The sequence below is a fragment of the Amaranthus tricolor genome, chromosome 16, assembly GCF_026212465.1.
Source record: "Amaranthus tricolor cultivar Red isolate AtriRed21 chromosome 16, ASM2621246v1, whole genome shotgun sequence".
NCBI lineage: Eukaryota > Viridiplantae > Streptophyta > Magnoliopsida > Caryophyllales > Amaranthaceae > Amaranthus > Amaranthus tricolor.
The window spans coordinates 1,752,569-2,016,837 of record NC_080062.1 but is presented as its reverse complement, the minus strand read 5'-3'; the positions used below and the strand labels follow the sequence as shown (position 1 = coordinate 2,016,837).

General features: G+C 30.5%; 27 protein-coding genes, 1 non-coding gene and 4 pseudogenes across 37 annotated transcripts in view; 15 read left to right on the top strand and 17 right to left on the bottom strand.

Annotated features, from left to right (window-relative positions):
- The first annotated feature begins 13,810 nt into the window (after positions 1 to 13,810).
- On the top strand, positions 13,811 to 19,802 carry LOC130802282 (elongator complex protein 5). Its single transcript, XM_057666228.1, has 9 exons — positions 13,811 to 14,049; positions 14,156 to 14,248; positions 14,933 to 15,096; positions 15,254 to 15,300; positions 16,182 to 16,251; positions 18,258 to 18,472; positions 18,553 to 18,642; positions 18,769 to 18,844; positions 19,439 to 19,802. Exons 1-9 carry the CDS (start codon positions 13,883 to 13,885, stop codon positions 19,627 to 19,629), a joined length of 1,113 nt encoding a protein of 370 aa, XP_057522211.1. The 5' UTR covers positions 13,811 to 13,882; the 3' UTR covers positions 19,630 to 19,802.
- Positions 19,803 to 26,983: 7,181 nt separating this feature from the next.
- On the bottom strand, positions 26,984 to 28,188 carry LOC130802281 (uncharacterized). Its single transcript, XM_057666227.1, has 3 exons — positions 27,968 to 28,188; positions 27,786 to 27,857; positions 26,984 to 27,297 (listed from the first exon to the last, which is right to left on the bottom strand). The coding sequence occupies exons 1-3, from the start codon at positions 28,136 to 28,138 to the stop codon at positions 27,016 to 27,018; spliced, it is 525 nt and encodes a 174-aa protein (XP_057522210.1). The 5' UTR covers positions 28,139 to 28,188; the 3' UTR covers positions 26,984 to 27,015.
- A 1,670-nt stretch (positions 28,189 to 29,858) lies between these two features.
- On the top strand, positions 29,859 to 30,974 carry LOC130803316 (acetylajmalan esterase-like). The gene has a single exon (XM_057667513.1). The coding sequence runs from the start codon at positions 29,859 to 29,861 to the stop codon at positions 30,972 to 30,974; it is 1,116 nt and encodes a 371-aa protein (XP_057523496.1).
- Positions 30,975 to 37,202: 6,228 nt separating this feature from the next.
- Positions 37,203 to 38,318, top strand: LOC130803314 (acetylajmalan esterase-like). Its single transcript, XM_057667512.1, has one exon. It carries the CDS (start codon positions 37,203 to 37,205, stop codon positions 38,316 to 38,318), a length of 1,116 nt encoding a protein of 371 aa, XP_057523495.1.
- Positions 38,319 to 39,761: 1,443 nt separating this feature from the next.
- LOC130802279 (uncharacterized) lies at positions 39,762 to 41,543 on the top strand. The gene has a single exon (XM_057666226.1). The coding sequence runs from the start codon at positions 40,342 to 40,344 to the stop codon at positions 41,008 to 41,010; it is 669 nt and encodes a 222-aa protein (XP_057522209.1). The 5' UTR covers positions 39,762 to 40,341; the 3' UTR covers positions 41,011 to 41,543.
- A 158-nt stretch (positions 41,544 to 41,701) lies between these two features.
- LOC130802278 (uncharacterized) lies at positions 41,702 to 47,624 on the bottom strand. 2 transcript variants are annotated; one of them, XM_057666225.1, is made up of 5 exons: positions 46,659 to 47,624; positions 46,502 to 46,566; positions 44,500 to 46,230; positions 42,796 to 42,925; positions 41,702 to 42,689 (listed from the first exon to the last, which is right to left on the bottom strand). In XM_057666225.1, exons 1-5 carry the CDS (start codon positions 46,816 to 46,818, stop codon positions 42,013 to 42,015), a joined length of 2,763 nt encoding a protein of 920 aa, XP_057522208.1. In that variant the 5' UTR covers positions 46,819 to 47,624; the 3' UTR covers positions 41,702 to 42,012. The 2 variants fall into 2 exon arrangements, with proteins under 2 accessions (XP_057522208.1, XP_057522207.1); XM_057666224.1 differs by having other exon boundaries at positions 41,702 to 42,707; positions 46,659 to 47,591.
- A 6,974-nt stretch (positions 47,625 to 54,598) lies between these two features.
- On the bottom strand, positions 54,599 to 58,548 carry LOC130802277 (uncharacterized). Its single transcript, XM_057666223.1, has 3 exons — positions 57,496 to 58,548; positions 54,908 to 54,980; positions 54,599 to 54,808 (listed from the first exon to the last, which is right to left on the bottom strand). The coding sequence occupies exons 1-2, from the start codon at positions 58,193 to 58,195 to the stop codon at positions 54,958 to 54,960; spliced, it is 723 nt and encodes a 240-aa protein (XP_057522206.1). The 5' UTR covers positions 58,196 to 58,548; the 3' UTR covers positions 54,599 to 54,808; positions 54,908 to 54,957.
- Positions 58,549 to 64,059: 5,511 nt separating this feature from the next.
- On the top strand, positions 64,060 to 68,751 carry LOC130802276 (uncharacterized). Its single transcript, XM_057666222.1, has 10 exons — positions 64,060 to 64,465; positions 65,744 to 65,839; positions 66,895 to 66,979; positions 67,057 to 67,178; positions 67,283 to 67,307; positions 67,388 to 67,471; positions 67,868 to 67,897; positions 67,978 to 68,083; positions 68,178 to 68,252; positions 68,339 to 68,751. The coding sequence occupies exons 1-9, from the start codon at positions 64,373 to 64,375 to the stop codon at positions 68,239 to 68,241; spliced, it is 705 nt and encodes a 234-aa protein (XP_057522205.1). The 5' UTR covers positions 64,060 to 64,372; the 3' UTR covers positions 68,242 to 68,252; positions 68,339 to 68,751.
- A 773-nt stretch (positions 68,752 to 69,524) lies between these two features.
- Positions 69,525 to 70,703, bottom strand: LOC130803313 (acetylajmalan esterase-like). Its single transcript, XM_057667511.1, has one exon. It carries the CDS (start codon positions 70,701 to 70,703, stop codon positions 69,525 to 69,527), a length of 1,179 nt encoding a protein of 392 aa, XP_057523494.1.
- Positions 70,704 to 73,127: 2,424 nt separating this feature from the next.
- LOC130802275 (uncharacterized) lies at positions 73,128 to 76,996 on the bottom strand. 2 transcript variants are annotated; one of them, XR_009039764.1, is made up of 6 exons: positions 76,778 to 76,996; positions 75,653 to 75,713; positions 75,343 to 75,517; positions 74,962 to 75,053; positions 74,644 to 74,796; positions 73,128 to 73,963 (listed from the first exon to the last, which is right to left on the bottom strand). XR_009039764.1 is itself a non-coding variant. In XM_057666221.1 (5 exons), exons 1-4 carry the CDS (start codon positions 76,847 to 76,849, stop codon positions 75,011 to 75,013), a joined length of 351 nt encoding a protein of 116 aa, XP_057522204.1. In that variant the 5' UTR covers positions 76,850 to 76,996; the 3' UTR covers positions 74,572 to 74,796; positions 74,962 to 75,010. The 2 variants fall into 2 exon arrangements, 1 of the variants encoding a protein (XP_057522204.1); XM_057666221.1 differs by lacking the exon at positions 73,128 to 73,963 and having other exon boundaries at positions 74,572 to 74,796.
- A 3,301-nt stretch (positions 76,997 to 80,297) lies between these two features.
- LOC130802274 (glycosyltransferase BC10-like) lies at positions 80,298 to 82,805 on the top strand. The gene is made up of 2 exons (XM_057666220.1): positions 80,298 to 80,788; positions 82,158 to 82,805. Exons 1-2 carry the CDS (start codon positions 80,324 to 80,326, stop codon positions 82,803 to 82,805), a joined length of 1,113 nt encoding a protein of 370 aa, XP_057522203.1. The 5' UTR covers positions 80,298 to 80,323.
- A 17,173-nt stretch (positions 82,806 to 99,978) lies between these two features.
- On the top strand, positions 99,979 to 108,167 carry LOC130802273 (delta(7)-sterol-C5(6)-desaturase-like). Its single transcript, XM_057666218.1, has 3 exons — positions 99,979 to 100,457; positions 105,008 to 105,313; positions 107,438 to 108,167. The coding sequence occupies exons 1-3, from the start codon at positions 100,214 to 100,216 to the stop codon at positions 107,752 to 107,754; spliced, it is 867 nt and encodes a 288-aa protein (XP_057522201.1). The 5' UTR covers positions 99,979 to 100,213; the 3' UTR covers positions 107,755 to 108,167.
- Positions 108,168 to 111,374: 3,207 nt separating this feature from the next.
- LOC130802272 (uncharacterized) lies at positions 111,375 to 117,191 on the bottom strand. The gene is made up of 5 exons (XM_057666217.1): positions 116,217 to 117,191; positions 113,413 to 113,449; positions 112,720 to 112,956; positions 112,586 to 112,633; positions 111,375 to 112,060 (listed from the first exon to the last, which is right to left on the bottom strand). The coding sequence occupies exons 1-5, from the start codon at positions 116,522 to 116,524 to the stop codon at positions 111,599 to 111,601; spliced, it is 1,092 nt and encodes a 363-aa protein (XP_057522200.1). The 5' UTR covers positions 116,525 to 117,191; the 3' UTR covers positions 111,375 to 111,598.
- An 8,768-nt stretch (positions 117,192 to 125,959) lies between these two features.
- Positions 125,960 to 130,024, top strand: LOC130802271 (uncharacterized). Its single transcript, XM_057666216.1, has 5 exons — positions 125,960 to 126,246; positions 126,475 to 126,578; positions 126,951 to 127,076; positions 127,677 to 127,948; positions 129,736 to 130,024. Exons 1-5 carry the CDS (start codon positions 126,132 to 126,134, stop codon positions 129,788 to 129,790), a joined length of 672 nt encoding a protein of 223 aa, XP_057522199.1. The 5' UTR covers positions 125,960 to 126,131; the 3' UTR covers positions 129,791 to 130,024.
- A 2,309-nt stretch (positions 130,025 to 132,333) lies between these two features.
- LOC130802269 (uncharacterized) lies at positions 132,334 to 133,537 on the bottom strand. The gene has a single exon (XM_057666215.1). It carries the CDS (start codon positions 133,214 to 133,216, stop codon positions 132,734 to 132,736), a length of 483 nt encoding a protein of 160 aa, XP_057522198.1. The 5' UTR covers positions 133,217 to 133,537; the 3' UTR covers positions 132,334 to 132,733.
- Positions 133,538 to 136,105: 2,568 nt separating this feature from the next.
- Positions 136,106 to 149,441, bottom strand: LOC130802263 (LEAF RUST 10 DISEASE-RESISTANCE LOCUS RECEPTOR-LIKE PROTEIN KINASE-like 1.4). 4 transcript variants are annotated; one of them, XM_057666206.1, is made up of 4 exons: positions 148,497 to 149,441; positions 138,840 to 138,872; positions 138,151 to 138,507; positions 136,106 to 137,239 (listed from the first exon to the last, which is right to left on the bottom strand). In XM_057666206.1, exons 1-4 carry the CDS (start codon positions 149,272 to 149,274, stop codon positions 136,329 to 136,331), a joined length of 2,079 nt encoding a protein of 692 aa, XP_057522189.1. In that variant the 5' UTR covers positions 149,275 to 149,441; the 3' UTR covers positions 136,106 to 136,328. The 4 variants fall into 4 exon arrangements, with proteins under 4 accessions (XP_057522189.1, XP_057522187.1, XP_057522188.1 ...); XM_057666204.1 differs by lacking the exon at positions 148,497 to 149,441 and adding an exon at positions 143,287 to 144,344; XM_057666205.1 differs by lacking the exon at positions 148,497 to 149,441 and adding an exon at positions 143,293 to 144,342.
- Positions 149,442 to 152,933: 3,492 nt separating this feature from the next.
- LOC130803312 (LEAF RUST 10 DISEASE-RESISTANCE LOCUS RECEPTOR-LIKE PROTEIN KINASE-like 2.7) lies at positions 152,934 to 157,530 on the bottom strand (annotated as a pseudogene).
- Positions 157,531 to 159,491: 1,961 nt separating this feature from the next.
- LOC130802265 (transcription initiation factor IIE subunit alpha-like) lies at positions 159,492 to 168,348 on the top strand. Of its 3 annotated transcripts, none has more exons than XM_057666210.1 (11): positions 159,492 to 159,722; positions 160,912 to 161,003; positions 161,124 to 161,246; positions 162,995 to 163,115; positions 163,808 to 163,936; positions 164,286 to 164,395; positions 164,733 to 164,916; positions 166,107 to 166,295; positions 166,773 to 167,000; positions 167,088 to 167,280; positions 167,804 to 168,348. In XM_057666210.1, exons 2-11 carry the CDS (start codon positions 160,969 to 160,971, stop codon positions 167,926 to 167,928), a joined length of 1,437 nt encoding a protein of 478 aa, XP_057522193.1. In that variant the 5' UTR covers positions 159,492 to 159,722; positions 160,912 to 160,968; the 3' UTR covers positions 167,929 to 168,348. The 3 variants fall into 3 exon arrangements, with proteins under 3 accessions (XP_057522193.1, XP_057522195.1, XP_057522194.1); XM_057666211.1 differs by having other exon boundaries at positions 159,494 to 159,722; positions 167,807 to 168,348; XM_057666212.1 differs by lacking the exon at positions 160,912 to 161,003.
- A 3,479-nt stretch (positions 168,349 to 171,827) lies between these two features.
- Positions 171,828 to 174,139, top strand: LOC130802267 (LEAF RUST 10 DISEASE-RESISTANCE LOCUS RECEPTOR-LIKE PROTEIN KINASE-like 2.4; annotated as a pseudogene).
- A 767-nt stretch (positions 174,140 to 174,906) lies between these two features.
- On the top strand, positions 174,907 to 179,373 carry LOC130802264 (LEAF RUST 10 DISEASE-RESISTANCE LOCUS RECEPTOR-LIKE PROTEIN KINASE-like 2.1). Its single transcript, XM_057666208.1, has 4 exons — positions 174,907 to 175,092; positions 175,404 to 177,235; positions 177,500 to 177,544; positions 178,031 to 179,373. The coding sequence occupies exons 2-4, from the start codon at positions 176,422 to 176,424 to the stop codon at positions 179,146 to 179,148; spliced, it is 1,977 nt and encodes a 658-aa protein (XP_057522191.1). The 5' UTR covers positions 174,907 to 175,092; positions 175,404 to 176,421; the 3' UTR covers positions 179,149 to 179,373.
- Positions 179,374 to 190,047: 10,674 nt separating this feature from the next.
- Positions 190,048 to 197,900, bottom strand: LOC130802268 (uncharacterized; annotated as a pseudogene).
- Positions 197,901 to 198,011: 111 nt separating this feature from the next.
- On the bottom strand, positions 198,012 to 204,729 carry LOC130802266 (putative glutamine amidotransferase GAT1_2.1). Of its 2 annotated transcripts, XM_057666213.1 has the most exons (5): positions 204,552 to 204,729; positions 200,906 to 201,225; positions 200,088 to 200,507; positions 199,158 to 199,370; positions 198,012 to 198,447 (listed from the first exon to the last, which is right to left on the bottom strand). In XM_057666213.1, the coding sequence occupies exons 1-5, from the start codon at positions 204,646 to 204,648 to the stop codon at positions 198,178 to 198,180; spliced, it is 1,320 nt and encodes a 439-aa protein (XP_057522196.1). In that variant the 5' UTR covers positions 204,649 to 204,729; the 3' UTR covers positions 198,012 to 198,177. The 2 variants fall into 2 exon arrangements, with proteins under 2 accessions (XP_057522196.1, XP_057522197.1); XM_057666214.1 differs by lacking the exon at positions 199,158 to 199,370 and having other exon boundaries at positions 198,110 to 198,447.
- A 9,225-nt stretch (positions 204,730 to 213,954) lies between these two features.
- On the bottom strand, positions 213,955 to 214,028 carry TRNAN-GUU (transfer RNA asparagine (anticodon GUU)). The gene has a single exon. It is a non-coding gene; the product is annotated as a tRNA-Asn (tRNA).
- A 582-nt stretch (positions 214,029 to 214,610) lies between these two features.
- LOC130802262 (putative glutamine amidotransferase GAT1_2.1) lies at positions 214,611 to 219,081 on the bottom strand. Its single transcript, XM_057666203.1, has 5 exons — positions 218,846 to 219,081; positions 217,736 to 218,055; positions 216,890 to 217,309; positions 215,978 to 216,211; positions 214,611 to 215,245 (listed from the first exon to the last, which is right to left on the bottom strand). The coding sequence occupies exons 1-5, from the start codon at positions 218,934 to 218,936 to the stop codon at positions 215,051 to 215,053; spliced, it is 1,260 nt and encodes a 419-aa protein (XP_057522186.1). The 5' UTR covers positions 218,937 to 219,081; the 3' UTR covers positions 214,611 to 215,050.
- Positions 219,082 to 222,508: 3,427 nt separating this feature from the next.
- On the bottom strand, positions 222,509 to 222,998 carry LOC130802261 (non-specific lipid-transfer protein 2-like). Its single transcript, XM_057666202.1, has one exon. It carries the CDS (start codon positions 222,947 to 222,949, stop codon positions 222,656 to 222,658), a length of 294 nt encoding a protein of 97 aa, XP_057522185.1. The 5' UTR covers positions 222,950 to 222,998; the 3' UTR covers positions 222,509 to 222,655.
- Positions 222,999 to 230,241: 7,243 nt separating this feature from the next.
- On the bottom strand, positions 230,242 to 230,544 carry LOC130803311 (probable non-specific lipid-transfer protein AKCS9). Its single transcript, XM_057667510.1, has one exon. It carries the CDS (start codon positions 230,542 to 230,544, stop codon positions 230,242 to 230,244), a length of 303 nt encoding a protein of 100 aa, XP_057523493.1.
- A 3,062-nt stretch (positions 230,545 to 233,606) lies between these two features.
- On the bottom strand, positions 233,607 to 234,048 carry LOC130802260 (non-specific lipid-transfer protein 2-like). Its single transcript, XM_057666200.1, has one exon. The coding sequence runs from the start codon at positions 233,933 to 233,935 to the stop codon at positions 233,645 to 233,647; it is 291 nt and encodes a 96-aa protein (XP_057522183.1). The 5' UTR covers positions 233,936 to 234,048; the 3' UTR covers positions 233,607 to 233,644.
- Positions 234,049 to 237,380: 3,332 nt separating this feature from the next.
- LOC130803310 (protein PLASTID MOVEMENT IMPAIRED 2-like) lies at positions 237,381 to 240,033 on the top strand (annotated as a pseudogene).
- An 84-nt stretch (positions 240,034 to 240,117) lies between these two features.
- On the bottom strand, positions 240,118 to 243,805 carry LOC130802259 (protein PAL OF QUIRKY-like). Its single transcript, XM_057666199.1, has 2 exons — positions 242,975 to 243,805; positions 240,118 to 241,294 (listed from the first exon to the last, which is right to left on the bottom strand). Exons 1-2 carry the CDS (start codon positions 243,664 to 243,666, stop codon positions 240,493 to 240,495), a joined length of 1,494 nt encoding a protein of 497 aa, XP_057522182.1. The 5' UTR covers positions 243,667 to 243,805; the 3' UTR covers positions 240,118 to 240,492.
- Positions 243,806 to 249,276: 5,471 nt separating this feature from the next.
- Positions 249,277 to 252,462, top strand: LOC130802258 (proteasome subunit beta type-2-A-like). Its single transcript, XM_057666198.1, has 3 exons — positions 249,277 to 249,645; positions 249,715 to 249,838; positions 251,958 to 252,462. The coding sequence occupies exons 1-3, from the start codon at positions 249,488 to 249,490 to the stop codon at positions 252,315 to 252,317; spliced, it is 642 nt and encodes a 213-aa protein (XP_057522181.1). The 5' UTR covers positions 249,277 to 249,487; the 3' UTR covers positions 252,318 to 252,462.
- An 8,818-nt stretch (positions 252,463 to 261,280) lies between these two features.
- On the top strand, positions 261,281 to 261,718 carry LOC130803309 (uncharacterized). Its single transcript, XM_057667509.1, has one exon. It carries the CDS (start codon positions 261,281 to 261,283, stop codon positions 261,716 to 261,718), a length of 438 nt encoding a protein of 145 aa, XP_057523492.1.
- The window catches only part of LOC130802257 (zinc finger CCCH domain-containing protein 14-like), a 12,484-nt gene continuing 9,833 nt past the window's right edge, over positions 261,619 to 264,269 (top strand). For both annotated transcript variants that reach the window (XM_057666197.1, XM_057666196.1), the window contains exon 1: positions 261,619 to 261,698. The gene's annotated coding sequence lies outside the window, so the exon portion shown is untranslated. The remainder of the gene's footprint in view (positions 261,699 to 264,269) is intronic.

Below are 264,269 nucleotides of genomic sequence, written 5' to 3'. Positions count from 1 at the left end.
ATATTTGGGTTTATAACAGAATATATTTGTGGTTATAACAGAATATATTTGTGGTTATAACATAATATATTTGATGTTATAACTCAATATATTTGGAATTAAAACTTAATATTTTGAGGTTTTATAACATAATATATTTGCTTGTATTATTATAATATCAATTTTGTAGTATTATATCACAAATATATACTGTTATAAACCAAAATCTATTACGTTATAACCGCAATTATATATTTTGGGGCCTCAACCATCAGCTTAAGTTTTTGGTTGAGTTGGTTTCTTGCCATGGTATCAAAAGCCGACATGACAAGAGGTCACGGGTTCGAATCTCAACCACTCGCTTATTTAAAGTGGAATATTTAGCACCATGTATAAGGATGGCATGTGCTGCATCTACACTTCTAGCTCAAAGGGCTCTCATGTGAAGGGGCGTGTTAGAGTATAGAACATATCTTGGGGCCTCAATCATCAGCTTAAGCTTTTGGTTGAGTTGGTTTCTAGACATTGTTGATGGTCGAGACCCCAAGATATGTTATATATTCTAACAGTTATAACATCCCCAATTATATTATGTTATAACTCTAAATATATTATGGTTATAACCCCAAATATGTTATGTTATAATTACAAATATATTATGTTATAACTCCCAATATATTATCTTCTAACCACAATTGCTTTATTAATTTCCCCCAAATAGTAGACATTGTTGTCTTCTTCAACATCACTATACACCATTGATGAAGCTTAATTTAAAAAAAATCAGAAAATTGTAAATCCAACTAATATATAACACAATCAACCAAAAAAAAACGAAAATGAAAGCTTTAAAAACGAAAATGATGAAGTATAAATACATAACTTTGATGGTTTTGTAAATGTTGAAGAAGATAAACAGAGAATAAACAACAATGGGATTTGAGAGAGGAAGATGAGTAGTTTTATCAGAAAAGAGAAAAAGAAAAACTGAAAATAAAAGTTAAAAGCATTATTTAGAAAGTTTAGTTATTTTTTTTAAATTTAAAAATTAAATTGGCCCAAACTTGAGACATCTTTTATAAAGACAGTATCAAGTAAGAATTTGTGTTTGAACTAATACAATAAATGAATATCATCATTGAATTTAGTTATACAATGGTGAAAAAAAGTTGAAGAAGGTAGGGTCGTCTTTTTTATACAAAGTATTTTTGAGTATCAAACTAAACTCGGAAAATAGCTCTGTATGAAAATAGAAACTTAATAAAATCAATAAAACAGAGAGTTAAATTTTGAAACTGTCAGAAGAGCAAGTATTGCTTATTAGAAAATGTCATGATTTTACTTTTCACCTAGCTTGCTGCTTTCCTACAGGACAGAGTAAAAATTAACAAACTTTTTAAAGACTCTGTGTAATATTAAAAAATGATATTCTTTTAATAATTATATATTTTTAAACATTTAATATATACTTTTAGTAATTTAATATTAAAACTTTATATTTATATGTTAAACACGCCTAAAAACTGCCATGCATCCCTAATTTGAAACAGACTAATAAATATTAACCTTGTCCACAAAGTAATTCATACTATATTCATAGTTGATTATTAGTAGTAAATCAAATAGAAAACCGTGTGATGGTGGTCGAATTACTAGTTTTCCAAAGGGTGTTGCTAAACTTCGCCACTCTTTTCATTTTTTCGCCACCCCCTCCGAATGAAATTACGAATTTGCCCCTGAATTTTTAAAAATTACAATTTTGCCACTCATTTCAAATTTTTTATTTATAATAATAATAATAATAATAATAATAAAAACAACAATAATAAAATTAAATAATAATAATAATTATTATTCAAAAAAAAAATTGAGTCGCCCAAAATTGGGCGACTGAACCATGGTCGAGTCGCCCAGATCTGGGCGACTCGACCATGGTTCAGTCGCCCAATTTTAGGCGACTCAATTTTTTTTTATTTATTTATTTTTTTTTCTTTTTTGGAAAATAATAATAATAATAATAATAATAATAATAATAATATTAATACTAATAATAATAATTTATAGATTAATGTGGTCTATTAGCTCAGTTGGTTAGAGCGTTGTACTATTAACGTGAAGGTCACAGGTTTGAGACCTGCATAAGCCATTATTTAATAATTATTAATTTTTTATCATATTTATAATAAAAAATTAATAATTATTAAATAATGGCTTGTTCAGATCTCGAACCTGTGACCTTCACGTTATTAGTACAACGCTCTAACCAACTGAGCTAATAGACCACATTAATTTATAAATTATTATTATTAGTATTATTATTATTATTATTATTATTATTTTCCAAAAAGAAAAAAAAAAAAAAAATTGAGTCGCCCAAAATTGGGCGACTGGACCATGGTTCAGTCGCCCAATTTTGGGTGACTCCACCATGGTCCAGTCGCCCAGATCTGGGCGACTCGACCATGGTTCAGTCGCCCAATTTTGGGCGACTCAACTTTTTTTTTTTTTTTTTTTTGAATAATAATTATTATTATTTAATTTTATTATTGTTGTTTTTATTATTATTATTATTATTATTATTATTATTATTACTGTTATTATTATTATTAATTTTATTTATTATTATTATTTAATTTTATTATTGGTGTTATTATTATTATTATTATTATTATTATTATAAATAAGAAATTTGTAAGGAATGGCATTTTTGTAATTTTTTAAACTACAGGGGCAAATACGTAATTTTAGGGGGGAGGGGGGTGGCGAAAAAATATAAAGGGGTGGCGAACTTTAAAGATTGGGTTTCCAAATGCCTAATTTGTTTTTTATTCTATTTTTGGTAAGGTGTTTGGCTGTTTGCCACACTTTATGAGTTAAAATTTCACTTATTCATTATTATTCTAATTCTAATGTGATAATGATAAATATATACATCCAAAAATCTAAATGATAGAATAATTATAGCTTAATGATTAAAGGTTCACCCTATTAATGTTATTATAGAGACTTAGTTATTACCAACTATAGAAGATTAATTCTCTCCCTCATTACCCGCGACGATACTCTATCCAACTCCCGAATAAAAAAAAATTTGACAGAACCAAAATTAATTAATTTATAAATTATGATTTTAAGTAATAAAGACAGAAAATAATAAAATATTCTAACAGTTAAAGACTTTTACTTTCACTCTAATAACAGAAATTTAATTTTCATTCTTTTATAAGAAGATTTATTCTGACTTAGGTGCAAGACATTCATATTCAAATTATGTAGGCAAATATGCACTTTTTAAGGGTTAAGGTATGATGCAACTTTGGCATTGTATTCCCACCTTAGAAAGGTAGTTTAAGGCACAAGCTCCAATCCAATGATCAAAACAAGTAAAAGAGTTGACCCTTAGAAGTTTGGCAATTGATCAATTATAATCCTTTTTTTGTGTATGAAGAAACCAATATACCATTCCAAGAAACATTGCATGTGTTGGGACAAACTTCAATTCCACAAAATTACTTCATTTTCTCATCATTATTATTCAAACTTTCTTAATCAATTCAATATTCCAAAGATTTATAGGTAGCACATAAATTTTGTGTTTGGTAGATTGACAATTTTAATTAAATCAATAAACTTTGAAATGATTGTTCTACTCAATTTGATTAAGAAGTCTTGAGTTGAAGTGAACTAATATTAGACCAAATTTAATTAAATAAATTTCATGATAAATTTTATATACTTACACCTCAAAGATATAAATATTAGGGTTTTTTTTGAAAAATGACTTGTTGAATAATTTTACCCTATTTAATTAGGTACAAATAGTGATTACGTGCGAAGTTATCTAATGTTAGTGTTTGATAACTTATTTGGTTGAAACAAGTTGTTACTCCTACTAACATGTTCAAAATCAGTTGGTTAAATCAGCTACTATAATCAGCTAGGTATCACTTGTTTTATATCCTATCTTGCCAACATATTGAATATGTTCAACATGATGGAACTAAGCTTCCATTTCCATGGCCTTAGTTTTTTACAAACAACTAATTTGTGGATGAAATTTACTTGTTTTGACTTGACTAGAAGCTAATAGTATAAGTGGTCTATGATGTAATAAGATGATAAGAGATGCCAAAATTATACTAGAATCTCAAAATTTTATGTGCCGTGAGTTATGGGCTCATATGGAAAAGTTTTGAGGAGCCTAAAATAAGACAAAAATAGATATGGCAAAGATATTGACAATCATACTATTTATTAACACAATAAAAGAATATGACACGTGTCAGTATTACAAGAGAGTTTTTCCCGCCCAAGAAAACTTTCCAAAATAAAAACTATATAAAATGTACATTATGTTAACTTTTTAATTGAATATAATATTGGCTTTCCTAATATGTATAATATACTCCTTCCGTCTCTTTTTGTTATTCTTATTTACTTTTTGCATAGTTTTCAATATAAATTTTAAATCTTAATATCTCTAAATATACATAATAAAAAATTATAAAAAATCATACTATCATACTATCTACTAATACAATAAAAGAATATGACAAGTGTCAATGCTAAAAGAGAGTTTTTCCCTCTCAAAAAAATTTTCCAAAATAAAAACTATATCAAATGTATATTATGTTAACTTTTTGATTGAATATAATATTGGCTTTCCTAATATGTATAATATATAGTCCCTTTGTTTCTTTTTGTTCTTTTCATTTACTTTTTACACAGTTTTCAATGTAAATTTTAAACCCTAATATCTCTAAATACACATAATAAAAAATTATAAAAAATACATAATAAAAAGTATACATTAAAACGAATCTAACGAGATCTCACATATATACATTTTATCTTCTAAATATGTGTCAAAAACATTATTTAAATTTTTTTCTCCTTAAGATGCAATATTCCAAATAGAATGAACATTAGAGATGGGAGGAAGTATTAATAAATATATGGGGTAAAAATTTATTTTATTTTGCATTCATATTAATATATGTATTCAGAAAAATAACAAAGACAATCAAGGGCCAACAATTAGAATGTTAATTACACAATTATATTATCAACAACCATACATTCAGGTAATTAAATATGGGAAATTTTAGTTTTTAATTATGTTAAATTTCTTAGATAATATAAAATAATAATATAGTAAGAAAAAAGTTAATTTTAGAAATTTTGATTTTTTAATTATACTTTTTTTTAAAGAAAAAGTTAATTTTAGTAACTTGGACTTTAGTTGATTTAAATGTCTAAAATATTTTTAAAATGATTGTCAACTAAAAATAACCTTAGGTTTGGAAACTCTTAAATAATGTATTAATTAATATTTTAAAATAACATTAAATAATTATCTACTTAATTATTCTGCTAAAATGATAACAAAAATCTCATCTAATAATTTTATGATGATAATTATGATTAAGGATATTGTATTGTAGCATGTCATGAATAAAGTGTTTGTGTATGTATGGTTATACAATATGTTCATTTCAAAGGACAAGTTAGATGTAATGTTTGAACACTAATTTAGCCTTTATTTAGTAAATCATAAATTGATATATTTACTTAGAAAAATCAGTTTACTTAGTAAAGAAAAACATTCATCAGTAAAAATTACTTTTTATCACTAAAAATAGATTAATTTTACTAATAATCTTTTAAGTTAGTAAAATTTTGTTATGAACAATCAATAAAAAAATTTCATATAAATTAACAAACTTCAACATCCGTGCATTGCACGAAAATATATACTAGTTTAATGATAAAGTCTAAAATCTCATTTTCTATTGATTCTCTTGGATTTTTAAATGTGGTTAGTAATTTAAAGGTCTTGTTTTAAAATAATTATCGTAGGTAGAATAATTTTAAAAAATTATTTAAATTAATTGAATTACATGAATAATTGTAAAGATTTATTTAATAGAAAAATCAATAAAAGTTATTCAATCAATAAAAAAAAATTACCTAGAATAATCCAATTTTTTATTGATTTTACTATAATAATCCCAACTTTTAATTTACCATGAATAATCCCAATTTTAGAATCACTCACCCAAGAACATTGTTGCCCAAATGGTGATCGATTTTTGCATGTTAATTGCTATAAAAAAAGAACACAATAAAAAAATCCAAAATATTAAAAATTAAAAGTTAAAATTAAAAAATAAAATTATTTAATTTTTATTTTTAAACTTTAAAAATTTTTAAATTTTTTATAATTTAATTTTGTATTTACTTTTTGTTTTTTAATGCAAAATGACTTGTTGTATAGGTAAGAGGTTATTTTGGTGCGGTTTTAGCAAATAAACACCCCTTATAATTAGAATTATTCATGATTAATTGAAAAAATAAAATTATTGTAGAAAAATCAGTAAAAAAATTGGATTAATTTGTATAAATTTTCCAAAAAAAATGATAGTTGAGATAAGGCCATAGATTCATTGTGGATAATTATGTGTAAATGCAAAAATAATATATTGGTTTAGGGTACGAAATATTGTTTTACAAATTCACGACCAACTACTAATAATAAAGATGAGATATAAAGTTAAAACAATTTTTATACTCAACTACGATTTTATTTCGTACCCTAAACCAATATATTACCACATACGATATTGATTTATATACTATTCAATTTTCAAAAGCTACCACTTATATTATCACATACGAAAAAGTTTATAGCAAATTTGATGAAACAAAATAAATTATTGTTTAGTTAAACATTAAAAAATAAATTTTATTTACGTGGAAAGAAATTAATAAAAAGTAAAGTATTTCAAAAATTGCTTAATTCATAAATTTTTCACATTGTTTTATATTCAATTAGTGATTTTTACTGATACAAGCTCATATTAATCTTTTTTTTATTTTTACTATACTTGATCATATACTCAAATTTTGAGTCGAACATGTTGTATAGTTCGTGTGAGTTCGGTTGGGCTTTATATATTAGTTATTTTTTTCTTTTCTATGTCAGGTTGTTCAGATTTTTGAATTTTAGGTCAAATTTATCAAACAAGCTAAATTTAATATTTTTAATTATCATATTAAATTTTTAAGATTAAAATAAAAGACAATAATAAAAAATCAGTATAAAATATGGACTTTTTGTTATTACAATCAATTTGTTGAATTCATTACACTTTTGACTTTAATGAGTAAGACATTTGGGTACGTGGGTGAAGTTATTTAGGCTTTTGCTCTTTGGAAATATATGGAGCATGCTAGAAGATTTAATTTCGAGAAGGCACTCCTACCTCTCATTACCACCCCTTGTTTTCATGGTCCATTATTAATAAGCTTCTTCTTTGAATATATTTATATATATTTTTGAAATAAATAGTGCATGTCATTAAAAAATAGAGAAATTATGAGCCTATTATTTGGATTAAATAAAATTTATTTGTATTAATTGAACTGAAAATAAAAACCAATCTTGTTTTTAAGAAATTAATGAACAAATTGGTTAAAATTAAATTGAATTGAAATTATCAATATCGAACTTAAATGAACCGAAAATATCTTAAGAAAAATGATATGTTTATTTTCCTTAATGTATAGGCTTCTTATTTCCAAGTCAAACAAGTGATATTGGACTTTTTGTTTGATAAATCTATTTAAAATATAAAATGGTATATTTTATAGTAAGAATTATAAAAACATAATCAAAATTTATATAATATCTTACTCTTATCTTTTCTTCAAAAATTAATAAAAACATATCAAAATATATCAACTAAACTTCTCTTACTATTTAGTAGTTAGTACTTATCTCTATTTGTTTTATCAACAAGTTCTCAAAATAATAAACTTTTTATGTTTCTAATGACTACACTTTCAGTTTTTACGCCATTTAATGCTCTATTTTAACATTAAATATTTTTAAATATGCATAATATATAAAATTATGAAAAGTAAATATGTTTAATGAAAATATTGATCAAGAAGAATTAAATAAAATTTCAATTGAAAAAACTTTAAAAGGAGATTAATTGATGAATAAAATGTTACTATTCAAGCATAGTCATTAAAAAACAAAAAAAAAATTAAATAAAAAGGAAAAAAAATTAAGAACCACCCTTGCATAATAGAGTCCAAAGTGGAGATTTGAGAAAAGGAAAAGGCAAAAGGAAAGAATGGGCATATTTTGCTTAGTTGCCAATGGACAAAAGATGCAAGCTATCTATTTTCTACTTTGCACGTGATATCCAAGGAAGTAGTTACACATTTACATTTAGGAGAGCCAAGTAATTACTCTTAATTTATTTTAAAAATATTGTTAAAAAATAATTTTTAAAAAAATATAAAGTATTTTTCACTTATCAAAAATGTTACTATACATATACTTTTAAGTGTTTGAATATTATTCATTAAGGTACTCTCTATCCACCCTTTGCTATCCCTCTTTGCCTTGTATGTCTATGAGAAGTATATTTTATGGACCCACCTAAATATATGATTTTGTAATTCTTTATTTAACAAGCTATATAATTTAATTGGTTATTAAGTTTTAAACATAGTTAAATTTAAAGTTGTCACGAATTTCAAATAAATTTAAGGGATTACAATTTATAAGAATACTGTTTAGGGACGTATTTAGACTCGGACTGGCATGGGCCATGGTCCGAGTCATAAAAAATACTCTAGCTAATTAACGCCATGCCAATTCATTTTCTTTGATAGTTATTAAATTATTTAGTACTTTCCTTGGTTAAATGATGATTTTTATTTATTTTATCTCACACAATAAGAGGTCATATAATATTGACCCATATACTCTTATTATTAAAGTATCGAAGTATATTTATGCGTGTTAAAGATTTAAAATCATGTGAATGTAAATAAAAAAGGTAAAATGATTTGATGATCACCTTATAAACTAAAAAACATTTGGAGCACAAAATCTAAAATCACAATATCCAAACACCTCCGAGAACACAATATGAAACTAGCATAAAGATACATGAACTTGACCATACCACAATGTTATTAAACTCAAACTCACCTCACCTCATTTGAACTCAGAATAGCATAATTCTCAAATTAATATGAAATATATCTGATTGGGCCATTTAATCATATTGACTTAATCTCTTATCAATTAGAATTGAACTAGACTCAATTAAATTTATGTTCTAACTCAATTGATTCATTCCGAGTATAAATAAATCTTAATTGACTTGGCTTTAGCCCTAGTTTAGGTTAAAGCTTTGAATTAACATGGCATGATCTAACATGAAAAGACCTTATTTAAAACAAATCAAATGACCAATATCACTAAATGTGCACATGATGTGAAGGTTAATCCGAAAGAAGGTCAACCGTGTTTGGCTCGCTTTTGACTTGGTATTGACTCGCAAACTAACGACTTTGAATACGCTCTAACACACAGAAGAACTTAAAACATAGTACTATATGTCCCTCTAATTTTGTTCAAATAGCAGCAATTGGTGTAAAAATTAAGAAAAGTTGATAAAGTGGTATTTTATGGAAAATTCGACAAATGTATGTATGAGATGAAAGGGAAGTTAAATGTGTAGATGAGAATCAAAGAAGAAATGTAGGTTGTGATACCCTAGGCCAAGCTTTAGAAAAGCATTAATAGACTACTAATATCAATGAAGTGCATCTTCTTTTCAAGTCTATTTGCTAAGAACTCTATAGTTAAGCGTGCTTGGTGGGTAGTAATCTTAGGATGGGTGACCTTTTAAAATATTTTATCGGGTGAGCAAGATGAGATTAAAGTACATTGAAAAGACTTGTGTTAGTTTGTGGGCCATTATACAACATTCATGAATAGTCAACAACGTTCCGATGAGGCCGGGGGTGGTACAAGTGTATTCGAGCAACCTCGCAACGGTGCTTTATAATGTGTTCAATGTACCTAGTACAGGAAAGATCTTGGAACTGAGGTGCAACGAGGACATTTTTGAAGTGGGCGTTTGTGTGATACCTCATGTTGAACTTTAAAAAGGATTGATAGACTACGCATATAAACAATGCGCATAGTTAGGGTGAGTGTGATTGTCCAGGTTAAGCTTTAAAAAGGATTCATCAAGTACCCATATCAACAAGATTTATTTTTATTTCAAGGGAATCATTTGCTAAGAACTATGCGATTAAAATGGGAAGCAGTAGGTCTTGTGTTATTTTGTGGGGCCAGTCTTTAATATTTATGAGTAGTCATCGACAATTTGATGGGGCCAGATATTATATAAGTTATGAACATATATAGAAATGGAGAAAACATCCAAAAAGAAAAGTAAGGTAAATTTTGGGAGACATAGGTAATCCATAAAGAATCTAAAAGTATAAACTAGAGTCATTGTAGTTAAGTGAGAGGAACAAAGTAGCCGACAGTGATCAATAAGATCTTTCCCAGGTATAAGGTGAGAAGGGCTCGCTATTTATTTTGGAAAATTGATTGATTGTACCTTTACAACTAATACACTTAGAGATCACAAGTCACAACAACTACTATAACTTCTCTAGATCTTGCATTATATTATTTCCCCTTTTTAGAAATCAAGTCATACATTATAAAAGACTATAATTATCATATAACTAACATAATGTATGTTAAATCAATTATATGAGAGTCTTTTGAACTAGAATCGTAAAGGTTACTGTTATGAAGTCAAATAAATAAATCTATAATTTAACAGTCAAATCATAAACCACCAACCTTGATTCACTAACCATCTAAATATAACCACCCACTACTCACCATAACCAACCACTATCACCTATGATGCCTATGATTTCCACATTAATTCACCATCTAACCTCCATTCTAGCATTATAAATACTTGTTGCATATCTCATTTACGGCAAAAGCTTTTATATTGCTACCGTTACTCCACAAAAATATCCGCCCTCCTACATACAATCTATACTTAACCAAATATTTCTTCAATTGATCTGAACTCATCCTACAATCCATTAATCTTGTATTCATTAATTATCATATATTCATTACTTTCGGTTTTCCGATCTGACTTGAGCGTCGGAGGGGTTTTCCGGGAAACCACCCCGGGCAAGGCTAACATTGTATTGCAAGATTTGAGGTCTCATCAGCGGAAGGATTATTAGCACTTTCAGCATACCAACAGTTGTCCCCTTCTACACCTTATTTCCAGGTATTTTAAGTGTTTTTTACACTTCCTCGTTTCATCACCGAAACAATTACATATGTTGTTCTTATACATAGTGTTAAATATTTAACTTGAAATAAGAGGTGAATGAACTTCAAACTGGTGGTCTTTTATCACATTGGCTTATAATACCATTTCATTATCACAAAACCAACACAACTAAAGGCTTAAATCGATAGTTGAAGTCTCAAAATATATTATAATACTCTATCAACATACAACTCACTCATTTGCATGGATTTAGGCTCAAGCTTGTCTAAACCATAACTCCTGTCATTAATTAAAACTTATTAATATTTAATTATATAATATATAATAAAAAATTTAATTATAAAATATATAACATAGAAGAATAAAAGTCAATTAATTCAACAGATTCAAAATGTGGTTGTACACTTTGCTAAGAAGAAATGGAAAAGTAAATTTAAAAAACTATATTTTCCCTCTATTTTTCTTCTACAAGTTTGTCATTCATATTTTATTGCGCCATGATTGATGGATATCACATGAGACCGCTTCCCCACGGGCAAGTTTCATGTGTAAGCATTTAGCATTATATGAAAATTTTTTTTATCTTTTAATTATTATTACATGACCACAAAATAAATAGTTTATATTTTCGTAATATATATTAATTGAATCATTTAATCTATATATAAAACACATTTTATAGTAAGACAACATTTTATAATCAATAAAGAATGGACAATTATGTTTGATAAATAATTTATTATTATTATTTAGTTTAAACGTTAGCCTTTAATTTATTTAAATTTTTTTAATATACTTTTAATTGTTAACTTATATTTTTTTTGGTAAATGAACAATAATTGTTGTGCGACAGTGGAAGCAAAGATCGAAAAATAATAACGGAAAGCAATAAAGATTCAAACAAACAATAAAGAAATCACATCGAGACATTAACGTGGTTCACTATCAATGTGATAGCTACATCCACCGGCACCGAGAATAAAATTTTCACTATAAATTGAGAGATTACAAGATGAACGAGAAACCACAACAATGGCTCTCCAAGCTTTTTCTCTCTTAATTTTCCTCACTTTGTGTTTCATGCATCATCCCCTAATTCTAATTACAAGAGAAATTTATATAGTATGCCACTTAATAAAAAGAAATTAGGTTAACAATTAAAAAGAAACCGGCCCAAAAACTAAGTAACCTTCTAAAGAACGTGCGAAAACTGAAAACCCGCAAAAACTGCACAAGTCACGGCTCGCGTACTAGGTCCCGGCCCGCGACCTACATGTTTTCCAAAACAGTAGTTTTTCCTTCAGAAACTCACGACCCACGACCAAGCGTACGGCCCGCGACCTGAACGTCTTCCAATCTAGTAGCTACTTCACACCCCGCGTAATATCCCGCACCTCACACACTTCGACCCATCTCTTAATTTATCTTAAAACTTGATCTTAGACTTGGTTACTATAAATAGTTGACTTAATGAATTTGAATGCCCATAAAAAAACCTAATGTTCAAATAAGTCTATTGAACGAGCCATTGAAAATATTCAGCTTCTGACTCTTATAGCTTAACAACTCACTAAATAACGATTATTATATTAATTAAGGTCAAGTTTAGAAATTCAAAATCCTATCTTCCAAATTCCAATACAAAAACTACCTTATAAGTGTGAAAGAAATGATAATATTTTAAAAACTTAAATTACAAGAATTTTATAATTCTAGGAGTATAAATTACAAGAAATGATAATATTTTATAAACTTTTTTCACTAATGACATAAAACATATAAGTGAACAATACATTTGAATGTAGAACCTCAAATTTTTAATTTTTATTGATTTTTCTGTTTAAATATCTATCAACACATATCACATTAAATCATATAGACAAAAATCTATACAATTTAAAAATTACTTTCTCTTTTTATTATTTGGCCATAAACCTAGTATAGAGAAAGAAAAACTACTAGCCTTCCAAAGAATTTTTGGGCCTTACATGAAAAATAAAAAGGGCCTAGATATAAATAAAATTTCGGTTATTTTATCTCCAACTATGTAGTTTTGTAGTCATGCGCTTAACTGAAAAATCTAATACTGTAAATTCGATCCACGCTAGAAGCTACTTATGCAAATATTAATTTTTAATTATACAAATTAACTTAATTTGGGCCCCTACATAAATTGAGTCTAGAGCGATTACACTTCAAAACTACCCTTAAGAACCACTCTGGTATTAGAGTGTCATTTCGTTTGCTCATGGATTTTTGTGAACTTACTAACTCAATAGGACAATATTTGTTTTATAAACTAATCACTAGTCTTTATCTTTATTGATTAAAATAGGATTATTGATTAAGTAGGATTTAAATTTATTTTTATAATAACATGAAACCATAACTTTTTTACATACTTTTTAAGTTTTAACCCATGTTTATTGAAAATGGCTTCTAAAGTTATTTTGTTGGAAAATAAATTATAAATAATAATAATAATAATAATAATAATACATGAAAATGAATATTAATTAAAGAGCATATTTTTAAGTGACAAAATAAACGACGATGTTTAAATTATACTCCCTCCCTTTCACTTAAAATGTCACATTTATCTTTTGCACAAAAATAATACGCGAATGATGTCAAAATAGTAAATATCTCATTTTATGCAAAAGCACATAAAAACAAAAAATCAGCCTACAATCAAAACCAAAACCCCCAAATTGAAAGTTAGGGTTTTCGAGCTTCATCATTCATCATCAATGGCGGAAGCAATTTGTAGAGTTCTCCGAGATGGAGCACTAGAGGGAGAACTCGCTCCAGCTCTTACCATCAAAGATTTTATTCTCTCCCCTCTTTCTTCCCATGTCTTTGATCACGTTCTCTCTCAACTATATTCCTTCATTTTGGCGGGAAAATCGCAATCTAGGTTTAACTTATTTTTACTGTTTTTAGCGAGTTAATTTGACTTTAATTTCTCCATGTTGATTTTCTTTTTCAGTTTTGCTAATTTATTGTGCTTAATTTGTTCACAGAGGAATCGTGATTGTGGCATTTTCTCGAAGTCCTTCGTATTATATGGATTTGCTGAAAAATGGAGGATTTGACGGTGATTCCTTGAATAAATGGCATGTATTTGTTTTTTCTTTTTTTTATATTTATGTTTGAAGTTCATTTGTCTGTTAATTGAGTAAAATTATTGATGTTTAAAATTGAGCAAAGAGTTGAATTTTCAAATTACATAGAAAGATCGAGCAATTGATGGTCCATTCTGATCGATGTATTTTCATTTGTTAAACTTGGTAATCATGATTCATGATTATAACCATCGAGGCTTATTTGATCTTCATTTTCCGTAAATGAGTAGACTTTAGTTATAAAGAATATACCCTAGTGGTTTGTCTTTGTTTCTCCCTCACCCCACTCCGTTAAGTGTTGGAAGTTGATTTTGTTTTCTTTAGTTAAAAATGAGAAGATGTTGATGACTAAATTGCACGGAAGTTCGAAGATCTATTAGATTATGTGCTCCCTCCATAGCATTATCTAGAAGTAAAAATGATTCATGGTAACTTTAGCTGTTTAAAATTACGAGTCACCTTTTTGGACATAGGGGCAATTATGTGAGTGTATTTTTAAGATGCTCCTACAAACACTGATGAGGATTTCATGTATGGTATTGGCTGTAATTTTTTCATTTGAAATTTATGTGTCTTTTTTTATACATCACTAGTCAAGAAAGAGAATCACGATAAGCAAAAATGTTCTTCTGGTTCTGCTGTGGAATGTGTTGACATTGGGAAGTTCACTTGTAGGGTTCGGATACTGGATTGTTATACAGATCCTCTTGGTTGGAAGCATAGGCTGAAGGAAAGTGGGAAGATTGGCACTTGCCCTGATTCTACGTTTGGGGTGACAGTTTTCAGGGATGTGAAGAATTTGGAGAAATTGCTTTGGGAAGTTCTCGAACTGGGCAAAGGTATCATTTTGTTTTGTTTTTGATTCTAACTTGCTATGTTGAGATTGGTCAAGTGTAATTGCTGATTGTGTTCAAAAAAGGGAATAATGGAGATTCATGTCTAACTATTGTGTTGTATAGCTATGCTTCTGACCTTGAATTCCTGTTTGTGCCACAGGAATTGTTGGAGAAGGAAAGGATCGTTTCTGCATAGCAATTGACTCGGTAATTCATTGTGTCTCCTCCCTTTAGAAAAATTCAATAGCAAAGTTTGTCTATGAGCAAGATGCTGCTTTATTAAATACTTGTGTGTATTTGAAAGGGTAAGGTATTATTTTTTTCTTATGTTTGGTTGGGGGGGTGGTGGGTGGGGGGGGGGGGGGGGGGGTGAGGGGGTTGTATGGTTAGGACATTGCTCGTAGTGAAGCATGGTTCCTGTGAGTAGTTGCTTGCAGTTGTGTGAGATATTCACTATTTGAGCAACAACGTGGAAGTAATAGGGTTTTTTGTGATTTCTCATGTAACAACACAATTACTACATCCATTACAAACACTCTTTGACTCACGTGTTTTCCTCTCACAACTACGTCTTAATCTAACTCTACAACCTCTCACTCTCTTTTAATTTTTTTTCAAAATCCTAGAATGGAGGCTCACTAGTTGCTATTCTCTTTCACAATTTTTTCTTTCTTTAAGAACATTTTTCAGGCCCTCATAATTAGTGAAAGGCCTCCTACATTCCGCAGGGTCAAACTTGTAAAAATAAGACATAAATCCGTACAAAAGAAAACAATTTTTTGCAGTCGTTGCATGAGCACCTAGGTCCTTGTCAGAGCACACCCAAGCATCTGGGCTACTTGCATGAGCAGCTAACTTCCTTACCTAGACTGAAACTTGTTTGCTCTGTGATAAGGTAGGAGATTGTGTTGGAAGAATGAATGGGAAAATAATCTGCACATTTCTTTCAAAATTCAAGATGAAGATGTATTATAGAATGCAGAATATCATATATTAAACATCTGTTTTTGCTCAGCTAGCTAATTTAAAAATATGCCTATATAAGGTTACTTTTTTCTTGCATACAACTAATGTAATTCTTTTTCTAGGTAACAAGGTTACTTAGAGATGTCTCGTTGTCATCTATAGCTGGTTTTCTTAGTAGCATTCGTAGTCATGGTATGTTATATCTTGACCCCATGTGTGTTAAATTCTTAGCTTCTATTTCATGTATACTGCAGATGTATACAAATGCATCATAATGCACATCGTTTTTGCACGTGTCAATCAGTTTGGAGTACAGCATGCAATGTTTCCCTTACCTTAATGTGAAATATGTTGTGAGATTGTTTTGACTTTGTGTATGTTCCTTTTATATTTTCTATTTTGGTAACAATAGGCTTTGTTTAGGCATGCAGCAGCACCTTTTTTGTGATTACTCACTATTATGATTGTCTTCCTCCAGCTCTTTGGGCTATACATTTGCAACTTGCACAGCTGTTATTTGGAACCTTAGATATATGAACTTAATTGCTCTCCCCCAGACTTTGCCTTCATCTGGATTTCAGGCATTCATGTAACTTTTACATGTGTTTAAAACCTCAATAAGGTTGAAGCCTTTGATGTTGGCCGGATCTTATCTTGATAACAATAATCTAAAATGAACTGAGATGGTTGTGTGAAAAAAATAGTAATCAAAAAAGATGATGATTTTGATTGAAAGAATTGGAAAATACATTTGTAAAGAATAACCTACAAACTTTTGTGTCTCCAAAAATGTGCCACGCGCTCTATGATAACATTCACAATATTCAATTGCTTATTTCTCTGCTGTCCCATGTAAAGCATATCACTTTTCCCTTTTCGTCTTGTTTTTTTTACTATATTAAGTGCTTGATTCTATTTTCCCCGTAAGTCGCTTTCTTGACAGAATTATTTATCATTCTCAGAGTACCTTCTTGTGAATTCATTACAGAATGTTCATATTTTAATGCTTGTATGAAAGACATAATCTGTTTGGTAAGAACTAAGAACATCTTGCTCTCCCCTTTCAAAGAAATAGTATGAGACTGCTCTGTTGATGTAGGTTATGACATATGTGTTGGTGTTGTTCATAGTTCTGAGCATGTCCGCGGAATATGTCATTCCGTGCTTGCATTGTGAAGTTCTTTTTCAGCACAGAAGGGACAGTAAAACACGATCTACAAGAAAAATGGTCCTCTACTAGATTGACCAATTCAAGTTCAACATTTTTAACTTTGGCTGCGTAACGGCCCTCAGAAACTTTTTCTGGGTTATTGGGGAACTTTAAGCAAACAAATTTCGTTTGGCATTGACTTCCATTTGTTCATGACTACACTAATTTTTTTCTGTTTGATCTAAACTCTAAAGTATACCTGATGTAGAAATGCCATAATTTTTTGCTACCATATTTTTCTCCTTGGTCCTTTTCATGAACTGCTTATGGTCTAAAATACTGTTATTAGGTGGTAATATATTGGCTTTTGGTATCATACCTTTGGACGTAGAGGACTTGGCACAAACCACTACCATCTTTATGTTTGTAACTATCAAACTAGAGATCTTTGAACTTGTTCCATTCGTGAATTGATCTACTCATAACTACGTAACTAGCTCTCACTTGGCTCGTGACTGCCTTTTATGCTATAATATGATATATGAGATCTTGCCCTTCTCCTATTGGTTTTTTCTTCTATTTGACATTACATAAATTAAAAGGCAAGTTCTTTGACATGACGTTAGAGAACTTGTAGTCCATCATACGTGATGTTGAGTAATGTTCAAGTTGCACATCATTTTGAAGTATAGTGCAAAAATGGGGTAACTGTTGTGATAGTGGTAACGACATGGTGTTGCGGTAACGAGAGTGATGCGGTTATCGTTACTCTGTTTATCGGCCGAAAGCATGAGATAACCCTTGAAATGGCCCAAAACGCAAATTGTTTACATATTTACAAATCGGGAAATATTGTTTTGGTTTTTTTAAAACCTTTGCATGTGGTCGATGCTGCCTTGTTTTTGATCTGTGTTTGAAAGAGTGTTCATCTTTTCAAGTTCTTGAGCACAATAGGATTTCTGTGTCTTTGCTATCTAATTTTTGCTCTTTGACAATATCTCTCATTGAGTATTTTGATTGGCTTCTTATTTTCATTTCTGTGATGCAGAACAAGTTTCTTGTGCCTTTTGGACGTTGCATTCAGATATTCATGAGAACCGTACTAATGCTGCTCTAGAGTACATGTCATCTATTGTGGCTAGTGTGGAAGGTGTAACTCAACTTAATAGTGGACAACAAGGCCTGTTTTTGCTTGTGCAAAATCTTAGAAAAGCAAAATTCAGGGTACACCTCAAGCGCAGAAATGGAAGAGTTAAATTAATGGTATTCTTGATGCATAATTTTTCATCAATACAAGTTTCAGTTCAGTTCTCTTTCGCTGACTCCTTTTGAACTTTGTTCAGTCTGAAGAAGTTCACGCTGATCCATCAGGAATTACTTTTACGTCAATTTCTTTTGAAGAAGATTTGATGGCACAGACACTGGTGCCAAAGGTTAGTAAAACGTGCTCTGCATCGCAAGGCACAATGACACTTAGTCGTTTGTTCACTCAGGGTAATATCTCTTATTCTATGATCTATTCTCGTCTTTCAAGTCTCATGTAGTCACTCACTCTGCAGGTACAATTTAATCTACAGTTGTCAGAAAAGGAGCAAATCGATCGTTCAAATGTTGTCCTTCCTTTTGAGCACCAAGGTACTGATGCATCATATTCCACACTGTTGTTTTGGTTTAGTCTGAACTTTATTTCCGGATTTATAGTTCTTTGGTTTAGGTTATAATGGGCTATGTTTAAATAACCCATTAAATCATGTGCACTTCTTTATTTATGAGAAGTTGCAAATCATGGTTGCTACAAAGAGTAAAACTTCTTTGTTATCACTAACAAGGGTAAAACTGAGTCATTAGTCCCTTTCAACTCTACCTAAGTGGAACCACTTAATGGCATCTGTGTAATGAAATGTTGTTGAGCATGAATTTTCGTTACCCTGAATTAGTTTCGTCATTCAAATCTTAGGCATCTAATATTTGTTTGGTTATTTTTGATGGAGTCGAAGATGAAGATTTATTTGATGTCAGATCATAATACTTGTAAAGCACACTTATTGATGTGAAGTTATAAGCGATGTTTGCTATCAATGTCAATAGGAAACCGGTTTGTTTTTACAAGGATAAGATTATGTACATGCATACATCCTACCTTTTCAAACCTCACCTTAATGTGAGGCAAAAGCCTAGGTTGAATCCGTTTAACGACATTCGAGTGATGATATGATGTTATTTTTTCAGAATCAGACAAAGCAAAACAAATTTACGATGGCCGGCGATCTCTCATGGAGGAGCAAAATGGGTATTCAATTAAAACTGAAAAATCACAAGTAACTGAAAATTCTTCCATAGGGGAAATTGTTTACTTTCGCGATTCAGATGATGAGAGGCCAGATTCTGATGAAGATCCTGACGATGACTTGGACATATAGATTGCTTTGTACTAGTATTTTATTTTGTTTTGTATTTGAGCAGTACAAAATGTTAAATCTTGTAAAAGTTATTTTTTATGATTATGTTATATGTCAAGTATTTATTTATTTTTTATATTGATGATAATATCTTTTGTTAGGGGTGATTAGTTAATTATTCCTATTGTTATTCCTATTCCTAATCCTATCATTTAATTATATTTCAAGTTTTTGTTCAGGAAGAAAATAAAATATTTGTTTTTTGCGCTAGATTTAATGATAGAGTAAGTGAATAACATTGTAATAAAGATTTTTTTAAAAAAATCAAGTTATGATTTAAGGTAATTCCTATTATTTTAAAAATCATTAAAAAAAATAAGATAAAATTTTACAAAAAAAGTCTCAAATTATTTTTCATTATTTAAAGAAAATTTATATTATATTAATTTTATTTTTAAAAATAAGTTAATTTTGATTCCTATCCCTATTATTGAAATATATTAACAAGTTTTTGTTATTTATTAATTGAAAACACCTTTAATGAAAAACATGAGCCAAAATCTACTCATGGGAGTGTTACCGCCACATCTATTTTTAATAAAATAAATGTAAGGCTTAATGACTAAGAAATAACTTAATAACTTTAAATACAACAAAAGTCTTACAATAAAAGAAAAGACTGAAACGCAATCTATGTCCATATAAAATTTAAACAACTTAAGGTAAAATTTAAACTGAAATACGACTCTAAGAAAGCTATTTTTCTAGGTGATCCTCACTCCACGATTCCCACGCAATCAATAACCTGCAACATAAGAATGCAAGAAAAACAAGGGAAAAACTCCCAAAATTAGGAAATTGAGTAATTCAAACTCAATCCCATAAAACGATTAAGTTTGAAAATGATTTAAGAAAATAAAATATAATCAAATTGAAAATAATTTTAGAAAATAATATATAGCTGAGTAAAAAAAAGAATTTGTGAAAACAATATATATAATATTCACATAAACCAATTTATTAATTTGATATTTGATAATGACAAACACATAATCATTTTTTAATTTGAGGGAACGAGAATGCCAGTAGGCCAAGGCTTTACCCATATACCTACTTCATCAAGAGGTCGTCACCCCAAATAATTCAAGGCCAGCAGAGTAGTCTCAGGTAACCCTAGTGTGCACACCCCTTCTACTTGGATCACAACAAGTAGAAGGAAGACCAAACATCGTATCAAGTATCAGAAATAATAATACCTATCGCGTGATTTAATATATTTTAATAAATAGTCGCGTGCACACAAACATATAATCAAACATACATTATACATTTTATTTTATGATCATAGGTTTTTCCAAAAAAAAATATATATCTTAAGAATATTCAATTGCAATATTAATATCATAATATTTTCTCCCAAATTCAATAGTATTTAAAATCATTATTAAAATAATAATATAATAATATAAATTTATCAAAATAGTAATTATAAATTCAAGTTTGACAAAAATAATAGGAGTAGTAGATATAATTTGAGAATATATAAAACATAATATCATACAAAATAATGTCATATAAAATCATGCATTCTATTTAAACACATTAATCATCACTTAGTACATAATATTAATGGGATAGTCCTAATTAGATGGACATTGAGAATTACCTTGTCACGCGATCCTAGACAAACGTACGCTCCTAATAATCTTTATCTACGAATTTGTTGTCTTTAACATCAAAATCTTGCCTTTTCTTGATTAAATTTTAAGCAATTTGAAGATGAAGGATACAAAATAATGTCATATAAAATCATGCATTCTATTTAAACACATTAATCATCACTTAGTACATAATATTAATGGGATAGTCCTAATTAGATGGACATTGAGAATTACCTTGTCACGCGATCCTAGACAAACGTACGCTCCTAATAATCTTTATCTACGAATTTGTTGTCTTTAACATCAAAATCTTGCCTTTTCTTGATTAAATTTTAAGCAATTTGAAGATGAAGGAAGTAGTTTGTAGGAGAAAAAAGAAGTGTAAGTAATAATGTGAATGAATTAAGGGTAATTGGTTTAATTTATGATGGGTAAATGAGGTTAGTTATAAGATTTAGATAGAGAAGTGGGAAATTATTTGTTAATGGGGAGTTTATTTATTTATTTATTTATTTTTTATTATTATTATTATTATTATTATTATTATTTTTATTATTATTATTATTATATTTTTTTTAAAAAAAAACAAAAGCGAATGTTACAAATAATTTGTTTTTTAAAAATTAAAAACCAATAACATTATTAAATTTATATTAGAATTAAATTTATTTTTAAAAATTAGTTAATTCCTATTTTTTTTGCTGTCCCAATTCCAAAACTATTATTCAACTATATTATTGTTTTTTTGTTTAAAATCGTAGAAATAGCTTAGGGTATAACTAGATTTAAGGTGAATAGTTTTATTTTTCAAAAATGAAAATGGTTATTAAAAGTATAATATTAGGATTTCATTTCCTAATTGTATGGAGGCCTGAGTCCAAGGCCCGCAAATTATAAATAGCCCCCCAATCCCATCCTCTTCCTTCAGTGTTTACATTCAAAATCTATCATTTTCTCACATTAACAAATTCTCTCCTTAATCAATTCAAACGAAAAAAACAAAATTATTATTATTATTATTATTATTATTGTTATTATTGTTGTTGTTTTAAAATATAATTATATTATAAGTACTAATTTGAAGATAGACATATTTTTTCATTTCCTTTGAAGATAGAAATATAATAATTTATGCCATATAATAAAATAAAATCAATTTTAGCTTATTTAGTTTAATAAATATAGCAATTAACCATTCTGATTATTCCATATGGCAAATCTTTGTAAAGAAATCTTTTTAGATAATTGTAAGATATTTAGTTTAATAATTATAACAATCAAACAACTTTGATTATTCCATATGGTAAATCTTTGTAGAAATGTTATGGAACTTTTCAATTCTTTTTGTTAATTGTATGATTATGCAATGTAATAGAATAAAATTAACTTATCTTTGTAAAGAAATCTTTTTAGTTAATTACATGATTTTCAGATAAATAAAACAATTTGATTATTCCATGTGGCGAATCTTTGTAAGGATGCCACATGGAATTTTCAGATATATAAACGGGTTGAACGAGTTAGGGTCAAGGTTGACCCAATAGGTTGTACAATTGTTAAAGAAAGGGGTAAACCTTCTCCATTTAGGTGCACAAACAAAATAAAAAAACTAATGTTTCTTTATTTAATATGTTCTTCACTTTTGTACTCTTAATATTCAATTGTTGTATTATGTTTGAGTCATTTGAATTATTTTTTTTGTAGTATATGATGCATTTTAGAATTTTTATTGTTACTTTATGTTGAATTATTATTATTTGATGGTTTAAAAATTATGTTGATATTTTATCGTGATTTGCTAGGCGCTATAGTAAATATTTTTTTAAAAAAAATTATTTTAATTTTCAAATTTGATGATAAAATAAGAAATCCCACAATTTTTGTAAGTTAAATCAAAAAAAATAAAATGATAATCCCTTGGATCAATTCGACCCGCCCGAAACCCAGAATGACCACCTGAAACTGACAGGAACTGATTCGACCCGAGCAAAACTGACCACTACATAATTCTATTTATGTCTAATTCATAGATTTATTTGTATTTTATAATATCTTAACTTTAGCTTGCAAAAAAATATATATATACTTACTCCGTTCTTATTTACTTGCAGCATTTTCTTTTTCACACTTACCAATGTACAAGTCCAATATTAATATCTCTAATTATACATATCGAAAAATTATGAAAATTCAACATTAATAAACTTTGAATCGAGACGATTTAAACAAAATCTCATATGAATATGTTTTAACTTATAGATTAGCGACAATATAAAAGTCAAATTGCTTGATAAATAGTACTGAAGTCAACTTTGTTGCAAGTAAAAAAAATGGAGGAATTATATATCAAAACTTTTTTTTCTTTGATAAAACACACATATAAAATATTATCAAACTTTTAAATAAGCTAAGCAAATATATGGAGTAAAAAATATTTATAATTTACTTCTAGACTTATATAAGTAAATAGTTTAACCTCATTACAATTAATTAAGGAAAAACAATATTTTTTTTAATTTTAGGTTAGGAATCCACTGCAAAAAAAAAAAGGCAAATTTGATTTTTTTTGCTAGTGAAAATTACTTATTATCACACGAATAAATTAATAACGTAAAAAATCTCTAACCAACATGTGATTTATGTAGATTAAAGTAACATGTTTGTTTATAAAAGTAATCGGTTTTTCTAACCCAAACAATAAAATATGTAATATTTAAAATTTGAAAAATTCATTAAAATATTAATACAATTTCTTTTTTAAGTAAAGTAGTTTTTTGGGCTAGATTTAGGCGCGAGTAGTTTTTTTATTCATAATCCAGAAACCTAATTTTTAGGACTTAGGATTATTAGAATTTGTGTTCCTAACAACTAAAGGTCGATGATAATGGCGTTAGACAATTAGACTAATTTGAAAAGTCTTGATTCCCAAAGCAATACAACGGCCTCTGGTCAGTCGACAACAAGTAGGGGGAAGTAAAAGGAAGTGTTATCAACAACATCAATGGACACAGTACTAGAAAAGAATGCAACTGTGGATGTATCTATTGAGCAGAATGTTGTAGTCAACAATGGGTTTTCTCTTCTGAACGTAGAGCCTAGGCAAGAGGAAGTTGTATGAACGAAGTAGTTTGGAAGGGATATGTTCTTTTGCCTACTATGCCTAGCCATGTGTTGTCCTAAATCAAGTTAGATGTGAGGAACATACACCAATCCCTACATCATAATGCATTTTCAACAACCCTCTCATGGTAGCTAAGATAATGTTTAGTTATACTTTTGCTTTCTTTGAGTACTTCCTTGTATAGTGATAGTTTTGTATAGCCAATTTGGGCTTTTTTTGGTCTTGATACTATTAGCCCTTCCTTTCTGTGCATGTGAAGAGTTGGCTAAAGAAACCCTTCCTAAAAGGTGGACTTAGGTTCCATGCTAATGCATATATCAGTTAGGTTGGCGTCTTAATTTTTTGTTTTATATCGTTTTTGGTTTTCTAGTAAATAAAAAAAATTATTTGCAAAAAAAAAAGATTGATAAACAAGATTTAGTGAAATTATCCGAAAAAATAAAAAGAAAGGGAGTATTATTTTTTCATTGCATAATCAAAAAATTAATGGGCTATTTCAATCTACACTAAGAGCACCTTTAATGGCGAACTAAAAAGAAGATCATCACGCTATTTTACAATTTTTCTCTCTTATTAACAATGATCTCTTTTAAAAGGTCATCATCTTTTCTCTTTTACTATTTTTAACCCACTTTTTCATCTTTTTTATTTAATAATTATCTTTATTTTTTCATAATAACATTTCATGTACAAATTTAATATAATTTTTTTTACTATTAAAATAAATTTAATTTTTTGGGCTTTTCTGATTATTTTTTAACGAAAAAAATAGGTAAATTTTAAATTGCTGTGTCAAAAAATATTAAAGTTGGTCTCATTTTATAGATCTCGAAAAAATATGGATGTTGGTGTAATTTTTTATTGAAACTTATTTAATTAAGAAAATAGCCATTTAAATTATAAATGAATATTTTCTTCAATCGATTGCAAGGTGACACTTGGAAAGGGACAACATGTGGTATCAGGCAGCAACAGGATGCTGATTTTTTCAGCCAATCACACCTTGCCACGTGACGTTTTGGTTGAAAAAAAAACAAAGTAATATTTCGGATGAACGGGTCTATTGGTGACCTATTTTGCCAATCTATTTTCCAATCCACCTTAAATTAGGTAATCATTAAGAGTATATTTAATCTAGTTTGGTCATATGACCTTAAATTGGATCACCATTAAGGATGCTCTAAATAAAAATTATGATAGCACTCTAGAATAATGAAGAAATATAGTAATCGCTATCAGCTGGTCTCCTGAGAGACCATCTCTTTGAGAGACATCTCTCAGACCCAACCCATCAAATCTTAATGGCATTTACTGTATCCTTAATGCCTACTTACATTATCCTTAATGCCTAGTTACAATAAACTTGATGCCCACCGAAAAAGAACTTAAAATGGCTACTTACAATATTCTTAATGCCTACCGAGAAACATAACCTAATAGCCTACTTATCATATCCTTAGCGCCTACTTACAATATTTTATTGCCAACTTACAATATACTTCATGCCCACCAAGTACTAAGTACTTACAATATTATAAATGCCTACTTACAATATTCTTAATGTTTACCGACAAATTTACTCTAAATTTTCCTTTTTGGACCAGCCCAATTAAAGTTTATCTCTCAAAGAGACGATCTCTCACAAGAATTTACGAATCTTTGTAAGTCAACAATCTCAATATCCAAAAGCAAAAAAAAAAAAAAAAAAAAAAAAAAAACCTTCTCTATTGTTTTAAAAAATTATAACATTTTTTTCTATAATGAACAACTACAAATGCAATACTAAACTTTATGCTGAAACAATTATTATAATTATGACGAAATAATACTTTCTACATTCTCAAATATTCGCTACAACGCTATATTATCGTTATTGATACTAATTATCGTTCAACCTTATTTGATGTATTGCGGTTGATGTGTAAGAAAATATATAGTCAAGTGGAATCTTATTTGGATCGTGTAATCACATACTTTCATAATATTAACTTTTTATGATTTTTAGACGTGTATAATTTAATATATAAATGATTAAAATAACGTATTGGATTGCATAAAAAGTTAAATGTAGCAAGTATAGGGAACGGAGGAGGTATTATTTATGCAAAAAAATTAATAATTTTATGTTAAAAATTTTTTCCTAAGACATGATTGAATATTAGGGTTTACGTTTTAACCATATTGATAAAATTTATGATTTATGATTTAGTCTTGTTTGAAAATTTCAAAATCGTATCAAATCCAAAAATCATTTTACATTTTACAAAAATAGTATATTTTAGACTATAATGAGACCAAATAACCACATTTAGTTTTTAGATCAAATTTTGTGCAGCCTAATGCTAATAATCATCATAAGTACTTTTTTTATTTAATTGCATTGGAGACTTGATTAACAATTTAACATAACCAACAAAAGAACATTTAATTATAACAAAGATATGGCATACATACATTGTAAGCTTGTGATTATATAGTACTTCTAAAACTTAATGTCAATCAAACCATTTTAATATATGCCAAAGAATCAAATGATAGAAATAAATTCCTAAAAATTTTAAACTTTAAACTTGGAAGGAAAAAATTTGGTTCATACGTTAAACAAAGAGGTCATAGATGCACTACTCAAATCACTAAGTCACTAAACCCATAATCTTCAAGTGGTCGGTCCATGATCTCGGTTGCATAAGCTAGAATTTCATCTGCTTTTTCATCATTCTCTAATAACTTTTGTAGATCCTTACAATATTCCGCATGTTCTGGGTCGTTCTTTTCTAAATCAGCTATCAAGCCGGCTATTATTTCTTCTTCTATTACATGCAATGATGGAAAAACATCTTCCTCGTTCTCGATCTTGAACCCGGCCCCAGCCTCAGCTTCAGCCACTACCTCTACCTCCGAAGGTTTCTGCAATAATATTATAGTTAGTTTAATCGCATTCACTTTGCAGTTTGATTCGATTAAAAATTTATCAAGTGTCATTCCTGACTATTTTTGAGCACTATGTGAAACATTAAAAGGCTTTTGTATAACTAAAATTTCGATTCTCTTAAATTTTTTTTTCATCACATTAATATCAAATAAATATACAAATTTAAGTTAATATAATAATAAGGTATTAATAAACAAATTAAATTTTAATAATAAAGATTAACTTAATTTGGCCCTTTATAAGTTAGGCCCAAAATAGTTGCACCTAAAAACTACCCTTAAAAACAGTTATTCACCGGATCTTGAATAGCCGGCTTTGGCATTGATACTTCAGTTTTCATATTCTGCTTTTTTTCGTGTATCAAATCACCAATGCGCGTGAAATAATAATAATAATAATAATAATAATAATGATAATGAATACAATCTTAAAACAAAGGATAATTATTTAAATTCACATTCACCTGATCTTGAACAGTCGATTTTGGATTTGGCTTTCGCCTTGATTTAGCATGATTCATATTCCTCCATTTGTCCTGTATCGTATTCGTATCACCAATTATGTACATACTTCATCATAATTAAAAAAACAGAACGAAAAGAGAAGCAATTAAAAGGAATAATGTAATAAAAAAAATAAGAATACCTTGAGATCGATGTTGGAACGAGAACGGAGAATATGGCGGAATTGAGAATCTTTGAGAATGACTTTCCATTTACTGACGCCATGTTTGTTTACGCCTTCTCTGAGTGCCTTTTCTTCTTCTGGAGTCCATTTTAGCTTCGTGTTTCCCATTTTTGGCTTTCTATTTTTCATATGCTTCTAAACAATATGAAAATTAATATTTAAGAATGTAGAAATTAGAGATTAGTGATAAACGGGAAAAAAGGACGGAGAAGGAATAGTATTCTGTTGAATATTTCAACCACACTCATATTTACACTAACAAACATTTTTTCGTGAATAGTTTTTTTTTTCAAAAATGAAAATGGTTATTAAAAAGCATAATATTAGGATTTCATTTCCTAATTGTATGGAGGCCTGAGTCCAAGGCCCGTAAATTATAAATAGCCCCCAATCCCATCCTCTTCCTTCAGTGTTTACATTCAAAATCTATCATTTTCTCTCATCAATAAATTCTCTCCTTGATCAATTCAAACGAAACAAAACAAAATTATTATTATTATTATTATTATTATTATTATTATTTTATTATTATTGATGAATAGTATTGAAGTCAACTTTGTTGCAACTTGCAAGTAAAAAAAATGTAGGAATTATATATCAATCTTTTTTTTCTTTGATAAAACACGCATATAAAATATTATCAAACTTTAAATGTTTTATGCTTTTGGTACTTTAATTGATAATATAATCTCAAGTCTTTATACAATAAGCTAAGCAAATATATGGAGTAAAAAATATTTATAATTTACTTCTAGACTTATATAAGTAAATAGTCTAACCTCATTACAATTAATTAAGGAAAAAAATATATTTTTTTTTAATTTTAGATTAGGAATCCACTGCAAAAAAAAAAAAAAAAAAAACGGCAAATTTGATTTTTTTTACTAATGAAAATTACTTATTATCACACAAACAAATTAATAATGTAAAAAATCTCTAACCAACATGTGATTTATGTAGATTAAAGTAACATGTTTGTTTATAAAAGTAAACGGTTTTTCTAACCCAAACAATAAAATATGTAATTATTTGAAATTTGATTTAAAAAATTCATTAAAATATTAATACAATTTCTTTTTTAAATAAAGTAGTTTTTTGCGTTAGATTTAGGCGTGAGTAGTTTTTTTTGTTCATAATCCAGAAATCTAATTATTAGGACATAGGAGTATTAGAATTTGTGATCCTAATTCTATGCATTTTAGTTGTAGAATAACGTTGCAATTAGGATTTTTTTTTTTAAAAATAAAGTTATGATTGTACTAGGTTAGAAAAATTGTTAAAAAAAATTTGATAAAATTTTAGAAAAAAAGTCTCAAATTATTCTTTATTATTTAAAGAAAATTTATACTATTTCTTAAATAGTTAATTCCTATTCCTATTCATAATATTGAAATATATTAACAAGTTTTAGTTATGTCTAGATTTAAGGTAAATAATTTGTTTTAAAAAAAATCAAAATCCAATAACATTATTATTTATGAGATATATATTAGAATTAAATTTATTTAAAAAATAATAATTTTTTTTGATATAATTTAAAAAAATTCGTTAATTCCTGATAGTATGTTAGGTTTTCAAAAAATGAAAATCTAATATTATGATTTCCTAATTGTATGGATTATAAATAGTCGTAAAAACAGGAAAATAGCGTTAAAACTAAAACAAACCCAAAGCCCGAGCCCATTCCCGCAAATTATAAATAGCCCACGCTCCCATCCTCTTCTTTCAGTTTCATTGTTTACGTTCAAATTCTCTCATTTTCTCTCATCTGTCGTTAATCGTGATCATGTCTCCTTCAATCTTAATCTTTCTCTTTTTCATCCTTTCAACCCTATCAATCCTGTCATCGATGGCTACTTTGCACGATCTTCATCATCCCCATCCCATAATTATACCCCCTAAATACAACCGCCCAAACAAAATTTCAATGTTTGATTCAATATACCAATTCGGCGACTCCATTAGCGACACGGGTAATCTCGTCATCGAAAACCCAATTGGGGCTACTAACTTTGCAAACTACCCTTATGGTCAGACCATTCATCATCCTACCGGAAGATGTTCTGATGGTCTTTTGATGATTGATTTCTTCGCTCAATACTTTAATGTTCCTTTACTTATGCCCTTCCTCAACAAACAAGCCCGATTTCACCAAGGGGTTAACTTCGCCGTCGCTGGATCCACCGCCTTAGACAGTGCTTCTTTGCTTTCGAAGGGGGTTTTCTCACCGGTCACAAACAGTTCTTTGTCTGTTCAGTTAAAGTGGTTCCACTCTTATCTTGATTCTGTCTGTTCTAATACCACATCCCAATCCCAATGCGAGAAAAAGATGCAGAGATCTCTGTTTTTGATCGAAACAGGGGGTAACGACTATAACTACGCTCTCCTACAGAACAAAACAGTTGAAGAAGTAAAGATGAATATGGTTCCTGAAGTAGTGGGTGCAATCAAAAAGGCTGTAATACAAATAATCAATCAAACCCACGCAAATCATATAATAGTCCCTGGAAACTTCCCCATCGGGTGTTTACCGATCTATCTGTCTTCTTTTCAATCAAAAGATCAAACACAATACGATGAACTGGGATGCTTAAAGGGTCTAAATGGGTTCGCAAAGGTTCATAATAAGGCGCTACAAGAAGCAATTAAAGAGATAAAAGAGGAGTATCCAAGAAGTAAAGTGGTGTATGGAGATTACTACAATGCTTTGTCTTCGGTTCTGAGGGATGCAGTTGCACTGGGTTTTGATGGACAGAATGTGCATAATGCATGCTGTGGTGCCGCAGATCATCCAAATCATTTCTATTTGATGAAAATGTGCGGAAGCAAAGACGCATCAGTTTGTTCGAATCCAGCTCGTTATATTAGTTGGGACGGAATTCACTTCACACAACAAGCTTATTCACTCATGTCGGATTACTTGCTGCATCAAATTCTTCCTTCCTTCCTTCCATATTTAGATTAGATTTCATTCACACTTATTCTTTTTTTAGGATAATTTCTGTTATTTTTAAATTTACTTTTTATTATTACTTCTATTTGTTTTTGAGTTTTATTTTAAGGTTAGTTATTATGTACACTTTCAATTTATTCATATATATATATGCAACTTTTTTCCAATTCTCTTTTTAACTGTATTTTATTCTTTTCTTTTACCATTATATTTTTATTTATTTTTACAATACTTCATACGACATGTAAATTTGGTTACGAACCCGCAACTTAATATTCCATGTTTTGATCAATTATCTCATTTTATTTTTCGGTATGATTCACTTATCACGCTTATATTGTATTTAATTCTCAATCTATTACTTGATAATAGTCAATTGATATCTTGTTTGATTCATCTCAATGAAATTTTTATTAACATAAAATTTTTATAATTTTTAACCAAATTCAATTAAAAATATTTAGGATTGAAATAGTGAATACACAAGTATAATAAACCACATAAATTATTTGATAGAAGGGAGTAGTATATTTTGGTGTAATTAACCTTGAGTGGAGATCGATTTAACATTTTGTTGTATGATATAATATATAATAATATTTAGTTTTACATGTTTTTATAGATAACTAATGAACATACTTCAAGTAAGATAACGCGACTTTTATTGAAGTTATAAAAATAAATTTTAGTGAAGATTACTTTATTATCTTGACCTAAAATAGGTTGATTTTAACAAATATAAGTTAAGTTCAATAAAAATAAGCAAAAGAAAATCACCTCTAAAATTAGCAAGTAGAAAATTACCTCTATTTTTTTTGCTAACGTTATTATTGGTTTGTTTTATGAGAAAATTATTTCTCAAAAAGTTCATGTATGATTGAGTTTATGATCATATAATAAAAAAAATCTATGAGGAAAAAACTTATAAAAAAAGATTTAAAAGGGCTACGAAGGTCGATCCCATTGCAAGCTCCCTAGTAGCATACGACCTAATACATATCAGGGACAGAAAAAATTATCAATTTCCCAAACATTTCTCTTCTAGAAGTATTAACAAAATGTAAATTCATCATTCTTTTCCTTAGTCAGTACTCAGAAATCAATCTACTAATGTAACAATGGGTTCAATCTGTCTAAATTTACAAGACATTCTTCGTATGAAGATATATTGCATGAATCACTGAAAAAGAATGAAGGAATTTCGATCATCGGTAACACCATCAATTTTGATACTCATATGAAATGCTCCAAATCCTGCACGAACATGAGCATTGTCGTTACTTCCAATACAACCATTTTACGATTACGAGTACATTCAACGAAAGGGCTCGAAAACTTACAGTTTTACAGGTCATGAAAGAATGACAAGGCCTAAATACATCGCAGCACAGAGGAATATAAAGGATATTACTTCCCAACAGGAAAATTTTAGTGTCAAAACTCGAGGATATACAAGAAGAGTGGATTGTACGTACGAATACGATTGTTTTTCTTGTTTTGGGAACTTACCAAATGAATCCCCAAGCATCACCGTTGCAAGGGCAAGGGCAAACCTCGGCAAATTTCTTAGCATCGCTTGAGTGAACTCTTCGGGATATTAGATCGTCATAGATATCTGTAGTTTAACATGAAAGTCAGATTTGAATGTCTTGATTCTTGAACATAATATTGAAATAGAAGTTAGTCTAACTGTACCATAAACTGAGAACAAACTGTTCATAACACCTGCAAAACGAAACATACTAGGTAAGGGCCGCTATAAAATCTCTATAAGTGGACTATGTTTAAATAACCCATTAAATCATGTGCACTTCTTCATTTATGAGAAGTGGTTGCTACAAAAAGTAAAACCTCTTTGTTATCACTAACAAGGGTAAAACCGAGTCAATAGTCCCTTTCAACTCTACCAAAGTGGAACCAGTTAATGACATCTGTGTAATGAAATGTTGTTGTGTATGAATTTTCTTTACCCTGAATTAGTTTCGTCATTCAAATCGTAGCCAACTAATATTTGTTTAGTTATTTTTGATGGAGTCGAAGATGAAGATTTATTTGATGTCAGATCATAATACTTGGTAAAGCACACTCATTGATGTGAAGTTATAAGCAATGTTTGCTATCAATGTCAATAGGAAACCGGTTTGTTTTTACAAGGATAAGATTATGTACATGCATACATCCTACCTTTTCAAACCCCACCTTGATGTGAGGCAAAAGCCTAGGTTGAACCCGTTTAACGACATTAGAGTGATGATATGATGTTATTTTTTCAGAATCAGACAAAGCAAAACAAATTTACGATGGGCGGCGATCTTTCATGGAGGAGCAAAATGGGTATTCAATTAAAACTGAAGAATCACGAGTAACTGGAAATTCTTCCATAGGGTAAATTGTCTACTTCCGCGATTCAGATGATGAGAGGCCACATTCTGATGAAGATCCTGACGATGACTTGGATATATAGATTGCTTTGTACTAGTATTTTATTTTGTTTTGTATTTAAACTGTACAAAATGTTAAATCTTGTAAAAGTTATTTTTTATGATTATGTTATATGTCAAGTATTTTTTTATTTTTTACATTGATGATAATATCTTTTATTAGAGGTGATTAGTTAATTAGTTTTTTTCAATCTAATTATTAGGAGTATTAAAATTTGAGTGATGCATTTTAGTTGTAGAGAAAGTGAATAGCGTTGTAATTGAGATTTTTAAAAAAAATTAAGTTAGGATTTAAGGTAATTCCTTTTATTTCAAAAAATCATTAGAAAAATAAGATAAAATTTTACCAAAAAAAAGTCTCAAATTATTTTTCATTATTTAAAGAAAATTTATATTATATTAATTTTATTTTTAAAAAAAAGTTAATTCCGATTCCTATCCCTATTATTGAAATATATTAACAAGTTTTTGTTATTTATCACTTAAAAAGTATGTCTAGATTTAAGGTGAATAATTTGTTTTTTAAAAATTAAAAACCAATAACATTATTAGATTTATATTAGAATTAAATTTATTTTTAAAAATTAGTTAATTCCAATTTTTTTTCCTGTTCCAATTCCAAAACTATATTCAACTATATTATTGTTTTTTTTATTTAAAATCGTAGAAATAGCTTAAGGTATAGCTAGATTGAAGGTGAATAGTATTTTTTTTTTCAAAAATGAAAATGGTTATTAAAAGTATAATATTACGATTTCATTTCCTAATTGTATGGAGGCCCGAGTCCAAGGCCCGTAAATTATAAATAGCCCCCAATCCCATCCTCTTCCTTCAGTGTTTACATTCAAAATCTATCATTTTCTCACATTAATAAATTCCCTCCTTAATCAATTCAAATGTAAAAAACAAAATTCTTCTTCTTCTTCTTATTATTATTATTATTATTATTATTATTATTATTATTATTATTATTATTATTATTATTATCATCATCATCGTTGTTTTAAAATGTAATTATATTATAAGTACTAATTTGAGGATAGACATATTATTTTCATTTCCTTTAAAGTATACCTCCATTTTGAATTGTTCGCAAATAGAAATTAAATATTTTTTTTAGTTTTTTTTTTCTCTAGTAGAAATATAATAATTTATGCCATATAATAAAATAAAATAAATTTTAGTTTATTTAGTTTAATAAATATAGCAATTAAGCATTCTGATTATTCCATATGGCAAATCTTTGTAAAGAAATCATTTTAGATAATTGTAAGATATTTACTTTAATAATTATAACAATCAAACAACTTTGATTATTCCATATGGTAAATCTTTGTAGAAATGTTATGGAACTTTTCAATTCTTTTTGTTAATTGTATGATTTATGCGATGTAATAGAATAAAATTAACTTATCTTTGTAAAGAAATCTTTTTAGTTAATTACATGATTTTCAGATAAATAAAACAATTTGATTATTCCATGTGGCAAATCTTTGTAAGGATGCCACATGGAATTTTTCATTCCTTCTTAGTTAATTGTATGATATAACATTATGTAAATCTTGAAAATATTGATCCGACCCGAAAATTAATCTGAAATCCGACCGAAAAATTGGGTTGAAACTCGGAAATCTAGAGCCGAACCCGAAAAAAATAACCGAACTCGAGAAAACCGTTTAAAAAACGGGTTGAACGAGTTAGGGTCAAGGTTGACCCATTAGGTTGTACAATTGTTAAAGAAAGGGGTAAACCTTCTCGATTTAGGTGCACAAACAAAATAATAACTAATGCTTCTTTATCTAATATGTTCTTCACTTTTGTACTCTTAATATTCAATTGTTGTATTATGTTTGAGTCATTTGAATTATTTTTTTTTTTAGTATATGATGCATTTTAGAATTTTTATTGTTACTTTATGTTGAATTATTATTATTTCATGGTTTAAAAATTATGTTGATATTTTATCGTGATTTGCTAAGCGCTATAGTAAATATTTTTTTAAGAAAAAATTATTTTAATTTTCAAATTAGATGATAAAATAAGAAATCCCACAATTTTTGTAAGTTAACTCAACCCGCCCAAAACCCAGAGTGACCACCTGAAACTGACAGGAACTGATTCGATCCGAGCGAAACTGACTACTACATAATTCTGTTTATGTCTAATTCATAGATTTATTTGTATTTTATAATATATTAACTTTAGCTTACAAATATATATATATATATATATATATATATATATATATATATATATATATATATATATATATATATATATATATATATATATATACTTACTCCGTTCTTATTTACTTGCAGCATTTTCTTTTTCACACTTACCAATGTACATGTCCAATATTAATATCTCTACTTATATATATCGAAAAATTATGAAAATTCAACATTAATAAACTTTGAATCGAGACGATTTAAACAAAATCTCATATGAACATGTTTTAACTTATAGATTACCGACAATATAAAAGTCAAATTGCTTGATGAATAGTACTGAAGTCAACTTTGTTGCAAGTAAAAAAAATGGAGGAATTATATATCAAAACTTTTTTGTCTTTGATAAAACACGCATATAAAATATTATCAAACTTTAAATATTTTATGCTTTTGGTACTTTAATTGATAATATAATCTCGACACTTTATACAATAAGCTAATCAAATATATGGAGTAAAAAATATTTATAATTTACTTCTAGACTTATATAAGTAAATAGTCTAATCTCATTGCAATTAATTAAGGAAAAAAATATATTTTTTTTAATTTTAGATTAGGAATCCACTACAAAAAAAAAAAAAAAAAAAAAAAAAAAAAAAAAAACAAAAGGCAAATTTGATTTTTTTTTTACTAATGAAAATTACTTATTATCACACAAATAAATTAATAATGTAAAAAATCTCTAACCAACATGTGATTTATGTAGATTAAAGTAACATGTTTGTTTATATAAGTAAACGGTTTTTCTAACCCAAATAATAAAAAATATAATTATTTGAAATTTTATTTAAAAAATTCATTAAAATATTAATTCAATTTCTTTTTTAAATAAAGTAGTTTTTGGGCTAGATTTAGGCGTGAGTAGTTTTTTTTGTTCATAATCCAGAAATCTAATTATTAGGACTTAGGAGTGTTAGAATTTGTGTTCCTAATTCTATGTATTTTAGTTGTTGAATAACGTTGCAATTAGGATTTTTTTTTTAAATAAAGTTATGATTACACTAGGTTAGAAAAATTGTTAAAAAAAAAAGATAAAATTTTAGAAAAAAAGTCTCAAATTATTCTTTATTATTTAAAGAAAATTTATACTATTTCTTAAAAATAGTTTATTCATTCCTATTCCTAATATTGAAATATATTAAAGTTTTAGTTATGTCTAGATTTGAGGTGAATAATATGTTTTAAAAAAAATCAAAATCTAATAACATTATTATTTATCAAATATATTAGAATTAAATTTAGTTAAAAAAATAATAGTTTTTTTTTGATATAATTTTAAAAAATTAGTTAATTCCTCATCCTAGTATTAGAAAAACAAACCGTAAGCCCAAAACAGGAAAATAGTCGTAAAAACAGGAAAATAGCGTTAAAACTAAAACAAACCCAAAGCCCGAGCCCATTCCCGTAAATTATAAATAGCCCACGCTCCCATCCTCTTCTTTCAGTTTCATTGTTTACGTTCAAATTCTCTCATTTTCTCTCATCTGTCGTTAATCGTGATCATGTCTCCTTCAATCTTAATCTTTCTCTTTTTCATCCTTTCAACCCTATCAATCCTGTCATCGATGGCTACTTTGCACGATCTTCATCATCCCCATCCCATAATTATACCCCCTAAATACAACCGCCCAAACAAAATTTCAATGTTTGATTCAATATACCAATTCGGCGACTCCATTAGCGACACGGGTAATCTCGTCATCGAAAACCCAATTGGGGCTACTAACTTTGCAAACTACCCTTATGGTCAGACCATTCATCATCCTACCGGAAGATGTTCTGATGGTCTTTTGATGATTGATTTCTTCGCTCAATACTTTAATGTTCCTTTACTTATGCCCTTCCTCAACAAACAAGCCCGATTTCACCAAGGGGTTAACTTCGCCGTCGCTGGATCCACCGCCTTAGACAGTGCTTCTTTGCTTTCGAAGGGGGTTTTCTCACCGGTCACAAACAGTTCTTTGTCTGTTCAGTTAAAGTGGTTCCACTCTTATCTTGATTCTGTCTGTTCTAATACCACATCCCAATCCCAATGCGAGAAAAAGATGCAGAGATCTCTGTTTTTGATCGAAACAGGGGGTAACGACTATAACTACGCTCTCCTACAGAACAAAACAGTTGAAGAAGTAAAGATGAATATGGTTCCTGAAGTAGTGGGTGCAATCAAAAAGGCTGTAATACAAATAATCAATCAAACCCACGCAAATCATATAATAGTCCCTGGAAACTTCCCCATCGGGTGTTTACCGATCTATCTGTCTTCTTTTCAATCAAAAGATCAAACACAATACGATGAACTGGGATGCTTAAAGGGTCTAAATGGGTTCGCAAAGGTTCATAATAAGGCGCTACAAGAAGCAATTAAAGAGATAAAAGAGGAGTATCCAAGAAGTAAAGTGGTGTATGGAGATTACTACAATGCTTTGTCTTCGGTTCTGAGGGATGCAGTTGCACTGGGTTTTGATGGACAGAATGTGCATAATGCATGCTGTGGTGCCGCAGATCATCCAAATCATTTCTATTTGATGAAAATGTGCGGAAGCAAAGACGCATCAGTTTGTTCGAATCCAGCTCGTTATATTAGTTGGGACGGAATTCACTTCACACAACAAGCTTATTCACTCATGTCGGATTACTTGCTGCATCAAATTCTTCCTTCCTTCCTTCCATATTTAGATTAGATTTCATTCACACTTATTCTTTTTTTAGGATAATTTCTGTTATTTTTAAATTTACTTTTTATTATTACTTCTATTTGTTTTTGACTTATTGTTTTATTTTAAGGTTAGTTATTATGTTCACTTTCAATGTATTCATATATATATATATATGCAACTTTTTTCCAATTCTCTTTTTTAACTGTATTTTAAATTTGGTTACGAACCCGCAAATTAATAGTCCATGTTTTGATCAATTATCTCATTTTATTTTGGTCAATTGATATCTTGTTTGATTCATCTCAATGAAATTTTTATTAACATAAAATTTTTATAACTTTTAACCAAATTCAATTAAAAATATTTAGGATTGAAATAGTGAATACACAAGTATAATAGACCAGATAAATTATTTGACAAAAGGGAGTAGTATATCTTGGTGTAATTAGCCTTGAGTGGAGATCGATTTAACATTTTGTTGTATGATATAATATATAATAATATTTAGTTTTACATGTTTTTATAGATAACTAATGAACATACTTCAGGCAAGATAGCGCGACTTTTATTGAAGTTATAAAAATAAATTTTAGTGAAGATTACTTTAATAGCTTGACCTAAAATAGGTTGATTTTAACAAATATAACTTAAGTTCAATAAAAATAAGCAAAAGAAAATCACCTCTAAAATTAGCAAGTAGAAAATTACCTCTATATTTTTTGCTAACGTTATTATTGGTTTGTTTTATGAGAAAATTATTTCTCAAAAAGTTCATGTATGATTGAGTTTATGATCATATAATAAAAAAATCTATGAGGGAAAAACTTATAAAAAAAGATTTAAAGGGCTACAAAGGTCGATCCCATTGCAAGCTCCCTAGTAGCATACGACCTAATACATATCAGGGATAGAAAAAATTATCAATTTCCCAAACATTTCTCTTCTAGAAGTATTAACAAAATGTAAATTCATCATTCTTTTCCTTAGTCAGTACTCAGAAATCAATCTACTAATGTAACAATGGGTTCAATCTGTCTAAATTTACAAGCCATTCTTTGTATGAAGATATATTGCATGAATCATTGTAAAAGAATGAAGGTGAACTTATCCAATAAAAAAATGGGACAATTAAAAAAAATTAATGGGAGTAAATTAGAGCATCTATCAGACTATCACCTATATCAAATATTTCCTCCATATTTTTTAGTTGCTAGGAGTATGCTTTATATCATTTAATGCTTTTGAGTGAAACATTAAACCGCTTTTGAAAGTACACAATTTCTCCTTTAGTTAACTCATTTTGTATGAAACCGTTTCATTATGAGACGGGTTTATATGATTAATTTATTTTTCTAATTGATCACTTTGAAATTATAACTGATCATTTTAACACATTACATGTACATTAGTCAGCTCAATAGGGATGATCTCATCATAAGACCGTCTCATTTAAGAATGTGTGTTAGTACTTTTAAAACTCACCTTTACTTATTCAATGAATATTACATTATTTTGAATATTGAAATTAAAACTTCAAATATTAGAAACTTTTAACATTATGGGCATTTTGTATGGATTCGTCTTTCGGTAAGACAGTCTCATACAAAAAGGGTTAGAATTTTAAATATATCTCACCATTACACGTTCAAGATTGAAGGCCCAAAAAGTAAAGGAGTAACATTTTGTAGAAAAGGCCCAAAACATTGTAGGAGACAATGTGGGCATGTGGCATAAAACATCATCAAATCAATCTCAAGTCTCAACCCTTTACACACAAAACGGCTATTAAAAATTTCCACCTTATCCAACGGCTCAAATTCCGCCGATTATTCATCGTCCCTTTTTGACCCTTAAAAACGACACCAATCACGATCAAAATCTCAATCAGAACGTTAGAAAAAAAAAATTATTGATTAAAAACACACCATAACCCAAAAATACTATACTTTCTTCTTCCTCCATATATTCGACCGTTGGAAATTCAAATATATTCTTAAAACCACCCAAAAAACAGAGCAAGAAATAAAAATCCTCAATTTGCGCAACAATGGCAGAAAATATTGGATCTATTCATTCAATTATTGATCCAAATTCACCAATTCTCTTTAATTACTCTGATTTTGCAATTGATCCGTTCAAATCAAGCCCAAAAACCCCTGAATTAATGGCTGATCTGTTCTCCATAGAAAGAGGACCACGATACAACGCATATGCCCGACTCAGAGAATCAAAGCTTCAATCTAAACGACTCAAACTTGATGAAGATGAGAAACTTCTAGAAGCACCCAGATCAGAATTTTCCCCAGCAAAAAAGAGTGTAAGATTTCAAGGGATTCCTCAGAGTAACTGTAAAAAACAGGGGTACTCTGTTTTGGCACAATCTGTCCCTGATTTTTCTTCAGCTGTGAAGAAAGAGAATAGGAAACCAAGTGAGAATCGGATTCCAAGGTATGAGAAGAGTGTAACACCGCCACCATCGATGTCGAAAAGAGAGAAAATGTATGGAAAAGAAGCAAAAGTGGGAGGTTTTGGAAGTAAATCTGTGAATTCTGGGGAAAAACAGAGTAATGGGAAGTTGATGATGGGAAGGAAAAGTTATGCTAGTTTTGAAGAATTAAAGGGTTTATCCATTGCAGCTTCTAATGCCATTAACGGTGGAAGAAAGGGTGGAAATTTGCTGAGGAAGAGTACTGTGTTAAGTACTAGATATTATTGAAAAAGAATCATGATCATGTAGTTGATCAATTTTTTAAAAGTTTGATTGAGATCATGTGATCCAGATGGGAGTCGGTGAATGGCGTTGGCATAATGAGATCTGGATGGGAGATCAATTTTAGTACTTGGGTTTCTCCAATTGGATCGAAGTAGCTTATGCGATTTTGAATTATGTGGTCTGAATGAGAGTCAAATTGATAGTGTTGGAATAATGAGATGTGGATGGTAGTTGCTTAGTTAGCACTACGATTATGTGATGTGAATTGGAGTCCGGTTTATAGCGTTTAGGATGATGAGATATTGTTTGATTGAAATTCTTTTTTGCCGGAAATTGCCACTTTTCTTTTAAATTCATATAAGTATGATGTAAGATTGTAAGGGATAAGTAGAGGCAAATTCATGTGTATATATAAGTGTGATTTTCATTTTATCATTAGAACTTTAAATGAATTACAATGTTTCTTTTAAATTCCTACATGTTTATTTTGTGCCAAAGTTTTAAATTCCTATTGTTGAATTTTGTATATGTTTGGATGTTTTATATTCTTAAAATAAGTTTGATTTAACAAAAATAACGTTCTCCACCCCAGGAAAACATTGGACATTTGAACACTTTGAGCTTCATGTAATCATCAGATCAACTTCTAGACAAATTCGACAAAAATTACGCAACAATGTCAAAACCTTAGTTCTAAAAAATTAAAATCGACTATATGAACTAATAGTCTGTCATCCACATGACTTCTACTCCATTCATCGGCGGGAATTACAAAGTTCATGGACAACTACAAAAATTATAGTTGTTGCATCTAACCAAGTACATTTGATACAACTACAATTACCCAAAAGTTACATTTACTACAACAATCTAGTAAATTTAATACTTCTAAATACTATGTGAAAAAAACTTAACTCATTTCCCTTCGGTTTTGTTTGTACAAAAATTTTCATCAGGGGGATACTAGTAGGAGTTAAAAGTAGTCACACACCATCTGTAGTAAGATTAGCATAAGCACAAATCTGTCACAATTTCATCAACCAAAAGCTGAATTATGTGCTGACTGATTTCTGCACCACATTCAAACGCTTCGATCTCGAAATCCGTCCATTTTCCCAATGATGTACTCATTTCCCTTTCTATAATCTCGTCTGCTGATTTCCCGGCAAAACTAATCCATTTTCTAACTTCTGCATCAAACGATTTTATCAGAAGTTCTGCATCGATGCTCTTAGGTAGCCTACTCCATGTCTTGAACCCAGAATTAGATTGCCGAATGTATTTTATATCGAGGCATTCTACAAGACAGTCTAAGAGAAAACGTCTTAACGGGTTCTCCTCTTTTCTCACCTCAATTCCGAGAATGATGCTGTTTTTCCATGCCGCAATGACAAGGGATTCTAGCTCATCTAGAAACGGGCCTAGAAGAAAATCCAGAAATTTATATGAATCGGATGATTCGTTACTACCAAATAGGAGTTCGGAATTCAGTACAATCTCCTGTACATAGTCAAGCTTGGTTGCAGTTAATCGGGAATGTACACGATCCGCGTTCTGTAGTTCGGCTGCGGTACGGTTTACAAGATCCATCACCACCATGACACCACAGCCACGAGGCTTATTCACTGAGGATGCCGAATCCAAAAGATCCAAAAGTTCAACATCAACGGAAGGCACAGGTACTGTATCATAGCATAAATCTGAAGTCATATTTCGAAAATAAACGCTTCTGATTATGTTAAATGAACCAAAATAAAACGGGTCACATTATTTTCAGACATGATTTACCTGAATTATCGTCCATGCTGCTTGATATGCAGCTATCATTTGAAAAGGATGCATCAAGAACACATCCTGGGCTAAGATGGTTAACACCACGAGTAAATCCATCCGGACATCCTTTGCTCCTCAAGTTGGCCTGTAAGAAACCAAAAAACGGACCCATTGTGTCAGAAAATGGGCAAGCATCAGATAGTAATAATCAAGCCCTAGTCCCCCACACAACACCCATTCTCAATACCACAAGGGACCACAGGCCAGTACTCCAAGCAAGTAGAACAAAATCACAAGATTATCATTGAGCAATATTTGAAAATATGTAAAGATCCCCAACCAAACGCGTACAACTATTAGCGCATGCGAACAAATATGAAGAAATGTCAATATTACATATACTCTTCCATTCCTACGAGTTTGATACCAAGAGATTCTTTTACCCTAATAACATGTCAAAGTAGTCAATAGATAGCATTTCATGAGAAACGGAATAAAGGTGCCTATGCTTTCTATTCAAAATGTATGGGGTTTTTCCATTCATCCTTGTACGAGATTGATAACAATAGTAACTTTTTACCCTAATAATCTAGTGGTTGAGGGCTTTTTCTTTCATCCTTGTATGGTGTTATCTCACCAATTACAGGAAGGACTAATTCTCTTTTCCCTTATCTTTAGGGATTCTCTAGCCTACCTCAAATAAAAAAAATGTATGAATTAAAGCACAAAAGATGAATAGTTAAAGATTTTCATCCTTAGTCGATATTGATCAAACCAGAAAAAGATTGGTGGGACTAAAAGTAATGGTTATACTTCAGGATTAGTAAACACTGTTCACCATCTAAAGATGACTACACTGTGATTTTCCTGCTCATATTATACACCGTACGTAGTTGCGTGCACGTCCTATGCTTAATGGAGAGTTAACTAATTACATCCATCCAAGCCATTCTTTTGTCACAGCATATCCAAAAGAGAAGCAAATGCACCTAGGTCAAGTTCATGACAGAAAGGATAAAAGAAGTGCACAGCCTAAAACAAAATCCAGAGAAAATCTTCAACATCCAATAACTGAATCTAACGTATCAAGCGTCAATGATAATCACAAACTTGATGGACAACCATGATGCAAGCACTAAAAAAAGTTTTTGGGGATCGAATATATGCAACCTTACTCTTGTTAGTGATAAAAAAGAGGTTGTTTTCGAGTGACCCTTGGTAGCAAACTTCATATGCAATTTCACCTATATAAGAAGTCCACCTGATAGCATGTAATGGCATTGGGGAAATAGGATGTTGTTATAAGCACCTGATAGCATGTAATGGCATTGGGGCAATTGAATGTTGTTATATACGACATGTTCTCTTCAGGTTATGGTAGGGAAACTATTTGTATATCAAGATATTCAGATCCTACCACACCTTAATAAAATTAAACTCGATCATCTTATTTTAAGTGAGTGAAATAGACAAGCCAGAGGTGTTCATTCGAGTCATCAGGTAAATTTCGGGTCAAGTGTTTGGGATCGTTTAAAAAGCCGGTCTTATGTCCACATCGTTTTTTACATTATCCTAAATTCATTTTGAAGTCAGCCATCGGGTCAATTTTGAACACCTCTAGCCCAGGCATATGCATATCATTCCATGATTATTGATTGATTGTACTAATTCAAAAATCACAGTTCTGAAAAACATAAGCAATACAAGTCAGCCACTGACCTGAGATTCACTATCACTTTGTGAATCTTTTGTATCATTGTCTTGGGATCCATCTTCGCATGAAACTGGTCTCTCAGATGTCAAGGCAGATATGAGTTCCTGAAGAATTGAAGCAGTAGTTCTTCCGGTTGCTGCTTCGTTTTCTACTTGGTGTGAAAGTTCCTTCAACTTTTGCTCCAATAGAGCACCTAGAGCATCTCCATTCACCTGCAAATAGTTACCCGAAGGCCTTTTCACACTATTATCTTCCACTTCCTGCGGTAAATCCTCATTAGTGTCCGAACAACTTATGTCCCTTCGTTTTGTACCCAACTCATCAGAAGTTGTTCCAATGGTTGACTTTACAGGGGAGCTGAAGGTGAAAGAAACAATATCAGTACTCTTATTTCCTCTGTGACTGACAGATCTACTTGTAAGGGAAGACTGATTCGCAGATATGGGACGGATTTTTGTGCCAGTTTCAGTTACAATGTTGACCTTATTACTTCTCTGTCTTTCCACTAGCGAACTCGCGGAATGTGCAGTGTCAACCGGCCTGCTAATGTTTAGAGTCCTTCTCTTCCTAACTGGGGTTCTTTGTGTCATTACAGAATCATTTTTTCCTGTGCAAAATCGTCTATCAGACTCGACACTGCTCTCAAATTTGCTTGGTACTCTTGGACGATTCCTACACAAATTTCTGTTAAGGGCAATGAAATCCTTAGTTTCATTAATTGGATTCACAACTGACGATACTCTTCTGCCCTGTGTATTTGCTATTCTAGACTTTTGCGGAACTCTATCCCCAAGCATCGTCTGGCCATGTCTTATGGCCCTATGTTTCAACGAACCAGAAGGAGGCACATTCTTTTGAGAGGTAAACATCCTACTTATCGAGATCTGTTCATGGCATTGTGGTGATTGCATTTCATTCCTGGTAGTTTCGGTTTTTGCTGGAGTCACACATTCAGGTTGATACCTAGTTTTTAACAAAACCACATCATTTTCATTCTCCAAATATACCGCTGGACTTGGCCGGTTTTCTTCTATACCATGAAAGAAAACCTCTCTAAAGTTAGGCGTAGGCGGTTCAACGCTTCTAGATCTTTCTTCATCATTATATCTCACATCCATACTATCCAAAACATTGCCACAACTTCGACAAGCAGCTTGTGCATTCGAAACCTGAGTTTCAACGTTACCTCTAACCTCACTCATCAACTGTATCGTCGAGTTGGGATATGTAAGACTACACCTAGCACGGTTTGAGGCTTGTATCCCGGGTTCCAAAATTCTAGTAGCTACATCAATCAACCTAGACGCATTTCGCCCCATTTTTGGACTCTTAACCGGAGAATCAAGCTTCGCATGATTATGATACTTTCTTGACCTAGATAAGACATTCTTAATCTGCAATGCCTCAGCTCCGAACCTCGTAACAGGCCTCCTATCCGAAACACCCGTCTTTTGAATCTTCTGTGGTCTCAAATTCCCCTTTTCGGGACTCAAACTCAACTCCTTAGCAGACACATTCTCAGACCGACCTCCGAATTTATCTCCCTTAGCCTTACTAACATCCTTAAGAGAACTCTTGCTAGATTCATTTTGTTCTACAATAGGAACAGGCATAGCTTCCAAACCCATTAACCTAGCAACCAACCCTGGAGCCTGCATTTCAGTTTTTTTAGGCTCAAAACTCCCATTTTTCTTCATTTTACTTGAAAATCCACCAGAATTATCCTCATCAGTGATCTACAAATTCACCAAAAGTAAATCCAACCGACCATAAATCACACTGAAGTACATTGCATCAAAAACACAACCAGATTTCTCTATCCTTTTGAATTTGCTACCATTAACCCGAAAAAGCTCACTCTGATCCGTGTAATGTAGCAAATTCAAAAGACAATTTCGTTTTCAAAATAACTTTTTTCCAATTTTAAACATGAAACATTCTAAGCATCAAATCAAAGCAATTATTTTTCTGAGTGAAATAGTAAAAGCAGAATTATTAGTCCCATACCAATAAATGCTTAGCCACTGGCAATTTCTCCTCAGCATTGAATTTCTTGGATACCTTGGTACGAACTGGCAAATTAAACATCACCAAAATCAAAATGGGTAATTAATTATTCCCATAAATTTCACAAAAAAATAAAAAATTGTAAAAAATTACCAACCAGGTGGAAGAAGCTTCTTAGGGAAGAATTTCTTCTTAGCAAATCTTCTATTCCAATCAAAAAGTTGAAAAAAAATTCCAACACAACCACCAGGTCTTTGAATGTGTGGTTTTTTCTCTATAATTGCCAAAGATGATGATTTTCTTGCTGATTCACTCATTCTTTACAATTTTTCCAACAAAAAAAAAACCCAGAAAATAATTAAATCAAGAAACCCTAATTGAAACCCACAAAGGAATCTTCCCCAAATGTTGATTACAATGAATGATACCACTTCCAATCCCCATTTTTGCACTAAAAATGTGACCTTTAGAGTAAAATAAAAAGGGAAAAGGGAAGATTTTTAAAAGGTAGTAATAATGAGTGAAAAATTACAAGTGAGGAAAAACCAATTTATTTCAATTAAAAGAGAGATTGTCAGAATATATAAGCTTACATCACAATCACAATGAAAGGAATTTTGGGGGTATTTTCAGGATCAAATATACAGAATACAGCTACAAATCAAACCATAAGAAGTAAAAAGATCAAAACTTTTTCATTTTTTGATGAACAAAATAATGTGGATGATAATGATATTAGATTGATTGATAATTTTACACAAAACCCAATAAAATTAATGGGAAGAATAGAAAATACTCATAGAAAAGGAGGAAGTTTAGCAGGTCTGTTAATGCTCCCTGCAAAAACAGTAGAAAAAGAAACAAAGAAGTTTTGTTTGTTGATTTTTGTGATGAAAAATGGAATCTTTTAGCTTGTAGAAGAGTTTTTTTTTCATGGATTCCAGTGAAGAAGGATGAAGAAGGTGGGGGAGAGAGATTCACAGGTATGACAGTGTGTCCTGTGGTCACTCACAGAAGTACAAATCAGACGGATGGGGAAGACTGTGGAGCGTATTGGATGTACATTTTCATAGCTAGAAAATAAAAAGTAGGCCTAAGAAAATATAAAAAGAGTAAATTAGAAATTATATGATCGAATTGCATTTTTTTCATACTTGGCTATCGATAAAATTAGTTAAATGCCAAAGAGATTTATTTTATAATTAAATTTTGTCCCAATTAGAACTACTATTAAATTTTTCAGGTAAGATTATAGGTTAATTTCTTATACGTACATTAGTAGTCATTTTTTTCCCTCAGTCTATCTTATAATCAAAATAATATGAATATTGGTCAATTAATTCTTGGCTATAAATTAAATAGTTAATTAGATAAATAAAAAAAATAAACTAGAGAAAATATGTAATTAATAATTAAATCATACATTTTACTAACAAATGAATTTTATTCTTATAAGTCAACTCTAAATAATCTTATGTAAAATCACTCTACCTTAATGTTAAAGACAATCCAAAATAAATTATATATATTTTTGTTTTTAAAATTACATTATCTTATTAAGCTCAACATATTTTAAAATGAATGAGTTAAATTTATCTTAAATTGATAGACAACCCCATAAACAAAATTCATCAATTACTCTAGATTCCAAAATGAAGTAATGTATTCATAGACTAGGACATCCTCACATCCACAAGTGCACATATTCACTTTACTAGTAAATCATCTAGGACATATGTTCTCATAAATGATACTTTCTCCGTTCCGTTTTAGTCACAACATTTGCATGGGCACGGGTATTAAGAAAAGTAATTGACCTACACTGTAGCTGATTATTTACTTTATAGAGTATAGTATTTTATTATTGTTAATTGAAAAAGAAAAAGAAAAAATAAGTTGTTAGGTTACTTTATAGAGTATAGTATAGTATTTTATTATAGAGTATACAGTACAGAACAGGATAAAAATAGGGTAGGTAGAACTTTAAATGATTGTTTTATTACTAAAAACGGAAATGTATCAAATAATATGAAATTGCCAAAAATAAAAAATGTAGCGAGTATTATAGAACGGAAAAAGTAGTTATAAAAGCCTCATAACCTATGATTAAAGTATAACATGAAGAAGTATTTCTATGTAACAAAAAAAGAATAACATAGTGTCCCACTTCTATTTCTACAACTTATAATTACAAGTACTCCATATGATAATTATAGTAATCTTATAACATAGCAAAAATATATAAAAAATACTCTCTTTGTAAAAAATTATTACAGATATTTGAAGTATTACACATTATATGAATAGTAAGAAATGATGAATCATTTAGACTGTGTGGATGATAATAAAGAAAAGTTAAAATACGTAGAGTAAAAGTTTTTTAAAAAAAGTGATGAAAGTATTTTCCACCAGAGCAAATTATAGCAAAGTAAAACGAATTAAAAAGAAAAATATGACAAGTCTTAGAACCTTAAAGAGCAATATAAAATACTTTGGAAAAAAAAACAAAATATATATTTTTGAAATTTAAAATTTGAAAAATTCCTATTTGATTATTAGAACATGGGTTTATCCAAAGGAATGGATCATCCATTAACTAAAATACTAAAATCCAAAATTGAAATTTTAGATAAAAACAAAAAAAATATTTTAGGCATAGGAGTAAATGAATTTTCTTTAGTAGAGGACTAGAGGTGCAGGATAGCAAGATAGAGAAAAAGGTGAGCCTAGGAGCGCATGGAAATATGGAAGAAGAATACGCTCCAAACTATGGGAATAGCCGAATATAGGGAACAACAACACTTTATACAAAAGAAATTAACTATTTTTATTTTTATTTTGTTTTTTAGATGTTAGTGATATGTCATCTTCAAAGCTTTTGTCTGCTAGATTGCGCCACAAGTGAACTATGTACAATAATTTAACCAATAAGATTAGAAAAACCACACGTATAAATAATATCGTCCTAAAACAGTTTTAATTTAGGCTAAATAGTTCAAGTAAATTTATCAAAAGTGTTAAATTTCATACTTAAAATATATACTTGTAATTTGAGCTAGCTTATTGTATGAATTTGTTTCACCATAAAACAGTTTCATACAAGAATTGCACTAAAGTCGAAGGTATTGAAAGTTTGGGATTTTGAGTTGATGAGTTGAATAAGTATGATCTAGTTCAAATTTAGACTCGAACCGTATTATTTTAAATAGATTAATATTGTACGTATTTAAAGTTATTAGGTGTGAAAATCTTAAACTGAGTTAACAACCTATTAGATTTGAATATTTGATGCATTTAAAATGAATTTATAAGTCGAATATGAGTCTAAGGTAAATTTAAAATAAATCACGAATGTATTGGGTCTATAAAATAGGTTTTTACTTTGTAATGGATTCAAATTTATAAGTAGACTATGGGTTAGGAAATATTAGAGTTATATTTATTATTTCCTAAATAATATAACATTTATTTTTATTTATATTAGCATATAAAAATACCTACTCCAATATAAACAAAAATAATATAAATTTAATAATCCTTACTTTTAATTATTTTTAAATAATTTAACATTTGTATAATTTTACTGACAGCACCCCTTATTATATTTTTAACCAAAATATATTATTCACAGTAAATTGATAACAAATAAGATTATTCATGATAATTTTTAGTACTGGAATATATTTACATGGACCTACTACAGTTACTAGCCATTTGTACATTGGATATGCCACCTATTGGTAACAATAATCACCGGAAAAATCCACATGATCAAATAGGATACGTGTCATGTGTTGAGATGGTGCCAGCATGGATTACAGTGAGTAGTTGTAGTGAGAGTTGGGTAGTTTATCTAGGCAAGAGCACGTGAGCCGGCACGTTATGAACAAACAATGGAACGATGTTTAAGTTGGTCTGTTTATAATTTGGACCAATGTAAACCTAATTACATCATTATGTAGGGTAGGGCCGTAGGGATATTAATTATTTATGTTACATAATTAGGTGAATATTACTCTTTCTAAGACTAATAAATTTATGGTGCACTTATTATGGAATTGTTAGACATAAATATATATAAATGTGTTCCATAATAAATGAATAAATTATTGATACTAATTGGGTGATTAGTGATTACTAATGTCTAATTTATTAGGTTCTATTCTATGTGTTCCATTTCCATTGTATTTGGTCAAAGTTCTAAGTTTTTTAACATATACTGCATCATATGTATTGAATTTAATTAGGGTTTTTTTCAAATTTTTTATTTTGAGTTTAAAAATAGAGAGCATAGTTTGTCAAAGTAAATTTTAATTATTAAACTATACACATTTAAAAATTCAAAAAAAAATATTATATAAGTTAGCAATTAAATGATTCAAATAAAATCTCCCTTCCACTATATTTTTTCTAATACATTAGCCGCAATATATAAAATAAGCTTGAACGATAAATAGTGTGAATATCCATACTATAAAAACTATTTCAAAACGAATAAAGTATATGTTAAACATGAACATTTATTTCTAAAAAGTGTTATTTACTCTTATATAAATCCCGATTCTACTTAATTAAATATCTTATATATTCATTCCACGTGAAACAAAAACTATCATGTTCAGACCAGATAAAAACATTTAGTTGAATATTTGGTCTGCAAACCAAACAACCATGATTAGAATATTATATATAAAACTGCAAATTACTATAACATATATGTTTACTCGATTAGAAACCACAATTGTATGTTAATGTGGATGAATATACTTGGCGTGGGGGACTATGATGATCATGATGATCGAAGATGATCAAAAATGCAGATGGAGATGATCCTAAAGGAGTTGAAGAATGATCAAAGATGATCGCTATTTGTGAAAAAAACAGAATTCAGTCTTATTATTGAAATTGAATAATTGATACAAAACAGGAGCTACATATATATAGCCCTGGAACAAGAACTAAGACATTTAAAGAACCATGTACAAAGGTTAAGAACAAAACTTAAAGACCATGTGCACTAAAACAAAAGCAAGGAGAAGCCTTCACAAGACATCAGTGAACTGCTGCTTAGTAGAACTTTGTGGAAGCTGACCTTCTGCCTTAACAACCGAAACAAACAAAGTCTTGTTGCATACCAAGTTAAGCACATCCATCCTTTGCACTACCTTCTGCCTTCTGCACATCCCGTTGCACAGTGTGCACACGCACAAAATCCAACACACCCCTTCCCCCCCCTCCCCTCAAACTAGGGGTCAGGATAAGAGAAACCTAGTTTGCTCAACATATTCTTAAACTGTGTTGATGGAAAAATCTTAGTTAGAACATCTGCCAATTGATTTTTTGTAGGAAGATAGGTAAGATTTAATAACCCTTCAACAATCTTCTCCCTTGTAAAATGGCAATCAACCTCGATGTGTTTAGTGCAGTCATGAAACACAGGATTCTTTACTATATGTATTGCAGATTGGTTGTCACAGTGTATTGTGACAGTTTGTAAGATTGTGAAACTAAGGTCCTGTAATAAATGTATCAGCCAAACCACCTCGGAAGCAGCATTAGCAATGGCCCTATACTTAGCCTCAAAGCTAGATCTAGACACTGTATGCTATTTTTTTGATTTCCAGCTGATTGGTGAATTACCTAGCATTAAAACATAGCCAGTTACTGATCTTCTGGTATTGGGACATGCAGCCCAATCTGAATCAGTAAAAGCTTGTAAGACCAGTTTACTATCCCCTTGTAAGATGATACCTTGGCCGCAAGTGGAGTTTACATAGTTCAATGTGTGCTATAAAGCATGCCAATAAGGAACCCTAGGATTTGCATGAACTGACTTAAAGTTTGTATGGTATAGAATAGATCTGAGCTAGTGTGCGTCAAAAAATTCAATTTTCCAATTAATTTTTTATTAAGAGTAGGATCAGAAAAGGGTTCTCCCTAATTAATTAATAATTTCAAATTCATTGACAAGGGAGTAACAACTTTTGAAAAAGAAGTCATACCACTATCTCTCAGAAGATCTTTAGTGTATTTATATTGTGTAAGATTCAAACCCTTAGAGGAATAACTAACTTCTATGCCCAAAAAATAATGCAAAGATTCCAAATCTTTGATTGTAAAAGTGTTGTGTAAATGTGCTTTGAGGAAGCTAATTTCTTGTTCATTACTTCCTGTAACAAGGATGAATCTACATAGACTGCTAATAGAGTAGTGTGGACATCATTGTTCTTTGTGAACAAGGAATAATCATTTTTTGATTGTGTAAAACCTAATCTTTTAAGCTCATTAACAAGCTTGGCATGCCATTGCCTTGAAGCTTGCTTAAGACCGTATAAGGACTTTTTTAATAAGCAAACTTGATTGTTAGGATTAGATAGGCCTTCAGGCATTTTCATGTATACTTCTTCATGGAGATCCCCATGAAGAAAAGCATTGTTGATGTCCAACTAATGCACTGTCCATTTAATACTTGTTGTAATGGCCAATATGCATCTTACAGTTGGCATTTTGATAACAGGAGAGAAAGTCTCTTCATAATCTATGCCATACTTTTGATTGAAACCTTTGGCAACCAACCTAGCTTTAAATCTTTCAAGGGAGCCATTTGATTTAAACTTAATCTTATATACCCATTTTGAACCTATGGCCTTTTTTCCCTTTGGTAGATCAACAATTTCTCATGTTTTGTTGTCTTTTAGGGCTTGGATTTCAGGTTCTATCGCCTTGATCCAGCTGGGATTAAGACTGGCTTCATAGTAATCCTTAGGTTCATTGTAAGTTTCATAATTCTTAGCTATTTGATGATGGCTAGTACTGAGAGCACAGTACTCAACCATATTACACCAATATTTTTTGGAAGTGTGATTACACACATAACCTTGCAAATGAGCAGGTCTATGAATAGACCTAGAAGACTTGGCTCTTGTAACAGTGGGGACATTCTGAACATCCTGTGCAGTAACAGGAGTATCCTCAACTTCAGTGGCTATATATCTTTGAGGAATGTTTGAAGTATGAGGTAATTCCTCATCACTAGAGAAAGGGAGGAAAAATTGATTAACACATGTTGTAGGAGCATCCTTATTTTGAAAGGGAAAAAATTTCTCAAAGAACTTCACATCTCTTGACACAAAACAGATTTATTGTGTAAGATGTATACTTTGTACCCTTTCTGAGTAGGAGCATACCCAAGAAAAACACAGGCAAAGGCTTTTGTTTGAATTTTTGATTTTTCTTTACTAAGATTAGAAACAAAACATAGGCAACCAAAAGCTTTAAGTGTGTCATAGTTAGGTCTAATTCCATACATTAATTCATGGGGAATTTTCTTGTTCAAGGCATGTAAAGGCATTCTATTGATGAGATGAACAGCACACATTAAACAATTAGACCAAAAATAAGTGGGTAGTTTGGACTGATACCATAAGGCTCTTGTGACCTCCAATAAGTGTCAATGCTTGCGTCTACAACTCCATTTTGTTGTGGAGTTGCTGCACAAGTTGTTTGCATTTCAATCCCCTTTTCTTGATAGAATTTTAATGTTTCTACTTTGAGAGTTCTTTAGCATTGTCTGCCCTCACACACTTAATTTTTTTATTGAATTGCGTGAGAATGTAAGCATAAAAAATTTTAAAACGTTGAAGTTCAGATTTTTCTTTGATAAAGATTACCCAAGTAAACCTTGAGTAATCATCCACAATGGTAATAAAACTTCACTAGTTGAAAAAACCTCATTTGCTGCGATTTTTTTGCCATAATATATTGCGGTTTTGGCCCCGAGCATTAATGGTAGCAGCAGATGACCTATTGTAAATGCTGCGGTTTAAAACCGCAACAAAAAAGTCAACCATATGCTGCGGGCCTCCCTAAAATCGCAGCATATAAGCATATAGTGCAAGACTATATGTTGCAGGCCTCCACAAAGCCGCAGCATATAGTTTTGCACTATATGCTGCGGTTTTGTGGAGGCCCATATATATATATATATATATATATATATATATATATATATATATATATATTGCTTTTTTCGGTTAATACTAATAAATAATCTAATAATGTACAATGTAAACAATGATTAATCCAACAATCCAATGATAATCACCAATTATCACCAATAATCTCTTTGTAAACTCTCGATCGTATGAATAATAATATTTACATATACAAATTAAAATCCTAAATCTAAACTAATTACATTATTTACCAAGAACAAAAATTAGCAAGATATGTGACAATCTTGTCTTTCAATTGGCGCATTTCTCCATCTCTCAAAGGGCGTGTTTCCCTTAGAATGTCGTATTAAACCTATAATATAATATTAAATGAAATGATACATAAACATTATTAGATTTTACCAATAGTAAATATATAATATTATAATTTAAGAACGTAACAAATACTTACTGCGTCAATGTTTTTGACTCCAACCTCCTTCACGGATTGTAAGATATCGTCTATGTATTTGAGAGTGTAGTAGCTGCAATCAACGGTATTATCAGCTTGTCGAAAGCACTAAGAGAAAATAGATTTTAGTGCCAAAAAAGCTTAAAAACCCATAAAACCACAACTTAGCACGTAATTTCTAGCATATGACTATTATTTTCAATTCTAACCATTTCAACGCAATAATATATACCAAATAGTGTTGTGTGCCATGTTTCGTGCAAAACAAACCAAGTTTGAGCTACTTTATGCGCGAAAGTGCCAAAAAAACTTTAAAACCCATAAAATCGCAATTTAGCACGTAATTTCTAGCATATGACTATTATTTTCAATTCTAATCACTTCAACACAATAATATATACCAAATAGTATTGTATCCTTTATGTTTCGTGCAAAACAAAACAAATTTAAGCTACTTTATGTTTAGGAAAAGTAACATTGAAAATTAAAATAAAAATAAAAAGCTATATAGTCGAATTACAATAATTGAATGTAATCGAAGTTTCCCCGAAGAGGTTTGCACATTGTTTGCCATTAATCTTAAACTTATTGCCCATTCTTTCTTATCGTGGAAGTCATGTTCTTACAACGTGTCCTTCCTTTTTTCTTGTTCATCTTCTTAAAAATGTACTTTAATTATTATAAAATTAAGTTAAAGCTGAACTGAAAATTTAAGAAAATGAAGTGGGAAATCCCATTCTCTAACATAAATTGTAATCATCTCAAAAAAAAAAAAAAAAAATTGAATTATATAAGATGAAAATGGGAGAAATTTTGATTACTACCGGATAAACTACTCACTTAAATTGAAGATATAAATATTATATGTCTTTATTATTCACCTTCACCGAGGCGACTATCTATCAAAAATATTATGTTTTTATTATTCACCGTCACCGTCACTGTCAACTAATCATCAATTCTCAGTTCATATGACTAAACTACTCGGTGAATATATGTAGTTAAACTCTCTGTAAATTGCTTGGCTTAAAGTTCAAGCTCCAACCAACATTGTTGACACTGTTTTATGATAATACAATTTTTATTAATAATACAACTTACAAACTTATTGCCATATTTAAAAAATTAAATCTTTAAAAAATGAAAATCAAAATTACTAAATATTTTTTAAGACATAAAATCATAATAATAACGCTAAAGCATTAATTTTAAAACAAAAAACCATTTGAACATTATACAAGTGCAAGTGTAACAATCAAATATTAGTCCCAAGATTAGCAAGACTAGTATGTACATAAATCATTAAGATATGAAATTAGAAGGGAAATATCCAAATTGAAGCAACTAGTTACCTGTCTTTTTGTGCTCTCTTCCATGTGGAAGATGTTGATATTCAATCATACGTTAACTTCTCTATTTTTATTTACACCTAATACTCCAGAATACATGTACTACATAATTTATTTTTATATTACTAACTTTAATAGGAGTAATAAACGCTATTTATCAATTTATCTATAAAAAAAATACTATTTATCAATTTGTCTTATGTTATATATTTTTTTTCAAAATATATAACAAAAACATAATTCAATGTAATTTAATAAGATTCATATTAATACATATTTTCATTATATCAACTTTATGTAATTTTTATTATGCACAATTAAGATATTTAATGTTGAAATAATAATTGGATAATATGAAAATCGAGATTGTAGTTATTTGAAATATCAAATATTAAATAATCAAATTCCATTAATTATATGAAATTCAATTAAGCAATCAAACATCCAAATTTAATAAAGTGATCAAATAATATATATTTTTTTAATACTCTTCTCATCTATTTTCACATAGATATTAATACAAACTTTAAATTCAATCAAACTAAAACTTCAATAAAATTCAATCATGAGTTTCAAAAAATTATAAGAATTAAATCAACTACTTCCTGTGTTTTAATTTATGCAACATTTATTTTTTCATGCAGTCCAATACACTAATTCAATTCTTAATATCTCTAATTATGAATAATAAAAAATTATAAAAATTTAATATTAATAATCTTTACAATGAGATGAATCATATAAGATCTCACATGACTATATTTTAATCTATTGAATAAAAATTAATCATAAATTAATAGTGATGAATGAATAGCACCATTTTTTTCAATATTACAACTAATTTGAAATGGAAAAAGTATAAAATAGGTATTGAAATAAATCCATCAAAACCCCACATAATTACCTTCTTTCATATAAATATACGAGAATTCATATTAATTTAACTTTAAAATCTAAATATTCCAATCTAAAAAACAAATAAACGAAAGAAATACTATCTATATAGTAAAAAAAAATCTTAAGAAAATCACCCAAATTAATCTCAATTTTCAATTCAACACAAAAGAAACACCAAAATTATTTTTCTTTAAAATTGAGTCTCATCTAAAGTAGAATAAATATCACCTTTTCCAAAGAAGGTTTTGAAACCGAATCTCAACTAGCCTTTCCTTCCCCTTCCCTCGACCTAAATCATAATAAAAAAAATAAAAAATTATTTCTTCTTGCTCTTATCTTTACCTGTAGAGAAGAGTGAACCAAACCCAAAAACCTTCCCTGTTGGAACATTGAGAACTGGACTAACTTGAATCAAACCAGAATTAAATGAAGACCCACCATAATTCTTCTTTATTGGAGGTTTTTGATGATATGATGAACTTAAATTCTTCAAAGAACTCTGTTTTCCATTACCATTTTGTTGTTGATGATGAGTTTCATCATTTGAAATTAATGATCTTTTCCCACTTATTGTTGATCCTGTTGATTTACTTCTTGATAAAATGTATAAAGAACATAATCCCTTTCTATAAATACTACTACAATTCAAACTTTTGCTCCTTTTAAACATCCAAAATGACTTATTGTTATTCCCCTGTTTTTCCTCTGTTTTTTCACCATTGTTTAGAACAGAGGAAGAAGATGGTAGTTGCGAAGATTGAGTAAAAGATTTTGATTTTGAGATTATAGGTATATTTTCTTTCTTAATTTGGATTGGTAGAATAACCCCATTTGAGAATAATTCATCAGCTGATGAAGAATCATGATCATAACTTGTTTTAGATACACAGAAATCAAAATCATAATCAAGAAGGGATGATGGCTTCAGTGGGATATGAGATTCAATTGGGATAATGTCAGAGTTTTTTAGGTCATGTGAGAAGGAAATTCTTGGACTTATTCCTCTACTTGAAGGATTATCTGTTAAAAGATCAACTGCCATTGTTATTAAAAAAAACAGGGGAATATAAAGATTGGGTGGGATTTTATGAGAATAATAATGGAATTTTGAGGAATTAAAAGGTGGGTTTTTGAGATTTAGATGTTTGGGAAAATGGGGTAGTTGGAAGGCAAGAAGATTGCTTTCTAAATTTAATTTGAGGAAGAATTGGATTTTGTAAAATAAAAATGAAGACTTGGAATTTTTATAGGGAGTAGACTGGGATTCTAGATTCTAGTAGTAATGACTTGCAATGAAAGAGAGACTATGAAAGCTTTTGGGAGTGGTTGCAAGTTGTTGATGTTTTCCTTTCAAAAAAAAAAATAGTTGTTGATGTTTTGTTGGTTGTTGAGGTTGATGTGTTGTATGGGATAAGATTTTTTGGATCCCTTTAAAATTAGATTTGTATTTATATTGTATTCTACTTCTTTTGTTTTTAAATATTTCATATATAATGATTTTTCATACTATTTATCGTTTATATTTATATTATGTATTGTGGTTAATGTGTAAAAGAAATATAGTTAAGTGAGATTTTGTTTGAATCATCTAATCGCATACTTTCATAATATTAAATTTTTATAATTTTTAGATGTGTATATTTCAATATATAAATAATCAAAAAAACACATTGAATTGCGTAAAAAGTCAAATGTAGTAAGTACAGTGAAATAGATGAATTATATACTTTAAAATTTATTTTTGAAGTATTGAATTTTAGTTGTTATTTGATAAAATTGTTGGTTCTATTTTAAACATATTTTATTAGATTATTTGATGAGGTCGTAGTATTGAATTTTACTTGTTAATTCAAATATTTTAATCAGTTATTTAGTAAATATACTTATAGTTGACTGCTTAGTAGGAAATTTTGTATTGAAAAGTTCAGTCATTGAAATATCTACTAGTATTTATTGGGTGTTAGCTTTAAATCATCTTTTAGATGGTCTAAAACTATAAAAGTCATTTACTAACATTTTTTTTGCTATTTGATAAACTAAAAAGTCATTAATTACCTCTTTATGCCTCATAATTTGCACTCAATTTTATTTAGGAAAAAATCGTGAATAAGATAAATTTTTGTTGATTTTTCTACAATAGTACCAACGAATTTAGGAGTGTTTTTCCTAAAATAATACAAATTTTTGTTTAATCATTAATTTACCTTTATTTTTATTGGAAAATAGTCTACTACTCTATAAACAAAAGTTAGATTCTAGGCAAATAACACCCTAAATTGGTATTATTTATAATTAATCTAAAAATTGGTATTATTGTAAGAAAATTATTAAAAGTTTATATTATTTACGATAATTTTTTCCTTTTATTTAAAATTATTTCACTTATTTTACACTATTCCTTTTAGTAATAGTTACCAAAATTACCTTTTAATGTTATCCACTTATTTATTCTCTCATCTAATCTTATCAATTCGTTTATTCTTCCACTTTAACTCTTAATTTTTACTTATGCATTTATCAGGAGTTGCAAAAAAGCAGTATAAGAGACCAAGAAGAATTATATTAAATTTTAAAATTTAACAATTTTGTTTTATAATTGAAAATTTTCAAGGTGTCAAAAATATACAAATATATATAAGATAATTATAAGTTTTTTCTTTATTATTATGCTGGAACATATTTTTTAGATGTATTAAATTTTATATGAAAGTATTAAATACAATTTATAAACACCATAATATTTGTTATTTCTACAAAATAATAATTTAAGTATTCGTATGCAAAATTAAATAACAATATATTTTATTAATAAGTTAAATATTTTCTCAATAATTAAAATGAATTTTCTCGTAATATATGATTAGGAGTTGATCACTACTCTCAGTCTCTTCTTCAGGAGTATTTGATAAGACCGTAAACCAATCTACTTTCGATCAAAGTTATTCCTCAATCTAATCTAAAACAATTAAACAATAAATACAAAGAGGATTTTTCAAACTCATTTAATTATGATATTATTGAAAGTTGAACACCATTAGTTTTGGCTCTTTTATGTTGGCAACTAGCTTAATCATAAGGGCACTTTATTATCTCTTTTACAGGTAATTATGATAATAATTATAATAATGATAATATAAAATTATTTGAATTATTTTTTTAGAAAAAGTATTTGAATTATTTAAATCTTATTATATACTCTTTTTGTTTTCATATGTTATTCTCAAATAGAATTTACGAATTTTAATGTCAAACTTTGACTATGATTTATCATTGATCTATATGAAAAAACGTATACTCTCCCGTTTTAGTGTCAAACCTCTTAGTATGTATATTTATAATATAAATATCAACTTTTTATAATTTTTAAAAATTTACAATAAAAATTTACATTGAGATCTGCGTAAAAAATAAATAGAAAAAACAAATGAAATTAATGAGAGGAAGTATATGGTGTAAATTTTCTTACGTCATACATTCATATATTATTTTTTTAAGGAGAATGATATATATAATCTGTAAAAGTTAGGTCTATATATAAAAAAGAATCTAGTGATTCTTTGATGTAATTTAATATCATTATTCTTTTTATGAAGTACCTTTTCTATTTTTTAAAATTTGCAATATATAATTTAGAAAATTCTTATGGAATTGAGTCATATGGTGTTTCAATGCTTAAAAGATAATTCATTATACCAAACGTAACATCTTATCATATGAAGCTAGCTAGATAGTTATGTCAATGTGTACGTGAACTTAAATATGAAGCTAGCTAGCTTTAGTAAAAGAAAGAAATGTCGGCAAGTGTGAATCGGTATGTGGAAAATTTACTAAATCTTTAAGTACTTCTATTATTGTTGAACCAATCAAATATCAATAATGATTTTGCATATATATTCGTGGTAGAAATTGTTTTGTGTATCTTTTAATAGTTTTGATAACATGTATTCGTTTGAAGGTATCATAAGATTGAATCATAAATGAAAATCATATCGTGTTAAGACTGAACTATAAATGAAATTATATCGTGTTAAGCCGCTTTATAAAGTGTAGGCCGCTTAAGTGTTGTGCTTAAAGAGTTTTGTACCATATGTGTTGTGTCATATATAGTGTTGTCCTGTACTTAGTCATTTATAAATAAGGCCCATACACAGAAGCAAGACTATATAATATCCTATTTAATTATTTTAAATGTTGAATCAGCACGTAAATCGATACGAACAGATCACGAGTGAATATAGTTGACACTCAAACATTAGCACTTATAATTTATCCTTCTCAAAATTATAGGTTGTTGGTTATCATATGTTTTTGTTTCATTCTTGATCGGAATAAGGTCGGAGAATTTTCTACATGCAATATGAAAGGGAAAATTAATTATTCATACAGATAATGACAATTAAATCTTTATTACAATGATAAAATGGAAAACTTTCAATCATTAGGTTAAGCCTATTCGTCTAGTTTATTTTGCGAAATTTTATATCAAAATAATTTTATTCTGGAAATTGAATTATGAAGTAGCAAATTGAGTAAAGTGAGATAGAATAAAAAGAATAAACCCAGCAAATGTTGCAGAAAAAAAGGAAGAAACGTTCATATTTTGATAATATACTCCATCACTTGCTCCTACTAAACTTTATTATCTTGATTGTTACTTCCTGTTTTCCCCAAACATGCCTCATGAGGTGGGCCCCAATTTGATAATGGATTTCATCTTTAGATCAATGTGGGTATATGGCCCATTTTAATGGCCCATGATCTCGATATGCTCTTGAGCTCATCTCACCATCTAAAGCTAAGCCAAAAAGTGTTTACTAGTCGAGAATATTAGTATATTAGTATAAGGTGAGTTGAATGATTAATTTTATATATGGTTATATTACTTTTTAATTGATAAATTCATAATTTAAACTTTTTTTTTGGGTGCTAAAGAATATTATGAAATTAATTTTAGTTTGTTTGACACCTCATACGTCATATTATATATTCATAATCAATACAGAGGTGTTCAAAATAGATTCAATAAGTTAATACTTATCCTATATTGTAATTGAATTCTATTTGACCCGAGTTTAAAATAAACCTAAAATTATATAAAAAATCAATGTGGGCACAAAATATGATTTTGAATCGACCCAAAACATCTGACTTGAAATCGATCCGAAAACATCTCTAATACCATATCATATCTTATATGAGATCGTCTCATCATGAGATGAAATCATATAATCAGCCCATTCTCAAAGTCATCACTTTAATATTGTAAGTGATTACTTTAAGGTTATAAGTGATTACTCAAAGACTAGAAAGTGAGCACTTTAAAATCGTAAATGACTACTTTAAGATTATTAATAATCATTTTGAGACCATGAGTGTACATTAAACCAACTCAATAAAAATTATCTCACCATAAAGATGCTTTAGAATTTGTGTAATCATAATAATTCATATCATTGCAATATTAAATGGGCCAAGCCTTCAGTCCATGTTTATTCTGGTAAAAATAAATAGCCCAATAATAGGCCATATTGAGAGGCCTATAGGCTACAATTGTGTATAAGAACTAGACAGACATTACATAACATCTCATACTACATGCAAGTGAAACGCCTTTCAAACTTATAAAACTTCTATATAAAATTATTCATTCTAAATAACCAATTAAATTTAAATTTAAATCGATTTAATTAATCAGTTGATAAGCAATAATATTAAACTTTTTATAGAAACTTTTAAGAGGTTATGTACCTACTTTTTTTTTATTAGATAAGTTTTTCAATTTACTATTGGATGTTTCTTGGTAAATCGATTAATAATGTATAATAATAGCAGATGATGGGATGATAATCGCCAATTGAAAAAACAATTTATTAAAATGGACTAAAATTTTTACTTTTAAGTAGAATTTTTATTCTTGAAATTGTTAAAAAAAGGTCAAGTACAATCCCAAAAAATACCATAAGGATAATTTATTCGTTTTTTCTTGTAACATAAATTAGAAGTATTAATTTCCTTGTATCATCAATAATAAAAAAAGCTAAAATCAAAACATCATTATAAGATTCTATTTTTAAGAGAATCATATGTTGACGTAATAGTAAAAAAATTTATCTACATCCTTTTATAACATAAATTTAATTCATGTCACATATACTAGAAAAACTTCCTATGTAAAGATTTTAGGGAAATTGTCAAAAATAAACCAAGCTTTGCCCGATCAACTGAAAATAGACCTAATTATTGTGTATTTTTGAATAAACTTATCTTTGTTATATTTGCTGAAAATAAACTCAACTATTGTTTATTTCTAAGTGCTTAACTTAAAAAGAACCTTTAAAGATGTTTTAAATTGTAAGTGAGTTTATTTTTAGCAAATATACCGCATGGATAGGTTTATTTAAAAATAAACAATAGATGAATTTATTTTGATCAAGCAAAATTTAGTTTATTATTGGCAAATTCAAACAAATTATTGACCTGAAAATATTTTCGAAAAAATATTTTCATAAATAAGTTTGGTGCTTCCGAACAAATACAAATAAAATCGGGGAAAATTTGTTATAAATACCAACTATTTTTCATTACCTGCGAATAATTTCACTTTTTGAAAATTTTTTAATAATTCAACCTTTACTTTTAGTTTGTTGCTGATGGATCCTTTAAAAAATGACTTATTATATCAAATTATGTTTCATCTTTTCCTTTTATTTTTGTAATAATTCAACCTATTTTAAATTACCTGTCAATAATTTTATTTTTTAATTTGATTGGATTATTGAGAACAATTTGGTCCTAAAACTAGGTTAGCCTTTACCTTCCTTAGAACTTGATAACGAACGCGTCTTTCCCAATTCACAAATCACAACTTACAACTCACAACTCACAACTCACAACTAGTCAAATTGGGTTTTAGGTAGTTACTCCATGACAGACAAAACCAATAAAAAAATACACTAAATATAAATTTAACTGCAAAATCCATTATTTCAACCACTGTCATTGTTTGTTTCTATCAATTCTTTAAAAGAATTCTTAATAAAAAAACTTTGAATACTAAAACATAATTGGCTATCTGGCTTTTCATCTTTTCCTTCCAAATTCCCACCAAACAGAGAGTAAAAGAAAAGAAATTAACATTTCAGCAAGAAAGAAAGTTCAAAGTTTGAAACTTTTTCTTGTTTCTTGCTAAAAATCTGAACTTTTTTGGTGAAATAAAGTTATGAATCCAAATTGGGAGCTGAAAGGGTGCTGTAATCATGATCAAAAAGCTTTTCTTATCACCATTGGCATCTTCACTCTTGTTATTCTTGCGGTACTTTTCTTCTTTTTTTCTTCCTTTTATTCATTATTGCTATTTTTATTAATCAACCAAAAAAAAGGGAAAGTTTTTTTGTGATTTATATCAATTTTTGTGGTTTTTGTGAAATTTTGAATGATGAGTTTCAATAATAATGTAGTGTTTGATATAAAAGTTGGGTTTTTTTTTTTCTGTATTAGTGGTTGCCATGATATTGAGTTTGCTAAATATCTACTTTTTAATTACTCTGGAGTTTAAGATTCAGATAGAAGGTAAGATCTTAGGTATTTGGATCATTTAGGAACTTTAAAATTAGTTTTTAGGGGTATTATGGATTGAATTGGTGTATTTGGGCGTAGTTGCTTAAATTTGGATTTACAATACTTTTCAAGTTTTGAAAAACTGTAGTTTGAGATTGAAAACACCCATTAAATTTGGATTTACAATACTTTTCAAGTTTTGAAAAACTGTAGTTTGAGATTGAAAACACCCATTAAAGTAGTAAAAATCCAATTGCTATCACATTAATAAATTGGTAGTTTGATGGAGAATTATGGGTTAGTGCGGTGCTTGAGGAATGTCCCTTTGACCTTTGTGACAGGGGTTCGATTCTCACCGCCTAAGGAAGTATTAATTTCCTCCTTTTCCTGTTGAGATTCTCTAGCCTACTCCGAAATCATAATAAAAGAAGTATGATAGCATATTTAGCATGCTAATTGTTGAATGGTGCGAGTAAAAGTATGGAATTTCATGTTGTAATTTACAGCGTCAGTTTTACTGTGAGATTTTTTCTGGGTTTAGTGTTTTCCTAAGCATTTTAACACTACTGCCTTGGTTTAGGGTTTTTTTCTTCTTGTTGTGCACTTTTTAAGCATTTAACATGGGAGCCCTGCATTAGGGTTTTTGCTTGATTTTCTTGTTGGATCCAATGCCTTAATGAACTTTATAGAGTAGCTAATAGTGATGCTTAAATGCCCAATTGGGTTTCGGGTGAAGCAAAATTGACCTATTACAAGAATGCAAAGCACAAAACTTAGACGCGGGCATGATTTGATACTAAGTATGTAATTCGGGTCATCAGGGCATCCTCGTTTTCTGTCATTTGTTGTAAATATGCTATCTTTATTTGAAGTGTTGAACTAGAATCTTATGTAATGGTTAGGTTTAACTTAAAATTGCTTGAATGTTTTGTGTTCTTGGTTGGAATTCTATTTACACTTGTTCACTTATTTGCATACTTGCAATCTGCTTGATTAATTTTCCGAGTGACAACGTTTCACTTCTGATTGACAGTTATGGCGTACATTTTTGCTGACACCTTTCAAGCTTATTACCGTCTTTCTTCATGAAGTCAGTCATGCTATAGCATGTTTACTTACATGTGGTTCGGTAAGATCTTTTGCGAGCTTCATTTTTAAGTTTGTTATATAACATAGATATTTTAGTTTAATGTGAGTAGCAAATATAAGATATGACACCCTGTTCCTCATAAATCTCATCCTTCCTTGTATGGGATGTATATTTTGCATAAGGGCTATATTACTTGGACTCGAGTGCTGATGTCGGATACTGGTACATGTCCAAGTGTCGGATATGTCTAAATATTTATTTTTTTGCCTAAAATGAAGTGTGTAAGTGCTATACCAATGTCCGAGCATCAAGGATCGGACACGGGTGCATGAATGAAAGTGAACATTCCGAGTGACATAGCATATGGGTACTCAAGAGGGAGGTGTTGTGATAATTAACTGTATCTCTCTTGCTCTATATATCAAGTTAAAGACATTTCCTAACTCTAGAATTTGAACAAGCCAACCCAACAGTTATCCTGTAGGCGTCGATAAAGTCATAGGGAGCTCCATGACTCAAACTTACCTACACTACACATATCGTAGAAAGGAAAGGGACAAAAGAATATGGGGTTTGTGAAAGAGTTTAATTAAAATGCTTTTGTGTGCTTACTACGAAAGAAGCTTGAAAGGACATGGAAAATGCAAGATATCTATAAGACATGGGAGTATTGTGGAAAATGCAAGTATTGTGAGCAGATATCTATAGAAGTTTAATCAATGATTGTAGGTCATCACATCTCCATAGTCATTTAATCCTTCAATCATGTCTTTGTGCTTGATACTCGAGTATTCGGTATTCCCTTTGTTCCTATCTTAACATTAGGATTTGATTCAAATTCGAGGTAGTAAATAAGTTGGACGTAACTATTGATAGTTGACATCATTTGTGTATTGATAGCGAGGCTCAAATGGTGGCAACGAAAAGTTCAGTAAAGATTTGTGTACTTATGGTATGGTGAGAAATGAAATTGGTGCCTTCCTATGTCAAGTGGAAAACGTAAATGAAAGAGAAATATATCGATCACGTAAATGAAATTTGTGTACTTATGGTGGCTAATGATTATTATATACTTGTTCTATGCTCGTATTTAGGTAGAAGGAATTCAGGTTCATGCAAACGAGGGCGGTATGACACAAACACGCGGTGGTGCATATTGGCTAATCTTACCTGCTGGATGTAATTCCTTTGAACCCTTATTTACACCTTGTTCAATACGACGTGCTCTTCATCTTATCTGCTTTTCGCACATGCAGATCTGGGCTCTTCATTCTGGGGAATGGCTTTAGTACTTGCCTCCACAAATCTTACGACAGCGAGAATTGCTGCGGGTTGTCTTGGAGTAGCTCTGCTTGTCGTGCTATTCATAGCCCAAAATGTAACGATCAAATATGCATTTAGTTTCGATTTTTATCTTCTCTGCCTATTATTTCCCCTAACGACTGTCGACTGACATTCTAAGATTTTCTTGGTAATAAACAGTGGACACTTCGAGGATTGTGTATAGGTAAGTACGTTTCTTTAGCCTTCCCTCAAACTGATTATTAATCGTACTAACTTGCATGAGATCCGCTGATGACAATACAGGGTTTATCATTTTTCTTGCCGTAATTTGGATCTTGCAAGAAAAAACCGAAATACATATCCTTAAATATGTCATCCTCTTTATTGGTATGTTATTTGGCTCTCGTTTCCATTTGATAGAATTTCTTTGATAAATTTTTAATCGGAAACAACCTCTTTGTTATCACTAACAAGGGTCATATTGCGTACATTTGATATAACCCCCAAATCCCGCTTAGGTGGAAACTAGTTAATGGCATTGGGATAATGGAATGTTGTTGTTGATTGACTTAAGAGAGTTTTTACACAACAACAATGCCTGAGCCTTAATCCCAAAAGATTGAGGTCAACTACATAACCAATATAATGGTCGTTCAAATGGATTCTTTGTCTTTATTCATTCCGATTTTCTATCATCTAAATTTGTAAATCTAGATCTTTCCATCGGTTGTCCACTTATAGAGCTTTTATAGCGGCCCTTAACTAGTATGTTTCGTTTTGCAGGTGTTATGAACAGTTTGTTTTCAGTTTATGGTACAGTTAGATTACCTTTCTATTTCAATATATGTTCAAGAATCAAGACATTCAAATCTGACTTTCATGTTAAACTACAGATATCTATGACGATCTAATATCCCGAAGAGTTCACTCAAGCGATGCTGAGAAATTTGCCGAGGTTTGCCCTTGCCCTTGCAACGGTGTTGCTTGGGGGTTCATTTGGTAAGTTCCCGAAACAAGAAAAAAAATCGTATTCATACATACAATCTACTCTTCTTGTATATCCTCGAGTTTTGACACTAAAATTTTCCTGCAGGGGAGTAATATCCTTCATATTCCTCTGTGCTGCGATGTATTTAGGCCTTGTCATTCTGTCATGACCTATAAAACTGTAAGTTTTCGAGCCCTTTCGTTGAATGTATTCGTAATTGTAAAATGGTTGTATTGGAAGTAACGACAATGCTCATGTTCGTGCAGGATTTGGAGTATTTCATACTAGTATCAAAATTGATGGTGTTACCGGTGATCGAAATTCCTTCATTCTTTTACAATGATTCATGTAATATATCTTCATACAAAGAATGGCTTGTAAATTTAGACAGATTGAACCCATTGTTACATTATTAGATTGATTTCTGAGTACTAAGAAAAAAAAAATGTATTTACATTTTGTTAATACTTCTAGAAGAGAAATGTTTGGAAAATTGATAATTTTTTCTTAATATGTATTAGGTCGTATGCTACTAGGGATCTTGCAATGGGATCGACCTTCGTAGCCTTTAAATCCTTTTTTATAAGTTTTTCCCTCATAGATTTTTTTATTATATGATCATAAACTCAATCATACATGAACTTTTTGAGAAATAGTTTTCTCATAAAACAAACCAATAATAACGTTAGCAAAAAAAAATAGAGGTAATTTTCTACTTGCTAATTTTATAGGTGATTTTCTTTTGCCTATTTTTATTGGATTTAACTTATATTTGTTAAAATCACCTATTTTACGTCAACCTATTAAAGTCGCGCTATCTTGATTGAAGTATGTTCATTAGTTATCTATAAAAACATGTAAAACTAAATATTATTATATATTATATCATACAACAAAATATTAAATCGATCTCCACTCAAGGTTAATTACACCAAAATATACTACTCCCTTCTATCAAATAATTTATCTGGTTTACTATACTTGTGTATTCACTATTTCAATCCTAAATATTTTTAATTGAATTTGGTTAAAAATTATAAAAATTTTATGTTAATAAAAATTTCATTGAGATGAATCAAACAAGATATCAATTGACTATTATCAAGTAATAGATTAAGAATTAAATACAATATAAGCGTGATAAGTGAATCATACCGAAAAAAAAATGAGATAATTGATCAAAACATGGAATATTAAGTTGCAGGTTCGTAACCAAATTTACATGTCGTATGAAGTATTGTAAAAATAAATAAAAATATGATGGTAAGAGAAAAGAATAAAATACAGTTAAAAAGAGAATTGGAAAAAAGTTGCATATATATATGAATAAATTGAAAGTGTACATAATAACTAACCTTAAAATAAAACTCAAAAACAAATAGAAGTAATAATAAAAAGTAAATTTAAAAATAACAGAAATTATCCTAAAAAAAGAATAAGTGTGAATGAAATCTAATCTAAATATGGAAGGAAGGAAGGAAGAATTTGATGCAGCAAGTAATCCGACATGAGTGAATAAGCTTGTTGTGTGAAGTGAATTCCGTCCCAACTAATATAACGAGCTGGATTCGAACAAACTGATGCGTCTTCGCTTCCGCACATTTTCATCAAATAGAAATGATTTGGATGATCTGCGGCACCACAGCATGCATTATGCACATTCTGTCCATCAAAACCCAGTGCAACTGCATCCCTCAGAACCGAAGACAAAGCATTGTAGTAATCTCCATACACCACTTTACTTCTTGGATACTCCTCTTTTATCTCTTTAATTGCTTCTTGTAGCGCCTTATTATGAACCTTTGCGAACCCATTTAGACCCTTTAAGCATCCCAGTTCATCGTATTGTGTTTGATCTTTTGATTGAAAAGAAGACAGATAGATCGGTAAACACCCGATGGGGAAGTTTCCAGGGACTATTATATGATTTGCGTGGGTTTGATTGATTATTTGTATTACAGCCTTTTTGATTGCACCCACTACTTCAGGAACCATATTCATCTTTACTTCTTCAACTGTTTTGTTCTGTAGGAGAGCGTAGTTATAGTCGTTACCCCCTGTTTCGATCAAAAACAGAGATCTCTGCATCTTTTTCTCGCATTGGGATTGGGATGTGGTATTAGAACAGACAGAATCAAGATAAGAGTGGAACCACTTTAACTGAACAGACAAAGAACTGTTTGTGACCGGTGAGAAAACCCCCTTCGAAAGCAAAGAAGCACTGTCTAAGGCGGTGGATCCAGCGACGGCGAAGTTAACCCCTTGGTGAAATCGGGCTTGTTTGTTAAGGAAGGGCATAAGTAAAGGAACATTAAAGTATTGAGCGAAGAAATCAATCATCAAAAGACCATCAGAACATCTTCCGGTAGGATGATGAATGGTCTGACCATAAGGGTAGTTTGCAAAGTTAGTAGCCCCAATTGGGTTTTCGATGACGAGATTACCCGTGTCGCTAATGGAGTCGCCGAATTGGTATATTGAATCAAACATTGAAATTTTGTTTGGGCGGTTGTATTTAGGGGGTATAATTATGGGATGGGGATGATGAAGATCGTGCAAAGTAGCCATGGATGACAGGATTGATAGGGTTGAAAGGATGAAAAAGAGAAAGATTAAGATTGAAGGAGACATGATCACGATTAACGACAGATGAGAGAAAATGAGAGAATTTGAACGTAAACAATGAAACTGAAAGAAGAGGATGGGAGCGTGGGCTATTTATAATTTACGGGAATGGGCTCGGGCTTTGGGTTTGTTTTAGTTTTAACGCTATTTTCCTGTTTTTACGACTATTTATAATCCATACAATTAGGAAATCATAATATTAGATTTTCATTTTCTGAAAACCTAACATACTATCAGGAATTAACTAATTTTTTTAAATTATATCAAAAAAAAAACTATTATTTTTTAAATAAATTTAATTCTAATATATATCTCATAAATAATAATATTATTGGATTTTGATTTTTTTTAAAACAAATTATTTACCTTAAATCTAGACATAACTAAAACTTGTTAATATATTTCAATATTAGGAATAGGAATAGGAATTAACTATTTAAGAAATAGTATAAATTTTCTTTAAATAATAAAGAATAATTTGAGATTTTTTTTCTAAAATTTTATCAAATTTTTTTTAACAATTTTTCTAACCTAGTACAATCATAACTTTATTTTTTAAAAAAAAAAATCCTAATTGCAACGTTATTCTACAACTAAAATGCATAGAATTAGGATCACAAATTCTAATACTCCTATGTCCTAATAATTAGATTTCTGGATTATGAACAAAAAAAACTACTCACGCCTAAATCTAACGCAAAAAACTACTTTATTTAAAAAAGAAATTGTATTAATATTTTAATGAATTTTTTAAATAAAATTTCAAATAATTACATATTTTATTGTTTGGGTTAGAAAAACCGTTTACTTTTATAAACAAACATGTTACTTTAATCTACATAAATCACATGTTGGTTAGAGATTTTTTACGTTATTAAATTATTCGTGTGATAATAAGTAATTTTCACTAGTAAAAAAATCAAATTAGCCGTTTTTTTTTTGCAATGGATTCCTAACCTAAAATTAAAAAATATATTTTTTTTCCTTAATTAATTGTAATGAGGTTAGACTATTTACTTATATAAGTCTAGAAGTAAATTATAAATATTTTTTACTCCATATATTTGCTTAGCTTATTGTATAAAGACTTGAGATTATATTATCAATTAAAGTACCAAAAGCATAAAATATTTAAAATTTGATAATATTTTATATGCGTGTTTTATCAAAGAAAAAAAAGTTTTCGATATATAATTCCTCCAATTGTTTTACTTGCAACAAAGTTGACTTCAGTACTATTCATCAAGCAATTTGACTTTTATATTGTCGGTAATCTATAAGTTAAAACATATTCATATGAGATTTTGTTTAAATCGTTTCGATTCAAAGTTTATTAATGATGAATTTTCATAATTTTTCGATATGTATACTTAGAGATATTAATATTAGACTTGTACATTGGTAAGTGTGAAAAAGAAAATGCAAGTAAATAAGAAGTTGAGTGTAAAGCCGAAAACAAGAGAATAGAGGGCCCTAGGGTTAATTATAACATATTTTGAATAATATTAGTACGTAGGAAAAAAAAATTAGGGAATTACATTAACATTTGTTAATTTAATAGGAATAAGTTAAACTATTTTTAAAAATTAATTTAATATAGTATAAATATTTTTTAAATAATTGAAAATAATCATATCTTATTTTTAAAACAAAAAATACTCCACTTTTTAAATGACAAATAACGGATAATATACTTGAATAATAAGCAATAAAAATAGGTTAACTTTTTTTAAAATTAATTTAATATGGAATTAAAGATTAAGATTTTGTTTAGGTGATGTCTAAGATGTATAATATAGAATCGGGTGATAAACGTTGTGGAAAGTAGCTATTGATGAAAAAAATTAATTGGGATGAAAGGATTAAAAAAAGGAAGATTAAAAAAATGAGCCATATTTAATGATGTTAAAATTTTGGAATAAAAGGAGATGAGAAGTTGAGTCAACTTGAGTGTAAAGCTAAAAGGAAAAAGAGAAAGGAGGACTATTTATATAATATAGTAATGGCTTTGAGAGTAGAAATAAGGATTTTTATTAAAATGTCAGTTAATTGGTATTTTGTGTGTAGATATGTAAGCTGTAATAGGCCTTCAAATACTTTATTTCTTGTAAAATGACAATCTACTTCAACATATTTTGTTTTTCTTGGAACATGGAATTCTTTGTAATATGAAGTGCTGAATGATTATCGACAACTAATTTAAAATTTGAAACACTCAATTATCGACAACTAATTTAAAATTTGAAACACTCAATTCTTATAGCAGCTCAACCACCCAAGTAACTTCTTAAACTGTTCCTGCCATGGCTCTATATTTAGTTTCAGAACTTGATTTAGAGACAAAACTTTGCTCCTTAGACTTTGAAGATATAGAGGGCATTTGCCAAACAGAAGGATATAACTTGTTATCGATTTTCTTAAATCTTTACATGCTCCCCAATCGGAATCGGAGAAAGCGTGTAAAGAGAGCTAGTAACTACCTTATATAAAAGCTTCTTTGTATGCTGTTGGCTCTATATATGTTTGTTTCATAAAGGGCAAGAAACTATGTTGCACCAAGATGTAGAAAGACTGAAATTACATTTATAATCTGATTTTCTCAAAAAGTGATCAATGACTTGTAGGATGTTGTGCTTCTCCTTCAACTAACTCTTTTGCATTGTCAGATCAAATGATTTGAACTTTGAGTATTTTTAAATTTAATGAAGTGCAACCAAGTAAATCTACTAAAATCATCAACTATGGTTATGAACATATTATATTTTAGTCTTGTCATTTGTCTAAAAGGCCCCATATATCAACATGAAGCATTTATAAAGGAGTTGTAGACTGTGTAAGACTATTAGTAAACACAAATTCTTGTAAGAGACGATCTCTATGAAAAACCATCTCTAATTGGGCCAACTCATTATATACTTTGTAAAATTCTGTAAGTAGACATTAACAATAATGTAAGTACACATTTAAAGTATTGAAAGTAGACAATACGGATACGAAAATAAGCATTAAGGATAATATAAGCATGCATTAAGAATACGATAAGCAAACATTAATCTTTAATGTGTTGGGTTTGAAATACGCCTCTCAAAAGACTAGCTGATTAGTAAAAGAAAAATTTTAGTTTGCCTTGCTATAAGACAAATTGTACAAATGAAGTGCTTATTTATAACACTTGCATATTCTTGTTTAGAAGCAACTTTGAATATAGGAAGTATTAGTCCATTTGAACTTTTACCAACAAGCAAGAGCTTCATCTGTGAAAGGCCCTGAATAAAACAATATTCTGGAGTAAATATCATTTTTATTGACATATCATGACATAATTTTTTTATTGATGGAACATAAAAGACTTTTTTTAAAGCTAAGGATTTATCTAATTTAATGTTTCCAATGAACTTAACAGTGACTCTTCGCCCATCAGGTAATAATAATAGTATATAGGTAAAAAAAAAAAATTAGGGATAACGTTTTTTAAATTAATAGGAATAGGAATAGAAATACGTTAACCTATTTTTAATTACTTTAATATAGTATAAATTTTTTTTTAAATAATTGAGAATTATTGTAGACTTTTTCTTCTGAAATTATATCTTATTTTTTAAAACAAAAAATACTCTCATTTTGTAAGTGATAATAAATAACAATTAATGAATAATATATTTGAATAATAATAGCAATAAAGATAGGTTAACTTATTTTTAAAATTAATTTGATATAGTATAAATTTTCTTTAAATAATTAAGAATAGTTTTTAGAAATTTTTTCTCTAAAATTATATCTTATGTCTATGTAAAGGTTTAGCTGTTAAAGACAATAAATTTGGTAATTATTATGAATTCAATAGAAAACATCTAAAGAATATTCAAAATGAAAATTGAAATAATTACCAATTTTATTTTCTAACATAAGTTTTGCCAAATACCAAACTGAACAGAACTAGACTTACTGCAAACTTCAGCAAAAAAAACAAACCCAAGTCAGATTCATCCAGAAACATAGCTTTTCACAGACGAAAAGTGCACCATACTACAGCTTAACATAATCGGAGCTTCATCACTTCAGCGGTCGACAATGATTGTTCGACGTTCAAGCATTACAACTGCCAACAGAAATACAGAATCTTAGCATATATAATTGCCTGCATACATTCTAATTGATACTCCGACGAATACTACTGGTAATTCAATGACTCATGAAATAGGACTGTGCTAATCACTAATCAGAATGCTGCAGCATATACACAGTCAAAATCCAGAGAAATTACCAAGTTGAATGGTGGGTATGCTTGTTTGCATTCAAGTATTCTGCAAGTATTACATATTGGCCTTTCTTTCCCATCGTTCTTTCGTGTCTAGCCTGTCAATTGAAACAATGAACACGAATACCCTTATAAGATAACACACTCTACGCATCAATGTCATCCAATCATCATCATCATCTATCGTACCCGGTATATCCCACTCAAAGAATCAATCATCGGAATTCGGAGGGCTGGATGATGGTAGACCATACCCTTATCAAAGGAGATAAGGAGGTTGCGGTTCATGTGACCCTCAGCTCAAGCAAGACTAGTGTAATATAATCACAATACATACACATATTCAATAAACAGGAAAGAGAGTTATGGCAGCTTAAAGAAAATTACCCCCAATGCAACTTTTTCTTTTTCAATACAGGATGTAAATCGATATGAGAAGTTGACGATGATCCTTCATTACTATCCTCGTCTTTCGAGCTGCTTCTAGCACTTACTTGTTTATCGATAAGGTCATTCACACATCCTTGCTTATCAACTTCTTCACTTAATTTTTCTTTTTTATCTGAAATTGTCACACATATTGCAAAAATCCATTTAACATCCCATCTATGTAAGACGAAGTAATACTCTCATCTCAAATCATATTAGTAGTAGTAGACATATAATTGATGCTACTAATAATAGAAAGTAGATGAACCTTTCGACTTCCTTTTGTTCTTTATCTTTGTTTTCATTTGCAAACGCCTCTTATGCAATTCCTACCAAATGAAAATCAATATCCGATTACACACATTGCAACTAATTTACAAGTTTGCAACTTGCAAGCAATAACCACAATGGAAATTAATGCATAAGATTACATTAACTAGACAGAGAATATCAGTGAGTTCCTCAACATTTATAAAATTGAAACAAGTGAGAAAAACAAACAAACAAACAATTTTATTACAAGTTATAACAGAAGCATTACAAGTTTTTGCTCCTAAAGTATGTCTTGACGTCTTTCAACCCTCCCCGAGTCCTAATCATAGCTTGGGATATACACGTTATGATGATAATGATTAGAGAAAACAAACAGTTTTATTACAAGTTACAACGGAACCATTACAAGTTTTCGCAAAGTACGGTCTGGCGTCTTTCAACGTTCTCTGAATCCTGATCATAGTTTCTATATGAGATATACATTGTATGATGACGATTAGAAAAAAAAAATAGAAAAAAAAAAACCAACTATTTTATTACAAGTTACAAAAGAAGCATTACAGGTTTTTGCTCCTAAAGTATGGTCTTGCGTCTTTCAACCCTCGGATCCTGATCATAGCTTCTATATGGGATATATGTGGTATGAAGATGATGATTAGAAAAGGTAAATTTCTACCATATTTGTTATTCAATACAAGGAAATGATTTATAATTTGTTATTCAAATCACAATTCATGTAAGAACATACATAATGCTTCAACTTCCCAAAAAAAAGGTAAATTTCTACCATTATTTTGATATCCAATACAAGGAAATGATTTATAACTTGTAATTCAAATCAAAATCCATGTAAGAACATACATAATACTTCAATTTCCCCCAATAAAAAAAAAAGGAAATCAAAATACATTCAGCGAAAGCCCAAATAAATGGCAAGAAAAAAAATTGAAACCCTAAATCAAAAATTAATAAGTTGAAACTTAGAAACAATTACAGAATTATTGAAATCAAATTAAACCCTCTTAACTACAACAGAAAAACAATTTGATTTGTTAATAAGGCAAACTTACACACTTTATCTGTTAAAATAGAAATTGGGGTAAGGGTTTGAGAGAAATACCCGAAATTTGGCGAATTGAGCTTGAGAAATTGCAGAAGATTTGGAGTTGGGTCTTCTATCATCTTCCTCCATTGTTGATTAGCTTTGCTTCTCAATTTTTTCATTTGAAAATGTACTGGATTATTGGATCTTAATCAAGTCTTTTGTTTGGGTTGGGTCTTAATCTTGTCTTGGTCAATAAAACCCAATGACAAATTTATGGATTAAGGTTGCTAAAAGTAGATTCAAACTCATAAAAAGAACCGTCCGAGAATTCCTTAAAAAAAAAAAAAAAAAAAAAAAAAAATGAGACCATCTCATTATATAATAGATCCATACAAGCATTTCAAATTATTTATAGTAAATAAAAAAATTTAAAACTACCTCTAAATTTTTTTTTTTCAATAAATTAAAATTAAAGCGGCCCATATTAAGTCGTTTTACGGTGATACAAACCCTTGTTAGGGTGATACAAAAATTTTACACTCGACTTACCATAATTTTTTATATTGACCTAAATTTAATCCAAAAGTTGATGTGAGATGTTAATCACTAGACATACTTCACAGCTTTGGGTATGGTACTATTACTAACCAAAATAAACTAACTCAAAATCAACTTAAACTCAAATTGATCGAAAGCATACTTTATTTGGAGTCGAATGCCACCGGGCCCATCAAGTAATGATCCCGACTTGAATTTAACTTGATTCAAATTCAAAAGTCAAAATTAACTTGTATTGTTACTGCCTCCATATAACTTTAACTCGTGATAATTTGGAACCCAACCTAATACGGATATAAATATTGAGTTGACCATGAGGTATAGACGTATAGTGATCGACAATTGACCCAAGCTTAACCTGTTCACTCAAGACTGGACACATACATGACTATTTTTTGTACATATTCCTGTTATTACACAAAAGGCCAACATTCGAGATTAACTCAATTGAATCTCACATGCATCAAATTGTACTGACCCAAACTCGAATTAATTTGGCATATATTTGATATAAATCTAGGTAAAAGTGACATAAGAAATTATTTTTAAGTAGATTTTTAATTAATATAATCCATATTTGACATAACATAGCTCCATATCAATTTATTTTAAAATTTAAAACCCATATTTATTAGACTCGAATATTATTCAAGTCGATTCAATTAATTAAAAAAAAATATATAAGAAAGTTTAAACATCCAATAATTTTTTACGATCAAATGTAACATAAATCAATTTAAATTCGACTCAAATATATATAATATGAACTCAGAAATTTATTTATCAACCTCAATATTTTTATGGGACCTTTCGTTTTTATGCATTTGTTAATTACATAGAAACATTTTGAGATTTATTTAATAGAATTTTATTAAGTATTCTTAAGTGTTAAGATATTTAACTTTGACTTTTGAGTTTTTTTTTTAATTAATTTTTGGGAATCGAAATGGTGCTTTAATTTTGTTCATGTCATGTACTTAGACGCAGATTGCACATCATACTAACTTGTGATTAAAGCCATTACTTTTTTGGAGTTGAATGAGTTCTTAATTCATGGATAATTCTTATTAATGTAAAGTTGAATATGATATTTGCTGTGAAAGGTTAATTAGAAATAGTTTTTTATTAGTATTATCATTAACAAGAGTAAAATTACGTATATTTGATCCCCACAATTTAAATCCCTTTTCAAGAGAACGATTGCGTATTTCCGACCTCAAAGCTCAAATTATGGTTTTATTAAAAATAAAAGTTTACTTGATTATTATTATTATTATTATTATTATTATTATTATTATTATTATTATTATTATTATTATTATTATTATTATTATTATTATTATTATTATTATCATTACAAATGGACACATGGCAAGCTATTAGCTAGTTCCCTTCATTTAAAAAAAGGCTATTAATCAAATGCTTCTAACACTAAATGACTTGACCTTTACATTTTCTCCTAAATTGTTTTGCACCAACAACAATTTGTGTCATAGCGAAAGTAAAGAACAAAAAACAATAACAAAAACAATAAAGATTCAAACAAATAATAAAGAAAGTCACACCGAGAAATTTAACATGGTTCACTATCTATGTGATAGCTATATCCACCGACACCGAAAACGAACTTTCACTATAAACTGAGAGATTACAAGATGAACACGAGACACCATAACATTGACTCTCCAAACTTTTCTCTATTAGTTTCTCACTTTGTGTTTTTTCAATCATATTTACCTAATTCTAGTTACATTGGAGCTTTATGTAGTATATCTCATATAACAAGAAATTAGGCTAAGAATTACAAAGATAACCGCCCAAAATAAGGAAGTAGCCGCTCAAGAATACGTGAAAAACGAACTCCCAATTTTCCCGTACCCACAGTCGACTCGGCTTCCACAGAAGGAGTCCAGTCGCCGAGTCGGCGTATGCCACTGACCAAAACACACAGATTTTCAATACCCACAGTCGACACGGCTGAGTCACACCAACCTCGTGCCGCCGAGTCGGTGTTCCTCTATGGAAAAGTCCTCCATTCAATGCTTGCCGACGAGTCGTCTTCTTCCTTTGGCCACCATTGTTCATCTTATTCCGTATCCCGATTCTTGTTCGAGTCACCAAATACCAACAATTTGCTTGTCAAATAACAACTTATTCATACAAAGGTTGACTATGGAACAAGTGTAAACCGTATACTTGGAATAGACATAATTATTATTTATTAATTTCAATTTGTTCTTTGTTTTGTCTACCTATAAATTGGACTTTGACCTTATAGAAAGTTAATTAGGATTACATAAACTTGATTCAAGGGAGAAAATATTTATATTGTAATTAATGTATTTTTTGACTATACATCAATGTGAAAGGATTCTAGAAATGTAGGAGAAAGTAGAATTTATCGAGAAAATATTATAGTGCAACAAGAATTTGATATGGTTGTTAAATATATTTTGTGAGATTAAAAATTCAGCCTTGTTGATGTAATCTTTCTAATTGGAAAATGGTATGGCGCAATAATAATAAGGAATATTAAGTAGAAAATATTCACTTATATTAATTGTCTCCTAACATTTTATATATATATATATATATATATATATATATATATATATATATATATATATATATATATATATATATATATATATAATGTAAGGAGACAATTTATCACTTATTCCTTACAAAAGATAAGTAATCAAGTTTACAAAATAACCAAACTTCAGTTAGATTTAGAAAAGTATACAACAAAGTAACTAGCTCTAAAGAACTAAAATTTTATCTCAATTTGAATAAATATCACTTTTCTCAACTAAAATTCCGAGTTTAATTCTCATTTATCTCTTCTTTTATCAGCCTATCTCGTAATAATAATAATAATAATAATAATAATAATAATAAAAAGTTAGGTCAATACCTTAAAATTCAAAAAACACATGCAATTGCCCCTAATTTACGTTGTACCAATTCAAAAACATTTTAGCGATATAAATTGCAATCAAACATATACTTTTTCCTACTTGTCAAAATGCACTAACTTTTCATAATTATTGTGAAACAAATATGGCTAATTTAGGCCAATTCCTCTTCTTTGCCTTGGGTTTATCAATTGGCCTAACAATTGGCTTCTTTCATCTCTTAACCATACCTTTTTCCCTTACTTCTTGGTCACCATCCCTCACCTTCCCCTCCCCTTACTTGGCCTTAACGACAACCTCGCCACCACCACCGCCATTACGTTCGACGGTGCCAACATTGGGAGGTGATAGTTTGATGCATAATATGAGTGACAAGGAGTTAATATGGAAAGCTTCAATGATCCCTCAAGTGGAAGGGTACTCTTATGATTATACTCCTAAAGTGGCTTTTATGTTCTTAACAAAAGGGTCATTGCCATTAGCTCCATTATGGGATTTATTCTTTAAGGGTCATGAAGGTTTATACTCTATCTATGTTCATACTCATCCTTCTTACACTGATTCTTGGCCTCAAAATTCTGTTTTCTATGGGAGGCGAATTCCTAGTAAGGTAACCACTTTACTTTACATTTCAATTATTTATCTCTATTATTTTATTCTTATTATTTGATTACTCATATAATAATCTACCATAAGTGTTGAAGTGTTTGATTGAAAGTACTTTAGGGGAAATTTTTATGAGGGCACTTTAGTAATTTTGTAGGTTAATTTGCATCAAGTTCTTTTTTTTTATATTTGGGGATGAGGAGAAATCCCATTAGTCAAAAAGAATTACTATGGGCATAATATATTAGCACATTTAAAAGCTAATTATTAAAGTGATCAATTATAAAAATGAGCTAATTATATAAATCCGTCTCATAGTAAGATGATTTCATTCAAGATGAGTCGAAGACATGCTAACAAATCACAATGTAATCTATTTTTGTGGGGTAACGTGTTTTTTTATTACATTTACATCAAAAATATCAAAATGTTTTACATCCTTTACAATTATTTCATAATGTTTTATTCAAGACAATTGAAAAGATACATAAAATTTTTCTATTTGAGTCCAAATTCGCTTAAGCCACACCGATCCATAATTATTGATGACTTTCGAGCCCTCTTTACATTGGGCTTACGATTTGTTTGACGTTCAATAGTGTTAATTAAGCCTTTTTTGGATAAACTCACCACATGCCCAAAAGTAAGAAAATGGGCCAAGACTAACCAAAACAAAAATAAATAAATCCATCCGCTAACAAAAACACAAGACGAGTCATCTTGTACACAAATTTTTTGTGAGAAACGGTATCTTTAGAGACCATCTCTGATTAGACCGACTCATCATATTTTTTTTTAAAAATATTATAAGTATGCATAAAAAATGATATAAGTAAACATTTAAAATGTTGAAAGTAGGCATTAAGGATACGGTAAGTAAGCATTAAGGATAATGTAAGCAGGCATTAAGAATACGGTAAGGATGCATTAATCTTTAATGGACTAGGCTTGAGATACGTGTCTCAAAGAGACGGTCTCTCAAGAGACTAGCTGCATCTTGTATGAGATCATCTCGCCATGAGACAGTCTCACACAATCAAGTCCATTAATTTAATTAACTATTTTAAAATTGTAAGTAATCACTTTAAGACTATTAAAAAGCAATCACTTTAAAATCGTAAACTCTAAGTGATCCCTTCAAGAATATAATTGGTCACTTTAATATAATAAATGACCACTTTAAAATTATAAATATACATTGAATCAGTCCAATAAAAATATTCACTATAAGACCATCTCATTTATAAAATTTGTATTAGAGCTATTCAAGAGCTTACATTAAAATTAAAAGAAAAAAGTAATTTTTACTCCAATTGACATAAAAATATAATTTTCTTTAGAATATTTAATTTATAAAATTCTTGATATTTCAGGAAGTGGAATGGGGAACTATGTCTATGATCGATGCAGAAAAACGACTGATAGCTAATGCCTTATTAGATTTTGGCAATCAAAGATTAGTGCTTGTTTCTGAATCATGCATTCCATTATTCAATTTCACAACAATTTACAATTATCTAATGCATTCTAAGACTAGTTTTCTTGCCTCCTTTGATGACCCTAGAAAACCTGGTCGTGGACGTTACAACCCCAAAATGTACCCTAACATAACCCTACAAGATTGGAGAAAAGGATCCCAATGGTTCGAATTTCACCGACGACTTGCTATTCATTTGATCTCGGATAATAAATATTACTCGATATTCGAAGAACATTGTAAACCGCCATGTTACAATGACGAACATTATTTCCCGACTCTTGCACACATTCTTTTTCCTGAATTGATTGCAAATAGAAGCGTTACATGGGTTGATTGGTCACATGTTGGACCTCACCCTGGTCGATTTATTAATCGAGATATAACAGAAGAGTTTCTTAACAATATTAGATTTGGATCGAGAAATTGTACATATAATGGGGATGTAACATATATGTGTTCTCTTTTTGCTAGGAAATTTGTTGGTGATACCTTAAAACCTTTGCTTCAAATTGCTCCCAAATTACTAGGGTTTAATCCTTAACAATTTGTTATATTTGAATTCAATTTATTTCACATTTTTACTTATATACTCATTGTTTAGGTTGTATATATTATATCATTTTGGATAGAATGTTTTGTTTTTTCGAGTTAAAGTAATGGTTTATTCTTAATATCAAAAAAATTAACTCAACAAAAATCTTGAGACGGTGGTTGACGACGTCTCGTGATATGTTATTATACTTTATTACGCCTCCTCACACAAAAATCCTTTAGAATGGAAGTGTGGTTACAACACATAACTTCCTCATAGTATTCGTTTTTCATTTCTTTCCCTAATTCATCTCTCACAGTACATGATGTGTAGAAATTAGATTTATAGGCCAAAAAATATTGAATTTCATTTAAAACTTATCCCATTGAACAGAGGCAAATCTAAAATACTAGTATAAGATTAATCCAAAACTCTACTCCATATGTATTGAATAAGCTCGACTTTCATTATTTCATATGTTTTATGATACTCAATAATATCAATAATTATTAATGATCCGAATTATGGTATAGACAGTTTAAACCAAAATTCTCTATGACCTTAAATAAACATCATTTTACTAGATTACTTACAATTTGGTACAACAATCCTCGAAGAATTCATTATGGCCCTGCCTTAGAGTAAAGTTGCCCCAAGTCTGGGCTACAGGGTGAGCTAATCCATTAACGACTTGGTCCATGATCAAAATGGTCCATGACCAAGGCATGTTAGAACAATTAGATTAATTTTCCGAGAGAATTCTACGACCGTATTCTCCGTTATGAGTATGAATTGTTGTCTTTTTTTCTCTTCCCAAATCCTGATCATAGTTTTTTTATTAGCAAGATACATCAAACCGTATGATGATGATGATTGTTACACTCATTTATTCTTGAACATACAATCCTTAATTGTATCAATTTTTAAAAGAATGGTATTAAGAAATCTAATCCATTTTTCTAGTATTGACACAACATAATTTTAATAATTTCTATTTACAAAATGATCACTTAATAGCGTATTGGCTTTTTGTTAACAGTTATTGGGGGGTCTAAAAAGGTTACTGAAGTCTACATAAATGTGGAAGTCAAGAATAACAGGGTGTTTAAAAATTGATAATTGATTGTTGGTTTTAAATGGTTCATCGTTTGATTATTTTGTTTGACTTGTAGATAGAATTGCCTTTTTTTGTTAACAATTAAATCAGTTGTATAACTCAAATGTTTAAATAGATGTAGTTATGTCGATTTAGTTAATGGTTATTGGTAATTTATTATAGAAAAAGTGGTTATAAGCCAAAATTTAGTGGAAAATATTGTTTAAAATAACGTTTTCATTTTGTCTCAGATAATGAAAGAATTTTACCAGACTTAAAGTTTTTTCTCAAAACAAGTTTTTAGACTATTTAACCTGAATACGTTTTTTGAATGCTTAACCAAATTGGCTTAAAGCCAAGGCCAACATTTTTACACGTTTTTTCATGTGCAATGATGGATTTTAGTAAACTTAATAATATTGATCACAAGACATTAACAATCTATATGCTAGTCGGTATTAAATGGTGGAAATAATAGTGAAAATTTAGTGTAATATTGGTGGAAAAATGTCTTGAAACATTTAATGGCCATGCTTATTCTATTTCAATCATCTCATATATTCTTCACATTTCAATACATTACCATTTAAAATTGGGATATTAGGTGGTAGTGAAAATTTCGGAACAAAAAGACTTTTATGATCAATGTTTCATTACTATGTACCATTGGAATGTCATGATATATTTTTGAAAATTTACTCTTAAAATTTTTACCATTACTACCATTTAATACTAACAACCAAATAATTCGTTAATACTTAATAACATTTGTACTACTATTATTTTATTATTGATGAATCATTTTTTCATGTCATTTAGGGAAATTAACTTTGTGTTATTTAACTGAATTTATTTTCTTGATTTAAATTTTTTATTGAATCAAATTGATCAGTGGTGGATCTAGTGTGATGTTATTAAAGTTGGTTGACATTATTTAAATTCAAAATAAAATCAAATATTACATGTAAAATGCTCTATATGAGTGGGCTAGTACATTGACTTCTACACATGTGACCAAGGATGAAAATTCAGTAGGTGTGTGTGTTTTACTTAAATTAACGTCATTCATTTTTTTCCTAGATCCGCCAACTGAAACTAATGTAATCAAAATCTTGTAACAAATAACAAATGTGTAAACACTGGATTGTATAGTGAAATTTTTGCTAAGATCGATACGATACTAAATTTTTGATGAACGATACTAATAACAATGAACTAAACAATGTTTGATAATGTAAAACATGCAAAGAGACACAAAGATTTAACGAGGTTCACCCAATGATGGCTGCGTCCTTGGTTGTGTGTAGTTTCTGTTTATATTATATCAAAAGAGTATAAAACACTCTTACAAATGAAGTATTACAATTGAGTAAGATATAAAATCAAAAGGCTATGTGTTTGGCTTAGGGGTTGTGTTTGATGTGTTTTTGAGTGAGTATGAGAGATCTATTTATAGTATTAAGTACATTCAATGACACTTGCTCACTTAATACATGCTTAATGTTGAGTAATGAATGATATGAAACAACTCCAAGACTTGAAAGGTCGAAAACCAGCTTCCTAGGCATATCAGAGGAACCGCTCGAACAAAATAGAGAGCTCGCTCGGTCGAGCGAGCTATAGACAGCTTCTGGATGCATTCTGTCTGACCGCTCAACTAACCAAAGAGCTCGCTCGGTCGAGCGAGCTGGTCAAGCGACCATCAGACTTCTTCTGTCAATTTCTGCTTGAGCAAAGAATCTACCAAGACCCTTTGCACTTCTTCATTAATCACTATTAGCACCAATAATTCCCATGAATACTTCATCACAATAAATCACACTTAAACACTACAATCATTAAGTTAACAACTTAATCACCCACATTATCATACTCATTGGATTCCAAGGCCAAGGGTCACACATGAATGCACACATCAATTGTGCACTCAAGTCACATCCTTCATGATACTATTCATAACAATCTCCACCTTGACTTGAGTTCACCCAAGTCAAAGCATTCATCAATCCACTTCATCTTACAAGAATATAATCAAAATTTAACATACACACCTCAAATGCCCCAAAGGGAATTACTTCAAGCAAGGAGCTAAACCAACCAAGTCAACACACAAATCAAACTTGGTTGTAGGCAATGACTTTGTCATCATGTCGGCCGAGTTTTCTTTAGTATCAATTTTCTTCAAAATCACCCTTTTGTGCTCAACTTGATCCCGGATGAAATTATACTTAATATCAATGTGTTTGGACCTTCTATGAAATGTATTTTGATTTCTAGCCAAGTGAATTGCACTTTGACTATCACAATGCACACTTATCGAACACACCTTATTGCACATCTCACCAACAAGACCTTTGAGCCATTTAGCCTCCTTGAATAACTCGGCAACGGCTATGTACTCCGCTTTAGTTGTTGAAAGAGAAACTGCATCTTGTAATAATGATTGCCAACTTACCGCCGAACCACCCAATGTGAACATGAACCCACTTGTGGACTTTCTATTATCAAGATCACCACCATAGTCCGAGTCACAAAACCCGGTTAGCTCACTTGAATTCTTCTCATACATAAGACAAACATTAGAAGTACTTTTCAAATACCTCAATAACCACTTAAGTGCCTCCCAATGTCCCTTCCCTGGATTTGACATATATCTACTTACCAAACTCACCGCATGAGCTACGTCGGGTCCAGAACATATCATAGCATACATCACGCCTCCAACGACACTAGTGTACGGGATTCTTACCATTGCTCTTCTTCTGCCTTTGTTTGTGGACATAACCTCTTAGATAATTTAAAATGAAAGGTAAGAGGAGTAGGCACACCTTTAGCATCATCCATGAAAAAGAAGCGTTGCACAAGTTTCTCAATGTACTTCCTTTGGCTAAGGTATAAGATACCCTTAGCCCGGTCTCTCAAAATCTCCATTCGAAGAATCTTCTTGGCCACCAAGATCTTTCATATCAAATTCACTTGAAAGCAACACTTTCAAGTTCTCCACCTCAAATAAAGAACTACAAGTTACTAGTAGGGATGGCAATGGGTCGGACTCGGCTCGGATTATACATACTCCGACTTTGCTCCGGATTTTAGTCGAACTTTTTTTTTAGTCCACCTCCAATCGGAGTCGGATTATGCAAACTCCAAGTTTGCCCCGACTCGGACTCTCGGACCTCCAACGGAGTCGGATACGGAGTCGGATTATTATCAAACTTTATCGTTGTGATATTGTACTAATGATTTAAAGCATACGAAGTTAACAAAATATATTTTTCAAATACAATTTAACAAAAAAATATGTACGTTGAATTCAAGTTTAACATGAGAAATATTTCTAATACTACAATTTAACAAAATTTTCTCGCATTTTGATTTAGCGTATTTTATTTCTCTTGATCTAATTTGTCGTATTTTGATTGATTGATCTAAATAAAAATACCAAGTAGATTTTCAAAATCGAATTCCAATTAGTATGAGAGAGAGCTTGAATTAGTTACGTCTAGAGTTTTAAAGGAAACAAAATATTGGGTTAAAAGTCAAAAAATTCAAAGTCGGATTTCCTTCAGGGTCAGAGTCGGGTTGGAGTGTCGGATTTTTAATAAGGTCCAACTCCGGTCCGTCTCTAACTCGGATTCGGATCGTAAAGTCGAAGTTGGAGTCGGATAACCTTTTCCTCGGACTCGAATCGAATTATTTCCTCGGATCAAGTCGGACTAAGGTCGGATTCGGACTGAATTGTCATCCCTAATTACTAGCATATCATCAATATATAAGAGCAAATACAACAAAGAACCATCTTTAAGTTTCTTTGTGTTTTACTTAAATTAACATAATTCATTTTTTTCTAGATCCGCCAACTGAAGCTGATGTAATAAAAATCTTGTAACAAATAATGTGTAAACACTGGATTGTATAGGATGAACATAAACAATATTTTATCTGGCAATTATTTTGCCAAATGTTCAAATCACAAACAAGTTATTGAAAAATGCATTTATTTTGAAATGATTTATCATAAAAGAGACTTCAAATGTCAATCACATAAATTCAAATTGTACAATATATCAATTATTTATTAATAAGATATCGGACACAATTACCTCATTTTCAATGAATTTTTAATAAAAAGTGAGTTTTATTTCAGTCGGAGGACAACTATTATTTAAATTGATTCTAAATTCTTTCTCATTTAGCCTATTGCTTTCTATCGACATACCTTAGCTTGGAATTAGAAAAAAAAAATATTTTTAATTAAAATCTTACTGGTTGCAATTTGCATCTATAATTACGTCTACGTTTCTATTTAAATTATTAATGTAAAAGAGAAAAGTACTCCAAAAAAAAACGTTTGCCCCACTTCTTTCAAAGTATTGATTAGTTTGGCTATGTAATTAATTTATTATTTTCATATAAAATTACTTGCATCTATTTTTTTTATGTATATAAAATTTTTACCTCAATACAATTACTAATACATATATTTGACAAAGCATACTTAAAATTTCTCTTGATGTCTAGTTTTAATTTCAAACTTTTATATATTTTATTCTTAGGTAATTGATATTTACTGTGAAAATTTAGTCTAAATACAATTATTTTTATACGTAGAACATAAAAAGACTAAAAATCAGCTTTGAAAAAAAAGAAAAGAATGACTTTACTAGGTTAATTGATACTAGGGATGGCAAGGGGTCGGACTCAGCTCGGATTATACATACTCCGACTTTGCTCTGGATTTTAGTTAAACTTTTTTTTTTAGTCCACCTCCACTCGCAGTCGGATTATGCATACTCCAAGTTTGTCTCGACTCGGACTTTCGGACCTCCAACGAAGTCGGATACGGAGTCGGATTATCATCAAACTTTATCGTTGTGATATTGTACTAATGATTTAAAGCATATGAAGTTAACAAAATATATTTTTCAAATACAATTTAACAAAAAAATATGTACTTTGAATTCAAGTTTAACATGAGAAATATTCCTAATATTACAATTTAACAAAATTTTCTCGCATTTTGATTTGGAGTATTTTATTTCTCTTGATCTGATTTGTCGTATTTTGATTGATTAATCTAAATAAAAATACCAAGTAGTTTTTCAAAATTGAAAATTACAAATAGTATGAGAGAGAGCTTGAATTAGTCAAGTCTAGAGTTTTAAAGGAAACAAAACATTGAGTTAAAAGTCAAACATATACATACATATACATATATATGTGTATACATATATATATATGTATGTATGTATATGTGTATATGTGTGTGTGGTGTGTGTGTTTTGAAGCAATTCGATCAATTTTACGATTATTCTTTTTTTATATATTGCACAATTTAATGTTAATTGAATTTTAATTGAATGATTTGGGGCAATAGCCATTACTTAGGCAGGTTCAAGCATTAAATTCTCCACGACTAAACTTATTTTGACATTTAGAAAAAAGTGTTGAAACTTTGTTAGTCATAAATAATAAAGTATTAGAATTATTTTAACGTCTTATTTTGGTATGATGATATAAAAGGTTTGAACTTAACCTTTGACTACCAGGTAGAAGCTTATCATAATAATTTCTAAATTCTAAGTCGCAAACAAATTATTTATTTTTCTTAAGAGCCTTTGAGACCAATTTGGTTTCAAGATGTTATTCCCTTGTTTTGATAGGTTGTTATCAAATTCGTCGTAATAAATATTTTTTAAATATCAACTATAAAATTTAGAAACTACATTCAATATGTTAGAATTTGCGAATTTTTAGTAACAAGCTTTAACTGTGATATCTCATCCATCTATAAGAAAAGACATATTTATATGAGATCTTGATAGATTCGTCTGAATAAATATTTTCTAAACATCAACTTTTTAGAAATTTTAAAAACTCACAATTAAAATAATTTGACTTTTAAATTTATATGAAAATCTGCACAGAAAGTAAATGTGATAAACAAATAAAAATGATTTTACATAACATTTTATTCTAACTAACTCTCATCTAACGTGAGATTAAAATGATTAGATGTATATAGCATTATCCTTATTACAATAACACTACTTAAGAAATTATTTTGGATTGTCCCTTACTTTATATACAAACATCACATGATAATATTATTAATATTAATAAATGGGTTTAGATGGATACATTTTTATGTCATGGAAAGCAATGAATATTTTGATATATTCCTTCTTTTGTTTATGAAATTTGTGCATATTTTGGAATAATTATTTAATGACTATAACTTGTTACTTGAACGGATTATATATTTTTAATAATACTAAGAAAAAGAGTAAGTTGGCTTATAATTTGAGAAAAGTATATGAGATGATACTGTATAAGATGAATTGGCAAATTTTATTGTTTTTTTGATCTTTAGCTTGTTGTTTAGTAAATTAGTGGAAAAAAAATATATTAGATAAATGTCTATTAAATTAAAATCAAAGCAATTTATAGTAGTTTTCATTAATTTTTGTCTTTATAATAAAATTTTCTCAATGAAATACTAACAATTATTTATTACGTAAATTTTTGTATGAGGCGGTTTTACCGTGAAACACATCTCATACTTAGGTGAAATAGCCCAATAATAAACACACCTCTACCATGAGATGGTCTAATACAAGACGGATCATATATTTTACTATATATTTCCTCATGATCCAACCAACTATCTTGTATATTCATTTACGTAATAGCTAATAAAAATTAATAATATCAACAGATCAAATAAATTTATTAAATCAGCCAATAATCAACCGGAAACAATTCGCCTAACACATACACCTCTAATAGAAAAGAATACACACCAATGGAAAAGAAGTTTGATTCCACCATTTAGATGAAGATGTTGGTTTTCATGTTACTCCAATCAGTTTTTTGAGGGGTCACGTGAGGGTGCAATAAGATCCATAAGCAAATGGAGCCAAAATGCAACAGACTTTAGTACTATAATCTATAAAAACGCAGCGACTTCTGATCATATGTAAAGTAGGCATTTGTTTAAGGTTTAAATTTAAATTGGGTCATAAAATCAAAAATTGTTAGTTAATGAAGTAGATATTTAAAAGTTTGTAATTTATGAGTAGTTTTTTTATTATTTAAGAATTATATGACACGTTTATATTTTTTATACTAATTATAATATATAGGATTCGTCTCTGCTATTTTTCCAAACACTCTTTTAAGTTCATAATCAACCCTCCATAGGGCCCATTTCTTTCAATTTGCGTAGGGCCCATACAATGCTAAGAACGACACTATTCACCATATCATAACCGTATTATAAATATTTTTAAGTTATCGTGATCGAAATATAAATACATATAAACCGTAAAATTATCCGTATTGACCGTAAAATCTACTTGATAGCTATTTCCACGACCATTATTGAAATCGTATAATTACATTATGGGTAGAATTTAATGAAAAGTAACCATTTATTTGACATGTTTTAGAGTAATAAACTCATATATAATTATGAAATGATGTAAATTGATTGATACATAAAACCCCTGAAACTGTGGACTTTGACTGGTTTAACTTTTAATTTGCATGTAGTCAGTTAGCAGTTTCTTTTGCATGCATCATGAGATTAGAACTCTTTTCTACTTTCTAGATTCCATCAATTAATTAATTAATTTTACTCCTTTAGTGTCTAAGAGATTAACACACTAAGTATCACACAAAAATTCTAATTACGAGTACGTGGATGATATTTAATGAGAGTTGAATGGGTGGATGAACTTAAAAAATAGTATTTTTTTCATTTTTTAAAAATAATTTTCATTTGTTATTTTTGGTTGTTTATTAGTTGCTTTCCGTTAAGAATCGTTCTATTTACATTACATATTTTTCACTAACTTTATTTTAACAATTGTATATTTCATTTGCTCCTCACATGTTTCACGCATACTTTATAAAAACATATAAGTAATTATTAATTGTAATCCCTAGATTTTTTCCAATAACTTTCTATTAATAATTTTTAATGTTTATGATCTCTATTTTTTCTCCATCAAATTTATCATACTATAAAATAAAATATTCACTATCTAAAATATTTTATTTTTTTTAATTTTCGTAAATATTACTTGTAGGAACTTTATCAGAAAACGGAGAATAAAGATATTTTCATTTATAAAAATTATAGTAAAATAAAAGAAACATTAAAAAATAAATAAATTCGCCCCTTGACTTGACGAGTCAAATATCAAATTCAGAGGGCTGAAAAAGTACCAGAATTAGAATGCCATGTCGCCACCCTGCTTGACAGTTTTACTCAACTAGATTTCACTAATTCAAAGCCTATCGTTTTGAATTTTTTTTAATTAAAGTCGTAATTAAACGCTCGGTTCTTTATAGTTTGTAATAAATGACTTAAATGTATAAAAGTTTTTTGAGTTATATATATTACAAATTTGATGGAATATATTTAAAAAAGTAAAAGTCTTAATTATAAGTTTAAATTTTTAATCAATTAATTAATTAATTATTTTAATGATATGGCCGGTATGTATCAAATAGCACCATGTTTGAAAATTTTTTACATATGTTGTATTCTAGTTTAAAGGACTCTTATTTGAAAAGATTAAAAAAATATATATTTATATAATATATTACTCCATATCTTATGGCTTTATTATAGGCTTCTTAAGTTTTTAGTCGTTATATTAGTTCCTTAAAATTTTTCTTTTACGATATTATAGCTTTTGGTGTAATTTTTGTACTATGTTTAATAATTTTTTTTGAAAGACACGGATGGGTGGGAAAGGAATAAGGGGAGAGGAGGGATGGAAGTGGGGTAAAAATAGGTGTGTTTTTCTTTGAAAACCTTTAATATCTAGAAGATTTATTTTGTATTTTCTCCCTTTAATTCTCATCCTTGTATTTTCATTCATTTTCTCTTATCGAAATATAGAGTTAAGTAATTTTATGTGATTTAACTTAAGTTAAACTATCACAAAAATCTTGTGTAAAAAACTAATAAAATTAATTTTAAAGGTGATCAAAATTTTCAAAACATCACTACAATTATCTTAAAAAAATAATATTATAAATATTTTTAGTCTAATCCGCTAAAAACTGCTATCAATTACTTTTGATGAGCAAATTAAATTTTGTCTCAATTAAAAAGTATAATACCACTTTTCTCAAAAGTAACCTAAATTGACTAATAGATTCTCGTTAACTCTTTTTGCTCAACCTTATAGTTAGATTCATAGTTAACAACTCAATATTCCATATAAGTTGGGGTTCAATAAAAAAGGACAACGGACATATCATACCCGTACCTCCTCTAAAAAGATGGCAAAAAAATACACTTACTTAATTTGTCCTCAACCTGTCATGTAATAAAACCACTTTTGTTGAACAAACTTTAAAATCTTTTTGAAACTTGCTAGACTATGGAATCAATATGAGGGTTTTTTTTTTTAATTAAAAGACCAAAAATAGATCATAGTCTCTTTGTTTGTCGTCTAAGTTAGTGGTTGCAATTAATAATATCCACCATATCCAGTTGTATATATTAGCATGATGTATGTCATTATGTCATACTATGGGGGCGATAATTCTGATAAAAAAACGAATAAATTTTTTCAGATAAAAATTAATAAGGATAAAATGGAAAATAAAATGACTCAAAAACATAAAATTTCTTATGTGAAAATTAAATATATATATATATATATATATATATATATATATATATATATATATATATATATATAAAGCATTTGAACTGTATATTTGGCCATCTAGGGGGTATGGAAAAGGGGAGCGGAGGTGCGTTTTTGACCCAAGATAAAATTATGAATTTTATTTTATATTTGAAAAACAACGAGTTTTAATAGATATACATAGACATAACTTAAGACACTATTATAATGGTTTTTGCATTTAAAATGAGTGAATATTAATTATAATTTAATCAAATTTATATATAATACTAGTCAATGAAATTCAATATATATTTAACCTTATACTGATAAACTTATGAATATTTTAAAGTCTCTTATGATTCAATATATATTTTTATTTGTTACAAAGTGTTCCATATTAAAGCTTAAATTAATGCAAAGTATAAATAAGTTCATTACTTATCATAAATGTAAGGGTTATTTAAAGCTGAAAATTAGTTTTTTGAGGTTATAAAAGTCAGATTTGAATTGAACTTCAAAATATTGAATCTAATTAAATTTAAATATATAAAAAAATCTATATCAAAATTTTTTTTATTGAAATTATATTCTCACTATTATTTTTAAAATTCTCATATACATATTTTGTCGCTACACAATATAAGTGTCTGCACAATTTCATAATTTTTTTGTCATTCTGTGACGTTGTAAATTTATGGAGATGAAGATAGTATCTTGATCGAATTCAATTGGTTCGTAGAGCTGTGATTATTTCTAATGATAACAAAATGATGGAGTTTAATTTTGAAATTGCATCTATTTTTCATTGCCCCATATTGATTATAAGATATTAATATAATCTAATTTTTTCAAATCAATCTAATTTCAAACATTTAGTTATTGAAGTTAATAAATTATCAAAGAATTATTAGCGTCTAGTCTCAACGTCGTTCTTGATTCTAGACAAGTTAAACATTTACCTAAGCCCAAAACTATAAAGGAGCTCAGTAGCTGAAAATTTTGGTTAATGAAGTACACATTTAAAAAATTTTGCAATCTATGGTTACTTGTTTTATCGATTAAAAAATACTCCTATAACACGTCTAAGCTACATTTATAATGATATCATAGTATATTTGGTATGTCTTTCTATATAAAGGGCGCATTTTATTTTATTTGCCTAGAGCTCATAAAATATTAGAAACGACACTGTATACTCTTTCAACCCATATAAGAGATCATTACTCTGAAGAGGATAGTTTAAAATGACATAAAAGTATGTCTTTTACAACTAATTTTTAAAGGACCAAGGACAATCTTACTCCTTTTGTTTCTTTTTGTTTGTATATTTTTTACTTTTTACTCAATTTTAAAAGCAAATTTTAAGTCATTATCTTAGATATGTATTAATAAAATTAGTAAAAGTACATTTAGAACGAATCTAATAATATCTCATAGGAATATATTTACCTTCTATAATTCACTCAAAAATCCTATACATACATTTCTCTCTCTTAAAATGGAATTCTTAACATAAAAAAAAAATAATCGAATTTTGTCACAGTTGGAGAAAGTAACACATGTTTTAGGTAAAATTTTGTCATTAATTTTAGCTTTATCTTCCCTCCCTTCGGCCTACCCTTAAATAATAAGTTATAAATAAAAAAACAAAGGAAAAAAAGGAACTATCTAGAATTAACTTCATTCTATTTGCGTTTCAAATTTAATTCTCATTTAAATTTTCAATTCTTTCAACTATCTTCACACAATAATATTTCAACCTTAGCTTTACTTAACCTATACTCAAATTATAAACTATTTATAATTATAACCCTAGATATCCAAACATATATTACTTACTTTTTTTTAAGTATATATTATAAGGATAAAATTTGAGTAAACAAAGAAAATTAATAAAAGTGGATAAAGTATTTGATTTATGAAAAATTGATTAAAAAAATATATATATAAAATAAAAAATAATTAAAATGTGTGAATAAGAATTGAATAAAAAATGTGGGTCACAACATGAAATATATTTTTTAAATTTTGTAAGATGGACTGAAATAAAAAATACAGTAAAACCCGTAAGACAAATGGAGTATAAAGCTCTTTGCACGTGCATGGTTTGCTTAAGATTGTAATCTGACTGTCTGTACAAAAAAGTTTAGATATACTATAATAAATCATGCTTACAAATGAACCAAAAGGCAATCAAAGGGGCATGCATTTGAAAAGCCGAAAGGTTGATATCGCCGCATACGTTGGAGTATACCTACAAATTTAAAGCTATCTATTTCAATTTTATTGATGAGAAGTATTAGAGAAGTAAGTTTATATGTTTCGTACGAATTTTGAGTGTAATATTTCGGGTTATATAATCGTGGTTTATATAATTGTGATTTATAAATATATATATAAATATATATGTAGTATAATTTATTTTGATTTTTGGGTTCAAATTATTTTAAATTCGATGGAACTATGCTCAATTTTAGCTCTAAAAACTATGTATTTAATTATTAATTTGATATTAATAGTGTTAGATTTAGAGAAAAAGATCAATAAAAATACTAATTAATAGTAGATACTTCAAAAATCTAATAATAAAAATACTTACACATATAAATAAAAATATTTCATAAATTATGATAGTTATTAAACTCGATGATCTTACATACGATGTCTATGACCAACTTGTTGGTTGATTTTGAATTTTTCACTTTTTTATTTGATTTTAATTATTTGTTGGCCATCTTTTTATACAAATATTTTCGTTAACAATTGATGTATACAATTATCTTAACAATGAATCGAAATAGTTGTTAAATAAACAATCAACAATAATAGCCAATATTGTTAATTGGTCTAACAAATCATCTAAATTGACCAACAATTAATAATCAATTGTACGTCAAATAGTTATAAAGTGTTTTATTTACAGTACAACAAAATAATACTGATAATATATTTTTTTTTATCCATTTAATTTTGCACTATGCAATTAAAAACTATTACCCATTTTTATTATAGCCATAAAATCCAAACACTATTCCATAAAAGTTTGCGTTGACAATTCTTCCATCAACATTCTAATTACAAAGGACTAGATGAACTTGCAATAATAGGCTTTTTGCCTTCTAATTCAAATATGAGTGCGCAATGAACACCATAATTGTCTATCTAAATCTAGAAACTAAACCCAATTCTTATTCTAGACTTGACTCACTCAAGAAATAAAAATTAAATATTAATGTATTATTCGTCAAAATTTATTTTAAAATGATTTCATTCATGGGAAAAAAATTATTAATAAATATCTTGATGGCTAATAAAAGACCTTAGGTTGACCTTTATTTTAGACATATATGTCAATAAAAATTATTGTTTATTTGATTATAATCCTATTGACTTGTACATCAAATTATTTTTTTTAATATGTAAATCAGAATTCGGTTATTTTGAATTCTAATCTAACTTGTTTTAATAGGAGCAAGTACAACTTTTTTCATTTAAGGTTCTGAATTTGATTTCTTTCTGCCTACCTTGTAATAAAAGAATATAGTGATATTCAATATATAATAAATTTGGTAATTATTTTGAATTTAATAGAAAATGTTTTAAAATTGGTAAATATAATACTCCTTAGAGAATATTCTAAATAATATTTCAATAATTACCAATTTTATTGTTCAAATATATGTTAGATTAGAATTATACTTAATAATTTCAAAAGTTTTGATTTTCTAGAATATCATTGTAGAAAGTAAAAATGAAACAAGTCAGAAAGATCTTTGTTTAATTACCATAAGGTCTTGAAAATCTAGATGATTTGAAAAGTACAAAGACTCGATAAGGGCTTGATTTTTAGCTATCAAACGTTTTTGAAAACCTTTTTTTCTTGTTTATTTTTTTCACAATTTTTAAATCAAATTTTTAATTTTATATAATATTTCTAAATACACATTATAAGAAATCATAAAAAATATTTTTGAGATCTCATATAGATATATTTTATTTTTTATATATCTCTAAAACCTTAATCAAATTTATCTCTTCTTAAAATATAATATTTTAAGTGAAAAAAATAATAGAGAACAGAGAGACTATAAGATAATTATAAATTTGAATATTAAAATTGAATTTCTATTTTCAAATGCATTTCATTTTGCCGAATACTAATTTATTTGTCCCTTCTTTGAAAAGCCCCATTAATGTTTCAAGGATTGCAATTAATGAGAAAAATAAAAGAGAGGTTTGAGAGTCCAAAGAAAAAGTATTATATTGTTGTGTTTATTGGATTGAATTTTTAATATATTTCAGTTTGAAAAATGCAATAATTAAAGCAAACTTAAAAACCATTATTATATAAAAAATAAAAGGTAATATATAAAACCACATATGATTAAGTTTTTAAGATAAGAAAAAAAAGGAAATTTTAGATTTTTTTTAAAAGCAAAATTAAGTGTTAGTATAAATAAATGTAGCATATAATTAAGAAATTAAGAAAAGAAATAACAACTACTCCAAAGGATCTTAAATTCTTAGTCCTTAAAGAAATAAGTTCAAACAAAAAACTTAAACTAATGTTCAAGCCTCGAGATGTGTTATGACATGCCCGCTCCCTATCCGATAGTCCTTTGGGCTTACATATGGATACAATAAAGGCACTCTCATACCTGGTTTTAAAGTATTCCTGTTAAAATAAGAGGCTATTGAGATTTATAGTCATGACTCCTAAACTCTTGATTTATCCTGTTAGTTCTGATATCATATTAAAAAACAAACATAATAAAAAACTTTACTTAATGATTAAAGGCCCTAATTAAATGTACTCTAAAATCTAACGTAGTCTACATTAAAACATTGAAGTAGCCATTATTCAACTAGAAATTACCTACATGCATTATGATTGAAAAATTATTCTATTCTACTTATTATTAAAATTACCATTATTTCACTATTTCTCTTGTATGTATTGTTTAGTGCAATTTATCTCAATTTCACATATTAGAATTATATTTTACAGAATGCAAACAAATTTCAAAATTTTTAATGTCGATTAAAATGGGCACAAATTTACATGGCGACATATCAGCTCTCGCTAAATTTTTTTTTTTTTGCTTTTCTCTTGTGGTGTACAAATCAAGGATTAATTTGATCACAAGTCAAATAAATCCCATAAAATTTTAATATCATAAAAAATTATCGCCTGTTAAATTAAATTCCAAATTCATTTTTGTGAATATCATCATCATTACCACTAGTGAAATTGCTCGTAGCTAAAAAACAAAGAAATTAGTCAAAAAAAATCAAATAAGTTAGCAACATTTATTTGAAAAAGAGAAAATAGTTCAAGTCCTATGGAACCAAAATATAGAAAATCTTAGAAGCCGCCACCTAAGATTTTGAGAATTTTAAAAAATTATATAAGAGACGTTTTAAACGTTAAACATTGAAATTTACTATATAAACACAAAAAATATATATTTTAATAAATTTAATTAGACAGTGTAACTCATCTAAAAGTGGCTCGTAACGGGACTGTTTTAATTGAAAATTTGAGTTCTACTATCTCCAATCTACATCTAATTTACTATATTGGTTTGACCCAAATATTAAGAAAAGGTAGAGACCACTCTAAATAGTGGATAATATGTGATTTTAAGGTTCACTTGGTAAAAAAAAGTGTACTTTTTTGAATTAAAGTGAAATTTAAGGGCAAATAAATATAAATTAGAAATTTGAGGTAATAGGACATCATCTGGGAATTGGATGGAGTATTACATAGTAATATTAATAACGATAATCATAATAATAATAATATAATTATATTATACTCCATGCGTTCTTTTTTGTTATTCTCGTTTACTTTTTGCATAATTTTCAAAGCAATTTTTAGCCTTAATATCTCTAATTACGTATCATAAAAAATTATAAAAAATGTTTGATAAAAAATGTTTACTAACGTCATATTTACTTTTTGAATACTATTCATTTTATACTTTTAATTTGTATTAAGTTAAAACATAATCAAGTGAGATCTTTTTTGATTCGTCTCAATGCAAGCATTATTTATATCAACTTTTCATAATGTTTAATTATACACAATTAGAGATATTAAGGATTAAATAAATAAATTGAATAGAGTGCATAAAACAAATAAGACATTAGTAGTGAATTGAAAGAGAGTATAAATTAACACGAATCTAATGAGATCTCAAATAAAATATTATTTTTTCTACATATCTCTTAAAAATTATAGTCAAACTTCACTCTATTTAAAATGAATTATTTTAAATGTGAATAACATTATACAACAGAGACTATAACTAAAACGTCTTCCAAAATCCAATTTTTCTATATTAATTTTTTAATAAAAAACCTTTGTCTCCCCGGGGTTTATATATACTCTTCATAAATCATAGCCTTTTATAATTCTCTCTCAAACACCCAAACAACCCCTAATTATCGCTCTACCTCCACTTTGAAAACTCTTTTACTCCAGCTTTTCTGTCTGCTTCATCAGTTAACAACATTTAATCAAAAAGTACAAAACTTTTTCCCTCTTTTGACTTGTGATTTTCTGGGTTTTTTCTTGTGACTCCAAAAAATATAAAATTAAATTCATCTCACCAATATCTATCTAATAAATAACTTTGTATACCAAAAAAAAATCATTGAAAATGATGGTGGGAAATATTTCCAGTAGTGTGGATGAATATAAGGCGTTGTTCGTTGAAGAGACAAGTTTTTATAATCGGATATTCTTGGGAAGTATTTTACCCCCTATTTTGTGGGAAAATCTTCCCCATTTCTTCCAAACATGGCTTAGAAACTACATTGGTGGAAGTTTATTGTATTTGGGATCTGGATTTCTTTGGTGCTTTGTTATTTACTATTGGAAGCGCAATCTCTACATTCCTAAAGGTAATTCTTTTTCTTTGATTAAAAATTTCTTTTATGGAATACCAATATTTTTTTGTTTTCGGTTGATCCAAAATAATCCGCTCTGATATCATGATAAATTTGTTATCAGATTTCATCTTAAAATAAATTGATAATAGTAAGAGTATCCCATCAAATTTATATTTTGGTCACACTCTATAGCTAATTTTTCCATATGAGATCACATGTAAGTTTTTCAGCTCTTTGTTATCGAGCTTGTACACAATAAAGGAGGTTCCATCTTAAAAAAATTAGTAATAGTAGGAATATCCTATCAAACTTTTATTTTAGTCGCACTCTCTAATTTTTCGATGTAAGATCATATGAGTTTGATACCATAATAAATTTGTTATCCAACTTCTACATATTAAATGAGGTTTCATCTTAAAATAAATTGGTAATAGTTAAAGTATCCTATCAGACTTATATTTTAATTGCAGTCACTAATATTTTAACGTGAGATTACATATGAATTATTTTTGTAACAGATTTTTTTTTTAAGAAAACTATGGATATATTTTTATTATGTGAGAGCTTTCTTAGAAAAACCTTTTTCTGTATCTTTGCATTTGTATTATAAAATTTTAAAAAATTTATGATGTACTATAAGATACGTACTCACTCCCTCTAATTGTGAGGAAATATCCAATTTGAAATTTAAGGTAAAGAGACCATAATTAAAAGTTATACTTCTAAAAATTAGGAGGATACCATAATAAAAAGGTTTTCAAATATACAATTAAAAAAGAGATTACCAATAAAAGCTTTTGTGTTTGTTAAATTTACATTTTTGGAGATATATTTGTTTTTTGGGATGAATTGTCGCTATCATCTATAATTAGAACTGACAATTTGATTATCAAGTTTGTACGGAGGTAGTATTGATTTCCAACAATTTGATTTAGATTTAATTTTACAAAAATTAGATTAAAATAGTCCACATTTTGAGTTATGAATACTATTCATCGTTTAAGATTATTTTTCATTGTGTTTAATTTGCAAGATAAAATATAGACAAGTGAAATCTTGTTTGAATCGCCCGATCGCATACTTTTGAAATATTAACTTTGTATAATTTCTAGATTTGTATAATTCAACATATAAATGAATAAAATAACATTGAATTGCGTAAAAAGTTAAATGTGTTAAGTATACATGAATGGAGCAAGTATAACTTTCTCGTAATACTTAGAGTATGTATTTTGCTAAAACAATCGTGATTATTTGAAAAGATAAATAAAATCTGGAATTATTATGAGTTATTAATAAAATTATTTTAATAGTATGAATTATTTTGAGTTAATCGATACTAAAAGTTATTTTTAGTGGTTAAGTCATATCATATATTATTTTTAACTAATTTTCCCTAATTTTATAGATTTTATAACCTCCTTTTTTTCAATTAGTTTAGTTTAATTTATACTGGTGTTTAGTAAAACAAAGGAAATGATAAAAAAATATGAATAATTTTTCAATAAAGAAAGTTAAAATTGTCTATGAGAATAGAAAGAATATACAAATTCATTTACAAATACTAAAATATAACAAATTAATTAGGCATATTTAAATGATATACATGATTGTGGCTGTTTCTATACAGAATGTTTTTTATTAAATTTGTTATGTATTTGATTAATTGTTAGTCACTACTAAAAGTCATATGACATTTTTTATCTCGGAAATATTATGTTACTTTAAAAAAAATAAATAAAATGATATATTTATTGGGACCAAGGGAATAATTAATTTTTCTGTCCTATTTCTTTGACATTTTTTAACTCTAGTTTTTAGTTGGGACTTGGGAGTGGGGAAAGGAATGGTGGAGTGGAGGGCAAGTGGGGTAAAGGGGAAAATTATGTTGGTATTTTTTGTGTTAGTTTTTTCTAGTCACTAAATGTCTAAATTGCCAATTTTAAAAAATTATAATATTTTAGAATATTCTTGATGGTCTAGAAATAAGTTTACTTCGCTCTTTTGAATAGTATTTGATTTTCAAAATTTAAGAAAATTCTCTGAACTTATCCTTATAAAAAATACTGAGGATTTATGATTGAGTATTAAATAAATTTATATTTTATACATTAATTAAATTTTTAGTGATAGGAGAAAATAATGAATTCATGTTGATTAATTAATTTGTGACGGAGGTAGTAATTATTTAAAGAATAATATTTTTCCTATTAGTGATACACATTGCTGATATTTTATTTCCTAATATACTCACAAAATTAATAATACAATATAATTAGCATCAATTAATAAATTAATTTTTCGTTTTAAATAAGCATCCAATATGGATATAAAAGATACATTATAATCAACACATTTAAATCAATAATCATATGATATTTAACAATAATACAAAATTTAAGAACAATATGTAATAATGATAATGACAACATTGTGATATTTTGGAGGAAAAATATTTTATGAAAGTAGCACACTGCACATATGCATTTTCAGATAAAATAATTTGCATCTTTTATTTGATTGTGTCGATATTTGAAGTTCAATTTTGATAATTTGAGGTGGAATTTGGTAAAAATTATTGTATATTTATACAAATCATGGAAATTGTGACCAATTTTAAATAAATAAAGTATACAATATGATTGAAAATGTTCGAGAATGTGTACGTTTTGGCCATTTCGAGGGTATATTGTTTTGCCAATTACAACATTATTCTATGTATGTTGGTTATGGAACATTCCTTAGATTTCAAACTATTTAAATATGATGATTCTTTCATTACTTGCAACTTTTGTGCAAGGAGTATTTTATAAATGCATGTTAGTCCTAATAGTCAAGACATTCTTTTGGCCCGAACCCAAACCCATCCCAACTGATTTCAATCGGGTTGGATGTTAATGGTGCCTCTGCCTGACTTACGATTATTTCGAGTAATTATTTAACGTATGTGTTTTTTGAGCTAAGGGTCTTATTGGCTGCAATCTTTTTATATCTTTGGTGAGGATATGGTCTGTTGTCATCCAACCCTGCTCAAAACCTGATCATATATTACGTGAGCAAAATCTATTAAATATGATGATGAGGTCATTCACTTTGATTACAAGCGGATTAAAAATACATTAAAAACTTTTATTTATTTATTTATATTTATTTAAAAACCTACTACTAATTAAACTATTACAAAATCATTTGTCTTTCATATTTGTGTTTCTCAACGTTGTTTTGTCTTTTAGGCATACCTGACATTCAGCTGAAACTTCTCTTTGACCTAACAAAGTACTCAGAGTAGGAGTGTAGTTACAAAAACATTGGTGTGTCACTATCTCTCTCTCTCTAGCTACAAGTTCCTAGATTTAGTCCAACCTATGACTCCATTTGACTCGTAAATACTTCACTTCTAACATGCATGCAAATGTCTTAGTTTTAATCATCATTTTAGTATATCATAAATATAGCTAATTTAAATAATTTAAAGAGAAAATATAGAAAAACAGTTTAATATTCTAAATAAAAAGCGTCCTTTAAAAATAGAGATGAATATAACACCAAAACCATATGAGTAAAGCTACTTTCAAAACACACAAGTTAATCTATGGCAAAGTTAATCATTAGAATAGTTAACTAAATAAATAAAAGAATAATTTAAACATTAACAAAACAAAGGTAGATAAAAAGACTTACTATTATAAATAATACTCCTAAATCATAAAGTTATTTTTATTGACTTTGTTGTATAATATTTAGGTGGAATAAATTAAATGTGTAAATTAGAATTTAAGAACAATTGTGGGGTCATGACTCAGATTAAAAATATATTATTTTTAATAAATTAAATTAAAATTAAATATATAGCAAATTTAATAACATAAAACTTAAACATATAGAGAGAGCGCCTATGTTAAGAAGCTTCTTCAAAGTTGAACTGAAGTAGGATAGTTTTAGTTTTAGGAGTCTTTCTAACTTGGTTAACTATCATGGGTATAATTGCCAACTACATAATGTGCACGACCAAGACTCATTAGAAAGTATCTTTCAATTAAGGAAGTTGTATAAAATCTTTTGAGAATTACCTTTTTATTTTCTAATTAATTAAACTAAAACTAGATTTAAAAATTAAAAAAATAACACATATGTGAGGGTAAAATTGTAAAAGTGAATTAATCTAAAATCTAAACTATATATAAGTTTGGAGAAATAAGTTTTCTCGAATTTTTATTTTTACACTTTAGGAGGCAAGTACCAAATGAGACAATAGTCAACTTCAGATTATGTTCCCCAAATAAGGAATGTATTTTTTGTTATATGATCATGATTTAAGATAAATTTGTAAATTTCTTTAATTCATGTCATAACATAATATTTTGAATTTGCACGAAACTTAAGAGAGATCAAAGTGTTTATATCATTTCTTATCATGTTTTATTTTGTAGAATTTTTTTGCTGTCTTTTTAACGATTATAGAAGTATATAACATTTACAATTGTTATTTCTATGAAAAATATTTGAAGTTGGACAAATATTAAAACTAATTTATATCATTTTTGTAATTTTGAATGTTTTAGATTGCATTCCATCAAAAAAAGCAATGATTTTACAAATATGTGTAGCAATGAAGGCCATGCCATGGTACACACTTCTACCAACATTTTCAGAGCATGTAATTGAAATGGGATGGACAAGATGTTTTCCAAGGATAAGTGATGTTGGTGTACCAACTTACTTGGGATACATTCTCATTTACCTTTTAATTGTGGAATTTGGGATTTATTGGGCACATAGAGAATTACATGACATTAAACCTCTTTACAAGTATCTTCATGCAATTCATCATATTTACAACAAGCAAAATACTCTTTCCCCTTTTGCAGGTCAGCTTACTCCGACTATTTTTTTTTTTTTTTTTATCCTTTTGAATTTTTATATTAGACTGATAATTAAAGTGACAACCTTTTAAATATACTAATGCAACAAATTTTAATGCACAAAGAGAGTATTTGATTACTCCCAATTCCTTTGAATTTGAAAATATTTTAAGTTTTACATTTATTATATAACCGTCTTTTTTGGGATTTTGGTGAACTAAAACTAAATATAATTATAGAAAACTTAAAATTTATTAATAAATGATGAAATAAATTCTAATATTAAGGCCCTAAGACTTAAGATTATGTAAAAGTAAATTGATTATAAATTTTTCTATATTCAATATTATATTCTTGAATATTTAATTGTTGGAACTCAAAGTAATGAGAATTATTAGATGCAAAATCTTTTTTTCTATGTAAATTAGATGAAAAAGCATTAATAATATTTATTGTATAAATAATTTTTTTCATATATAAAAAAGTGGTGACTTTAACATTGTCCTCAAACCTTGAGATAAATTAGTTAATTTTTTAATTGATTTCTTTAAGATTATAAATAGTAACTTTAAAATAATAAGTGATCAATTTAAACTAGAAAAAGTGACGATTTTAAAATTATAAGTGATCACTTTAAGATTATAAGTAATCGCTTTAAAATAATAAGTGTATATTAAACTATTCAAATAAAAATAATTTAACATCTTATTTGACAAAATAATTTGACCATAACACACTCTTATTTGAGAATTTGAGATTTTATTTAACATCTTTGTATCCATAACGATAAATAATTGGGTCATAAAACAGGTTTTCAAAATTAATTTGGACAAATACCTTTTTCTTGTTTTTAATTATCATTTTGGCTCTAATGACTTTTGATGTGACAAAGCTCGTTTTTTCATACTCTGTCCCACAAAATTTATTATGGAGTAATTGTAGAAATTATACAAGAAAAGAAAATTGATATATCATGGAAAAATGTATTAAAGATATGTAAAGATAAATTAAAAAAGAATGTGAATTTATTTGATGTAAATGTCTCATTTTTTATGGGTTTATTTAATCTATGCTATAAGTGCATATGTTAAGAGTCATTAATTATCTCATTCAAATAATTTTATTTATAATAACTCTAAGAGCATATTTAAAAGAATATTATTAAAAGAAGTTGGTTGAATGAGATAATTAATATTCTTAATTATGTGTGGTTCATATTTATTCCAGCCTCATAAAATTCTTCAACTTTAATTTATTATTTATTTACTTACATATCTAAATTTTGTGCAAAATTAATTAAAAGGATACTTGTGTTGAGATAAGGGAGTATCAATATTGACGGACGAAAATATCAAACATTCAATTACTCTAATTTACAATTATAAATAAAACAACTTTAAACATAGTACCGCTTGATTTGATGATAAATAATAAATTTTATGTAATTTTAGGGAACACTTTCTCCTCTCACTGAAAATGGAATATTTATTTGTTCATGTTATTTAATGTGTAAAATCTCTTATTATACATAACAAAATTCAATAAAAAGTGAATATTAATAATCTTTGCATTGAGATGAATCAAATAATATCTCACTTGATTATATTTTAATTTATAAATTAAAAATAAAATACAAATTAAAAGTACTGAGTAAATAGTGTCAAAAAATAAATATTTCTTTTCCAGTGAACTGGAGCTAGTAAAAAGAAATCCAAATTTTTAACTTGAATTTTCTTATTCATTCTATGGACTTTATAAAATGAATCACATTTAAATGAGGTTTAGAAGAGTCAAATATATGCAATTTTACTATTTTAGCGATAACAAATATATCGGTAATGAACATCAATTCTAAATCTGCATCACTCAAATAATTAAGAATGACACATAATTTAATAGATGTTTGACAAACAATTAATAGTTGATCAGAGTGGCTAATTTGACGGACTAATTTTTATGAAACTTGTTCGAATCACTTGATTTACCCCAATAAGCTCTTTTTTATATCCTAAATTACCAAACACTATCCAATATATAAAATGATAACTATATTATGATTGCTTATCATTTTAATGTATATTATTTATTTAATTAACTTTTTTTTTAAAATTTTCCCTTTGTTTGATATAGGTCTTGCATTTCATCCCCTTGATGGTATTATCCAAGCTATACCTCATTTCTTAGCACTATTTCTTGTGCCAATACACTTTACAACCCACATAACCCTCATTTTCATAGAAGGCTTATGGACAGCCAATATTCATGATTGCATTCATGGCAAAGTATGGCCGGTGATGGGCGCCGGCTACCACACCATCCACCACACCACATACCGGCATAACTATGGTCATTATACATTATTGATGGATTGGATTTTCGGAACCCTTCGAGACCCTACACTCGACGATGATGACTTCGAGTTTAACAAATCGAAGAAGGTTTGCTAATGTATTATACAGTAACAACGCCAAAACTTTAATTTTAAAAGATTAAGATTGGCGATATTCAAATTAGGGATTGCATTTGGTTAAATGTTTAATTTCTTATTGTATCAATGTATATTCTTTTTGGTGTGGGTGGGGGATATAGTCATTAATTTATTTCAAAATTGAAAAATATATCTCTTAGGAAGGATTAAAAATTTAAAATACATTAGGACTTTGGGAAATTCTAGCTTTAGTTTGTGAAATCAAATTGTCTAGTTTGTGCAAACAAATTGTTGTAAATTCCAATGTGCATTGAGCTTCTTTCGTTCATAAACATTTTTTTGTTTTACTATGTTAATGTTATGTATGTATCTATGTAGTATTTGAGAGAAAATAAAACTTTTTATACTTGTAAGAATTTCTCTATTAAATTATGTAATTTATTGTTTTCGAACAATGTTTGTAATTATAAATTATGTATGAAAACAGTCTATATTTTTTCTTTAATTTTATCTTTTACACTTTAAAATATATATCTATCTGTTTTATTTAACATTATGGTTTTATTTTTTTTTATATATATCCATTTTTATTTATTTCCATTTATTTTTATAGAGTCGAGAATGTTTTTAACCAATCATAGTGAGTTATTATGCATGACCATACCAAAAAAATGTTTGATGTTTTGTAAAAATGATTATACTATGCAAGTGTCACCCCACATATATATACTTTTACTACTTTCTTTGAGCTTAAAGTCATAATGACTACCATTGTATAGTACCTACCCTTATACTATAAGACACTTTTTTTCCATAATTTCTTCTACATTTTTTGGGTAATGATTATTTCCATGGATTCATCCCAACCCTTGGTCAACAAATACCAGCATAATGAGTTGCGATCATCATGAAGTATTTGCATGCTTATTGAATGATTGATACAGGATGTCATTGTCATTCACTCCTTATTTATCATATTTTTGCGCAACAAAAATAGGACTATCTTTACTCTTTGACTCTTCTAATGATCTAATGGTCAATTGATGCTTGGGTTCGGGCTCGGTCTCACGGTCGTACTCGCTCTTGTGCTTACGTATTCGATACTTTAGGTTGATGGTTGAAAATTTATGATATATACTATGTTACATGTGAACTCTTTAAAATAGAAGTATGGATACAATACATATCCTCTTTGACTTTTCATACATGATAATGGTGCAAAATATTGATTCTACTTGAAATAGTTATGGGTCATTTAATAATATTGTGAAAATGATATATTATTTGTAGATGAAAGAACTTACACTATATTTGGATAAAAAATTAGAAGAGAAAATAAAGGAAGGGAGGGGTAAATAAGGAGAGTGTACCTTGTTAGTTTAAAAGGGAAGGAAAAACGAAAGAAAATGAGTGTTTTTCCTTCAAATCATTCCATTTTAAGAGAGATTGTATTTTTAATAAAATTTGTCTATGTTTTACCTCTAAATCCTTTCACTCTAAATTTCTCCTCTATCTTTTTATTATCCAAATAAGAGATTTTTATCCTTTTAAGTCACTTCCTTTTATTTTCCTTTATTTCTCTCTATCCAAACATACTGTTAGAGATTATTAACAAGTCGCATTTGTTAGTTGTAAGTTAATTTTATTTAAATGTAATAAAGAAAGGTCAAAGGGAGCCACCTTTTTAATTAATATAGTGAAGATAATAAGAAATCATCTAATATCTCCTTGAAAATTAAATCCTCAACTATATATTATATGGTTATGAGGTGGGAAGCAATCTCAATATTGTAATAGCATTATATCCAAGTTGAGTATAGCCTTATTGGGTATACATGGCTTTCCTCAAATATTTATTTATTACACAATTTTTATATTTATGAGGGTGATTAATTTTAGTAGTATTTTAAATGCATAAAAAATATATGTGTAGGTTTATGCTCCTGTTTTTTCGATCTAAAGATTTTTTATATAAACAAAATTAGAAATGTACACTAGAAATTCTTGCGCATGGTTATCATTATTTATAAATTGTTACCCATTCAACTTTATAGTACAGCTGTATAGATGTTAAAAAAAAAAGGAATTAAAAATTAAATCTACATTTGTAATAAAAAAATATTTACGCCTTTCATCTTAAATTAGAGAAATTGAAAGCAATATTTTCGGATAAGTTAAATTTTTTATAAGCGAACTTCAAAATATCTAATTTTATTTAATTCTTTAAATTTTACTTCAATGCATTTTCACAATTCATTTGATAAAAATTACCTTTACTTTATTGCATTTACGTTTTTTTGAGAAGATTATTGCATTTACGTTCTTCCCTTTAATTTCATTTTTATTCTCAACCATAAATTTTTTTAAAAAAATCTTTTGTTGCAACTAATTTGTTGGAAAGAGTATAGTTTTGAATATATAATTTTGCATCATTAGAACTCAACCATTAAAAGATAAAAGGTAAAGATGAAGGACACTTCCATTACTTAACTTATAAAATATTAAATGTCAACTAATTTAGTGGGTAAAGTAACAGTATGAGAATATTATTTATACATAAATATATAATCAAACTCTATATATCACATTTACCCTTATAATTCTCTTTTACAAATTTGAGAGGCAGTCTCTTTAATAGACCATCTCTAATTAGACCGGCCCATTTTATATTTTTTAAAATATTGTAAATAGGCATTAAGAATTATGTAAGTAGACATTTAAGATATTGAAACTAGACATTAATGATACAATAAGTACGCATTAAGGAGAATGTAATTAGGCATCAATAATACAGTAAGTAGACATTAATCTTTAATGGGCTAGACTTAAGATATGTCTTTCAAAAAGACGTTCTCTCAAGAGACTAGCTGATTCTCTTTTAAAAAATAAAAAAGAATAGTTATTTGGGAGGAATCATCTTTATGGCCCATATATAGAAAGTAAAGTTTAGATAGCAAAGGCCACAAACCTTGCCAAGGACATCAGATTTGCATAGAACTATGATTAGATCTTAAAAGACTCACCACTTAGCGTAGAGATGAACATAAATCAAATTTGAATAATATCGAATTTGAATTTAGACCTACGAATCAAAGACTAGAGACCTATATCCATCCCTAAAACCGTTATGAAAAATGAAAATAGGATACCAAAAATTTATGGATAGTTTTTCGGTGTAGTTACAAAGTCACAACTCACAACAGATTATATAGAATTTGTTTACGCTATGTTTGGGAACAATGATTTTATTGGAAAATTTGAAATTAGTTCAAATTTTTTATATGGAAAATCAAAATTTTTCAAATTTGAATTTGAATCAAATTCCACCATTGTTTTTAAAGTAGTTAAAGTTGAGAATTTGAGAAAAATTACCCATTAAGGAAATTTCATAGGGTGACTCTAAGTTTTGAGCTTTTTCCCGTGATGAATACATGTTTACTTTGTTCATCTTATTTCTTCACAAAATTCATCCCAATGTACCATTTGGAAAATCGTAATTTTTTTTGTTGTGATGAATACATTTCGTACATTTCTTAATAAATTTACACCTCAAATCATTTTCATTACTATTATTTTGTACCAACAATCAAACAGACTGTATCTATTGTACTCTAGATGAAACTTGGCCAAATTGGGTTACTAATGAGCTTATTATGCTCAAATGATTTGCCTGTGTAAGAACATTTACCATCCAGGTATGGATCAAAACATCTCAACAATTAACAACACTCAAATTTATACTTTTGGAGTTATTAGTTAATACACATTGTTACAGAATCAGTGTAAGAAATAAAATCCCCTTTGCAACAAGCCAAAGGTTGTCACAATCGCTCGTGACTCGTAATTGAAGATCGAACTTTCGATCACCATAATAGTCCCTTTTTTCTCCTAAATCTGTCAACCTGGTCTGTGCTCATTCGCGATTTTTCGGGTTTGGAAGTCTTCTTGGATTTTTCAAGCCGGCTATCTAAGCTAATTCTCGATACTTCTGGGAGGTCAGATTTCAATTCAAATGTGCCTGCATTTGACGTTGTGGATACCTTGTTTTGGTTGTCGGACGCCTTGGTATGATTGCCTGATTCTACGGTTGACTCATTAGAAGGCTCGTTCGATGAGGACTCTACAGTCGGATCTTTAGTACCGTTTGAAGTTGGCTTCGGTTTGTTGAGAAATGATACGAACTTCTTCAAATGTCTGATATATTCTGGGTAGAGCTCGAGATTGCAATGTCCACCGCCACTGAGCCACAAGGGTTCGTACTTTTTCTTACAGAGTTCATGAAGTTGTTTCCCGTGGGAATAATCAACAACTTCATCGGATGTTCCCTGCAAGAATTTGATGCATCGACAATGATCAGCTAGTAGCATTACTAGGTGCATATTATCCAACTAAACAACGGAAAAGAAGCAACATTATATATCCAAACCGTTTTAGTTTTCGAAAAAGTGGACATAAATGCGAGCTACTAAAAGAAAAGGGTGTGCCCTGTGTGTACGATTCGTTTTATTTTCAGATTATAAAGCGCTATTCCCGATCAATATTTGTCCGTAAAACCTTCCCCGCAAGCTCCAAGGGTGAGCCTTGTATGTATGGTACAGATGGCTTTTAAGCTATATATGGGCTACATGAGCTGATGTGTATATTCAGAGTACTTATGATACCAGCAAATGACATAAGGGTTAGTATCGAAACTCTACGACTAGAGGGTTACTAGGGTGTTTGGAAAAAATAGCTTATTTGACAATTTCAGTCACTCCAATCAGTTATCAGCTGTTTCCCATAAAAAATCTTTCTATTTACATTATGAATTTTGGACAAAATTTACCGATAGAAACTGAACAAGTACTTACATGGATCACCAAGACAGGACAATTCACCAGGGCGATTTTGTCGATGTTCTGTAAGAAACAGAGGAGTAAGGGCAGTTGGCAAAAATGTCTATACAATTAGAAGGAAAAAAACTCGATTTCTTTTTTCCTGATACCTTGTATATATCAAACCAATATGTCCTTTTGACTGGATAAAGCACCCTCACTCCAGAAAGGATAGGGCTATGCAGAACAACCCCTCGAAGGTTAGGGGTGCGTGCAGCTAGATCAACTGTAGGACCGCTGCCGACTGACTGACCGTACAATATTAAGTGTTCATCTTTCACCCCATACTGCTCTTTGAGGCATTTATATGCTGCATCAATGTCGGCGTATGTATTAGATTCAGTAGGCTGTTCCAAGACAAAAACAATGGATGTTATGATCGTATGTCAAATCAAGACTAACATCGTAATAAACCTATTATACTTTGCTAGACAAGAACCGAAACAAACAAGGCTGTATTCCTATGAGGTCACAACTATAGGCATGACGGATTGAATCGCTAGAACACTCAAATTTAAAACAAATAATGGAATGGATACGCAAAGTTCAATCGGTCTCATGTGAGATGAGCATTAGTTTGGGATAACTATATAGGACTTTCCTCCACAATCTCCTCGTGTAACCCGGAAGTCATAAACATCGAACACATGACAAACTTGGGAAATGAATGCCTTGAAGAAAAGCCTATGTTTGAAAACATATGATTGATTCATCATCATCATCATTATCATCATCAACCCAATATCCCGTCTGAAAACATGGTCTATCAACTGATAAGAAAAGATGAGAGTATCAGACACTACCTTTCCTGTCGACTGTCCATATCCGGAGTAATCATACCTAAAAATATCACGACGAAAGCAATTGTAATCAGACATGTAACTTTCAGGACGTATTACATACATAAAAAATAGTAGCTATTCAACAAACTTATACCTAATGACGAGAAACTAGCCAATTTTACAAGTTTACAACATGATATTTTAGATCTTTCACCTAGTGAGAATGTTCTTTAGTTGGTTTTTGGCTTCTTGCACATATGCATCAGTCCAAGCAATAACAAATGCACTTCCAAGATCTATACAAGCAGATCGGGCCTTTTAAATACGATCTATACCCTTTCTGGTGTAGACATGATAACATATAGTTTTTTCACGATACATAGTTGACCTAAATGCAGTGTATTCCCATTTGTAATAGAGAACACGAATAGTGATAAGAGTATAGCATATTTGGGTTCCAACCATAATTTTAAGCTTTTGGTTAAGTTAGTTTCTTAACATAGTATCAAATGCCCAAGTCATGTGTTCGAATCTTATCCGCCCCTCATTTCAAGAAGAATATTAAGTGTTAGGTACGAGGAGGGCCTATGCCACATCTACACCTCCAGCCCAAAGGGCTCTCTTTTGAGGGGGCTTGATAGAGTATACAGCATATTACGAAGCTACAACCAACAGTTTAGACCTTTGATTTTGATTGAGTTGATTCGTTAACACATTATCAGATACTCAAGTCATGAATTCAAATTTCATTCACCCTATTTCAAGTGGAATATTAAGTTTCATGTGCATAAAGAGGAGGGGTTTCCACATTTTTAGCACAAAAGACTCTAATGTCGTGTGAGTAAGGCTGAACAGAGTTTGGTCTAAACCGTAAACCAAACCGGACAAAACCGTAATTTAAATATTTGGTCTGGTCTACGGTCTAAATGGTCTGGTCTGGGTTTTTTTTTTAACTGTTTACGGTCCGCTCCCGGTTTTAAAATTTTTAGACCAGACCGGACTGGAAAACCGTAATAAATTCCGGTCTGGTGAAAACCGTAAACCGTAGATCGGAACCCGTAAGTTCCATTTTATTCAAATGTTAGGGGCTTAGGGCTACTACTCCTGCCTGGCTGCCTCCTTCTCCCAACTCGTAACATTCTTCTATCTTCCTCGCCTCCTCTTTGATTCGTCGCCTCCTCTCTAATTCCTCGCCTCCTTCGAGGCTTCAACTCTTCGAGCTTCAAGCCTTCAACCCATCGACAGTCGACAGACGCCAGACGCCAAACGACAGACGGCCTCCTTCAACTCATCGCCAGACGACTGTGCTTCTGTGCTTCTTCGAGGCTTCGACGCTCCTCCTCCAATCTTCATTCTCCAATCTCACCAGTCACCACAGAATCAAGTGTAGAATCTCGTAATGTAAGTATATTGGTTGATTTTTTAGGGTTTTTTTTATCAGTTTTTGTTTAAATTCGAAGAATCTCAACTTCTCAAGTGGTAATTTTCAGTTTTATGTTAATTGGTTATGGACGAATGGATTGCTTAACTTTCAGTTGAATGTTGAATGAAATAATTGTACACAAAAAGATTATTCAGAAAAACAAGAACCCATTTCACAATTCAATAGAAACAGCAGCATCTAAAATTCTGTTTGATTGTAGTATTGAAATTTGGAAGAATCACCATTTTATTTGATTGTAGTATTAGAAGAATCAACATTCTGAAATTCTGAATGTTAAATTGTTAATTATGTTGAATGTTGAATGTTAATATGTTGGTATTACTCGTTTGATATGTTGAATGTTAATATGTTGGTATTATGCAAGAAAATGCAAGAAACTACCCCTCATTAATTAAGGTTGATATGTTGTTGATATTGGTTGATATTGTAGTCTTTGTAGACTAAATAGATTGTTGATGATCAATTGTAGTTTGCGATGTCGATGGATGAACCTTTTATAGTTTGCGATGAAAATGAAGTGGATGATCAGGATGGTAATGAAATCAAAAAGGACGAAGCTATGAGCAAACAAAGGAGGAAGCTTGTGAAACCAAGATTCGACATATGGGATCACTTCACCAAATTTACAAACAAAAATATGGAAAAGAAATGTAAGTGCAACTATTGTGGTCGTGAATATAAGTGCAATCCTAGTGTAAATGGACTAGTACTTATAGAGCACATTTAAGTAAGTGTACTAGATTTTCACTCAATAACAAATCAAATGCTACTCAAACACAATTGAGTTTTCAATCAAGTGTTAATGAACAAGGGGAACAAGAAGCTCACATAAAGAGTTGGATGTTTAACTATGAGGCTTGTAGGAAAGGCTTAGCGTTCATGATGATATATTTTGTTTACAGATTATCGTTTATCTTAGATTCTCACTCAATTAAAAAAATCTGGTCCGATCTGGTCTCTTGACTGGTCTGGTCTGGTCTGAAAAATTTTCAGACTGAAATTTCTGGTCTGGTCTGATTTTTCTGTCAAACCAGACCAGACCGGACCGTGTGCAGCCCTACGTGTGAGGGGGCGTGATTAGATCGCCTAGATAAACCAAAATAGATTGACATTAATCAACTCATGAGATTGTATGCAACAATACTCCTCCAACATTCAAAGTTATAAAATTCATGAATTAAAACCTCCAAAAGAGCCTAAACATCCACAATCATTCATTTAAAGCAAAGAATGTCACTTTAATATTTCATCATCTTATATCCTTATACAAATATACAACACATAACCCAACAATATCCATTTCAGAATTCTAAATTCTAATACCAAAAAACTGACTATAACACCAATAAAAACTCAACCAAATAGAAGATTAGAAAATTACCCCATTAGATTAACCCTAAGGCGGCTACTAAGCTCCACAAAAAGTTCAAACATTTGACCTAAATCAGCAGCATTGCCATGAGAATACAGCAAAGTCGAAGAAGCTTTAGGATGCTTCACATACACCGCAACGACATCGTTCCCTCGCCGCGTTTTAAGCTTAAGAACATCCACCCCATTCCTACTAGGAACTTCCGGTATCATAAATTTTCCGTCGCCGGAATTCTCATCGGCGACCACTGTATATGACGGAGGAGTTGGTGGGAAAAATGCAAATTTAGCCGCAATTGACGAAGTAACTCCACCCATTTTCTATATCTTTCATGAGTTTACCCTGTTTTATGCATTTTTCATCCCAAAAAACTCCTTATTAAAGAATGATTAAAGCTTATTGGAATGTTCCACCTCAAAATCGATGAAAATTAAGCTCAAACTTGGTTACCCACATAAATTTTGATCAAAAATAGAACGACCCAGTACTCTTTAAGCTCAAGCTGGATTGACCCAGAAAAAATATCAGCTCAGAATCAACAACCTAGAAAAACTTGAGATAATTTATGATGACCCTGATAATTAGGAGATAAAATATGATGAATTAGAATATTTTGAACTAAAATTTGATCACCCAGAAAGAAATTAAGCTCAAAATTGAGCTGAAACTGGAAGACCCAGAAGGTTTTTCCTACTACCCAGGAAAATTAGCAGCTGAAACTGAAATGGAAGACCAAAAAATGATACCCAGAAAAAAAATTGAGCTAAAATTGAAGACTTAGGTGCATTAGAGGTTGAATAAGATGGAGCAACTGAGAAAATGGAGCTCAATCAATCGATGGAAAAGATATTTGAACGTTGTATGAGGAAGTCAGCTTTTGGTTTAAGAGAGCAGAGAGAGAAAATGAGGGTTAATGTCATGGAGTAATGTAAGGTGATGGATTTTCGTTTTCTTTTGCCTTTTTGGAATTTGACAATAGATAAATCATACTCCCATATAACACCCCCCCCCCCCCCCCCCCCCTTTTATTTTTTTTTATTTAAAGATTGGGTCTTATCTTAATTGAAAATTAAGTATTATTTTCTTTGTCAAGATCATAGTTTGATTAATACTCCTATAAAGTTGTTATAGGGATAAATTATTAAATAAGATAAAAAATAAGAGAAAATATATAAATATAAATTTTATAAAGTAGCAGAGATGTTACAAAAATAGAAATATTATAATGTAAAAAGGAATCGATCAATGTTGGGAAAGTCTTGAAAACATAAAGAGTACTAAAGATAAATATATTTATTGTTAAGATAACACAAATAAATAAAGCTTCTAGATGATATTTTATACTTCATCATTCACACACACATATATATATATATATATATATATATATATATATATATATATATATATATATATATATATATATATATATTTTAAAAAATATATTTCAAAATTCCACTAATTCCCAATAGGTAATTTTGATGGAGAACTGGAGGAGTAACAAAGTAAAAGGTTGGGAATTGTGAGATAGATTTTTGATTGATTTGATTATTGGATGTTAAGAATGAAAAAGGTCATTTATAGGAGTTTGGTAAAATTGTTGTATGTTTTGTCTGAATTATTTGTGGTTGTGGAATGTGGAGTATCACTTTCAAAAGAGTAGTCCATACTCTATGAATACATTCAACAAACTTTTTAGGGATAATTTCCTATGTTGAGCAAATCCTATCTTGATCAATTCCTAATTATCTCTTTTTGGAATAAAATATTTTATTTTTATGACCTTATTAAGTAATTATTCTTGGTTTGAATTTTATTCTCATTCTATAAATATTATTTTATTTATCTCAATAAAAATATAATTATTATTAACTTTTTATAATTTTTAATTAGATATAACTAAAAATATCTAAAACTAAAATATTTTATCAGAAAGTGTGTAAAATCAAATTAGACATTTAATTAGATTAGAAATGATTATTTTCTAGTCTTTCTAAGGGATATAGTCTCCACTCAAATAGTAACAAATTGTGTTACTATTTGAGTTGGTTCAAAATTTATCGCTTATTAAAATCGATTATTATTCGACTCGACAAATTAAAATAACTAGTATCAATAAATGAAAATCAGAATAGAAGATCACATATTAGAATCTAACCCACTTTTTATTTCAAATAAAGTATTTAATACCAAATATAAAAAAAGTCTAAATTATATTCACACTTTTAATTCAAATGACTTTTATATAAGAAGGCGTAATATATAACATGTTACATGGGTCATGAGGCTTCAAGCATTATTTTTAAGGTTATGATGGTCATAAAATAATACTCCATTTCATATTAATTAATTAAGGGACTCTATAAACATCATTATCTCTAGATAATGATTTTGTCATGTTGTATCTAACTTTTATAAGAATGTTAGTTTAAGGCAGTTTGTAATATGTATATTTTATTAATAGTTGTTGTTTCTCCTTGATAACATATACTTAAATAAGTCAAATTCAATATATTCCTTCAACAAAATACTGGGCCTATTTATTTTCTAAATGAGAATTCAACAATGTTTTATCTTTTAACTTTTAAATATATATGTCAGTAACATTGATTAAATTTCACTCATCTTAGATGAAATATTTCAAACGGAAAAATATTATAGAACGGAAAGAGTAATATTTATTTTAACTGAAAAAAAAACTGAATTTCAATTGACTTCAATATTAATATAGGAGTACGATGGTCAATTTTATAAGTTAAATTATGTCAATACATATTATTAATGAAATTTAAATAATGTGTTTATTGGCAAACTTTTTTTCTTTTTTCCTTTTTTTTGTCTTTTATTTGTAATTTTCGTTTTGTTTTCACCTTAAATGCTGGTTCCACACACAACGAGACAACCGAGAATGCCAATTATTGAATATTTGTAGTATATAAATTAAACTTTTAATAATGTAATTGTTATAATTTACTCATATTAAAATGTGCCTTTTTTTCCGCTTTTTTATGTGTAAAGAAAGATAAAGATTAATAGGGACCTTTTTTTTAATAGGTTCTTAGCCTTTTTGTTTTCTCTTTTACTTTCTCCTCCCCATGTTTTTTTGGCAAAACAGGAATAAAGTCCCAAAAGTTTAAGCTTAATTATTAAGATTAGGTTATTAGCGAGCTTTTAATGTAATTGTCGAAAAGTTAAGCAATAGTAAGGAAAAATTACCTAGAATAATTTAATTTTTAATTTATTTTTCTATAATAATTCTAACTACTAATTAATTATGAATAATCTAAACTATAAAGTCACCTACCCAAGAATATTGTTGTGCATATTATAACTTGTTTTTACAGGTAAACTAATAAAAAAAAGAAAAAATAAAATAAAATAACATAAATATTATAAAAAAAAAAAAAATTAGAATACCCTTTCCTCCCTCACGCACTGCCATGCCATCCTTCCTCCCCACTCAATCACATCGTACCTTCCCCTCATCTTCATCTTCATCACCTTCATTTTAATTTTCATCATGTTCATCACCCAAATAAAGGCCACCCAAACAAAGGTGATGTAGATGAGTGGTTGTAGATGGCTTGGTGGTGATGGTGGCCGGTGGGTAAAGGCTGTTGGGTTGGTGGCTGTTGGGGAGGGGATGTGGTGGTGGCTATTAGGGAAGGGGTGGTGCGCAGGTTTGGAGGGGCAACGAGCTAGATGGGTGGAGTGGTGAAGGTTGGGAGGGGCATGGATATGGCCTAGTGATGGCCACGGTAGATGGGTGGAGTGGTGAAGGTTGGGAGGGGCATGGATATGGCCTAGTGATGGCCACGGTCCGGATTGGGCCGGTTCCGTTCCAGTTCCGGTTTCTGGTTTCGGTTTCGGACGATTTCGTTCAAACGGTTCCTTGGTAGTGTTTGAGTCAGTTCCAGAGGATCAACTCCGGGGTCGGACAAGTCGGACCATCCGTTTCATTTATATTTTTCCTTTAAATATAATATAAAAATATTATAATAATGCGGACGTACCTTTGATGATTGCTTGATTATTAGTTAAATTCATTGCTTGTCATCGTTATTAAAATATTTACTAAAAAGAAGGAAAAAAAATAAATTAATAAGAAACGATAAAGATGATTAATAAAAAAAAGAGGGAGAAAATGGATTTAAACCTAGTATCCCGAATAAATACTAAGCTGTCTACGTATCCCGAAGGAATCAAACGCCACGTAGTTCTTTGTCATACCTTTTATTTGTAGTTGTTGAATGTTGATTGATTCTTGTCCGATATTCATGATCCTATTCGTCTTCGTCATCATCGTCTTGTTGGTTAGATGCTTATGCTGGCTCTCCTCCTGACGATGATGCAGATGTATCCATCATCATCCATTGATCATCATCGTCTTGATCATCATCATTCTTGAATCCTTGTGTTCGGACCTCCGCTTGATTCCAATCGTTCTTGCAAACACATATTTGAATAGTATGTGAAGCAAGACGAGATCTCTTTTCATCTAGAACTCTTCTACCTACACTAAAAGCAGACTCCAACGCAATAGTAGAAGCAGGAATTACAAAGATATCCTTTGCAATTTTCGATAATATGGGAAATTTTATTGATTTATCTTTCTATCATTCTAAAATATTATAACTACCTTGTTCAATTTCAAAGTGATGTTTAAGATAATTATCTAATTCTAAATATGAAGCGGAGGGTGAGGAAGAAGATGGTTCCACAAAACTATCATCTTGGCTTATTATGTTAACTATTATGGGATTATAATAAGTGGGCCATGCCGAGAAGCTAGCACGCCTAGACTATCGCGACTTGGGTTATATACACTAGAATAGTGATCATAAAGTTCTGCTAAAAGCTTTTTATAATTTTCAATATAATTATGTTCATCACTAGGGGGGCGATCTAATGATTGGTAGTAAAATTTAATTAATTTAGTAATGTTTTCTGTCTTAAAACATGGGTCTAAAATTTTTGCAATTCCATAAATAAAAAGAAAATCAGTAAAATACGTCTTCCACTTGTCCATCGTATCTGCAAGAATCAGCTTTAAAAATACATTAGTATCATTATGCGAATGTTTAAGAAGATGATAAAAAATAGTTATACATTCAATGATTACTAAGTGGACGTTTGGTTTGTAAACATATGAAAAAATCTTAGTTGCGTAGACATACGCTTTTAATATTTTCTGTACACCTATAGCTAGTTCCCATGTTTCATCACTTATACGGCTATCCGTACACTCGATATATAGTTGTGTTACAACCGGACGATAAGCAATAGCTTTTTTAATAAATCATGGGTTGAGCCCCAATGTGTAGGAGTATTTAATGACCAATATACTTTTTTTAGTTGATAATGGTCACATAATTGCTTATATCTTCTCTTTACCTGTCCTAATCTAAGCCACTTCACTATGTCTCTAATGGGATCTAATAAATCACTTAGTTGTCTAATACCTGCTTGGCAAGATAAGTTAATAATATGAGCACAACAACGTATGTTTAATAATCTACCACCAAGGATAAAACTAAAAACAGGTTCGTTATACAAAAGTTCGATGCATTTAATGTTGGTGGTTGCATTATCGATAAAACAACAAAATATCTTATCTAAAAAGTTCCATTCTTTACATATCTCTATTAAACTATATTTTATGTTATCACCCGTATGTTTTAAGGTTCTAAATGTGGGGGAGCAGACCAAATATCAGTTGCTATACTAACCTTACCATTATAAGATTTGAACATTTCTACTAATTCATAGCGTTTTGATTCATATAATTTTATTGTGCGTCATTTAAGAGTGTTCCTAGGGATTACTCTATATAGTGGTTGCAAAGTTTTTCTAGTGTAATACTCGCATGCCTTACTTTCACCATAGTTAAATGGCAACTCATCACAAATTACATATTTAGAAAATTCATCAATCATTTCATTGCGATTATATTTAAAAGGCATACCTCCGCCGGGGATGTCCATTGTCCACTATCGGCTTCCACTTGTGGTTCCGCTGCCACTTGCTGCATGAGTTTCTTTTGTGATTCCATGCTTCTTTGCCAAATGTTTGTTGAAAGATCCCGTACCACCACCTAATACGTATTTACAAAACACAATAAATGAATTTTTAATACATTCTTGATTTACAAAATATAAATATCATGTATAAAAACTTAAAAAGTATTTACCTCTGCTGAAATTGTATGAAACTAAGGGCTTTACCCCTTGACTTTCACAAATTTGAAAAGTCAATAAGAAAACATTCGAATTGTCGGTTGGTTGTTTTGTAAAATACGACCACACATGTGAAACAGCTCTACCACTAGGAGGTGGCATTGCCGGAAAAGGTTGTCTTCAGGTTCAACTTCATCTAAATTTAAATATAAAGACATACTCAAATACCACAATATATAAATAAATAATAATTTAAAATTTAATCAGTTTGAAGAAAAAAATTATAAAACTAACCGATACTTTGGAAATTGACTCGTTTACCACAAGCTTGTTGATAGTGAAAATTTTAATAACCGCAAGCGCACGGTTGACGTGTAGCTGCGGGTCGAACACAAGGAGGCGAGTTAATCGAATTGGTTGTTTAATGACTACAAAACACGGGTCAAACAATAGATATGGAGAACTAATACTATAATGCAAATAAACTAATGCAAAAACAGAAATGATATGGGCATAACAATGATATGACAAACTCTAAGGCGTCGGGCGTCGCCTAATTCTAAAATGGGAGTCAATCACTCTCATGATTGTATGAAATTGAGTTATCGACATAATTAAACGTGATCTAATTAATCTCAAGCTTCTGCTCTATTGATTAATATCGATTTAAGACCAAACTAGTGTTAATCCTCAAACTTCTGTTCTATTAGTTAAACTAGAAGGAATTTAACTTCTATATATCTCAATCCTAAATTAATCCTAATCTCAAACTTTTGTTTTATTGAAAAGGTTAATAAAGATGTTTAAATCGAGATTCATTAAGCGTAGGTTCAATTACAGACTCAATTCACACACAATCAATCGATAAAATATTATCCTATGCTTTGAATTAGGGATTACGCCCTAACCCTAGATAAGGAAACTACTCTCAATGTATAATGATGAAGAACATATAGGAAATGATAGACAACATTGAATAATGAAATAATAAACAAGAAAACTTACAAATCTTGAGAAGAACGTAATGGTAAATTGCAAGGAATTAAAAAGTAAGAATGATGTTCCACAATGAATCTCCAATAAAAAATAACTAAAAACTAGAGAGAACTTCCCAAATTAACTAAGAAAAACTAAAACTAAAACTGAATAAAATGATAAGAGTAACTGCCACTTTAAATAGTGGCTCCAAAAATTAGGGAAAACCGCCAGGCAGGGTGCACAGCCGAGTCGGCTGTGGTAAGTGCTCAGCAGAGAGCCGAGTCGGCTGTGGTAAGTGCTCAGCAGAGAGCCGAGTCGGTATTTGATGAAATAAAAACACTGATTTTTCAGAAACTTAAGCCGACTCGGCGGCAGCTTTTTTTCCACAAAAGCCGAGTCGGCGTTTTATGCTGAAAAATTGCAGCAATTTTAAATGGCCATCATTTCTTGCTCGATTGTCAGAATTGGACATACAATATACTGTTGGAAAGCTCTTGAAGTCTAGTTTCCAATGTCATAAATTTGTATTAATGCAATCTTTTTATCAAAAGTTATGACCAAAAGAGTGAGCATATATCAAATTTCACTTCAAAACTTTTGCATTTTAAACACTTTTCAACTCTTTTGCCTATCTTCATTGTAAAACATTTTCAAACGAGAAATAATCTCCTTAGTAAACTCCTTCATCATTAAAACCATAAGAATTATGCTTAAAAACGATCAAAACCGCTCAAAATCAACATGAATAACCAAAATGGATAAAGTAGCATAACTCTTCAAAATAAGCACGAAATTACTAACAATAATCATCATTAAGGAGTATAAAATGATATGAATAAGTGCAAATAATTGCACTTATCACTTGTCTTTGTTGTAGTTGTTGTTGTACTTCATGTGATCTCGTTGATGATTGTTGAGATCTAAGTATCCCATTAATAAGGGTCGTTGGTTCCTCTACTTCTTCTTCAATTTGTATTTCTCTTTACACTTCTTCTGCATAATCGTGTAATTTTTGGTCGTACTCTTCTGGATAATTTGGTTCATAATTACTAACCGAAGGTGTTGTTGATACCGACAGACTTAAAGTCGCCTTTCTTTTAGAGCTAGAACTTTCTGATGATTTTGCCACATTAGTAACTTTTTAATAGGCCTTATACAAAAAAGAAGACATGATAATATTGAAATAATAATTTAATTAAGAAATAAATAAATCATTAAAAGACTAATTATGTAATTAAGAAATAATTAAAAGACTAATTATGTAATTAAGAGAATAATTGCGTAATTAAGTAGAGAGAGTAAGTAGGGAGAGTAGGAGAAGAGATGAATTGTGAATGAAAAGATTGAAAGTATGGAGTATATATAGAAAAATCCCAACGCTATTTTTGACCGGTTCTAAAGAACTGCTGGGTCGGGTGAACTGTTTCGGTCCGGTTTCTTGGAACCAATGGTCCGGGTGAACCGGCCCGCAGTTCTTTGGTCTAGTTCTGGCGGTTTTTTTCGACAGTTTCACGGTTCCTGCAACGTTTTTTTCCGACGGTTTCACGGTTCCAGTTCCGGGACGGTTTTTAAGCGGTTCGGGTAACCCGCTCCTTGGCCATCACTAGGTCTATGGGTAATTAATTTTTTTTTCTTTTAGTTTTTTTAATTTAATTTTTTCTTGATTTTATTTTAATATACTTTTTTTGTTAAAATTACTTGTTGTACAGTTTACCGGTCACTATAATATGCTTTTGGGAAATATCCCTCAAAGTTCGGATTATTCATTGTAAATCAATAGTTGGGATTATTATAGGAAAATCGAGTAAAGGTTGAATTATTTAGAGTGATTTTTCCTAGTTTAAATGGTGATGGTCACTAGCCTAACATCCCTCTTAAAATCAGAGAAGTAATAATCTAAATATTATATAATATAGACCGGTTAAATATAATGAAATTGAGTAAATATTTGTGCACGGGTTGATTAGCAATAGAAATGAAACTTAGGGTCTGTGATTATTTGTGCACGGGTTAAATATAATGAAAATCGACTTCTTATTTTTAAAAATACTTTTACAAATTTAATTGGGACTTTCACTTCAACCTTCTCAACTTATCAAATACCAAAATATAAATTTTGATGTATTTTTATATAATTATTTATTAGTGAATGGATTCCTGTTATTAATTTAAAGATAGTACATAGTTAATATCAACCAATTAATTTAGTTTTGAGAAAAAAAAAATAGAAAAAGAATGAATTTTTGTAATGACATTTTTGGATAATTTTTTTGATGTAGTAGTTTAACATATAGTAAGGTCTCAATCAACCACTAAATTAACCATTAAATAAAACTTATAGTTGAGTTATTTTCTTAAAAAACACCGTTAAAATGAATAGTATTCTTAAATGTTTATTATAATAACAATTTCTTGTAAACACTTAAAAAAAATTAGCTCATTTCATCAATGTTGTACAATGTAGACTGATCTCCAAGTTGTATGTACAAGTGACTAATGGGTATGAAAGGAAGCTTCTTTACATATTATTTGATTAAATATATGATGAAATAATTATAATAAATTTTTCAAAATAATATATTGTATATCCTCAAAATTGTCAAAGTCTTCAATTACTTATTGAAGTGTAAAATAAGTTCATTACCTTTCCCACCTATCAAACACATTTGTGCACAAATCCTCACTGATCTTCCCAACTGTAGATTTTCATATTATTATTTCTGCATTATATCCTCAAAATTTATACTAACAGATATAAAAATTATTTATTATGTATAAATTACTCCCACAAATTAATTATTTCCCAGATTTTCAAATAACTCCATTACCATCATCTCAACAAATAATCCCACCTCAATTCAAGAAAACAGCAATCTTTGCAGGAGGTAATTTCTCTCTGCTTTACTGAAAATTAAATTTTTTTAAGATTCGCGATTCGCTCAAAAGTTTTAAAATAGCCTAAAATCAACCATAGCTTGCTTGTTTAATTCAGAATTCACTAGGCGATTAGCAAATTATGTGACTGTTTTTGATCGATTATATTTTAGAGATTATTCTGTGTTAATTAATAGTACGGATTAATTTATATTTATTTTTATTACTTTTTTTTTCAGGAAGTTTCTGGGCAGTTGAAGCTGCATTTGGAAGTATCAATGGAGTTTACAATACTTCTACTGGTTATTTTGGAGGAAGTTTTAGTAAACCATCACATAAAGAGGTAAATTTTATGGTAATTCTTTTTTTTTTTTCTCAAAATGTATATTATTAACATTGGATTTTTTATTATCTTTTTAATTAACTTAATTTTTTGGTCCGTTAAATAACTATAAGATTTATTTACTAAATGAATTTTACCTAAAATACTGATTTTTAATTTAAATGAAAACTTTATTATAAGTGGGTGTTTCTATATATTTTTTCTTTAATAAATAGCAAACATACAACAATTAATTTTTTATCAACTTAAAATATTATTGGCTTAAACAACTCAGATGATATTCACATAATGACAAATCATCTAACAATTTCAGCCAAAGACCATTATTGAAAAAAACTTATATTTCTATTTTTTTTTTCCTTAAAAAAACAGGTATGTGAAGGAAGAACTGGTCATACAGAAGCAGTGAAATTAGTATATGATAGCAGAATCATATCATTCTCATCACTATGTGATCTTTTTTGGGATATTCACGATCCCACCAACAAGGATTATCTTGTAATTTTCTTTCTTTATTTATCTTATTACTCCTTCCGTTTTCTAATGTTCGTTCTATTTAGAATATTCCACTTTAATAACAGAAAAATTTATTTAATGTTTGTGACACATATTTAAAAGATAAAATATATCAATGTGAGATCTTGTTAGATTCATCTTAATGTATACTTTTCTATTATGTATTTTTTATAACTTTTTATTATATGTATTTAGAGATATTGTAGTTTAAAATTTACATTGAAAACTGTGCAAAAAATAAATGGAAAGAACAAAATGAGACGAAGGGAGTATTTAATAATAACTTCTCATTTTTATATGTTCTTTTCAATTAGATTTATGAATTTTATAATCAAACTTTGATTATGGTTTCTCATCGACGTATATAAAAAAACATGTGGAATCTTGATAAATTTGTCTCAATATATATTTTAATTTTTATAAGTTTTAAAAACACAAAACTAAAAATAATTTTTGACTTTTAAGTTTATATTATGATCTGCACTAAAAGTAAATGGAAGAACAAATCCAAAACAGAGGAAGTAATACAATAATAAATTATCAATAATGATTTGTTTTTGAAAATGTGGGATATTAATGCAGAATTTTGGGTTAAATACCCACCAAAGATCAGTGATTTTTTACTCAACAGAAGAGGAAAGAAAAGAAGCACAAAAATCAAAGATTAGGAAGCAAATGAGGCTAAATAAGAGAATTGTAACAAAAATTTTGGCAATTGGGAAATTGGAATTCTACTTAGCAGAAAATCAACACCAGAAATATTATTTGCAAAAATACCATTGGCTTTGTGGAAGTTTGGGACTAAGAAGCACACAACATTTTGTGGGCTCATTTATTGCTTGCAAACTTAATGGGTAATTTTTCTTTCTATTCTTTTTTATTTTAAAATTCATTTTAACAACTTTTGTATGAGATCAAATAATTCGTATCGTATTCTTATGCACATCCCTATTTGTATGGACTTATCTTACTATGAGATGGTCTCATACAAGTTGAAAAGTGCATAATAATGCGATCTGAATTATTCGATCTGAAATATCTGATATTCGATGTAGAAAATCTCATAATTTATCAGAATTGTGAAAAAAGGATAATTAAATCAAGTATTAGTTTTTAAACGAAATATTGATTTAGATGAAGGTTTTTTAAAAAACGGATATGTACGATTAGAGGTTAAGAATATAATTTTGATGTAAAGGTTAATTCGAACTTCAAATGTTGTTGCTCTTAGTTTATTTTGTTTACATATTTGCTTTGGCGTCCATTCAGATGATCTTTCATTGAATGGTAATTATTGTTTAAAGTCAAATTGTTGACCTTTTTGTTTTTTAAGGCAAAAGAAACACAAATCAAAAAATATTTTTAAGATTATGAAGATACACTTTAATAATTTTCAAATTGTCTTTGATTGAGATCTGAGATAGTCATTTAAAAAGGTCAACTATTCCATGCACTATATGATTTCTTGTTCATACTTGTATTTGTTTCGTTATAGTTGGACTATTAGACTCATTAAGAATTATATATATATATATATATATATATGTATGATAAGCCGGTAAATTGAATTTTTCAATCCGGAATTAACTCTTTATTTTGATTTGTCTTACTGATTTTAAATCATTTATGTTCAAGACTATGATTTCACATTTTGTATTTAAATCTTATATATAAACTTACTTCTAGAAGCTATGTCATTTGTATACGTGTTTTAAGTTGGTTTTAATTAATTAATTTTAAAATTAATTTAAAGTCAAATTTAACTATTAATTAAGTCGAATAAATATTAAATCGTGATAATTTTTTAACATTTTGTTTTAGAAATATAATTATTTAACACCTTTGCTAATTGCTAGTTGAGCATGTTGATTATCAAGATTCAATCGAAAGGCCATATCTAATCTGAATAATTATATTGAGTGTTTATATGATCTATAGATAGAATTGGAAAAATGTCAGAAATTGTTCCATGATGTACATTTATTCCATGTCCAACCATCCAGGCTTCCGCCAATGATCCAAATCAAACAGTACTTTTAAACTTTATTTTGGTCGTCTCGTAATCTTTTTGGGTTAGTGGGCCTTTTAAGTCAAGAATAGGCTTTAGGGCTCTGAATTAGGGAAAATTTGAAAAATCGCATTATAGTCAATTTTTAACATTATTTTTTAAATAAATTATTTTTTTTTTCAAATTTAAAATTTGAGACTGTTTGCGCTTAATAACAACGAACAAAAGCAAGAGGTTCAAAAAAAGCAAAGGGTTAGAAGACTGTATTATTTCTATTAGCTTGGTTCAAGATTTACAGAGTTTAATGGGACTAGAAATATGAGCTATGAGAGCCCAATGGGTTAGAAGACTGTAGATTCAACACAGACGCTCCTCATACCTAATGGAGAGAAGTGGTTGAGATTCGAACCCGTGACCTTTAATCAAGCTAACTTTTGATACCATATCAAATGAGCTCAACCAAAAACTTAATCTGATAGTTGAGGCTTCAAGACATATTACATACTTAAAAAAATAACAAATTAATTATAAAACATAAAATCACTCAGTAGATCATTTTTCAAGCTAAGCCCGGCTCTATATGGTTGATTTTAACTAAATTTGTGATCTATTTTTTGTTTTTTGTTTGTGCAGAATATTGGGGATGAGTAAAGAGCAGATAGTTGATAAATTAGCAACATTTCTGTAAAATCAAGAACTGCCTAATCATGCAAAGTTAGATTGTAAAGAGATTATTAAAGATTTTAGAGCATTGGACCAAAAATAGGACACTAATGCATATTCATAAATTACTCTTATTATGTGTGTTATTGTCACACTAGTGTTATGTGTTCCTAATTTTATAATACACTGGCTATTTTGTCTTATCAACATCATTAATCTAATATTCCATCTAATATTTCGCGTATGCGTCATTAGAACTGATAATTGACGAGTATCACTCTATTCATATATATATATTAATATATATATATATATATATATATATATATATATATATATATATTATTAATATATATTTTTTTATCACTTTGTGCTAATAAATTGTTAAAAATAAGATGAAATCATCAAGACATATGAGTTCTATACTAAAACAAAAAGTGTTTAGTAGATAACTCATCAACTCTCAAGAGTGAGATTTATTATGATTATTGATTTAAAAGTAGAAATTTTACACATGTTTTGTGATTAAATCCATGTGATTATATCACAAGCTCACTAGTAGTTGTGTATTAACTCTGCTCTTTTATATTTTTTCACCTTTTTATAATGAGTAGTTTTAAAATATTTGTTCATTTTAAAATTATTTTTATTTTTAGAAGTTATTTTGACAAAAATATATTTATTAGAAAGGATAAATAACACTTCTATGATTGCATATGGATGTAACCATTGAATTTTTTTATTTATACATATTCGACTTGACATTTACCTGATATTGTATAATCGAATCTAATTTAATTAATACTTGAAATATTAGCAATTGGATAATCAATCAAAATTACCACTAAACAAAAGTTATAATTCTTTAATTATATCTAAAGTATGAAAAGTGAATGAATTTTTGATAGGGACTGGAGGATGAATTATAGCTGTTTGAGTAACCTTGAAGCTTTATCAACTGGTGATAGAAATCCCACTTAGGGTCCAATTATAACATTTATAAATGTCATAATAAACTTAAAAATAGATCTACATATATTTATTTTGAATACAATATTTTTAGATAAGATGGAATGGTATTCATATTGAATACAATATATTGAATACAAAATTTTCTGAAAATAGTATAATTGACGATGATTACCACTATAAAATTTTTTTCTTGAAATACATAATATTTATTATATACGATAAAATATATAATATTTATAATGTAATCATTTACTCACATAAAATTTTGTTGATTTTATTTTTTATTTTATATTTTTTAAGTATTGGCTATTTAATGTATACTGAAATTAAAATAAATATAATTATTAGAAGTTTAGTAGACAAAACATAATGTACTTTTTAAAATTCAAAGAAGTATTCAAAGATTTTTTATTTAGCTATTTTAACAAAAAAAATGAATTAATCCTTATACTTCTACATTCCTCATTATAAACATTGCTATCCATAATTAAAATAAAAATACTCATAGCCAAAATTATTATATTTAAATTTATTTTCTAAAATTAATTTAAAAAAGAAATGTTGATTTATGGGTATTGAGCAATCTTTTGGCCATATCACTCATTCACTTGTCTTTATCATCAAAGTGCTCACTAATTTAAGCACCTTTATTGAATGCCCACTTGCATTGCAAGTCACTTAGACTCCAAAGAATTTTCATTGGGTCCCATTATTAGTGTCTCTCTTTTTTCCTAAAATAATTTTCAAATTATTATTCTACCCCTTCTTAAAATACACACTCCTCCAAATAAAAAACAACAAAAATTCAAATCATTTTAACTCTAAATTCCAATGTTACATTAGTATATGAGACAAATTTGACATCACTAATATCTCATAAGAATATTTCATTTATGTGTATTTAGTATTCAAATCTTAGTAGCATAAAATTCATTTGTATCTTCCTAATATATTGAGATAAATTTGAAAACAAAAGACGTAGTCACTTTTTAAAAACAAAGGAAGAATAAACCAAATATACTTGTTTTTTTTTAATTAAAATCGACAATAAGCATTTTAATTGTTTTTCTAATTCCTAAAAATGAGATATTTTAAAAATTAGGTGTACTATACATAAATTTTGTACTCATATATTCTTATCAATTTGAGTAAAATAGTACTTCTAAATGGCATGCTACAACCACCATTTTGAGAGATTGACACAACTTAATATGAAGCTTTCAGATATGGGCCATATTTTATACCCAATTTTAAATAAATCAAATAAAAAATGGTGTTGTGTCTCAGGACTCGAATCGACTCTGTGCGCAGGATCATATTGTGTCACATGCCATTACTTGAAAGTGCTGGCCTAACACGCCACATTACTTTAAATAGTGGGCCATGACACATGGCTCGATTCAACACAATATACATTCATTCAACACAACATACGTTGATTCAACATAACACGAATTTCATGTCTAACTTAGAATGAAAAAAATTTACTGTACTTTTTAATTTGAATAAAAAAAGCACAATCACAAAAATCAATTGTGATTTACCAGTAGACATGGGATGATATCATATCTCACACGTTAACCTAGAAATTCTCAATTGAAAAGATCAGCTCAATAGTATTCTTTGATTTGACTTAAACATGGCCAATTTGCCACCAAATAGACCCTAACGGTCTCAGTTTGCTATCAAACGAAAAATTCATCAGCATTATTAATTTATTATAGTACAAAGTACACAAATCAATTCACTTGATGAGATTCTTCGATCTTCAATCATGGCAAATATTGCTAAATTTAACGTTGAAAATCTCTATCATCGCCAATGAAATTCAGTCTATCAGAAAAATCAATACAAAATTCGTTTTTATTTATTTACATACCATATTTTTCAATCCAATTCCCCTCAAAATTACTTTATCGTCATCGTCAAAGTCTAGTAATTCATACAGAATCCAACAAAACAAACAATTTTTCCGTCGACGTAATTCAAAGCGTCACTATGGCGATTGTTCAGGTATGGCTACAAGCACCGGCCGCCACACTCTCCTCATCAACAATCTTTGTCTCAACGTCGCCGAAAAAGGCCTCACTCGACGCGCTGCCATTAATCCGCCATCGCCGCTGCCGGAACTCACAGCCGCCGACGGTATCAATCTTTGATCTTCACTTTCTCCTTCTAGAATCTTCTTTGGTGGAGGAGAAGACACAAAGAGATCCTTCAATTTAAGCCGTACTCCTATATTTTCCTTTTCACTCACTGATTTCTGATTCCCGATTTTTAGACGATCCGGCGAGTCAACTCGGCGATTTTGATGAATAAATCGGCGGTTGAAAACGCTGCCGTTTCCTTTACCACTGAGAAGCATTCGGAGGGTTTTACGACGGCGGATGTGGATTACTGGGCTTGTTGTTGGGCTCCGTGTTGGGCTTCCGATTATCGAACACTGTGTTGCTAATAGTTTGAATTTTTGTAATGACATTTTTTGATAATTTTTTTGATGTATGATCAATTTATTTTTACTTTGTTAGAAATTAGGGATTAAATTATGGAATTTTAAGAGAAATGACAAAAATTTAGGGTGATTGACAAGGAGTAAGAATGAGGAATTGATTGCATTAAAGTTTGAAGGGTTAGAGTAGAGAGTAGGGAGGAATATGATGAGAAGAGTGAGGAAATGGGAAAGTAAAGTGAGAGTACTAATACAAGGAAGGGTATTTAGGAATGTTTGCTTTATACTTCAGAATAATGTGGAGAAGTGGTCTTACTTGGTATTGTCTTTTGTTCTTCTTTTTTTCACAAAAAATTTAAAAATTTAGATTCCATTTATAAAAAATTTGTTTTTTTCCATTTGTATGAGGTATACTGTGCTATTTTAACGAGTCAAACTAAAAATAAATTGAACTGAATTTATGGTATTTTTGACATTTCTTTCCTAACTTAAAAATCACTCCAAATATCAATGTGAACTTATTAGAGCCGAAAATTCATGATACACTAAAAAAAAATATATCGAACTTTCACAAAACAACTTGCAAGTTTAACAAGATTGGTGTTTTTGCCTAATAAAAAAATAGACTCACATGTGTGGGATATTGAAAAGTAACTCATATGTGATTTTAAATCAAAAATTAGAGAGAGATTGACGGACATATAAACTTAATGAATTGGTTTTACGATGAAACATCATCAAGGATATGTACAAGTCCATTAAAAAAAATTTATCACAAGTTGATGTGTTATACTTCTATAACTTAATATGATTATATGACCTTAATTTAAAAGAATTTTTCTAAATCTTGAACTATTTTAAGTGCACACAAAATATATAATCCAATAATCAAAATAAACAACCTAGACTCATAGTAGACGTTAATATGGGGTCTCATTTCACCTGGGCCATATCTTATGTAGTAGTTTCCTCCACCCATCTCAAAAACATTGCAATACAACATATGAAATTAAATCTTTTCAAAAATAGTGAAAATTAAATGAAATGAAGGGAATATTATTTACCTATAGTTTTCAAACATAATCTTGCATTGAAATCAGAAGATGAAAATTTAATATCTTTGTATTTAAGTGAAAATTAACTATATGCCACTATAAGTCTTCAAAACAGATTTGACAACTCAATTGATATTTATCCTGATCTTGTAATTAAAGCCGATGTGAATTCACTTTAAAATTAAATTTTTAATTTTAAAAAAATCAATATGAACACAATCCTACCACCTCCATATATCATTGATATTCTTGGCCCTTCTATTTTTAGTCGGTGGTTTGGTGCAAATCAAACCGTTCTAGGCCACTATTTGCATAGTCCTATGTCAACTTCAAAAGATTTCATGTTTTGTTTGATAAACTAACCCAATGCCATTGGACCCTACTATGTTAATCTATATGATGCTGCAGCGATTACTAGATGGACTTTTAATTTTAGATTGAATCAAAATTGATAGTTCTATACGTCTAGTTATTATATAAATACGAAAAATGATATATGTAACTATAAGGTTGTATGTAAGAAAGAATTTTGTATGTAATTTAATTTTTTTTTGTCTTAGGAATATTAAAGTTTAATTATACTGTTTAGAAAGTTAAAATCATTGATAATAAAGAGAATTTGTTAATTTTTATATTCAAGCATAAAAGCTGTAAATATCATTACCCTATATATATTACATCAACATTTAAATAGGATTATTATGGATTTCATATTTTATTTTTTTTTGGTAATTTTATATAGCTTGAGTTTTTGGCTTTTCCACATAGTAGACTATAAATTCACGTGGTGACCCTGAGCTTCTAACTTTTCCTTGTCGTAAACAAAATGTTAAATTTTTGGTTTAATTAAGTATTCATTTCGACTGAATTACGAAGTATATGGCCAATCAGAGTGATCGCGATGTCTATTTTTTGAAAAAAAAAAGTTATTATGCTTGGGAAAAATAGCGTAAAATTAACAAAAACACATTTGTTTTGTGTACCATGTAGAGAAGTTGTAAGCTTAAGATCAACAAGTTGATTAAAAAAATATTTGTCTATCACGTGAAAAAGCCAATAATTTAATCATTTGGAATTTTTTTTTCATTTAGAAAATTGGATTAATTAGTGTGTGGTAACTTTGTGACAAATAATCCAAATTGGACGGTAGATATCTTTGTAGATTTTGGTCCAATTTTCAATCTAAGTTTAGATCCATTCAAATAGGAGACAAAGTTTTTTATTCCGTATTCAATGCGCCGAAAAAGAGTAAAAAGAAAGATCGTCCATTGAAAGAAATAAAAGCATAAAGTTTGGTCCAACTTCTAATCAATAATTTAGCAAATTTTGGGTTTATTATTGGGTTTAGACGTTTAGTGTTGTATTCATTCTAATTTCCAAATGAATGAAGGATTGAATGTTTAGACGTTTATTATTCCTAAGGTTTTAGTATGTTGTAGCCATAATTTAATTAGGAGATATGGTTGTCGAACCACAATATATTGGTTGAGATTAGTATTTTTTGTTCGTTTGGATCATCAATAGTGTTTGAAGACAAACAATTTCGTAGTAATTACAATTTTGCAAATTTATTAACATTATCAACAGTATTTGTGATGAATTATGGAGAATACGAAAGTGTTTAAAATAGACCCAACAATTCGACTTTTACCCGACCTTGTAATCAAACTAGAATTTGACCCGACTTTAAAACAAATTTAAAATTATGTAAAAATCAATGTGGACAACAAGACTCGATTTTGAACCGACTCAAAACAGACCCAATGAACACCTTTAAACTATACTTATGAACTTCCATCTTTTCAAAGTCCAAATTGTACACAAGTACTTTCTATATGGTTGGAGGGGAAAGACTAGAAATGGGTTAAAAGTGGAATCAAGAGTATAAATATATTGTCAAAACTCACATTTGCAGAACTCTTACATTGTACTACTCCTTATTTACATACATCCCTAACATAAGTACACCAATTTAATTTACTAATCATATAAGTAATCACAACAATGCCTCTTTTTCTTCAATTTCTTTTGCTGAAAAATTGAAAATCTACAACAAAAGGAAGGCTAATTCCTTACTTAGTCACTAATCATCTTAAGCTATTGTTACTAACCTGTGTCTCAGGCGAAAGCGGAGGAGGAGCATTCTTTAATAGCCCTGCATCATCGTCACATTCGTTTATGTCGACTACAACTTGTTTTTGCGCGTTTTGCATTTGTTTCTGTATCGCTTTCAATGATCCGAGTACTTCTTTCATTGATGGTCGCGCGTCTTTATCCTGCTGTAGACACTGGAATGCTACTTCTGCTACTAATTTCACCATCTTATGTGCAAGACCATCGTTTTCCACATCAAGTTTTGGATCAATTAGCTCATGTAACGCGTGTTTCTGGATTCTATCCACAACCATATTTGCTAAATTGATATCGTGTCTATGTCTAGTGATATCGACTGCCATTTTTGAGGATATCAACTCAGCTAGAACAACTCCAAAGCTATAAACATCGCTCTTTTCAGTTAACTGATAGCATTGGTAGTATTCAGGATCAACATAGCCCGGAGTCCCTTGTGGGGCAGTGGACACATGTGTTACATCATTCGGGAAAAGTCTTGACAACCCGAAATCAGCCACCTTAACTTGGAATGTTTTCTCCAAGAGAATGTTTGTAGTCTTGACATCACGGTGAATGACATTTTTTTCGTGCAGGAACGACAAGGCGTCTGCTGTCTCGACAGCGATGCTGAGTCGTGTAGACCAAGGGAGACCGAAAGGTTGTGCACGTTTTCCATGAAGATGATCAGCGACTGTGCCATTAGAGACATACTCGTAAACTAAGAGGAGTTCTCTGCTTCTTCTTGAAGTGCATCCATAAAGGGTTACCAGGTTTTTGTGCCTTAAGGTAGCTAGAATGCGGATTTCATTCATGAACTGTCCCATATGTCTACAACTATTCTCATATAAGCGTTTCACTGCAACTAAGCGTCCATCATTGAGATTACCTGAAGAGTGAAAGAAAAAAGGAAATTCATCTTGGTTGAAATTCATTAAACACAAGGACCTCAATGCAAAAATTTCACATTTGCTGCCTTATTTCTCTGATTTGGTTGTTCAAATGGTTTGTAAGTAGACCTGCCAAATTTTAACCTGATTTGAAACTGGCTCGAAATCTGACAAGAAATTAGTGGGAAAAAACCCAAAAAGTTTGACCTATAAATAAAAAATGACCTGACCTGAAAAATAGATAAAATCCGACATAAACTAAAACCGACTTTTGACTTGTTTTCTTAATTTTGTCCTCCTTTTCAACGCACATCATTATTTTTAGTCAGGACCCACGACATTTCTGGTCAAGCTTTGTATGTTAAGTCAACATTTTTTTTGCAACCGTATCATCGGTATATTGGTAAATTTATATATAAAACTAATCTCTACAAGAACAAAAAATTTAATTATATAATTTTGTATGGATAAGTTGTTGGGATGATTTATCCCATATCGAAAAATTAAAGATGGTGTACACACTTTATAAGTTATTGGAGCCCTTCTTCCCATTGCCATATAGTTTTGAGATGGTATATATTTCTTTGGCTTATGAAGTGTGTGTACTTCGTGTTTTCTTATTACAATGCTGGCATTTACAATAACTTCAGCCTAATTTAACATAAGTTTTCTTATTGATAAGAGTTTTTTTTCAAGTTAATCTGATCTGATCCAAAACCCATTTTGACAGGTCTAGTTGTAACCCCTCTGAGATTTGCTATTGTCAAATTAATCAATAAACCCAACAACAACACCAAAGCATTAATTTCAATAATATAAAGTAGGGTACATAAACTAAGCAAATCAGAGCGGGAAATGATAACCAACAAAGAACTATAGGACCAAGAATGAAAGTGGGTGAAGATCATACCATAATAGACAGTACCAAATCCACCATCTCCTAACTCGCGACGCTCATGAAAATTCTCAGTGGCTTCTTCAAGCTCATCATAGCTGAAGAGAGGGACACCCAAGTAGTTGGCAGAATTTTCAAAATCAGACTTTGAGGAAGGATAAGAGGGAATGCTTGGAGACAGGTAGGTTGATGGGCTTGTAGTGTACTCTTGGCTCGATCGAAATTCGTTGCTCGAAGGATTTCCATTGCTTGGATAACTCGACACGATTGCTTTTGATTGAGCCTTGGCGACAGATCGCCTTTTCCTTCGTACAAAAAATATAAGGCACACAAGAGCAACTGCAGCTAGAACTATCCCTCCAACAACTAGTCCTGTATTTATGAAATTAAATGAAATTCTTCTTAGAGTGAGCCAAAAAATGAATCATGTGAATAATCAATTATATTGGACTGTTTGGCAAAATAGCTTATTAGGCAATTTTAGCTTAATTTGAGATAAATAGTGAGTTGGATAGTGTTTGGTAAATTAACTGGTTGAAACAACTTATTGTTATGAATAAACTATTGTTGAACGAGCTACTCATAGCAGCGGGTTCAAAATCAGCTGGTTAAATCAATCAATTTAATCAACTATTAGCCACCAGATATCAACTGTTTGCCAAACACCCAATGATCTTTTCTCATACTAGAGAAGTTATACATACCTATCACCATTCCTTTTGCATTATTTGACTTGCCTGCAGTAACATCAACAAATATGCAGATTATTAGAACAACTTCAAAATGAACTCGATTGTAAATTAGAGGTGTTCAATAGGTTGGAATTCAGAATAAAAAGTCTGTGACCCAACCCCTTAATAATGAGCTCGAGCCATAGAAAAAAATGCGATAACAATCGCAATAGTGGCTATGTGGCACTAACGAGAATGGTGAGGTTATCATAAGTTCATAACGCCAAATGTCAGTCACGAGCAAGGCATATCTCTTGAAACGGCCAAAACATCTTTTTCTAAAAATCTTCATAATGCAACCGATATGATGCGATAAAAGCCTGACTTTTGCACCAGGGTTTAACCCAAAAAATTGGTAATAAATAATAAAATTAGAAGTCTGATGAACTATGAATTTCAAGAAAATAAGTCAATTATATGTACTATTTTCATATTAATCAACTAAAAAAGGTAGACCTGATTCAGCACAGATTATTCATATTAATAATCATTTTCACATATTATGATCATTACAAGAAAAATTAGGTTTGATTCTCCATTTTTTAATGGCTATACCTCTTTCTTTAATGTGAGAAATTTGGATGAAGTGCAGTTATTAAAAAAACGAAGAATAATATAATATAGTCTATAAAAAAAATTGTTGGAAAACTAAATCTCTTGGCCAACAGTCTTCAATTCCATGGGCTGTTTAATAAATTATTTGTCTGACAAAAAAAAGAAAAACAGCATCCTTCTGGAAGATTAGGACTTTCAATACATAGAATGAACATTTTTGCTGATGAGAAGATGATGTAAGCAGAAATATGTCACTATCAGTTCAATGTATGATGGAACGTATAATGGATCGGATGAGGTATAAATCAAGATTAGAAAAGTACTCTATGATTTACAACATCAACAATCTATGAAATTGATAGGTAAAAACGAAAGAAAATGAGAGAAAATGTGTAAATTAAAATTAAAAAAGTAATAAAAACAATATCTAAAATAGAAATATCGCAAAATACAAAGATAATGACTAAAATGGAAAGTGCGACCAGTCTTGAAGAGTGTATATTTTTGCACAAGCTTATTACTGTGAAAAACCGTGTATTAGTTGAGCATTCAAATCTAGGATACAAGTATGATCAATTCATATAATAAAAACAGCAAAAAAAAGGTTCACACTAAGGTCTTTAACCATTTATGTTGGTTTGTTTTTGTGTATAAAGATAAAAATGTACTAATACGTGGAAGATTACAATTTTGCTTAAAAAGGAATAGGTTGGTCGAAAATGAGTTTAATAACAAGAGTAAAATATGATAAAAAAGAATTGAAATTTTCAATAGTATAAGTGAATAAATTAGATCGAATAGAGATAAAGAACGTAGGTTGATGATTATTGAAATTGATTTTCTTAGTTATAAATTGGTAAAGGAAAGTATAATCTTTAATAACAACGATTTTAATTGTACGTTTAACCCACTAGGTCATTACCTAACCCAATCCATGACACTGGTGGCACAAACTATTCTTTGTGTTCTCTCCAATGCTATTAATTGGGGGTAAATCAAGAATATTAGTATGATGAGCCGAACACTCATCTTAGATGCGGATTGAATCAACAATTTAAGATTAACACTATGTTGGATAGGGATAAATAGAGGGGAAGTAAAGGGAGGGATTTAGAAGGTGGAGGATTCCTTATTTGAAAAACATAGACAAATTCTACTAAGAACACAATTACTCTTGAAATGAAAAAATTTAGAAGGACAACACTTATTTTGTTTCTCTTTCTTCCCTTCTAAACAAATAAGATGCACTATCCTTTCTTACCCATCCCCTTCCTTTTCTTCCCCTCCTCTTCCTTTCTTTTCTCTTATAATTTGCTATCCAAACATAATGTAAGAGTTTTTAATTAAACTAATCAGGCCATGGACTAGACATACTCGAGCCTAGAATTTCTGATGGAGTTCAAAGAAGTAAGATACATGCAACCTCATCCATATAGAAAGAAAGAGATTATTTCTGATTCAACCAAACATTTAGACAACCTAGTTAAATTTTCACCAAAAATACTTACATCTGAAATCATGAGGTTGATCATCAGAGCAATAGCAAGTAAATTCTCCCTTAGTAGTATTATACCCACACACTCCACCTGATTTACGGCAACCATCACACAATCCATTCTCTGCAACTAATTCTAACTCAAAACTATCTTGAAATGCTTTCTGCATTTCACTCACTACCCTTGATGCTGTATGAACTGGAAAAAAGATGTTTCCTCTGCATAAACTTGGTGGGATATTATATATATCACTGATTACATAATACCCATCAACAGAATCCTTACATGGAAATGGATTACCAAGACCAGATTTTCTAATCGGACAATCATAATAAAGGGTAACAATTTCAACTGTCGGAGTGTATCTGTAAAGTGTGTAGTTTAAAGAGTTATTGAACAGGGTGGATGGACAGTAATAGCGACCATTCCAGACATCGTCTCGAGAAACAGAGATAGTAAGTGAAGTTTGATTCATTTTTAGAAAATTAAATTTCTCCCATGAAGATGTTGTTAATGAAATTTCTGGGTTTTGATTATTGACACTGCAATTGAGCTTAAAACCAGGATAACCACATGATTCTGGGCGGTTTTGGTTATCATAGAAAGGGTAGCTTAAGCTTACATTTCCACATAAAAATGGCTTCTTACATGATTCATAGTCTTTCGCCTCGATGAATCTATGGAGTTGGATGAAGGGGAAGAAGAAGATGATGATCACAATGAGGGAAAATGATTGGATTAAGTTCATTTGTAAGAAAAGGCTGGAGGGGGATTAATGGAGATTCAGGGAAATTAAAGTTTGGTTTTTTATTGGTCTGATGTGAATGTTCAAGGAAAGGGTTTGTTTTTTCTAAGGATGTGAATTTTAAGACCAAAACTAAAAATAAATGAGTCTTTGAAAATTCTAGTTTGATGGGTGGAATAAGGTTGGATCAGGCTCAAATAAAAATAAGTCGGATTGTGTCCGACTTATTCAATTTGGTCTAGCCGACTAGCCCAATCCGTCTTTGTAAAGGGTCGGATCAAAGCCTACAACAGACCCCAGCTCATTGCAGAGATGTGAATATGATAGCAGTTGAATTTTTGTACTTCATCTACTTTTGCACTTGAATACTTCCATGTCTTTTCCCAACTTGATCTATATGTTTTCTTATCTTTGAAAATTAATTTTTTTGCGATTTTTATACTTTTTGTATGAGAGCTTTATAAAGACCCAAGAGTAATATGATAGAATTACTACCTCTCAATATCAGCAGAATGAAGGAGAAGAAAGATGAAGAAGTGGGATGAAAGTTTGATGTTATTTGTCATGTTTGATTATTATTATGATTATTTTCAAAATGGTTGTTGAAAAGGAGAGAAATACTTGGGTGTAGTACATACCTTAGACTTGGTCAAAACTCAAAGAGTTGCATTGTTTGACTTCATAGGCTTACTAATTTATTAGCCTTTTTTCTTTTTTCTTTTTTCCTTCAAATTTCTTGGAGGAGATCAAGTTTAGTTGGTGCTAATCAACCTATCTTAAATGGGCCGGCCACAAGCCTACACTAGGTCTCATGGTGAGACCCCATCTCTATTGAGTTGATCCATGTATATTGAGTGTGTTAAATGATCACTTATAGTTTTAAAGTGATCAATTAAACAAATGGGCAAATTAAATAGGCGCGATTCATGGTGAGACGGTCTCATTCAACACAAGTTGAAGAAAAATCGACAGCAAGCACGTAAATTTGCCTAAAGCTACAATGACTCGAAAAGCTTGTGGAGTTGACGCAGAAAGCATAGCCCAAAAACCGTGTTCAAATTCCAGATGCGCCTAATCTGTGGGTCAATCTCAGAGTAAATCAACGGACTAGTTAGATGTGGGATGTGTTCAGGCATAGTGATCGAGCCATCAAGGGCGCTCCAGCCTCCTATGTCCATGGCCAAAACTCAACAAAATACTCATAAAAATCGCCTTAATTAAGGTTCATCAGGCAATGGTTAAAAGTTTTGCAGCCACCACACTAGAAAGAAACACAGTATAAGCAGTTTGACAGCATCACAAGGACCTAAACAGATTACCAAAGTTGCTAACAATTTCATGATCAGAAGTTCTGATAATAGGTAAAAAAGAGTTTGAGGACTAATACCATCAAGGGATTTAACATAGCATGTAGAGCCATGATGTTCATCAGGACAATAGCAAGTAAAACTTGTTACTGTTGATGTGGACTGTGTCTGAGTCGAGCAAAGTTGAACAAGTATAATTAGTTTGATAGCATAACAATTCACAAGGATCTAAATTCTAAACAGGTTAACAAATGCAAGATTAAACTGAGTTTATCGCAAACATAGTGTAAGAATCCGTAAAAAGAGAGTTGAAGTACTTGTACTTTTAGCAAGGGATTTAACATAGCATGTAAGGCCATGATGTCCATCAGGACAATAGCAAGTAAAACTTGTTGCATCATACCCACACACCCCATTTGATTTTCGACAATCAGCACATTTCTTGTTCTCAGCAATCCATTTCAACTCGAAACCAGTCTGAAACGCGTTCCATAAGGTCTTTCTATCTTTGATACCATCAATTAAAGACTTGCTCACTGGGATGGATACATTCATTTTGCATTTATCTGGTGGGATTTCGTGAAAACCTGGCTGGGATTTTAAATTTGGAGTCATAAAAAAGGCATTGGGTGAACCACTATCTAAGCCGCAGAGAATCTGGTTTTTATATGATGAGAATTGTGAAGAAGGAAAAGAACACTCATAGTAAAGGGTAACATTTTCAGCAGTTGGTATGTAGCTGTAAGTGCTCAAATTTAAGGTAGTATCAAATGTATCATACAAGTCTTGTGGTTCCGGACAAAGATCTTTACTCAATAAAACTTCTGGAGAAACAGAAATTATATCTGAAGCTAAATTCATATCTACAAGATAGAATTTCTCCGAAGAAGATGTCATCACAGAAATTTCCGGCCATAAATTATTATCCTCGCAACTGACCCCAAACCCGGGATGACCACAATACATAGGACGACCCTTTTCTTCGTTGTAGAAAGGGTAGCTCATGTTGGTTTTCCCACAGAGAAACGGTTTTTTACATTCATCATATTCACCTGCCTCTACGAATTTATGTAGTTGGATGATCAAGGTGAAGATGATGATCATGAAGAAGGGTAAATAGTGAACAGAGAAGTTCATTTTTTGGAGATTTTTTAGAGGTTTAATGGAGAATAAGGATGAAGTTTTGGTTTGTTTATCAACTTTGATTATTTATTCAAGGAATAGTTTTGTTTTTTAAAGAATGAAGTTTCTCCCCCGTGTGGAAAAACCTTGGGAAAATATGAGTTGGAGCAGTTTAGTTGAAATTTTCTAGATATTTCAATATCTGAAAGTTGAATATGCTTCATCTATTTAGACAGGACCATCTTTTTGTTATTTTCTAAAACTAGTCAAGATGGTGATATCAGAAACTTTGACTTATTATACATTAATATTTCGGCAACCTTGTTGGAAATAACCTATGTGTGATCACACATCGAAGAATCAGAGAGATGTTTATTAACATATTAGTTTGAGGTTAACAATTCGTTTTAGAATAAAACTTCATCGGATTGCAAGCAGTCAACTTTAGTTTCTCGTCTGTATACACTCCAATAATAAATTTATCATGACTTGCATTTTCTCATTTTCTAATATCTTGTAGCAAGTTATCTCGATTCCATTTGTCAGACTATCAAGCAAGGTTACTCACAATGGAATGAAAGGAATGAAAATTGAAAATGATCAAGTAGCTTGGTTGATACGATATAATGGTTGTTTTTCAATATACATTGCATCTAGCAGCAATGCTGCCAATCTCTTATAATGCAATACACTAAAATCGAAAATAAAAATGATGAATTAAAGATGATGTACATACTTTAAAATAAGAGGTAAAAATAACAACATTCATACAAATATAGCACCCCGATTTGAGACAGGAAGGAAATTTAGGAGCTATAAAGGATTGATAGTACTACTTATATCAACAAGATGCATTTACTTTCTCCACAGACGTGGAGTAGTTTCAGGATGAACGACTTTTTAGGAAGTTTTCCAGAATGCACACGAAAGAGGACAAAGTGTACCTAAAAATGCTTATATTGGTTTTGTGATGCCCTAGGTTGAACTTAAAATTTGATTAATAGACTACACATATCAACAAGGTGCATTTTCTTTTCAAAGAAGCTCATTTGCCAAGAACTCTGTAGTTAACCATGATTGGTGGGGGAGAAATCTTAGAAAGGTGACCTCCTGGGAAGTTTTTTCGGGTGTGCAAAAGTAAGGTTAAAGTGCACTAAAAAGATTTGTGTTGGTTTGTGGGATCTGTCTACAGCCTCGTTGAATTGTCAACAACGATGCAATAGAGCCAGAGTGTTACAGGTTTGGGGATCAGTCTAAAATTAGAATTAGGCTTTTCAAACAGATCAGGTTGGGTGGGGTTCGAGTTCGGGTCATAGATAAACAGGTTAGAAAACCCTTGACCCAAACCCAACCCATTTAATTAATTGGGTCAAAAATCACAACCTAACTCGACCTGCAACAGATAAGGTCGACTTGATTTCGACTCACTTAACCTGTTTATAGTTTTTTGTTTTTATTTTAAGCTTTTTAACATTGATTACATCGAATTTTTTAGGCTTATTTTTAAATTTTATTTTTTTTTGTTGTTTATTTTGTATTTACTGAAAACTAAGAAAATATTAAAATAAACTAAATTTAGGTTATACTTATTGACTTAACTCGAAATTAAAACATTTAATTAAATGAGTTATATAGGTTTGTTTTAGATTTAAAATTTTGATCTAAACGTAACACATTTAATAATCAGATCAGGTCAGATCGACCTATTTAATTAATTGGGTTAAAAATCTCAACCCAAATTTACTTATTTTGAGTTAGGTTCATGTCGAATTAGTAGTTCCGGTGAGCTTTTGCCAGTAGAATGTATTGTTCACTGGTGGTAAAGTACATATTTCTAGGGGCGTTAAGCATGCGACTTCTAGATGCATAGCCCCTTTCCAAAGTCTGAGTTGTCAAGGAAACCAAATGAGTTGAACTCTAACTTCACTACGCATTTAATAATTCCTCCACTAACACAAGTAACCACTTAATTTAATCGTAATTTCAATTAGAAGACTGACTATTAGTTAGAACCATGAATCTTGATATTAAAGCTTGGTTTAGTTTCTTGCTTCAAGTCATTCCTTACCCTTAAACTGCTGAAGAAACCAGACAAGGTCACCATGCCATTGTTCATTCTTTTTTTTGACTCATCCATCTCAAACTATATCCATGTTCGGGTCAAACATGTTTGGTTTTTGGAACAGGTCTAATATTTGATGGGTCATAGAATTATAGTTCTTTGTTCGTTGTATAATAAACTGTTAAACTAGGCTGGACTTATTGTAAATGCCAACGATTAACGGGAAAAACACGAAGTGTACACACTTTATAAACCAAGGAGATATATAACATCCCAAAACCTTATGGTAACGGGAAGAAGGTCTCTAATAGCTTATAAAGCATGCACACCATTTTCAATTTATCGATGTGGGATAACTCATCCCAACAACCCCCACATGCGAACCCCATCAAGTTCGCATGTGAGAGTAATCAATTAGAGTAGGAACGCCAATCTTTTCGAACCTACCATTTTTAAACTTTTGCTCGAACCATCGGCTCTGATACCATGTCAAAGAACCAACTCAACCAAAAGCTTAAGCTGATGGTAGAGGCCCCTGGATATGTTATATACTCTAACACGCCTCCTCACACGAGAGCTCTTTGGGTTAGAACTTAGAAGTATGGATGCAATACAGGCCCTCCTCATATCTGGTACTAAATATTCCACTTTAAATGAGGGGTGGTTGAGATTCAACCCGTGACCTCTTGTCACACTGGTTTCTGATACCATGTTAAGGAACCAATTCAACCAAAAGTTTAAGTTGATTGTAGAGGCTCCTGGATATGTTATATACTCTAACAATATAATAAAATGATTCATTAAATCAAACGTGAAGTTGCAGATATTAGGGTGTTTGGCAGTTTGTTGTTGAATGATAGGTGTTAATTGGTCCAATTAGCATGTTTGACCAAGTAACATCGACATTTATGTAAGTCGTTAAACTAGTTGTGTAAACTGTTGTAAAAAAGTTTTTAAATAAAGATTAGTTAAATTTTTATTAGAAAAAAAGTAGGCTAAAAACCAAAAGCCATTAAAAAACTGTTCAAAGTAACTTTTTGTCTCAACCGGTTTAAAAAATCATTTATCAAGAGAAAAGAAAAAGAAAATGAAAAGGTGGAGCAAGAAGAGGCTGTTCCACTGGAAAGTCTAGACAATGAAGGGAGCATTATGATTCGGAAGATTCCTTAAGGTAAGGATACTTAATTGTGTAAGGGTAACAAGAAAAAAACAAATTAAGAGAAAAAAAGTTGATGTTAATGATAACCTAGAATCAGACGACATAACAATCAATTTTGGTTACCTAATCATGGAAGAACAAGTCTATATGTAGTAGGTTGGAACAAGAAGAGAAAACAAGAAAAATTGTAACGTTAATTGTTTGTTAAGAGAAATGGACAATACACCTGCCGGCTACCATCATCATAAATTAGAACTTATAACATATTGGAAAAATAATCTACGTGTGATCTCAGATCGAAAAATTAGAGATAGGTTGACTAACATACAAGCTTTAATGGACTACTCATGCTACCAACTGGTTTACGATAGAAGATTATCGGGTTTATATGCAATCAATTCTTTTTTACGTAAGTTTTGTGAAACATTTATCATACGATTCCCAAATTGACAAAGACAAACCTATGTGTTGTTGAACTAAAACTTATGCTAATACTTTCAAGATTCAGCCTTTCAGGTACGAGTCTTCGGTCATTAAACACCTCTGTATCCTCATCTAAATTCACATTGTATCATGGACAAGATGTGGTTTCGGTTAAACCTAATGTCATGCGATTGTCTTATCGCCAAATACTAGTCAAAACCATCAATTACGGTTTTTATACGCCTCACGATATCAGTTTAGTAATTTAAAAACCTATGTGTTGTTGAACTAAAACTTATGCTAATACTTTCAAGATTCAGCCTTTCAGGTACGAGTCTTCGGTCATTAAACACCTCTGTATCCTCATCTAAATTCACATTGTATCATGGACAAGATGTGGTTTCGGTTAAACCTAATGTCATGCGATTGTCTTATCGCCAAATACTAGTCAAAACCATCAATTACGGTTTTTATACGCCTCACGATATCAGTTTAGTAATTTAAAAACCTTATTAGCTCGGTTGATACGATATAATGGTTGTTTTTCAATATACATTGCATCTAGAAGCAATGCAGCCAATCTCTTATAATGCAATACACTAAAATTGAAAATAAAAATGTTAAAAGATAATTTATCTCACATCGATGAATTAAAGATAATGTTCACACTTTATAAGTTATTCGAGCCCTTTCTCCCCTTGCCCTCTCAAAAATATGCTAAAATTCACAATAAGCTCAGCCTAATTTAACAGAAAACATACCGGGTATTGCAGAAGATGTTAGATTTTTGCAAGACGTGTATCGAACACTTCCATCGGAACAAAGACAGCAAGTCGTATTTTGGCTACCCTCGAACCCACATCTACCTCCTGATTCTGTACATTCAGTAAACAATTCTTCATCCTTCAATTTATACTTTGCTTCAAACCCTTTCCCAATAATTTGACTCACACTCCAGTTTCCAATTTGCTGAGCCGATAAATCAAGAACAGGAACCACAATGCTAGCATAACACCCCATCGGCCCATTAGCCCCTTCTTCAGCATACCCAATAGAGTAATTAGTACCACTAATCTTACAGTTAAATTGACCAGGATAAGGAGTCGGATCACCATAACCATAATTAGACGGAGATGGGCAGCCGTATAGTACTGTGAAATTCCGGGAATCAGGACCATAATAAAAAACTGTTGAATCCAATGTTGTATTGATGAATTTCTGCATACAAATTCCTTGCGAAAAATCCTCCCTCGCAATCGTTAAAATTTGGGTATTTTGACTGATATTCAGAACATGATATTTCATACCCTTGCTGTAGATTACAGTAGTCTCATTGTCCTCGCAACTGAGCTCCAAATCTGGGTACCCGCATTTCTTTGGCCTATTTGCTCCCCAGAAGGGGAAACCCACATGGGTTATATGGCCACAATTGAAGTAACCTCCACAGGTATCATACCATTGAAGATCACGGTCACTGCTGATACAGATGGGAAAACACAAAATAAGTAAGAAAATTGGATACAATTGAAAGAATTTCATGTCAGAGAATATGCAGGGGTTTAGAAAATGGTGGGAATATTTGAATGAAATGGTTGGTTAAGAAAACTGAAAAATGCAGGAAATGGAAAGTGCATGATTGATTATGGTCTATGGATCACTAAAGAGGAGGGAAATTTCAAAGAAACAAATGGACAAAGTTGGCAAGTTGGATTTGGTTTTAATAGATGAGTAAGATGACCTTTCGACTTAAAAGCATGGCCGTCTCAAGGGTAAAGCTAACTATGTCCCGGATTTTCAAATTTTTAAAAATTGATATTAACAAAAAATAAAAAATAAATTTAGATATATAAATATTTTTTTTTCTAAATATTAGAGTATATAACCTTATTATGGTGCTTTAATTATAAGCTTAAATTTTTAGTTGAGACTTTAAAATATATTATATACTGTAAATACTCCTCACAAGAAAGTCTTTGAGCTAAAAGTATGGATGCAACATAGACCTCCACCCCTTATATTTGGCGCTAAATATTCCCTAAAATATGTTATGCTCCAACACTAAGTAATACTCCCTCCACACCATTTTAATTGTCTCATTTGCTTGGGCACGGTTTTAAGGGTGGTGTGGGGTCTATTAAAAAGGTGGTAGTTGGGTAAGTAGTAAAGAGTAGTTGGGTAAGTAAGATATATGGGGGTATATTTGTTATTACGTGTGTGAACTAAGGATATTTAGGTAAAAAAAATAGACAAAAATAAAAATATAACAATTGATATGATTTTGCCAAATAAAAAAATGTGAACAATTAAAATGATGTGGAGGGAGTATGAGTTATTAATATTTTAATATAAAATAGTTTAAACATATAAAAAAACCAAGAGTATTCTATTATCCATTATGTCAAGTTTTTAAGGGTCATTATTTTACTACACAAACAATGGTTATTGAATTTTTTGCGTGTGTGGTCATAGGCGGTAGTCCTGAAAGCAATTGAGCATAGTATTATATTAGGTGAAGAGGAATCCTTGTTAGTTCCAGCTACCAAACAAATATATATTAGTAAACAAATTTTCTATCCATTTCACTTTAAATATCTCATTTTGTCTTCATATTAGTCGAAATTGACTATGATTTAATCGAACCTGGAATTAATCGTGTATAAAACTCAAATTAGATTGTCAAAATATTTTGATATATTCAAGAATCAAAAGTAACTCAATTAGAGATATTATATCCGAAATAACATGCCTCAAGCACTTATGCATATGAGTAATATTAATTTGAATTAATTTTAGATATAACTTATATTTTTTCCTAAGTAATATGACCAATTTGTGCTTTTTTATAAAGTAGTTTAAATATCAACAATAAAAAATAAAAGGTGTATTATGTTATTCATTACTCCCTCCGTTCCTATTTGTTCTTCCTATTTGGGTATTTCACAAAGATTAAGAAAAAGAGAATCTTTGGTGGTAGTGGGTATTATTTTAATTATATAATAGTGGGAAGTAATGATTGTATTGGAAGTATGAGGTTGTAGTGGGTATTATTTTAATTAAATAGTAGTGTGAAGTAATGATTGTATTGGAAGTATGAGAGAGAAAATAATTATAAATAAAAGAAAATGGGTACATTAAAAGAAAAGGGGGATTTTAAGGGGTAAAAGTGAGATAAAAACTTTCTAAAAATAGAAAGTATTCTAAAGTGGAAGAACTTTTGAAACTACCCGTTATAGTAATGTGGAAGATCAAAAAGGAACGGAGGGAGTACGTCTTAAGTTTTTAGGGGTCCTTTCTACTTTTGCTCTAGGACTCAAAAAAAAAGGGACAACCCTGATAAGTAGAATCATAATCATAAATTATAAAATGTTAAATAAAATAAAATATAAAATAAGGTTAATGAATAAATAGTGACAAAAATCATACATAAAAGTAATGGAGTTGGTATGAATTTATTTAGTTTTGACAATTATAAAAGTAGGCATAATATAAATGTTGAAAATTTTTGCAATTGAGTTTTGTTTTTCTATCTAATAGGAGGTGGGGATGGTTGACAACCAATACTCTTGCTGAAGTTCAACACTATTCCCACAAAAGACCAACAATAACAATGTCTCATTACTAAAACGTCTAGTAGCTTCTGCTTAGTCGGAATTTAGCGATCAATAACCTTAATCTTAAATTTATATAAATTGTTTTCAATTAAATCTTAATCGCAAATATTATCAATTTACATAGATAAAAAAGATGCAAAAATTTAATGAGATATTTAAATAAAATTTATATTAGTGGACATCACTATGAAAAAGTAAAAGAGAGGAGTGGATTATTCCCAAAATAATTTATAATTCATTTTATGTAATTTAATATAGTAGTATGTAAAGTCTAAGAATATTAATATATAATACACAAATTTGTTAAATGATCCCAAATACTTATATTATTCAATATTAATATTTTTTAAATATTAAAAATAACAATTTGAATATTAAAACAAAGCATCTTTTTCAAACTAAGTTTATTTGTAAAATGAAACATATGGATGACTTTAAGACACTTTAATGCATTCTTATAAAGGTAGCTAGTAAACAAAACTGCTTGGCATACATAGTGATTAACATTAATTAGAATATATAAAATAAGCTTAAACAATAAATAGTGTCAATATTTATAATGTAGCGAGTATTTCAGAACAAAGGAAGTATATAATAAAAGAAATGTTAAATTAGCTAACATGATATTCAATACTCTTAAAAAGTTAATTTCAATAAATAAATAAAAATCAGTTTAAATGAATATTATGATTATAATTAAGTAAAATCTAATAAATGATAAAATTAGACATAGTAATCCGTAATGATTACGTGCATTATTTGTGCCCCTACCAACCATGTTCATAATGCACATCAAATTTTCTGATATCTACAAAATTGCGTTGCATGCATGATGTCTTTTTTTGGTTCTATATCAAATTAAAATTTCCTAATAATTTATGTAAACGATCATTATAATTAATATATTAATTTATGTAGTTAATCTTAATTTTTTTAGGATTAAAACTGTAATATTATTGTTATTGAAAATTTTCCTAAATTGATCGATGTGGACAACTATTACCCTTTTGCAGGTATTATTATATCTGCATGGTCTCAAATATGATTTGCTCTAATATTTAGTAAAGCTATATATATCTTGTCACATAGTACATGGTTTGGCCTATGAGTAGGGTCCTTAGGGTAAGTATATGCGTATGAGTTGCAATCTAATTTTACTTGAAAGAATGAGGTTACAAGAGTAAATGATTGCGATTTATGATTGCGAGTTGGCGGCTTAAAATCATACATGATGTGTAATTATGGTTTGTTATAATTAATTAGAAAGTGCATAAAATGATTTACTTTTCGATTTATGAGATACTTGTTTAAATATTTTGTATTTGATATGATTACATTATAATACAAGTATCTTAACAATTGCTTGCACATTGAGAAAATAGGAAGATGAATATGATGTATCCTTTATTGATTCTTATATTTTTTTTTTCTAATGTTTGAAAAAAAGATGATCTAGGAATATAAATTTTATCATATTTTTAAGAGTACTTCATTTGATCTACTCATAGCAAGAGTATATTGTAAGGCCTATATTAAAACAATGTGACCTAGGAGGTGAAGTGTGAACCTAGGGAGCTTGGAATCACCCTATGAGCTAGGAGTGAGAAAGTGAGAGGTACTAGCATCCGAGGAGGGTGCAACCGAGGAGGAGACAATGGCTGAGGAAGAGGGTGCCAACGATGAGATACGAGGAAGTTGTAACGAATCAATACTACCTTCAAGCATATCCACGACTTTACTAATTTCTGATCGACTAAATGGGTTGGTTTTCACACATGCTAAGCTTACTAAAATCATCTTCTTCTGAATCTCCATTTCCTCGGAACTCAACCCCTCCTCATCGTCACCAAATTTTTCCCTAACTTCAAGTTGTTCATATATCTATTGCAGAAAATATTTCTCACTACCACGTTCATTGCCTTCAAAATCAACTTTTCGTCTACAACCAACCATTTCCAAAACTATCCCATAACTATAAACATCCGACTTGTAAGAAACTCCACCATCCTAAAAAACACCTTAGGAGAAATATACCCAATAGTTCCCCTAGCCTCAGATATCGAAACTAAATTCTCCTTTTGTGGGCATAACTTAGCAAGACCGAAATCAGAAATCTTAGAACATAATATCTCATCTAGGATAATATTATGTGGCTTAATATCGAAGTGAAGTATTCTTGTGTTACAATCTCGATGCAAGTATTCGAGTCCCCTTGCAATTCCTACTGCAATTTGCAACAAATCTTGCCAAGATAACAAATGGTGATTGTTACTTCCATACAAGTACTTCTCAAGTGAGCCATTAACCATGAAATTGTAGATTAGAGCTCCTTTTCGACCCTAGTGGCAGAAGCCTAGGAGTGTAACTACGTTAACACGGTTCGTTTTTCTTATACTTGCAACCTCGTTAATGAACTCCTCTGCATCTCCTGCTGGTTTTTTCAGAACTTTTACAGCAATGAAATTGTTAGTACTAGAAATTTTTCCTTTGTATACAGCTCCATAGGCTCCTTCACCAAGCTTATCTTGGAAAGAATTGGTTAGTTTCTAGAGATCTGAGTATGTGTATCTTTGCAAGCCAATTGTCCCATGGTTTCTTAAGAATGCCTCAACATTTTGTTTTCTTTTCTGTTGTGATTCTCTGTTTCTTGAGCACCTTCTTAGATAGAAGAGTAAAGCCCTAAACTTACCACTCCAAAAGCACAAAAAATAGCTGCAGGAAGCAGAAATCATTGTTAGGCCATGACAATTTAGTCCCAAAATCACCCTGTGGGCCCACTTGTGTGGACATACTTACGGCGCACCCATAGATTCAGGCCCATAAATCCATGGATAATAAGCGTCAACTTGCATATATAATTGATGAGGTTAATTAATTTTTTCCCAAAACCATGTGGTATTATTAGAACATTACCGACTTGTCCAACTTTGGTTGAAAAATTATTGTAATTTTGGTTGAAAAATCTTTTAGCTACCTTAGTGGTCATGCTTGTCCAACTTTAATCATCTCATTTTCTTCATAAAATTCATTCCAATGCATTACCATTGAGAGATGTGGTATTAGGTGGTAATGAAAATTTATAAATACAAAAACTTTTTTGTGATCAAAATTTCATTACCGTGGGAATGATATGGGGCTTTTGATGAAATTTTATAATATAAATTATTTTTATTACCACCATTTAGTACTACTAACCAAACGGGCCAATATAAATCCACAACCCAGTATTTAACGATGTGAGATTTTTCTACATATAAAGTATTTTGAACAATCATGAACTAATAGTATTTTAAGGAGAGCATAAGTTTTATCACCTATAATCGCAATCTCGTACTTGGTTAGAGTAGCCTTGTATCTTGTTATCAATGATCAATGTTAGAAATAGTCAAAATAGACATGTAGACTTATTTTCAGGTCAGGTTATTTTAGAGTTGAGTTGTTTTTCGGTTTCAGTTGGTTTGAGTCATTACAACAATAATAGTGACATAGTCTTAATCTCAAAATATTTTATGATTGGTACAATATGAGGCACAAACATGATTCATTTACAATTTTGCAAAAATGGACTGCTTGAAACAAGGCCCAAGACAAGTTTCGTCAGCCTCATATATTTCAACTGAAAAGAAAAACGTAGACCATCCCACAATTTGATATATATACTTCATCGTGTTGTGCTTTGTCGTGTCGTGTCAAGAGTGTAGCTTGAGCTAACAAAGAGCAACACACGAGCCATGACTCTTTCCATGCAGGACTCAAGCATCTACAGGCTACAGCTTGCTCATTTAAAAGTAAAAAGACCCCACACATTGCACAAAATATTAGAGCAAACTTATAGAACTAGAGATAAGCCTTATTATTGTGAAATTACATGTTTGAGAACACACATTTCTATTAGAGCGTGTAAGATATATTGGGGCCTCAACCATCAGCTTAGACTTTTGGTTGAGTTGGTTTTTTGACTTGGTATCAAAAGTCAACATGACAAGGTGTTACAGGTCGAATCTCAATCACCCCTCATTTTAAGTGAAATATTCAGCGTTAGGTAAGAGGACTTCTGTTGCATCTAGAGGTATTCAACGGGGTGGGTCGATCCAACGGATCAAGGATCGTGTCACATTTTAACGGGTCATTAGTGGGTCGGGTTAATAACGGGGAGAGTCATTAACGGGCCTTGGTGTAAAGGGTCAGGGCGGGACGGGTAGGATAATTATAAGAATTAATTGCGAAAAAAAATTTACCACTTTTTATTTTTAAATGATATTATTATATACATAAGTGGGTTGATCCAACGGGCCATAAAGTATAATAAAAAAACTGTTTTATGAACTTTTAAAAATCGGGTCAAAGTGGGTCGGATTTAAATAGGCTTTGACCCGCCCCACCCCGTTTAACATTTGACCTGACCCACCCCGACTCAGCTCGTTGAGCATCTCTAGTTGCATCCACATTTCTAGCCTACAAGACTTTCGTATGAGGGAGCGTGTTAGAGCATATAACGATATTATTGGGCTTCAACCGCTGGCTTAAGCTTGTGCAGCTAATCAAATGAAAGAGCAAGAAAGCATACCTGGAAAAGGGCACTTGTGTTCATCAGTGCAGAAGCAAAAGAAGTTATTAGAACGAGGCTCATGCCCACACTGTCCTCCTGATCTAAGACAAAGATCATACAACCCATTATTTACACTCCATTTAAGCTCAAAACCATGCCAAGCAGCTTGAGCCAAGTATTTTCCATCTTTATCCGTTTCCAAATAGTCAGACAACAGAACTGGTAGAAAAACATGTTTTGGACATATAACTTGAGAAATATTACTACTCAACATGGCTTTCTTAGTCAAAAAACAAATACCATAAAACCAAGAAGAATTGCATTTTGAAGCACAATCACCATATACCAAAGTAAGATTAGCGTTATGAGTTGTATAATCAAAAATGGAGAAATCTATTTTGATGTTATCTAAGGATATAGATGGGCACCTGCTCTTGAATAGTAATCTTCCCTAGAAACATTGATTGTTAAAGCTTTTGTATTGATGCCTAAAACAATGAAATTATGAGACGACATTTTTAACTGAATTGGGTTTGTAAATTGGTTACAACCAAAGAGCTCGAAACCCGGGTGCCCACAGTAAGAGTCTGTTAGAATCATAGAAAGGATAGCTTAGATTTGTTATGTTTACACACTTGAATGGCTGACTGCAAGCTTTGAACTCTTTTCTTAAGTGACAAAAACAGGTAGAAAGTTGAGCTAATAACAATGCTAATAACAAAAAGAGGACACTCAAAGATGAAATAATGGAGTCCATTTGTGTACAAGATAATCACATCTATTACAAAGGAATTTATATGATTTCTATTGAAAGTTTAAGCTACCATTTTTTATGGGGATAAGTCAGAGTTTTCCCACATGGCATCAAAAAATTAAAATGAATAATAGAGGGTTGACGCATAAACTAACAAGTCTTCTCTTTGTCCGACCCATAGTGTAAAAATGGGTTAATGGTCACGATTGCGGTATCGAAACGGTAATATGTTAAAACGAAGTGATGTGTTTATTTAACGTCTAAATATTAGTCGAATTATTAGATATCTCTTGATACCGCCCCAAACCATAAGCGGATCTAGGTTCCCTCATGTGCTCTCACATGAGGGCACTGCATTTAAAAAAAATAAATTACTTAATTGGCTACTAAACCTGTGGGTTGTGAGGCAAGGTCTAAATAAGCTATGCTAATCATTTTCTTCACTGATAAGGGATTTCAATTGCATTTAATATGCGTTCAGAGATATACAACAAAGGTCAATTAAATGCAGTTACAAAACCCAATTGTGCTCCTACTCAGTTTCAATTGTGGATCCGCTACTGCAGTGAATGAAAACGCGGTTCTTTTACACCTTTACAACGCGAAAAATATCAGTTTGTTTGTATTGAAAACTTTTACAATACGGTAGATGCTATACTATAGCCTTCTTTTTACTCTATGGTTCCACTCCAACCAAATGCCTATTGTTGCATGTGCCTCCTTTTTACACTACGGTTCTATTACTTCAATATGATAAAGTCAAATTTAGGCCGCGTCCTTTTTTCATGGTGTGTTTGCTGGTGCATCTAAGACCATTGAGACCTTCGGTTGTCTGTATAGCTAAATAGGAGTTTTTTTAGCTTTAAGAAAGCAGTATCCATTCTTACGAGATCATTTATAGTACCTAGACTATTACAAGGTAATGTGGTGTTCAACTCATTTTGAATCCTGGGGAAGGTTTTAATTTTCCACTTGCGAACGGCGATAAAAGAGCTTACATGGGTTTGTAGGCCTAAGTCCACGAGTGTTCGGTGGTTGTGTCCACACAAGTGGCCCATGGGGTGATTATGCGATGAATTGTCACGACCTAACAAATTGGAGTATAATATGCATGGTGGGTTATACTTATATCATACTTCCTCAGGAGTCCGATCCTAATTTGTTGGGTCCACTGACTCCATACGTGACTCACATTAGTATGGTATTGAATTCGTCTACTTGCGCTGCTAATACACCTGCCTGGAACATCACATTAGGGAGAATTTTGATGAAAGATAGTACCATCAAAACTGGGAAAAGTTAGTTTTAGAATCATACCTCGAGGCCTGATAAAGTTGACCTCATTATTGAAACGTGAGGTAGAATTTTGATTAAATTTATGGCTACTTTCCTTCAATTCAGTGATCATTTCCTATTTATAGGGGATTATTACATTAATGAGTATGCAAACTTAAAGTTAGGAATTAATAAGAATATAACAACTCCAAGCATTTCAATTGGCCAAAATAATATCCTAGGGGCACTAGGATAGCCGCTCGTTCGAGCTAAGGGGCTACTTATTTGCTCGTGAAACTTGGTACATATTTTCCTCTTCAACTTCGTGTGCAAGATCCTTATATACGGATTTTGGTATGGTTGCCTTGATCTTGTCATTCTGCAAAATATTAAAGATTTATAAATTTATATAAACCTTAAGCAAACTAACCATAGTAATATTGATGTACATTAAGACATACCTTTTCATCCCGAAGTATCATGTACATAGCTTGTTCATTTGCATTGTTAGTACTATCTCGGAGTATCATGTACATAGTAATATTGATGATAATGGTATATGAAATTGGTGAATTCATATGTTCTTGATAACAATTGAAAATAGTAGTAATTGAAAAATAATCTTCAATTGTACCATATGATGTTGTTACGTACTATGAGTATCTTTGATGACTCTTTTATCGTGAATTTATAAGATAGATTGCGTTAGTTACCCCTGATATATTACTCTAACTTCATTTCTTAAACTTTTCACATTCTCTAGTAAACTGTCACTTTACAGTGCATTGTATTTGGAATTATAAAAGGAGGAGTTAAAAATAATTAACTTACATTAATTAGTCTTACATGAATTAATGAGTTAAATTAAAATTCACATATTAATATTAATAACCGTTTGTGGAGCTTATGTCATCACCCGTTTTATTACAGTTACAAACACTTCAAATAAAATTCTTTATTGATAAAATAAAACTCTTCATTGTAAGTGTGACACTTGGGACAACATGTTTGTAAAATGCATTGTAATAGTGACACATGACACAAGTGCCTATGAATTAGTATATTGTATGATGATTAAGGAAATGATTTTAAAGAAGGAAAGAATTAAACTACACATGATTGTGGGTTAATTTTTGCAATAAAATAATAATAATTATATTTGGTCAAAACAGAATAAATGAAGCCACAAATTGGGTTAACTTTTTGTTTCCGAAAGAAGGTGCATGTAGAGTAGTAATTGGGCGGAAAAAAAGTTGTGAAAGCTTGACACTTGTCATTAAATGGTGTCTGTTTTAGTATTAGATATAAATAGATAGATAGATAAATACAGATATAAATAAATAGATATAAACTATTAAAATCGAGTCCACGATCCAATTAAGTCCCATTTAAGATTTTAAATAAAAGCAAAATCAAAATTTTTTAAAATGTCAAAACTTAACTTCTTATTTGGGTTTGACTTATACAATTTACAGTTTCTTTAAATCGAATAATTTTTATGTTTCGCTAGAATAAAAATGACGAATTGAAAAAAAAAAAATACTTATAAACAAAAAATAGAAAAAACATAAAAATAAAACATCATCCTTCAAAAATAGGTGTAGGCATCACAACTTTCTTAAAATCGAAAATGAGAGCCCTAAAACCCAATTTGTTTCCCAAATTCATCCATAAAAGCTGAAACCATTAATTCTTTTGAATCGAAGAAGAGGAGGAAGCCACTGCCACCTCTGCCACCACTACCACCACTGCAACCGCCGCGGCTATTGAGGACTTACTCCTTTGATCATCAAGCCAGGTAATAGCTTTAACTCCTTTTTTGTTAGGTCAATTTGATTAGGTTTTTAACTAAGGATTTAGGGTTTGGTTTTATTTGATTTACTTCTTGGGTACCTGATTTTTTCGATGTTTATAAAAGCGGAGTCGGCTTTTGCTTCTGGATCCAAACCCACTTTTGCCTTATAAAAGCCTTTTCTCCTTATTCTAAATTTACCCCTTTTTAACTTCTTACTTGGCTATTCAAACATGGATTAAGGACCAAAGTCACACCCTTTATCACAACAACTCATGTTTTTTAAAATCAGTAACTGGAATCTTCCATTTGTTTTAGGCTGAATTTAAAGGCGCATAATAAATTTGAAGGCTAAATTAACTGCAGAAGAATGCATATCTGAAATGGGTGGAAAAGAAAACAAAATTGTACAAGTGCTAAATTTTCAAATCAGTAACTGTTATTTTCTCTTACTTTGATAAAGTAATAGAATTTAAGAGAAGTGCTGAATTTCATAACCAAACCCAATTAATTTTGATGTCCTTTCGTTTGTTTGAGTTAATTGCTACTACTATGTGTTTCCTTTGCTAATTTGGGTTTTTGTTATAATATAATTTGTAATTGAATGCATCTTTTTATGTTAACGCTTTTGAAAAGCTTCTGGACCTTATCTTATCTCATAAATGTTGATGTTACAGCTGCATACTTGCATATTTATCAAAACCTAGATATTCAGTATCAAACACTTGTTGACTTGGCTTTAATTTAATGATCCTGCTTTGTTTCTTTACAGGCCTGTTTATGCATTTTAATTTATGTGAAAAGGGTCTCTGTTACAAAATTAGAGTATTAATCTAAATATTTTTAGAGGATTAATCAAAAAGGTCTTGGTTTGTATCACTTGAGAGATATTGATTTAAATCAATATCTTCCCATATGAATTTAAGAATATCTGATAAATCTGATTCTGCCATAACTAAAAAATCTCATAATTTAACCAAAAATGGGCTGGATAGGAACGGGCTTGATAGGCCCGATCTCTTTAAGCTCATATTTTGTTTGTTGTGTTTTAAGGTTAGTCGAGTTTGCTCATATTCTGTTTTTATGATGCTTATGCTTGTTTTGTCTTTTGTTTCTATGACAATATTGTTTTTGAAATAATTTATTGAAAAGTAGTAAAATGCATCTTTTGATGTACAAATGTATGTATTTGCAGCTTCATTCACTTGGTTGCAAGGAAGTGTGAAGAAGCTTGTGAATCATATAGTGAAACATGAGTAATTCATTGAGTATAGAACCATTTAACAGGTGATTTATTTATTCTTTTTTAGCAAAATAGTATGGTTTTACGTCAAAGTAATGGTGCAAAGAAAAGTAAAGGTGTAAATATTTGTTTTTCTTGATTTATTGATATTTTGCCAATTCCAGGTTGGTGAGGCTTACTGCCCGAGCTTTTTACGATGACATTTCCATGAAGGGAGATAATCAACCAAAGACTAGTCGTAGTGATAACCGAGGGATGGCAGTGGTTATTCTTGATGCACTTACTAGGTAACTGCTAACAAAAAATATCCTTTTTTTCATTCGAACATAATACCTTCTTTAGTTTGGAATTTTCATGGGAATTTGTTTTGTGATTATGTAAATTCAATAGGCTTTGTTTGTAGATTCATGAAGGATCCGTATTTTTGAAACCAACTAAGACATTCTAGCCTAATTGTGGTAATGTTTGCATTGTATTGTATAAACCCAACTCACATAATTGTTATGTGATCAATTTGTACTTTTTGGACTTAACACAATGCAACTGCTAAATGGAAACTATAAACAATTCTAGAGTCTAGGTGCCTAGCCAACTCTTCTTCATTGCTTAGCTGGATTATGGTCAACCTGTAAATCTCATTTAGAAAGTAGGGACCCTAGAAAATTTAAAAGACTCAGGAGTTGATTAGCAAAAGAATATAATGAATAAGAGGAGTTAATCCCAATGTGCATGATGTTGTTCGCTTCCCAATAAAGAGAGTTGTTATTGTGCAAAAATACAGTACTGGTTGCAATCGTAGTAACGAACATGATAATGCGGCAACGGGGTGATGTGATTATAATAGCATTAAATATCATTTGAAAGCATGACATAAAGCCTCTAAACGGCCCAAAACACGGATTGTTTACATCTTTGCAACATGGGAAATGTTACTTTGTTTTTATTGAAGAACCTTTACAATGCGACCGATGTATTGAGATGTGGTCTTTGTTTTGCACTTTGGTACTGTATCATTTTCCATCCAGATGATCCACGTCCCTTTTGATGGCCATGAGATTGCTTAAGTGTTGATAATGCATTCAAAAATTAATTGTCCCCAAAGAGATTGTCCACTCTAATTGCTTGAAAACAAGAGCTCCCTTATTATTACAATCTCCATTTACCTTATGAAACCAAAAGAGTTCCTAGACCAATTGATCCTTTTGAGTTTTATTTAACATATTTTGCTACGGAAAATGGAAGTACCTAGATGCTTGCATGACTTGTTGGAAATTTCTGTTACCAGTCTCTAGGTTCTCTCATACATTGACACTTCCATGGTAACATTTACCAACCTTTTTGAGAGATTCTTGCAATGAAATTTAGGTTTTTGGTGGTGGAATGTCGGAAACAGTTTTTAGTACTTATTGGATTAAATAGGGGTGATTTGTTTGAAGTTTAGTGAATTTGCAATACTTAAAGCTCCTTTAGATGAATTAGTTTTCTTTTATCTTGCTTTCAAATGCCATTGTCATTGCATTAAAAATGTTTGATCTTTGCTTTTATGTACACCTTGCATTTCCAAACGTTATAGGGGTCGATTGTTAAAGTAAGGGGGTGTTTGGCACATGGGATTTGAGGGAGGGAATGGGACTTTGTCCCAAAAAAAGTCCAAGCCTTTGTTTAAAGAGAATGGAATTAGAAAATGAGAATAAAAAAATGAGAAAGTCCCTAAGATTGGGAATAAAGAAAGTCCCTAAGATTAAAGTCTTGGGGGAAGAGTGGTATTTGTGGGTAGACTTTTATTTTCATCTCATTCTTTCAAGTCCCTAACACGACAAATAAGGGATAATACATTTTTATCTTCAAAGTGTCATCTTAAAAATCTCCTCTCATTAGTCCGATTCCCTTATGCCAAACACTCCCTAAAGGGAACTTGCATTTCCTAATGCTCTTTTAGATAAAATTTGTTTGTTTTTTCTTGCTTTCGACTGCCATCGTCATTGCATTTAAAATGTTCGATCTCTGCTTTTTAATGTACACCGTGCATTTCCAGACGTCAATGGGTGAGAGAGGAAGATCTAGCAAAGGATTTAAAACTTCATTTGAAGCAACTACGCCGGACATTGCGTTTCTTTGAGGAAGAAAAGCTGGTCATGCGTGATCATAGAAAAGAGGTCTAGTTTGCTTCTAGTTACGATACATTATTGTCAGTCATGCATGATTATAGGAAAGAGGTTCTATCAGTTGTCACCGTTTTAATTGTTGACTTACATTATTCATGTCAAAATTGATATTGGCATATCCTTAAAATTGATTCTAATATACCCATAAAAATGACACCGACATATCCTCAAGCTTCTCTAATTGCTTTTTCTTTTATTACTTTAGGGTTGTAATCTTTCTCTAATCATCAATTTCATGCCATTTTCAGTTTATTTCATTTTATTCAATATTTCCATATTTTGTAATTAAATTCATTTAGTCAGTTTATAGCAGCCATCTCTTCCACCAGCTCCTATCATGGTTGAATGTGTAACGGATTTCAATTTTAGTGATTTATTTAGTTATCAAAAAGACTTAACCTATGTGACCTAATCATGTACCACTTTTGAATACACGACCTACCACTCTTGAAATCGGCGCAAGTGCTCCTCTTCTATAAAACACGCGTGTATTAGCGTTAAGGCTTTCCTAGCTCACAAGAACACTGCTGTACCACTTTTTCAGTGGTTGGGTTTTGACAGTTCTCTTTTTTCTGTCCTTTCAAAATTTCATTAAATTTAGTCCGCATTTACAAAATTTCATCTCATTGAAATATCCTGCTTTTAGTTTTATCGTTATCTAATATGCACTTAATTTCCCACAGACAGCAAAGGGTGTAAGACTACATGCTGCGGCAGTTTCAGCCACCACTGATGGTCAGCATCATGGAAGAGAGGGGGAAGAAAAGATTAAGCTGCACACTCACTCATACTGCTGTTTAGATTATGCACAGGTTGCTTATCATTGGCGATTCTAGTTCATTTGTTTGTTTCTATATGCAGTGAATTTTTTTGGCCTTTCCTTCACATTTAATGAAGTTGATACCTGTTGTGCTTTTCTGCCTCAAATTTGTCATAGCTAGTGTATTTTGCAAATTTTTCTTCTACTTTTCCCGTATATAAACAGTGAGTGTAAATGTGTATTTCTACTTTTCACCATTTTGAAGTTTTGAGAAAAACAGGCTTTTACTTACGACTAGTTTAAAAGTAGTCAAGTTAATGGATGCCAATCAACTGCTAATTCATATATATGGATTGTGTAGAGGAGATTTCTGAAGTTTCTAAAATTGTAATTTCTTGCAGATTTATGATGTTGTGAGGTATAGAATGCATCGAATGAAAAAAAAATTGAAGGACGAGTTGGACAGCAAGAACACAATTCAGGAGTATATATGCCCCAACTGTAACAAAAGGTTGTCTCCCCTGCTTCCTCTAGCTCAACAGCTTGTTAAAGATTTTTAAAATGGAGGGAAGAAAAGGGGAGGGAAATGGATAGAGGGTTCTCCGTCAGTTTGAACACAATTTTTAATATGGAAAGGAAATGGAGGGATGAATATCATTTTATATTACATGAAATGAATCTCTTCAACAACGGAGAGATTGGAATGAAAACTCTTACTCTTCCTTCTCTTTCTCTAACTGAACACATTGGAAGATACTTTTTTTTTTATTTTTTTTATTTTATTTATTTTTTTTATTTTTGTATTTTAGCATTCACAGAACTAAACATTCCTAAGGTTATATGCCCAGATATACTGCACTGGATGCAGCAAGGCTTATTTCCGACGATGGTGAAAACTTTCTTTGTGAAAATTGTAAAGGTGAACTTGTGGCAGAAAGTGACAAGTTTGCTGCTCAGGAAGTAGGAGACGCAGATGATAATGTGAGGAGGCGCCGCCGTGAAAAGCTAAGAGAAATGCTTCAGAAATTGGAGGTTTGTGAGTTTGTTGACAACTCTTATGCTGTTACACTGTTTCCAATGTCATGTAACTAGCAAAGTTTTCATTTTGTAGGTGCGTATGGGAGTATTTGCTGCCTTTTTCGATTTATTTTGTATTCCATTCATCATCGAACATGAGACTTGAAGTGCTTTGGTGGAAGAACCTATCAAAATAATTTGATAATTGTGGTTCCTTGCCATAAAGGAAATGAGTAAAACTAAATTGAGATTAATAATTAGTAAAGCCCGTAAACTAATTAGGGATGAAAGGAGTTATGAAGCAATTAATTATGTACCGTCAGGTGTAGCCTTGACTGCCTCCAGACTCTATAAGTGTCCTGCTTTCTGATAACTTTCTGTTGCTTGATACTTGAAATTTTGGCTATCTATGCTTTGTACTTCTTCCCTAGCTACAGGAGAACTGAATAATTCAGTTTTAGTTGAACTGCATCGGTAAGGTCCAAACTTCTAGAACTACCTTAATTATTCTACTTTAACGTTTGAATAGTATTTCATCATTCCGATTCTTTCTAAAGATCCAATATGCTTTGCCCATATGAGATCGTCTAATGATGCTGGTGCTACATGTAAAATCATCTCACAGAAATTGGATTGTAGCTAATCGTAGTTTCAATCGAGATGGATTGATGTGTCTTGCCTGTGTGAACTTACATTCTAGAAATTGGTTATCTTAGCCAATTTGAGCCAATTTGAGCTTGAGAGAACTTTATTGGTCCTGCTTTCATTTAATTTTAAACGTATAGTCAAGACAAATATTTGGATTAGTTGACCCAGTTCATATCTCGCTGATGCTGGTTAAAATTTACCAACATGGTGAAGGCGGAGGCCTGTCTTATTTTTATAAGTGTGAGATATTTGAATATTAGCTTTAGTCCTTTGATTAGATTTAGTCCTTTGACAACAGTGTTTCTGCTAAATTGAATCTTAAGAATACTCTTACCTTTTTTTTTTCATGATTAACACCTGATATCATGTTCTGATTAGTTTTGTTCGGAGTTGCACTCATGACTTATTTTTGTATTTCCCCTGAATTTTCACCTTGTTATGCATTTTGCACTGAAGTTCAGTATGTGAAAAGACGAGCTTTACACTTCATATAAGAAACTCTGCGGTTTCAATATCTACAAGTTTTTTTTGGGATAACAAAAGGTAATAAATTACAGGAGCAGCTCAAGCCTTTAGTTGAACAACTCAATAGAGTTAAAGATTTGCCAGTTCCTGATTTTGGAACTCTACAAGCTTGGGAAGTTAGAGCTAGTGCTGCTGCACGTGCTGCAGCCGGAGACAATCCCAATGATCCCTCTAGATCATATCAAAGTGGCACACCAATGCCCTTTCTTGGTGATCCAAAGGTGAGCGAATTGTCGTTGTTGAACCAATATTTGTGTGCGCTTGTACTCCTGTGTAATTTTTGGTATCACTGCTTGTACTTGTTTATTAGTTTGTAGTAGACATCTTGAACACTTGTAAGATTTGTTTCTCCGTTTCTTTGGTTGGGGGTTTATGTTTGGAAGGAAGACTTTTACCTATCAATGGAGATATGATGCCGTTACATTTCGATTTTGAAAATTTACTGGTGTCATGTATTCTATTTTGGGCAAAGTCTAATATAGACTTGGTGCAAGCTAATATTATTGTGTACCACGCCTTACCCTCCACTCTAGTAACCGTTACTCTCAACTCTACTAAATCAACACTCGTTGATAAACACTCCATTAGCCCACTAGCGTGTTGAGATTGGTGCATGTTATTTTAGGGTGCACCAAGTCCACACAAGAGTTTCTTTCTATTTTAATAGTTTAATTTAAAAGCTAGTTATGTTCTGTCAGATTGATGTTGCAATTAGTGGTGTGGAAGATAAGGAAGACTCTAAAGCTGGCAGTGGAAGTACCCCCATGAAAGTTCTTCCTCCATGGATGATCAAACAAGGTATGAAACTAACAAAGGAGCAGCGTGGTGAGGTGAAAGAGGATACTAAGACAGAGATCACTTCAGATTCCTCTGCATTATCAGATGACAAGAAATCAACTGTTACAAAGGATGAAAAGAGCTTTCAGGTTGTCTCATTTAGTTCAATCATTCAGAAAGTTTTTTTTAGAGCTTATGGGCATTTTGAAATATTTTTTATTTGGATAATCATGTAGGATGAGTATTTCAAAGCTTATTATGCTGCTTTGCTGGAACGGCAACGGGAAGAAGATGCCAAGAGACAGCAGGATCTGTCTAATATAGATATTTCTGATCAACACACATCTTCAGATCGCCAAGTTGGGATGAAATCAAAACGTGAGGATGAAATTGAAGATGAGGATGTGTGGGAAGAAGCTACTCCTTCAGGTAAATGCTCTTTTATATTATTTGCTTTGATAAATGTTGGAATGAACTGGGCTCTGCTTGTAATTTCTTCTGCAAGTATTCTGGTTTACATATACCAAATTGTGTCTGAATGCATTTAAGTTGTAGTTTTTCTGGTTGACGTTGTGTGATTTCATATTAGGACTCCTGTCCTGAGATCACAGATTGCAGTCTTGTTTTGGGCAGTGATTATACACAAGGGTCTGTTCCAGTAGGGTTCTATAGCTTACAGCCACGTTCCATTACCCCTATGTCATTAAGTGGCTAATGATATTCCAATACCCCTATGCCATTAAAAGCGTCCACGTAAACGGGGTTTGGAGGGGTCCAATGTACACAACCCCTTTTCCTTGTTAGTGATTACAAAAAGGTTGTTTCCAATTAACCCTAGGTAACAAACATCATTAGCAGCTTCATATAAATAAGAAGTGCACATGATTTAGTTGCTACTCGGTTATACTATGGGCATCACTTTTGTCTAGTTTGACTAATGTCGTTTGATTAGCAGGGAATCCTGGGGAAAGCTATAAGGTGGCTGACTTGAATATTCAAGCTAATGATCCTGCAGAGGAGGATAATGATGATGATGATGATGATGATGATGATGATGTCGAATGGGAAGATGGTTAATTCTCTAAGTCGTGAGTTTTGTCAGACACTAGTGAAGCCTTGGTTTTAGATTCAACATAGCATTGATACAATCTTGATTTGGGACAATGGTTTGTCAATTTGCGAAGATGGTGAAATCGTTGGGAGGTTGAATTCTGCACTCGAGCTATGTTTATTCATGTCTACTTCTCAAACAGAAGACAAGCAGGAAATATAGATAGATATTTCATATTTACTAATCACCACCCTGCTGTAGAATATGTTTGTTTATGGGTGAGTTGTAAACTTCTAACCATAAGAAATGGCCCAAAAAAAATCAACAAAAAGAGAGCACAAATTGTTATACTCCCTTCGATTCAATTAACTTGTACTATTTTTCTTATTGGGTAAATTCATTCTATTTGTCCCATTTTCTTTTTTGTCATTAATTTTTTACTTAAATACCCTTTGTTCACTCAAGTATTGACCAAAATAATCCCACTTACACTATTTAAAATACCCTAACTACCACCTTAACAATTAATATAATAACTTAAAATACCTCGACCACCCGTTTTTAGGTGGTTCTCTCGCTACTCTTAATTTGCGTGCCCAATTCAAAGGAGACAAGTAAATTGAATTGGAGGGAGTACAAAACGCTCACCAAGAGACATGCTACATATATATGTTGAGTAGACTGACTAAAACAAATTATGAGAATATAAAATTTTTGTTTTGAGATTGTCTTATTAAGAAACTGTCTTATTGGAGTAGCTAAAAAGAAAGTAGTATTCAAGTCTGAAGGTATATTCGGCGAGGATTTCTTAGAGAGGTTGGGAATGCAACCTCTTGACTATTTGTGTTGAGTGTGTCTACTCTTTGTTGGTTTATGAGTTTGTGAATCTTTGTCGATTAGGACTGCGTATTGCGAGTTTATCCAATGCACTGTAATGGTTGTGGGTTTCACCGATAAAAAAAGAAACAAATAATTTTTGCTATAAATTTTCAATTGAAAGTAGCTTTATATTTTTATTAGAGTAAGGTTGAGTATATATGATCTTTTATAATTTTATTCATCGACATTAAGATGATATAATGTTGCATTGTTTAATACTTTCATATCATATTCGTGTAAAAGTCAGTTAAATGTTTGCAAAAAATTACACATTAAAAATTTAATTCAAGTAAAATTTAGAAGAAAAAAAGGAGTACTCTTCATCAAAACTATTCCACACTTTCTTGGCCGATGAGTCCTCAACAGACCTAGGATGATTACTTATCTGATTCAAACTTGATAGGAATTTTCTGGGTCTCCCAAAAATTTTTATGAACTTTCTTGTAACTGAATTTTCCTGTTGATGGGCTTATATTTTTATGGTATAAATGAATATATAACCAAATAGAGGCTAATATAAATAAACTAAATAACTTATGACCAAGGGAATATATCAAAGGATACCCCAAAGCCCCAAGGTCAAGAAAGGGAGCACAAAGGGGCTCCACTCATGCTATAAAGTCAGCTACACAAACTATAGTTGACTAATACAAAGTTGCTCTTGAGTGTTCAGGCTTTATTGTTTTCATATTGTCATCATACTTGGTAAAACACGCTCATAAAAGCTATGATCAGGGTTTGAAGAAAAAAATAACTACATATTATACCCTTATTACAAGAGACAAGAAGGTTGCGGCCAGAGAAACACTCGACTTAAAAATTCCCTGCAAATAAAAACACAAAGCAAAGCAAAACAAGAAGCAACATAAGGCATGGCACGACAAGATATAAGGTTAATAACATAAATCCAAGAAATATAAACATCAATCATAAATGCACAAATAATAAACAAGGCCTAGAGAAAAATTAGCATTTGAACTTATTGAACTTATTTTTTCTAGATTTAGTTTATTTATTTAAGAAAAGCACATTTGATACCTTACTTCTTGTAGAATTCCTTTTAATGGTGGTTGTGCTTTTCTAGGCTCCAGCTCAGTATAACATAATTTAATTCGTCAGTTAATTCGCTTTTGAATTTGCCATTCGCTCAACCCTAAAATAGCCTAAAACTGACCTCAATTTGCTTTTTTTAATTCGCACTTGTAAGGAGATTAGTAAATCATGTGATAATGCTCCAACTCATGGGCATACATATTACCACAAGATGGCTACAATAGTACAATGCTACATGAACATAACTGTTTGTTAAAGACTATTACAACTTACAAGGGGCATGTTCCTAAAGAGTAGTTGTGGACTTGTGGCAAATTCACCCATATGCTATATCTTAGCTCCATTATCTCCAATTTGGAAACTACCCTTAAAAATCCTTAAAAGCTGTTCAATATTATTCTTCTTCCTTCTTTTCCTCAAACATTGCATCATGTATTCACCAAAAATGAAGCCATTTCATCACCTATTTATCCCCAAAACATTGTCCATTAAATTATTGATCATGGTTATTTTCTATTTTCCCATCTGTTATTGCAATGATCTACTATGGTACAATACATGTGGGAATTACTTCAGTTGTGTGTATATCCAACAAGTTGGGTATTCCTTTTGGGGAGGTGGAAACAGACCCAAAAGATGTGGGCACCCAGACTTAGAGCTTAGTTGTGAGAAAGGGCATGAAGTATCATGTACTAGATATTAATCAAACTAGTCATATTCTAAGGATTGTAAGGCAGGATTTTATGCAAGGAATATGTATGCAGAAATTCATGAATACTAGTTTAAACTTCATGCTATTTGTTTAAACATTTAAAACCCAAAATCTTAACAGTTTTATATGGGTGTCCCAACTCCTAATTGGTCTATTCTTGATCAATTTACATGTAGGATTAATGGAGTTGATGAAATTGATGGATACCCTCAACCCGGAACACTTGGCCCGAATGGGTTCAAGTGTTATGCTAGTGTTGTGGTTGCTGTTTTAGGATCATCAGTTGTACAAATAGGAAATTGGAGTTTAAGTCAAGTTATTGGGGAAGGGTTTGAAGTGAAATATAAGGTGGAAAAAAGTAGAGTTATGTGGTGAATGTGAAGAATCCAAGGGTAGATGCGGGTTTGATCTAGCAACAAATCAGACTTGCTGTGTTTGTTCAGATGGAAGTGTTGGATATTCAGCTTGTATCAAATCAATAGATTCTGCCGCACCAAAACCAAGTAAGTCACTATTTGATCTTGCTCACTAATTACTATAAGAATGGATCAAATCTTTGTTCGGATGAGGCCCCATATTGTTGGATTAATGCTTTGGTATTGTTGTTATTGGCTTACTGATGTCTTGTAAGGATGGACGTTATTGGCAAACGGTTGTTGGCTTGTTTGATTATGTGGGAGTGTTGGGTGTTTTTGTTGACTTTTAAGCTAGTCGGATAAACCAAATGTTTGAGGATATATTTGGTAAATTTGGTAAATCACAAATTCTCATATTAGATGGTCTAATCGTGGGACATGCCTCATACTTGAGTTAAATAGTCCAATAATAGAAACTTTGACCTTTATGAACTTCTTGTTTTGAGGTCGTCTCACCGTGAGACGGTATCATACAAGACGAGCTGTTGGTAAAATTTAATATTGGTTGTTAGTTATTTATCAACGAAAAGTGGGCCAATCAGAACAATTTTTTATTTTGGCTTAAAAATCACTTTTTTTCAATTGGTTGCAAACACTTTTTCTTTTTGACTAACTAACAAGCCAAATTCTAACCAACACTAAAACCAATCACCAAACACCGTGGGTTTCAATCTTCTATAAAAGTATATAGTATACTATCCTCTGTTTTTTTAATAGCTACATTTGCTCCCAAAAGCTCTCACAAAAAAGAGATAATTATAACTATTAAAAAACAGAGGTAGTATTTGATTGTTTATAGTAACTAGAGAAGTTGTTCCAAGTTCCAACTGAACAATTCATGTTATGTTTGTGTTTACAGACTAACTTTGCAAAGACTACGGATAAAACTTTTCATGCTGTATTTTCCCAAAATTTCTTTCAGAAATTCCAGTTGAACAATCCCATTTAAAGAAGAACAGACACAAGAAGCTGAAGATTAAAGTAATAATAATAGGTAACATATCCAAATACCTCTAATTTACGGTTACTTGGACTCGGGTACTGATGTCAGATACTGGTACTTGCCCAAGTGTCAGATACGTCTAAATATTCAATTTTACGCCTAAAATGAAGTGTCTAAGCGTCATACCAATGTCCGAGCATCAAGGATCGGACACGGGTACGTGAAGCAAAATTAAGAGTCCGACTAACATAGAATTACAGTTAGTTTGACTCTCTTAAACATTTACCAATCTAAAAATTATGCAGTTTCTTTTGTGGTAGGGTTTACTGTGATTATAGCTGCACTAGTTTTTTTCACAAGGAAAATGGCACCACAAAAGCTTTACATCTTAACCAAGGAAGAAAGAAGAGAAAGCCGAAAGATTGAAGCTACGCTAAGGCGCTAAGGAGAACAAGCTCCTAAAAGATGTACATACCAAGAAATAAAGAAAATGACAAGTTGCTTCAAGGAAAAACTAGGCGAAGGCGGGTATGGTAGTGTTTATAAAGGAAAACTACAAAATGGTTTTCTCGTCGCAGTAAAAATACTGAAAAACGAACACAAGGGAAGAGATTTTGTTAACGAAGTTGCTAGCATTAGTGGAACAAATCATGTTAATATCGTCACCCTTTTAGGCTACTGCTTCCAAGGACGGAAAAAAGCTCTAGTTTACGACTATATGCCTAATGGATCACTCGACAAGTACATATGCTCGAGTGAGACTCATACGCTGGCATGGGAAACACGAATTCAAATTGCGATTGGTATAGGACATGGTTTAGAGTACTTGCACCAAGGTTCCAGGACTCGTATATTACACTTCGATATCAAGCCACAAAACATCCTTTTGGGTGAAAAGTTCTATCCTAAAATATCAGATTTTGGGTTAGCTATGCTGCAGCTGCAAACAAAGAGTAGCATGACTATGTCGGGCACAAGAGGTAAACCAGGATACATTGCTCCGGAAGTATATTGCCGAGGCTTAGGGGGTGCTTCCCACAAGTCAGATGTCTATAGTTACGGAATGCTAGTTTTGGATTTAGTTGGGTCTAGGAATAATGATATTGGTGCGGCAAGAAGAAACGAGATGACAAGCAGTGAATTATATTTTCCTGATTGGATATACAAGCAGCTTGAGCTCAAACACGAGCTGATAATGCATGATGAGGTTCAAGGCATACGAAACGATGAAGAGAGAAAACTACAAAGAAAAATGGTTATAGTTGGTTTGTGGTGTATTCAAACAAACCTTTCAAATCGGCCATCAATTAGCCGAGCAGCGGAAATGCTCGAAGGAGAGGTCTCGTCACTACAGATTCCTCCGATGCCATTTCTGTCTTCTCCTCCTAGGACTGATCAAGATAGTTTATTTACCAATACTTATTCATCAGTACAATAATTCATGTCTAGCAGCAACAAAAATGGCATGATTAGTTTGGATCAAGACTCATATCCCCATTAGAGAAAGAAATCAAAACAAGATAAATTTAAAGAGGATAAAGAAAAGTTATGAACTGATTTCCATTACATTCATCCCACTATGTAATCAGTGTTAGATTATATAACATATCTTGGTTGAGGCCCCAAGATATGTTATATACTCTAACAATCGGCTTGTTAGCTTGTTACTCCCTCTGTCTCTCTAATAATGCACCACTTACTTTTTGGTAAAAAATTAGTGAAAATGGAAATTAGGTTGGAAAATCATAAAAAAAAAAAACAAAAACAAATAAGTGGACGAAAGAAATGAGTTGTTAAGATGGAGGGAAAGAATAAATTTGTGGATGAAGTTAAAAGAAAAAGAGTGGGACCAGTGTCAAAAAAAGGATAGAGGGTAAAATTATTGGGACATACTAAAATGAAAAGTAAAGCAAGTTGAGAGGGACAGAGGGAGTAGCTTGTTAGATACACCAATAATATTCAAATGTTGAAGAATTAAAATATGTCCATTTCATTCCATTCAAATTATCTCAATGTCATTACGTGGCATCCACCTAAGGTGAGGCTTAAGGGGTCGGATGGTACGCAACCTTACCCATGTTAGTGATAACACTAACAAAGAGGTTGTTTTCCATTGACTATTGCTAACAAACATCATGTTTAACTTCACATATATAAAAAGTGCACTTAATTTAATAAGTTATTTTTACTATAGTCCATTATAATCCGAAACAAACAAACTATCTTTGACCCATTCAAATAAAGGGATAATAAGAATTGAAATATGAAAGGACATTTTTTTCAACAACTCATTTATGAACCATATACTTCAAGTCAATAATGACCAAAACCATGATATATGAGAATATGCTTAAAGTTAAATCTTGGAATAGGTAATCAAAAATAAAATTCAGCATAAAAATCTTCTAAACATGAAGTTTTGTATCCACTACTTATCCTTCTTAATGATTATCATATTTGCTTCGATACAACTCCATAAATCCATAAGTGCTACTTCATACGAAGATTGTAAAAAGCCATTTCGTTGATCAAGTGTCGATATAAGCCACCCTTAACAAAATGGTCGTCCTAGTTACTGTCAGGACCAAGAGAATGGAGTTAACACCGCCCTTAAATTTGAGTGTTAAGAGCTACACACCAAGAACGGAAACTGTTAACACTTTACTAGTAACATATATAATGATTTACCTGTAGCTTATTTTTTGACTCAGTAGAATTCTGGCTATGGGCGTAGGGAGCTGGAGCTCATACGACCACTGGGCCTGAACACACACCCGCCTGCTACAGGCATCTGATGGCTAGGTTCAGGGTTTGGTTGATCTAGTACAAATTTTTTGTTTTGGCTCTACTTAACCTTACAAATTTGCGTCCTTTTACCTGCTATTACCTGATCATTCTGTGCTTCCAAATGCCCTGAAATGACCCCTCTGCTTTCTGCTACTATATTTTACTACACTATGGTTAAATTCACTTGTTATCGCCAGATGAACCTTATGAATTCACATGTATAGTTACAATACAATTCATCGATCATGATCACCTCGACCAATACTTGCTGAAAACCGCATAAAAGTGCATCGTTATCAGTTCTTCATCATCCGTCACAAAGTTTCACTAATTCAATCTTAGTTGCACATTGCAGGACGTCAACACCGTCTAACAAAATCCAAGATCGTCATCATAATAGGTATTTTTCATATTTTCCTATCTAAATTTTGTTCACCTTAAAAACTTTTAGAGTTTTCCAACCTTAACTCTTAAAAACATGCTCAAAGGTAGCATCATTTGTGAGACTGCATTGTAGATTTGATTTTCAAGCTTGTACTTTTATCAGTAAAGCTCGAATTCTTTTTACTGGTATATGTCAATATGGCACAGGGTTGATAAGCATCTTTTGTCTACTAACCTAGTAAATTTTGGACTAATACTTATCAATGATATTGTCCTAAAACATTACATATGATACCTTTATGAATATCTACTGTCCCATGTTTGCAGCTTCTGTTTCAGGAATCGGAATAGGCACATGCATGTTAATTGTACTAGTCCTCTCGTTCAAACGAATGAACTCACTAAAGAGAGGTAAATATGTTGAGGCTTTGTTGAAAAAACATGGATCTCCTGGTCATAAGAGGTACACTTAAAAACAGATCTGAAGAGAATCACAAATTCCTTCAAGATCAAGCTAGGTGAAGGAGGCTATTATATTGTATACCACCCAGAATCATGTGGCTATCCTGGTTTTAAGCTCAATTGCAGCATCAATAATCAAAACCCAAAAATTTATTAACTACACCTTCATGGGAGAAATTCAATTTTCTAAAAATGAATCAAACTTCACTTACTATCTCTGTTTCTCGAGACGATGTCTGGAACGGTCGCTATTACTGTCCATCTACCTTGGTCAATAACTCCTCAAACTACACACTTTTCAGATACACTCCAACAGTTCAAATTGTTACCCTTTATTATGATTGTCCGATTGGAAAATCTGGTCTTGGTAATCGGTAATCCATTTCCATATAAGTATTCTGTTGGTGGGTATTATGTAATCAGTGATATATATAATATCCCACCAAGTTTATGCAGAGGGAACATCTTTTTCCCTTTCTTTAGTGAACCTTAGATTGGGTGTTCTGAAGCCAATAGGTAAATTTACAACGCATGAGCGAACAAATGCATCCAAGCCTGTAAATTGAAGATAGACATAAACGAGAGAGAATAAGTTTGTGGATAAGATTTTAAAAAATACTGTCAAAATGGGAAAGGTAACAAATTCAAAAGACGCGGACTAGGGAAGTAAGTTTTGTAAATTCATAGGAAATAGACTGTGACTTGGTAGCTACCCGAATAATATTAAATTGTGGAAGAATTGAAAAATCAAAGTATATTTTTCAACATCCGCTTTTAATAATCGTGTACTTCAACTCAATAGTCACCCAACATATATTTTTAGAAGTTTCATGGTGACTTAAGTGAATAAAAATAAAACTCTGCACCAAAATCTCCAAAAAAAATGAAGTTTTCTGTTCAATATTTAGCCTTCTTCATGATCATCATCTTCACCTTGATCATCCAACTACATAAATTCGTAGAGGCAGGTGAATATGATGAATGTAAAAAACCGTTTCTCTGTGGGAAAACCAACATGGGCTACCCTTTCTACAACGAAGAAAAGGGTCGTCCTATGTATTGTGGTCATCCCGGGTTTGGGGTCAGTTGCGAGGATAATAATTTATGGCCGGAAATTTCTGTGATGACATCTTCTTCGGAGAAATTCTATCTTGTAGATATGAATTTAGCTTCAGATATAATTTCTGTTTCTCCAGAAGTTTTATTGAGTAAAGATCTTTGTCCGGAACCACAAGACTTGTATGATACATTTGATACTACCTTAAATTTGAGCACTTACAGCTACATACCAACTGCTGAAAATGTTACCCTTTACTATGAGTGTTCTTTTCCTTCTTCACAATTCTCATCATATAAAAACCAGATTCTCTGCGGCTTAGATAGTGGTTCACCCAATGCCTTTTTTATGACTCCAAATTTAAAATCCCAGCCAGGTTTTCACGAAATCCCACCAGATAAATGCAAAATGAATGTATCCATCCCAGTGAGCAAGTCTTTAATTGATGGTATCAAAGATAGAAAGACCTTATGGAACGCGTTTCAGACTGGTTTCGAGTTGAAATGGATTGCTGAGAACAAGAAATGTGCTGATTGTCGAAAATCAAATGGGGTGTGTGGGTATGATGCAACAAGTTTTACTTGCTATTGTCCTGATGGACATCATGGCCCTACATGCTATGTTAAATCCCTTGCTAAAAGTACAAGTACTTCAACTCTCTTTTTACGGATTCTTACACTATGTTTGCGATAAACTCAGTTTAATCTTGCATTTGTTAACCTGTTTAGAATTTAGATCCTTGTGAATTGTTATGCTATCAAACTAATTATACTTGTTCAGCTTTGCTCGATTCAGACACAGTCCACATCAACAGTAACAAGAAAATTGAACTCAGAAAGTGCATCATTATTAATTCATCTTCAACTCAAACTTTCACTAAAAAAATTTTGGTTGCACTTTGCAGGTCAAAAAAATCGTCTCACTAAATCCCAGATCAAAGTCATCCTAGGTATTCTTATCTTTTCCTAACTTAACGCTCATCATCACAATAACTTTTACAAATCAGTCTGATTGTTGGTAATAAATAATGCTAATAGAAATAACCCTTAGTGTTAATTTTCACGTAATATAATTTCATCTCATTGTAATAACATTTTCAATCTCAAATACATGTTTTTCTTCACAATTCTCTATTATCATCTGATATCACATGTCTAAGTTGAAATAGATGAATATTGAATAGAGTTGTACAAACATGATCATAAACTTCGTCAAGTAGACTTCCTAGCTAAATTACATCGAACTTTTATTACTATTATTACCGTTATATACCAATAACTGTGGACCATTAAGAGTTTTCCATTCTAAACAATTGGATACTACCGTTTAATAGGTTTGAAGCTTGTGTTCTAATTACTATTAGTGAAATATGTTTAAAAGGCAACAGGAATGCATGAGCATGCTTACCTTTCTTCCTTCTGTCCCATTATTGCAGCTTCTGTTTCAGGAATCGGATTAGGCGTATGCTTGTTAAGTGTACTGATCCTCTCCTTCAAAAGAATGAACTCAATTAAAAAAAGCAAAGATGTAGAAGCTTCGTTAAAAAAACATGGATCGCTTGGTCCAAAGAGGTACTCTTACACAGATTTGAAGAGAATCACAAACTCCTTCAAAATCAAGCTAGGCGAAGGAGGCTATGGTATTGTATACAAAGGAAAACTACACAATGGGCATCAGGTGGCAGTGAAAATTCTAAAGAAATCATCAAAAGAACAATTGGATGTGGTTGAATTCATCAACGAAGTAGCAAGTATCGGAAACACCAATCATAAAAACATTGTAAAACTCCTAGGTTTTTGTTACGAGGGTCAAAAACGCGCTTTTGTGTATGACTACATGCCTTGCGGTTCTCTTGAAAAGTTCACATATGGAAGCAGGCAGAAAAGCAACCAACTACTCTCATGGGAAAGTTTATTTGAAATTGCAGTGGGGATTGCAAGAGGGCTTGAGTACTTGCACCGGGGGTGCAACCTGAGGATTTTACACTTCGACATTAAGCCCCAAAACATTCTATTAGACGAGAATTATTGCGCTAAGATATCTGATTTCGGCCTAGCTAAGATATGCCCACAGAAAGATAGCATAATATCAATGTCTGAAGCAAGAGGAACAGTTGGGTACATTGCTCCTGAGCTCATGTTCAAGAGTTTTGGCGGGGTTTCTCATAAATCAGATGTTTATAGCTATGGGATGTTGGTTCTAGAAATAGTTGGATGTCGAAACAATGCTAATGCTAAAGCGGAATGCAGTAGTGATCAGTATTTTCCGCAATGGATTTACAAAGAGCTTGAGGAAGTCGAAGAGCTAAACCAACTCGAGATCACAAATGGAGATGAGGGATCAATGCTTAGGAGGAAGATGGTGGTGGTGAGTTTATGGTGCATACAACCCAACCCATTAAGCCGACCAAGTATGACTAAGGTGATAGAAATGCTTGAAGGAGCACTCGAATCACTACAAATTCCGCCTATGCCCACTCTAGCTCCTCCTATGGCATTACAACAATCTCCTGCTATGGACACAATCTCAATAAGCGGACTTTTTCAAGAATAATGTTTCTTTGAATCTTCCACAGAAGTGTAATGTCAATATACCGAACTAGTATTATAAACACAGAAAAATGATAGTCGGTTAGCACACAAATGTGTTTGACCCACCCTATTCTAGTATTATAGATTTATCCCTGGCTAAGGACACCTTTTTCTTTGACCAATCACATATGATAGGGCAAATTTTAATCACCGCAAGTGCACCGTGTATGTGTAGCAATACAGGTCGAACTCAGGGAAGCGAGTTAACAAATTTGTTCGATTCATAAGTACGAGATACAGACAAACAATATAATCGGTTTGAGAATCTAACACTACTATGAACAAAAATCAAAATGACGCAGTTGAATCTAATAAATAAAGCTAAGACAATAATTAATATGAAGACGATGATGATAAAGCAAATATAGGAAGTCGGGAATCATCTAATTCTTACATGGGAGACAATTACTCTCATAATTGTATAAAATTGAGTCTTTGGCATGATTAAATGTGATCTAATTAATCTCAAGCTTCCGCTTTACGCTTTATTGATCAATATCGATTGAAGACCTTATTAGTATTAATCCTCAAACTTTCGCTTTATTGGTTAAACTAATAGGAATTTAACTTAAATATACCTCAATCCTAAATTAATCCTAATCTCAAACTTCCATTTTATTGAAAAGGTTAATAAAGATGTTTAAACTAAGGCTCATTAAACATAGATTTAATCATAGACCCAAATTTCACACAATTAATCGATCAAATATCATTTCATGCTTCGAATTAGGGTCAATCCCTTAATCCTAGAAAGAAAATCTGCTCACTAGGCATAATAACTAACATGAAATTAATAATAAGCAAAACCCTAATTAGATGATGAACATGATGAAAATAATGAATTAAAGAAAATTTGATGAATAATTAAAGGACAAGATAGAGAAACTTACAAATTGGAACATAAACAAACCATAGATTGCATAAATAAATGAAAGTTGCAATGAAAAACATAAAAAACTAAGCTTAATAAACTAAGAATGAAAACTAGAGCATTAGGGCATCTAGGGCACTAAAAGCACAAAAAAAATGAAATTATGCCTATTTATATTCTAAGGTTATTTGAGGAACAATCTCCCCAAAAATAACTGATTTCTAATAATAAAATAAAGATAAAATAAATAAAACCACTAAAATAGTGAAAGAAAACCGTCAGATTTGGATATCAGCAAGTTGGAGACGATTCGTTGCATGCGGTGAAGAGTTGCGTCTGACTGAAAAACTTTAAACAGTCGCCATTTATTGCTCGGTTGTTGGAATTGGACATATAATATACCGTTGGAAAGATCTTAAAGTCTACTTTTCAATGCCGCAAACCTTGCATTAATGTGATCTTTCTATCAAATGTTATGACCAAAAGAGGGAGCATATATCAAAGTTCACCTCAAAACTTTTGTATTTTAAACACATTTCAATTCTTTTGCCTATCTTCATTGTAAAACATCTTCAAACGAGAAATAATCTCCTTAGTAAACTCCGTCAACATTAAAACCATAAGAATTATGCTTAAAAACAATCAAAAACGCTCAAAATCAACATGAATTACCAAAATGGATAGAGTAACATAAATCTTCAAAATAAACACGAAATTACTAACAATAATCATCATTAAAGAGTATAAAATGATATGAATAAGTGCACATAATTGCACTTATCAACATACATGATACACCTGACCCCATGTTTAACTTCTATACCACCCCGTTTAAAATATTTCTAATTCCTTAAATTTTACTTTGCCTGTTTTATTAAGGATGAAAGTCTATGTGAGGGAGAGACCACTACAATTAAGTTGATTAGGGATAAAACTAGTTGGAGAAGTCGAATTCGTGTCTTAGACCATTGATGGTTATCTTTTCTATGATTATTATTTGTGTCTTTATAATTAACAATTCTATTTCTTTGGTTGATGCTATTTGTCTTGTCTTGCTATTCGCCTTGCATAAGGTGTGTACTGGGTTTTTTGTTTTCATTTGTAATTGCATGTCAGGATCTAACTAGTCGCAACCTCCTTATCTCTATTGATAAGTGTATGGCTGTTGTCATCCAACCCTCATTATTCCTCAATCATAACTTCTATAAACGGCCAAACAAGTTTAACCCAGTATTATGATGACAATAATGCTATTTCAATAAAACAAATCTAAGAGAGTAGATTTTGGTGATCAAATTGATCATTGAAATACTTTTAGAATAGAAAGTATGGCTCATTCACCAAAAACTTTCCGAATATCTCCAATAAGGGAGTAGCTTTACTGCCTCAATGACTGATTGGTACAAATAGGTACACCTACACAGATTTGAAGAGAATCGCAACTCCTTCAAAATAAAGCTAGGCGGCGAGGGAGGCTATAGTATTGTATACAAAGGAAAACTACACAGTGGGCATCAAGTGGAAGGGAAAATTCGGAAGGAAACATCAAAGGAGATGTAGATATGGTGGAGTTCATCAATGAAGTAACATGTATCCGAAACACCAATCATAAAACATTGTCAAACTCGTAGGCTTTTGTTATAAAGATTCAAAACAATCAGCAACTCTCATGGCCACCAACGAGGATTCTACACTTCAACTTTAAGCCCAATAGTGAGCAATATTTCCGCATTTGATTTAGAAGGTGTTTGAGGAAGTCAAAGAGCTAAAATGAAACAAGATCTCATCGTGAATATATTTTATCTTCTACATCACTTAAATAAAATGAAACAAATCCCAAGTAGAGGATGCAATCCAATAACATACCCCTAAAGTCCCAAAGAAGATAATGGACACAATGAAAGGTATTCAAGTAGGCATATCCATATTTACAATATTAATTAAGTAAAGAGAAGTTTATTAAGTAAAGCTTTTATGATTTAGGCCTCCCTACTGATATAATGAATGCATTTCCAAACAAATAGTCAAAGAAGGAGGCAAAGGACACATTTTTCATTGTTCAATCACAATCTATAATTACAATATTAATTTGTAAATGGAAAATAAAACAAAAGACAATTGAATGAAAGAAATGAATAGATGAGATAATTGGAGAGCATAAATTTGAGAATGAAATTAAAATAATTACAATATTAAAAGAATGAAATTAAAAGAAATTAAATGAATGGGTGAGATAATTACTGCATCTTAATTTTGCGAGGGAGGATTTTCTGCAAGGAATTTGTATGCAGAAATTCATCAATACAACATAGGATTCAACTGTAAGATTAGTGATACTAATTACTCTATTGGGTATGTTGAAGAAGGGGCTAACGGCCCGATGGGGTGTTCTGCTAGCATTGTAATTCCTGTTCTTGAGTTTTCGGCTCAGCAAATCGGAAATTGGAGTGTAAGTCATATTGTTGGTGAAGGGTTTGAAGCAAAGTATAAATTGAAAGATGAAGAATTATTTACTGAATGTACAGAATCAGGAGGTAGATGTGGGTTTGAGGATAGCCAAAATACGACTTGCTGTCTTTGTTCCGACGGAAGTGTTCGATACACGTCTTCTGCAACACCCGGTATGTTTTTCATTTTTGATTTTAGTGCAATCTGTCAATAATTTCCGCGATTTCAAACCTACGGCTATAGATATTGGCTTGGTAGCAAGCCGGATAATATTCAATTGTACAATTGAAAATTCTAACATATTCTGCAGTCTGGTATCTTTGAACAAGTAAACAAAAATGATACTCTGCACAAAAAAAATCCAAAATATCCAAGACATGAAGTTCTCTGTTCAATGTTTTTCCTTGTTCATGAACATCTTCACCTTGATCATCCATAAATTAGTAGATGCCGTTAATATGATGAATGTACAAAGCTCAGTTGTGGGAAGGATGTTTTGTGATTTCATTGATGACATCTTCGGAGAAATTCTATCTTGTAGATATGAATTTAACTTCATAAAACTATTTCTGTTTCTCCAGACGTTTTAGTGAATACCGACCTTTGCCCAGACCCAGAAAAGCTGTGCGATACATTTGATACCACCTTGCATTCGAGAAATTACAGCCACACACCAAGAGCTGTAAATGGTATCCGAGATGGAAGGGTCTTGAACCCTCCGATGGTGAGCGGAGGTGTAGAAGGATGAAGAAACACAGAGTATGACTACAAACATGAAAAGATCAATGTTTTGATGAATAAAGCACACAACAACATAAATGGTATTTTAGACACCTCCTCTCAAATGGGATTGCATTTCATCAACTATTCAACAACACATTAAATAAATAACATTCACAATGTTTGATCACACACTATCAAGCTTAAAGTTTCCACCTTTCATGGAAACATTCACACTAATACATGAAGACACTTAAGAGCTTTCAAACCCTATTTCCTTCTGTTAAAATATGAAATAAATTGTCCAGTATACTTGAATTAGGGTTAGTTTAGCAGTTACATAGTATTTGTTGGTTACTTAATAGCAGTTATTTGATAGTGGTGCAGTTATGTGCGGTTATGGATTGCACTTGTATAAATCAGAAACTTGTGGTTTAATGAAAGTAAGTTTTTCAGAAAATAAACTCCCAAATTAGATGTTAAATTAGAAAAACATGGTATTAGAGCCGCAACGATTCTGAATCGTTTTTGCAGCTTCATTATTTACCTAATAACTTACCTGAAATTCCAAAATGGAAGAAGAACCAAGAAACGTCATAACACCAGATCAACCAGTTACGATGGGGCAAGTGTTGCAACTGATCAACCAATTAAACACCAACAAATTACCCACCGAAAACACCAACACCCTCTCAATATCAGAGAAACTAACAAACCAAAATTACACAAAATGGTACAGGCTGATGCACTTGGCCATCAGTGGACGAGGTCGTCTCAGTCACATCATCGACGACCCACCATCCAAGATCAACCCAGCGTACAACCAATGGACCAGGAGTGACTCGATTGTGATCTCATGGATTTTGGAGAATATTGACCCAGATCTGGTGAATCAGTATCTCGATTTCCTAACAGCCAAGACGTTGTGGCAAGGGATTGAGACGTTATACAACAGTGGGAGAGACGGCCTGCAAATATTTGACCTAACAGTCAAAACCAACAAAACTCAACAAGGGACAAACACAATCGAGACCTACTACAGTACACTACTCATGCTTTGGAAGGAAATAGATAGAAGACAACCGAACCCCATGAGAGATCCAGAAGACATTATCATCTACAAACAATTAACACAACAAAATCGGCTATACCAGTTCTTAGCCGGAATCAATGAGTCATTTGACAAAGACAGAAGGCATCTTCTCCTTTTAGACCCAGTCCCAACAGTGGAGGAGGCCTATGCAAGCATAAGGAGGGAGGTAATGAGGCGTCAGATCATGAAGACGGAAACCTCCCCCGATCTTGACTCATCAAGCACCGGTGGGACTTACTCAGCAAAGGGGAAGTTGTACCGACGGGATGATGAAAAGACTCACCTGAGGTGTACCTACTGTGGTGGTACGAGGCACACAAGAAACGAGTGTTTTAAACTCGTGGGTTACCCGGAATGGTGGTCGGATACTAAGAAAAGGGGAGAACGAAAGCCGGCTCGATTTCTAAATCAAAATCGAATGGGAAAAGCAGCCATAGGATGGAGCACAGAAGGCCCAACATTCATGGAAGAAGGGGAGAAACAAGGAGAAGCCATGCATGTGAAGAAGGAGAAGCAAAGCAAGGAAGAAGGTACCAGAAAGGAAGAAGGAGGCGCCCTTACCTTAGGGTTCAGGGGAGGAAATGAGGGAAAAGGAGGAATCCCTCCGCCTTTTAAAGGGAAAGAGTCACGTGACTCGCCTATCCCTTTCAAAAACCTTTCATCTCCTTTAAATAACCCTTTATCTTCTTTACATACATCGTCTTATTTTAAAGATTTTAAAGGAGGTTGGATCTTCGATTGTGGTGCCACTGATTCAATGTCATATGACCCGAGCGATTTTTTAACTTGTGACAAACCCATGAAAAACATCATTAAAACAGCTAATGGGGAAAAATTGAAGTGAGCGGCGCCGGGACTATTTCTTTTACAAAAAATCTCACTTTAAAGAATTGTTTATTTGTCCCTGATCTGTCACATAAATTATTGTCAGTTAGCCAGCTCACTAGAGATCTCGATTGTACTGTTCTCATTAAACCTGGATGTTGTTTTGTGCAGGATGCCCAGACAAGGAAAATTATTGGGCATGGTATTGAGAGAGGTGGACTTTATTACTTGGAAGAGGAGTCTCAAAAAGGCAAAGCGGGTCTTGTTCGCGAGTCAGAGGAAGGACAACCATGGACGTGGCATCGACGTTTGGGACATCCATCAGTAGAGTATCTAGAAAAACTTTTTCCTAATTTTGTAGGGTTGAAATCTGAGTTTAAGTGTGAAACGTGTATTCTTGCAAAAAGTCATAAACACTCATATTCTAATAGTTTGAATAAAGCCGATACGCCTTTCATGTTGATTCATTCTGATGTGTGGGGCCCTGCTCCCGTAGTAGGCTTACATGGGTTTTCATACTTTGTTACATTTATTGATGATTGCACCCGAATGAGTTGGATTTACTTCCTTAAATAGAAATCTGAAGTGTTTCATGTGTTTGTTGAATTTTATAATATGATCTGTACCCAATTCCAAACCCAACCTCGCATGTTTCGAACTGATAACGGGAAAGAATACATTAATTCTAACATACAACAATTCTTTAAACAAAAGGGACTTATACATCATACTTCTTGCCCTAATACACCCCAACAAAATGGAGTGGCAGAACGGAAAAATCGCACACTCCTTGAGATGACCCGTGCTATGATGCTTGACTCCCATGCTCCCACTAACCTTTGGCATGAAGCTATCGTCACCGCTAATTACCTTACCAATAGACTTTCCACAAAGAGTATTCAATACCATACACCCTTAGCCACACTCCAAACACATTACTCTGTACCTTCCTCGCACACTCTACATCCTCGTATATTTGGGTGCATAGTTTTTGTTCATTGTCCAGCTCGGGTACGAAACAAATTTGAACCAAGAGCGATCAAATGTGTTCTTATTGGATATGGTAGGAATCAAAAGGGTTACCGGTGTTATGACCCTTTAACTAGGAAAATCTACACCACCATGGATTGCGAATTCGTTGAGCATGAATACTACTACCACCAACTTCGATGCCAGGGGGAGAAGAAAAATGACGATCTCAGGTGGTTAGTCACTCCGTGGTTGTCCAACCTAGACTAAAAGGATCAAGTAGACGATGCTACAGAGTCACCTCACCAAGATATTTTGTCCACTCCTCTACCACTCTAAATCCTGTCTGGTCATCAGGTGAGTCATGCAAATCTTGATAGTAATGCTCCAGAAGACACTAATAATGAAAATGTGATTGTTGACACTTTAAATGATGAAAATGTGGCTGTTGATAGTGTGAATGAGGAAATTGTCGCAGATACAATTGAAACAGGGAATCATGATAATCAAGATGTTGAAAGTGAATCATATGTTTTACCCCCTCGTTCCACTCGAGGAGTTCCTCCAAGGAGATATGATCCAGATAATGAAGCAATACATTCGAGATATCCCGTAGAGAAGTCTGACACAGGAGGTTTATCACGTAGTGCCTTAGCATTCAAGACAGTCCTAGATACAACCAAAAGCCCGACCACGGTCGAAAAAGCACTAACTTCCGCTCATTGGAGAAAAGCTATGGAGGAAGAGATCAAAGCTTTCAAGAAGAATGGCACATGGGAAAAGTGCACCTTACCAAGTAGAAAGAAAATTGTCGGGTGTAAATGGGTATTCATAATCAAGTACAATTCAGATGGCACAATTGAAAGATACAAAGCCCGACTCGTGGCAAAATGGTACACTCAGACGTATGGAGTTGATTACTCAGAAACTTTCTCTCCAGTTGCTAAGCTCGACACAATTCGAGTTCTATTCAGCATTGCAGCAAACTTAGACTGGCCTCTTCATCAATTTGACGTGAAAAATGCGTTCCTACATGGAGAACTACAAGAGGAAGTGTACATGGAACCCCCACCAGGGTTTACATCGGGATTCTCAGAAAATGAGGGGTGCAGGTTGAGGAAAGCATTGTATGGGTTGAAACAGTCACCTAGAGCATGGTTCGGAAGATTCACCTCTGCGATGAAGAGATTTGGTTACCGTCAAAGCAACTCAGATCACACCTTGTTTCTCAGACGAAGAGGAAGGAGAATAACATGTCTGATAATATATGTTGATGACATGATCATTACAGGGAATGACAAAGAAGAAATAATCAATCTAAAGGAGAAACTATTCCAAGAATTCGAGATGAAAGATCTTGGCAGACTGAAATACTTTCTAGGGATTGAAGTTCTCAGATCAAACAAGGGAATCTTCATATCCCAGAGGAAGTATGTTTTAGACCTGTTAGCTGAAATAGGGATGCTGGACTGCAAGCCTGTTGAGACACCAATAATGATGAACCATGGACTTCAGATGATTGAAGGAGGGAAACTGGCTGATCGAATGCAGTATCAACGCGTGGTAGGGAAGTTAATCTACCTAGCTCACACTAGGCCTGATATTGCATACGCAGTAGGAGTAGTTAGCCGGTTCATGCACAAACCGCAGGCTCAGCACATGAACGCAGTCTACAGGATTCTCAAGTACCTCAAAGGATGCCCTAGAAAGGGAATCTTATATCAGAAGAATGGTCACCTTGATCTTGTGGCATATACAGACGCTGACTGGGCAGGAGACAGAGACGATAGGAAGTCAACATCGGGCTACTTTACGCTATTAGGAGGAAATCTAGTCACGTGGAGGAGCAAGAAACAAAAGGTGGTTGCCATGTCTAGTGCGAAAGCTGAATTTAGAGGTGTAGCAAAGGGAATTGCAGAAGTTCTATGGCTAAGAAAGTTACTAACTGAACTGGGATTTACCCCTACGAGGAGTTGTGAGCTATACTGTGATAATCAAGCGGCAATCAACATTTTAGAAAATCCAGTTCAACACGATCGCACAAAACATGTAGAAGTTGACAGACATTTTATAAAAGAGAAACTAGAAGCACAAGTGATTAAACTTCCACAAGTCAAAGGATCAACTAGCGGATATTCTCACAAAGGCAGTTGGATCTCAGTTCTTTGAAGAAGTTTTACGCAAGTTGGGTGTTGGTGACCCGACTACCCAACTTAAGGGGGAGTGTTAAAATATGAAATAAACTGTCCAGTATACTTGAATTAGGGTTACTTTAGCAGTTACATAGTATTTGTTGGTTACTTAATAGCAGTTATTTGATAGTGGTGCAGTTATGTGCAATTATGGATTGCACTTGTATAAATCAGAAACTTGTGGTTTAATGAAAGTAAGTTTTTTAGAAAATAAACTCCCAAATTAGATATTAAACCAGAAAAACACCTTCCTATATATTAGCCTCCCCCATAATTCTGATACTAATTTTAGGCCCATTATATAGCCCACAATAAAGTAAAAGAACCCTAGTTAAGAACATGACATGTCCCAATCGAAAACACATCAATATTCCTCTGACCACAGGTACTCATTCGAGCAATATGGTGTCTTGGTAAAGCACTCAATGCCTTGTTCGCGGCCCTGTTGCAATCCCCTCTTTGCTTCCTTGAAGCACCAACTTCATGGCACTCCTTCCCTCTTGCATTCTCACTGTCCTCATCAATGATGTATGCCATGGAATGAGCAACAATGTGATCAAATCACTTCCAACATCGGGTGGTTTGGCACTTGCACTAACATTACTCTTGCGTGTTCTACTTCACAATTCTCAGGAAGTCCCTTTATAAACCAGCTTTCCTGCAGTAACATGAATGCTTTTTTTATACTTAATATTTGGAATCCCAGCGAGGTATTTATAAAGTTCCCCCAGGTAAATGCAAAATTAATATATCTATCCCAGTGAACTGAGTCTTTAGTTGATATTATAAAAGATAAAGGAACCTTATGGGACTTAAATTGGATAGCTGAAAACGCGAAATGTGATGCTTACCGTAAATCAAATGTGGTGTGCGAGTATGATGCAACAAGTTTTACTTGTGCCCTGACGAACATCATGGTCGCCCTACATGCTACAGCAACAGCAACAAGAACATTGAACTCCTAAAGCTTATCATCCCTTGCAAAGAATAAAATCACTAAAGAAAGATAAAGATATTGAGGCTTTGTTGAAAAAACATGGATCCCTTGGTCCAAAGAGGTGCTCTACACGGATTTAAAGAGAATAACAAACTCCTTCAAAATCAAGCTGGGCGAAGGAGGCTATGGTATTGTATACGAAGGAAAACTCAACAGTGGGCATCAAGTGGCAGTGAAAATTCTGAAGAACTCATCAAAAGGAGATATGGATATGGTGGAATTCATCAACGAAGTTGCAAGTATTGGAAACACCAATCATAAAACCATTGTTAAACTCCTAGGTTTTTGTTACGAGTGTAAGAAACGAGCTCTGGTATAGGACTATATGCCTTGCGGTTCTCTTGAAAAGTTCACACATGGGGGCAGCCATAAAAACACTCAAATCTCACGGGACAGTTACTTTGACATTGCAATCGGAATTGCAAGAGGGCTGGAGTACTTGCACCAGGGGTGCTACATGAAGATTTTACACTTCGATATTAAGCCTCAAAACATTCTATTAGACGAGAATTATTGCCCCAAGATATCTGATTTTGGCCTGGCTAAGATATGCCTACAGAAGGACAGCGTAATATCAATGTCGGAAGCAAGAGGTACAGTTGGGTACATTGCACCAAAGGAATTTTTCAAGAGTTACGGCAGGGTATCTCACAAATCAGATGTTTATAGCTATGGGATGTCGGTTCTAGAAATGATTGGATGTCGAAAAAACGATGATCCTAAAGTGGAATGCAGTAGTGAGCAGTATTTTCCGCATTGGATGTACAAGTAGCATGAGGAAGTTCAAGAGCTAAACCAACTAAAGATCACAAATGGCGAGGAGGAAGCAACACTTAGGAGAAAGATGGTAGTGGCGAGTTTGTGGTGCATACAACCCAACCCATTGAGCAGACTTAAGTATGACTAAAGTGGTGGAGATGCTTGAAGGAGCACTCGAATCACTACAGATTCTGCCTATGCCCTCCCTTAATCCTCATATGGCATTGCAGCAACATTCAAATGCTACGGCCATACTCTCAATAGGTGGACTTTTTCACGAATAATGCTTCTTTGAATCTTTTATTTGAAGTTCTAATTAGACAATTTAGCCAATACTTCGGGCTCATCTGTGCCGTACAAAGGATAAGTCAGCAAAACAAACTAATTATGCCTCCATATTCAAATTTTGCATGCAGCATCCAAGCAGGTTTAATTGGAGTAATTATTTGCCAAAGTCTAACTCTATGGTCTTGTTCTAGGCTCCACTATTAGCTAAATTTTGATGTTTATTGCCTCTAGATTCAAGTTTAGACCTAACACCTATAAATAGTGGTTTATCCTATGCGTTGTTATGACTCAATATTTGGAATCCAGCCAGATATTAATGAAATCACTCCAGGTAAATGCAAAATGAAATCTATCTATCCCAGTGAGTAAGTCTTTAGTTGATTATATAACTATAACGGTCCATTTGGTTAGTCATACTAAATAATGGTAATGGGAATGCTTTATAGTGTAAACTTTTATCGAAATTTCCATGTCATTTCCATGGTGATGAAACTTTTATCACAAAAAAGTTTTTTTTGTTACAAATTTTCATTACTACCTAATACCATCTCTCCCAGTGGTAATGCATTGAAATGAATTTTATGAAGAAAATGAGATGATTGAAGTTGGATAAGTATGACCATCAAGGTAGCCAAGAGATTTTTCAACCCAAAATATACTAATTTTTATTCCCATTACCACCGTTTATTACTACCTACCAAACGGGCCATAAGAGATAAGAGGGACATTATGGAAAGCTATTCAGACTGGTTTCAAGTTGAATTGGATTGCTGAGAACGCAAAATGTGATGCTTGTCGTAAATTAAATGGGGTTTGTGGGTATGATGCAACAAGTTTTACTTGCTACTGTCGTGATGATCATCATGGCCCTACATGCTTTGTTAAATCCCTTGACGGTATAAGTCCTCAAACTCTTTTCATTACCTATTAGCAGAATAAAAGGTACCCAAGTGTAAATATCGGTTTTGGGATATTTTAGGGTCATTTAGTGTGAATCACGAATTCAAAAGGCGAATTAACTAACGAATTATATTACATTGCTGCCAAGTAAGGCAAACAAATTGTTAGCAAATCCACAAAAACGAAAAGAGTACTGATTTATGTAAAGGGTAATATGTAACTCAAAACAATCTATAAATAAATTAGAGTCATCAATATCAATTACAAAGATGATGAACGCAATCAGCAACATATTCAAATAAATAAAATGATAAAATATTTACTTATCTGATATCTCATCAGAAACAAGGATGATGTAAAATAATCTATAAAAGCTATGGTACAAACTATACATGGGAAAGTAAAAACAAGGTAAACATCATCAAAGTTAATTGAAGATATATTACCTTCAACAGGTCTAGTATACTAAATTTGGGAGTAAAGGTCTTGAAGAGCAACATACAACGGTTCAGCAGCTTTTGGTCTATCCACATTCCCAAGCAGAATATCAGCTGCTGTGAGATAAGGATCACCATAGAAGCGTAGATTTGTATCTATCCTTGTTGAGACTAAATTTCCTTCCAATGATATGCCTATAAACGCCCCTGCGACATCAAAATTAAGTGCAAATTCCATCAAAAACAAACTCAAGATGAAATTTTAAATTTCACAATCAAGATTTGGGTTTAACTTTCAAAGCTAGAAGATGAAATCCTCTAGAAGTAGGCTTTCTGGAAGCAAAAAAACTAGATTGACTTGAGACTAGTGACTACATCCAAAAGTTGCATTCCTAGCCGTTATTAGATGACTGATTTTAAATCAGTAGTTGGAAAATCAGGGAAAGAAAAGATCGTATTCAAGTGTACAAAAATAGTGTTATCACTAAAGTTCTGCCCACTTCAACTAACAAAAATAAAACTTCTCATTGAACTGCCCTTTATAAGAAACCTTCAAACAAATTCCTTCCAAAATACAAATCCATGACAATTTCCATTGAGTTTGATTTCTTCTGTTGATGTATACATGTTAATCATTTGACCTTCTTCAACATGTTAGAAACACAATTAGAGGGATTTTATAGAAAAACCTCGATAATTGGGTCACAAATTATGGCGAAATGCGTTCAACATGTTAGAAACACAATTAGAGGGATTTTATAGAAGAACCTCGATAATTAGGTCACAAATTATGGGGAAATGCGCAATAGCCTCGCGCATAGAAACCACAAAATAATAGGATAAACTTAAAGTCGACTGTGATCTGGGTAGTTTTTTTATCAGAATTTGTTATAAAATGTCTAATTTTTAAAATAAGTTAATTTTAAAGGTTTTCTTGAAATTTTTCCAAAAAAAATTAAAAGAAAACTGTTTTAATTTGAAAAATAAAAGACAAATCTCTCACGTTGATACAGCAAATCCCATATGTTGTGACGCTTTGGCATTGTTGTTAGTACCAAAATCTTCAAATATGATCCCAAGTAAAGATTTCAACGAGATTTCCAAGATTCATCATGGAATAGTGCTGTGGGGATTTTTGGAGGAATATTTCCTTAGACATGATTAAAATTGACGAGATTTTCAGACCCTTTATCTCCTGCTCGAAGATCTGCTTCAAGCAATCTTCCAACAGGACCAGCAGCAGCACTGCAGCCAGCCCCAAGAGAAAAGTACATGCGACTGCAAAATGCCATCACAGCTTTGTAATCATGAAGCACAATCACGAAATCTGTGAGCTCACCTCCAATCTATTGGCCAAAAAAGAACTTCATCACCACCATATGTAGCTAACAGGAAAACATGAAAAAACAATAAATACTATCAACCAAAACTTTCTATATAGGCTATAGCTCCTCTTTTCACAAAAATTTATACCAACATCAGAACCAATACAAAAATTTTGCACAAAAACGTTGTCCATTTCAAAAGATATTTGGAACACGATTTAAAATAGACACCATACATTGGCACATCCGCACATAATGTGCAGTTAATTTCTTGTAATCCAAAAGATATAGGAAACAGTTAGAAATGAAATCAAAATGCAAAAAATGAAAAGAACAAAAGTCTATTCAGTCGGCTCAATGTGGTTCTTAATTCTTAGCAAAGTCGAAGCATTTTTCAAATTGAGTAATAAACAGTGTGCTTGATTCAAATTTTAAAACATAACAGCAATGCCAAAACCTTTATCCTGACAATATGGGTTTGGCTATCTGAACCAGAATAAAACATGGGAAATTGTAGTTAATGTATGTAAGAGAGCATTTTCCACGCTTATTTGTTTTGGTTCGTGTAGCCAACTCCATATTTTGAGCTTAAGGTTTTGGAATTATTGCTCAATATGAAATCAAGCACAAACACATCATCAAAAAAACTAAACACAACATACAGATGTTACACATGGTCGAAACACGATCCATTATTTAGCATTGAAAACGAAGCCTCGAAACAAGATATATGACAGAATTCACAGGATTCAATTCAAAATAGTATTTTCTAAAAAATACAATCTTAGATAATCACCAGAAAATCATGGCTTCACTGAGATGATACGAGTAAGAATACACATGATGAAACAACTACAAAAGTTTCTGATCAAATATCGTAAAAGTTTATTTGGGAAGAATGGAGGGAAAGGAAAGGAAGTGATGGGCTTATTTTAGTAGGGAAAGAAATGAAAGGGATGAAAATCTTCCTCCCCTTCCTTTCTCCTCTCCCACCCTCCATTCCTTTCCCTTCCTTCCCTTCATTTTTTTTTTATTCATATGCACTCTTAGTTTTATTTTTATAAATGACTACTTGATTAGAATGAATCAAAAATTAAGAAAACATTTCAACTACAGCATATAAACCTACCTGAGCTCCCCATCCCAGGCCAACTGAAGCAACTGCAGAAGGAGCAGACCATGTTCCATCCATTTTTGGAGCGACTACTAAACCAGTTCCCATCTTGTAAGCAACTGCCGCACCAACTTTGGCAACAGTCAAAATTGCAAGGCCTTTTGCTCTTTTAAGAATTGCTGGCGGTATAGATTTCTCAGGATTCAGCCTGTGAACCTGCAAAAAGCTCTGCATGATTAGAACAAATACATAATATAATAAAACTGCATTCATTCAAGAGAGAGCCCATCTGTTCAAACTATTATAAGCATATGTGTACCATGATAATGATACAACCATACAAATGCATCAAATATCTAATTAACACTAATGACGTTGAAACCAATATACAGTATACTTCACCAAACAGTATACTTCAAATATCTAAGTAATAGTAGAAAACAATACAGAACACAGTTTTACCTGCCCATAATTCTTCAGAGTGAAAGATGCTTTGTATATCTCATGCTTCATGGATAAACCAACGGGAAGATTCAACCAGCCTCTTGTACATGTCCAATCCAACACATCATGTTTTGCTACCTGTACGGCATTACTGATCTAAAACATCTTTCAAAGCACTATAATTGGACTCATTAGCCTCAAGAAGCGGCGGAGCACTGGGTAAATAGACAGATGAATCCAAGACAGTGTCCCCATTGTTTCCAGGTCCAAAGAAAGAAACATTTGAAGGTGAAACCTGTTTACCATTAACTCCACTTTTATTCTGTCCAGTTAGAATAGAAAATATTCCAGCCAATACATTCTTCAGGTTAACGTCTGGAAGCTTATTAGAAAGTGGGAAATTAGGATGCTCCTCACTTGAATTGTACATCCCATCAATGCAGGGATGTAAAGCGCCCTTCAAAGAATGTGCTACTGATGAATGGGTGTCAGCTTCTGGCATAGTCCACGCAGAATCAACATAGTCATCATCATCATCAAGATAATGAAGCTTTTTCTCCTCCCTACCCACGTTACTCAATGAAGAATATGAAAAACTTTTGCCGGACATAGCCATACTCTATGCGACATATGAAAATTGAGTAGATCTACAACTTCTGGGCGCTGCTGCAAGACAGAGATCCCAAAAAAAAACATAAAAAAGTTCAAAGCACTAATCAGACAAGCTGCATTTACTAAACTGAAAATCAAAATTAGGATAGAGGAAAAAGTGTAGAAGCATATCATTCAAAAGAAAAAAACAGGACTACACATCAAGCTCCAGATAGTGTTTTTATTACATGTAAGAAACATGGAAAATTGGCCCAGACTGGAAGCCAATTTGAGAAATTTTTCATTTAAGGAATTTTTCTTAACCTTCTGACAAGAAATCAGATATAAAAAAAACTCTCTGCTGTAATATACAAAGGTGGAGCTAGGGAGGGGTGGTGGCGGCTGACGCCCTCACATGCTTTTGAAATTTCATCACATATTATTGAGCCTTAATCTTAAACGATTGAAGTCGGCTACATGAATCCACATGGATTCTTCTTCTCCATTCATTTTGATTTTCCATCATCTCAAATTTGTAAGTCTAGATCCTTCATATCTTTTCCCACCCTTGTCTTTCAAATTATTATTGATTTTCATCACCATCTTATTAAGTCTCTCAAGCTTCAACTTTCTACCTTCCTTACCGGTAGCTAATACTTCATCTTTACACATGTCCAAAGCATCTTAAATTATGCTCTTTATCTTTTTCTCAATATTTGCAATGCCTAAACTCTTTCTTATATTTACGTTTCAAATTCTATCGACCAAAGTATGTCCACTCTTTTCTCAAAGCATTCGCACTTTCGCTACTCCCATCTTTCTACTATGATTATTTTTAACGCCCAACATTCTGATCCATATATTAGCATCGGTAATGATCGTTCAATTAAACCTTCCCTCAACATTGAAAGCACACCTTAATTTAGAAGCTCTTCATTTTTAACACCCATATCTCCATTTTCACCACTCACACTTAATTGTATAGGTCACTGTTGGATGTCTCCAATACCTTGCAGTATGGAATCAAAGGTTTTTGAAGCATCAACGTATGAGATCCTAACCAACAAAGGTCATAATATTTTCCACCCTACTTAACACTAAGCTACAATTAATTGGACACCTATTATTAAAAAAAGCTCCAATTGAAGAAAAATGGACATTATTGGCCAAAAATAATACTTTTACATATTACATTGTTTCAGTCTGTCAGGACAGGAGCATCAAGCCATCAACTATCAATCAACTCATTAATGGACACAGAAAACCAACACCTTTGCATATTTCAAACCAATTGCCCAATAAACCTTAATTATGATACGTACATAAACAACAAAAATTCAACATCCCAATAAAACTAAAGACAAAAAAAAACAACAAACAATAAGTTAAAATTATAAGCAGCTTGCAAATTGTTTGATAATCATTTCAACATTTTGATATCAAATTTTTGTCAATGAAATCAATTACAAAGTGCCGACAACACAGAAATGGAAAATTTAGGATTACGTTCTTGAAAAGTTCAGTAAATCCTAAAATTTAAATTCTACGAAACGGCAATCTTGGAGTCAATCAAAAGAGGAATTAGTTACATGATTATTATTTATTACATACCAAATTGAAAAAATCGTGATTGAAATTCCTTCAATAAGCAAAATCTATCGAGTTGATCAAACGATTGCGATTTGCGAAGACAAAAGAAAGAAGATTAGGATTTGGGCCATTGGCATATAACATACATAAGAGGTTCCTTGAATTGTAAGGTACTGTGCTTCTGGGGCTTTACTATTTCAAAGCCCATTTCCACACAGGAAGACCACATTAAGCGTTTAATGCGATCCTGTTTGATTACACAAATTTTTTATTAAAACCATCTCATGGCGTAATATGAGCTAATTCAATATTTAGTTTTAAAATGTCAAAAAATAAATTATTTTTCATTTACTTAATTATTTTTTTAAGAAAACAGACAGTAATTAGGCTGCTTATATAGATTCATCTCAATGTAAGACGGTCTCATACAATATGCGCTCAATAAATAAATGGTTTTTTGTTTGACGTTTTTGTTTGCATTTGGCTGTTTGCTATTCGTTTTGTCAAAGTTAAAAGAAATATCAACTAATGCTTCTATTCCAAAATAACCTGCAATATTTGCTTTTTTTACGCAATTTAATGCACTAATTTAATCTTTAATATTTCAAATTATGTATAATAAAAAATTGATATTAATAGTCTTTGCACTAAGACAATAAAATAAGATCTCGTTTTGACTATGTTTTAATTTATAAATTAAAAAATAATCACAATTTAAGAGTAATGAATGAATCGTGTAATATTTCTAATATTACAATTAATTCGGAACAGAGAAAGTTGTAAGTTTTGTGAAAGATCGTCTTTTAGTGTGACAACCTCAAAATAAGAAGTTCATACTCAAATATGTTGTACTTCATATAGTTCATATATGGAACATGTCTCATATGAAATCGTCTCAAATAACAATTTGTGTTTGGTAAATGACTTTTAAACCAGTTGACAAGTTGACTTAAAACAAAAAACTAATGTTAGTAACTTTCACATCGACCGTAAACCTTGGCCCTCGCTTTTTCAATAAACAATCAATACCCATCAAACTCCATAATAGTTGGTTTAAAATAATTGACATATCAATCAATAGTCGATACTCAAGTCGATCAAACCAACTAACTTTAGTTGGTAAGAAGCTATATATGGATATAATCATATAATAAGCAAGATAAAGAATCTTAAGTAAATAGATTCAATAACATAATTTAGGGCGTGCTTTATATCAGTATAAACTATTAATTAAATTTCAAGATCGATTTCATCCTTTATAATTTCTTTTTACGTTATTTATATATATATGACAAAATGACTTATCTGACACAGCAAACGAACATTAGCAACAACTACTATGCACTAAAATAACCAAAAATACTCCAATTTTTTTTTTTTTTGCTTTTACTTTCCTTACAAGCCAAGAAAGAGAGAAACCCTAGAAATTTAGAATTGATTTGATGGTTTCAATTCAACATTATTTACATTTGTAAAGAGTTTTCTTTCCAAGACCTCAGAACAAGTTTGGCCCATGGTGTAGTAAAAGGCCATAAGGTCACTTAGCTGTTCCACCGACATTTTCTCCATAATTTTCCTTGCTAAAATTTCTTTTTCTTCTTGAACCTTTAACTTGTCAAAGTATGTATATGCATTTCTTATTGTAGCTCCTACTTCAATCATTCTTGTTTCTTGTTGTTCACTTAGCACTGCGTTAGACTGCACAATCAAATTATAACCTTTTATTATGATTCAAATTTTAATCTTACACATAACAGTATATTGTATATATATAATGATGCCATTTATTTTTCGTTCTGTTTTAGTCGTTATATTAGTGTTAATTTGTATATAAAATATGAGCTCATATTTTATATGGGTCAGGTCCATTCACTAAAAAAGGCCCACTAGAAGCCTCTATATATAAACTCCTTTGGAAGTAAATTGAGAGTAAGTCTTATATGAGACCGTCTCACCGTGAAATGAGTATATATAAGCAGTTCATTAGTAATAAAACATTAAAAAACAATGAAATTTGAATTGTATACAACAATTCTTTTTATAGTTTGGGTTGGTCGCCTCATCCAATTGAAGTAGTCTCATGATGACACAGTCTCAATAAAAAAATTAGTGAATTAAGAAAGGATGGAATAAGATCTCTCATTTGCTTTCATTAAGCAAAGTAAAACATCTTCTCATTCTAAAATAATAATATTACTACGTTATAGTAGCTTCATGTGGATACTAATTTGGGCGTCAGAGGCACCGCCACCAGGAGCCACCTCCGGGGATGTAGGTGTTGTTTTGCTGGTATTTAATAATTTTCCGGTTAACTATCGTTCTACCACCACATCCACCAAAAGGTACCTTTTATTTGCTTGTTTTCCATTTTAACTGGAACAGTAATGTAATTACAAAAAGTTAAATACCTCAAGAAAATCTTGTCCAAGTTTGAGATTGGATTGTTTAGAAGGATTAAATCCATTCCTTGTAGAGTTTAAATCTTTGGTAAGTGAAAAATTTCTCATGATAATTCTCCTTTTCTTTTCCATAGCTTGGTCCAATTTTCTTATTTTAGGAGAAATTCTTGAATTATTATTATTAACCTTTTTCTGGTATGCAATCGCGGCCTTCACAAACTCCTGTCCAATATAATATAACATTAGTTATATTATCAAAATTTTGTTAATGTTACTGAATTAAATTTATTTTTAATTGATATAGTAGAGGCTATAACCACTTGCTCAAATTTTGTAGCCTTTAAATATATTATAATATTAAGCTTCCTACTATGTTAAGATGCATGTTGAATTGAGTAACGTGAGGCGTGACTTATAATTTCATTAATTGCTTTTCTCAATTGCATTTAGAGTATTGAATATTATAAAGTTGTTGGTATCATAGTTAAAAAAAAATGAAAATAAAAACCCGTTTAAGGCCCATATAGAACTTATTTTTAGATATTTTTATATACGTAAATAAAGGGCCTATTTTGTCAAGGAACCAATTCAACCAAAAGTTTAAGCTAATGGTTGAGGCCCCAAGATATGTTATATACTCTAACATATTTAAGATCAGACTCATTTGATGTCCAACTTATTTAAAGCTTGTATATTTAAAGGACTGATTCAGGGCCTCAACGTACATCCGACCCATTGTACATGTCTAGCTAGTTGTAACTGTAGAATATGTTATGTATTCATAAATTGTTGTATGAGAGGTCTCACAGTGAGACGTGCCTCATACACAAGCTAAATAGCCCAAGTAATTCCAATTACAAAGAAAATAGAATATAAACTCTTTGTTTTAAGGTTGTTTCACTAAAATAGTCTCCTACAAGATTAGCTGATATATATTACCTGATAAGCATTTGGACAGCCCGGATAATCAAATTCATTTGATTTAGGCTGTCTCATTCGTTCAGGATGGAATTGTAGACCCATAATAAACTTGCCCTCTGCCGGATCATAGGTATTTGGATCATAAAACCCCTCGACCAACCCGTCCGGGGCGAACGCCATGGGGACAAACCTTTGAGCCAAAAGTTTAATACCTTGATGATGGTAGCTATTAACAAGGATCTCAAATTTCCTTTGTGTCTCTAATGTGTCCTTAAACCAATTGTGCAATGGGGTCTTTTCCAATACCCTAATTACATGTCTATGATCATCATAATTGTTGTAGTTAATATGGGCCACTCTTTGCTCTTTTGGTACCTTTCTAGCAAGCTCTTTGTCTACATCTTGGTAGAGAGTTCCACCACAAGCTACATTTAGTACCTATTATTAGAAAGAAATTTTTCTATCATATGAGAAATCAAAAATAACATTCGATTATTATGCTAGTGTAAATTGAATCCTTTTGCAATAATAAAAAAGTTAATTTTAATTAACTATTTATAGCAAACATCATATACACAAATATGCGAAAATAGCAAATTTAGCTGGTCTATAAACTATTTCACTGAATTCACCTAGTAAAAAGAATATTTATTTAGTGATTTAGCTGAATTCCCTTCAATATTAATTCAATATCTAGTAAGTTATCTATTTGATAGGTATAAAATGAGTTTTTTTTCGTATTGCACACATAAATAAATCTAATTAAAACAACCCTAGCAACTAAAATAAAACAGAAAAAGTACTATTTCAAATAAAGATGTGTACTATATATGTACCTGAGAACCACGACAAATGCCTAAATAAGGTATGTTGTGATCGAGACAATGTTTGGCAAGCCTAAGCTCAATCGAGTCTTTTTCCTTGTCGATAGCAGTGTCGCTAGCATGTAGACATCGGATCTCTTTAATGTCCTCCGGTGAAAGCTCACCGGAGTTCAAGTCGGATTCATAGAGGGAAGGATCAATATCTTCACCTTCACATAGTAGTACACCATGTATAGGTTCAAAGCTCTCTAATAGTTTATGAATGCCCGTAACTCGGGGTACTATGACGGGTACTGCCCCATATTTCACTATCAGATCTAAATGGTATTCACCTAAGATGACGACAAAATGATCCAAAAATATTTTCGTTAATTACGTAGGTGTGCTTAAAAAATACATTTGTAATATAATATAAATCATTAAATAGGCGAAAATATCAAAATAAAAGAAAATGGTACAAATTAGGTCTAAATAAATGGGTATATATATATATATGTGTGTTGTATTTTCTATCTAAACAAAAAGTCCATATTATAGTATAGGGTTGTTTTATTTATTTTTGGGCCCCTGAGTGAAAAATAAAAAGGGCCCACTAAGAGTACTTAAGGCGTAGTAAAATATAATAACTCTCTTATTTTGTATTTTATAACTTAACTATTTTAGGAAAAAATCCTAGAAAACTCATATTACATAGCAAATAATATAAATTATATTTGAATTCAATTCAAATTAATATCAACCTTGTATATAAAAAAATTCCGCGCCTTAAAAATTTAGGGCACTAGATGAGCCTACGATTTGTCCTTGTTAATTAACGGTCATATATATATACTATACGCTCTAACTGAAACAAGACTTGATTCTCGAATATACCAGCTGTTTAACAAACCAAATGCTCTAGCAATAAAAAATATTTTGCTAATTTATTATCAAAAGTTTGATAAATATTAATAATTATAAAATTAATAATTATAAGGGGCAGATGTCTACAATAAAAGTTTTTGTCAAAACTAGTGTGCGGAACTGTGGATGGGTCATGGGAGGATGAGTACGATATTTTGTGGATCACTTGTTTCTCGAGTGACAAGTGCTTTAAAGTTGAAATGTGAAAATGATGGAGAAGGTCCCCCCATTATACATAATTAGTGGCTATAACTATGCAAATTAATATATAACTAAATATTTGTTTATTTAATTAGTTTTGTGTCTGTTGCAGACACATAACACATTAGTAGAGTATATAATATATTTCGAAATTTTAATTATAAGTCTAACTTTTAATTAATGTATATCTTTAACATACATCTCTAAGTGAATAAATAGACTATTTACTTATAGGTTTGAATCACAGTATTATATTTTCTTATTTCAAATAAATGATTTAGTGATAACTATATAGAGGATTTATCATATATATATATATATATATATATATATATATATATATATATATATATATATATATAATGGTAATAAAGTATAATTATAATAATGTTAACTTAAAATATTGTCCCTATAACAATTGATAGTAAAAATATGGGAATAAGATTTGATAAACAAGCTTGTAGATTAGATTAGAAAAGATGATATAAATCTATTATCAAGCTTAAATGAATAATAATAATAATAATAATAATAATAATAATAATAATAATAATAATAATAATAATAATAATAATAATAATAATAATAATAAAGTGCCCTTTTAAGATTTAGGTTAGATTTAAATTTTTAGACCTTAGGGATTATTTGGTAAATAGTTTTTGATTGTTTGATGTTAGCTTTTTTAAATAAATAGTTTGAGCAATTGAAAGTTCTGACTGATTTTTTATTCCTTTTAAGATAATTGGACGGATAAATTGGGTGGTTAGAAAGATATTTGGTAATTTTAAGTATAAGCTGTTGATTTTTTTTTTGGAGGAAAAATGGGCCAATAAGCCAAAAAGCATTGAAAAAAGCTAATCATTTCGACTTAAAGCTAAATTTTCAAGTAATCTAAAAATTCTTTATCAAATAATTCTAACTTTTTAACCAACTATAAATTTAAAATCAAAAATCAACTAAAAACCGAACTTGAACCAATTTATACCAAATAACTTAGCTTGCTTGTATCTCCAAACTAACAAAACTAACTAGTGGTCTAAGTGTTACGTGTATGTGGGGCCCGACCCATATTCATACACTGATCCACTCGTAATATCTAGAAATAGAAATCTCCAAAGATTACGAACAACCCATTTAGAGATGGAGGATTTGCTTCTAGCTAATTTGATTTATAATATATACATATATAATACGTACCTTTATTATTTTACATACCAACAAAATTTCCGCGTGTATTTTTTCTTAAATATTCTGACACATAACATTCAAATATAGTGTATTACATAGATACGCATAGTACCTAAACTATAATAAATAGACATAGTATAATCTAATAAAAACTAATTAAGATGGTAAAAAAATTGTGATAACAGACGACGACGATATATATAAGTAACATTTTTACCGTAAAAGAACGGGTTTAAAAGAACTGTAATATTTTATCTTAATATTTCAAACTCTTAATAGTTAATATTACTACTTAATTTTAGTGAAATATTTTCATTTAAAAACAAAAGGATTTCTCAACTATATACCATTTCTAGCTTGTTTCTTTCAATAATAGATCATCTATGGCTTAATGCATGTATGAATTGTATTGTGTTAGTTCATTGTAAGACTTTCTCTACAATTGATGTTTAATTATTAAAACTCTTCAAATAAATAAAATGTGATAGAGCTATATAAATAATATGTTAAATCCTATCAATACATTAGCTTTCAGCGTAAACTTTTAATTATGATAGAGTATATAATATATTATCAAAATTAATTAGATTGGTTCCTTGACATGGCATTAAAAAGCTGATAGATATTACAAATTCAAATCTCATATACGATCCGACCCTCATTTTCAATTGAAAAGTTTGGCCCATATATGATGAGGACATGTATTACATATTTGCATTTATGCTTTTAATCCAAAAAAGCTTTTGTGTGAGGATTGTGGTAGAACATATAACATATCTTCAAGCTTCCATTATAAACTTATTAAACTTTTGATTGAGTTGTTATCTTATCAAGTTAAAAGAACAACAAATAAATTATTAAGAAATCAATTCAACCAAAAGCTTAAGCTGATGGTTGAGGCTTCAGAATAGATTATATACTCTAACACGGCCCCTCACACAAGAGCCCATTAGGTTAGAAGTGGGGATGCAGTACCGGCCTTCCTCAAATCTGGCACTAAATATTCCATTATAAATGAGGACTGATTGAGATTCGAACCGTGATCTCTTTTCACACTAGCTTCTGATACCATGTCAAGGAACCAACTAAACCAGAAATTTAAGCTGATGGTTGAGACTCCAAAATATGTTATATACTCTAACAATTTGTTCTTCTCTACAACTCAACGAATATTTAATCTCTCTACATTCTTTATAATTCTAATGCAAATTACGTGTACATATACTAAAAAAGCTAAAAAAGTAGGAGAAAAAAGCCCAACTTAAACTTTTAAATGAAATAATTTTTTTTAACATATATTTAACGTCAAATAAAATTTATATACATATGAAAAAAAAACTCAAATAAATGAGGACGGAGAAATTACCAACGAAATCGACGAACTTGTTCTTACGAACAGTTCGTCGAGAAACGATGAGAACTCGAGGAAGAGCAGCAGAGAGATTGGCAGTAGGAGCAGCCATGAAAGTTGAGATAGCCAGCTTAATTATATTTTCAAAAAATTGTATAAGAAAGTTTTAAAATGTATGGGAATAATGAATGAGAAATTGGTGTGCTTTTATAAGGGGGAAAAGGTTTAATTTAAAGTGGGGGAGGTGGTAGTTGTAGTCAACTGTTTATTGTAAGAAATACTTTATTTATCTCTTTAAAATTGTCATATTTTTATTTTAGTCTATTCCTTTAACTTCGTAATAAATTCATTTTAGATAAAGTCTATTATTTTCTTTAATTTTTATTTGTTTATCTTTTTCATTTTATATTACTTTAATTTTACCCACATAATTTAATATCTTTACCAGTTTCTTAATATTTATATTAAAGGTATTCAAAACAGACTCGATTTGAAGCGACTTAGTGAATTTTAAATTATATAAACATAAATATGAATGCAAGATCTGATATTGAAACGGTCGAAATATTCGACTTAGAATCAATCTAATTATTTGAATCAACATATTTAATATGTATCAACATGAATGAGTATTAGCAGCCCGGCCCGTAATAGTATTTGATCGACGGCCTCATGCGCCGCGTATGCATGCAACATTTTTCAACAAAATATATTAATTTTACCGTTTTATGTAGAAGTATTTGTTGGGTGGTTGTGATTTAGGTTTATTATTTTATTTTAGTAATAAAGAATAATAATATTATAATTATTATTGGACTAATAGTGAATGGTGGGAGGAAAATGAGGAAACTCGTTACCGATGCAATGGCCAGGTTGTTGCTAAAAGATTCAAACTTCTATGTTAAAGCCTGGAGAAAAGATAAATTCAAGATACTATTATATGATAAACTGAATACGTATTGTTACATATAAATTGTTATTATTTCGTTTTGTATGTTATACAATACAAAATCATTTAATAATATATGTTTTTTTCATATAAAAACTCATTTTATACCACTATATATGATTAATATATAGGCTCTATATTATATAATATAATTAGAAAAAATCTTTTTTCTTTTTCTAAGAAGTGTAAAATAATAGAACGAAGTATGTAGTCTCTAGAGTTTATGAACAAAAAAATTTAAAATTTTTACTTCATAAATATTACATTTTTAAGTTTTAATGGTGTACGATATTCATTTGAGAAAAAATTTTTGTATTTTTTTTCACTAGTTTTTTTATTGTTCATTTACAAACAATTCACGGTGAAAAGCGAGATGAAAAATATTTTTTTCTATCCCTTTCTAAATATTTTCCTTTAGAATTAACAAAAACTTATAAATTCCATTAATTTCACGTCGTAGTCATCTTCATTTCTACTTTCTTAACAAAAAATATCTCTAATAATCAAATAAAAGAAAATTAATTTTTGCTTATATTTTTCCGTAGAACATAACTTCATAATTATATATAGTTTTTTTTAAAAAAATAAAACTTTACCAATTAGATTGGCTAAAAATGGCTAATCAGAACCTTAAAGGTTACTCCCTCCGTTCCTATTTGTTCTTCCTATTTGGGTATTTCACAAAGATTAAGAAAAAGAGAATCTTTGGTGGTAGTGGGTATTATTTTAATTATATAATAGTGGGAAGTAATGATTGTATTGGAAGTATGAGGTTGTAGTGGGTATTATTTTAATTAAATAGTAGTGTGAAATAATGATTGTATTAGAAGTATGAGAGAGAAAATAATTATAAATAAAAGAAAATAGGTACATTAGAAGTATGAGATAAAAACTTTCTAAAAATAGAAAGTATTCTAAAGTGGAACAACTTTTGAAACTACCCGTTATAGTAATGTGGAAGATAAAAAAGGAACGAAGGGAGTATTTAGCTTCTCATATAAATTATAATATAAAATGATAGTGAACAAAAGGTTTAGATCTAAGAATTGTTATACAAAAAGAAAGTAGTAATAATTTGAAAAATAAAAGCATGCCACGAAGGAAAGTGTTTATCCAAGGGAGGGAATGTCTAGGACGGGTCAAAGCTGAGTATGTGCTGATCTAACACTTATTAACATCTCACTGCCTTGTTTCTTTCCCATTCATCTCATCTCATTTAAAACCATGTGTTGATCACCAATCTGTTTTATTTATTTTGTATCATTTTAATAAAAATTATTTATAATGAAATAAAAATATATTGTTAAGTGGTCAGGTCAAGCTATAAATTATTTTTTTGTGGGGTTTACTTAATTATTACTTAAATGTGGACCTTGATTATGTTATAATTATTATTAAATAATTATTTGCTATTACTAATTTGTGCTACGCTCTTGTGTTGTCCTTGCAACATATGCATTGTTGTAATCTGTGACTTTAATCTCATTAAACAAATATATAAAATAAAGTTACATAAATTTAATAGGTTATAAAAATATATAATAAGTTCAAATCTTTACTTAACATACAACAAATGTAAACTTCATCATCGAGAATCACCATATATCAAACATAGTAACAAGAAGATTTTGTATTGAACTTAATATTAATTCTAGGCGGGATACTCTATTCTAAAACATCATTTTCTCCCTACTACGGTCCTTGTGAATATATACCGAACATATATTCTGAGATACAAAGAATTACACTAAATTCCTAGTACAAGGAAATTAGAATGACATGAGAAAACTTAAATTGAAAAAGAAAAGGAAATTTACAATCGAGGATTGCAAGTTCTCTATGTAAAGTTCTAGAAAAGAGAAGAATTCAGAGAATGCATGTATATTCCATGTATATCTCATATCAGAAATAACTTACACATGTCTTCTATATTTATAGATGAGCTTACACCATTTCATGAAGTAACATGTCACTCCAAAAAACGTAACATCGATTCACGAACCAATGTCGATATTAAATCAATCCATTCCAATTATTCAGTTAATATAACCATATTAACCGTAGGTAGTTATAGCACAACTAACAAAACCGAATAAAACGAACATTGCAAAAAACAACGCGAAACTTGTGACAAGTGAAGAAATTCGCTACCCGCGAATTGTGTTTTTTCCAAAATAGAAACTTTGCTTGGAAAACTCGCGACCCGCGAGCCTTTTCGTGATCGGTGAAAAATACTTTTTACAAAATTAATAACTTTGCAATTTTGGGATATTTCCAATTAATTACTTATTAATTAATTTATTACTTCCGAAAACCATTATACGCTCTAAATGACAACATGCATAACAAATATTATTCATCTACCAATATGTTATTTTGCATCATTTTGAAGAAAAAATTTTTATAATCCAAAATAATGTAAAATAAGTAGAATATATTTAAAAATTATTAGAAGTCAAGTCAAACTATAAAGTAATTATTGGTGGAGTTTGTTTAATTATTAAATAATGTGGACCTTGATTATGTTATAATAATTATTAAATTATTAATTGCACTAACTAATTTGTGTTGTGCTCTCGTGTCGTCCTTGCCACATTTGCATACAAACGAACACTATTCATTCATCAATCTTATTTCGTATATTTTTAATTTTAGAATGTAAGAAGAAAGTGTTTAAGTTAATTTCCTCGATCCTATTGATTTTTCAGGCTTTACGCAAATGATCTGATCATATCGATATCCTTTCAATACATTAAAGACTGGCCATGAAAAGAATCTCAAAAGCTCGCCAAAGTACCAAAGCTAGAATCGTTTAGAAAATGGATTCTTTTTATTCAAAGAGTACGTTCACTAGTAGGATATTCTATTGAGTGTACGTTTCAAGTCCTAATAGATGGAGGAACTAAAAAAGAGTTGATAAACATATATGTATTTCAATTCTAAATCAGTTAGAGGCCTTTTGAGAAGTGCCCGAAAACAAGGCCGTAAGAGCTCAGCTCAAAACAGATAATTTTATACTCAAACAGATCATTCACAATAGTGAATCTAAAATACAGATCATTCACGATTAGTAGGGCCAACACGGTGAACTCTGAGGTTGCAAGCCTACGATCAATCTACTAGAACACAACCTTTGTCACACGTAGGAATGTAGTGGACTCTACACGTTCCTTAACAAAGCTAACTAATCCTAGTATAGATGATTAAATACACTAATCTAGCTTAGCTAATCAAATCCTAGTTTTATGACTTCATGATAATTTGATAAGCTATAATACATACTATTCGGAATAATTAAATCTCAATACATATGGCAATACTAATAAGTAATTAATTAATTGATATGTATTATTAGAAGATTAGAAGCACAACATTTCACCTACAATCTACATGGACTTTGTTGAGTCAAGCATCAACTCTCACCTTGATGGAGGTGAGTTCAATCACCTCGTAGCGTACTCCTTGGCTTGCACGTTTGAGAGAAAAGTGATGATGGCAAGGAAGTATGAGAGCATATATTTTATCCAAGAGCAAGGAAGTTTGATCACCTCATATAACCCTTATAATGCTCGACCCTAGCGAGGTTCAACACACAAATAAGCGACATTCTATTTTATGCGGGTTTTTTGTGGGCTTTTAAGCCTTTTGTCCTAGGTTTGTCCAATGTGTTTTATGACTATATAAGGAGTCTTAGAGCACTATAAGGGTTATATGAGTGAAGCTAATGCACTAAAAAGAACTAGTGTTTATCCAAGAGAGTTCTTCATTGTATTAGTGATTTTGTGAGAGACCACCATTAAAGGTGAGGTCTTTGCTTTGGGAGATTGTTCTTAAAGCTTGTAAGGTGAGTCATTAATGTATTGTTGAGTATATTAATGATAAGATACTTTGTTTGAGTAGGAGGTATCCTTAGATACCTCATATATTGTGTGTTTAGCTTCTTCCATAGTTGTGCTCTATTTTGGTTGTTTATCTTTGCATCTCTTTTATGTTTGTTTCTTCACCATTGCATTAGCTCATTCACAACAGACTTTATTATATAGAATTCATACTATGCTTATCAGTTAGGCAGCCTAATTTTTTTAAAGAAAAAAATAATTGGAATAAAAAAATGCATTTTCACATTACAATTATAATTTTATATCGAGGCATGATACATGTTTTATACTCGTTACTTTATTTGTCCTTCTAAAATAGCATAGCATTATTTAATTTAAATATATGAATGTTTTTTTAAATAAATTGTTTTATATCAGAAGAATAAATAGAGTATATATTATTAATTTTATAGGGGAATAGTGTTATGGATTGGTAGTATTAATAGAATATATGCTGTATTTATTGAATATTGAGGGATTACGTAGTTTTCTAGTAATGATTTATCTCTTTAGGATTAAGGTTTACTTAATATATTTGGTAATGGAGAGATGATAAGATCATTGTTTGTCGATGTGGTGGCTAGTTGGCTCCATTGTAATTAAACATGTTCAAACCCTTGAATAATCTTTCCTTTATAATCCATTTAAAATAAAAAAATTTAAATTTTTAATATATTTTTATATAATTACTTTGCTAGTATATTGATCATTCAACAATATTCTTTTAAATACAAATTTGCTATTTGTCTCCTTTAATTTGAATTTTTAACTTCGCCCTAAATCTTAATAAAAAAGTCTACAAATTCAAGTCTTTTTATGTAGTTTAGCTACAATTTACTTATTTTATTTTTGTGCTTATCTAGCTTTATGAACAAAAATAAGTGAAGAGCAAAAAAATGTACTCTTCCATCATATTATTTTGTCTTATTTTCTAATTTAGTATTTTTTAATAAATTTATTGTCTTATTTCTATTTTTGGTCATGATCTTATCAGTTTTAAATTTATATTTTCTTTTACTTATATAAACCTTGTTACTTTATTCCACCAAATCCAACTTCTTAATCTTGATACTAAATGAGACTAATTCATTGAAACAGACAAATATCTACCGATGTTCGTGTTTACATACGTACATAATATCAATTACATGACAATATGGTCAACTAAGATTGCTTTCTTCACTTGAGTTTTGAATTGAATTTTTTCTATTTGCATACAAATTGAACTTGTTCAATAATTTTAGCTCTCGTTTTCAATGGATAAGGTGATGATAGGAAGTCTTGATCCTCCAATATGAAATATTTTAACATTTAAAAATCTCCATGCTTTACATTAAATTTATTATTTTAAGTATTTATGTATTCATGACATCACTCACTTATCTTCCTTTTGGTTACAACTCATATCATCATCTCTTTATCTCTAATTTATTTCGCTCATAAAAACTATAATTACAGTTTACTTGTTATTTATATATATAGATATGCATACATCATATATAGGTGTGGTAGATTAGTGATAGAGCATATCTTCCTTAATCTCGAGTTATTGCGTTCACACTTCATACCTTACTCTTCACATTTTCACGCTTTTTTCATATTAGACTATAATTTTTTGTTATGCTGACTTGTAATACTATAATATTAAAGTGATGGACTCAACTAAATTTAAGCTATGATGAACTAAAAATGTGTTACATGCATATTGTATCATGTATAGCTCAAATTTATCGAAAGTAAGAGATTTATCAATATTAATATCCGGTAATCATGGAGTGGATCATTTTCATTGGTTATTTATTTTATTTGCAGATTTTTTTCGAGTTAGAGGTCTTAAAGACCGTAATCGCTTATTTTAATAAAGGTATGATCTATTTATTTTGATAAAAATATGATTTATTTTTTTTTTTTGAAATGTGATCTATTTTATCTAATGATTCTCATATCTTGATTATCACTTACGTGAGCAGGATATATAAAATATAATAACAATGATATTGAATTATTTAAGATTAAATTTTTTTAAAAAAATAAGATAAAGGTGATTGAATGCATCTATATAATTGGCATTGATTTATTGGATTTACCTTCTCAAAGATTGGAAGGTCGTATAAAATAAAATCATTCATGTCGGTTCAGAAATTATGCAAAGAAAATACACCTTAGTCTGTCCCCCATATATATATATATGATCAGATAAAAAGAATTTTAAAATGAGAAGGGTGAGAAAAATTTTTGTTTTTTCTACTATATAAAAAAAAATAATATATTATAAATTAAGAACATTTTAAAAATTATTTCATAGTTACCTTTCTGTGTAACATAGTTACTTTTACAATTATGAGTTTTTGGCTCAATCGTGACCATAAATTTTTTTATTTTAGTGACTATACATATATATATACATGGACCTTTTTTATCCTATTCAGCTTATTATGAAAATCGACACCTGCTGATGCATGCATGTGGACCTTTGTATTCCTCAGTTCATTTATCATCACCTACGACGTGTTTGGTTTCTTCTAAAATGGATTATTTATAGTAGACTCAATGATAAAACAACCATGTACCGACTAATTACTATGCGACCTTGTGGTTTAGTGTATGAATATCTTAGGTAGGTACCCTATTAATCAGGCGATTCGGTAGGGACTAACATGAAATATTATTTTAAAAATTAAAAAAATAAATAAAACTTACATCGAGTTTTTTGGTTGGAGTTGACTAAGACCATATTTCTGTTTCTATCGGTTACCCCCTTAGACCAACAAAAGATTTGATAAGCATTTAGCCATTTGGTTTCCTAATAAGGTGTTGAATCATCATATTATCATATCACGTGAATGTCATTTATTGAAATTATAATCAAGATTTGTAGAGGATAATAAAAGACGGTAAATCATTTCATAAATAATATAGGTATGTAGAAAAGCTTTGTAATATTGAATTACTTAGGGGCCGTTTGGTTCGCACAAAAAAATCGGAATGGAATGAGGAAAGAGAGTGAAGGAGAAAGGAATGGATTCCCTTAATTTAGCATAGTCGTTTGGTTGAGTTTAGGAAACGGAATGAACTGCTCATTGATTCTCTTTGTGACTGGTTGGTTCAAGCTAAGGAATTAAATTATGAGTTTTTTAAATTCTTTTATATTTTTTCCAAAAATAACTAGTTATTATATGATAAACTTGAAAAACTTATTTTTAAAAGATATATCATTAACCTGTATATCTTTTTCTGTAATATAAAGAAAAAAATTACATAACTTTAAATAATATCTTTCTAGCTCTATTGATTACAAGTCCACCTTAATTCATCGTAAAGGTTGAAAACCATTACATCCCACAAGTGACAAACGAAATAAAGCACAGGAAAAGACTGTCATTAACAACGAACATATAATTACAAAACAAGAATAATGCAGACTTGCAAAAGCAGATCATAAAATATAAAGAATTGATTAAGATTTAAGAGCAAACAGTTAACAGTAAAAACATTAAAGTACATGGCTTCAAAAATAATAAATTGACAAGAGCGTCCCCAGTATCATCAAAATCAATAAATGCATAGCCTGGAGGCCTCCGTGCAACCCATACACTGCAGAAAAACACCTGATTCAGGAAACCATACTATGATGGGTGTAACTTGTAATAATACTTCGAAATCAACATCTAATGATTTGTATAAAGATTTTTAAAACTACCATATCCAGGAAAAAAATACTTTAAACATTATATGCTTAAACATGGCACAATTTATGCAATTGAAGAGCTGACCTTCGTATAACGCCGAAAACCCGGAACTCATCTTCAAGATCACGCTCAGAAACGCGTGCATCCAAGTTTCCAACATAAACACGCGACATTCTGCAGAATGTATAACATACCTTGTCAAAAGCTGTACTAGATCGTCGCCGGTGGCCGGAGCTCCAGTGGTTGCCGTGGTGGCCGGATCTTTAGTGAGGGCTTCAACAGTTCTTTTAGGTTTGAGGGTTTGAGAGGGGAGAGAGAAAGTGATGGGTAATAAAATAGGAAATGAAAATGGAAATGAAAAAGTTCTGAAAAGGGTAGGGAATGAGTGTAAAATACTTTTGGTAAACAATCTCCAAACTTTTGATAATCGATAAGACAATCCTAATTATTATAATTAATTAATTAACAATTCTTATAATGTGATTGGATGGAGTAATAGGCAATGACTCATCATTTCTATTTAATAATATGCATCATATATACGACTATACGAGTATATTTTTGTAAATTAGTTTTTTGGAATGTGCATAATTAAATAAAAATATGGAATTAGTTAATGACAAAATAAGTATCTTTCTATAACTTTTATATTATTTATTCAAGAAGTGAGGAATAATCCTTTCAGATAATGATGGTGACTTATGTATAATAAATTAATATATAATAAATTATACTCAAAAAATTAACCAATACATCAATAGTTATTCAGATAAATAAAAAATAATGCTAGAAAAAAGGTACTTCAAAATTTATTATTATTTGATTAAAATTAAAGTTGGTACCATTTATATACCAATAGATCATTCATAAGGGTTATTTTGATATATATAAGTAAAACAAAACGCTAGAAGGAGGGCTTGAACCTCCGACCTTGTGGTTAACAGCCACACGCTCTAACCAACTGAGCTATTCCAGCTTTAATAATGTTTTATAATTAAATTTATTTATCTTAAACTAAACTTATTTGATTGAATATATATATATATTAATCTCATGAAATAGACATTTTTCTACTTGCAAGCTGATAATTGATTTAATTTCTTGATTTTGTATGCTTATTTTACAATAAAATAGTATCAACAATTTTAAATTCAGAGTTTAGGAGCTGTGAGTTGTGAGCGAGTGGAATAGAGAGTGAAGTGTAGTATATTATTAAACAAACGATATTTTTTATTTTAAGGGCAAAGCTTGTGTAGTTAGATGTGGATTCAGCATCACTCGTTCCTTTACATTGCATTAGTTTTTCAATTTTACACTTGATATTTCATTTGGACAGTTTTACACTTGCTATTTAATTTTTCTATTTTTGCTAACTTTTCAACTGTGTTATATCATCTTATTTTATATTCGTAATCAAATATACTTGTATTAATTTTCTTTTCTCCAAATTATGTAATAAACAAACAATTTGTTATGTATGACTTAAATTCGTCAAATAAATTTTAAGAGGCCGAGAAACAACGTTGTAATCTAAAATGAGCGCTGAAATTACATTGTCTTTAGTTCAACAAATAAATCCATTCACAACCATAAATACAACATAAATATCAAGTATCATACATATCATACACAATTACACATTTATATAACTTCGGCAATTTTAATATTACACAATTTACAAAACTAAAAACACAAATCACTATTTTCTTAAATCTCCCTTTCGTAACATCATACTCCCTGTAATTCAAACGTCTCATTTTCGTCTTAGATAAGTTCACCTTAAATATCTCATTTCTATTTATAGTAATTATTTTTTTTACTAATTTACTCTTAAAATTTCACTTTAATTTTGAAAAGTATTTATTTTTTTTATCAATTTACCTTTAAAATCACAAATCACTTAGCTATTTAGAGTGATTCCTACCCTTTTTATATATTTATGTCAGATCAATATAAGATATTAACTGTGAATTGAAGGGAGTATATATGTAATGTCTTTTAAGACATACCATGGATTTTTAAATCCAATACTTGTGAACAAATTTTACCCATGGTTTGGTAAAAGGAAACTAGGTTAGTAAGTTGTTCCACCGGCATTTTTCCAAAGATTTTCCTCGCCAAATTTCCTTTTGGGCTGTTCTCCCAACCTTCTTTCCACTTAGTTTCTTGTTGCTGACTTACTTCAATATTCGACTGCAAAACCACATTAAAATATGACAACCATTACATTTAAAACTTGTTATATAAGCAGTGGCGGATCTATGTAGTAGATTAAGGGGGATCGATCAATGCCCTACTATAAATAGTAAATCATACGAAATTTAATAAGAATCACCATTATCATGATGCATATCCTACTTGTATAAGTTATGATCAACAGGGTCTCAGGAGGGTTAATTTTAATGGTTTTAATAGCTTTTAAAGCCAAACACCACAATCATTCAATTTCAACCGTTGATTATTCTAGTAAAATTCAAGTTCTTTACTTTTATGCTAATTAAAAATTTTAAAAATCATCAAAATACATTTAAAATATTTATTATAGGAAATAACCTCTAATTTTTTGACATAAACTATTATATATAAATTTGTAAGTTATCATTAATAATCTCACATTAACATTAAATTTTATTAGTTTTTGTATAGTTGCTCCAAATTAATTGTAGTGGTTGGCTTCAAAGCCAACCATTATAGCATTGTACGTTTGAAGAGGGTGGAATGATGACAAACCATACTCGTTATTATCAAGATTTTTAAAATAATTGCGACCAATAAGATTAATCTTAAATTTTGTAAGAACAATAATAAAAAAGGTTAAAGCGTTTAAGTAAAAATTTCACGACTACACTAAAACATACAATTTCTTTTTTATATTTTCATCTAATTATCATAGTTATAAAGACAATTAAAAAAATTATTAAATACCTGGAGAAACTTAGAGCTAGAACTTTTCTTAAGAAATTCTTCCCCAACTTTGAGCTCAGATTCTGCGGATGGATGAATCTCATCTTTTGCAAAATAAATCTCTCTTGCAAGTGAAAAACTTCTAACTAAAACTCTTCTCTTTTTCTCCAATAGTGTATGGTCTAACTTAATTGGCTTAGTCACACTTGTACTATTGATCTTCCTTTGGTAGGAGACCACTGCCTTTACAAATTCCTGTTTAATTATTAAAATATACAATGTCAAAAATTATAAAACATGGTGAAAGACATATAATATATTATAAGGTTAGAGATGTACATTCGGATGTTTAAACGAATTGCATGTATATATAAATTTCAAGTCACGTTGGTTTCAGTTTTTATATATTGTTCATGTTAGTTAGTATTTGTATTACCCCTATACCCACATCATCATTAGTTGTTACATTTTCAAAGTAACTATTGTTCATCAAGCTATTCTAGTTCTTTACATATAACAAAAACATTGTCAAGTGGATCATGCATGATTCGTTTTGATGGATATTTTATAATTTTTATCCTATAGAATTATAAAATTTTGAATTAATCTAGTGGTTAATTAAGAGTTTTTCTCTTTCAGCTTTGTGATTGATAAGACATTAGACATCAAGAGGCTTTAACTATCAGTTTAATAAACTTTTGATTGAATTGATTTTTTATCTTTGTTAAAGTCTCATGATATAATAGGAGTACATTTGATTCTCACCAGTCACCGCCTACAAGAAAGATTAATTTAATTTCTCTCATACTTATAGAGATTCTCTATCCTACCCCAAAACTAAAAAAATATTATGTTCAATGAGTAAAATAATGTATTGAATATAGTGAAATCAGAGTCGCGTAAGATGAGAAAAACATATAGCGACTTTGTTACCTGATAAGCACGTGGACAACCCGAATAATCAAACTCATCCGAATTATGTTTCCTCATTCGTTCCGGATGGAATTGGAGCCCCATAATAAACTTCCCTTCATCCGGGTTATAGTTATTCGGGTCATAAAACCCTTCAATCAACCCATCGGGTGCAAATGCCATAGGAACAAATCTTTTAGCCAATTGCTTAACTCCTTGATGGTGATAGCTATTAACAAACATCTCCATTTTGTCATCACCCACCAATGACTCTTTAAACCATTTATTTAAAGGGGTGCCTTTAACAACCTCAACCAAATGCCTATGCCCATCATAATTTTCATAATTCATGTGGGCTAGTCTTTGATCTTCGGGTAATTTTTTATGGAGCTCCGTTTCTATGTCTTGGTAGAGGGTCCCACCACATGCTACATTAAGGACCTAGAGCCAAATAATTAAAAAAAGTCAAAAAAATTAAATTTTTGTAAGACATTGATTTTTCTATTATAAAATCTGAATTGTTGTTTTCAACAGTAAATAAAAACTGATTAGAGTACAAAATGAAAAGAAACCAATAAATAATTCTTAAGTTTTTTAAATTTTGACCCAAGCTAATTAGAATTGAATTATATTTATTAAGCTATTTAATCTACTTATAACATTTATGGATAAGATCTGATAATGAGACTGTCTAACACAAGAATTTGTAAAGTGTAATAGATACTAATATACTACTAAATATATGTTTACAAGTAGACATCACTAAATTAAATTTTATATTATTTTCCTATATAATCAAATATGTTTGATTTATTAGTTTATATATAATTTAAATTTTAGAGGCAACCACTATAAAATTTTTCATACCTGAGACCCACGACAAATGCCAAGATAAGGAATGTTGCGATCTAGGCAGAGTTTGGCGAGGCGAAACTCAATGGAGTCTTTTTCCTTGTCGATGGCGGTGTCACTTGAGTGAAGCTGTCGTACTTCGTCGAGTTGTTGAGGTGTAAGGTCACTACTATTCAAGTGGGATTCATAAAAGGAAGGATCTACGTCTTCACCTTCACATAAAAGTACACCATGAATAGGTTCAAAGCTCTCTAAAACCATATGTATACCACTCACTCGGGGCACTATTATGGGTACTGCTCCATAATTTACTATTAGATCCAAATGGTATTCACCTGAGATACCCAAATTCATGTTAGTTACACACTTTGTTTATGACTTTTTGTTGAGTATACATCATAAGTCTCACATCAAAAAAATAAAGAAACATTAACAAAATATATAAGTCATACTGATGTAACTGTAAATTAGTAATAAGGATTTTAAAAGGTACTCCAAATCAAATCCGTACGAGCTTAGCTCAAAGAAGACAATATTATACTATGTAATTAAATCTTCACGCCTGGTGGCTTAACAATTTCTTTTTTTTTATAGAGGAAAAGTTTTAGCAAAATCGTTTTTTTGGTCAACTTTAGATAATTTACGTAGAAATAGATAATCAGATTGTCTAACCATCTAATCAACTAATTTATTGCATAAAAGTGATTCTACCAACATTTTCAAAATCAACTGGTGAAATAAATTAGCCACTGAAACCATTAGTTGTTTAACAAATATCCCTAAAAATTTTGATCTTTTATAATTATACTTGTATTTGCTGAAAAACAATAAAGTAGATTTATTTTCAGTTGATGAGCAATATATAAGATTATTAATGTCGATTATTTCTTAAATGAATATGATAACAGTAAAATTATGCCTAAGAATATAATGACTTTTGTGGTCTTTAAATTGAATATAAGAAGTTAAATATAGAAATATTTATTGAAAAATAAGTATTCTTTTAATTAATTTGTTTTCAAATTACGAAATAATTTCATTTAAAGAAAAACATTTGATGTTTATATTTAGTCTCAAGAGTTGTGTACATCTTATCGCTTTATTAATAAAAAATAAACATTTTACCTACAAAATCGACGAACTTGTTCTTGCGTACGCTTCGACGAGAAACGATGACAACTCGAGGGAGGATGGTAGAGAGATCTTCAGTTGCCATGAAAGATTTATGATCCAAGCTTTTATGTTTTTATTTTAATTTTTTTAGTATTTTTTGGAGGAAAGAAGCTTTATCCAATTAATAATTGATCATAATGGGAGTCCATAGTTGACTATTTATAGTGGAGATAAAGACTAACGATTTGCCCAATAGATGAGAAAAGTGGTAGTTGTGCTGACTGTGTACCACAATATGAAATGCATCAAATTAAGGTGCATGGTCGGTTACTTGTTTACTTGCTGTTTATTTTATTGTTTCATCACCATCAATTCAGTATCCCGTCTTTAAATAAGGTCTGAATAAGGGAAAATGATAGACTTTCTATACTATTTACTGTTTATAATTTAGAAATATTGTAAGAAGATAAAATAAACAGGTAAGCAGCAACTAGACATTAGGCAAGAAAGACAACTAATAAGACTATTAATAATCCTAGATTATAAATCTATCATCTCTACCTATTCCTATCCTCAATCAAGTCTTCAAAGAAGTACAATTTATTGTTTACTGTTTATAGTTTAGAAATATTATTTTTTTCTATCGATTTTTATTAGTTTTTTAATTTTAATTTATTGCTTGACCTTTAACTTTTTAAGTAATTAAAGAGTCAAAAAATTTATTTATTTTAAATAGGGTAAAAACAATTAACTTTTAAACTAAAATTAAAAATATGTATTTAAGTTATCCATTAATATAAAGTCGTAGTCTTGGTGTATTAGGCACATGCTTTATTTGTTTACAAATTAAAGAGGATGGCATGATGGTGACAATTGACAAATAAAAAAATAAAATATATAGTATAGAACAATAATGAGTGTTAAAATAATTCATCATGCTTTGTGCATAAAATTAATAATTAATACAAAAACAAAAAATAAAAATTTCCATCATTTGTTGTTTCACACTATCTTTAAACATTGCCATCATTTTCATTTCCACCCCTATATTAATGAATTGACGATATTGCCCCTAAATTATAATAGTAATAATAATAATAATAATAATAATAATAATAATAATAATAATAATAACAACAACAAAAACAACAACAACAATAATAATAACAATAATAATAATAATGATGATAAAAAAATAATAATAATTAAAGGGGTGAATCGCACAAAACCTGCAACTCGGTCGCGGCTCAGTAGCACAAAGGTTTTGTGCGACTCACCCCTTTAAATTTTTTTTATTTTTTTAAAATATTGTTATTATTATTATTATTATTTTTTATTATTATTTTTATTATTATTATTATCATCATCATCATTATTATTATTATTATGATTAATGTTATTTTAAGTCTAAGGGCATTTTCGTCATTTCATTAATATAGGGGTGGCGATAAAATAAAAAAGATTACAAGCAATACTCTTGTTTTATGATGTAAAGATGTGACTACTTAACTCCCATGTCTCCATCTAAATATTACCCATAGTGTTAGTAATTATTCTTTTAAAAAAGTTAATTATTTAATAAGTTGTGAAAAAATAAAGGATTAGTAAGAATCAAACTTTAATTCATCCTCAAAAATAATACATACTTCCACTTAGAACACATATGCATTAATAAAAACTTTAGCTTAAGTGAAGATGTAGTAACATTAATACACCACGTAATCTTGATGCTAATATGTTTAAGCTTTGATTATTACTTTAATTCATCATTTACTTGCATTTTTAGTTTGTTTAAATAAAAAAAATCTTATTTGTAAAAATCCAACTTATTACACATCATCATCATCATCCTACCCAGTATATCCTGCTTATAGAAAACTAAGGCAGGGGTCTGGAGAGGGAAAGACGGTGGCAACTCATACCCATAAAGGAGAGCGCGACCAAAGGAGTCCCCTGGCTCAAGGAAGACAAAGATACGTGATTACACGTGATAGATAACTTAAAGGCCTTAAAAAAAAGAAAAAAAGAATAAAAAGGTAGAACTATTAAAAAAAAAACAAAGAACTAATAAAAAGGAAATGATAAAGCAAGAGGTTAAGGACATTAAAAGTTAAACTAAGAAGACATCAGAAATCTAAGGCATGGATATGGCGTCTCCAACTGCTCCTATCCCTAGTCAGGTCCGCAGAGAGATTTAACTCATGCAAGTCAACTTACTACACATGTAGAAGTGATAAATTTTGATCTATATTAAACAATCTAAGTCTCATGCAAATAAATGAATCTGAGATAATCAGAAAATCAGATTGATTTTACACTTTTAAATTCACAAAGTTTCGTTTAAGACGGTCTTATTATTAGCCAATTCAAAATTAAGCATAATTGTTCAATTAAACTAATTAAAATATCCATTTTTTATAATAAAAATGTAAACTTCTTATATGAATTTGTCTTATGATATATCGGTTTCCATATAAGATTTGCTACTCTAAATTAGGGTTCTTGATTTGTTCAATTAATATAGCAACACACTACAAGACTCTTGTGATCATTACTAGAAGTATTTACTAATCCAGTGGGCCAGTTTTTCAACTCAGTATAATCTAACTCTTGTTTGGGCTTCTGCCCAAGTAATTGGAAGTCAGCATGTAATTGTAATATGGAATTAAAAATTCTTATATAAGACGTGGTGAGACTATATATTGGGCTAATTTATTTATATATAGTATGTTAAAGTGATCATTTATAATTTTAAAGTAATTAATTAAGATGATTTCATACCAAATTAGTTGATATGGAATTGAAAGAATGCATTTTTCTAAAATATATTATGTCATTCCTTTAATAATAAAACTTTAACTATAAAAATAATTTTTTATTCTCAAATTTTCATTATCAATTAATATCACATATCGAAATAATAATAAATAATAATAAATAACAACAAATTTTTATTAAGATAATCAAAATAAAATAATTTTTACAAATTATGAGAATCCAAGCTCTATTAACAGATACCGAAAGGAAAATTTTTCAAATTAACTCCTAATATATTCTTTAATATTAAAATTAAATGCAGGCATATTGTAAGATCTACTTTTTCTTCTCACGCTTTATTTGTTTTTAATCAGGAGAATATATCAGTCGGTGGTAAAGTACATCGAAGTAATTAAATTAAAAGTCACGAGACCAATTTAACAAAATGACAATAATAAAAATAGTAATTATAATAATAGTCAAGTAAACCAATTACATTATCCAGTATATGCTGATCTGCACAATACTACCATGCATCCTAGCTTAATCACACGTACACTATATGAAAATCAATAATCATTATTCATTAAATATTCAATATTTATTCGTAAATCATACTAATTAATCAGGTCTTGAAGTAGTTAGAGCATGTATCACTTTCCTCCAAGTAAGACCCTAACAGCTCGTTTGGCAATCGATATTAAATGGTAAGAATGGTAATAGAAAATTTGTGTGATTTTAGTAGAAATATATCTTGACATTAGTTTGATGGTCATGCTTATTCTCTCTTTCAATAATCTCATTTTCTTAGCAAAATTCATTCCAATGCATTACCATTTGAAAATATGGTATTAGGTAACGGTGAAAAATTATGAACAGAAAAACTTTTAATAATCTAATTACTTTTATTACCATTGGAATGACATGATAAATATCATGAAAATTCACATTACAAATCAATAATCATTCTAACTCCCACCATTCAATACCAATTACTACAAATTTAGGCCGTAAGTTTAATTCTTTCTACCCTTCCCGCATCCTATCTGGCCTATACTAAAAACTCTAGCATGAAACTTTAACTTTGCAAGCAGAAACAACACGCTTAGCACTAGGAGAGCCAGCATAACCCTCATACTTAGACTTGTATTGGCAAAGACATGACTTTTGAGCTTTTAGTATATTGCAACATTCTTTAGATGGTGGTACATTGTTGTATAAAAATGACCCTGCACACGGCTGTATTAGCTCCGTGATGTCGCATTTGGTTCTCGCCATACTCGGTGTTGGCGCCTCGATCACCAGCATCGTGGCGACAACCATTGCAATTAAAGCAAGGGTGTATGCTTTGTTCGCCATTTGGTTGACGCAATGGAAGTTTTGAGATGTTAGAAAAGAGATAGAAAAGGTGGTGTAATGGACTTGTGAGCGAGAATAGGATGGTGGAGTGAGGCTTATTTATAGGAAAAAAGTGAACATTATTAATAATTTATGGGAAATATTATCGTGAACAACAAATAATATTTTGTTAATTTTGCTACAATAATACTGATTTTATTTTCTAATGTTTTTTTCCCATTTAGAATATTTCACCTTAAGAAGAGAGAAATTTAATTAATGTTTTTGCCATATATTTAGAAGATAAAATATATCCATGTGAGATCTCGTTAGATTCTTCTTAATGTATATTTTTTTATTATGTAAGTTTTATATTTTTCTATTATGTGTATTTAGAGTTATTGAGATTTAAAATTTACTTTGAAAACTTTGTAAAAAGTAAACGAGGTGAACAAAAAGAAACGGAGGAGTACTCAACTTTGATTAACCATGAATAATACCAATGGTATTTTTTTTCCTAGAAAAATACGAGCTTTAGTATATTTACTAAATTACCAAATTTTTTGTCATATAATCTCCTATAGTTCAATTTTTAATATATAAGGGATATTCTAGGGAAATACTTCCTAAGTTTATACTATTTATGGTTAATTAAAAGTTGATATTATTGTACGAAAAATAAGCAAAAAGTTGTATAATTCCTGATAATTTTTCCTAAGTTTTATGAATCAACTTCTTGTTATATACTTCAAAAATAAGTTGGTCAAATCAGTTAATAAAATTAGATAGATAAATTTAAATCAATCATTCTAATTAGCTATCAGCTATTTACCAAGTATATGAGATGACATTAAAAAGAGATAAATATATGAACACATTTGAGAAGTATCTAGGGTAGAAATAAGTTTCAATGTTATCCTTGTTACATTATGGGATCGGTTAAATGTAGAGTAGAAAAAAATAAGGTTGCAAAGTTAATAACATATTTTTTTACTATAAAGTGAAATGACAAATGTAATAATAAAATCAGGAATAAGAAAAATAATGTAAGTATTAGTAAATAAGAAAATTGATGCAATTCAAAAGGATTTTAGGTATTAGCTTATCGGAATTTTTTTTATTAAGATTACTTGTTTTTAAGGCCTCAAAAGATACAAAATTAAAGAAAATGTATAAAATTAATAAATAGATTCTCAAAAACTGTTGTATATTTTGTTTTGTGGTGTTGTGTGATTAATTAATTAATTATAGATTATTTTTATTCTAAAATACCTAATATAGAAACAGTTACTCTTATGAGAGACCGTTTCTTAAAGAGACGACCTCAAAATAAGAAGTTCATATTTTTATTTTTTCTTTAATTTATATTAATTGGGCTATTTAGCCCATATATTTAGTGTGTCTCTCGGAAAGACCGTCTCTCACAACAATTTGTGATATAGCAGCATATTAATATAGTAATATGTTATATATGTAAGAAAATGTGACTATCAATTATTTGGAATTTTTTTTGAAAGATCAATTATAAGGTTAAAAACAATTACCAATTACTATATAAATGTGATATGCATAGAGTATCGCACGCTTGATAAATTGTTTCTTTCGGTGCCTATACCTGTCTCCTAATTAATTTAAAATAATGGGTATTTTTTCAAATAATTTTAATGTTATTTTACTTTTAAAAGATTAAAATACTTTAATTTCACTTAATCTATAGTTAACTTTAGCCCTAAAGAATCTTTGGTAAAACTAGTATTGTATGCATGTGTTTAGACTTTAGTGTAAAGGTATCTATTTCACTTTAATTAGTCAACATGTTTTATAATTAGTCAACATGTTTTATGTAAGGGTGCCTTTAACTCAAGGATAGGTCTAAATAGTAATTTGGGTAAACACTTGAACACCCTAAACACCTTTTTTTTTTAATTTTTAAATTGTTACAACTCTTTTTTATAAGAGCTTTTTGGGAATAATATAAAATAGTAAAATATTTAAAGAAATGGAGCAAATTATAAATTATAGAAAAATTGTTAAGAATAATTCTAACTATGACTCATCTGCTTTAAATATTTTCTACAATTTGTTAACACTAGATAATCTATACTATTCGGATAATGTTCTTAAAATAAATCAAAGTAAGAATTTTTTTTTTCACTAAAATAAATAGGTGTATTTTAAAAGAATAATATAAAAATATAATACTTCGTTCCAAAAAGAGCCATTAGATTATTTTCAACAAATTTTTCTAAATTATAATAGAAGATGTAAAAAAAACTCTTTAGATTAAGAAAGCTTAGCTTCGAAAAAAAAAAAACCAAAAAGATCAATTATGCTGATAGATTCAAGTAATACAAGGTACAAAGTAACATATCTAAGCAAAGATTTTCAACAAAATTAAGATAACTTAGCTTCTTGCATGCAAAACACACAAATTAATAACCTTGGTGCTAATATAAATAATTGTACATTCATTAACATATTTAAATAAAATAAAGTACAAATTAATAATTATGTGTTTTTAACTTATGAAAACTAAACTAAAACAATGATTGCGTTTTATTTTAGTCCCTCGGAATTTAAAATAATATAAACACCAAATGCAAAGAAAAAATTAAGAGACATAACAAAGTAAAAACTCGAAAATTATGGGTTGCCTCATAGTTAAACACTCTATGTTCCTATCATCTCAATGATAGAAATTTAATTCTTCCGAACTATTCAAAAGTAATTTTTCCAACCTTCTTATCTGTAAAGATTTCTTGCTAAAATTAAATTAAAAATGTTGAGTCAAGCTCCAAATCTCACCTTGATGGAGGTGAGTTCGATCACCTCGTAGCATACTCCTTGACTTGCACGTTTGAGAATGAAGTTGTGAGTGCAAGGGAGTATGAGAGCATATCTTTTGGATCAATCAATGAAGTCATTGATAAGGATGTATTAGAGTGCCTTAATGATGGGAAGGCACGAAGATTGGGGGACTGTGAAGATCGCTCGACCAGTCGAGCACTATGGCTCGGTCGAGCCAAGGAACAGTAGCAAGCCAATAGCCTCTGTGAAGGTGCTCGAATGGTTGAGCCAATCTGCTCGGGTCGAGCAAGGTACAACACCTATCAGACACGGGTTTCTGTTTTAACTCAGTTTTGTATGGGCTAAGCCTTTTGTCCTAGGTTTGCCTAATATGTTTTAGGGCTATATAAGGAATCTTAGAGCATCATTAGGATTATGTGAATGAAGCTAATACACTAGAAGCAACTAGGGTTTATCCAAGGGAGTTCTTCCTTGTATTAGTGATTTTGTGAGAGACCACCATTAAAGGTGAGGTCTTTGCTTTGGGAGATTATTTTTGAAGCTTGTAAGGTGAGTCATTAATGTATTGTTGAGTATATTAATGATAAGATACTTGTTTTTAGGGGAAGGTATCCTTAGATACCTCATATATCTTGTTGTTTTGATTGTCCATTATTGTGCTTTGTTTTTGTGGTTCTTCTTCGCATTTGATTGTTGTTTGTTTCTTCACCATTGTTATAGCCCATTAAAAAAAAAAAAAAAAGTTGTGAGGGAAACACATTAATTTCGTGATTAACAATCATCATGGTGTTTAACCCCACAAGCATCTCCAACTTTACGAGTATTAGAGAACTCAAAATATTTAGCCGTTCTATACGGTCTTTATAGTAACTACACATACACTCTTTTGATTGATTTTTCCATGCAAGGCAACAAATATTTGTTGGCTTTGATCCATTTTCAATTGAAGCCTTACATGGAGCAAGTTCTAATGGATTACATGCTTTTGCTATTTCCATCCCCTTAAGATAAGTACCACTTTTATTAGAGTGGCCACTATTTGACTCACCTTCTTCATTTCCTTAATTAGAGAGAGAAAGTAAATCTTATTTACCTTAATTAGAGAGGTAAAGGAGGAGTTAGTGATTGGGATCTAAGTTAGGAGTGTAATGGGAAGGAGAAGTAATGTGTTAGCTTATTAATTCTATTTATAGTTGTGAAGACTAGGGTAATGGTTCAAAATATTACTTCTATCTCCAACTCATTTTGCATCATTTCAATTTACGATATAGTCTATTGTTATGTAAACAATGTAAAATGAATGGGACTGAGAAGTACTTCCTCCGTTTTCAAATACTTGTTATATTATGGTCATTAAAGCTATTTATAGTTTAAGCTTGTTTTATGTATTACGGTTAATGTGTAAGAAAAAATATAGTCAGAACTTATTTGAATCATCTAATCGCATATCTTCATAATATTAACATATTTTTTAGATGTGTATAGTTAAATATATAGTTAATCAAAATAATACATTAAATTGCGCAAAAAAGTCAAATATAACATGTATGGTGAAACAAAGCAATTAGTATTTTAAGCTAATCATTGGTGATTAATTAGGTGGCATATCTTCTTGGGATTTTGCACTTAATAAAATTCATTCATTAAGTGACATTAATGGATTGATTGTATCGGAGATGTTGAAGATCTCCTTGAATTAAACCAAGGCAATGTGGAAATGTTGAATAATTGAAAAGTTTCCTTATCTTCAAATATATAAATTTAATTAACAAGAGTTTTTAAAATTCATTAAGATTTTTATGCATGTAATTCACCACAAGTTTAAAGATCTTGGTGATTTTGAGAGCTCCATTACTCATTTCAGCCCACCTATTAAGATAATTTTAAAATGGGTCGGATTATGGCTGAAAATGAACTACATACAGCCCGTTAAACACCCTTACTCATACAGCTCGTTTTATATGAGATCGTCTCACCATAAAATAGGTCCATATAATAGCCTATTTTTTCAATTGTTTACTTTAAGATCATAAGTAATCGTTTTAAGGTTATAAGTAATCACTCTAAGACTATAAAAAGTGATTACATTAAAACTATAAGTGATCAATTTAATTTTATAAGTAATCATTTTAAGACAAAAAATGTATATTGAGCCAATCCAATAAAAATGGTCTTACCGTGGGACCTGGGACCGTTTCATTCAAGAATTAGTGCTTACTCATATGTCATTATTACATTCAGTGAATTTTATGTGAAACCGTCACGTGCATGCGACCAGCCCAACCATCACTTTTTGAAATTTTTTTTTGACTAACTTAAAGTCTAACACCCATTTTAATTCTAAAGTAAAAAAACTCTCATTCCAAACCTTAATATTCTTTCTGCAAAGACTAAATTGTATTTTTAAATCGTTAAAATTTGATAAAACATAATATAATTACTATTTTTTCATACATTGAGAGTTCCTCCATAATCGATCTCACTATATTTGCGACATTTTAGGATCGAATACTTAGACTTTTTTACTAATAAGGTATACAATTGATAAAACAGAGAAATTTATTTTATTTAATGTTTAAATTGTGCATTTTAGCATCTAACGCTGACCCTACAAGTGGAAGCCACACGTTTAGCACCAGGAGAGTTAATGTAACGCTTAAGAGTAGGATTTTTATAGTACCCACATAGGCAAGGTTTTTGGTCCCTTAGTTTAGCACAACATGGACCTGATGGGAGTTTATTAGACATGATTGCAGGAGCACAAGGGCTTAATTGCACTGGACTATACATAATCGCTTCTAACACTGGTGCCTCGATTATTAGCCCCACCATGACAACCACCATGAGAAGCGCAACGCCGGCAGCCACATTATTCTTGGCCATGATGATCACTTAGCTAACTTATGTGTGATGCTTAGCTTAATTGTATTTGGATTAGGGTTTTTTTAATTGTAGGGAATATGGGAAATACAAGAGTGAGATTTGGGACACATGGACGTGGGATTAAGGACATTTGTTAGTGGTAGTGTAAGCTAGTGTATTGCGCAAATAGACATTTCATCAAAGGGTCCATTTTGATTTTGGTGGGTTGTTGGGATTTAGAATGTAGAGTTTTATATGCATGCTATATGTTGAAAAATTGGTACCCTTCCCACAAAATCAATACAATCATCAACTAAATAAATGATGTTAATCACAACTTGTCATGGGCTTGATGCATGAACGTATGTCCATGATTTTAGTGGGCTTGTTTATACAAGTCTATATAAAAGAAGAATTGACTACACACAACTTGATGAAAGTCATTTCAAAATTCATATGTTAGAGTATCCAAATAAACTTATATTCTCGTCAACATCTAACTAAATTATGCTAGTCAACATCGGCTTGAGTGGTCACGCACATAACCACTAGCTCCTATGTATATAAATTTACATAAAAGAAAAGCTAACTACACACAAAGTTGATGAAATTTTTCCCCAAAATCATATATGGTAGTAGGAGTATATTACCAAATCTATATGCTAATCAACATCTCATTAAATCACAAATATGGAATCACATGTGAGCAATTACTCGACATTCAATTTTTAATAGATTGTCATTAGAATTGTGAATTAAGTCGAAGTTACTAGTTACTACTCATTATGTTTTTTTTTTTCACAAATAAAATATTTCAATTTTAGAGTTAACTTTGACTACAACTTCTCATCAATCTACCTAAAAATAGTCGAATCTTAATATATTCTTCTCTATATATTTTTTTAGATATCAATTTTATATTAATTTTTAAAACCCACAATCAATGTTATTTGACTTTTATTAGAATCTGCAACAAAAAAAGTAAATGAAGAAAACATTAGAGAAAATAGAGACTAGTATAAATCTAATATTATTCATTAAATTTTAAGATTTAATCAAAATTTCATTATTAAAAAACTCTTACAAGACAAATTAATTTCATTAGTTTTTTTTTTTAAAAAAAAATAAGATGTTATATATATATATATATATATATATATATATATATATATATATATATATATATATATATATATATATATATATATATATATATATATATATATATATATATATATATATATTAGACTAGCAATAATAATGAAAACCAAGTACACTATTAATTTTAAATTAGTAATAAAAAAATGTATAACCATGCATTTTATTAAAGGGCTAGGTGTAGCATACATAATCTCAAAAAATATAGAGATCAATAACTTATTAATTACATACCCATATATAATTTATAACTAATAAACTTAATTCCATGCATGTATACATACATATATATTATATATTTATATTATACAATATATAAGAGTTCCTTATAAACGGAATGACACACTAAATACGATAATGATAATGAGACTCAGTACAAGAATAGTACACGATTACAAGAGTGGTACACGATGATTTATTTCATAGTATAGTGACCAAATATACTATTTATTATTATTATTATTATTGAGTGGATAGTGATTAATTTAACATGTAAGGGTGATATTACATTTGGCGGCTATACGCTTAGAAGTATCGGAATTAACGAATATTGCATAGTCTGGGTTACTAGCGTATGTACAAAGGCATCTTTCCTCCCTTTTTAAAACACTACAACATTGAGCTGATGGATTAAAGCCCAAGTATGCTCCAGCACAATTTTGTTGTAAATCGGGTGGTGGAGTAGTAGTACATGGTGATGGTGTTGGTGTTTGGGCTACCACATCGGCCACCAACACCGCCACAATAAACGCCACGAGGCATGTAACAATAACTATCGTCTTTGCCATGATATAACTTGAATTATTTATGATTCGTAAAGATGTAGAAGTATGTTTTTTGTACGTATGATTTGGTGAGGTATTAGGCTACTAAAATGTGTGGGTTTATATATAGAGGGAATTTGTGAGACAAGTCAAAGAGAAAACAGATTTTACATGATGATTACGTTAAATTGTAGAATTTTTTAATTGGTAATTGTGTATGATGCGAGATTGTGACAAAATTCAAACGCAACACTTATGAACAAGACAATGCAACTTGTGAATGATCATATATAACGTACTACTTGTAATAATGATTTTTTGAGAATAATATAAAGGATTTTTTCCTAAGATATATAAATTCAAAACAAATTAATTAAACTTGTATCTATATTTTGTAAATCGATATATTTATACACACATTTCGCTAATATATTAGCTATTTGTTGGAAAAATAACATATATGATCTCATATCAAAGAATTAAAGAAATTTTAATTAACATATAAATTTGATGGGTCAATTCTCCTATCACTACAACATAATTTGTTTTTATTGGGATATATTTAGCGACATTTAATTTATATGTCGCTACTTCAAATTTCTAGTATAGTTTATATAGAGGATTTTGTGACATTTATTGGACCCTTTAAATCTAGTGACATCATCATCATCATCCTACTCAGTATATCCCGCTCAAAGAAAAACTATGGACAGGGTTTGGGGAGGAAAGGATGGCGACAACTCATACCCATAAAGGAGAGCGCAGTCAAAGGAGTCCCCCGACTCGAGAAAGATAAAGAAACGTTACTACACGGGAAAGATAAATTAAATGCCTATAAATAAAATAAATAAGTAGAACCAACTAAAAAAAAAAGAAACAGAGAAGCAAGAGGGCAAGAACACTAAAAGTAATATAAGAGGACATCAGTAGTCTAAATGCTTTAAAATCTAGTGTCATTTCTTATAAATGTCACTATAGACTATAGCAATTACATAGCCACTAAAAAGTAAATAAAGTGTTGTTAAATCACTTTATAATGGATTTTAAAATAAAAATCAATAATTATTACACTAAAAATATAAATTAATGACATTTTAATAATACCATTGAATCCAATGTGGCGAAAAGTTAATTAAATGAAATCCCATTAATTTTTATGCAGTCAACTTGCTATTAATTTATCACTATTAAGATCCTTGATTTGAATTTTAAGCTTCACCCTCGAAATTGAATTTTGTTGCTTGTACAATGTTGCATTACTATAATTCTTCTTCTCTTACGTCATAATAGGTTACTAATACTGCTTCAAGCAATAATACGATTTTAAATGATCATGTTTAATCTGTGCCCTAATTGTTGCTTGTCAATTGTGTTCTAGGTTGTCTTATACGTTATAGTGCCCTTATTGTTTAATTTGGGTCTATTTATCACTAGCGTGTGGTTGACTCATAAGATAGTTTTTTTTTTTAAAAAAAAAAGTTTAATTATAAATGTCCCCTTGGACTATTATTTAGGTACTTGTAATTTGTCTCATGAAACGATAATTTTATTTAAAAATTTTAAATTAGTTCAAATAATATAGTGTTGGATAAATTGATAAGATTTAAATTAAATTTGAATAAAAATTAATTTTATAATGATATAAAAATAGTTAAAGTTAAAAATTTAAAAATAACTTTTGCTAACATTGTCATTTTCAAATTTTATATTTTTTATGTTACATAATTAAAATTTATAATTTGAAATTAAATATTTATTCAAACATAACCCTTTATTAGTTTGTTTTCGTATCAAGTTCTTACATAAAGTGCTTTATAAACTATTTCTGAATTATTCTAAGGTCATTTAGATATAAAAGAGAGAATACAAAGAGTAAATATGTATTAAAGTGGTGGGTCATCATGTCCCAAAATAAAAAAATGTGTCAAAATCAATAAAATGATTAAAATATAAAATAAGGTAAATTGAGAGGGATAGAGTGAATATAATATAATTACTTATATACATAAGTTCACTATTATCTATCTTTGATGATTTTTAAAAATAAAAAAATTATACATCAATTATATAGTACTAACTACATTATTTTCTCTATTTTCATAAGTATACTAGTTCAAAAATTATTATCAACATGTGTCATATGTATACTTCTTTCGTTTCAAAATACTAATAATATTTGACTTTTCACGCAGTCCAATGCACTACTTCAATTCTTAATAGCTCTAGTTACGTATAATAAAAAAATATAAAAAAAGATATTAATAATCTTTACATTGAGACGAATCAAACAAGATCTAACTTGACCATGTTTTAACTTATAGATTAAAAACTAATCAAAAATTAAAGATAATGAATAAATAATGCTATTTACGCAATATTGTAAGTAAATGGGAACGGAGGAAGTATTAACCTAGCTAGCTAAATAAAATAAAATATTTTATCACCCACTAGTTTGTACATACCTTTCATATAAAGCTTTCTTTGGGCACAATGATCCTTATTAGGAGTATTATTCCACATTTTTTAGTTGGTCTTTTTTATTAAATTACAATTTTTTACTAAAAATTTTCCAATTATTTTCTTTATTCTAATTCATACATTTCAGCTCTTCTAGCTTTTAAATCATTCGTTTAATTTAATAGTCCTACTATTTCTTAATCTCTGTAATATATAATTTTGACAATTTCTTGAGACGAAAGTATTATTATTTTACTACTATTATTCTACTAATAATATTACTATTATTATTTCTAATAATTTATCAAAGTGAACAACTAAAATTAATCATCATTAAATATTCGGAGAAACCATTTATTTTATTAATTAGAGAGTAGACATACACAATCTCTAAAACGTAATTAAAAACGTACATACTCCATATACAAAGTATTATAAGCAAATAACATGCATGTACACATACATTAGGAAGTAATACAATAACACAAAGACACGTACATACACATGTACTATATATTCCATAATATTGTGATTAAGGGAAACACGATAATGTTTTTGGATAATTACTTTTTAACATAATAATTAAGATTATAATATAAATATATATATATATATATATATATATATATTATAGTTATATTTTGATTTAATCTAGTAAATGGCGCATTTAACAACTAACGTAAACTTTGCAAGAGGAAGCTATACGCTTAGCAGCTGGGGAATCAACATAACTCCTGTACGTTGGGTTTCTAGCATAGCCACAAAGGCAAGGCTTTTGCTGTTTCAATTTCTCACAACATGAATTTGATGGTTCTTGGCTAGACATAAACGCGGGTGCACATGGGACTAGCTCTAGGGGGGAACAATTCACCGCCTCCGTCGCTGGTGTTTTAGCTAGTAGCACCACCACAACAACCACCACTGCAAGTAAAGCCACTCTAGCCACTTTCTTAGCCATGATAATTAATTACAAAAAGAAATGGTTTTTTAAATACAAATTCTAATATAAATTATGTTTTGATGCTATAATGTGAATTGTAATATGGGATTAGGGTTTAGTACAAGGTGTGAATTTATAGGGGGGATATAAATGATAATTTAAAGAGAAATGGAGAATTTTAAAATGATAATTGGAGACACGTTGGATGTGGAATGTTTGAAGTGGTCTTTTTTAAGTGGAAGTTTTAGTTCAAGTGCATTTTGTTCTTAGTGGGGTTGTGGGTTTATTGGCTTTATTATACGTTTGGGTTACTGTGTATGTAGTTGGATTGTTTGATCAATTGGTTAATTTATAAGTTAGTAGAATAAATCAATTATTTATATTAATATATGGTAAACATATATGAAATAATTATTAGTTATCTGTTTATTAGAGAAAAAAAGTTAGTCAATAAGCCAAAAATTAATAAAAAAAGCCAATCAAGTTAGCCTTTTCATTTTGGCTTTACGATTTGATTTTTATTTAACAAATAAGTTTTTTTTGCCTTTTAGACCAATTAAAAGTCAAAAGTCAATCTAAAAGTCATTTACCAAAAAGTAAGCATCAAAGTAAAAACGGTGCTCGTTTTATTTTGCTAATATGCTCTCTTTCCTTACCTAATTTTCTTATTTTATAACTTTCGTTTTATAAGTACAGAATAGATTGAGTGAAGGAAAAAGTTATAAGAGGAGAGCACTAAAAATATGCTCCAATTGAATTTAAATTCATTCTTATTTTCTAGCTTTCATTTTAATTTGACTTCTATTTACAATTTATCTTTTTATTTAATGATTGAGTGGAGTATATTACTTCAATAAACTCATACAATGCAAACTTCATTTGCTTTACTGTTCTCTTGAAATTCTGTTTCCATACGTACGTAGTTATCATCCACACTTTTTTTGTTGATACATTTACGTTAGAACTTTAACAATTTATACTCAATCATCCCACTATTATCTTTTCATTTGTTTTCCACACAAACCCATACACTATTTTAATTATTAATATTTTAAATTGGATATAATTAAAAATTATAAATAGTTTTATTAATAAAATTACATCAAAACAAATTAAACACAATTTCACTTGACTGTAATTAATCCTATATATTAAAAATATAATATACAAATTAAAAGTGATTAAAAAATAGTATCAGAAAACAAATGAGAAGATAACAATGAGACGAAAACAAAAAAGTACCAATTTAAATGTAAGTAGTTATTATTGATTATATTTTAACAATCTGTATATATGGAGGAACTAACAAATTGATAAAATTATATAATATTGGGCATGTTATGCAAAATAGTTGCGAGACTAGTTATTAGTCGTTGCAGGGATATTTATTAATTGTATGAGTATTTATTAGCAGTAAGCTAGCAATTAAATGTTAATAGTATTATTTAAAATACAGCATTTGGCAAATTATTTGATTGAATTATTTAAATATGTTTTCATGAAGGAAATCGTAGTAACTTTTTGCACAACTCTATTTAGTTATTATTATCCTTAATAAAACACTACCTAAATTGCTAAAGATACTATAAAATGGTACTAGTGGAACATTACTATTTATAATTAGTAGTATTAAATAATAATAGATGAGAAAGTCTTGTATGAATTCGATTCTCACTATTTTAGTGTGGATTAACTTTAAAAGGTATTAAAATAGTAAGTATTATTATTATTATTATACAATCAAGTATAACTATTAAAAACTCGTGTTATTATTAGATTGATGCACACTAAAATAGTATAAACCAAGTCTATACAATGCTTCAACTTTAAAAAAAATTTAAGGTAAAAAATTTGTTGTACCATCAATTAAAATTCAAACTTTTAAAAATTAGGAAATGTTAGAATATTTTCACTCTTAACTCTAAATTAAGGCCCTAATTTTGTATGTGCGTGTTCTCCTATTAATTTCTAATTTTAGAAATTACTTATTTGTATAGTTGTTTGGTTAATATTTTTGAGCAAACATATTAACATAGGGAATGGATGGAATATATTCCATCCAAAGCCGAAATTACCATAAAATATAGAAATTTAATTACTAAGGCGGTGTGATGGATTCAAATTTTTGGTTATTGCAAATCTCATCGATTAACCAAACTAGAACAAATAATTTTAAAAACTCAACAAAAAAAATATAACTTTCAAGTTTCAACAAATAAAAATTAAAGTTCCTTTAAAATTTATTTATTTTTATAACAAACATAAATAACTACTATTACTCAAAAAAATAAATTTAAACTCTTATAACACTAAACAAATTGAGAATCAAGTTTCGTATCAATTAAAGCAATTATTACTATCTCTGAATTAAGGTACCTGATTCAATTATCACCTAATCTTCTCCTTTTTTCACTCTACCTAATAATATAAAAAAATAAAAAAACTAAACATATTAAAGAAAAAGGAAAAAAGTGATAGGTTGGCGAGGCACTTGTTATAATTGCACTAAAACAGTAGTAGTAGTAGTATATGGCTATATGCTTTGATGGTGACGCAGCCACTTATAATTGCACTCACCACTTAGTTACTCACCTTTGTTATAGAAACATCTAGATCATTTACATTTTTACATTTGACTTTTAGTAGCCTATATGTGGCAACTAGGGATGGCAACGGGTCGGATCCGGGTCGGGTCCAGGTGGACCCGGATCCGGATCCGTTTTCAAGAGCAGGATCCAGATCCGGACTCGGATCCGCGGGTCCAATTTCACAAGACCCAGATCCGGATCCGTGGGTACTGCGGATCCAGTACCGGATCCGGGTCCAAAACGGGTCCAGTTTTAATTTTTTTTTTTTAAATATGTTTAGATTGCAATTAAAGCGATATTTAATAGACTAATGTTAATAATATATATAATTTCACAATAGAAGCACCATCAATTCCATCATTTTGATTATCCATTTGCTCAACTCAACAATACACTGTGATAAATTTACTAGTCATCATCAATCACTAAACTCAAATACATCAACAAAAATCAAAATTTACCATTGAACTCAACATAAATCAACATAAATCAAGCACCAAACTCAAATACATCAACATTAATCAACCACTAAACACAATTAAACTCAAATACATCAACATTAATCAACCACTAAACACAATTAAACTCAAATACATCAACATTAATCAACCACTAAACACAACTAAACTCAAATACATCAACATAAATCAAAATTTACCATTGAACTCCACATAAATCAAAAGTAATGTAGGAAAAAAAAAAAAAAAAAAAAAACTAGGTTTTGAATTTCGAAAATCGAAACCTGCTGGGCGTAGAGCAGCAGGCTGCTGCTGCTGGGCCGCTGTCTGTATGGAGGCTGAGCTGAGTGTCTGGATTTGAGGGTCGATGCAGATTGCAGAGCAGAGGGAGCGAGGGAGACTTGAAGTCTGGAGAGGATGGCTGCTGGCCTGCTGCGGCTGTGCGGCACTGGAGAAGAAGAGATTAGAGAACGTAGGGTTCTTAACTTGAAGTCTGGAGAGGATGACTTGCAGTGCTGCGGTTCAAAAGAGTATTGAATAATGAATTAATGATATTGATATAAAAAAAAAAAAATTTTAAAAAATGGATCCTTTAGATCCGCGGGTCCGGATCTGGGTATTTTTCCCAGACCCGGACCCGGACCCGTGAAATTAAACAGGACCCGTATCCGACCCGGATCCGACGGGTCTATATTTTTAGGACCCAGATCCGTGAAAACAGATACGGATCCAGTACCCATTGCCATCCCTAGTGGCAACATGGTATTGCAACATCTTGGCAATGTGGACCCTATACTCATGATCTATAGTGAAGCAACACTTCAACCACCATGGTCTAGCGTTTGACAAATAGCTCTTAAAAGGAACTATTGGCTTATATTGTGGACTAGCCTGAAAGTATTTGATGATAAGTCGGTTGTTAAAATGTTTAATTTGTTAAAATAATTTGCTAAATGTTAACTGTTGGTTGTTTATTAGAAATAAAAGCCAAAAGTAAATAAAAATAGGTAGCTATTATGAGTATCTTTTTTATTTTGGCTTAAAAGCTAACTTTTCAACTGACTTAAAATAAATTTACTGAACACTTTTATTAGTTGTTTGACAAATTAAAAATTTTAAAAATAAAAAATCAAAAATTAACTAAAAAACTATTAAAAAATCTAACGGTCAAACGCCCTATGTAGCAACAATGCAATTTCTTTTAGAAAATTAAAATCTAGTTTATGTTGACTTCAATTGAATTTGATGTATGTTGGATATCTACCATGTTTAAGTCTAACAAGTAACAACTAGCTTAGGTTGATTAGAAATTGGGTGTAAATCCGACTTATGGTCACTTTTTTAGGTTAGATCGCTCGAGAACAATTTCTTAACGAGTCGTCAAGTACATGCCAAATCAATAGCCAAAATAGTTGTTTTGGTTACTCGTCTGGAATTCATGTAGGGTTCTTTATGATTGCGTCTTGAAATGCTAGATTTTGCCAGGTCAACTCAAATTTTTTGTTCGGGTTTGATCTTGGTCAACTCAAGTTTAGGTCTACATTGTGTTGATGCCATATAGAGTAAAGTTTGAGTCATGTCAAACTCAAGTAGTTTTGATATTAGTTATATTTTGATTTCAGTTCGTTACATGTTATGATGATTTGGATTCTGATTGATTTTGGGTTGAGTCATTTATTTACTTTAGGTTGAATCCAGCAAATTGTGGTTTTAAAATGAGCATTTCATACATCATTTCTGTACAAAAATCAGTTAGATGTTGAAGTATTGCAACGCGAATTGGATTTGATAATAGACGATAAGTTTATGAGAAATGAACGATTGAAGAATTCGGGTTTGAAATCAGCTATACGAAATTTGGAAAAAGCGAGGATAGAGTCGGAGGCGATTATAGGGGAAGGGTTTGAAGCGATGAAAAGTATGGATGTAATACGAACTCATCTGAACGATGTTTTGAAGGAGAAGGGTGAATTAGAGAAAAGGGAAGTGGAAACTGAGAAGTCTATAAAGAAGCTCAATTCGAGACTTCTTAGAGCAAAAGATAGGTTAGAAGAAGTGGAAGAATATGAGGGAAAGATGAAAGGAATGTTACTGATACATTCCCTTGCTTTAGAAAACTTGGTAAGGGAAAAGGAAGCTGTGAAGGAAGAGGAGGCGGAACTGAGAGAAGAAATAGAGAACATCAGGATTGGGATTCGGGAAATTGAGGCTGAAACTCGCAAAAATGAAGAGACTTTACAACGTGTGATTCGAGAGCTTGAAATAGTTAAAACAGAAGAAGGAAATGCACTTGAGAAGCTAAGAATTCTTGCTAATGATGTAGCGAGAATGAGGGATTTGAACAAATAATCTAGGATTACTATACCAAAATTCGTGTATGATTATTTAGTAGGGTGTGCAGCGGAGGCTCGAGAGCTTGCTGACAAGAAAGTGCCAGCGGCTAATGCTTGAGAAGAAGCATTAAAGGCAGGGGAGAAAGAGATGGTGATAAAAACCGCGCAAGCAAAGAATGAGATCGGAGAACTAAAGCTAAAGGAAGATTTGCACAATAGAAGATCGATGAAGGATCGTGACTATAGCTCGACACCAAGAAGACAATCAAACTTTCGGAGATCTCTTGGAACTTCGGCTACAAGACGAATAAGCACTTCAACTTCTTCGAATATGAAGAGGAGAAAGGTAATGCTCAACATAGCGAAATATTATGCTAATGAACAGATCGAGAATGAAATTTCAGTCCCCCTAGAGCGGAGCCAATAAGCATTATTCGGCTTCTTAGATATTCATTCTACACAATCACAATATACAAATATGGTTCTTTAGAGTGTAGATGTATTGGGAGGAATTTGTCATGAGTACATGATGTAAATTATAATTCTTTATTAAGGCTATCTCACCGTGAAACGAATTCAACTGTGCCAGCCCAAACTATTTTAGAAAAAAACCGCTTCATGTACAAGTATGAATTCAGATTTCATTAGTTTCTTTTATGTAGGAGTATTTTACTAATGGACTACTTGTAAGGGCCCATCTTACGGTAAGACAGTCTCATACAAAACTTGCTGTGTAAATTAGCGTTGTAGGTAACTTTGTTCAATTCTTCAAGACACTCTTTAGTAGAATTGTGTAGCATATTTGGAATGCATATTCAACATAACAATAAAAACTCATATATTTTGATAAACTTATATTGACAAAACTAAAGCCACAATGGCTAAATGATATTCAACATGAATATCAAGTAACTTTTGTTTGTATAAAAAAAATAAAAAAAAAAGCTCTTAAATATTACATAAACATGTATTAAAGCAACTAAACAACATTCTCTCCGCTTCTTTTGATTTTGCTACGCAATATTTGATAAGTTCTTACTTTGATTTTTGTTATGTAGCAAATTCAAAGAAACAAAGGAATAGTGCATTAAGAAAAAAAAACTTATGAGGTAAACAAAAAGAAACATGCTAATCAAATCTGTATATCTTACTCAAAATTGTTTATCAAAGCAGCATTTTTTCTAGCCTTACAATCCTTAATGCTTAGTATTCTCCATTTGTAACTTACCAAAGCTTTCGGGTAACATTTGAAGTTGAGAAGGCATTGTAGAACTAGGAGCAGAAGGTTGAGTTTTGTATATTTGAGCACGTATTGGATCCTCGAAATCACTGAAATAATTGGAATTTTCAACAGCGGAAGAGGTAACAGGTTGCATTGGTTGATTCATTGGAGACAAGGTCGCGGGCTGGTTTGAACCAACGATTTGCCCATATACTTTATCATCGTATTTGGGTGCTGGACTGACGGGTTTATATCCTTCTCGAACCATTTGGGATGAAATCATAACCGAGTTTGAAGACACTTGAGGTTGGTTGGTAGAAACAGTTGGTGTAGTTGTCAAAGTAGGAGTCATCGACAGATTTTGTGTATGCCCAACAGGCATCATGTAGCATGAGTAAGGCTTATTCACCGGATATTGGTAAGGTTGTTGAAGTTGGACGTAAGTCTGATACATTGGCGTATAGGCAATAGGGACAGAACTCGGGTAATATTGGGCGACATAATTGGATTGAGAAGCTGGATGGGCGTAGTGTGTAGCAGGAGAAGGTGGAGGCGGAGATTGGTGTTGCGGTTGATCCATGGTTTTCGAAATGATATAGCTGCCAGGTACAGGAACTTGAATAGGTGGTAAAATGTCGCTCAGGGGAGAACGATCACAAGCACCAGTTTCGGTTTCAAGGAGATTGAGAGAAACAGGTTTAGTGTCTAAAAATGCTGGTGCATCTTGATAAACTATAGCTTGCTGGCTAAAGTTTGGGCTAGGAATGCTGCAGTCACTGTAACATATAGAAAATTTTCAAGATCAATGATTTCTCTAATACTAGCAACTAATGGTATGTGTTGAAAAGATTCCCACATAACTTATAGCCATAGCCCACAAGATCTAGTCATGTAAGAATTGTTGTGTAGAGAGCACTAGGCCACAAAGATATACTCCTCAAAAACATAGAGATTGCTAACATACGTAATATACGCTAACACGCCCCTATACGAAAGCCCTTTGTGGTAGAAGTGTAGCACATGTCCTTCTCATACCTGGCGCTAAGTATTCTACTTTAAATGGGTAGTTGAGATTTAAACCTGTGACCTCTTATCACGCTGGTTGGTGATACCATTTTAAGGGACCAATTCAACCAAAAGCTTAAGTTAATGATTGAGGCCCTAAGATATATTATATACTCTTACAATGGTATGTGTACAAATTTAGCAATTGGTTTTGTGGTTAGGATAATAAGACAAAAAATTTCACATGTGCGTGGTGTTAAAAAGAGAAAAATGTGTGGATGAAAATTAATAGAAGTGATGAAAAGTGATATGTACCAAAATCCATAGGATATACCAATATTACATGAGTCGAGTCAAATCGAATTCGATTACAAGATTGGATCAATATTAAATCGTCGAATGTTTTTTGAACACCTTTAGTCGGGACAAGGGGAGTATATGCTATGAAAATTTTCCAAAAGGATTGCACTTTTCGACCTCTCACAAAACAACAACCTTATCCAAATAATAAGGACCAAAAAAACCAACCACCTTAAAGATTTAGGTCCACCAAATCATCCAATTCAAACCTCTCAATTAAAACAAATAATTGATAGATTGACCAATTTATTCAAACAAAAAAGTCCTTAGAGATTTGTCCTTCCAGTTAAATACACCACACCAATAACTACTAAAATCAACAACTATCAAAAATATAAAATAATCAGAATCAAGTATAGCTTCAAGTAGACAAAGATCTCAATTCAAAGGCACTAAAACAACACTGTATTAAGTTCCTTTAATTGTAAGAAAATGTAGAACTTCCTAAATTTAATCATCAAGCACAAAAATCATGCTCTACTTATTAGCTAGCAACTAAAATATTTTCCTTAAAATTTTTTTCATTTAAAGACCAAGTTCTTCAATTCACTCAACAAAACCAACTCTAAATATCCTTATTAAAAAAATTCCACAATTTTGTCCAAACTATAATCTCCAAAACCTAAAACCCAAATCAACTTGAAAATAGAAACAAAGTAAAGCCATTTAATCATATGCCCCAAAAATTAAACTTGAAACTCAATCAAAATGATTTTGTTTCAATTTATGATTTTTTTTTTCAATATACCACAACAAAATTACTAGCTCAAAAAACCCATAAAATTCAACACAACTCCCCAATTTCCCAAACTCAACATCACCGTCATACCTGATATCTTCTGCTCATAAATACTATGATTAAAGTCCAAAGAGGAGATTCAATCAAATACCTAAAACCCAAAAAGAAATCAACTTGTAAAATGTAAATAAAGCAAAGACATTCAATTCCACTAATAACTAAACAAATAAAACAATATCGTCGTACATACTACTCAATATATAGGAGAGCGCGGCCAAAGAGTCTAGATTATCCTTCCTATACTAAAAAAATTCAAACATTTACAAAAGCAATAATTTAAAATAAAATATACCTTCCTATAGAATCCAGAGAAGGCAAAACAACTTTCAAATCTTCAGCAGCACCAAACCCACAAACACCTTTAAGATTATCCTTAATGACATTCGAATTATGAGACGAATTTGTTGACCCAAAACTCGAAGTACTTTCCAAAACAGCACATTCAGCTAAATTCTCTTCCACAGGACCCGAACCCGAACCTGAACCCGAAACCGAACCCGAAACCTTCAATCCCTCATTAGCAACCCAATCATCAACATCACCATCATCTTCCTCCCTCTTAAACAAAAAGAATCGAATACGAGATGATGTAGGAGAGTTCAATGCCAACAGATGATCATACTCATCAATCATATTCCAAAGATCTTCATCACATGAAATTGAGATTAGTGAATCAAAATCATGATTAGGAAGCAGGTATTTAAGGGTAAAATTCTGGGTCGACCCATCAAGGAGAAATTTCGAGATGTGAGAGAAAAGGGTAGAGAGAGAAAGATCGGTTGTTCTTTTGACGGATATGATTCGGGTTTCACCGCCGGCGTAGAAAAGTGTTTTGTTATGTGGTTTTGGGAGAATATGGCCGTTGAAGCTTATCATTAGTCGGAGTTTTTGGGGGTTTTGATTATCTTTTGTGGCGGCGCCGCCTCCAGTGACGGAGCCGGAGAAAAATGACAGCGTCGGTGGGGAGTGGTGGGTCGGATCCATGGAAACGGATCTGGGTACAAAATAGAGGGAATTTGAGAAGGAAAAAAGTTGTTAATGCTTTCTGAGTGGTTTTTTTGTTTTATATGGAGCGCGGGTTAATTAGTTGATCTCCTTTTTGCTTTCATTTTTATCTTTGGTGTGTTTTTTTTAATTTTTTTTTTGTTTGAAAAAATAAACGTTTGTTACTAAAAACCTCTAATACATTTACATATTGTTTTTAATAGAAAAGAAACTCTTGATTAAAAATATTTAGAATAGACAAGTAAATATTGAGTTATAATAAGATATAATAGAATTATTGGTAATAAAATTGATTTACAGGTATTAAAATATAAAGTATGTTAAATCTATTGTTAACGATTACTCCTTGTTGTTTATGAGTTGTTATGAGTATTTTTACTTTGTTCTATTATTAAGTGATTTAATTGGTTTGTAAATTTGCTATTGTTAAACAAAATATAAGCAAAAAATTAAATTGCTTACTTAGTAATTACAGCTGAATTTTACCTTTATATTAATAATCAAATATTATAATCTCTATTTTATATACAGATAAATGAAGAATAGCTATTAAAGTATTGTTCTTCACTTAGCACATAATTAAACATTATTTTCACTTTTCCTTTGATATTGTTATAAATAGTGACATGTTGTGAAGAAAAATATTACAATCAATAGCAATTTTAAAGAGATATAAAATATTTTTACTATTTAGAAACTTTTAAATATGATTGTTCATCAATGAAATTTCAATTCTTAATTCCAACATCATCTATCAAAAGTTTTAAATTTAAATCATTTCATAGTATGAATACCAATCAATCACAAAACTAGATGACATATTATACATTGGGAACAAAGAATGAACATAGACAACCCAATGTATGATCATGGAGTCTAAAAATCTAACCCCTTTTTTGGAAATTGGAAAATAATGTATAAATTTGATGCATTTATAATAATTTTATTACACCAAATAGTTTAGTAAATATTCTAAGTATAGACATCATCCTGAAATAGATGTAAAGTATTGTTGGGGTGTTATCCTTTTGGTTGACAACAAAACAAGGGAAATTGGAGCCAATCACACTTAGAAGAGTGAACTATGATAAAATCCACATGGCACTTAAAAGTTGGGAAACAACCTCTTGGTCATTGGTCAATTGTTGTGGCTAAAAATGCTTAATAATGTATTTTAAAAAATAAACTATGAATTAAAATTAAAAATAATGATAATATAATATGTATTTTTACAATATTAATATAATATATTTAATATATTATTTGGAAAAAAATTTCAAATTTAATACTATTTAAGATAAGGTCTTCAATAAAAATGGTTTAAAAAAAAAAAAAAAAGACATGATAGTGCTATTAGGGCACGTCCACTATTTTTATTAAGAAATCAAAAATTAAATATACTATTTATTTTAAATTTAAATTTCAAGATTTGATGTTTTACTAGTGTAAAATTTGACTTTGCTATTAAATTTAGTGTCGCCAACAAAAGTTGGAATTATACTTTTAAATTTTAATGTAGTAAGTTAACAATGAAAATTGAGGTTCAAGATAACAATTTTCATGCATGCTACAAATTTAACATTTTTTAGTAATTTTTTAAAATAAATACACAATCTATTTATATTTAATATTAAATGGTGTGAATCACAATGAAAATTTAATGTAATTTTGGTTGGGTATCTTTTAACAAGTTTAATAATAGTTATGTTTGTTTTCATTCAACAATTTAATTTTCTTCTAAAATTCATTTCAAAGTATTACCATCAGCAATTGTGATATTCAATGATAATGCAAAATGCTAAAAAAAAATTCTATGATTAAGTTTCATTACCATGAATCATGAGATGACATGATGCATATATCATAAAAATTTAGACTACAAATTATTCTCATTAACACCATTTAATACTGATAAATAAATGAGTCCTTTAAAGTACTTAAAATTTTAACTTGCTATAGTATTAATCGTTCCACTATAATTTTTTTGTTATATGCCGATTACGTAACCATTTAGAATTGACTTTGCCATGCTTATGCATGTATATTTTTTATGACCATAAATATCTTTTTCTAACTTTTTAGTCTACCATGACTTCAATGTATAATTAAACAATAATAGTATTATAAATAATTGCATCGACCATATGATCATCAAACTATAGACAAATATCTCAAGTTCAACTTGCTCAATTTTTAGCAATGAACAACGGATTTTAGATCACAACAACTACCTACTTATTTGTTTTATTCTAATTCATTTTCTATATTTCGATTCTATTGAATTAAAAAATAGCATGATACAATATATATATATATATATATATATATATATATATATATATATATATATATATATATATATATATATATATATATATATATATATATATATATATATATATATATATATATATATATATATCCGTATGAGTTTTGGAATAAATAGCATATGTTAAAATGAAAATTATTAGATCTTATTTTAGTTAGATCAACAAATACCAATTATTTCAAATGAGATATTGAGTTTGATTTTCATATAATCATATATTAAAATGAAAATTATTAGACTTTATTTCAGTTAGATCAACAATTATTTCAAATGAGATTTTAAGTTTGATTTTCACGTAACTCATGTCAATTTTATAATTTAAAATGAACATAAAGTAATCCAATAAATACAATTTAATTAGTTTTATGTGTATTTTGTTGATAAAGTCTTGTTCCAACTTTCCACCATACATGTAACTTGTCTTTTTACATCAGTCATCAAAGCAATTTAGCAAATGAAATATCACTGATTTAGCATCGTTTTTATTTTAGACTATACTTTTTATTTTTTATTATCACTTTTATTTTCGTATAATCTAATCATTTTATTTTCATCTTATCCATGCATTAAAACCTTTTTTAATTTCATCTACTCAATTTTTCTTAAAAATAACTTACTTTCTCTTTAATACTATTATAGAAGGACGAAGGAGTACATATTTGTCATATTTATTTATTTTTTGAATTATATGATAGACCGAAAGATAAGACTTGCTGAAAATTGAAACAAATATATTATTTTATAAAAGATATTACTTGCTTCAAATAATTAAATAAGATTTGATTCTCTATCCACCATCTTCATATTACTTCTAAGTTCTAACATTAACACTACTCCTATTATACTAATGAATTTTATGGTATAAATTTTTACTAGTAGACTACTTGGCTTGTGTGTCAAATAAATCAAAAGATTAAATTAGTACAATTATTACATTAAAGTTAAACTCAAGGCAGAGGAGAATGTGATATTAATTCTAATTTAAACAAGGGTCTAAAATTTTGTCCTACCTTAATTGGTAAATGGCTTCTTATCGTACATTTTGATTGACTTTTAGCTTTTATCTTATTGATTAAACAAACAACTAAAAATTGGTTTAAAAGCTAAAATGAAAATCATATATTAAATAGCTTTTTACATTAATTTTTGATTTATTAGTCTACATTTCTCTATTAAACAACTAATAGTTAGTACCTAATTTTACAAAATATTTCTATAAACAAATAGCTTATTAAGCTAGCTTCAATGCCAATAAAAACAATCCACACTTTTAACAGATTAAATAAGCCAACTGAAAAGTTCAAACAACCCTAATACGTCAATATTTGTGTAATACTTACCACCATTGTTGTGGATGGATTTCCAACTAATAAACACCATTATTTTGGCAACCAAAAAAACTACTCTTTCCTTCAATACAAAATGATACCATAAGTACCCAACATATTTTATAGAAAATAGGTTACCTTCCTTTGATACTCAATTGGTTTAATTCTAAAAGTGATTTGTCCTATTCCATCAATGACAAGGATGAGTTAAAGTTGATTCCATAATAGAAACTAATCTCACATTTCTCCTAAATTACACAAATTCATAGTCATGATGCATGTGAATCGAGTCGTTTAAGATTATATGCGAGTTCTACTTAGGGATGGCAATTCAGTCCGAATCCGATTCTAGTTCGACTCGATCCGAGGAAAATAATCTGATTCAACTCAGAAGAAAAAGTTATCCGACTCCGACTCCGACTTCGACTTTACGATCCGAGTCCGAGTTAGAGACGGATTGGAGTTGGACCTTATTAAAAATCCGACACTCCGACTCGACTCCGACTCCGACTATGAAGGAAATCCGACTTTGAATTTGACTTTTATCCCAATATTTTGTTTCCTTTAAAACTCTAGATGTGACTAATTCAAGCTCTCTCTCATACTAATTGTAATTTTCGATTTGAAAAAGTACTTGGTATTTTTATTTAGATTAATCAATCAGAATACGACAAATCAGATCAAGAGAAATAAAATACTCCAAATCAAAATGCGAGAAAATTTTGTTAAATTGTAGTAGTAGGACTATTTCTCTTGTTAAACTTGAATTCAAAGTACATATTTTTTTGTTAAATTGTATTTGAAAAATATATTTTGTTAATTTTGTATGGTTTAAAATCATTAGTACAATATCACAACAATAAAAGTTGATAATAATTCGACTCCACATCCGACTCCGTTAAAGGTCCGAGAGTCCGAGTTGGGGCAAATTGGAGTTCGCATAATCCGACTCCGAGTGGAGGTGGACTGAAAAAAAAAAAGAAAAGTCTAACTATTATCCGGAGTAAAGTCAAAGTATGTATAATCCGAGCCGAGTCTAACCCATAGCCATCCCTAGTTCTAATCCTACTTGATCGTGTATGATCGTATTTAGATTCAATCTATTAAAACCTTCACCAACTTTGTAAAGCCAAACTTGATACTTTTGGACTCATCAGTTGAAGTATATACTATACAAGATAGATTCCCGTGTAAAATACAGGATCTATATAAATTTACGGATATAAATACTATTATTATTTATAAATTTAATTCATTACGGCATAAACTTAATTATTAAAAATCTTTGTATTTGTTATGATATTATCATTATCAAAGTGAATAAATAATTTGTTATACAATAATATTAAAACATATACTCATAGTAATTATTAATAATTGAGACAAATAAAATTTAAAAAGTCTTCAACCATAATAGATAGGAGGGAGATTTGTTTTTGAAAAAAAGCCAAATTAGTTAGCTTATTCATTATACTTAGGAGTATGATGATAATTTATTATCTAAGTTAAATAAATATTTACATGTATATTATTTTTTTTGGTTTATATAAGAAAATATAGTATTTCAATAGATCATCACATATAATTATAATCAATCAACAAATATTACATGTTTTAATAAATTAATTATTTCCCTAAATATCAAGTCAAATATCAAAAGTTTATCTATCAATAATAGAATATGTGGGAAAATTTTAATAATAATATAACACGTGTTTCAAGTCGTTTCTTCATTAGTATGTTTTATTAATTATTGATTAATTATTTTCCTAAATATCAAGTCAAATATCAAAAATTTACCTATCAATAATAGAAAAAATAGGAAAATTTTTAATAATAATGGGACACGTGTCTGAAATCATTTTGTTCTCATTAGTTATTTCATTGATTGATTTTCAAATAAGGTTTCAAGTTCCATTTGTGTTGTCGGACTCGCCTAGCCCCCTTCGCTCACATGTGCACAAAAGGAAAGTCACAACCCATCCCTAAAAAGTAAAATCAAACCATCCCTCTCTAACTTGTTCCTCAAGAAGCTTAAACTACATATAAAAACACCCAACAAAAGCAACTGCCTTTATTCTTCATTCTTCTTCTTCAATCTTCAATCTTCACCAGCAAACCCTAATTCCCCAATTTTTCGAAAATGGAGTGCGTATTCGGATTAGTTGGGAATGGATTTGCAGTAATAGCTGCAGATACATCAGCTGTCAACAGTATTTTGGTTCACAAATCTAACGAAGACAAAGTCATGATCCTTGATTCTCACAAACTCATGGGCGCTAGTGGCGAGGCCGGCGACAGGTTTTCATTTATCCCTCTTAATCGTTCTTTCTTCAAACAGGAATTGAATTGTTTTTGATTGATTTTTAGGGTTCAGTTTACGGAGTACATCCAGAAGAATGTTTCTTTGTATCAATTTAGGAATGGAATTCCTTTAACAACTTCTGCTGCTGCTAATTTCACTCGTGGCGAACTCGCTACTGCCTTACGAAAGGTATGGATTTTTTTTTTTTTTGAGTTTTGTATTCTAAGTATGGTGATGATTCATAAGATTACTTGTGAATTTGAGCTTAGAGGAATTATTTAAGTTTTTGGGACTGAATTTATGAATGTAGGTTTTGTTCCAGATATTTAATCAGATCGTTGTCATGTGTGTTCAATTTGAAAATTGCTCTTTGTAGGAGTTGATGGATGTTGATTGTGTTTTAATTATCCTGTAAGATCATACTAATTGCTTGGGATTATTTTTGAATTAGCCCTATGAGAAGAATAATTTAAGTTTTTGGGACTGAATTATATGAATGTAAATTTCGTTTCAGATGCGTTTGTGTCCAGGACATCTATATATTGTGAGTTTATCTAGATTGTGGCCATTCGGGTTCAATCAAATATATTGTTGTTTGTAGGAGTTGATGGATCTTAATTGTGCTTTAATTATGCTGCATGATGATAACTACATGGGATTGTTTTTGAATTAGCGCTATGAGAAGGATAATTTAAGTTTTTGGGAATGAATTAACAATGATGGTTTTGTTTTAGATGTGTTTAGGTTCGATCATTGCTATTTGGGTTTAGTTAAAGGAATTAAGTCTGTAAATTCCCAAATAGAGATTCATAATATTACAATATATCACTAGAAAGCCAAAACTTTGGTAGTGAAACACCGCGTGCATTTCTTTCTAATAAGACAGAATCTTATCATAGAAATTTGATAATTGATTGAATACTATGTTATTTGATGCTTGATTGACCCTATGAGTATGAGCGGCCTCATTGCGCTTTTTCTTTAGTCTCAACGCTCAAATCATACAAGTACCTAGCTGTCAATTCTTAGTATTTAGTAGTTAGAGTGTGCTTTTGGTACTCCTTTGTTCTATTTAGTATTAGGTGTTAATGTGTATCCTGATACAAAAGATTACATATTTATATCTATTCTATCATATCCATGGTGGTTGGAAATACGATTTTAGTTTTGGTTATGTTTTTGACTCGGTATTCGAACGGAATGAAACGAGGATGGTGACATGTAGCTTCCCTCAATTAGTGTCTGAACTTTCACGCATCTTAGGTTAATACTTAAAGAGATGCTTATGTTAAGATCGATACATTGAATATTATAAGGAATTTAATTAATTAATTACGAGGGAAGATATTTGGTTGTAGGTCGCAGGTCTTGAATCTTAATATTGAGGAATAGATAAGAGCAAATATACTGCACTATTAGGCGCCAGTTAGGCATGTGAAGCCTTGACTACAAGATACACTAGTAAGGAAGGAGTAAGTTGTGATTATGATCAATTTAGAAGAAGTTGACACACCCAAAGACACCTGACATGGAGTTTAGAATTCCACAAAGTAAATAGGTTTGCAGGTCTGTATATGAAGGAGAAAATCTTAGTGAGTTATCGTAGGGGAGAAACACTGTTCTTGGAGTCGACTCTATTTGATGGTATTGAAGCCTCTCTCGTTTAGATATTTCTTGCTTATTATACTCGAGTTCCTCGTTGAATTCTTGTAGTTCTCTTTAAGGGAGCTTCCATCTTATTGCTCCTTATATTGTTAGATTTTAAGCTTTTGATCAACATAAAGAATATCACTAAAATGGGATTTCTTATACTTTGAGGATTCATGAACCTAATGTTCTCGCGTAAAATTTTTATTAAGGCCTGATAATAGTATATGCAATTATATTGGTATAAGAGCGGAGAGTTTTTGGCCTACTTGTTCCTTGTAAAACAAGTACATCGATCTTGGATCTCTTGGTGCCGTTTTTGATGTAGGCTCTATGATCACTGTCTGAACTTAGTTTAAGAGGTTGTAATTCTTTGCACTCAGCTACCCAGTACTACCTTTTTTAAAGTCTTGATTACTTGTCATTAATGAGGGAGAAGAAAAGTACTCCCTCCTTCCATTGAGTCTGCGAACATTTAGGTTCTCCATGTGAGCTTTTTGAGGGATTTGTTGCAAATTAAAGACATAGGGAGTTGAGTTTCTCCAGCTCTGTCTCCATCCTCAATTATGCTTTTTCTCCTTTTTTCGATCTCGTTTATTTTGTGGCTCGGTTCACTTTTACCCTCCCTTCTGCAACACTATTACTCTTTTCTTATTTGCAGAATCCATACTCTGTGAACGTTCTTTTAGCTGGCTACGACGCAGAGACTGGACCATCGCTGTACTTCATTGACTACATCGCAACACTTCACAAGGTAGATAAGGCCGCATTTGGCTATGGCTCCTATTTTTCTCTCGCCATGATGGATCGGCATTACCACAGCAACATGTCCCTCAATGAAGCTATCAAATTGGTTGACGAATGCATAGCCGAAATTAGGTCAAGGTTAGTTGTGGCTCCACCAAATTTCGTGATCAAGATCGTTGATAAGGATGGAGCACGGGAATATGCATGGCGCCAATCAATCAAAGATAAACCCACTGCACTACCGTCTGCAGATCCAATTACTGCTTCTGCCTGAGAACAGCAGATCATAATAGGCTTTTGGTGAAATTGTATGCCCCTATATCATTGAGATGTTTCCATTAGTGCTAAAATTGATACTATCATATTGCTCAGAGTCCTAGTGACCTGGTATTGGAAGTGAATTGCTGTTGTTTTAAGTTTTTAACCACGATGTATGGCAAATTAGTCTAAATTTCTCTTCAATTTTCAACATGTTTGGGAAATTATAATTTATTAATTCCCAAAATAGGATAGGAAAAGAACAAAAACACGAATGAACACACCAAAACCAAGAACCCAATTACCCAACCAAAAGCCAAAAGTGCCCATATAACAAAATAGCATCAGTATGCACATGAAGTCTACCTTCTAAGAAGGGTTGCTCTTCAAGCCGGCTAATATCTAGCCTTGTGTCGGTAGGTTGTTTAAATTAAGTCTAAGACTTTTTCTTATGATATCTCACCTCAACATACTATATTTCTTTAAATTTGCACTAAAAATAGCATGTTGTGACGAAAAATATTATTTGAAGTAGTAATTAACCGAACCATGAATATCAAGTTTTTCCAATTAGGTTTATAGTGTTGACCAATGAGTTTTGCACAATGTTACAGGTGAGATAAACTTAACAAATATAATCTCTATTTTTTATTTTCACAATATTTAGATATTTTTCAAATATGCAATTTGACTAATCAAAGAATGTCTCAATTATATTCTTATGTTACATAAGCAACATCTAGAGTAAGATTGGTTATGAGTTTTGAATAGTACTTAAATAGAGACATGTAACATACTCTTTTCTATTCATCTTACTTTTATAAGTGTTACATTTACTTTATGCATTTTAACTAATGTGCTTATTTAATTCTTAATATATATCTCATTATGTATAATTAAAAATTATAATAAGTTAATAATGATAAATTTACATTAAAACGAATCAAATAAGATTCCACAAAACTATGTTTTAACTTATAAATTTATAATAAAATACAATTTAAGAGTAATAAAAAAATAATGTCCTAACAGTAAATGGGACACCTAAAATGAATAGAAGGGAGTATAATGATGGTATATATATGCTTATACTAGTATAAAAACCTGTACAATGCGCGGAGTTTCTAATATAAAGATATATAAAAATATATTTTTAAATATATGTAATAACCAAAAAAACTACTATAGCACATCTCCATAGTTGCTTATTTATATTAATTTACTTTTACAGACTGTGTATATTTATATAATTACATGATTAGTACTCTCTCTGTTCTTTTTTGATCTTCCACATTACTATAATGGGTAGTTTCAAAAGTTCTTCCACTTTAGAATACTTTCTATTTTTAGAAAGTTTTTATCCCACTTTTACCCCTTAAAATCCCCCTTTTCTTTTAATGTACCCCTTTTCTTTTATTTATAATTTTTTTTTCTCATAGTTTCAATACAATTATTACTTCACACTACTATTTAATTAAAATAATACTCACTACAACCTCATACTTCCAATACAATCATTATTTCACACTACTATTTAATTAAAATAATATCCACTATATAATAATATAATAAAGTATACATTACCTTTCAATTGGAAATATCCTAATTTGTGTCAACTTATTAGAATTAATTATTAACCAAGATAATATTTTTTTAAAGCAACAAATTTGTTAATCAATAATTTATACATAACACATATTAAAATAATCTACATATGGAAGTAAAAAATATTCAATATCTTGTGTCCGATAATATGAATCAATATAATATATCATGACTATTATTACCATATAACATTATAAACTTCTATAATATATTTTGATAACATTATAAAATTCTACTATGATATTGCAATTTTTTAAATAAATCCTTTGTCATCATACAACAAAATTATTAAGTTATATGATATGGTATTACTATTATTGCACTACATATAAATCATAATTAATTACAACATTTTTTTTATTCCTTTTATATGCCAAATTTATATATAGTATGATATTTAAATATTGCATCAATTATAATTATAATATAATAAGATATTAATTAAAGGATGACACATAAGATATTAAATCACCAATAAATTTAATTCACATAAGCAAATTGTTAAGAGTTTGTCATGTGAAATTATTGCTTCATCTTTATAGTATAGTATGAAGTATGATTATACTTTTATATGCCAAATTTATATATAGTATGATATTTAAATATTGCATTAATTATAACTATAATTATAATAAAATAAGGTATTAATTAAGGTATGACACATATTATATTAGATCACTATTAAATTTAACCCACATAATCAAATTGCTAAGAGATTGCCATGTGGAATTATTATATATATAGTATAGTATGATGATATGATATGATATAATGGTAATATATTGTATTTTATAATAATATTTAATAATAATAATAATAATAATAATAATAATAATAATTATTATTATTATTATTATTATTATTATTATCATTATTATTATAATAATAATAATAATAATAATAATAATAATAATAATAATAATAATTATTATTATTATTATTATTATTATTATTATTATTATTATTATTATTATTATTATTATTATTATTATTATTATTATTATTATTATTTAAACCTTTATTTTAGCTTCATAATAAGTACTCCGTCTTATTCAATGTGATTACCCCATTTACTTTTAAAAAAATGCGATTATCCCATTTACTTTTTTGTACGTATTCATCCATACTCATTATTTTGTTTGATTAATTTTCATGTGAATTTCATTGATATTAAAATTTATAATTTTTGATATTATAAAATAAAATAAATAAAATATTGAATTAATACATCAATAAGCTTGTAAAAATTAAATGGAACAATTGTATTGAATGAAAGAGAACAAGGGAATATACTTTGAATTGAAAAATTACCCTGAATAATATGAACTTTCACTGATTTCTCAACAATCATACGAACTTTCAATTAACCATGAATAATACGAACTTTGACATGTGTTTTCCGCTGGCATACCTGACCGGTTTATAACCGGGAGAAACGGTTACTTCCTCATTCCTTCATCAGTTTCATGGGTTTATAGCTCATTTTCTCACTTTGCTCTTCCATTTTAATTACTTCTTCCAACATCTCAATTTTTTTTTCCAAAATGCAATAGATAAGTGTGTTAAGCTGGATTAGGAATAACATTAGAAAATGGAAAATCAAACAATGGAAAAATTTCATGAAAATGCAGTAGATGGCTAGATGAAGAGAAGGATACTAGAGATGAGCAACATTAAAATGAGATAATGTTGTGCTTACATTTTTGTTGTGCTTCCTGCAGATGTATTTTGTTTACATTAATTTGCATTTTTCTGGTTTGTCATTTGAGTCAAATCAATTAGCCACTAGTTATATTAAGTCGCAGTTATTACATATATTTCAAATTGAGATAATGTGGCCATGAATCTATCTAATCTTACAAGGTAAATGAAATTTACATGCAAAATGGATGTATATTAAATGCACAGCAGCATCAGTAAGAGTATATAAATGCAGCAGTAGGGAAGGGTGTATACCTTTGTAGTTGATGCGTGAGAACGAGAGAGATAGTGCGTTAGGAAGATGCCGGTATACTTTGCTCTTTCTTTTCCTTAATTTTATCAGAAAAATTTTTTTTTAAAGAGAGCTGAGCACATTTACCAGTTACAAGTAAATTAGTATGCCAGCGAAAAATATATGTCAAAGTTCGTATTATTCATAGTTAATTGAAAGTTCGTATTATTGTTGGAAAATCAGTGAAAATTTGTATTATTCAGAGTAATTTTTTCCCTTTCAATTAGAGGGGTCTAGTGCTTCAAATTAATAAGCACATGTTTACCGATCCACTTCCATTAAATCTAAAAAAATTAAACTTTATGCAAAAAAAAAATGCCATACAATTAGAAATACAAATTTCTTAAATCAAAACCCTAACAAAAAGATCGATAGAAATGTATTACAACCCGATTGTGAAGATCCGTTTAATCCTGTAGCTCAAGTATGTCAGTCTTAATCGATTCCCAACTAGAACCATACCCGAACCCTTGCCCAAATCCAAACCCAGCTCCAACACCACATCCAAACCCAAACCCAAAAACAAGCCCAAGATGATTCCGAGGCTCACCATAAAACCCGAATCCACCAACCAGTCCAAGCCCAAACCCGACTCCACACCCGATACCTGCTCCAGCACCCAAACCTAAAATGATGTTATCTGATTCGGATTTTCTTCGGCGATTCGGGTTCAAAAGTTCGATCGCAGAGTTTCGTATTTCGTCGAATCTCCATTTCATTAAGTTCTTGTTGTTCTTCCTGGATTGCTGTAGATTAATCCAGTTCCAGAAAGAGTCATCCGAGTGTACTTTTTGGAAGAAATTTATGCTTCGATTGTTGGTAACCATGGATTATATTTGAATTGATAAGCTAGGGTTTACTGAATTTTGATTTTGAATTTCGATGGTAGACTTGCCCTCTTTTCAATTTTCTGGATCGGGTAGGACTATATATTATTTTTTCCATCTTAGCATCTTTTTCTTATTTGAAAATACCCTTTGTTATTATTTTTTTATTTTTATCACACTTTCAAACTTTTTTTTCAATAGTTCCGCAATTTATTTTCTAGTAACCATTGTTTATAGTTGAGTTATACAAATATTTATAATTCTTAACTACAAATCCACAATTAAGTTACATAATTAATCTATTATTAATAAAATTAGACTTTTGAATATCCAATTATATTCTCAACATGATTTTTATTCAAACATAAAAAAAAGCTTTATTAAAGAATGGAAATGAATTTAGTTTAAATATATAAAAATTGTATTAAAAAAATATATATTATTTATCCGATTTGAAAAACCAAAAATACGAATATACAGTTTAATCCAAATAGAAACCAAAACATGTTTTGCACTATCCAAAAAATCAGATTACCCGAACGGAATCATTCAATATTCAGTTTTAAAACCCCTACCCAGTAGTGAGATAATGTTCAAATAAGGTACCTAAATAAAAAAATATTTAGTAAAAACTCATGGTGAGACTATATCATTTATTTTATTACAACTTTAATATTATAATCTTTGAATTACAATTAAACATAAATAGTATGAATAAGATGAAAAGAAAAATAATTAATAAATCTCAAAGTTGAGGACGAAAAGATATAAAGGAAACAAGTGTAGTAATAAAAAAGGGTTGCAATGACAATATGAACAAATATAATAGAAAAAAAAAAAAGAGTTCATTTTTATTAATGTGATGGATTGACAGTAATTGGCACTTTTAAATTAGAGTGGTTGTTAACTTTGGTCTTTGTTTATTCCCACTCTATAGAACTACTATGTTTTTGTTGTGTAGGACCATTTTTTAATTTAATTTACTACATTATTTATTTATTTATTATTTCTTATTATTAATTTTGCCATCATACATTCAACCATAAATTTGATTTTTTTTTTATATTTATTTACTTTTCACCAACTTTTTATCTTTGTCTTTTCTTTTAATAATAACCAATCACAATTAAAAAACAATAAAACAACAATGTAGCAAAATTAAAGAATTATAATTAACGCATTGTTTATGAAACCTATGTTTAACAATGAGGCAAACATATCAACGAAAATAATTTTACTATAATTGATAGGATCTTAATTAACATACACAATATTAATAATCAATAAAATTAGAATCTTAATCGTAATTATATAAAATCGGCTGATTAAATCAAAATATAACGAGACAATATGAATGGAAATACAATTCTCTTACATTGAAATCCAAACAAAAACATCTAATAGCATTGTAATACAACTTGATAATTAGGATTTCGTTAATTCTACAAGCGAGATATATTAGATATGATGACGATAAATCATTAATTTTCAAACCCGAGTACATCGGTCTTAATTGAATCCCAACTCGAACCATACCCAAACCCTTGCCCATACCCAAACCCAAACCCAACACCACACCCAAACCCAAAACCAAATCCAATACGAAGATAATTCCAAGGCCCATCCAAAACCCCGATTCCACCAACCAGTCCAAGCCCAAACCCGACACCACATCCAATACCCGCTCCAGCACCCGGACCCAAAACGAATGTCTCGGACGTAGACTTTCTCCGGGTATTCGGGTTGAAAAGTTCGGAAGCAGAAAAACGTTTCTCGTCGATTTTCCATTGTTTGGAGTTCTTGTTGTTTTTTCTTTTGGATTGGTGGGGATTATTCCAGTTCCAGAAAGTGTTTTCTGGTTGCAGTTTTTGAAGAAGAATTATGTTTCCTTTGTTGGAATCCATGGATAGTGAATTTTTTAATGGTGGATATTTGGATTACTGAAGTATTTGATTGGATAAGATCATTATAGGATGAGTTTTTACAGAGGAGTACCGCTTCAAGATGACCCAGATCCATTTAACTATTTCTATAGGTTTTATTCGGGTCATTTGGTTGATTTCGGATTAAGTGGTTCGGATCGGTTTGAAATTATGTTTTGTGTCCATATTATTCTTTTTAATAATTGTAAATCATTTTAGGAGTTGGGTCAAATTAAATTTTGTTACAAACACAGGTAAATTTCAGATCATAGCGTCTATTTTAAATAACTCTAATTATTTCTATTGATTTTTAGCTTATCAATTAATTAAAAGGAAAAAAAATATTTGATTAACCATTTATCAACCGGTTGAAAACTTGACTTTTGATCCAAATTGAAAAAAATGCTTCAGTTTGCTTTTGACATTAGGCTACTTTTTCTCTCATAAGCATCAACAATTGATATTTAACTTTCTTAAACATTTACTTGAACTGCCGTCTATTGCTATCACAAAAGTTGATATTTTTACAAAGACCACTTAAAACACGACAATTTTTCTATTAACTAGATAAGTTGGACATTTATAATGAACGCCAACCGGAGGATTGTTAAAACACAAATACACTTCATTAATAGATAATCCATTTTCATTATAAACACGTGTGCCCAAAAGTGTGAAGAGGTCCATGCGTATTAAGCCTAGGATAAGATAGAAAGCCCTTTCTTCCGTTGGACTCAAACTAGCAAAGAGGAAACCTACAACCCATTTATCGTAACGTCTAGGGTAATTTCCTTTGTTAAAGGGTTTGAAATAAATTCGATAATTTAATATTCATTCAAATTTGTAATTGAATTCGACTTGACATAAAAATAATTTAAAATTATCAAAATTAATGTGAATACAAGATTCGTTTTTAAACCGATCCCAAATACGTCATCTAAAATCGAGCCTTTAATTAGAATGAATACTTCTATATCTTGTACAAATAATCGGGTAAATGAATATGAACATAAACTTAGGCTTTTGAATCGTTCTCCCTCTCTTATCATAAACTTCAAAATTTTTGTTAAACAAAGAAAAAGGAAAAGTAAATTAGCATACAAGATAGATTATTTAATCCTAGTAGTTTCTTGTATTTATGTGAAATAATACTTGGTCTTGAGAGAATCTGATCTTAATATTGTCTCAATTTAAACAAGTTTCATTTTATTTAAATAAGATGATAAATTTAATTTTCACCTAAACATTTTTCTTTCACCCAATCATCTAAAAAAACTTGGTCTTAAATAGTTTCAACCAAAGTCAAATTATTTAAGCAAAATAATTTGTTATTCTTGACTTGTACTTTCTGATATATAATATGAGGTCATAGAATCCACCATTTTTACATTCAACGTAGTATTTTCTATGTTTACTTGTACTCAAGAGTCAAGACTGCTTACTCTTATACTAACCATCATTTTTAAAAGTCAACCTTAATTTTATGATTGTTTGAGTTTGTTACTGAAATTGATATATTTTGATGATAAACGTTGTATTTATGCTCTATTTCAAATGTCTTTGTCCATACAATATATTATTTTCAGTAGCAAAGTCAAAGAGATTAGCGTTTGCATTACAAGCACGTCAATAAAAATCAAAAGCCACGAAGAGTAGCTTTTTTCATTGACTGTAGTATTTTACCAACCTTTTCTCTAATAATTAATCAACAATAAATTTTAACCAATTTACACTCACATAACAATTTGCTTAAATAACCATCTTAAACAACTAGTACTCTCAAATAATCAATTCAACCAACAATTTTAACAAACAACTACAACCAATGTCCATTTATCAAACAAATCCCATGTTTTAGATGTTTGAAAACTATTCTAATATACTTACAACTAATAACTATTAGCATATAACATATTTTGGAGGCCTCAATTATTAATTTAATGTTTTGGTTGAGTTGGAACCTGACATGGTATCAAATGCTTTTGTTATAACTTATAACTTATAAGATATCACGAGTTCGAATTTCAACTAGTACTCTTTATTTGAAAAGGAATATTCAGCGCTAGGTATAAGAAGGATTTGTGTTGCACTCCACTTTTGCCCAATGGACATTCATGTGATTAGGAGGCGTACTAAAATATATAACACATCTTAGAGCCTCAACCATAAATTTAATTTTTTAAGTTAAATTGATTCCTTTACACATAATATATGGGATAATATTACTATCTATTTCAAGTATAATAAAACAGAAAGCATTTATCACCCAAAAAATTCCAATCACAAGAAACTTCCCAAATAAATATTAATCACACAATTCCAACATATTTCAATGGGCACGCAAAACTAGTATACAAAATTATAATCAATCAATACAATACAATTTTTTCAAAGCATCCTTTGTTGACTTTTGAATGTTTGACCTACTAGAAGCTTATTTTTTTCTTTTGTTGCATTCATCAACCTCACTACATACATAAGCAACGACCCATGTGTTCCTTAAAACATAGCCGTATATTTGGACTTCCCCTACCTTATCTTTCTTCTCTACACTACAAATTAGAAATATATTCAAATTATATACAAGTATACAAAATTACATACCCATAAAATTAAATTAAATTCCCACAAAATGGATAAAATTTCTAGGAATCAATTTAATGGGAAAAATTATTGGAGGAAAAAAGGGTATAATCTCTTAGATGGAGTTGAAAACAAGAGAAAAATACAAGTAGTGAAGATCAATGGTGGCGACGACGGTGGAGGAAGCAAGTTTAGGAGGTTTTGGAGGGTTAAGAAGGGTTTAAAATTTAAGGGTTATTTTAAGAAAATTTTTTTGTCACCCAAGAAAGTATGGAACAAATTTAAAGATGGGTATGTTAATATGATGTTGAAAATGGCTGGTGAAGTTGGGAAGGTTAATGGAGGAAGTGAGTTTGAAAGGAAGAAAATTTCACAAGCTAGACAAGTTAGGGTTAAGTATAAGAATCAACAAGAATTTGAAGCTAGACTTGTTATTGAGATTTATAAGGCGTTACAAACCTCTAAAGGTGTGTCCGAAGTTGTTTAGTGTTTAATATTGTACTCTTTCTGTTTCGAATTAGTTGTTTTATATTGAATTTCTACGTGAAAAATTATGAAGAATTGTGAATTGATCAAGTAATTGAAGATTTTTTCTTACAGTTATGTGATAGTGATTCAATTTTGTTTTTATCACTTTTACAAAGATTATTTTTCCGTCTTCCTATTATTAATTTTTCTTATCTAGAATATAAAAAAGAGATTAATTAAGGAAAAACATAGGTAGACATAGAAATTTTTATGGGGATAATTGTTTATATGGGTTAGGTTGAATTTTTTTTTTTCTAAAATTTTAAATTTAGTGTTTATTTAGGTATGAATCTCCTCCATCTTCTTCTTACCATTTATGTAATAATACATTGGGACTCGGCATCCTCTATTGAAATTTTTTTGCATCAAATTTGCCTTTTCTATCTTGAATATTTCTAATACTTGTAAGATTGTTATTAAATATAACATGTTATAAAAATATATCAATTTCGATATAAAACTCAAATGAACATATACTATTTAGTTGTTGGATCCACGTGGCAAATGAGTTTATCACTTTATTGTATTCTTTAGATTGATTTTTAGTAAACTAGTTTAAACTTTAATAAAAAATGGTTGAAGAATAATTAACTTTTCAAAATTTCTTAATAATAATATTTCTAAATTTATAGCAAAGATGTTTTTGTTATAAAATTCTTTATGTAATATTTGATTTCAAATTTATTTCAATTATGAAATCATAAATGAAAAATTTAAGAACGATAACATTTGGGTAGTCATTCTTAAATTTTCAACTTTAACTACTTAAAAATAATGGTAGAATTTGATTCAAATTTAAATTTAAAAAATTTTTAATTTGCTAAACAATAAATTTGAATCAATTTTAAATTTTTAAATAAAATTATTATTTTCAAACGTATAATATACAATCAAGACCCTTATAAATTATAATTACAGGCTTTAAAGAAACCCAGCTTTGTTCATGCCTCTAACATTGACTGTTAGTTTGGGCAATTGGAATATTCATAAGGATGTGATTTTAAGGCGAGGAGAACAAGCCGACTTAAACTCTGGTTTTATGACATACTTTGTTCGTTGCTTCATTATACTCGCTGCATTTAACTTTTTATGCAATCTAATTAATATGTCAATTTGGATCATTTATATAATAAATCATGCATAATTAAAATTAGAAAATGTTAATTTTATAAAGGTATACAATTAGACGATCCTAACAAGATCCAACTTGATTGTATTTTTTCTTACACATTTAAAACGAGCTTAAATGATGAATAATGTCAATAATCGTAGTGTAACTTATTATTTATAACGGATGAAATGTATATGAATTTAATTATAAATGTAAAATCTCAAGAAATGTTTACCCACTTATAGTACACAGCTCCTGTGTTGCAAGAAAATCCTCACCACCATAAAGAAACAACTGTTGGTAATTAAGTAAAGAAGATTAATCAAACTTGGGTAGAAGGTAACTAATTACATTGATTTGATATGATTAATTAGTTAATCTTATTTATAATCTATTATATCGGACCCTTTTACAACCATGTGTTTCACCGGTGAATCAATGACGAAAATAATATAAGGTGTAACATTTCTCAGATTTCTGAGAAATGGTTCTTGAAGATGGGAAGAAGAAGAGCAAAGCTACAGGATTGAATTCTTCCTTTTTTTATTTGATTGATTAAAAATTCTTATCTGAAATAGGAGGCATACAAGCATATATATACAGGAGAGGAAAAGAAGAGGGAAAAGAGTATGGGCCAAAACAAGAGGGCCAGCCCATGGACCAAAACACAAAATACACATATCAGTAATACCCCCCCTCAAGCTGGTGGGTAATCAACAGATTGAACACTCAGCTTGGACATTAACTTGTGGAGTTGTGGAGATGGAAGAGATTTGGTCAGAAGGTCAGCAAGCTGATCAGAAGTAGGGACATAGAGAAGCTTCAATAATCCTTCCATGACTTTTTCCCTAGTGAAGTGGCAATCCAATTCAATGTGTTTCGTCCTTTCATGGTGGACTGGATTCTTTCCTAAGTGGATTGCTGATTGATTGTCACAACACAACTTGACAGGTTGTAAGTGTTGAATCCCCAGTTCAGACAATAGACGTACAAGCCATGTTATTTCTGAGGCTGCTGAGGCTATAGCTCTGTACTCTGCTTCAGAGGATGATCGAGAAACAGTGGATTGTTTCTTTGATTTCCATGAGATAGGACTTTTCCCCAAAAGCATGATGTATCCTGTGATAGACCTTCTTGTGTTTGGGCAAGAGGCCCAATCTGAATCTGAGAACCCTTGGAGAGTTAGTTCATTACTGGATTGAAGAAGGATTCCTTGACCTATAGAGCCAGCTATGTATCTTAACATATGTGAAAGGGCCTTTGCATGCTGAATTCTTGGACTTTGGAGGAATTGACTGAGAGTTTGTACCCCAAAAGCAATGTCTGGTCTGGTATGTGTGAGGAAATTTAACTTGCCCACTATGCATCTGTACAGAGCAGGGTTATGATAGAAATCTCC

Bases quoted from the DNA above. Each gene is read 5' to 3' on its own strand.
- LOC130802282 (XM_057666228.1), top strand. From the start codon at position 13,883: ATGGCGGAAGCAATTTGTAGAGTTCTCCGAGATGGAGCACTAGAGGGA. The intron at 15,097-15,253 runs GTATCATTTTGT...TTTGTGCCACAG, and splicing joins AGTTCTCGAACTGGGCAAAG to GAATTGTTGGAGAAGGAAAG. The intron at 18,643-18,768 runs GTTAGTAAAACG...CTCACTCTGCAG, and splicing joins CACAGACACTGGTGCCAAAG to GTACAATTTAATCTACAGTT.
- LOC130802281 (XM_057666227.1), bottom strand. From the start codon at position 28,138: ATGAAAAATAGAAAGCCAAAAATGGGAAACACGAAGCTAAAATGGACT. The intron at 27,858-27,967 runs GTATTCTTATTT...AATACGATACAG, and splicing joins GTTCCAACATCGATCTCAAG to GACAAATGGAGGAATATGAA. The intron at 27,298-27,785 runs GTGAATGTGAAT...ATATTATTGCAG, and splicing joins AATCGACTGTTCAAGATCAG to AAACCTTCGGAGGTAGAGGT.
- LOC130803316 (XM_057667513.1), top strand. From the start codon at position 29,859: ATGGCTACTTTGCACGATCTTCATCATCCCCATCCCATAATTATACCC.
- LOC130803314 (XM_057667512.1), top strand. From the start codon at position 37,203: ATGGCTACTTTGCACGATCTTCATCATCCCCATCCCATAATTATACCC.
- LOC130802279 (XM_057666226.1), top strand. From the start codon at position 40,342: ATGGCAGAAAATATTGGATCTATTCATTCAATTATTGATCCAAATTCA.
- LOC130802278 (XM_057666224.1), bottom strand. From the start codon at position 46,818: ATGAGTGAATCAGCAAGAAAATCATCATCTTTGGCAATTATAGAGAAA. The intron at 42,926-44,499 runs GTCAGTGGCTGA...GGTTTCTTACAG, and splicing joins AAAGTGATAGTGAATCTCAG to GCCAACTTGAGGAGCAAAGG. The intron at 42,708-42,795 runs GTAAATCATGTC...ATATGACTTCAG, and splicing joins CAGCATGGACGATAATTCAG to ATTTATGCTATGATACAGTA.
- LOC130802277 (XM_057666223.1), bottom strand. From the start codon at position 58,195: ATGGCAGTTGATCTTTTAACAGATAATCCTTCAAGTAGAGGAATAAGT. The intron at 54,981-57,495 runs GTAAAGATAAGA...CGTTGATTGCAG, and splicing joins TGGTTCACTCTTCTCTACAG to CTACTACACTCTCAAATACA.
- LOC130802276 (XM_057666222.1), top strand. From the start codon at position 64,373: ATGAATCCAAATTGGGAGCTGAAAGGGTGCTGTAATCATGATCAAAAA. The intron at 66,980-67,056 runs GTAATTCCTTTG...TCGCACATGCAG, and splicing joins GCTAATCTTACCTGCTGGAT to ATCTGGGCTCTTCATTCTGG. The intron at 68,084-68,177 runs GTAAGTTCCCGA...ATTTTCCTGCAG, and splicing joins GTTGCTTGGGGGTTCATTTG to GGGAGTAATATCCTTCATAT.
- LOC130803313 (XM_057667511.1), bottom strand. From the start codon at position 70,703: ATGTCTCCTTCAATCTTAATCTTTCTCTTTTTCATCCTTTCAACCCTA.
- LOC130802275 (XM_057666221.1), bottom strand. From the start codon at position 76,849: ATGGAGGAAGATGATAGAAGACCCAACTCCAAATCTTCTGCAATTTCT. The intron at 75,714-76,777 runs GTATTTCTCTCA...TTCATTTGGTAG, and splicing joins CTCAATTCGCCAAATTTCGG to GAATTGCATAAGAGGCGTTT. The intron at 75,054-75,342 runs GTAATTTTCTTT...TTCAATTGACAG, and splicing joins AAGAAAAAGTTGCATTGGGG to GCTAGACACGAAAGAACGAT.
- LOC130802274 (XM_057666220.1), top strand. From the start codon at position 80,324: ATGGCTAATTTAGGCCAATTCCTCTTCTTTGCCTTGGGTTTATCAATT. The intron at 80,789-82,157 runs GTAACCACTTTA...TTGATATTTCAG, and splicing joins GGAGGCGAATTCCTAGTAAG to GAAGTGGAATGGGGAACTAT.
- LOC130802273 (XM_057666218.1), top strand. From the start codon at position 100,214: ATGATGGTGGGAAATATTTCCAGTAGTGTGGATGAATATAAGGCGTTG. The intron at 100,458-105,007 runs GTAATTCTTTTT...TGAATGTTTTAG, and splicing joins CAATCTCTACATTCCTAAAG to ATTGCATTCCATCAAAAAAA. The intron at 105,314-107,437 runs GTCAGCTTACTC...TGTTTGATATAG, and splicing joins TACTCTTTCCCCTTTTGCAG to GTCTTGCATTTCATCCCCTT.
- LOC130802272 (XM_057666217.1), bottom strand. From the start codon at position 116,524: ATGGGTGGAGTTACTTCGTCAATTGCGGCTAAATTTGCATTTTTCCCA. The intron at 112,957-113,412 runs GTAGTGTCTGAT...GTCTTGGAACAG, and splicing joins ATGGACAGTCGACAGGAAAG to CCTACTGAATCTAATACATA. The intron at 112,061-112,585 runs GTAAGTACTTGT...AAATTCTTGCAG, and splicing joins GTCCTGTCTTGGTGATCCAT to GGAACATCCGATGAAGTTGT.
- LOC130802271 (XM_057666216.1), top strand. From the start codon at position 126,132: ATGTATAAATTACTCCCACAAATTAATTATTTCCCAGATTTTCAAATA. The intron at 126,579-126,950 runs GTAAATTTTATG...TTAAAAAAACAG, and splicing joins GTAAACCATCACATAAAGAG to GTATGTGAAGGAAGAACTGG. The intron at 127,949-129,735 runs GTAATTTTTCTT...TTGTTTGTGCAG, and splicing joins ATTGCTTGCAAACTTAATGG to AATATTGGGGATGAGTAAAG.
- LOC130802269 (XM_057666215.1), bottom strand. From the start codon at position 133,216: ATGTCATTACAAAAATTCAAACTATTAGCAACACAGTGTTCGATAATC.
- LOC130802263 (XM_057666204.1), bottom strand. From the start codon at position 144,106: ATGAACTTCTCTGTTCACTATTTACCCTTCTTCATGATCATCATCTTC. The intron at 138,508-138,839 runs GTATGTATAACT...TCATAAATACAG, and splicing joins TGCAAAAGGAATGGTGATAG to GACTAGTTGTTGGAGGGATA. The intron at 137,240-138,150 runs GTATGATCTTCA...TTCACTCTTCAG, and splicing joins ATTTGGTACTGTCTATTATG to GTAATCTCAATGATGGACGC.
- LOC130802265 (XM_057666210.1), top strand. From the start codon at position 160,969: ATGAGTAATTCATTGAGTATAGAACCATTTAACAG. The intron at 167,001-167,087 runs GTTGTCTCATTT...ATAATCATGTAG, and splicing joins AGGATGAAAAGAGCTTTCAG to GATGAGTATTTCAAAGCTTA. The intron at 167,281-167,803 runs GTAAATGCTCTT...TCGTTTGATTAG, and splicing joins GGAAGAAGCTACTCCTTCAG to CAGGGAATCCTGGGGAAAGC.
- LOC130802264 (XM_057666208.1), top strand. From the start codon at position 176,422: ATGAAGTTTTCTGTTCAATATTTAGCCTTCTTCATGATCATCATCTTC. The intron at 177,236-177,499 runs GTACAAGTACTT...TGCACTTTGCAG, and splicing joins TGTTAAATCCCTTGCTAAAA to GTCAAAAAAATCGTCTCACT. The intron at 177,545-178,030 runs GTATTCTTATCT...CCATTATTGCAG, and splicing joins CCAGATCAAAGTCATCCTAG to CTTCTGTTTCAGGAATCGGA.
- LOC130802266 (XM_057666213.1), bottom strand. From the start codon at position 204,648: ATGGCTGCTCCTACTGCCAATCTCTCTGCTGCTCTTCCTCGAGTTCTC. The intron at 200,508-200,905 runs GTACATATATAG...TTCTAATAATAG, and splicing joins GCATTTGTCGTGGTTCTCAG to GTACTAAATGTAGCTTGTGG. The intron at 199,371-200,087 runs GTAATATATATC...TATATTGGACAG, and splicing joins GCTGTCCAAATGCTTATCAG to GAGTTTGTGAAGGCCGCGAT.
- LOC130802262 (XM_057666203.1), bottom strand. From the start codon at position 218,936: ATGGCAACTGAAGATCTCTCTACCATCCTCCCTCGAGTTGTCATCGTT. The intron at 216,212-216,889 runs GTAACAAAGTCG...ATAATTAAACAG, and splicing joins GTTGTCCACGTGCTTATCAG to GAATTTGTAAAGGCAGTGGT. The intron at 215,246-215,977 runs GTATTTAATAAT...GTGGTTTTGCAG, and splicing joins CTAGCTCTAAGTTTCTCCAG to TCGAATATTGAAGTAAGTCA.
- LOC130802261 (XM_057666202.1), bottom strand. From the start codon at position 222,949: ATGGCGAACAAAGCATACACCCTTGCTTTAATTGCAATGGTTGTCGCC.
- LOC130803311 (XM_057667510.1), bottom strand. From the start codon at position 230,544: ATGGCAAAGACGATAGTTATTGTTACATGCCTCGTGGCGTTTATTGTG.
- LOC130802260 (XM_057666200.1), bottom strand. From the start codon at position 233,935: ATGGCTAAGAAAGTGGCTAGAGTGGCTTTACTTGCAGTGGTGGTTGTT.
- LOC130802259 (XM_057666199.1), bottom strand. From the start codon at position 243,666: ATGGATCCGACCCACCACTCCCCACCGACGCTGTCATTTTTCTCCGGC. The intron at 241,295-242,974 runs GTATATTTTATT...TATATGTTACAG, and splicing joins TCTCTGGATTCTATAGGAAG to TGACTGCAGCATTCCTAGCC.
- LOC130802258 (XM_057666198.1), top strand. From the start codon at position 249,488: ATGGAGTGCGTATTCGGATTAGTTGGGAATGGATTTGCAGTAATAGCT. The intron at 249,646-249,714 runs GTTTTCATTTAT...ATTGATTTTTAG, and splicing joins AGTGGCGAGGCCGGCGACAG to GGTTCAGTTTACGGAGTACA. The intron at 249,839-251,957 runs GTATGGATTTTT...TCTTATTTGCAG, and splicing joins TCGCTACTGCCTTACGAAAG to AATCCATACTCTGTGAACGT.
- LOC130803309 (XM_057667509.1), top strand. From the start codon at position 261,281: ATGGATAAAATTTCTAGGAATCAATTTAATGGGAAAAATTATTGGAGG.